A 243,793-nucleotide genomic window follows, 5' to 3' on the forward strand; every position below is an offset into this window, starting at 1 on the left:
CCATAACATATCCTGGATATCCAGGTTGGTAATTAAGAATGAACTGTCTTATTTCATATTTGTCTTGAATGTCCTCATTATTTCTCTACCAATTTTAAAAGACAAGTTTGCTGGGTGGCAGTCAGTTCTTTTCAGGGCTTGAAATATGTCACTCCAGGATTACATGGAAGGGGGTTGTTGCTAATGAGATGTTTGATATTATTTTGTTATTTCCGATTTGAAGGTGAATTAGTGTGTTTTCCTCCTAGTTTTTGATATTTGCTCTGGTTTTGTTTTTGTTTTTGTTTTTTGTTTTGTCATTTTGATTATGTCACAGAGGACTTCCTCCTTGGTAATATCATTTGGAATTCAAACTACCTCTTGTGTTTGACTTGTATTTCTTTTTCTGGATTAGTGGAATTTCTTGCTATAATTTCATTGAATATTTATACCTTTAGTGTACATGTCAGATCCTCCTATCATGTTGATCCTTGGATTTTATCTCTTGGTTGTATCACTGTACCCCAGAGTGTGTGGGCATTGTGTTCATGCATTTTTCCCCTTATAGACATCTGATGCAGTATTTTGTCAGACTTGTCCTCCACTCAATATGGTTCTGCTTGATTGAATCTGTTTTGCTCTATTTGAATTTTATCCAAAATTTCAGTTTTCTTGCTGACTTTCTCTTCCATTTTGTTGGCTTTTAAATACTTTTTTTTTTTACTTTCCTCTCTCCATTGTTGTTTTCCCTTTCCAAGTCTTCTATTAAATTTATTTTCTTGTCTGTGTCCTCTTCCAGATCATTTGATATTGTACCAGAAAGTTTTAAATTCATTGTTTTCTTTTACAGCATCTTTGAATAAATTATTTGAAGACTTACAATCCAGGAATCTAGTTGCCTTGTTATTTTTAGGTGTCTTGTGTCTCTGTGCTGTGATTGTCACATCTCTTAGTTGGAGTGTGTTTGGTTTTACTTCTTGATCTTATTAAGCAGCTTAGTCTGCAAGTCTCAGTCCCAAGTGTGATTCAATCAAGAGAAAATATGCTGCTACTGGTACATTGATTCTGGACTTTTAGCCTGTAGAGCTGAGACAATAAGTTCTTATTGTTGAAGCCATGTACCTGGTAGATGTTTGTCATAACTGCCCAAATAGGCTGTTGTCCAAACACAGAAAGCATTTCTCTATTGCAAGAGAGAAATTACAGGCAGCACATCAGCAACATTGAGCTGAAAAGAGTGTTGGAGAATGCCTGAAAGACAAATGTTCTAGACAATGTTTAAATATATCCATTTGCTCTCAATACACATGGGTGACCACTGAACTAAAGGCAGGATTTTCCTCCTGGCTAGGTAACAAAATCATCATGGAACCAAGGCTAACCTGCCCACCATGCAGTATGCCAGACATTAATAAGTCCTCGAAAAGAATGTTTTTCAGAACGCGGGGTAGCAAGAAGCCCACATCTTAAAACCAATTTCTTTACTCAGAATCAGATAAAGGTTGAGAAAAGTGGCAATAGTTGAAAAGATAGTGATATGTTTCTAGACTTTGCAAAATAATTTACTTTATGAACTAAGAAAATACAACTTAAACAAGAAAGAAAAGACCTTACCAATTGGCATGGGAATAGCAGAATAAGACAATGATTAGAATAACAGATATATATCAGATTAAGATAAGGGTTAGACTAACAGAGACTGAAGCAGAAGGATGAAGATAGATATAGACAAAGAAGACATCTTAAAAATATTGAGACAAAATACTATACAATCTAGTGTCAAGTTCTCAGTAATGCTTTTTAAAACTTTAGACAGAGAATATTGCTTGATTAAAAAAGAATTAAGGTAATTAATTCCATAAATCCCTCACCAGGGAACATCTATGAAATAGACTGAGAGAAATTTGAAAATCAAAAAGTAATGTTGACTTTGGATGTGTATGGGTTTATTTCTGGGTCTTCAATTCGATTCCATTGATCTACTAGTCTGTTTCTATGCCAGTACCGTGGAGTTTTTATTACTATTGTTCTGTAGTACAAGCTTGAGATCAGGAATGCAGATACCTCCAGGAGATCTTTTGTTATACAGGATTGTTTTAGCTATTCTGGGTTTTTTGTTTTTCTATATGAAATTAAGAATTGCTCTTTCAAGGTCTGTAAGGAATTGTGTTGGTATTTTTATGGGAATTGCATTAAATCTGTAGATTGCATTTGGCAGGATGGCCATTTTCCCTATGTTAATCCTACTGATCCATGAGCATGGGGGATCTTTCCATCTTCTGATATCTTCTTCAATTTCTTTCTTAAGAGACTTGAAGTTTTTTCATAAAGGTCTTTCACATGCTTGGTTAGAGTCACAAGTTACTTTATGTTATTTATGGCTATTGTAAAGAGTGTTGTTTCCCTAATTTCTTTCTCAGCCCTTTTGTCTTTGGTATACAGGAGGTCTTCAGATTCTTTTTGAGTTAATTTTGTATCCAGCCACTTTGCTGAAGGTGTTTATCAGCTGAAGGAGTTCTCTGGTTGAATTTTTGGAGTCACTCATATATACTATCATTTCATCTCCAAATAGTGATACTTTGACTTCTTCTTTTCCTATTTGTATCCCCTTAATCTCCTTTAGTTGTCTTATTGCTCAAGCTAAGACTTCAAGTACTATGTTGAAGAAATAAGGAGAGAGTGGGCAGCCTTGCCTTGTCCCTGATTTCAGTGGGATTGATTTAAGTTTCTCTCTATTTAGTTTGATGTTGACTATGGGCTTGCTGTATATTGTCTTTGCTTTGTGCTATGCTATGTGCCTTGTATTCCTGATCTTTCCAGGATTTTAAACATGAACAGGTATTGACTTTTGTCAAGTGCTTTTTTGGCATCTAAAGAGATGATCATGTGTGGTTTGTTTTTTTTTCTTTCAGTCTGTTTATACGGTGGATTACATTGATGGATTTTCGTATGTTAAACTACCCCTGCATGCTTGGGTTGAAGCTTACTTGCTTGAGGTGGATGATCTCTTTAATGTGTTCTTGAATTTGGTTTCAGAGTATTTTATTGAGTATTTTTGCATCAACGATCATGCATCGAGTAGACCTAGGCGCCTGCTCAGAGGATGCCCGTAGGCTGCTCAGTTTCCTAGTGGGTTTCCTAATAAGGGGAACAGGGGCTGTCTCTGACATGAACTCAGTGACAGGCTCTTTGATCACCTCCCTTTGAAAGGTGGAGCCTTGCCAGGCCACAGAGGAAGATGATGCAGCCAGCCTTGATGAAACCACATAAGCTAGGGTCAGATAGAAAGGCAAGAGGTCCTCCCCTATCAGGGTACTAGGGAAAGGGCATAGGGGGATAAGAGGGAAGGCAGGTGGGACTAAAAGGAGATGGAGGGGCTACAGCTGGGATACAAAGTGAATAAATTGTAATAAATAAATACTTCTTTATCATAAAAAAGTAATGTTGAGTGGATAAAGTGGTAAAGAAGGAAATCTAAACAAAGACAATTGTCATGACAACGATGTCTAATTGGTATCAATAAGTTAAAAATCTTACAGGAAAAAAAAAGAAGAGGATAATAGGAGAATGCAGATCATGAGCATGTGCAAAACTGATGTAAAGGCTCAAATGGCTGTGACTCTTTAGGAACTTATAATATGGCCAGTGGGCAAAAAAGGACTACAATTCCAGCTCATGAAGCTTATGCCTTGAATCCTTCTCACCCTTAAGCATTAATTTAAAAACCATATATAAAGAATCTGTCACACCAACATGGTAACATATCAAGATTAACACTAAAAATTTTAAAGCAATGAATAAACATGTAATAAGATGCAAACAAAAGTATCTTAAATCAAAAGAAAATATGGGAGAAAAAGTAAGCAGAGAAACAAATTAATTACATCCACAGATTTTTATAATCACCAGTTAAAATAATAATTTATCTGCTCTATATTTTAAAATCTAGCTTAATATTGCTTTTAAAGATACAGCTGAGGCTGAAGAAAAGGCTCTGTGGTTAAGAGCACTGGCTGCTCTTCCAGAGCACCATAGTTCAATTCCCAGCAACCACAGGACAACTCAAAACCATCTGTTCCCTTCAGTTCCTTGGAATCTCATGCCCTCATATGGCCTCTCTGGGCTCTGTATACATGTGGTTCACAGACATACATTCATGCAAAACACCCATACATGAAAAATAATAAAATCACTTTTAAAAAGATACCTGAAACCAGGATGTGAGCAAGAAAAGGATGAACGTATAGAAAAACAGAAACCATAAAGTGTAATACCAAGATACCTTACCATCCTTTCTTAACTATATTTTTTTCAATTTCCAGTGGCTTCTCTCATCACTGCTACCCTTTACGGAGAAAACAAGGTCTCATGTACCTCAACTATCCTCAAACCACCATGTAACCAAGAATAACCTTGAACTTCTGAATCTCCTTCCTGCTGGAATTGCAGGTGTGTGCAAACACAGAGCTATCCCTCTAGCCCCTTCATTTAATGTTGCTATTATTATTATTAAACTATTTAGTATATATAAACATAAGTGTATATGTGTGTATGTATACATATACATAAACATATATGTCTTAATTAGAGTTACTATTGCTGTGATCAAACACCATGACCAAAGCAACTTGGGGAGGAAAAGATTTATTTGACTTACACGTCCATATCACTGTTTCATCATTAAAGGAAATTAGAATAGGAACTTAATCAGGGCAGGACCTGAAGGCAGAAGTGATGCAGAGGCCATAAAGGGGTACTATTTACTGACCTGTGCCCCATGGCTTGCTCAGCCTGCTCTCTTATACAACCTAGTATCACCAGGCCTGGAATGACACCACCTACAATGGGCTTGGCCCTCACCCCATCAATCACTAATTAAAAAAAAAAAAATACCCTACAGGCTTGCTGGCAGCCCGATCTTATGGAGGCATTTTTAATAATTGAGGTTCTTTCTTCCCCATGACTTTCACTGTGTCGAGTGGGCACAAAACTATACAGCATATAAGTGCATCAGTTCGTCAGGATGAAAACTGTACGTTTTAGACAGCGGTGTGGAGAAATGGGGGAGAGAAGATGGAGAAACAGAAAAAGAAGGATAATGTATCTACATTGTGTGGAAAGTATTGGTTTTCGTTTCCATCAGCTCATACCACCAGAGGGCGCAAAAGAACACGTTATTAGCAAAGGCTGAGCATTTGTGGAAAAATCGCCATGAAGGTTCATAGACACTCCCCAAACTTTACACAGTATATCAGCTTTGTGTTAAGTACTTCCACCTTATTTGTGTGAAATGGAACACAGGAGTCTGAGTCATAATGCCTGGGTATTTTTTTTTCAACAAAAGAAATACATTTTAAATAAGAAATTAAGAAAAACAAAAAAGCACTTTCCCTCTCTACAGTATAGCAAATTAAACATATATTTATAAATAAATGAGTCTCTTATGATACTTCACTACTTATGTACATGAATTGGATACATTTGTACTTTCCCCCTAACAATTTTTTTTTTTTGAGGTTGTGTTCTTGGGTGCCTTTTGGTCATGAATTCCTTTTGTGATTTCCAGACTCACCCACTTTACCAGATAATATTAGGTGGCTGAAAATATTTATTGCAAAAGACTGGAGGATAGGAAGACACTATTGCAGAAGGTCAGAAGTAAATACGACTTTTGCCTATATAGCAAAGGCCTGACTTAAGAGCCGTTGACACCTATGCAGAGATGCCCTATAATTTGTGATGGAGTTAACATTCCCAGGCAATTTAAAAACACCTGCATCTCATTGGCACAGGGGACAACTTCCTGAACAGAACACCAACAGCACAGGCTCTAAGATCAACAATCAATAAATGGGACCTCATGAAACTGAAAAGCTTCTGTAAAGCAAAGGACACCGTCATCAAAACAAAATGACTGCCTACAGATTGGGAAAGAATCTTCACTAACCCTTTATCTGACAGAGGGCTAATATCCAGTCTATATAAAGAACTAAAGAAGCTGAAAAGCAGCAAACCAAGTAATCCACTTAAAAAGTGGGGAACAGAGCTAAACAGAGAACTCTCTGTAGAGGAATATCGAATGGCAGAGAAGCATTTAAAGAAATGCTCAACCTCATTAGCCATTAGGAAAATGCAAATCAAAACAACCCTGAGATTTCACCTTACACCCATCAGAATGGCCAAGATCAAAAACTCAAGTGACAACACATGCTGGAGAGGTTGTGGAGAAAGGGAAACCCTTCTCCACTGCTGGTGGGAATGTAAACTTGTACAACCTCTCTGGAAAACAACCTGGCGCTTTCTCAGACAACTAGGAATAGTGCTTCCTCAAGATCCAGCCATACCACTCCTAGGCATATATCGAAAAGAGGCTCAAGTACACAATAAGGACATTTGCTCAACCATGTTTGTAGCAGCCTTATTTATAATAGCCAGAAGCTGGAAACAGCCCAGATGCCCCTCAACTGAAGAATGGATGCAGAAATTGTGGTACATCTACACAATGGAGTATTATTCTGCAATGAAAAATAAGGAAATCATGAAATTTACAGGTAAATGGTAGGACCTGGAAAGGATCATCCTGAGTGAGCTGTCCCAGAAGCAGAAACACACACACGGTATATAGTCACTCATATAGACTTACAGGGTAAACCTACTAAAATCTGTACATCTAAAGAAACTAAGCAAGAGAGAGGACCCTGACTAAAATGCTCAATCCCCATTCCAAAAGGCAAAAAAGATGGACATCAGAAGAGGAAGAAAGCAGGAAACAACCTAGGAACCTGCCACAGAGGGTCTCTGAAAGACTGCCCTGCAGACTATCAAAGCAGATGCTGAGACTTTATGGCCAACTGTTGGGCAGAGTGCATGGAATTTTATGTAAGAAGTGGGAAATAGTAGGTTATGGAGAGGACAGGAACCCCACAAGGAGAACAACAGAACCAGAAAATTTGAATACAGGGGTCTTCCCAGAGACCCATACTCCAACCAAGTACCAGGCATGGAGATAACCTAGAACCCCTGCGCAGTTTAGTGTCTAAGTGGGTTACATAGTAATGGGAAGAGAGACTGCCTCTGACACAATCTGATTGGCCTGCTCTTTGATCACCTCCCCCTGAGGGGAGAGCAGTCTTACCAGGCCACAGAAGATGACAATGCAGCCACTTCTGATGTGATCTGATAGACTAAGATCAGAAGTAAGGAAAGGAGGACCTCCCCTATCAGTGGGTTTGGGGAGGGGCATGCGTGAAGAAGGGGGAGGGAGGATGGAATCGCAAGGGGAGGAGGGAGGGGCTTATGGGGGGGATACAAAGTGAATAAAGTGTAAAAAAAAATAAAATAAAGTAAATAAATAAATACACCTGCATCACCCCACCTACTTGTCCCTTAAAGGTCCCAAAAATTGCCTTCAGTTCCCATTCTGGTATTTCCTTATTCAAGACTTTTTTTTTTTCCTTCTATCATTGTGGCTGCTCCAGGTATCATCTGTGAAATAAGCAAACAAACAAACACACACACACATACACACTTTATTAATTACATGTGTGTATTTGCATAAAAGATGGAGGACAACTTGCAGGAATTACTTCTTCCTTTCCACTATGTTTGTCCTAGTGATCCAATAAATGTTACCAGGCTTGGCAGCAGGTGCTTTTAACCTGCTGAACCATTTTGTCATTCCCACTGCTTCATTTAAAATAGTACTTACAGTGTTACCAGTGAGTGTTGCCTGGACTAGGTAGTCCAAGTTCTTGGTGTCTTATTTGATGGACTGAAAATATCCACACAAATAACAAAGCAGCAACAATTTCCACTAATGAGCAAAGCAAAAGTACAGGAACACTACAAGAACATTGCAAGTGCCAAGACAAACTCATTCAATGCCAATGAGTTGTCATTTGGAGCTTTCTTTTCTTTTCTCTTTTCTTCTTTCCTCTTTTCATATTAGAGTTACTTCATGTACCCCTTCACTTTCCTCCTTGTAAACACTCCCAAGCACCTCCCTCCCTTTGCTCTCTTTCATGGCTTACTTTTTTATTGTTCTATCCATCTCTCTCTCTTTCTCTTTCTCTCTCCCTCCCTCCCCCCATCTCTCCTAAATACATACATACTGGAAACCTAGCCAACTAGCCAAGGTAATCAGGGTGCTTAGAAGAGAACCTACAACTATGGTTCTCAACCTGTGCATTGATAAGTTTTTGAAGTCACAAATTAGATATCCAGCACATCAAATATTTACATTAAGATTATTAACAGTTGCAAGAGTAGATGTGAAGTAACAATGAAATGATTTTATGGTTGCAGGTCATCACAACATGAGAAACTGTATTAAAGTGTCACAACATTAGGAAGGTTGAGAACCACAAACCTACATGTTCTACTTTACCAAGCCAGCATAATCCCTAACTAGAGTCTAAGTATCTGTCCCTATACTCACAGATAGAGGTAGTCCCCACCTCTCTTTGTAACAGGTAGATACCATTCCAAAAAAAAAAAAAAAACAAACAAACAAAAAAAAAAAAACCATAAACCATCAAATGCAGAGTTGTGGAGCCCAGTCCCAACTGGTATATCTACAACACAACTCCTACACCTAAGGCTCAGGAATCATTGCAGGAGATAGGGCTGAAAGATTAAGATAGCTGAGTAGTAGTCCCTTGTGTAGATGTACCACAATTTCTGTATCCATTCTTCTTTTAAGGGACATCTAGGTTGTTTCCAGATTCTGGCTATTACAAATAAAGCTGCTATGAATATAGTTGAGCAAATGTTCTTATTGAATGGTGGGGCATCTTTTGGGCATATACCCAGGAGTGGTATAGCTGGAGCTTGAGGTAGTGCTATTCCCAATTTTCTGAGAAAGCACCAGATTTATTTCTAAAGTGGTTATACAAGTTTGCACTCCCACCAGCAATGGAGAAAATCATAAAATTTGCAGGAAAATGGTTAGAACTAGAAGAGATTATCCTGAATGAGGTAACCCAGGAAAAGAAAGACAGGCATGGTATACACTCACTTATAAGCGGATATTAGTCCTATAATATAGGGCTACAGACCTAATGAAGCTAAACACTCAGGAGGACCCTAGGGAGGATGCTTAAATCTCATTCAGAAAGGTAAACAGGATAGACACCAGAAGTGGTGGAAGAGAGGAAACAGGATGGGAGCCTACTATAGAAGGTCCTCTGCTATTTCTAACAGGAACTCAATGACTGGCTCTTTGGTCTCCCCACCCCCAAAGGGAGGAGCAGTCCTGTTAGGCCACAGAAGAGGGCTTTGCAGCCAGTCCTGAAGATACCTGATAAAACAGGATCAGATGAATGGGGAGGAGGTCCCCCCCTATCAGTGGACTTGGAAAGGGGCACGGTGGAGATGAGGGAGGGAGGGAGGGACTGGGAGAGAATGAGGGATCGGGACACGGCTGGGATACAGAGTTAATAAAATGTAACTGATAAAAAAAATAAAAAAAAGAAAAAAAGACTTTAAAAACAAAAAAAAACAAAGTGAATAAACTGTAATTAATAAAAAATAAAGAAATTTTTAAAAAGTAAAAAAAAAAAGAAAAAGAAAAAAAAAAAAGAAGGTCCTCTGAAAGGATCCACTCAACAGGGCATCGAAGCAGATGCTGAGACTCAAGGCCAAACTTTGGGCAGAGTGCAGGCAGCCTTATGGAAGAAGAGAGCAGTGGAGATAGAGGGACATGGAGGGGACAGGAGCCCCACAAGGAGACCAAACAAAGCTAAAGGATTTGAGACCGAGGGGCCCTGCAGAGACTGATGCACTGACAGAGGACCATGCATGAAGAGGACCTAAATGCCCTGCTCAGATGTGGCTGATTGGCAGCTCAGTCTCCATGTGGATCTGAGTGAGGGGAGCAGGGGCTGCCTCTCTCATGAACTCAGTTGCCTGCTCTTTGATCACTCACTTCTGGTGATGCTGCCTTGCCAGGCCAGAGGAAGAGGATCCAGGCAGTCCTGATGGGACTTAACAAGCTATGAGCAGATGACAATAGTGGAGAACTCCCCTTTTCAGTGGACTAGGGGAAGGGGATGAGGGGGAAGAAGGAGGGAGGGTGGGACTAGGAGGAGTTGAGGGAGGGAGCTTGAATTGGGATCTATAATGAATAAACTGAAAAAATCAAAATTAAAAAAAGAAAGATTAAGAGTCTGAGGAACAGGAATTTGGCTGTGAGATTGTCCCCCCTTAAATGTCAGAAGCTACACCCATAGTCTCACAAACATGGCCACCTGAACAAGGATGATACTAATGTGCACAGGAGAAAGCTCAGGAGGCTGCAACCCTATGCAAAGAACTAAAGACTAATAAGGAATGCTGAGATCTGGAGACATATTCTTCCCCTTGAGGAGTTGCTCATTATGGGCCAGAGGATGGGTGGCTTTTCACCTTGATTAATAGGCTTGGGCTATGTAAGACTGTTCATGACCTTTTATCCATAAATGCATACATCCCCAATTGTACATAGGCATAAGATGGAAAATATGGGATTTTGCCTTAAATGTTCACTCAGAGGATACAGTTTGCCTTTCTATGCATGAGGCTTAAGCCAGTCCAGGATGGAACACTGGTCCATTGCCCGTTGGTCCTGGATATGCTCTAGCATGTATTTCACCATAAATGGGTAGGGCGGGCAGTGCGGCTAACAATTGCTAGGGTGCTGTAAGTTAGCATAACTGTAAACCTCTATTTAAAGGGTATGGTTGCAGGTTAATGGGTGTGAGGTTCCAGGTTGCTAAGTGCTGCTGCAAAGGGAGTAGGTGTGGAGCTTAAGCCAAGCAGAGGTTGCTAAGTTACCACTGCTCTTTATCACCAACCCCTGCATCACCAACACTTCATTATCCCTTTTCCTTATATTAACATTTTTCACAAAATGTGCTTTGTGTGTGTGAGAGACAGAGAGAGAACAAATGCACTTTAAGCCCCTGTTGTAATCACTGTTCCTTCTCTATGGAGCAAGCTGTAGAGGGTTTTAAATTCAGAAAAGTGCTGCTTTTCTGAAAGAGATCACTTCCAAAGACCTTCTAGGTCTGTGTGGTCTGGCTGGAATACAGAGGCAAGCAGATCTGTGAGTTCAAGGCTAGCCTGGTGCAGAGCAAATTCCAGGTAAAGAAAAGCTTAGGTCCAGGCATGGTGATACACATATTTAATGCCAACATTCAGGAGACCAAGACATACAGATTTCTGTGTTCTAGTTGGTTTGACTGAGTCTGTGGCAGTGCAGTGGAGTTCGTGGCAGTTCAGTTCAGTTCATGGAATTCAGAGGCAGTTTTTACTAGAAAAGTTTTACCGAGACAGTTTGGAGAGAACAAGCTAGACACAATGAAGACAAAATGAGCCACAGAATGAGAACGAGCCAAAAGATTTGAACATATTGCCAAAGTTAGTATGAGGACAAGCAGAGCAATTCAATCAGAAGCTGAGAGAATCCAATTTAAATCAGTCAGCGTGGAGATGAGTTGAAGGCAGAGTTGAGAAAGAGCTAGAAAGTGTGAACTACTCAGCAGTTAAGTCTCAGAGACTGAAAACATTCTAGGCCTAGATTAGATTATACGAAGGCTTGAAGCTTCAGCAGTCAGAGGCAGTAAACCTCCTAGGAGAATAAAAGTTACTTTAACAGACAGCAGTGTACTAAGCAAGCAACACTCAGGAACCATTTATGGACTGAATGAATCCCAACACTGTTAATGAAAATTCATGCTGCCTATAGAGTCAACTATCCCATAATACATGGTTAGTAATTAGAAGCTATTATTAATTTTGCTAGGCTTCCAATTTTTAATTCTGATTTCAAGTCTGAACTGGCTGCTTTTTCTCAAAGAATCCTAAAACTGATTTCCTAAGTAATGACTCACAATTTCTCAACCTGCATGGAAGACAAATAAATTAATATAACCCCATTGTCCAGGTATTATTTTATGAAACTATAATGTGAGTTGTCGTTGTTGTAGAAAAGAACTGATAGAGTCCCACTATCATTGGCAGGTCTCGTGGAGATGTTTTGGATCTCATTTTCTGGATGGAACATGACTAACATAGAACAGGAAACAGCAGGAATTCCATGTGTAAGATGCTCCCTTCCGCCCTTCTCCTTTCAGCCATTACACTTACTTTAAGTGTAAACTGTTAAAACTATATAAAGAGAAAAGATACTGAGTAAATATTTGATTTCATGACTATAAACAAGAATAAAAACCCAGAGGTCTGAACTTTCTTCAAGTTACATGGTAGAAAGCATTGGAGGTGGAGTTGCTCATCTCTTCAGGACCTTGGTCTTCTGGTTAGGTTTAATAAGGCATCTTACCTTGTGATGTATCTCTTACACAGCTGTCACATTCTGGATACTGGCTATTGCCTTACTGTACTACAGAGTCTGGAGTTTTCTTTGTTTTGCTGACATCAGTGACAATGTATTTTGAGTTATTTGTACTTCGAAAAAGGCAATGACTAAAATCCCCCTGGGTTTTTAAGAGACCAGTTTCAACTTAACATCACTCTCTCACTTTTTGTCAAGGAGTTAATATCAATAAAAGATGTCAAAATAGCATTCTCTACAGTAATTATCACAGGATTAAATTTTGCTGAAGAGAAATATAAATATGACTGAGAGAGAAAAAAACAATAAAAATGTTAAGCATTATGAAAGGATTTATTAGAAAACATTTCTAAGTTCCAGATTATTATTGTATTTAAATTCCACTTGGGTACACTTGAATTCATATGTTAAAGTTAATGCCAAAAGAGTAATACCAGTATATACTCTAAAATGCTAATATATGGCCCAAAATACCTTTAATTATTTTAATAAGATACAAAGTTTCCAATATTTAATAAAGTTATTTTTCAAAAAAATTACATGTAGACAAAATCCCCCTAAAAATGCCTTTCCTACAGAAGCAAACACTGGCATCCAGTCACTGACACAAAAATGCTCAGTGAATGCCCATCAGTAGAACAGGTGAATAGATGAACTCAATTGGGGGCCATGTTGATTCAAGGCTTTCCCTGAGACCCTGGTGTAAGCAGGCAAAACAGTTTCCTGTCTAAAACCAGGAAATCGCTTGGGAAGGCCAGCAGTAGCCTGTAGCCAGGACCTTGGGAGTACTGTGACTTATCCTGAGAATTCTTCCCACCCTAAGGGGCTATGCTTATCAGTCCCCAGACTGCTGAGTTCTCAGTCTGCGGGCCACTTAAGATAACCTGTGCTTCCTTTGTACAACACTACTTCATTAGCTTTCTGCTGACTTCTTCCCATTTTATGTTAGGTTTCTATTCCTTTTCCCCATCTCCCCCTGAAACCTGCATAAGACAGGAGCCTACCCATAGAGGGCCTCTGAACGACTCTACCCAGCAGGGTAATAAAGTAGACGCTAAGATTCCCAGCCCAACTTCGGGCAGAGTGCAGGGAATCTAATGAAAGAAGGTGGAGATAGAAAGACCTGGAGGGGACAGGAGCTCCACAAAGAGAGCAACAGGACCAAAAAAATCTGGGCCCAGGGGTATTTTCTGAAACTGATACTCCAACCAAGGACCATGCATTGCAATAACCTAGAACCCCTGCACTGATGTAGCCCATGGCAGCTCAATGTCCAAGTGAGTGTCCTAGTAATGGGAACAGGGACTGTCTCTGCCATGAACTCAGTGGCTGGCTCTTTGATCATCCCCCCACCCACCCACCTTGGGGGTAGCCTTACCAGGCCACAGAGGGAGACAATGAAGCCAGTCCTGGAGTGACCTGATAGGCTAGGGTCAGATGGAAGGGGAGAAGGACCTCCCCTATCAGCGGACTTGGGAAGGGGAATGGGAGAAGAGGGAGGGAGGGCAGGATTGGGAGGTGATGAGGGAAGGGGCTACAGCTGAGATACAAAGTGAATACATCGTAATAAATAAAAAATAATTTTAAAATCTTTGAAAAAAAAGAATCTGCATAATTTGAATAAAATAAGATTGAATTCTGAGTTAAAGTTTAAAAAAAGATGTTGTAAAAAAAAGATGTTGTATTTCATAATAAATTTACTTGGCATAAGATATAGCTAGTGCAAGACCCCAGATTTTCTGTCTTCTTTATCTTTTCTTCATCTGGTCCTCTCCATAGAACCCTGTAAACTGCTGGTGTAGGTTAGCTTCCTGTGGATGGATTGCCAGGGATGACTACTTAACAATGGATTACTGAACAGCAATGAATATAACAAGCTACAGATCTGTACAAAAGACATAGATCAATAAAACAATGCAGATTAACATTTAGTGTTCCATCAAAACAGTAAGACCCAAAGTATTTCTATAGTAAAGGTTAACATATTCATAACCAGCTGAAACTAACCTACATCACAAATATCTGATGAATTATATCACACTCCAAAAACTTTCTCCCCTTCTATATAAGAAGATTACTGAGTAGGATGTACTCTTCAGTATTTCCCTGTGTAATTTATAACTGTGATCAACTGACTTTTGGTTAAGTGATATGCTTTGGCCAATAAATTAATGGGTATGATGCCTGTCACATTAAAAGCACCAGAATTCTCCATCAATTTTGTGTACCAAAAGAAACCTTGTTTTCCAACCTGGATGTGAAATGAAAAAGAAAAATGGTGTTCATTCTATGTTTATCTTATAATTTTTATATCAAAACTGTGGAGATACAGAAATTCTAGTATGTTCTTCAGAGTTTAGATTACCAACAAATACATAAGGCATATTCCTATCTTGTCCAAGTCCAGACACTGTCAGCAATTCTGGACCACAGTTGTAAAACAACTTGAGCAGACTTCAGCACAGTGTTTTTAATACTCTTGAACTGCATCAAGTTACATAAATAGCACCAAACAGAGGGCCAAAATATAAACTGGGACAGACCAAACCAATATACTATAAAAACAAGCAAAAATCCACCTTTTTTTTTTTCAATCTCTGTATGTAGTAATAAGCTACAAAGTTTAAGTCTATCAGGTTGCTAATCACCATCAGAAAATCCTTAATGCCTGCATGTCACAAACAGAATGTGAGCACATACAGATTAAAAACAAAACAACTGGTTGTTCCCTGATGGACAGTTTAAGCTGGTAAGCATAAAGAGAAAGTGGCAGCATAATTAGCTAAGCCAGTGACTCTCAACCTGTGCATTGCAACCCTGTGAGGGTTAGAATGGCCCCTTCACAGGGGTTGCCTAAGACAATTGGAAAACACAGGTATTTACATTATGATTCATAACAGTAGCAAAATTAGTTATAAAGTAGCAACAAAAAGCATTTTATGCTGGGGGGTCACCACAACATGAAGTACTGTTTTAAAAGGTCACAGTATTAGGAAGGTTGAGAAGCACTAAGCATGAAGTTCGGTTTCTTGCCTGTGGCATACTTGCTTCTGAGAACTGACTACTCAGCTGAAGACTCTCCCCACATGTCCCTTGCATCAAAACTGGGCCGTGTAATTCAGTTGCCCCCGGAATATGTTGATGATGCAACACCAGAGGCCGTGTCCATCAGGACAACCTTTTCTACTTTTTTTGAAACTTCACCCAACTAATTCAAATTCATGGGGGCTTGAAGAGTAAGATTGCAAATCCTTGGACAATGGTACCAAAACACAGAAGGCACTGGAGCCTTTCCATCACACCCTGCAGTACACCTTAACAACCACAACAGCTTCTGCATGAGTCAAAATTTTGTTACCTATTAGAGCACTTTGCATTAACTCAGCACTTACTTGGGCTCTCCAATATAGAGCAGAGAGCAAGCAACAGGAGGTGGCAATTCTGGGTTGTCTCTCTCCACCAGGTTGCCCCAGGAGAAACCCTTAGGAAAAGCCAAGATCCAGTTCCCACTATTCCAGATCCACATTGCACCTCAGAATCCTCTTCCTCAACATGGTCAGTATAATTCCTTCCTATTTTTTGTATTAAATCATTAACTAGGGAAGTTATAGCCATTCCAAGCTCCAAACAAGGGAATATGGCTGAGGCAAAGCCACGAATTTGTATTTTGTCTCTCAAACATTTAATTTTAATCAGTACCTCTGTTGCCAACTCCAAAACGCCTACTCCCAAGTACACACAGATAAGTGATGTACAAAAAGGGTTAAGGGAAAGCTTCAAAGCTCCTTGGAAACTGGTGTCTTTGTATATATTAATACTAGAGTACCTGCATAGAAGGGGGTAATCAGTGCTCACACATCAGTATTGAATGCGGGTACTTTGCTTTAATGCTTTCCCAGGAAAAAAAAAAAAAGAGGACAGGAAGTGTGAAGCAAAGCTTCTAAGGAGCAAAAGCTGTACTGGTTCCAGGGACTCTGGGGTAGGTGAAAACAAAATAGTTCAAAGGCTCTTAATACTCAATAATAGAAATTACAATCCTCTCAACTCACTGATTTTGTTTTGATGGAGCAATTCTGTTTTGTCTAGGTTCATTGACAAATGTTCCTTCTGAGAAACTCTTGAGATAAATAAAGAATTGAGAAGTATCACACCTCAGTAGAATCAGTGCTGTGAGGTGGACCAAGTCTGGGTTAGTATGTCCACAGCTTGCAGCTCAGGAAATACACTGGGCCTTCAAAGCGCTATAAAGCAGGAGTCATTTCTTCAGAGCTGTATCTAACATGCAACTGGACTACTTTACTTGTCTTAGAGCTTTGTACTGTTTCCTTAATTACCTTTGTCCCAAGCCACTTTGGTTGGGTTGCTGTTTTTCTTTCTTTTTTTTTTTTGAGACAAGGTTTCTCTGTGTAACCTTGGCTGTCCTTCCTGGACTTACACTGTAGACCAGGCTGGCCTCAAACTAATGGAGATCTTGCCTGCCTCTGACTCCCTGAGTGCTAGGGTGACAGGAGTGCCCTACTACGTTCAGCTCACAGCCACTTTCAATTAACTACCTTACCATAAAAACCTGCGACAAAGCCATGACAGAACCTGAAGCACCACCACCATAGTACAACTGAGCTTGGACAGAAACCAGTGAGAGTTAAAAGGGGGGGGGGGAGGTGCACAGACAGAGTGTACCTACGTCAGTGTCATATTAGATACAAGCACTTCATCACCAATATTTATTTGGCACCTGCCTATCAACTGCAAGACACTGTGTAAGATACAAGCACAAATCTAACAGCCTGCCATTACAGGACTTACAGTCTAGTATGGGAACACACAACCTTTGGAAACATTCTGGGTTTATTGGACCACCAGAGCCTGGCCACACACTCCTTCCTCAAATCTGAAGTGCACACAACCTGGTTTCCTTTTAGTTTAACATCTCCAAAAAAACACAGAAATCTTGGAAGTCTTTAAAATGCATACTTTTACTCAGAAAAAAAAAATCACCGTTATTAGAAAAATGTTGAATATTTATTATAGTTAAGAAAGTCTTTGCACATATATATTCAGCATTTTCATGGACTATTTTCCTGTGAATTTATTTTTGGAAGCAAACAACTTCTCAAATAGCATAAAAACTATAAAATAACTTTTGAAACATACATTTTTGAACCACTGGCAGTCTTGTGGGTACACAGGCTTGCTACTGAAATCTAGAGCTGCTTTTCAAATAGATGTTTGCTTACAATCAGAGGTCACAGCTACGAGGTCAAAGTATCAGAAAGCAGAATCTCCATTAACCAGTACCAGCCTCCATTCAAAGCTTTAATTCTTAAAGCACATTTCTTCACATAAATAACTGGCTAGCCAGACCACTGAAGAACTGTAAAATAATTACCAGAAAAGATATTCAAACCAAACAGTTTTCCTATTGTATTCTTAACAGTTTCAGCATAAGGACACTAAATGCAATGAAAAGGTATAAAGTAGGCAGGTGAGGCTGTTTCTAGGTGAGAATGAAAGGGACATGCTGAGCACTACATTTTAAAGTTCATTTCTAACTGTAACATTTCACTAAAATTCTTGCAAATATCCTCTTTTCACAGAATTAACTGTGGGTTCAGACTAACTGACCACCTCACTTTGTTAAAATCTGAAGCACCAAGTCTTTGCAGAGATCTGACAGGACTTCTCTAAAGTACTAAGACTAGAGATGGTTATCAAACATATAAACTTTGTAGGATGTAGAATTATTACAAACTAAGTCCTGCATACATGCAATCAAGTTCCTGAGAAACAGGGCTAGTGGCATGCTGGAGCAGCCATATGCTGAGCTGCTCCCTTAGTCTGGAAAAGCAAAGACCTTTGTCACACTGTGCTAGCTGGGCTTTCCTTGTTTTCCTGACCAAACTCCTCAAATTGAGCTTTCCAACTAGTAATTCTAAATAATATTGGTGCTAGTTATTAATCTGTGCTGGAGTAACAGATCCACTCATCAAAGAAGTATACTGAACTATAAACCAAACTGAGGTTTAGCTTCAATGCTACAGGCTTGTCATGGCTTCCTTAAGCAGGACACACCCAGATATTCTAAGCTTTGACACTTGCAGATTTTACACAACTATTATTTATTCAATGTATAAAGCTCAATTTGTAGGCATAAAATATACCAGAAGCTTATTTCACTATGAACTCTGTGCTAATCTTTGCATCATCTCCATGACTTCAGATGACTAAAGTGATTTACTGCTCATGATCTGCTGAGCAGAAGAAAACATTTCATTGATTTGTACCATAGTAAAGATCATTTTATAGATGAAGAAACAAAGATCCTGAAATGGGCCTTTGACCTTTCTGTTGGTCTGAAAACCTCACTCACATAGATTTGTAAGAACTGTACCACCCCATAGAGAGCTGTTAAAATGAGTATCATTGAACAGAGATACACTTCACATGAGGTAATAGAACAAATGCTAATTTATGCTATTGCTAGTAAACAGCCCTTTTAGGTTATTGGGGATGTACTTACAGTGTCTGTTCTTGCATTAAATAGCCCATTTTCAGCTGCTATACCTCTGAGGGTACTTATCACTGCAGAAGATATATTTCTTGTCAAATATAACTATATATTCACTCAATTATAATGTATTTTATCTCTAAATTATTTTACAAACCTATGTAGTTTTAACATGGGTAAAAATGAATATTCACAAACAAAAATATCACTATGTAAGGTGTTGGCTGCTGGAAAATTACTTTCATACTTTATCATTCCTAGAAGGAATGCAAAAGTAAAAAAAAAAAAACTACAATAAAATTAGATGAGTGTGATCAATGTGTACACTGAGGTATGAGAGAACTCCACTGCCTACTCTTTAGTAGGGTGCAAGTCAGTAAGTTTCTGGGTTTCAGTTTCTTCACCTGCAAAGAACTAACATTTGCACAATCTGCCTCATTATGAGTACTCAAGACAACATTCAAACATGAGAGAATTTTGAAAATGGAAATGCACACCACAAATATTCTTATTATTCCAACTGTTAAAATATGAAGCTAAGAAAACTGTAACTAATTACAGAGGCATGTTCAGTGGGACAAATTCAATTCAGGAGGCAATCCATGCAAACATTTTCAACTTTCAAAGGCTGAAAATTTACACAGAGATATACAAAGGAAAATTCTGAAAACACTAAAAGACACACATTTGGTTGGGTTAAACTTTATAATGAGCCTGCTAGATTTTTACAGCATCAAAGAGGTCCTTAGTTTTTATTGCGGAAAGCTGCTACTCACCTAAGGAAAACAGGAGTGGGAATTTCTAAAACAAGGGAAATAAAATTCTACCACTGTGCTCTTTTGTAAACCAGACTTCAAAGAACCATATTAATGTGTGCAGTAATCTGACAAACACTAAAAGATAAAAGTTCATGTCTAAGTCACAACCACTGTCAACTTGCATGAACATAAAACATATAATGCATCTAGAGACACCTGAAACGTCACCAGCCATGTATGTTCACTTTATAAGCCTTAAGATATTGCAAATGAAAGAATTGTTTCAAACCTAGTTCTTCCTGCACAGTTGCCTCACTCTTTTACTACTCTTCTGGCAGCCCTTTTATTTGTTTGCAAAACTAAGCTTAAGCAGCCCCTACCTTTTACTTCAGCTATGTTTTTTTGGTGTTTGCCTTTCTTACATCAAAACAAAAAGAAAAAAGTAACCAAAAACAAATGAAGAAACAGGGAAGAGATGAGATGCAATCCATCACGTATAAAAATATTTTTCAAATTCAGAATAATTTAGTAACTCTTAGTTATTTCGTATGTATCTGGAAATGGGACAGATACATGTCCTGATCCTGTCACAAGAGGTAGAATTCCAGCGTTTGGTACAACGTTCCAGGATAACGTCAAAGTGACATTCCTGTTTCCCCTACAAAAAGACATAACAAAGGTTAGCAGACTTTATCACTCAACAAAAACTTTAAATTAACTGCATTTATAACCAGCTATTTCTAACAGACGAAACAGAACAATTTCTTCATGCCATTTGAAATACACAGACAGCACTAGAAGACATCAATCAGCATTACATTCACAGCCTAAATGACCAACCTAAACTCACAGCTACAATTAATTATCAACAAGAAAGCTTACATGAATAGAATACAATGAAAAGAAAATGAGCCTCATGCTAGGTAGGACTCAGAAGGCAATAATCTGAAATCTAATTCTGCCTTTATTAAGAGGTGAAAACTCCAGCAGATCAAAATCTATCATAATCGAAATTCTTTATTTGCAAGTACAAAGGTGTGGTTAGTCAAATTAGCTCTTTTCCTAAAGCTTTTCTTATAAACCATAAAAGGTCAAAATGACCTGAGCTCTTGACCATTGATCATTCTGATGTCCTCTTTTTGTGAAAAGTAAACTGAAATTTGGAAAAGAAAAGAAACTCAGAGAAGCAACACTAGAAACCTAGGTATCAGCACAAGACCCACCACACTGCTTCCTCATGCAGGCTGCCCCAACTTGAGTTTAGACCTTTATCTTAACAGTGGCAACCTCCTACTTACAAGAAAACCTGCTTCATATACACCCAACAGTAAAAGCTATTGTATGGGTTAGTTTTGTGTAAACTGAGGACCCCCTTCAGAATGTCAGGTAGATAAACTTATGGGGAGCATTTTTTGATTAGTGAGACGTAGGAGGGCTCAGCCCACTGTGGGTATTGCCATCCCTGGGCAGGTTTTCCTGGGGTGTATAAGAAAACACTCTGAGGAGCCAGGCTTGGTGGCACACGCTTTTAATCCCAGCACTCTGGGAGGCAGAGGCTGGGAGATCACTGTGAGTACAAGACCAGCCTGGTCTACAAAGGGAGTCCAGGACACCAAGACTACACAGAAAAACCTTATCTCAAAAAACAAAAGAAAAGAAAAAAGAAAAGAAAGGAGGGAGGAAGAGAGGGAGGGAAAGAAGGGAAGGAAGAAAAGAATGAAGGGAAGGGAAGAAAGAAGGGAGAGAGGAAAGAGGGAGGGAGGAAGCAAGGGAGGGACAGAGGAAGAGAAAGAAAGAAAGAAAGAAAGAAAGAAAGAAAGAAAGAAAGAAAGAAAGAAAGAAAGAGCAAGAAAGCAAGCATTTAGGAAGCTAAAAAGAGGCATTCTTCTATGGTCTGTCTCTGCCTCAGTTCTTGCCTTCGATTCCCCTAAAGATGAACTGTAACCTGGTAACCAAATAAAGCCTTTCTTCTCCAGTTGATTTGCTTATGGTGTTTTTATCTTCTCAACAGAAAGCAAACTATGACAGCTCTGGACTATTATTGTGACTACTGCATTTAGCATTACTAGAGAAATGATTACTATGACAGATAACAAATTTTTATCTTTCCTCAGGCTTTCAGCTGAGTTAAAAATACACAAACACTTCTCTCCCAAATTGTTTTACTAATATTGTTAACACCTCCCCCTTCCCTAGTTCTGTCACTCCTCCCTTCTTTCCTGTCTTGAAAGTTGAACCAAATTCTGCGCATGCCAGGCAACTGTTCTGCCACTGGGCTATTAATACCCTAGACACAATATTTTTTTTCTTTTAAAAAAAAACCCACATTTCATCTATCTCTTAGCAATCTTACTTTAAAAATGTTAAAAATGACAAGGAGTCACTCACTTGAGACCATTTCCATCGTCAAAGAAAAAATATTTTGTCTTCATATCTTTCAGGAGCAGCTTCGGATTATCACCTCTCAAAACAATCTTGTCCCAAAGGACAACTTGGTTCAAAGCCTGCAGGAATTGAAAATAATTAGATAACTTATCAGAAACATTATCACTTCAGATTCAAAGACTAAATAAATAAACAAAAAGCAGGACAACTGAATCCAAATGTATTATTTATTCACCAAAGCAATAATATAATTCCAAATTAATGTTAACTTACTGGTTTTACTGAGGTAAAACAGAATTAAAAATTACATATACTCCCCATAAAAGTAACATTGATCCTCGTAACTTTTGAATACCTATTCAATAGTGTTTATGTACAGAAGCTATTCTTATATTCTTTGAAGAACAGCTTTTTCTATTTTTAAAATGCATTTTGATTATTTCCTTTAACCCTTTAAGGTTTCTTTCAATTTTTGTTCTTTATTTTTGGCTTAATGTTTTTATACTTATTTTTTGTTAATTATTTATTACAATTTATTCACTCTGTATCCCAGCTATAGCCTTCTCATTTTGATGATTTTTTTTAAAATGCAGATATCAAAACTCTTATTTTGAAGAAAAGCCTTTTCTGCTATATTTAAAACATTTTGCTGATTTTACAGCTCCCTCACCCCAGTATGACCTATATGTTAATGAAATACCTGGCATAAAATATATCTACCAATAATGAGTACATAATGCTGTTTGACTGTTCCCCGCTAATACAGGTCAAATAAAATATAGACCCACCTTTAATTACAAATTACCTAACATCTTAGTTAGGTTTCTCCCTTGCTGTGAAGAGATATCATACAAAGGCAATTCTTACAAGAAAAACATTTGGGGCTGGAGAAATGGCTTAGCAGTTAAGAGCATTGGCTGATCTTCCAAAGAACCCTGGTTCAATTCCTAGCACCTACATGGCAGCTCACAACTGTCTGGTCTGCAACTCAAATTCTAGCGGATCAACTCCCTCATGCAACAGCAAATGTACATGAAAAAAAAATAATTAAAAAAGAAAAACATTCAATTGGAGTGGCTTAAAATTTCAGAGTTTTAGTCCATTATCATCATGGTGGAAAGCATGGCAGCTTACAGACAGACATGGTGCTAGATGAGCCCAGAATTGTACATCTTAATCTAAAGGCAGCAGAATGAGACTTGATTCACACTAGGCTTGGGCGTAGGAGACCTCAAAGCCCAATTTCCACAGTGACACATTTCACCTAAGAGGGCCACACCTCCTTCAGTAAGGCCACACTTCCTAATAGTGCCACTCCCTATGGTCAAGCATTCAAACACTTGAATCCATGGCTCATACTTATTCAAACCACACTTACCTACACTGATGAAAAACACAGAATTGCTTTGGCAAAAACAACAAAGAAGCAATGTTTTATTTGTATGTATCTCAATTTGATGTATTAAGCCACTCCATACTTTTTAGTATGCGCACTACAAGAGAAGCTAAGGCAATCAAGCAATATTTTATTGTAGTAGCATGCACATCTTTCTGGACCCTATAATGCTTGAGAGCTATAGGATATAGACAGTATAAACAGGCTTCTGCAGGGAAGACAGCTTTCCTCACTGTAGCCATCTCTCCATTAGTTTGACTTTTTTGTTGCTTTCTTTTTTAAACTAAGCTATGCAAGTCAGATATTTTGAATATATAAAAATTTATATTCTTGGGCCAGTAGGAAGACTCAGTAGGTCCAATCCCTGGAATCCTTAAGGTAGGAAAGAACTGACTCTCCAATAAGTAATTTTTTTAAAAAATTATATCCATTCATAAGAAATAATGTTTACAAAGAAACTATTATAATTAGATACTTACATTATTTTTTGTTGAATATTCTGCTGATAAATAAAGAAATAACTGCTTAACATTCCAATCAAATATATTCTCTAGATGTAAACAAATTAAGGACTGTAAAGATTCCAAAGCAGCACACAACTTTCAAACAGATTTTTTTTTAAACATCAATATCAACATGAACAATGAAACATAATAAAACAAGTAGTCCAGAAATGTACCAAATCACTAATTTAAAAGAAAAACACAGGATATTGTAAAATCTAGCCCATTCCAAAAGGGTGTATGTGTGTGTGTTTGTGTCAGGAGAGGCTACCATCCTCCCAGCTCCTGCAAACATAACTGACTCACATATTTATTAAATATATATATATATATATATATATAGACATTAGACACTGAACCGTTAATTCTGTCCACTAAGTTCAAAAGAGTGAGGACTTAGTCTTTCACAGAAAACCAATCCCAGTGGGGCTTCAGAGCAGAACCAATCACCACCACTCAAAGCAGCAACATACACATGTACCCTGAGCTCAAGTACAGCACTCCACACAAGTTAATGTGGCTACAGGTCAGTACAGATCACACTGTCTCAGAGGGGTGTGTGTGTGTGTGTGTGTGTGTGTGTGTGTGCGCGTGTAGGGGTCTTTGGTAGAAGTGAAGGCACACTAACATGGTTCCACTCATCTTAGAGAGGTGCACTCACCAGAATGAACTACAATACTACAGCACAACTGCGAAGTGAGCTAACATGAGGATCTTAATATTATATGTAAATTATTAATTTTATGATGTGTATCTACATATTGATAGTTACAAGCTTATAATAATCTAGTTTTAAAATATTCCCACTACAAGTTATTGCTCAGAATTGAGAAGACATCTTCAGCAGTTCCTTACAAAACAAAAGGGACAATTTCAAATATAAGGAGCACATTAAGAAAATCTGAACAAGCTGGTTGTGATGCAAACACATTTAATCCCAGCACTCGGGGAGGGAGAGCTAGCCTGGTCTACAGAGTACAAGGCTAAGTCTAGGACAGCCAAAGCTACACAGAGAAACAAAAACAGAAAAAGAAAGAAAAAGAAAAATCTGAACAAATTATAATTTGATTGATAATGTATAAACACAGTAGTCAACTGTGTCCTGGAATTTTCCGACCCTCCGATCTTGACCCCTCCTCCAGAATGACGGGATTACAGGCAAGCCCCACAAGCCCTATTTATGCAGTGCTTGGGACTGAACCCAGGACTTCATGCACACTACACAAGAACTCTACCAAATGAGCTATACTCCCAGTGGCTTAATGTCATTTTCTAGAATACAAATTACTATTTTCATTTATGTCTAAACTTCTTAGCTAAGATTTTAAAAGTGGGATGAACATTTACAAACGAATTTATCTTAAGATTTTTTTTTCTACAGTATCTCTATTTCTAAAAAGAGCACATTTTAAACTAATTCCTACTCTATAACTGAATGCAAAATTTTGCTTCATTAAAAACTGCAAATAGCTGGAAGGTGGTGCATGCCTTTAATCCCAGCACCTGGAAGGCAGAGGTAGACGGATCTCTGTAAATTTGAGGCCAGCCTCGTCTACAGAGTGAGTTCTAGAACACCTAAGGCTACAGAGAGAAACCCTATCTCAAAAAACACACTGGCTGGAGAGATGGCTTAGAGGTTAAGAGTACTGGCTACTCTTCCAGAAGTCCTAAGTTCAATTCCCAGCAACCACATGGTGGGTTACAACCATCTATAATGAGGTCTGGTGCCTCTTCTGGTGTACAGGCATATATGTAGGCAGCAGAACATTGTATACTCAGTACATAAATAAATCTAAAAACAAAACAAAACAAAAAACATGACTACCAAAAACCAAACAAACAAAAAACTACAAATAATTTCAGGGTGAACAGACCTATGTTTTGGTCAGCTGCTTTATATAACAGTTGCCACAACCAATACTACTACTACTAATAATAAATAATATTCTGCCAGGATTATATAACCTGTGGCCCTAAAGAGACAAAGGTGGCCAAGTGGATGAGTTTCTGAAGACAGAAAAACAAGATAAAGAAAAAATAACTCATCATCACTGATCACAGTAGACTCACTAAGATTTCTCTGGCTCTAAAGACGCTAAAAGGCTGACACACTTTAGCACCATCACTTTGATAAAAAGCCTTTTGAACCACTATAGATGCAATTTCTTTTTAAACATACAGGTTGTTTTCTCTCATAAGAGATGAAGGATTATTTGTGACAGAAAATGGACTATATCCAGGCAGGCTGAACTCTGGAGAGCTTTTCCTTCTTTAACCATGATTTAACTTTATCTTCTCTTTCCTAGAGTCAAATTAATGTTTACATGAAGAAGTCACACAAGTACTTCCTAAGTCTCTAGTTTTCTTAAAGTGTGAACAAGGAAATACCAACACTGATAAAAATAACAGGCTGTGGTAGTCAACAGTCACACTCACTCTTCCCCAAACTTTTACACATGCATCTAATTTCAAAAATACAGAAAAGGCAATAAAATATTTTATTGAAGGATATCTGCAGTTATATCAAATGTGATGAATCCCAGGTCACTTCTTTCTCTAGGACCAGTGAAGTCTTCTACGTTTTTTCTAGAAGTAAAGATAAAAGTTTTACTATGCCTCATGGTAACACACAAAATTTAGACAATTTAAAACAGCCAGAGATAATTGTGTGCAGAAGTAAAACAGAAATTCTACAAAGAAATAGTAAATTTGAGAAACCTTTTGTTTGGAAATAAGTAAATACTATAATTCAATACAAGAGAAGGTAGTCAGGTATTTTCATATGCCTAAGGAGAACCTCTGAGAAAACCCAAGGGAAGAGAACAAAAAGAAAGAAAGAAAAAAAGAAAGGAAGGAAGGAAGGAAGGAAGGAAGGAAGGAAGGAAGGAAGGAAGGAAGAGAAAAGAAAAGAAAGAAAGGAAAAGAAGAGAAAAGAAAAAGAAAAAAGAAAATGCAAATATGTTATGCAGACTGAGTGAAAGAAGAGTGGCCAAAGTGATGTGGAATACAGCTCTTCATGAGTGCATACCATATGTCAGAGACAGTGCCTTTTCCACAATTATCTTAAATCCATACAACAATCCTTCCACTTTCTTCACTTTTAACAAATGTTAACACCCAGAAGGGCAAGAAACTTGTTTAAGATCACCACCAAGGTTTAAAATGCTTCAAGTTTGTGTAGGCCATCACAGAACTGAAAGCGATGGCAGGGCTGGCATCTAAAACCACACCTATTTAAATCACCAGCAGCACCTAACAAAAAACAGTATAGGAAAATTTACAAATCAAAAGCAGCAGCCGTAGTAGAGGGGGGACACTTGCTGGTGATTTTGTCAAAGAGTAAACTATGCTAAAGAACCGGGCAGATTATACAAGACCTCACAGAGAGAGCAAACATTAAAAACAGTTCTAAAGCAAGAGGGACCGAAAATGGAGGGAAATGCTATAAATAAAACAGGCAAGTCATTCTGAAATTCCATTTTTAGTGTCCCCAGAGATGTATCCAGGTTGCTGGCTAAAGAATGACAATAAAAATAAGAGAGCGCTGTACCCAAAGTTTAAACCCTTTCAGCGCACCCCGCCCACAGTTCCATCCGAACTTCAAGGCAGCTAGTGCAAGTAGTGTGTCCAGAAGGAGGCACGGCGGAACGCGTAAAGATACTGTCAGAGAGACCCAACAGTGACCGGACAAGACACCAGAGCCCCCCGAGCGGCTTCAGCCTCCGGAACAGCAACGCCACGGGGACCTAGGCCGGGTTGCCCGCGGGCTGGCCGCGGAGCCCACGGCTGCTCGCCGGAGGGAAAGGCGCCAGGCGGAAGCGCGGGTGTGGGTGTGCTGTTGTGTTGCTCCCTCATTGGCCGGGGCGGGTGAGGGACGTCAGGAACAGGAAGGACGGGGAGCGCTGACCCAGGCCACTCGGGATTTGGAGGGCGAGCCCGGGAGCCGGGCGCGGAGGGCTGGGGTCCGGAGGCCACGGCGACGTGTGTCCGCGCGACCGCCGGGCCCGCGCGCACTCGCCGACACACGCAGACACACACCCCGGCGGCCCCGCCCGGCCGGCCGCACTCACAGCATGATCCGCGAGACGTGCAGCCGCACCGGGACACTCCGGTCTTTGAAGGCGGTAGTGATGAAGCAGCCGAAGGTGAGCGCCGCCATCACGCTCAGCGAGAAGGCGAACAGCGAGTTCGCGCGCGACAGCACGGTGTTCATCGCGACGGACGGTCTTCCCTCGGTAGCCCCGGCTCCCCGACTCCCGGACCCAGGCTCCGGTTCCCGCGACACACCAGTCCCTCCCACCCGCGCTCCCGGCGCTCGCGTTCCGGGGGCGCGCGCCGCTGCCCCGCCCCCTTTCCGGTCCTCCGAGCGGCGCGCGCACGCTCCCGCCCAGTGGGACACACCCACAGCGCGGCCGTGCGCGCGCTAGAAGGCGGGGCTCTTGGGCAGTCCGCCAATCAACAACGAGCACGACAGACCCGCCTCCTCCACGGATGGCTTCTTCCGTGGTTCCTCGTTTTGTAGCGGGAGCCAGTTCGCCTTCAGTTAAGCTTATGGGGACTGGGGCGCCTTTAAGCGTTCTTGTGACAGTCACTTTCGGAACGCGTGGTCCTAGCTTCCCTCTTTCTAAGCTGATATATTAGAACATTTTTAGAAAGGTGGTAAAAATTTAGGTCCCTAACTAGCAGTCAGGAGCACCAGCATTGCTATGCTTTTGCTGCCTGCCACCACCCTTAGTCTAATTACTGTTGCTTTGCTTTCAACAGAGAACAGAAGTTTCTCTTAGGTTATGTGTGTTCCTACCACAATTCCAAATGTTTGCACTTAAACAAAATAGGTTGTTGTACAAAATAGGTCTATCTGTTGTAGACCAGGAACGAACTACTCAGTAATAAGTTGGGGATATTAGAGAAGAATCTACATCCACTAGTTTAGTAAATCAGCATAATTCTTAAAACCATCTAAGTATTTGTCCTTAAACCCACAGATAAGTGTAGTCTTCACCCCTCATCAAGGAAGCCTCTCTTTGCGACAGATGAAGAGTACTAGGGAAAACCACAACCAATCAAGTGTACAGTTGTGGAGCCCTGTCCCAGTGAATACATCTACAAAGCACTCTAGCTGCTAAAGCCCAATGGAACATTGCAGAGAGGGGAAGGAAACATTGTGAAAGCTACAAGATCAGGGAGTTAGCTATGAGATTATGTCTCCTAGTAATGTCAGAAGCTATACCGATAAAGTCTCACCACATGACTGACTAATATCAGCTGAACACGGATGACACCAGTGAACATGTCAAAAGGGAAAGGGAAAGAGGCCAGAGAATTAAAAATTAGGTTTCTTGGGTTACTGAGCTAAAAAAATTTAAAACATATCAGGCCAGTTAACCTTGCTGCTTCTAGGCAGATCCAGCCAACTGTAGGGAAGAGCTGGCCTTGCTGCTCGTTAGAGATACCATTGCCAGGAAACCTGCCCAGATGATCCCCCAACTCGTTCCAACTCTACCTTTGCTCCTGCAAATAGCACAGATTACTTGAGGCTGGCTTTCCTCACCCCCAAGAGAGAGAACAAAGAAAGGTGGAACCATTCATGGTTTTGGGACCTACCCACAACAAAGTGTTTCTGAAATGTAACCTCCCCATTTCTGTTTTAACCACTAGAAGCTTTCTAGGCTGGAATCCCTTTGCTTTGGGTGCCCTGGGAGTGACTGGGACCTACAGATCACCCACCATTCAGAGCTCCAGGCTCTTGGTTGGATACCAATGCTGTGGTGTCTGTGAGAGTTCCAGCTCGAGCTGCAAATAAAGATCCTCATGTGTTTTGCAACAGACTCAACTCCTAGTGGTCTTTTGGGGGTCTCAAGAATCAAGCATAACAAGGCCTCAAACCCACACAAGAACTACAGGCATGTGAGGAATTCTAGGAGTAGGAAAAAGTCTACTCCTCTTACTCCTAGAAGAGTACACTAATTGGTTACCCAAAACTACCTGCCCAGCTCTGAAATCATACAGACTCAGCAGGTTATATTTAGAAATATCTGTATATACATATATATGTGCATGTGATAACAATGAATGAAAAAATAAACCATGATTTTGAAAGAAAGCAAGGAGGGGTATGCAGTAGGATATTGAAGAAGGAAACTGTAGAGATAAATGTTGTAATTATATTATAATTTTGGAGCTTTTTAAAAAATAATCTTGGATGTACAATAATCATCTATAGCCATCTACTCGTACAGAAATGTAGCCAAATTAATTCTTTGTATGTGAGAGTTTCTTTAAGATGGGTTTATTCTCTATTCTATTTGAGTAAGTAAATAAGCTTAACTTTTAGAAGATTAAAATAAAACTGTCCACAAAGTCTGAACTTTCTATTAAGAAAATTACATATTACAAGAAGCATCTGGTAGTCTTTTATGAAGCATATATAACAAGAGAACAGGAAGTATCATAGCAGTGAGACATAAAAAAGGAAGATGGATCAGAGGAACATTTTAGAAGCAAGGGCTGTTTGACTTAAGAATCCTTTTGATAAGCGTGTAGTCTGTACAATATAAAATAAAAGCCATCCTGAAGAAATGACTCCGCTGTTAAAGGCTCTTCTCATAACCAAAATGTCAAAAAATAAAAACACAGTGAATGTACAAGTGAAAGTCATATTGCTACAGCATTGTGTTTACAACTTGAATTATTACTATATTTCTAACTACTTAAACTATTTCCGTGGCTAGTTCTTCCATTCTACTGCTGTGTGGTAATCGAAACAACTAATATGTTTGTCTTGTTCCTGATTTGTGCCTGATGTTCATTTCATTTCCTCAATATATAAGACTGGCTTTCTGCAGTGGGCCTGGGACATCAACCCAGCCACAAAACTTTCTACCTATAATCTTCCCTGCCAGCAAGATGTGCTTTGTAATGGCAAGATGGGTAATGGTGGCACAGAACTTGTGGGAGTGGCCTGTCAATGACTGGTCCAACTTAGACCCTCACTGTGAGAAGGAGTCCATATCTGATACTGTCTGGATGGCCAGGTATCAAAGGGTAGGCAGTCGAGAGACCCAGGATAGAAACAAACAAGACTGGAAAAAAATTTTCAGTGAAATGATTCCTAATGATATTCTACTATACTCTTAAATCAGAGCTTAACCCAACTCTCATCAGAAAGGCATCACCCAGCAACTGATGGGAGCAGATGCAAAGATCCACTAGACAGCCAGGAGAACCCTGCAGAAGATGGGGAGGAAGGACTGTAGGAGTCAGAGGGGTTAAGGACACCAGGAGAATGCGGTCCACAGATTCAGCTAAGTAGGGCTCATAGGGGATCACAGAGGGTAAAGCAGCAATCACAGGGCCTGCATGGGTCTTAGCTAGGTCCTCTGCATATGTGCAGCTTGGTGTTCTTGTGGGACTACTAAGTAGGAGTTGGGGGGGGGGAGTGATGGGAGAAGTGGAAGAAAGGGAAACTGCAGTTGAAATATAAATAATGAGAGAAAAATTTTAAAAAAGAAAAACAGATTGGTTTTGAGATAGAAATGCATTTGATGGAGTATGTGATTAAACTTATTGAAGGCTGATATTAAGCGCATATCCATTTGTGAGTTTAAAAAACATAAACAGAATAATTAAGGAATTAAAATAAAGCATGAATAAATGGTGGAAACCCATTTACATTGTCTACCAACAATAAGGAGAAAGATAGAGTTGGTGAAGAGAGATCCCAGAAGCAATCTGTTGTCTTCAAAGACAATGTCAGAAGAGGCAGCCAGCCTAAGAATAAACAGCATAATTGCTGTATTTGATCACTGTAGATGGTCAAAGGTTCTCTGTTAACACCTTACATAATTTAAACCTGCAGTAGGTTTGTGGTACAATGAAAAACTGGTGTAACCAAAGCATGTTCACTGATACTAAATGACAGAATGTTTGCATGACACTATTATTTGGGAAGCCAAAGGGATATTCTGAAGAAAAAGGAGAGATGAATGCTTACTTTCTAATTTGTATATGATTATCAATCTTTTAAAGTTTGCTTTTATATGCTGGCCATTTTCCAGTCATCTTGTTGTATCCTTTCTTAATGCACTTGGCTAAGCTGCCTGCTTGGTGGAGATCACAAAATGAGACACCGCTGCCTAAAATCCCAAAAGATTTAATGGCTTCAATAATTAAAAGCAACTTTTTATACAGTACAGTGTAATAACAGCTAAATTGCATTTTAATTTTATTCAGCATTCAGCCCACAAAATCTTTTTGTTTAGTGCTTAAGAATAGAAAAGGGAGGCAGGCACAGTGGTACATGTCTGTAATTCCAGAGCTCTAGGAGACAGAGGCAGGCATCTTTCTGTGAGTTTGAGGTCAGCCTAGTCTATAAAGTGAGTCCAGGACAGCCAAAGCTACCCTAAGAAACCCTGTCTTGGAAAAAACAAACAAACAAACAAACAAAAACAAGCAACAAACAAACAAAAAAGAATAGCAAAGGAATGTATTTTAAAATGTCTTGCAATGATACACACATATATAAATGTAAATGCACATCTAGTTTAGCAAGAATATTGCCCTATAAAAAGATTTGTGGGGCAAAACCAAACAACCATTTCCAATTCAGTCTCCCTTGTTAAACTGAAAGGGATCTGTTTTATCAGCCAAGAAATGCTGAAACATATGATGTTTTCAACCTTTTTCTTATTTACTTATCATTTAGGGTCATTATGCCAGGCATCTTTTCTACCATATAATAATGATTTTGCTAGTGATTTGGATTTTAGAGAAGATAATCCCTTGCAAAGGAAATGGGAAATGATGGGAAAATACTCCATTACTATGTTGTAGAATCGAACATCTACTGTATTCCAGTAGGTAACTGTATTTCAAAAACTTCTTTCAGCAAAGAAAGTAAAAAGATTGTGGTCAGTCAAAGTGCTTTTAAAATCCTGTGACTAGAAAGATCAACTTCAAACAAACAAACAAACAGACAGACAGACAAATCAATCCTGAGCTTTAATGGAGTCCAAGTGCACTGAACTGCTCCTATACATGTCCCATGCAAAACTCCTTCTCTGGCTGTCTTTTCTTGGACTAGTTCAAGACTTTTTGGAAATTTTTAGTAGCATTTCATTACTAAGATTAGTCACTTTGAAACTTTATGCTCTGCAACTGTTGTTTTCTCTTTTCCCTTCTTGTTGTTCTTTGCATAAGTGAATTATGTGATAGAGCAGTGCTGGGGGGAAAGTGTGGTCATGGTGTAGCATCTTTATTCTGTGCTTTACCTCTTAGGAGATAGGTTCTTCCAGGAAGGAGGAATTTACTGTAGCAATCTCGAATTGTTTCAGGCAAGCTACTACAACTCTTACAAGTAAAGGTAAGGGATGACTTAGTTAGGGTTTTATTACTATGAAAAGGTACCATGACCACTACAACTCTTATAAAGTAAAACATTTAATTGGGCTGGCTTACAGTTCAGAGGTTTATACCATTGTCACCATGGTGAGAAGCATGAGGGCACACAGCAGACATGGTGCTGGAGAGGTAGCTAAGAGATCTATATTTGGATCAGCAGGCAGTAGGAAGAGAGTGGCAATAATCCTGGTTTGGGCTTCTGAAACTTCAAAGCCCACCCCAGTGACACCTACTCTAACAAGGCCACCTACTCCAAAAAGGCCATACCTTCCAATAGTGCCACTTACTGTGATCCCATGGTGGCCATTTTCATTCAAACCACCACAGTGACTATTATTGTTCTATTGATAACAAAGGTGATCTTTTGATTCTCATTTTCAATTTATCTTCTTTTGGTGGAAAGATAAAGATGCTGTTGATTGGGCTCCTTCAAGACTTCATTATTTTGTTGCATTGGCCAAGATCATTGAGAAATAAATCATCAAGTATTTAACCTAGTGTGACCTTCCAAAGTCTCAGCTTTCATGTGTGGAGAGAGCATATAGAATAGGTCCCAGAGCTGACTTAGCCTATAGTCACAGTTCACACAGAGACTAAGACTTGGGACTTATTTAGGGTGCATAGAAATGTTTTCATTTCTTTAATTTTTGAAGAATAAAAAGAAGAAATACATGTAGTTCTGCTTGGATTTGTCTTCACACCAGTGTAATCATAGCATGATATTTTTAAACATTTTAATGGCATTTTAATTATTTTAATGAAAGGATCCCCTAAAGGCAAAAATAATTTATTCACCAAATAATATATATTCACCAAAGTCACACTGCCACTCTGCTTGATGGTCTGTAAAAGATTTAATTATGCTTTCCAGCTCTTTACCATGTCTCAGTTGGCTTTTAATTGCTCTGACCTAATTTAAATTGTTGCACACAACTAATGATCACTCTGTTGTGTCCACAAGCTAGTGGCTGCTCTCAATGAAGAAAGAACAGCCCACGTGAGGAGCTCTCAGCAAACAGCACTTGGGCAGCATTCTTCTAGAGAAGAGTACAAGGACATCAACAACAGTGATGTCTTGGGACACTGGCTATTGTTGATTGAACTTCATACTCATTTTTTTAGCTACTGATATCAACAGACGCTACTATGACAAGAACTGGGACAGGATCTATTAGAAGCACTGGTCTTTGTATCTATAGACGTTTTAGATATTAGAAGACAGGACATACAGTTACTTTCACAATGCACATCAGCAGATAGCTTTGTTTATACCGAACACTACTAAGATTATAAAGCAAAAATCAAAATGACCTAAATTCTACATTTAAGTATGTGATGGCTGATCTTAGTTGCCAACTTGACTATATCTGGAATGAACTAAAAGCCAAGCTTTTGCTCATTCCTGTTAGGGACTTTTGGAATCAGTTCATTTGAATCAGGAAGGCCCAGCCTATATCTGAGTAGTAGCTTCTGGGGTTGGTCAAGAAAAATAAATAACAAGCAAAACAAACAACAATGACAAAAACTGCTTTGCCTGTGTGCCCTCACTTTACCTGAAAGATCTATTTGTTACTGCCTCATTCCTTCACGATATTAGAACCAGCTTCTTTGGGATTCCAAAGAGACTGAAGACAAGCGACTCTACAAGAATCCTCCAGAATTCAAGTGCCAGATTGGGACTGCTAAGACATCTAGCCTGTGCAACTGGACAGTTCAAGATTCTCAGCCTTTCCAGAGTGAGACAGCCCTTGTTGGACTATCTGGACCATATCCTGTAAGCCAATCTAATAAATCCCCATTTACTGTTAACATTCACTCTATTGGATTTGTTCCTTGAGATACTAATACAAGTTGAAGTTGTACTCTCAAACAAAAACTTTGAATTTGTATGACTTATCCAAAGAACCAAGCATAAAGGTACTCAAAGAATAAGTGTGAAAGTGATCATCAAAGCCACTGTCAGGCTGCTAATTCAATTTCAGATCATGAGTTTATTGGGGGTGATGTTATGAAGCTTCATTTGTTGTCACATCAATAACTGAAATGCAGAACTCCCATTTCTATCAGCTTCTGGAACTCACACAGAATGCTGCAACAGAAACAAAGGGGATCGTGAAGGAATGAGGCTCAAAGGGGAAGTGGAAATGATGATGTTTGCTGGATGGAAAGGAAAGAGCGCCACATGAGACCTGGTGACTATAAATGCCTCAACTGAAAATATTTGTTATAAGATGTCCATCACAATGTGCTTCTCTCAAAGAGGAGACTGTATGTCCTAATGTCATAATTTTGGACTTTTTGGTCAGTGAAAAATGTCAAGGATTTGGCATTGAAATTTGATGTTTTAAAAGTGTAAAGATCCTTAATGTGTCTTACTTCTATCTTCCTATACCCTATAGAATCAAAAGTATTGTATTCCCCTGATCTCTTCTCTAAGTTCTCCAGCTCTAGAGTTTTCTCTGTTTGTGTTTTCTTTATTGATTCTAAGTTGGTTTTCATGTCGCACACCATTTCCTTCACCTGTTTGATTGTGGATTCCTGTCTGTCCATCATGGCCTCTATTTTTGGTTTGTTTCCTCTTTATGTGCCTCAAATAACTGCATATCATCATTTTCCTCTTTAAAAGTAATTATGAAATCCAACAACAAATCAAAAATTCATAAAACAAATGTACATTTTAACAGATTTCTATAATGTGATCATCCAGGTTCATGGAACAGATGGTTGCCCTTCTTCCTTGTACCTGATGCCTCTCAAGGCTAACTACCAACTCAAATAGGAAACCAAAGATTGCTCATGATGCCCACGTATGTGTTCCTAAACACAATGGCCTACTTTTAACTTCAGACGGGATAATTGAAATATACACTGTCATTTTTTTTTTTAATGTAAGGAATCAGTTCAAAAATATGAGGTTTGGGGAGGTCATACATGGGTAGCTGTGGTTTGTTTTCATAACTAGCTTAGTTCCTGTAAAAGCTGATTTATTGGTGGTTTGGCTGAGCTGAGATAGTTCAGCCTCAGTGCCACGGATACAAAAATAAAAACAGACGTAATTTCTCCATTCAATGACTAGAACTTAATCCCATGCTCATTTTTATGGCTAGTAGTCCCCTTGATGAATCTCTTATTTTTATTGATTCTTGGGTAGTGGCCAGCCTCCTAACCGCTTGGCTTGATACTTGGAAAACTGTAGGCAGCAAATTAAAGATTCTCTTATTTGGGGCCATAAACTACAGAAGCAAAATTACAGTGGCTAGGTGAACCATGTGTGTCACTCTTTTAGGAAACCGTGATAAGGGACCACTTTAATTAATCTAATGAGGTAAGTATGTACCCAGGAAATCACTCTTTCCTCTGTTTCCTAGGTAATGATCACAGTGCAGAGACAGTGTGTTCCATATGAATAATTTGAAAGGGGGAGATTCTATCTTGACTGTTTTCTAAACATGAAGTAGCTTTCTTTCCCTGAATAGCAATCAAGGCCAGCCTGGTCAATACACAGGCCTGGTGGAAGCTCTGCTAAAAGTTCTTGAGGACTCACACTTTAGTCACTTGAGTTTTCTAATGACTAATTAACTTTGGGTCTGATAGGGATCTTGATCAAGATGAGGATGATGATGATGGCTATGATGATGATGGCAACAACAACTGACTGTAGAGAATGCTTGCTAAGTCACATCACAATGACACACATGGCCAAAACTTAGCGCTATAACAGGTCTTTCTGTTTTATAAAGACTACTTTTTATATTGCAGCTAGTCTCTTGTGGACATCAAGTCTGAGTATAAGCAGAAGATAATTGGGAAGAAGTTATGATTGTAGTTATTGTATTAAACCAGAAGAAATTTTATAGTAGCAGAATCGAGCATCACAGATGGGGACCAGGCAGGGGGAATATAGTACTTTTGATTCCTTAGGGTATAGGAAGACAGAAGTAAGATGCATCAGGCGTCTTTACAATTTTTTTTCATGTGGTTTTATTTTAAATGATTTCTGTTTATTGTGTGAGACAAGGTCTCACTATGTACCTCAAGCTAGACTTGAACTTGTGAATTTTCTGCCTCCAGTTCTCAACTACTAGGATCATGATGCACCACTATGCTTTCCTTTTTCTGTATTGTTGACTTTGTAACAGTACATATTACTGATAGTTCAAAGCATAGATACCAACTGGAAGGTAGAGATTTATTTATATTAGCATATACATTCTTACATTATCATAAGTTACATAAAGATAAGAGATGTTCCTTCCTGAAAACTTACATCACTGGAAAGTGAGCACTGTCACCTCGCTGCAACCTCTAGCAAGCATTCTCTCAACTTCTAAAACATATATGTATATTGTTAGACTTTATACCATAAAATACTGTATAACATCTGTTTTGTTCAACCTATTTTGAAATCCTTCTATATTTGTAAATATTTGTATATTTCTTATATTGAGCCACTGTACTACACTTCTCATAGACCAGTTCCTTAACTAATATTCTACTGATGACATTCGAGATGTTTTTGGTTTCATTCATATAAATATATATCTCATGAATATTCTGATCCTTGGAAGTTGAGATCCCTGTGAGAATTGTAAAAAAAAAGTTATATTTTAAACCATGTTTGTATTATTAGACTATCGTATACCAAGCTACCCAGTAGGCTCCATCTTATATCCTATTCCTCATTGGATGGTTTGTGTGCCATTGTCTTTGTCACTGTTCTGTTGCTGTTAGAAGACACAATTACCAAGGCAATCCTTACAAAAGAAAGCATGTGTGTGTGTGACCATGTGTATAGTTTCAGGGGGTTAGTTCATTATCATAATGCCATGAAGCAGACAAGCCTCTCAGAAGCAGGAGCTGAAAGCTTTACATCCTGTTCCATTAGGCAGCAGGAAGAGAAAGACACCCACAGGGCCTAGCTTTTAAATTATATCAAGCAAAATATTAGACAACATTTCCAAGATATTTAAAAATCTATGAGATAACTGTTGCCCTTTCTTTGCAGGTGAAATCAAGATCAAAGAGATTAAAAAATTTGTTGAATTCCACTCAGCTAATAACTGGAGTAACTAGGACTTTCTTATTTGTCCTTTTAAAAAATTGAGATGTATTTATTATTTATTTGCTTATGTACTTGCGTATTTATTGTGTGTGCATGTGTGCATATGCTCATACATATGCACATCCATGTGATGGGTGAGCATGCATGTGTGGAAACCAACCATAATCAAGTGTCTCCCTTGATTGCATTCCACTTTATTTTTTGAGGTCGCTATCTTGATGACTCAGGAGGTCACTGATATAGCTAAACAGGCTAGCAGCAATCCCCAGGAATCTTTTTTTTTCTTTTTTTTTTTCTTTTTTTCCCAGGAATCTTAATGCTTCATCTTTCTAGTACAGAGGTTAGAGACATGTGCCTATTATTATTATTATTTCAGTATTGATTGTGGATATCCAAGATATAAACTCAGGTCCTCATGCATGTATGGCAAGCATTTTACTGACTGAACCGTCTTTCCTGCTTGTCCTTGGACATACCTAATTATAATAAGGTATATACTCATGAAAGTATATTCCTCAGCTTTAAGTTGATCCTATGGATTGTATAGTTTTCATTTACTTTTGGCTTCTGTTTATTCATTGGTTGGATTGTGGGTGCAGTGTTTTTAAAAAATATATGTTGCTACCCCAATTTTTTAAAAAGAAGTTCTGAATAATTTAATGATGCATTATTAAGTCCTTTTAAAACAAATGTAAAAATATAACATAGGAAGAGATCATTCAAACCTTAGCTGAAATTAAAGAAAGAGCAATTTAAAACTATTACAAATAATGAAATGAATGTATAATTTTCTGAAAAAAAAACAAATAAGATTGATAAAACCTTAGACAAATGAACAGATAAAATAATCAAATTAGTATAAACAAGAAATGAAATAAGGAGACATAACAAGATACCAATGGAATTCAAAAAATTATAAGGATAGACTTTAAAAAATATTCCACTAAATAAGAAAACATTAAAGCTGTGGATGCATTTCTAGATTCATTCTATATAAAAAAAATAAATGAAGGTAAAATAAGTCACTTAAGAAGCTTTATAACTAGATCAAGATTGAAGCAATAACAAAAATTCCTCCAACTAAAATGAAGGCCAGGATTGTTTACCATTATCAAATGGCAGTGGGACCTGGGAGAATAGAGCCAATAAATGAGGTAGACTAAAGTCTTACGCAAATAACCAACTTTTTTCAGAGCATCAGCCAATTTATAATTTGAGGGTTAAGTATGCTCACACAATATACAATCAGGAGGAAGTGCTATCACCATTTTTATTTTCATCAACATTATCACATCATCAGGTTAGGCTTTGCTAATTCCAGAACTTAATGTCTTCCATCAGCAAGCATGATGCCAGTAGGAGAGCAGCTTCTTGCATCCCACAGTATCTCTGCATTCCTGGTATGTCTTAAATTATCTCGTCTTTGTCTCAGGGCCTAGGAAAACTAAAATAAATAGAAATATTCATGATGATCACTTTTTTTTTTTTGAAGTTACAGGAAGCTTTCATTATCACCAAGTAAACAGTTTGTGGTGCTTGGAATGAGGATAGCCCCATAGGCTTGTATCTTTGCATGCTTAGTTTCTAATTGGTGAACTATTTGACAAGGATTAGGAGGTGTGGCCTTGTTAGAGTGAGTATGCTTGGCCTTGTTGGAAAAGGTGTGTCACTGAATGTGGGCTTTGAGGTTCCAAAAGCCCACTCCAGGCCCAGTTTCTACCTGTGGATCAGGATTTAAAGCTCTCAGCTTTATATGTTACTTCTCCAGTACCATCCCTGTCTGCTTCCCACCATGATAACAATTGACTAACCCTCTGAAACCATAAGTAAGTTCCCCATTAGATGTATTCTTTTAGAAGAGTTGCCTTGGCTTGTACTAGTAATAGAATAGTACTTAAAACACAGTGTATCGTTTATTTTACATTTAACATTGCTTATGAGTTCTGTAAGAACACTACCAGTTGTAGAAGTAGGACTTGAACTTTAGTTTTGACCTCCCCAGGTAAGGTGTCTAATATTAGAGAATAATAAAACACTCAACTGTCTTTTCCATCTTCTTAAACTTAGCAAAGAAAATATGAAGCATGTAGAAGAATTAACTTTTGTTTCTTTTTACCTAGGTCTAGAGTTAAAGGAGACATAAATTAATCAGATATTTTGTATATACCACACAGGTGACATTATCCTTATTCTAGGTTTACTTTATCTTACTATCCATATATTAGCTCTTAATAGTTACAGTTAACTTTTATTCCTAAAGGTGTGTGTGTGTGTGTGTGTGTGTGTGTGTGTGTGTGTGTGTTCAGGTCCCTCGAGAGGTCAAACGAGAGTGTCTGATGCCTTGGAGCTGGACTGAAGGGCAGTCATTAGCCACCCAGTGTGCTGCTGGGAACTGAACTTTGGTCCACTGTAAAAGCAGCAAGTTCACTTAACCACTGTGCTTCCCCCCAGCTGCATTAATGTTTAGAATGTACCTTTGACCTTCTTCCTATTTTCAGAACACAGGTACTAGAGACCAGCCAGAAGCTGATGGTGGTGGAGCACTGGAAGCTGACCAGCTAGCCTCCAATGAGCGAGGAATGAGAATGTGAAGAATAGAAAGCTGGTTGTAAATCGCTGTGGGAAGGTGACATCCTGGTACTATTCTTACTAAGTAACAAATGCTGAATCCATATAGCTAGTGAAAGTATGTTTAAGCTTTGCTTATTCCCTGAAATCCATAACTGATGCTAAAAATAAACTTACAGTCACTCCAGGCAATACCTCTGTTGCCAAAGAAACAACAGAATGATAACCAGAATCATCCAATATGCCAATTTTAATAGCCAATTGATCACAGTGTAGGTTAATCATATATTTCATTTCAGGAGGAATGATAATTATTGGTTTATATAAGTGTCTAAAAATCCTGATTAAATTTCCAGGCTGAACATACCTGTAGGATGACGTAACCATTTCACTTCTCCTGTAATTCCATTCTTTGATCTTCAAAACACATAGAAAGTTACCCTGTCTTTAATCTCTTATATAGGTGATTAGCTAAAGTGTGGTGGATAGAACAAATTCGTAATCACAGGAGGGATGAGTGGAGCCTATCGGATTCAGGCCGCTGAAGTTCACAAGTATTTAACCAGAGGCTATTTATAGTTCACACAAAGCACAAATGCATGCTGTGATCGCAGCGTGTGTTAAGTAGAGGGCAGTGGGTAAATTAGACAATGGGAATGTTCCCCTGTTGACTTTTGAACAACAGCTTCCGAAAAATGGCCATAGGAATGAAATCCTAGTGCTCCCACTTCTTTGCACAAAGACTTTCCTTTTTTTTTTTTTTTCTAACCAGACAGGGTCTGTGCAGCCTTGGCTGTCCTGGACGCGCTTTGTACATCAGGCTGGCCTCAACCTCACAGAAATCTGCCTCCCTCTGCCTCCCTGAGTCCCTGAGTGCTGGGGTTACAGGCATGCGCCACTGAGCCCTGCTCTTGCAGTTTTGTTTGTTTGTTTGTTTGTTTTCTTTTGTTTTTTTCAAGCTTCTTTCTATCCGCTTCATATTTTGTTCTTAAAGACTTAAGAAAATATACCAGGGCCTTTTCTTTACTGGAAAACCTGAACTGAAAGCGGATTTAATTATCAAATAGAGCCGGGCGTGATAACGCAAGCCATTCATCCCAGCACTTGGAAGGCAGATGCAGGCAGATTTCTTTGAGTTCGAGGCCAGCGTGGTCTACAAAATAAGTCCAGGACACCCAAGAAGACTACACAAAGAAACCCTGTTCCGAAAAAAAAAAAAAGAAAAGAAAAGAAAAGAAAAGAAAAAAGAACAAATAGGACTGCAAGTAAGACTTTAGTATTTTATGTTACTATTAAATACATATTAATATTGGATCAATGTGCTTCAGTTAAACCTACACCCAGATTCTTAGATGAAGACTGCCTGATGCTTCCTGTCTAAATATTGACTGAGCTTCGCTTTTTATTGGCATGACCCATACACAAATCATTCTTGACTATTAAAGAGATTCTAGAAACTTTGCTTCTCCTACAGAGAAAAGAAAATTTCTAACTCCCCAAAAATATTCTCAAAACTATCTTTCATTGGCCTTGTTTAGTCAAACATCTTTTCTCTTGAGCCAGAAAACTAGGTGAATGGAGCAAAGTTGGGTGAGACATCCTTCAGAGAAATTCTGGGCTTGTAACCTCAACAAGAAATTGGAAGGTAAAAACCAATTCCATTGTAAATACCTAGAAAAGTATTTGGCATAGAGTATTTGCTAAGTATATATTTATAATAAAATATAATCTCTTGTAAACCTTTAAATATGCATAGCTGCTGCCTTCCAGCCATATTTCCTAAGACCATACAAAAAAGATGAGAGCATGTTGAATATAGGGCAACTTTTCATTAGATCTAATCAAAATGAGTTTGATATAACTCAAAGCTTAGATAGGATCTATTATGTGTGTCAGTGACTTTCTCCAGGGGTCCTGGAACCCAAGTTAATGATAACCTTATGATAAAATGTTTCTGTGTGGATTAACATAGCACTGATTATTATTTTGGTCTATTATGCTGGTAATTGAGAAACCCAACATAATGATTTACTTCCAAGTTCTAAGTTCAAACAAAATAGTTCTCACCCAAACTCTTCCCATAAAAAATTTAATAATTATTATATTAATTTTAATCCTAATTAGAATATAACTTTCATCAGTAATTAATGGAAAGAGAAATGGGGAGAATCTCTGAGGAGCTGGGGGAGGAGAAATTGTAACTAGAATATATTGTATGAAAACAAGCCTATTTTCAATAAGAAGGAGCGTAGTAAATTAAAAAAATAATAAATATTAGAAACTTAACACATTGGTATCCATAGCTCTTCTTTGAATATGTTTATTGTTTATGACAGAAAAATCAATTATATCACAAGGTCTATGACTTCATAAAGAGTGGTGAGCATGTGCCTTAGTTTGCTTTTTTTTTTTTCTTTTTTCTTTTTTCTTAGTTTGCTTTTATAGTGACTTTTTCTGTGAGTTCAGATTTGGGATAAAGATAAACTCAACTTGCTAAATGGAGATAAGGTAAAATGCTGTTACTAATTTTCTTTAAGAGCTTCATTTATAGACAATTCTGTATTTATTTCAAGTGCTCCTCCACTCTAAATATCTAAGTCTTTGGTAATTTTTTTTTTCTTGAGAGGTATTACAAAACTAAAAGGTAAAGCTTGCGTTTCCAATTGTGATCTGAGTCTTACAGTGATATCAATATCCCAAATACTTGTGTGGTTTCTTTCCCTTCCATTTTTCAGACATGATGGGCTTTCATAGTTATGGGTACATGACAGAATTTACATTCACTGTGTATAAGTTATACTCAGCTTTCCTGTTTTAGGAAGGGTACATGAAATTAGAGGAGTGAGGCATTAGCAACTCCTCATTTGTTTGATATTTTTTTACTTTGTTATTATTTTACTTTATTTTGGATGTGAATATTTATAGATTCAGTATGAACCTCATATTTCTACCAGAAAATAAAGGATCATAGTTCTTTTAAAAACCAGTAAATGCATACAAATGAGCTTATTACCATCTTCGGCAAAATAAGCCTGATTCAGAAGGATAAATATTGTATGTATTCTCTCATTTGCAAAATTGATGTCTTATATATGAGAAGGGGGAAGGATGAAGAGAAGGGTATAGAGACATAAATAGAGTCAAAGTACAAAATACTGAAAAGACTTTGTCTTTATGAAAGCTATATTTATATAGCTTTATATAGAGATTTATATAGCTATATATATATCTTTATATAGAGATTATATATATAATCTCAAATTATCTTATATTTCAACTTTTTGAGAATTTCACTCAAGAGTACTGTGTTTACATCATTTCCACCTCATCCTCTCCCCTAAACTCCTCCTGTACCATCCACACACTCTCAAACTCGTGATTTCTGTAATTATTGTTGTTACATATGTGTGTATACATGTGCCTATATAAATATAACTGAGTCCATTTAGTGTCACTTCTTCATATTTGTATGTATTTGGGGCTGATCAATTAGGATGGCATAAGATATGAGGGGATCATGCCTGGAGAAGATTTATTCTGCCTCTGAAGAGAGAATTCATTGCCTGCGTATCTTCATTTAAGAGGTAGGTAGGTCCTTATGAGATTTCACCATCTACAGAGGAATGTCACCTGGTGTTAGTTTGCAGGTCCTGTTTAGGTGGTCATATTGTTAAGATTCATGAGTGCAGCTCTTTGTCATATATAGAAGACAATGTCTTACAACAGGCATCCTGGTCCTCTGGATTGGGTAATTTTTCTACCTGCTCTTCCTCTTCTTAAGGCTCTTCTTCTGTGAGCCTTAAGTGGAGGGATTGTGTTGCAAATGAGCCAGTTACCAGTTAAAGAAGGGCATCCCGCTGTCACTAATTCTCTACATTCAGACCAGTTGAAGATGTATGTGATAGTTAAAAGAACTTTTTTTTTTTTTTCTGGCTAAAAGGATAAGTATTCAGTAAGGAATTACACTGATTTTGGAAGGGGGCAGCAATAGGTTCTCCTCTAGGGTCTATGGCCTCACCAGCCACAGGGAGATGGCTAGGATAACAAACAATGCTGGGAGTGAATTCCCTGTTACTGAGAAGGCCTTAGTTCTACTTACTCCTAAAACATGTGCCACTGCTGCACACTGTGGGTATCCAGTCATGCTGGTCAGTGTTGTGGGCCATAGGCTTTCCAGCTGGGTAGGAATGTTCACTGCTTTTCTCCATTGGCATCTTGATTAGCAGTTGGGAACTATGGCAGCCAGTCCTCAAGGAGGAGGCCTCCAAGCCAGTTCCAGCTCAAGTCCTCCAAGTCTTGTGTCCAAAGAGTTTGATGTCTTCAGTAACTGGGTCTTACCTTTATGTTCTTGGAGGCAACCAAAGGCAACAGCATTATTCTGTATTGTTTTAGGAAGCTCTTGGACTCCCTTGAGGTTTATCATGACTCGGTACTGGGGTTTCTGTTAAGTCTGTGACCCTTATTGGGGCATTGTGCATTATAATCACAGGTGGCTAACTTCATTAAACTGAATATACACACATAGATATTATGTAGATGTCTATTTTAAGTAAACATTAAGTAATATGAGTCCCTATGGCTTTCCCAAACATCTATATTGTACTTTATCCATTCTCCCTCCCTCTCCCTGTGATTTTTCTCTCTCTCTCGATTGAACTCCCTCTCTGCATTTTTTTTCCTTTCTATAGCACCTGTACCCTACCATCCTCTGATCTAGAATTAACTTCATGGGAGAAGGTGGGGTGGATATGTGTAACACAATACTCATGTATGAAATTCTCAAAAAATATATTTAAGAGGGAGAAAAGCAAAAACTGTCTTTAACCCAGACCCTCTCCCCCCACCAAAAAAAAATTCTAAAGGCAAGGACTTGGATACACAAATTCTTTTCATGGTCTTTTATGTATCACCAATAAGATGGTGTTTAGTAGAGTGTTTTATGTGGAAATGAACATCTGATTTGTATTTCGGAGTTCATTTACTTATTGGGTTATTTTATTGGGCCTTCAAATTAAGAAACTAGCAGGTGACAAATTTTGTTATGGGTGCTATCTTCCTAAAACAAAGAGGTGAGAATGAAGTTATTTATAAAAAAAAAAAACTAAATGACACCTGCAAACAAAACTCTAAATATTGTGTGGTAATGTTTTTCTACTAGTGAAGTAGGAGGGATCTGAGTTTAGTGCACTGAGGACAGCCTCAGTGAATGGAAGTTTTCTTAGCCCCAAAGAATCCAGGCTGCCGAGTTGCTGCTGAAGAGGGAATTATTTATAATAACATTTACTGGTAAGAGAAAGGGGGCGAAACCTTAGACAGCCACTTAGATGTGACTAAGGCAGGTTTATTTCTGATTCCAAAGCACTGCAGTGGAAGTCACGCCGTGACTCAGAGCATTGTGATGGGCCAGCTGTCCACAGGCTCCTCTCCAGGATGTGCTCAGGCATCGCCATGCCAGACAGAAGACTCACCGGAACGTAATTGCTATGAGTTCACTCGCTTGACACAGTTTCCACGTCGGTGGTGGAGAGGGCCATCTAGTCACTTTATCTTCAGCACTTCAACAGGAGTGTGCACTGTGTCCCAGATGGCATGAGCCATGGTGTATAGGTCCATTTGTTATTGCTCTGCCTGTGATCCCTCAGGGAAAGACACCAAGGACCACTCTCAAGGAGCTGCTGATTTCCAAGACATAGATCTGCTTTATGCTTCAGGGAGCAAGTGGTTCAGTGGGACAGAAACAGTTTCCTTCATTTGGCACATTTATTCCACAGCCATGGCTCCCTTGTCTTAGGAATATTTGGTGAAAGTCATACTAATTTGATAAGATACACAGCAAGAAAAAGACAAGTCGTGCTTCTCAGTATGCCTCATCACAGATCGAGGTTTTTTTTTGTTTTTTTTTTTTGTTTTTCTTCAGCCAGGGCCACTGTTACATCTTTGTGCTTGTTACTCTGAAACTTAGCAGGATTAAGAAATGTTCCAAAATGATCAGACCCTAAATCTGGTGATATAAATACATATCACAATATTTTGTGTTAGTGCATTTTTTCACTTAGATGCCCAAATATTGACAAGGGAAATTATTATTTCAAAGAAAAGAAAGGAAATAAAAATAAAGGTATTTAAGAAACCAACGTCCCTGAGTATCATTCTAAATGATTCTATTTCTCCTTTAAACTATCATGTATATGTGGGTATACGTAAGAGTAGCCACATATTCATAGGGCATCAAAATATCATATTTTATTCATGAATAAATCATAGTTATACAAGATTACAGCTCTAAAAAGTACACAAGTATCATAAGGTGACCTATAATTAAGTTTAGCTTGTTTGATTTTGCAGTTTTTGTGAAACAGTTTTATTCGTTTAGTAATTCTTTTGTGCATTATTCCTGCCACCCCCAGGAAACTCTCCCAGACTTTATCAGGTTTAGGTTTATTTTGGGTATGCTGCCATGATGGCTGGCCTTTTACTTATCTGAGTTCTTTCAATTTCTCCTTTAAAACTATGCTGTACTAGTGGCAGAAACTGTAGGTTCTTCCTGGTCTCCTCCGCATATAGAAAACAGCTGATAGTTGTTTTAACGTGTTACACTGACCATGTAAATTCTATTATTAGATCATGGGACAATCTAATCTGTTGTAAAAATAATAAATTATTTCATAACAATAAAACCAATGTAATCAGTTACTTCAGGTCCTATCAATGGAATATTTGATGATTTAGTTTATGGTTAACAAATTTAAAGCCTTGAGTTAGAAACTTAACTTCTCTTCAGTATTTTGAATATTATTACATGACCCATGTGGATAAAATACACAAAACTTCCAATTTTATTTTTTTTAATTACATTTATTCATTCACTCATTTATTTATTTATTGTCTCTGTCTGTGTGTGTATGTGTGTGTGTGTGTGTGTGTGTGTGTGTGTTTACTTACCACAACACATGCATGGAGGTCAGAGAACAAGTGGGAGTTGATACTCTCTTTCCATTCTGTGGATCTGAGTGATAAAACTCTGGTCTCCAGGCTTGGTGCCAGATGCATGTACTGAGCCATCTCGCCATCCCCCAGTTGTTCTTGATAATTAGATCAAAAAAGGAAACCATTGGCCTTAGTCATTTCAATATATGACTCCTGAAACCCAGATCAGAAAGTGGTGTATCATTTTATACTGAGAATGGAAAGTCAGGAGGCTGGCGAAACGTGATTCGGTTGCTTCCATGGAATATTGTCAGACCAATAGGAGCTGGTGAAGAACTTTTATGGACAGTATAAATAATTTGAGCCTTAGACATCATTACCAGTTGATATTTTCTTTCCTTAGGACCAGCTGTTCAAGAGCATCCCGGACCAGAGCCAGGCACAGTTGAGACTTGGCTGGGACATAACACCGCGGCAGATTCCTCTGCAGCAATGTCGGTGTTAGAAGAAAGCCGGCCGTTTGCTCAACAGCTATCCAATGTCTATTTTACGATACTCTCCCTTTTCTGCTTTAAACTTTTTGTGAAAATCAGCCTTGCCATCCTTAGTCATTTCTACATCGTGAAAGGCAACCGAAAGGAAGCCGCGAGGATAGCAGCTGAATTTTATGGAGTAACCCAAGGACAAGGTACGTTTATGATAGCAGGCTCCTGTTTCAAGCTGAGTAGAACTATCATTTGATCTGCAATCCAAGAAAACATCACAGGTTCTCTTCATGGGACGTTTTGTAAACTTCAGTGGAAGGGGGTTCTTGTAACTTCCCTCATTGGCTTCATGAGAAAGTTACTTTTTAGTGTAAATGTTTGGGCAGTATAGACATACAGAATTAAGTACAGATGTCCTTGCCTATTAGTGATCATTTAAAAACTTGAAATATTTCATTTGCCACATTGTTGTTTTGGAGAATAATGAAGAGATAACTGATTTTGCTTCAATTATCCTTTAACATGTGTTAGTATTTTAATATTTTAAGTAATACATTGAGTCATATATGAAAGTGTTGAGTTGGGCCTGGTGATGCAACATGTAATCCCAGCAGCTTGGGTGCCTGAGGCAGGAGGATTGTAAACTCAAGGCCTTCCTGGGCTTGGGTGAGTTCAAGAGTAGCTGAAGTAGTTGACTGAGATTATGTCTCACAATGAGAACTAAATAGAGGGCTGGGGGATGTAGCTCAGCAGGAGAGCACTCTCCTCCTCCTATGTGAAAGGATGTAGGATCAATCTTCAGCACTCAAAAATTAATTAAAAGAAAATAGTTGTTATTAAAAGCACAGAGTTTCAGAATTGTTTTTCATTACTTTATAATTTTGTTGTGAAATGAAATACAAAAATTAATATTTTTGTCACATATTTTGCTAAAAGGATTGATAACAATGCTTTGCTCAGACTGTGTAAATTGTTTATTACAAGGTAGGATCATGAATAAGCAAATTTGATGTTTGTGCAGTGAGATGCATCCAATGCTTTTTAGAGTGAAATGAAATATGAGGTAAAATGAAAAATGGTACTACTACTCATAGGTTTTAAATTTTATAAGATCATTATATATTATGGAAGCAATATTCTTGATAGTAAAAATGATTCACATGTTGGTTGGAAAACTGACATTTTAATTTTTGTAATCTTCCCGTTTATTTCTGATTTGGAATTAATCAAGGCCAATAACAACATTCTGTACTTCCCAGGCAATTTAAATGTTCATAATCAAAACTTAGCATCACATAGTTAGAAAATAAAGCATTTTTAGAAAGCTCATTTTAAACTCGTTCTGTTGAAACCTGTTTCCTATATGTTTTGGTTTTTATAATGTAATTCCTTTTAAATATCTCGGCTACTGTTGGTATGTGGAAATGGTAAATGAGGTGGGGGGATCTTAAGTGGTTTGTGGAGATACTGTTTTCCCCTATAGAAGGTTGCTCTTGTGTAAGCTGAGCAACTTGTGTCCAAACTCAGTCAGGAAAACCCAAGTGCTCCATGAAGTTCTTGTAGAGAAAATGAGCCCTAGATGAAACAGACAGGGACTCTTTTTATCTCCCAGCACTGAGTCTGTCTGAACTTACATCTAAAAATACCATCTTTACTTCATGATCCTTTGACCAAAAAAAAAAAAAAAAAAAAAAGGTCATTTGGTAAATATGGTATTTGTGTACTAAATGCACACATAAAAGCAGATTTTAAAACATAAAATAATTTCCAGACATGGGTAAGCAAACTGTGAGATTATGAGATGGTAACATTTATTATCAAATGTATAGGTCATTGTTTCATAGTCAGAACTTATCTCTCTTTTATGAGAATGGTCTTACTTAACACAGTGAAGTATTGTCTAAAAAGAGGAAAGATATTTCTGCCTTCACAAAGATTGCATGGGAGCCATGGAAACACCTTTTTGTGTATCTTGGCAAATAAGAGAAGCGCTCATCCCCTTTTAGATCACAGTGTGCTCATGCAGGCAATTTCTGGACATATGTGAAATGGCTCTCGTGTTTCATTGTCTTATTTTAGTCCTTTAACATAGATTAGAGTTGTGAGATTTTTGTCCCAGATAGTAAGATATAAATCAGTACTCACTAGTAGAAACACATTTCCTAGAAATATAAAATGTGAACAGTTTTAAAAAGCTTTGTCGTGATTCTAACATTTGTTCTATTTAACGAAACATCTCCTTTTTAACACTATATAGTATTTGTTATATTTTTTAACACCAGTGTATTTAATTTTAATTATTATTCAGGGTAGGCATACTTGTGTTCAGTTTTATTTTAACATTAAGAAAAATAGGTCAAATGTCTTGAACCAATCTTATTCTCCTGTTAAGAGAAAATTATTTCTTGCCCAGGAAATTATTACTTCTCTATTTTATATAGCTTTTAAAATTTTTAGAATCATAATCATACTATTTCCCATATGGCTAATGATGACTACTCAGGTTTAATTATTGTTGCATAGTGAAACAATTTCCTCCTCCTTTGTTAAGATTATCACCATCATTCCACTTTGAATGCTGCTCCTCGTTCCCACTTTCCGGGCTTAGCCAAATTGCTCCCCAGAATTTCTGGAGTGTAGTTGCCAAACCCATAAAGTAAGACTGATGCCTGTGTTTCATGTCTTTTATAACAGTGGACAACACTTATTGACAACGTGTTTCCACGAGCAATGGCACTTCAGTAGGAAAAAGAAGAACCCCTCTGTGTACCTAATTGCTATTTCATGGGAGCTCATTGTGCTAGACAAATTCAGGTTTTGTTGTTGTTGTTACTGCTGTTGTCATCAGTTGTTAAGCCCTGTTCAATAAAGCTCAAGACGAAAGTCTGATTACAAACCAGAAACCTGATGAGCTGAACCTGACAAACTAGCGTAAGACATTTCCTTCTTGATCCCCAGATAACTCCAGTAAACTTCATAACATGGCGTTAGTGCCTCTGGAGACTTCTTGACCCTACGTCATCACACTGAAGGGATTCATCTTTTGCTTAGCTTCTCCATCTTCAGTATCATTGCTGCTGTTTAACATTCTGATTAAAGCTTCTGTCTTCAGAGGATCTCAGTTATAAATTTTCACTAAAACGAGATTGACTGTGAGACTAACAAGAATTGGAATATATTTCCAACTTTAAACTGAAGTAAATAAAACAGTGAAGGGTATGTTAATTTGATGGAATTCTTTCCACTCCAAAAAAAAAAAAAAAAAAAAAAAAAAACAAACCCATGAAATACCAATGAATATTGCCAGGACATTTCAAGAGCTCTCTCCAGTATTAAGAGCAACATTTGTCAAGTTTAATCTTAGGCTGTATGAATTACATCAGTTTTACCTTCAAGCAAATGCAGTCAGTTCTAAACATCTGTTCCCTGACTCACCCTGATACCAACATAATGAAGACAGAAAATATGTTTTTTTTTTCTGTAAGCAGTTTTTATATGAAATGCTTCAGAAAACAGTAACTTTCAGATAAACTGATGGAAGTAAAGCTAAAGAATTAAGGAGTCATTTTCACACTTGGACTTTCAGAGATATTTTTATAGAGAAGGCAGCTGTTTTCTTGACCTGAGGAAAGACCAGAGGGGTTAATTTCAGGATGCACATGGGAGAAAATAGTACTGGAAAAAGTGAAGAGTTTATGAACTAGAAAAATAACAAGTTAGACCCAGATATGAAAGAATTTGAATATGAGAGTTGAATAATTTCAATGTTTTCCAGCTACTAAGAGTCATGAGAATTTGAGTATGAATGTTGGGAACATAAAAAATAATGCAAATAAAAATATAATTTATTATAGATTAACATAGTAGTAATTGTTGAAGTTGCACAACGGGACATGTTTGCAATAAGTAGATCAGTGTTGACTTTGACAGAGGATATGGGGGAACTACTTAAATTATACCTATGTTTTGTGGTGTGTATGTGTAAGACAGACAGAGAGAGGGAGAGACAGACAGAAAGGACAAAGAGAAAGGGGAAAAAGACAGCAAAGAGAAACAGAGCGGGAGAGACAGAGATAGACAGAGATTGCGACAGTGAAGCATTTCTTTGTATGCTAAGTGAAAATTAGTTTAAAAATGATGGGGACCTTGATTAATTTGATAGTGATTATATATCTGAAAAGAAATAACAACAACAAAAACCCAAAAGGAATAATATAACAACGAATGACTTTAAGCTAACTAGATATCTCAAAAAGGGGACCCTTAGCTCCCTTGGGATCCTGGTTGGCCACCTAACTTCGCTATGATATGTCAAAAGAAATCACGACATAACAAAACTAGTATCTGGTTTTAGTTTTGTGTTGTGTTTACTTAACACAGGACCATCTTCACTTATTTTAAAAATCACCAATTAGCTTTCTGATTAGGATTTGGTCCCTGTTCTAAGAACTATCTTTTCTTTCAGAGCGTTTTAGATCATCTGAGATTTTTTGTTTTGTTTTGTTTTTCTTTGTTTGTTTGTTTTGAGACAGGATTTCTCTGTGTAGCCTTGGCTGTCCTGTCCAAGGCTTTGTACACCAGGCTGGCCTCAAACTCACATAGATCCATCTGCCTCTGCCTCCTGAGTGCTGAAATTACAGGCGTGTGCCACTGTGCCTGGCCCATCTGAAGTTTTTAACACTTACTTTGAACTAGAATATTTCTCTCTTGTTAGCAGTGTTCTTTATTCTGAGCTTTTGGGGTTGCAAACCAACCTTTGAAACACGAATTGGCTTCTAAACAAATCAGATTTGGGTCCTTCAAGACTATGTACAAAATTTTGGACTGTGGAAATTGCTCAAAGTGACATCACTGTGAGTCTGTGAGCTGACTTTTGTAATTATCTAGGGAAACCGAAGCTCATAAGAAAGTTCTTTTGTGGTTGAGACTCTATTAGGAATTTAACATTCATGCAGATTTATGTCAGTGATTCTGATTTCTGATTCCATAAGTTTCTGAACTTGTTTGGCATCATCATGGTTACTATCAAACATGCTTTTTCTTTTTTTTTTTTTTTTGGTCATACATATGGTTGAGACTTGGAAGCAGGATATAATAGAACTTGTCACATCTAGTCAAATGTCAAAATGAGTTGTCCTTTTGAAGAATAGTGAAACCAAGGTATAAAAAGAAGCTAGAATTCTGTCTAACAATACATGGTTATTTATTTATTTGGTGGTGCTAGGACTGAAGTCAAGATGGCATACAAGTTAGGCAAGTGCTGTATAGCTAAACTATAGCCTTAAACTACCTTATATCTCCTATTCTGCTAAACCCCATGAGTGTTTACATCAACTTTAATAACTAAACTTTATAGGCACTATTAGCAATGTCAAAAGTGATATACATTCTGTCATTTTCGAAGAATAATGTTATGTGTACCACTGTTTGAATATTTATGAGATCAGTTATGGTAAGAACAGTTCTCATCTCAATAATGCATACTTTCGGGAGGCAAGTATGATGACTTCTTTAGTGACAATTTTTATACTAATGCATAAAAACATCCTGAACACATTTTCTGAATTTAGATAAAATAGCTCTCCATAGAAATAACTGAAATCAACAGACCTGCTCTTAAATGACAAAAGACATCACATTACAGTCAAAGGATGTTTTAATTTGTCCAAGCTCTGTTATGCTTTAGAATGTCAGAACATCTTTTCTAGAAGAGGCTATTGTTCTCTTGTGAGTTAAAAAAAAATTATTCATGAACAATGTTCCAAATTTAGAAATGACTGTCAGATTTTAATATATTTATAATTTCTCCTGCTATATTTTATGAGAAATACATTAACTCTAAAATTAAAGAACCTAAATGTCTCATGGTAGCTTCGACAGGTTGAATTTTTCTAGGAATATACTTCTTATGCATTTTTCCCTTTTCCTTTAGTAATTCTGTCATTCTATCTTTTCTTGTCACAAAATCCATACTGTTTATTATTGTTTGTCTAAGTCAAACATACAATCTTAGTCATGAAGATTAAATATACCAAAGCCCACAGTCTACTTAAGGTGTGGGGGAGAAGAATAATCACATGATTATTAAAACAGTATAAATGGTATTTTACAAAGTCAACCAATTGCTTTGGGAATATGGAAGGAGAAAACACAGCCAGGAGTGGTCTTGCCTGGGTCATGTCAAATACAGGTAGTACTAACAATATTCATATTCTCTTTCTCAATTTTGCATGTTTCTTTTCACAATTTTTTGTAATTTCTAACTCTCCACTTTTACTCCATATTTCTTGTTCATTTCTCAACTTGTAACTTATGAGTCATATATCTCACACATAAAACTTTAACCTAAACTCATTTCACTGTTTAAAATTTTTATTTCTAGGAAAAGCATATGCTGGTATTCACACATTGACTAGGCTTTTTGAAGAAATGGCATGTTCAGTCCATAAATTCATAAAATTTTCATATCAATTCAGACAGTAAAGGAATAAAAATTGTTTTTAACTTGTTTTCTGTATTACTATTTCTTTCAGAAATTGGAAAAATCTTAAGCTATTTTTACTTGTTGACATAACTGAAATAGTTCTCAGTCAACTCAGCCAAACAAATATTGGATACCACTTCATTCCTGGCACAGTGTTGTATGTTCTGTGTTCACAATGTAATATGCATATACATAGAGAATATATGCATATATACTTTGTAGACCCACAATATAATAAATGTTATATATTTATATTTATAACATATATGTATAGTATAGTATATCAGTTTTTTTTTAGTAAAAGGAGACAATGTCATTAAGAGCCAAATGCTGCATGTGTAAAAACTAAACAGCAAAAAAGGAGGAATTCATAAAGTACAAAATTGAAAATGACCATATTTTCAAATAACTGCTATTTTAGTATTCAGTGAAGGAAAAATCTGAGGTCTGATCATGGTGATGGCACAGTGTAAGACTGAAAAAAAATGTTTTTGAAGAAGTATTAATAAAACCAAGTTGCATACAGAGAAAAAGAAGGAAAATTTAAAAGGAGAAACATAAGAATTCTGGTTTATTTTTACCAAAAACTGACATATGAATCTTAGAGGTAATGATACCTGGCTGAGTAGATGAAGCACCTTTTCTCAAAGCCTGTCTCTAAGCACTCACTTTTCTATTCAAGCTTTCTAATGTCTTTCTAAGTTCTATTCAAGCTTTCTAATGTCTTTATTGGATTAAGTATATGAAAGTGTCATTAGTTGTTGGTAGAAATGTTTACCACCATAAGTTCTTTGTAAAGTCCTTGTTGTGGTGATTCAATGTCACAGCAGGCATTGTATGAACTATATATTGGAGAAGATGGACGGCCTCCTTGTTATGGACTTAGCAAGTTCCTATCCTCACAGTGTCTCCATGGGTGTTCCATGATCCTGGCAAAATTTTAGTATACTGAGTACTAAATTTTAGTATATTGAGAAAGATTTTTCTCAGTGACCGCCTGCCTAAGTGGAAGGGAAGGAAGAAAGAAGGAAGGAAAGAAAGAAGAAAGAGATGTACCCATGTATGTATGTATTTATATATGTATGTATGTATGTATGTATTGTGAGGGATGTATGGCACTTCTCTATGAGCTGCACAGGGAACAATCCTTTCCATCCTTCCCTTATCAGTGCTGCAAAGTAAACTGTGGACTTCTAGACTGGGAATGGTCAATGGCTATAGGCCATATCTGTGAATAAGCAAGTCCATGCTAAGTTTACATTAACAAATAGAATACTAAATAATTTTGTGATCATGTAAAACCCCAGTCATTTCTATGATACAAAGAGTTCTGGGAGAAGCTAGAAGACTAAGAGGTAGAATAGGGTAGGGAAAAGAAGTTTTTCAGGGGTTCCTTTCTCTCTTTAGCTGGAACAAATGTATCTTCATGAATCTTGCTAAGCTGAGCTGTAGATGTAATTTTCTTTAAAGAATAAGGTAAGATAATGTCTACAACTTATCCATCCCAAATAATAAGATATAATTTAATAAGTTGTGCACATTATTAAAGAACCTAACAACCTTATAATATGACTAATCACCAAACATCCATTTAACATTCTCTGGTAGGGATTAAAAGAACAGTTAACATTTAGGGCCCTTCAGGAATGTACGTAACTGTGAAATGGCATGAGGGCAGCTTTCCTTCAACAGGGCAGCTACAATTTCCATGGCACCATTACCTACCAAGGAAAATAGAAACCTTCAGAAATCCATAGACTCTTTCCAGAAGGCTTATAGTCTTAAACTCCGGGCAGAGAACAAACAAACTGAAATATAACACCAGAATGCCACTCATGTTCTTAAATAGAAGCACTGGCTCTCATCCCCTGTCAAGTGTGCAGCGTGAGTCACAGAAAAAAATGCCAACTATTAAGCTAAAGTTTATTCACCGAAAATCTGCTCTTCTCCATCATAGCATCACAAAGTCCCTCATTCGAGTGAGCCAGGTGAGGCTGCCCAAGTGAGAAAAATCCATCCATCTGAAAAGATTTAACTACAATCTAACAGTGCTTCAACAATGAGTCCAGAAGCAACAATGCCAATGTGATTCAACTCAGTATCAATTAAATACATCCTTGATGTGTTTTCTGAATCATACCTCAGTCAGGAGGAAAATAATAACTTCTACCATCCATTAAGTGAATGCAATGAAGGGATATGGCAAATATATGACTGGACTTGGAAGCTTTGTGTTTTATTTCCCTCTTGAACTTGATTCATGGTGGTAAATTTGGAAAATGATGAAGTGTTAGTTTCTTTTGAGTTTGAGTACATAGAAGATAATGAATAGTATTTTTGTAGCGTCTCTTCTACCATTACAAGTCAAAGAATTAAATAAAATTTTGATTCTTCTTTCATCTCTAACATTCCTACTTTGTATAATTATGAAGAAATGACTTACTGGCTACATTTTATGCCGTTTTTCCAATTTAAAATAATGTCAACAAAACAAGACCAGTTTGGGTTGAAAAGAATCTCCTGAATTTTAAGTCCTATAAAAATACTTGTGTAAATAATTGTTTAGTATTTTAAGAATATGAAAGATGGGAGAGTCTACTTAGTAAGTTGAGCAACTGGGATCTAATGAAACTGATTTTATTTTTAAAATTTCATTTATGAAGGTCAATTGGATTAAGCAATGAAATTAATCATTTAAAGGTCAAATATATTATTGTTATACAACTACAGAATTTAATTCTCTGGAGTTAATTCTGTCTAAGTCTACAGAATTAAAACAGATATTCTTTTTATTTTAAGATGACAAAATATTCCTGTGACAAGGAAATGTGCACTTAGCAATATTTACTTAACCTGGTGCTCTTGAAGCAAATACAACTCTTGCCAAGTACTTAAGTATAGAATAAATAACAGTATAACAAATAAAGTGGCTATCTCAAGACTTTTGCTATTCTGCTTACTGTCTCTACTGGCCTCCATCATACAGAAGAATGCATATGAGAGCATATGAATTATTCAAATCTACAAATCAGAAAGCTGGACAAAAACCCAAGCAAGTTAAGAAGGGAATTTTATGTCAAAGACTAAGGATATCCTTGATTATGTGATATCCTTCAAGAAGAAAGATGAGCTATGCTGAGCTCTCACATAGACTAAGAGCAAAGCAGTACAAGTGGTTGGCTAGTTGGCCAGGACCTAAGCAGAATTCTATTTTAAATAGCCTATTCACAGTTGGGAATTGTAATAGAAATTTTTCTATAATCTCACTGTGTGAAAGGAAATTTTCTTCATAGAAATTCTTTGAACATAAATCATTCATTTTATAAAAGGTATTATCTTTTTTACATCGTGTCAAATATCTGGTCCTGCTAAAACTCCAGGTAAATATAGAGCGTGTGGAATGATTCACAAAAGCTGTATTCTTCTGCCCAACTTACAGGCGGCTCCACTGGAGAATTTTTTTCTCTCCTGAATTGTTTACTGCTTTTGTAAGCGGGAGAGAGACCTTTTGAATCATGTAACTCTTGTGAGACTCCTAAGTTTCATGAGCTTCCTGATCCTTGTAAATTCAATTATCTTTCTGAGACTCCAGAGCCTCCCTTCCCAGGGGTTTGAGTTTGGAGGAATTAGCTATAAAGTAACTACTTTAGACTTCAATTTTAGATTTCACCTGTTGTGCTAGACTCTTTTGGCTTGAATTTGTTTTAATTAGCAAAGAGGTTGGAATGATGAACAAAAGTTAGACATTCTGTTTTAACCCCACCACAACACACACAGCTGGTTTATTCATTTGAAGGTCTGTGAGGAACTACAAGGGGAGGAATGTTTTATCCCTAGTTTTGGGAATCCTAGGGATTCTCCTATAGTTGTATTAGCAGGGGAGGAGATAACAGCACAGTCCCCAATGGGTGAGACCTTTTGTTGAGTGCTTGCTCAGCACTCAAGGCCAGTCTACCAAAGTGGAAGAGCTGCCAGCTTGGCATTTAACACTAGAATTGAGGCATATAAGATTTATGGTTTTCTATGTTTTCTGTTCTTAAGTACTTTTGCAAATACATTCAAATTCTTTTCATGTGAAAAAATCAACATAAAACATATTAACACAAGCTTCCTATGAGCACATGCTTAGTTATGGTAAAAAAAAATTATGCGGCTAGAATTCTGTGGAAGAAAGGGTTATATGTAAAATATATTAAGTCCTTACCTATGGTGCATATTTACCTATGGTATCATATTTACATATGGTATCATATTTACATATGGTGCATATTTACCTATGGTATCATATTTGTTTCCCTGCCAGCTGTTGTATTCAGAGTTGTTGTATTCAGAAGTTGCTGATTTTACCTCCTCTACAGATTTGAGGTCCTTCTAAGATTTCAAGCTGGCAACTGGCGGAGATAGAATGTATGTGAACAAAGTAATAGTATTTAAGGAAAGGGCTACTTAATGAGACTAGTAAGCACCTTGTTTTTCTTACACAAGTGCTGAAGGCTATCCTAAACATCTCTTTAGACATCATTTAGTGACATATGTGGTGCTGGTGATTCAATATGATTTTGTCTTCCTAATTTTCTATTCATGGTTCACATATGTGAGCCTGTAATGCTGGGGAGCAAAATTATAGTCTTGAAAGATCTTAAGATAAAAGCAGATACTCTCAGTTACACTTGTTTTGCTCTCAGTCTTGGTGGAGACTTTGAGGATAACACAATATTGCTAATGTTTCTTTTTTATAAAATTATACTTGTTTCTCGGTTTCTCACTTAACCCACCTATCACATAAATAATTGAGATTCTATTATATTGTTTTAACAAGCTTCATAGCATAAGAATTGAGCAGTTATTAATCTTTTTTTATGTTTTTTAATTTATTTTCAATTTATTTACTTTACATCCCAAGGGTGTTTCCTCTTTCCTCTCCTGCCAGTCTCCCCTTTCACCCTTTCCCCTTTCCCTTTCCCTTTCCCTTCTCCCTTTCAGCCCCAGAAAGGGGGACCTCCTTCTCCCCATATCAACCTTCTGCAGCACATCAGGACTGAGTATATCTTCATCCCCTAAAGCCAGTCAAGGCAGTCCTGCCAGGGGGAAGTGATCCAAAAGAATGCAATAGAGTTCTTGTTAGAAATAGCACCCCCCAAAACAAACACACACACTCTCATATTCATCAGACATATGATGAATATGAGAGTGTGTGTGTTTGGTCTCCATATGAAGACCAAGCCTCTCAGCTACATGCATGCAGAGGGCCTAGTCCTTAGTTGTCTCCTTAGTTGATGTCTCAGTCTGTGAAAGCCCCCATGACACTGGGTTAGTTGTCTCTGTTATTAATCTATTCTTAACCCTCTAAACTAATTTGCTTTTCTCCCAACGTACATCTCAGAGATACTTGTACTTTGTAGCTTTTTTTTGCTACAGCTGCTCTCCTGATGGCACTTTGGCCTCTCCCATCACTGAATCTCTCACTTCCTCTTCTAACTCCTCCTCTCCTGGCTGGCAAGAAGTACAGCTCTATTCTCTCCCCTGATCAGCAATTGGCTGTAAGCTGCTTTACTGGCATTTCAGGTGAAAACTGGGGAGCAGTGTTTACATAACTTTGAGATTCTCAGAACAATGATTACAACCAACCATGTACATAAATCAGCATAACAATCTTATGTCTTATGAATTACATAACAATCTTATGTTCTACATTTTATCTTTCTTTACATCAGTTTCATCAGCAAAATGTATTAGACAGGATCAGTTGTGTTGAATCCCACCGGGCCACCCCCATCCTCATTGACCCTTTCTTTTGTAGTGATCCAGAAGTTCACTTGAGAAGCTGATTCTTTGAATGCTCCCCTGTGTGAAGACACATAAAATTCTCCACATCCCAGCACCTTCTGGCAATTCTATTAACTTTATAAGGCTCTTTGAAAGTATTTGTGATTCATGGAGTAGATAGCACCCAACACTGCTTTTAGTTCAAAAATGCTGCGGTTCATTTTTTTTTTCCTGACTTGTACTTAATTATTTCTTTACCAGAAAAGCTTTCTGCATAGAGAGCCCAAGTTATCTCATGCTCATGATCTCGCACATTCTGTTGCTTCACTGAACTTTCAGAATGTACTCCACAGATCTATAAATGGCATTTATTTTAGGGCACTTCCTGTGAGCTTGCAAATGATGCTTATACTTCTATCATTCACTGCCTCTCAAGTATCTCCTAGGCTGAGTTGACGCACATTGTGGGCAAAGTTGCTGTTTTATTTGCATATATGTTCTCATTGCCTTCACCAGGCATACTTAACGTACTTAGAAAATGCTGGTAGGTCATTTTGAGTGGTTTTTTGTTTTGTTTTGTTTTTTGTTTGTTTGTTTATTTGTTTTTTTGCTTCACAAAGGAGAATACTTACTCCTTGGTGTACATAGGGAGAAACACTGTTCTATTGTCCTTACTAGTAGAGCCACTATTCAGAAGATGTAGACAGGGAGAGCAAAGAGATCAAATAATGTTCAACATGGAATAAAGGTCATCAGATAAAAACACTTCGAGCCTTTCTTTATCATGGGGCTATAGGATTTCTGGTAGTGCCTTCCCCTCTATTTTAAAATATTCTGTCTGTGGTTTTCTTCTTGTTTTTTGTTAACTGGCCACTTGTTCAGGCTTTGTGCTATGGCGCCTTCATTGTGCTAGAACTACTCTCATTTTTGTGTTCTTCTCTATGGAATTGGCCAGACCAGCGAACTTAATGTAAGGTTTGCTAGCTGCATAACAAAGTTGTCAGTTTTATTGCATGAAGTTAGTATGGGGCAGCAAGAACTGTGACTGTTTGAAAATGCCAATAGTCAGTTTTCAGATATCTGGATCTACAGCTAGCTATGCTGCACCTGGCCCCCCCACCCCCATTTTGATCAGCTTGCATCCCCAAGTCAGGCTTACAAACACTTTTATGTAGGATACCAGCTTCTCTTTTCACTTGTCATTGAGCAGGAACATATTTATGGACATCCATGGTTTTAGGCTTTCCCTGTAGGTTCTGCTACATTTTTGCTTTGCTTCACTTCACAGTAGTACTCATAGCCAACCATTAATAAGGTTGACTACAGTGACTCCAAGCTCCACATCAGGTACAGAGATTTCTTAATCAGATTATGCAAAGTTAGAATATATAATTTAGCATAAAATAACCCTCATACTCAGAGAGATCAAGCTCAGGGTCTTTTTTCTATTATTATTATTATTATTATTATTTACAACTTATTCACTTTATATCCCAGTTGTAGCCCCCTCCCTCATCAACTTCTGATCCCACCCTCCTTTCCTCTTTCTCCCCTATTCCTCTTCTTTGGTACAATCTTTCCTAAGGCTTATAACTCTCACTACAAGAAAAGAAAATTTAGGACAGTCTCATTCATGGATATATCTGGGGAAATTTTTATTTACTCATTGATTAAGTCCAGCATTGATGAATGAACTTTCAAAGAATTTTATTGTAAATTTTTCTATTTTCAGTAACTTCATGGTTATAAATTGGGAAAAAATAAATAATAAATACAAACTTGCTTTTGTAAAAGAGCACAGAGTTATGACATATCCCAAGCAAATTATTTTGAAGAAAACCTGAAAGATTTCACTTAATCTGTAGAGAATAAATATCAAATGATGGTCAGGGTGGGAACAGCATTGTCAGCAACTATTCCAGAATTTCCTTTCTTTATGCTGGTGGTCAAAACTAAAGTCTTGTATGTACTAAACAAGAGCTTTTCAGTTAGCTGCATTCTTAGGCTTTTTTGATAGTATTTTGGAAGCTTGGCCTCAGGAGCAATGGCATTAGAAATAAAATATGGAGACAATTAAGGAAAATTCAGGAGTGGTGAATTGAGTTAATGAAATAATGAATTGGATTATGCACACTTCCACTTCAGTAAAAGCCTTGGGGTATAGATAATTGAATTTATTAAGACATTTCCAGTGCAACACATGAGACTACGTTTTTTAAACACTTAATTACCATTAGTTCTCTATTAATCTCAAGTTCACCTAGGGAAATATTTAGATATTAGTGTTCAGTTCAAACCAACAAGCCTGTGGTAGGCATTGTCTAGGCCACAGAGTTTAATTAATCAAGGACCTTCTAGCAGCTGTGGACTAGTATTTTTACTTCAAAATCTGTACCCTCTTCTGGACACTTTTTAAAGAATCAGAAGCTTGTCATGGTAGTGCAGAGTTGTAATCCCAGCCCTTCAGCTATAGAACAATTTGAGGACAGCTTGGGCTACATGAGACACTGTCTTAAAAACAAAAATAACAAAAAAAAAAAAAAAAGAAAGAAAATACAATACAATAATTCCTCATTCCTAGTTTTTAAAATATTCTCCGACATAAAATGACTGATCTTTTAAATATTGCGTTTTATACCTGACTGAGATTAGGATCTGACTGCTCCAAGGTGTGGTTGAGGAAAAGGTTTTTTTTTTTTTTTTTGAAAGAGTTCATTTTTTAATGTTAAAATTTTTTCTCACAATCAATATTGCACTAATCAGAAATACAGCAGGCTGTCAAAAAATCTAACAATTTCATGAAAGTTCAGTCCATTTCTGATAAACACATTTCAATTCTGAACTCTTGTACATTATTTCCTATATTTTTGCCTTTTAAATTTTTTTTTCAATGCAGTTTATTCAGGAACCTTGAACAATCATCTGACCCTGGGGAAAGCCAGCCCAGCCCACAGCTTAAATAGCCTCTGGGTAGCCAACCCCAGCGTGCCACGTGGGCAATGCAGATAGGTCCACATACATGGAAGCAAGCCAGATCCTCAGCCTTAGCCAAATGTGGAGTTGTTTGTGACAGAGAGCACTCACCATTGGGAAGGTGGAAGGCGGAAACCAGCTTCATCTTTAAGGCGCGGCATTATGCAGCTCTCTACAGTTCCCCCTTTTTGTTTTAGACGCATCAGGCAAGAGTAGAGGTTTGATCTCTGATATTAGAAATAAATTGGGACTTTGTACCGATGTTCATTTAGGTGTCATCCACCCAAAGAGCATCAGACCCGTCCGATACGGAAAAGGTTTTTGTTTTTTTTTTTATTGTAGATTGAGGGACAATACAGCCCAGGCATCTGGAGGAGAAAAAGTAGTAAATTGAACCTGGCCCTGGGAAGAGGAAGGTGGGGATCGGGGAAGTAGAGAGGGCCAAGAGGATGAAGAAACCAAAGAGAACCAAGAAAGCACCTGGCCGGCCAAAATGTCACGATTATATAGGAGTGAGAAGGGGTAGGAAGGGAAGCCCATAGGCTAGAGTAGGGTAGGGGGTGGAATGAGAAGAATTGAGAGGAGTCAGGATGCCAGCAACCTTCATAACAAGAACTTGCTGAGAGAGCCCAGAGGGATGTGTTTTTGTATGCTAATAGGCACCACAATTAGCTATTTGTCCTGAGGGTTTTTTTAAAAAATAATTTATTTTTATTTAGGAGCACTGATGTTATGCCTGTATGTATATCTGTGTGAGAGTGTCTGGTCCCCTGGAACAAGAGTTACAGATAGTTGTAAGCAGCCATTTGTGTGCTGGAAATAGAATCCAGGTCCTCTGGAAGAGCAACCAGTGTTCTTTACCACTGAGCCATCTCTCCAGCTTGCACCTGACAATGCCCTACTTACATTTGTAAAATTGACCTAAGTTGGTGAAATTTAGAGCTTACTTATGTAGCCTGTCTTCTCAAAAGTTTCTCCATTGATGATAAACTGTCCTTTGCCATACCGTTAGCCTTGTCCTTGCATGCTAGTCTGTAGCTATCCAACCATCTTTTCTGTGTAACTTCTAAGTCTACTGTGCCCTTTTCTACCCTCTCTATCCTGGGTAAGAGGGAAAATACTGGCCACCAGACTGGCAACTGTAGGTTTCACTGACTTTTGAAACAAAGGCTAACTATTAGATAACAATCACTCCGGACACTCCTGTTTGACTGGCAAGTCTGCCTTCAGTCTTCATCTACTCTCTTGTAATATCACTGGGGCAACAGACTTAGCTACTCATGTTTAAATAAAATAGAATGAGAAGTCAAATGGGGCAAGAATGGGGCTCAGAAATGTCTCTTAGGGGTTGTATGAACACACACATACACGGCCTTGGCTGGAAGCTCCAACCCAGCCTCTTGGGAGTGAGTAATGAGGCTCTGTAAGGAGGAGAACTTGCCACTGGGAGGTAAGACATTCTTAGGTGCTTTTGTGATGCCATCAAGAGAAGATCCTTTCTAATACCCATCAGTAATTTGGATTTCTAAGTAAACATCTGTTAAGGATGAGAATGTTATAGTCAAGAGAATGGAGTGAAGGCAGAGATTGCTCAAATGGAAAATTGGTTGCTATGCAAGCCCAACAACCAGAGTTCAAACCCTGGAGTGGCACATATGACATGTGCACACATACACAACACACTCACTCACACACACACACACACACACACACACACTACACCATATGCACACAATAATAATAAATTGAGAATAAAATAAAAGAATAAACAATATACAGTGTTTTGTGGGAGATCACAAATTTTTCTCCATAGTAAAGAACTTAAAGGTCATTAGAGTATCCTTGTAGAAGCAAGTTTATAAATTGAGCTCTTCTATGGGAAATAAAAACTGTCAGCCTGTGTTTGTTTTTACAATAAAGTTAGCTTTGCTTTGGTTAGGATACTATGATTAAACTGAAACGGTAAGAGACAAATGCTGAAATACCTATGGATGAAATGATTTACTGAGATTTATCGCCAAACAATCCCAGAAGCATTGTCAAAGTCCATTATAGATGGCAAGAGTGAAGCTGTGAGTCGGTGATTGCTGAAGGTGGATGATGCTTATTTAGATATACTTGAAATGCTACTTAGTAAAACACTGGAGAAGGTGCCAGTGTACATGTAGGCAGGGTTTGCTTGTTTACTCTGTCTCTTTCTGATTGTGGAAGAAAAGTGGCTCTGGATCCATGTTCCATCACTTAGAAATGTGCTCTCAAAAATGATAATCTGAGAATCATCATGCATTCACCCATTTACTAAATAGTACTGGTGAGAAACTATAATCTCTATGTGATTGGTTGCAGAAACTTAAAATAAAAAAGTTTAGCATTTTGCTTTGAATTTATATTGTTAAGTGGTAAGAAGGGAGGCCCACTTTTTATTTTTAAAGTTCATTCTAGCCTAATACTACATTATATTGTTATGAGGATTTCTGTCATAATGCTTCTCAGGTTTTAGCTTTCTGCCTTGCAGTGTCTAAAAGTAGGCATTTCTGTACTCTAGAAAAACTTGCATTTCTTAGGCTCTGAATGAAACGTGCTGAGTTTCAACATCACTTTCTCACTGGAAATTGGTAACCCACCAAAGATTCCTGTATGCTGAGACACATAGGCACTAATGAAAATGGAAATAAAATAGCTCCTGAGAATAAAATCAGATCCTCTCTAAAGCCACTACCAGTATAATCCGGTCCATATATGTCTTAGTTGCTTATTTTAGCCAATATCAGTATATCCAGCTGGCCCTTATATGACTTGGTTGCTTTTTCTCTAAGATTTAGTAATTTGGAGCTCATCATCTTCGATGGGATCTATTTTTTTTTTCTTAGTTCCTAGTATTTTGTCCTCTACTGGTCCATCTACTGATTTGTAAGATCTAATGATACCCTGTACCATGTCCAATTTGGTTTTCTTGCATTTACAGTTGGGAAAATAATAGATTCTGCCGTATAAGATGAGATAACAGTGTACATCCTCATTTGTACATAGGTAACCAATATCTAAAGAGATCTACTTCAAATATTTACTGTGTTGTACTTTAATGAAATCATGTCGCTCAGCAGAACATGCATAAAATGATCATACTCCATTCAATACTTTGTACTTTTTAACTGAATGATCTATAACTTATCCCTTAATTTATGAACTTTAAAAATTTATAATTTTTAAAAAAATACTTCTGAATAATTTACAATATTAAAAAGGAAAAAGTCTACTCTGTAAGTATTCTAGTGGTGTCCCTGACCCCTCTGGCACCCTTAATTCTTCCCAATCTTCCATAAGACTCCCCAAGTTCCAACTATTGTTTGGCTATTGGTCTTCATCTGTTTCCATCAGCTGCTGGATGAAGCCTCTCAGGAGACAGTTATGCTATGTTCCTGTCTGCAAGCAGAGCAGAGAATCATTTCTAGTGTCAGGGGTGGGTCTCAAGTTGGGCCAGTCATTGCTTGGCCATTCCTTCAGTCTCTGCTTTCTCTTTATCCCTGAACCCTTGAGGGTTCACAGAGCCTGAACCACCAACCAAAGAGCATGCATGGGCTGGACCTAGACCCTCTACACATATATAGCGGATGTGCAGCTTGGTCATCATGTGGGATCCCTATCAATTGGAGTAGGGGCTCCTCTGACTCTGTTGCCTGCCTTTGAATCCCGTTCCCCTAGCTGCCTTATCTGGCCTCAGATAAGGCTGTGCCAGGATGGATTGGTACCTGTGGGTAGGGCTCCCCTTTTTTGAGAAGAGGAGGTTAATTGGGGGAAGGGGTGGGAGGTTAGGACTGGGCAGAGAAGATGAGAGGGTCTGTAATCAGATGTAAAGTTAATGAATGAGGGGCTGGAGAGATGACTCAGAGGTTAAGAGCACTGACTGCTCCTCCAGAGGTCCTGAGTTCAATTCCCAGCAACCACATGGTGGCTCACAACCATCTATAATGAGATCTGGTGCCCTCTCCTGGCATTCAGGTGTACCTGCAGGTATATGTATACATAATAAATAAATAAATATTAAAAAAAAGTTAATGAATGAATGGAGAAGGGGTGGGGGAGTTGCAGGGCCTGGTAGAGCACTCCCTCAATCCCAGCACTTGGGAGGCAAAGATAGGCAGATCTCTGTGAGCTCGAGGCCAGCCAGGAGTACAATGCAAGTCCAGGACAGCCAGGGCTCTGTTACATAGAGAAACCTTGTCTCGAAAAAACAAAAACAAAAACAAAAAAGGAACAAGGTCAGCCTTAGACTATCTACAAGGCAGCACATAACTCAGTTAAGTTTTTATGTGGTCAAATTCAGTGTCTTCTTTTTTTTTAATATGTATTTATTAATTAAAATAGAATTGTATCACCCCCAATTCCTCCCTTCAACCTTCCTAGTTACCATCTCTCAAACCCCTACAATCATCCTCCTCAAGTTGATACTTTTTTGTTTTTAAAGTATTTTTATGATTTATTTACTTTTATTTTATGTGCATTGGTGTTTTGCCTGCATCTATGCCTGTGAGAAGATGTTGGGCCCTCTGGAACTAGAGTTACAGACATTTAGTTGTGAGCTGCCATGTGGGTGTTGGGAATTGAACCCAGGTTCATTGGAAGAGCAGCTAGTACTCTTAACCACTGAACCACCTCTCCAGCCTCTCTTTTTAAGTTGCCTCTCTTTTTAATTTGATATTATCAAACACACACACACATTTGAATGTATGCACAAACTTATATATATATATAATGTATATATAATGAGTGTGTGTGTGTGTGTGTATGTGTGTATCCTGTGGTGTGTCTACTGTGTCAAAGCTCGTTCCTCTGCAGTAGACAAGCAATAGGGTGTTTATTCTTAGCAGAGGCTAATTCTTCTCTCGTAAGTAGTTAATTGCCTGTAGATCTTTGGCTAGGAGTGAGACCCCATGACATTTTCTCCCTTCCACATTAGCATGTCCATTGATATTGTGGTCTTGCTTGTGCAGCCATATAGGGAAGATGGATTCACAGAAGACTTCCTGGTATTCTGGCTGTTACAGCTCTTCCTCCCCTTATCCACCATGTGTTCTGAGCCATAGATGTGGGAACTGTGATGTAGCTGTATCAACTGTGGCTGGGACTCCCAAGATCTGTTGTTGTGGTTCTCTGTGATGATCTTCATTTCCTGCAAAGAGGGGCTTTTTGATGAACAGTCATAGCTGCATTTATCTTTGAGCAGGAAGACAGAATTTAGAAAGTAATAAGGAATTATGCCGGCTAGCAAGGTCATAATAGTAGATTGTTTTCCCCCTCACTACACTGGGAATTTGTTTACATCACAAAGCCACAGAGAAACTTCTGAGGTGTTCTTATATTTTATGTTTAAATTACTCTTTAAGCTGGCATGCTGTTTAAGAGATATGGGCTTGGGAAATAGCATAGTGACTCAGGCTTTGCAATCATACTATACAACATAGATGCAAAGTCAGAAACAGAGATAGTTCAGTGTAATACATTGTATCTAAAAGTCTTTTAAGAACAGAATTACTTCAGCATTTGAAGCTTCCTGTATATGTTTTACATTATTTGCCTCCCCAAATGCTAGGATTAAAGGCATGTGCCACCACACATGGCTGATTAAATTACTTTTTAAACAAAAATTACTATTTACTTTCATTATAAAGATGTCATACTCTCGTTATAAGTATAAACTATGCAACAAGGATCCAGTGGTTAGTTCTCATTGGCTTAAGTGAATAACAGAGACAGAACAGGCCTTTTTTAGCCTTTATTTTATCTGGGAAATGGGCTACCCTTGCAAATTGCTCAAGCTGAGCTGTCTCTGAGTTTAAGCTTTATAGGAAATATCTAGGCCCCTCGGTGGTAATATATTGTACCTAAAGCTCGTGTAATAGTTTTCTTCCATGTAAGACTCGTAAAGACTAAGCTAAAAGCTCCTGTCGCTAGAAGAATATAATACCCACGTGACCTGTGCTGTAGGGAATGAAGATGGGTATAGTTAGGTGCCATTTCCAGGATCATCCGAATAGTAAACTGAGAACTTGAGATAGAAAAAAAAAATACTTATTTTTGGAATCCGCTAGTGATTTATTTGATGTAAATTCCAGCACTGTAATATAGCAGCAGACGTAAACAGGTAGAGTATGGGTAGTTACTTTATTGACTAAAGGATTTTTTTTTCTCCTGCTTGACTTATTGCAGGGAGGCAGAGCTCTGATTATTTTATTTCCTCTATGGGCCACTAGCAGCTAGAGCCTTATTGATGGCAAGAAAAAATAAAGTTGGATAACATGTTCTGCCTCTATTTTTCATCTGGGCACATCTCAATATGTTAATACCCAGCAACATGATGCGCAGCTCAGTTAATCCTTGGAGTCCCATCACAGGTTAGTTGCAGCTCTTCCCTCTATCATGGACTGGGAGCCCTGCTCAGTTCTACATGCCAGAAAAAAATAACAGGCACATGTTTAGTTTTTCCTCTCATCTCTCCAGCATCTCCTTCCGTTACCTTTTAGGGTGAAAAATCTCAGCTGTACTTAAATTGCCTGCTGACGTCTTTTTTTGGTTTAGCAATGACCTCTGGAAAAATCACGATAATGAGCTGTATCTATATAAATAAGAAGTCTGTGATTTTTTTTTTCAATTCTAAACTTAGATCCTCACAAAATTAAGACATGAGTTAGATACCAGCTAAACCTATTTGAGCGTAATGCTCGTTTCTCATGTTGATGAAGGAAAGCCTAAAGAGTTGTTGATTATTTTTGAAACTTATGACTATGAAGTTGTATCTGCAGCCAATAACAGTGGACAATTTTACATCTGACTGGCATGTATATCATAAAAATAGGCTCAGAAATTAAAGCAACAGCTTATTTCTCTTCTGTTCTTACCAAGAAAAGCTATTTTAAGTTAGTACCACACAAAGAGTTAAACATTTCTTGCTGTGGAGAGACTCCACTTTAAAAATAGAATATGCTACAGCATTTCTAGCCCTTCCCCCCACTGCATCTACCAGCCCCTTTCCAAGTATTTCTGAATAGAGTTCAATGTCGAAGCCTTTCTTCAGGCAGCACACAGGAACCTTTGTGAAAGTCTGAAGCGAAGGAGAAGGGAAGTAGAAAGCCAGATGCTAATATTCCTTCTGGGTAGAGCACTTGTCTTTATGACATCCGCTACAGACAAAAACACCCACCCAAGTATGTCTGCAGACATTGCCGTTGACGGAAACGGCATTAAGCAAATCCTCACGAAAAGAAAGCTAGCAAATGTAGAGGAATGTTCTTCTAAGCGAAAAGCTAGCTGGGGTATTCTGACCAGTCAAGGTTAGTATAGCAGCCATTGCAATGAAATATATTGACCTATTTTTGCAAATACTAACTTGAAGCTGTGGGTGCTTTCCAGAATGTGAATCTTGAGATGTGAATGTATGGCATGGCATACGACTGCACAGCGATTTCATCTTATGGCATTTTGAAAATGCATCTGCTGATTCTCCACTTAGTATATTAAAAGCAATGGTAAACTTTTAGAGTCTGTGTTAATCCTGTTTTCATTTTAGCAGGTATCTGTAAGTTGGCAAGGAAATGGAAACAGGCTATTAAGCAGGAAAAGGAAAAGACTATTTACAAGCGATAAGGAAAATTTAAATCATGTAAGTTAAACCCTAATCTGGAAGGATGATTTAAGTAAAGAAATGAGTGCAAGGACTTTGTTGAAATGAGTGAAAGGATTTTGTCCTCACAGTTTGTGAGTCTTAATAATAGAAAATTGTATTAAGTATAAAGAAAAAGGAACCCAGTAGTTAAGAGAGCAGTTATGGGAGGACATTTTATGTTAAAAAAAGAGAAAATACTTTAGTACTTAACAAAACACGAAGATAGTCCACAAAAGATTTAAATGCTGGAAATGTAGAGTCTGGAACAAAATGCCACCCTGTCACAACAATTATGTTTAATATGAAATTGAGTTTCAAAATTGTTATTTATAAATGATGATTAATTTTCAGACAAAGCAATTTTAAATAGGACACATGTGATTTCGTTAAAAGACTGAAACAGGCAGTTTGAAATTTCTCCTCACTACAAACCCATCTCCTGATTTAATGTTATCCATATACATAACAATAAAATAGACAGCATGAGCAAAAAGTTGACTACAAAGGAAACAGGCAGAAAAAAGGGGGGAATGAGGTGTCATTTTGAAATATAAAAGCCTAATTCAATGATCTTCAAGTTGTTATTTTATTGTATATTTATTATATGCTGGGATTAGTGACAGCTGTTAGAGAGCATGAATAAACAGTCTCCCACCTCCTGTTAAGCATTTATGTCTTCAGAATATAGTGAGTATGGTAGAAATGAAGATCTTCCAGATTTTTCCTAAGTGGAGAGAAAATTATCTCTGTTGTAGACCTCAGAAAGTAGTGATGATTGATCTGTAGGAGATGTTAAAAAACGAGTGCCTGAATCCACCTAAATGAATTTCTTGCATCTTAGTGCTGATAGAGACTCTATAGGAGGTTGAAAGTAAGTTATAAAAGTATGTTCCAAATCTAGTTTTGATAAATGGTCTTTGACTTACTTTAAACATACTGAAATTATGATAAATAAGAAATGGCCTGTTTTGAGAAAGAAAAAAAAAAAAGCAAGACTTGGCAAATTTCTATTAGATTGAGTGCCAGAATTTTCTAGCACTGTTAATATGAATATAAATAAGTATAGTCATGATGGAGGTCGTTTGATGGCAGGGATCAAAATTTTATGAATTTATCCTAAGCATCTATGTAGGGTATTTACAACGGTAAATAAATCTGTTGATTACCTAAATCTAGAATCCATTTGAGGGTCAACAAAATTATAGATAGGTAGAATTATGATTTACCAATAGGGAGATTTTAAGGGTTTCAAACCACTAGTTCAGTTATATTGGATTTCCTATTTAGTTATCTAAGTTGTAAATGAAATTTCAAGTTGAGATGAAAAGATTGGTCTGGAGATAAACAATTGGGATAACCAATGTGTGAGTAATGTTTATACCCATAAAAATGGTTTAGAGGGAAAGGTGCATGCCCCCTAGCCAAGCTTGCCAAACTGAGTTTGAGTCTTAGAACCTACATAGAAAGACAGAAATGTCTTCTCCAAGTTGTTCTCTGACATCTATCCACATCTGGTGACCTGAACGTATGTGTGATACACTTACATATACACACGGAGACACACTTTAAATAATTAGATATAATAAAAAGTGTGTTAACCATTAGTTTATAAGTGACGAGGTAAGTAGTAATATGGCAATCATAAATTATGTCTATTATATAGTAGTTATGTAAAATGTTACAGGATTTTATTTTGTAATATGAAACAATGACCAACATAATTAAATGAGACAGAGGACTGGCATGGTAGATGACTTCTTTAATCTTCGCCTACTGGAAGCTGAAGTAGGATGATTGTTGTGCATTTAAGGCTAGACTGAGCTACCTAAAGAATTCCAGTATAGCCTGGACTACAGGGTGATCCACTTTCTAAAATCCTTGAAGACAAAACCCCAAACAGATTCAAAGCAGTGTGAACAGTCAATTTTAAATGCTTATTTAAAATAATCATGAATACTGGGTAGGTAGAATTGACATTTAGCAACAGTGGGTCTTTAGGGGCTTCAATTCATGAAATCACTGAAGTTGAATTGGCTGCTTAGACATCTAATGAAGAAGTTCAATAGCCAGCTGGAAACGAAGTCTCAAATTTAGAAGAGAGGGCTGGTAGGAGATACGCAATTAGGTACCCAACCTGTCGGTGTTATTTATACCCAGGGAACTGGTAAAAATCTCAAGAGTTAATGAAGAGAGGCACAGAGCCTTAGCTTTGTACAACAAGGATCCAACATAGAGAGGAGGTGATGAAAACATCTGAGACAGTAAGAGCTGATTCCTCTCTAAGAAACAAAGCAACAGTCAATGCACAGGAGGTTCTGGAAACTCAGAGGCTTGGCCACTTGGTGGTGTGATAATTCTATTTAAACCAGTGAAGAAGCAAAAGAAAAAGTAGCTGCTTTAAAGAAAACAATGAGTTTGCCTTTAAGACTGGTTTGAGAAGTCAAAACATTATCTGGACAAATGCTCCAATGAGGGCACTAGGTTAATGAGAGGAATCAGGCAGGCTCCTAGATTGTAGAGTTGCCCATCAAATACGCTTGATGACTTGTCCATTCTTATCTGTTTATCTCACTTCTGGATTATAGATAAAAGGGGTAGATGTTACAAAGATCCATAATCTTAAATTATTCTTTCTTCTGTTCATTGTATGGAGCTAATTTGTTTCTTGTATGAGGTATTCACAGTGAGAAAAACAATTCGGAGCTGGTAATCAAACTGAAATACCATGCCCAAACCATACTCCACTGTATTTGCTGAGGCAATCCTGACATTTACTCACAAATAACAAAGAGAAGGGAATCAAAATGACACTGTGTGATGAATCCATGAGAAACTTCACACTGCTAGCTGCTTGTTTGCATGATACTAATCTCTTAATAATGTAATTATTTACTCATAAGCTCATTAATACCAAAAGCTCATGTCACAGTATAACATTGAATAATTTTTAACATTTGTTTTGTGTTTATAAGTGATGAGACTTTTCAGTGCATGTATGTGTGTACACCATGTGCAGGTTCTGGTGAAACTGGGGATCAGAAGAGGCAGTTTTATATTCTGAAACTGCACTTGTGGATGCCTGTGGCAAACAGGGTCTTCTGCAAGAACAAATGCTCTTAACCACTGAACGATCTCTCTAGTTCCCAGATAGTCTCTATGGTTTCTGTGTGCGCTTTTGGTTTTGGTGTTTTTGTTTTATTAAGATTTTTGTTTCTATTTTGACATTTGTTTGTTTGATTTTGTTGTTGTTGTTGTTTTGCTTTGCTTTTTTTTTTAAACCTGTTTTTTTTCCTTTTTTATTCGAAGGGGAGTGGGGAAACATGAAATTAGGTGGGGAGGTATTAGGTGGGGTGGGTCTGGGAAGAGTTGGCAAATGCAGAAAGAGAAAGAATATGATCAAAATATATTATATCAGAAAATTTTAAAAACATTTTAAGAAGAAAAGACCAAAGTATAGCATTGCTATTTGGCTTTCAAATAAAATTTATTGTTTAATTTCATTGGTTTTGTGTAATATTTTAATCAGGAATCATAAAAGTGACCACTAACATCTACCAGTCCCAACTGTGATCAGACGGCTGAGGAGAAACCAGTGGGATCTAAGATCATTTATAATTATGCTCTAAAGATAAGCTGACGTGAAGTCAGTTGGGTATAATTATGTAACTTCCTTTGATTCTAATAAACTCAGCAGTGGGTATTAACTATTTTCTGAAATTTTTTTCATTTTCTTATATGATTAAATATTATCTTCTGTTTGGAGGATTTCAGGAACTAGGAATAAATTTTAACTTTTTTATTAAAAACTAATGCGCATCTAAAAGTTCTTGGGGAAAGAAACATGAAAATGCTTTTTTATAAAAGTTTTATTTAAATATGTATAGCACTAAGCTAAGTACTTTCTTAACACTGAGCTTAATTATTATCTTCACATTTGCAGTTATAAAAACTCGAGGTGCTGACAAAGGTCACATAGGGTGTTACATATGCATACTTGATTTTGAAAGCAAGAATATCTGACATCCAAGTGCAGCATGCTCTCCTGGAGGCACCACTGAGCTATAGTGGTGGCCTGGTGTGATTAGATTATCTGCCTCAAATTAAGTTTGTTTTTTTTTTTTTTTTCTGAGAAAGATCTTCAAAGTCATTTCTCTTGATTTCTGAGATATTTATAGAAGAAATGAACCAGTGAAGAAACTGAACATTCAGTTCATTTCATTAAGATGAACTGTAATTTTTTTTTTATTCTTTTCCTTAGCTTTTCTATTTCTGTCCAACCCCATAGGTATGGGTTGTCTTATGAGATAATGAATTACTCATGGTGAACAATAAGAAATTAACTAGAGTAAGTTGCATGTTCATGTAATTTAGTAGGCCATTCTGCAGCAATGGAGAGTTTAGCTAAATCTAGGCTAACATTGTGGTAAGGAAATTTTCAGAGAGGAGACAAGAAGAACGAGGAGGACAGTCTCGGTTCCTGAAGACACTGGTTTTGACAGCATATTTCTTCCCTTCAAGTAAGCACATCGTCAGGAATTTCTGTTAATCTGGTTTGTTGAAGGCACACAATGTAGCTCATCAAGTGCCTGGTGACTTGTTTGTAAACTTGTGTGAGAAAGGATAGACCAAAAGCTGTTGTGGCTGGAGCTTACATATGTTTGGGGACTTCTTTAAATTGTGAAGTTACAGAGTTTTACAAAGGATTCTAGTCAGCTGCGGTCCTAAACTTAAGTTACCTTGGATTCATAGTGAATCCACACCCATTGCAAAGAACAAGGTTGACTTAAGAATTTAAAACTAAGGGAGCTATAAAAATCTTTAAGGCTTCCCAACAAAATGAAAAAGTTTTGAGCTGGTTTCCGCCTTCCACCTTCCCGATGGTGAGTGCTCTCTGTCATGAACAACTCCACATTTGGCTAAGGCCGAGGATCTGGCTTGCTTCCATGTATGTGAACCTGTCTGCATTGCCCCCGTGGCACGCCTGGGTTGGCTACCCAGAGGCTATTTAAGCTGTGGGCTGGCTTTCCCCGGGGTCCGAGGATTGTTCAATGTTCCTGAATAAACTGCATTGAAAAAAAAAAAAAAAAAAGAAAATGTCACTGATTCTCACTTGCTTACAGTTTCTTTGTAGGGTAAGTGTGATGCAATTACTATCAGGGAAAATATTAACAACAACAACAAAAAAAGAGCAGGAGTACCCAAACCCACAAGTCCCTCATTCTCTACATCCTTGACTCTTTTTTCATCCTTCACTCTTAAGTGAATTTATAAGTCACTTCATTGATGGAGCTAAGATTTGAACAGCCAAAAACTATTTAAATAACAACATGATCTCACTATAGCCAGGGACAGAAGTAAAAGTAAAATGCTTTCATTTCAAGACAGGATCCATAGTCTTAAGTATAAAAATAAGTTAAGGTTATTTCTCAAAATATTTCTCAAAGAGGGCAAATAGTGAGGGAAAAAAAACAAATTTTGAAGATAAATCCGTTTTCTTAAGCAAGAAGTCATATTACAAAGAGCTTTGAGCTTCTTAAAATGGCTGAACACAGCTAGTAATGACAAGTGGTTTTTTGTTTTTTTTTTTTTTTGCTACTAAAAAAAGATGAGTCGGGTTTACCTCAGCAGTGGCTGGCTTGAAGTGCCCTGGGGAGATGGTGACTTAGGTATGGTATAAATCTTTATAAAACTGTATGTGTATAGAGATTAAGCCATGAATGTTTTTATCTTGTGATGTGATATTTACCAAGCGGAGCAGGCTCTCACCATGTAATAATAAACTATAATAAACTAGATGTCTGGGAACTAGTGCTGTTTCTAAATATAGACCGTCACCCTTGCAGAGTGCCACAGACCATAGCAATATGATGAAAGTAACAGATATTTTGTAAAAACAATTTTGTGCTGATAATTGAGCTTGATGAGTTAAGCTTAATATTTTTCAAGTAAGGATTTTATTGCCCTTTATCCTCAAAGTGCGAAGGTTGAAAGATTGCAAATTAGCTGTATATGAAGATATTTATGTCTTGTTTGATCTTGGAAAAAGCATATAAAAATAATATAATTCATGTCCATACGGAAAAGTATGATACTTAACATTAAATATATTTGAATAGATATTTGTAACTTGTAGTTGCTACATTTCTGATATTGACAGAGAAAAGCAGAAATGGGTAAAACCATGTTGAAAAAGAAATTGCAACATGATCTAACAGCGTTTGATTCTCACGTTACCAATATTAATTACAGAAATATAAGAAATTAGACAAAGCAAGTGATGTGAGGCCGTTTGGGAGTTAGTCAAGTGGAATTTAAAACAAATAATTTTTTGGTTTGTGTTTGTTTGCTTTTCAAGACAGGGTTTCTCTATGTAGCCCTTGCTGTCCTGGAACTTACTCTGTTGATCAGGGTGGCCTCAACTCAGAGATCTGCCTGACATGGCCCCCAAGTGCTTGTGTTAAAATGTGTGTGCTATCACTGCCTGGCTAACAAAAAACTTTTGTATAGGGGAGAGAGCATATTTATAATTATTTCTTTAATAGATTGATTAGTTTATTGATGTGTTTATTTATTTATCTGGGACCTGGCTAACAAATAATTTTTGTATAGGGTGGCATGTATATTTATAAATTATTTCTTTAATAGATTGATTCATTTTTTTGACTTTTTAATTTGTGTATTTATATATGTATGTATCATAATTGACTCATCCAGAAAGAAAAACGGTAATGCAGTTACATATTTTGGCAGAGACGGGAGCAGCTGTTCTGAACTTCAGCGCAGTCACTCTGGTGAACAGAACATTAGAATTCAGAGGAGAGCGTCCTGGGAGAGCTGTGGAGGGGTCCTCAGCTGCAAACCTTGTTAGTTCGGTTGTTTCTTGAAGGCTTTTACAATGCTGGAAAGATTTGGGCCTAAAATAAACTTCAAAGGTCATTTTTCTAGGCCTTTGCATCTCAACATCTGCTTGTCTTGGTAGCTAGCAACGGTGAGAAAAAAGGGAGCCAGAATGAAGTCGAATCGTATCGTTTGGCATCTGTCTTTAGGATAAATTTGAAAAATACTGAATTTTATCCAGCATTAAATGGAAACTGAAAACCTAACATCAATATTATAAACGACTGAATTCAGTCATATATCTAAGCATTGATTATCTGAAACTCAGTGACTTTCTACCTCTCTGGTGATGAAACTGAGTGTAGTACTTCTCAATATGCACTCTATTTTGAAAGCTAACATTTTCTTGCTTGAGTGTTCCACTGTAAGAGCTGATCTACATTTTCTCCACCATTTCATTTTGCATTAGAGTGTTTAGTGAACAAATGTGTATGATTTGCGAAGCATTACATTTCATCTTGGAATCTAGGTCACAGCACATATATGGAGGTTAGAAGACAACTAGTGGGAATTGGTTTTCTCCATCCATCACATGGGTTACAGGAATCTACTGAAGTTGACAAGAACCCTTACCTGCTGAGCCACTTCACCAGCCATCAAATTTCTTTCTTTGTTTCTTTCTTTGTTTCTTTGTTTGTTTGTTTGTTTGTTTGTTTGTTTCTTTCTTTCTTTCTTTCTTTCTCTCTCTCTCTCTCTTTTCCTTCCTTTCTTCCTTCCTTCTTTCCTTTCTTTATTTGAATGTGTGTGTGTTATGTGCCTGGGTGTAGATCAGTTTGCATGTATGTGGAAGTACATGCATATAAAGTATACATGAAAAGTGTTTAGACTTGGGTCGTACACATAGTGAGCCTATTAAGCATTAACTATTTCCACCATGACTTACACATCAACAGTAAAGAAAAACTGTACTCTTTCCCCTCTACCTCAATATTTGTATTTTCAATAAAACACTATTAATCCACTAGATATAAAGACATTGTTGATTGGTAGGTAACCTCAAGGAAACCTCTGTGTCATACTCATGTGTTCACTTATTTTTCTTGTCACATGTATCCATACTTTGGTCAGTGGAATTATTTGGATATCATTTATTGGGTTCTGGTCAAGCTTGTGACAAGATTGTAATACTAAATCATAGGTAGAATCACATAGGTTTCTGACTTCTTGAAAAGGTAGAAATAGTGAAATCACTTCTAAAACTCAGCATTCTTCTGTACTTATATCTCCAATAGTTTCATAATTTATTTAAACAAATCTCAGATAGGTATTTCTTAGAACTTGCATTTTTGATGGATATTCAAGTGAGTATATCAATCTATGTAGTAACAGTAATCATCAGCCTTAAGAATGATTTATCCTATCCTTTGAATTTAACAAGGGAAGAAGAGCAGAGAGGAAGGCAGATATTAGTATCCATAATCATGCTATTTTATAAATATTTTCTCTTTAGTCAGTGTTGCTTTCATTTCTTAAAAATTATCTAAATAATTTTTTTCTGGAATCTGCATAATCCTACGCTGCTTATTTAATCACATTAAAGCCTTGATATTATCTAAAATATCCAGTAAACTAAATGAACAGAGGCAGGACTGGGGCTCTTTTAATTTCAGGAAAATCATGATGAACGGACCCAACATCCTTTATAACTGCTAGAGTGACCACAGGGAGAGAGAGTTGGAGCAGTTGATGTATCTCTTAGAAGGAGGAGAGAAGACTTCATGCAAGAAGACTACCTTTCCTGGCTGAGAAGAGGAAATGTGGAGCCATGACATCTAGGTTGGGTGCTAAGTGCCTTGGCCTATCCACACCAAATACATGGAAAATGAATGATCTACCAATGAGCTGTCGACAATATTGTCACCTTTTGAAAAATAGTTGACCCTGCATCATCTTTGATAACCCTTTCAAGGACCTATATAGGCTATATCATGTTTCAGACTTGGGGCTCAGCTACTTGACCTTCTTAGCAACATGTTGTAGCTCATGCATATCAGGACTAGGATGGTTTGAGGCCTGATGTTATGAGAGGTGTTGGAGCAGGCTCAGAATGTGAAGACATGAATCCACTGCTAGCACTGCCAAAAATACAGTAAATAAATATGATTTTGGTTATATAGGGGATAGCATGTAGCCCCAACTTTGGAACTTTTTTGTGACCAATCCTCCTTAGTTGAAAATACAATAGATATTCTAAATCTAAAGTAAGTAAATTCTAGAACATATCCTGCTATCTTGATTCACAGGCTCACTAGCTGGATCTCTCAGCTAAAGATCATGTTTCCTAAGATATGGGAACAGTAACCGAGTCACCTTGTTAAATGCTGCAAGTGAATAATTTATATTATATTGGAACTGATTGAACCTAATAGAGTTTACGTTGACCCACACGATTTTGTTGTCATTTTTGACAGGATCCTGGGCAGATCGATCACCACTGCATGAAGCTGCAAGTCAAGGTCGCCTCCTTGCTCTGAGGACATTATTATCACAAGTAAACTTTTACACTGTGCTTCAAAATAAGCTCCCTTCCCATGATCATAGAACACTGTCAAAACAAATCCATTCAAGAGCAATAAACTTTCTCAAGTGTTCATACTGCTCTTTTATTCTAACTTGAATCAGACAAGACATGAAATTTGAAATCTTGAAATTTGTTCATGAATCTTTTGTTATAATGTTCTGTCTTCCTATTTCAAGTATCTCTTATAGTATATTTGGCTATTAATAAGGATATTAATTAGTGCTTTTAACTAATTAGTGATATTAATCAGTAATTTTATTTACATTATTTATTAAGCACTCTAAATATGCTTAATTTTGTATAGTAGTACAGCTAAGTGTAGATTTAGTTCAGTCATATAATATCTCCAAAGGGGTAATCAGATCAGATGTAGAAACAGCATATTTACATTGTGATAGTTTGTGAAATATTATGCTGAATTGCCAGGTAAGGCAGCAGAACATTCATTTCTACACTTGCCTACTTCGTCAGAGTAAGCAGAGGAAGAAAGAAAAACATTGACTCCTGCAAACAGAAAGTGACCTAGCTCAGATCAGTGCATTACATATTTTCAGCCTCCTGTCTGACTGTAATGTATACTCAGTGCGGGGGCAGTAATGATCCGCAGTGTCACACCAGAAGGAATTTCTCAAATGGCTATGAGAAAGGAAGATTCCTAACAACCTAGTTCAAACAACACCTGACACTTGAGGCAGCCACAGCTTACCCCTAGTTTCATTTTCTCACCTGTAACATGAAGACGTGTCTAAGGTGTTCCCGTGGAGTGTCCAGTCCTGTGACAGCCATGTGGCTGTTTTTCTCATCACTCCATGGCTGGGGGAGGACCTGTATGAAAAGGTCAGTGGTTTCAAAGGATAATCTCTTGGAGAGAGTCACATCGTGCTCCCAGAGGAAGGCAGTCCCTGTGTTTCTCAATGTGTCTCCTCCGCAAAGACATGCCAGCCAGGGAGAGGGAGAGTCTCCCACAGGGCCCTCTCATGTGCTTCCATCCTGTGCTCACACTAGGGTGTAACAGCAGCTCCTCACAACACACTGCTTACTAGAAACTCAAGGTCTTGGAAAATATGAGGAGGGAAAAGAAGAGGATTGTTAGCTGAGGGGGAAGGGGAGCTTCAGTCGGGATATATATATATATAATGAATGAATTGTAAAAATAAATAAATTAAATTTAAAAAAAAAACTCAACGGGCTAGCAACAACGCAGTGTCACTTGTCTATGCCAGAGCCTTCATGTGCTCCTGGGTTACAGCATCTAGCACTCAGTACTATGTTGGGAAGATCTTGCTTTGAAACATCATCTAAGGTCTTAGTAAAATGATCAATAATGGGCATTGAATTACTAATGATCTCCCAGAAGCCAAAGAATCTTACATCCTAATAATTTCATATGACTTAACCTCATCTTGTTTATTAAGTTAGAATAGAATGTAATCTCTTATTTTGCACCCACTGATAATTACGTTTATTGCTGTAAAAGTATTATCCCTTTTAACTTTCATGACCCCTGTAAAACTTAGAACTCAAAGCATTTGTTCAAATTTCCATGATTATTATGTGGATCAGGCTTTAACCACAAGTCTAATTTTGAAGACATAGTTCTCAACTTTACTGTATAACTTAATCTTAGCTATTAAGTGAATAACTATTTAGAGGAGCATTCATAAAGCAATTTATTAAAAATTGATCCCTGATTTTATAATCACAATCAGAATAAGTTGTCCAGCTTATAAAAGGTCTTTAATCCATATAAAAAGATAGAGAATCTGCATTTCACCAAAAAATCTTAAGAAAACCAACTTTAAAGAAAATGTGCCAGAATCTAGGAACAAAATACTAGACATTATTAGGTGACAGTGCTACAGTAAAGATGGTAGAGGTCTTAGGTGACAATCATATTTATGAATGGGACATGTTAGAATGATTACATATTTATAGGCACAGTGTGCTAAAATGTGTATAAACTGTAAAGTTATCAAAGGTAGTTAACTTTTCCATCTGAAACATTCTAAAATCAACTTTGATTAACACTTAGTAATTGTGCATACTTACTGAGTACAGTATAATATTTCAACACATATATTTCCTGTGACTGTGCAGACCAGAATAATTGATTTCTATTAGTTACTTTTCTCATTACTGAGGACAATTATCCTGCAGGAAGCCACTCAGGGAAAAGGTTTGTTCTGGCTCACAACGTTATGCAGGGAAAACCCAGTGGGCTGGAGCTATGGCTGGATTGAGAAGTCAGCCAGCCACATAGCTTGTTATAATTGCACTTGTCAAAAGCTGGAAACACTGAACAGAAGCAGCAGGAATGGGACCCACAAACTCAACCTGATTGAAAGTGATCTCCTTCTCTCAGTCAGACTTTTCTTCAAAAAAGCGCTGGGACAGAAGCACAGGTAAAAATGAGATACAGAATATTAAGTAAGCAACTGACACAGAGAAACACATGCAGAAGAGTTTTAAAAAGCTGACTTGAAGACAGGCTAATGATTAGCTGAAATTACAGAGAGTTCTAGAAATGGCCAGGTGACATCACAGTAACCTAACCTGTGTACGGTGTGTAACTAGGAGAAGGGGTTAAGGAGTTCTGATGCTGACTGGTTCAAGTGCTGAACCAGAAACCAATTGGCTGGACTCTTTCATCTTGTCAACAGTCTCTGGAACATTTACTGGGATGATGTATACCTTCTCTTCTCTCTGCAGGGCTACAATGTAAATGCAGTAACGATAGACCATGTCACCCCACTCCATGAGGCCTGCCTAGGTGATCACGTGGCATGTGCAAGGACCCTTCTGGAAGCTGGGGCTAACGTAAGTTTAAGCAGTAAAGTAGAAATTTCACATCTGCTGACCAACAGAAGCCAGGTTCTCATTTTCCTTCCTTTTCCTTCTTTCATGGCGGTGTTGAAAATGTAACAATACAAACGGTGCCCTAGAATTGCCTCAGCCTCCTCAGGACACTCTTGCAAGGAGTCTCAGTCATTGTGTAGAGTAGTGCACTGAGGCTCTCTAGATTTTCTGTTTTCATGAATCAGAATAACAAGATGAGCATATGTGTCTTCTATGTTTGCTTATTTTCTGAACAAGTTTCCGGAAATAAATTTTCAGAAATAATAGCTTTGGTGCATGCCTGTATTCTTGGATCCTTTGAGGCAGGGGAATGAGTTGAAGATCATCCTATGTTGGAAACTAGCTCAGGTGACACGAGTCCTCTCAAAACACATACATACATATATGCATACATAAAGACAGACATACACATACATGCACACACACACCATGATATCTCAGAATAGAACCAATAGACCATATTCAAATGTCACTAGTCAAGTAGCCCTTTTGTTTCCTTCACTATTACTCGACAACTTACTTGAGCTCAACATTTTTTCTTCCTGTTGCGTTTATTTAGGTTCTATGCTTGAATATTGGTTTTTCAGTGAATTTCAACAGTAAGGTGCCCATTCCTGTGCCTTTCCTTCCACATCATGTTTCTACTTATCTCTTGAAGGTTTAAAGCTTTGTTCATTGATGTAAATGAATGAAGTAAATGCACATTGTCATATTCACGCTCCACATTAGCAAACCATAGAACGTTTGGTACTGCATAAACAAGTTCTTTAGTCCTGCCTGATTTTTGAATCTCATTCTCAGGTTTTGGGTTTCATTTAGGTAAATGCAATCACAATAGATGGTGTGACTCCCTTGTTCAATGCATGCTCACAAGGCAGCGCCTGCTGTGCAGAACTCCTTTTGGAATATGGTGCCAAAGCTCAACTCGAGTCCTGTTTTCCATCTCCAACACACGAGGCTGCCAGTAAAGGTTTGTTAACAGGGTTAAGTTATAAAGCGAAAGTATCTCTGGATGTGCACAGCCCTGTTTGTCTTTCAGTGAATTATACTTCTGTTGTAAACATGAGTTAGAGGTACATGTTCAAGGGAAGAGTAGTAACAAAAAGTAACGGTGTCTTTTCTTTGTGTTGGCAGGTTACCATGAATGCCTCGACATTTTGATAGCCTGGGGCATAGATGTTGACCAAGACATTCCTCACTTGGGGACTCCTCTTTATGTAGCTTGTATGTCACAGCAGTTTCACTGCATCTGGAAGCTTCTTTATGCTGGTACTGTTCCATCCTGTCTATATATGTAGACGATTATGTGTTCACCAAAATCAACTTCTTTTAAAAGTAACATCTTGTTGCTAAAATGTTCTTATTGTAAACATTTTCACTTATGCATATACAACCTATTAAGGAAACATATACTTCATGAGAATACTTCAAAGGTCATAGATTGGTAAACACACTCTGTATGGGCTGCCTCTGGGTCATCAATATGCATTTGTTACATAACTGAGTTGAAAGCCTTTCCTACTCATCATTCATACAATTAAGATTCTCCAGACTGAATATAATGTTGCTAAGTATATAAAAACAAATCTTATAAACATTTAGGGATTCTAAGTACTTGGATACCCTTATTGCCTACCAACCATAAAATCTCATGGACTGCCCCTGGCTTTGTACTTTCTGTCCTGTTACTTGAAAAGGCCCATTGCCTTCTCCACTTACATGAAATGACTAACTTCCTCAAAGTCAGTTTGTGCTCCACGAGCAACAATCCTAACCCATTCATATGATGGTGGTCTCCCCCACATTAGAGCTAGGAACTCCTTCAGGATGGTTTGTGCTTCCCCTCATCATCTATTTTCCCAAGAAAAATGCCTCTGTCATGTGATAGATCCTAAGAATATGCATGAAGGAGACACTAGGTCTTAATATTGTGAATTGTTTTTGCAGCTATCATGTGATTCTGCTATATTCCCACAAGTAATTTCAGTAACTGCTTTATGTATCACTCACATTATCTTAGCTGACCTCTAAATGTCTTATAGGCAGGGCCTCTGTTCATTGCACATAGCCTTAAACAAGAGTTCTGTTAATATTGATAGATTAATATTTTCTAGACAAATTGCCCATAAACTTAGTATAACCAATAAAGTTAATGCTCTATCACTCTTCATTTTTCTAAAATTTTTTCACCAAATACTTTAACATATGTTAAAGAAATTTGAAATGGGCTGGAGAAATGTCTCAGAGGTTAACAACACAGGTTGTTCTACCAAAGGTCCTGAGTTCAATTCCCAGCAATCACATGGTGGCTCACAATCATCTATAGTGAGATCTTGTGCCCTCTTCTGGTGGGTAGGCATACATGCAGGCAAAATGTTGTATAAATAATAAAAAAATACATCTTGAAAAATTAAAAAAAAAACATTGAAATATTGCAAACAGTTGACATTGCAAACAGTCCCCTTTGCTCTGACAAAACTGATAAGTTCAATGAAGTTTATGATTTATTTATGGAAATTTGGCCAAGAAACATTTCTGCATTAAACATTTTATATTTGTTTAAAAACTACTAAAAGCTTACATTTTCTATGGAAGTTGAAAGTAGCAAGAGAGCTATGAAGGAACCTATGGTAAACTGATCCTTGCTGGGATAGATAATTTTACAAACTATCAGAAACTTAGAAAGAATGTATGATTTTTATTAGTAGGCATTTCTTGGTTTCTGGACATTTATATACTAGACAGTGGTATAATTATACTTTCACAGTGTAAATATAATCTGCCTATTATACAGGCATTGAATTACTCTTGTGATCCAGAGTTGTAAGATGTTTTAAGTTGTAAGTTATAAGATGAATAACTAGGCAATAGAGAATTTTGCATGTATAGGGTTATGATTTTTGGTGAAAACATTTCAGAAGTTTGACTTTGTATGCAGATATCATGAAAGTGGTTTTCTGCTACAGAAGCTACAGAAGTGAAAATTGACAGGCAAATCTATATACATTTTAGCTAAATGATTCACACACACATATGAGTTTTCAAAGAAACCCATTACTTGTACGCCTTAACTGAAAGTGTTATTTTTCCAAACAACTTTAAGAGCTATTACCTAGGGTAAACATAGGTATGTGAGAACTTAATCATGCATTTAAGCTGGTAAGATGGTTCAGTGGGTAAAGATTCTCGCCTTGTAAGCCTCATGATCTGCGTTTTATCCCTGGATACAATATGAAGATGGAAGGAGAGAACTGAATCCTTGAAGTTGTCCTGTGGCATACACACCTGCACACATATCTAGACCACACACACACAATAATAAGAAATAAGTACCTCCTCAAAATTATGAATCTCTCTATTCTGACATCTTTCCAGATGTCAGAAAACATACCCAGAAAAGTATTTGAAAATAATACAGGTCCTTTTTGTACCCTTCCCCAAGTTGTCTTCCTTTCTTTTACTTGCAAAGGTACCTACTCATGTAATAACTGCTTCTATATCATTTCTAACTGTTTACGTATAGGGGCTGATGTCCACAAGGGCAAGTTCTGGGACACTCCACTACATGCTGCTGCTCAACAACCGAGTACTGAAATTGTGAACTTATTGCTAGAATTTGGAGCAGATATCAATGCCAAGAACATGGAACTTTTGCGGCCTATCGATGTGGCTACATCTAACAGTGCTGTAGAAAGAACACTTCTTCAACATGAAGGTAGGGAGACTTCATGGGAATGTTTGTAAATGCAAAAATATTGTTCCTAAAAATAGATGAAAGTGAAAAGTGCTTTGATAGCGTATGAAGTAAGAATGTCATAAAATCTCAAGTATTTATTGTGAAAAAAAAAACCTTAACTTAGATCCTATGTAAGGAAAATATGAGGATTTCATTATTTTTATTTTATCTAAGCTTTTATATGCCTTTAGTAAAATATGTTGAATTTGTTTCAATAATGTCATAATATGTAGTTTTCTGAGACAGTATTTACTCATGCACTAATATTTTATTTAATTTTTCCATTTTTCTTTATTATTATTATTTATTACAATTTATTCACTTTTTATCCCTGCTGTTAACCCCTTCCCTCATCTCCTTCCAGTCCCACCTTCCCTCCTTCTTCCCCCCTATGTCACTCCTTTAGTCCACTGATAGAGGAGGTCCTCCTCCCCTAAGATCTGACCTTATCAGGTCTCATTAGGACTGGCTGGAACCTTTTTCTCTGTGGCCTAGTTCAGACAGCTCACCACAGGGAGGTGACCCTGTCTCTGACCGAGTCCATGTCAGAGACAGCCCCTGCTCCCCGTACTAGGAAATCGACATGGAGACTGAGTTGCCCATGGGCTACATCTGAGCAGGAGATCTAGGTTCTCTCCATGCATAGTTCTTGGTTGATTTATCAGTCTGTGCAGGACCTGATAAGCCCAGATTTTTTGGCTGTGTTGTCCTCCTTGTTGAGCTCCTGTTCCTGCCAGGTCTTTCTATCTCCACCTTCATTCATAAGATTCCCTGCACTCTGCCCAAAGTTTGGCTATGAGTCTCAGCATCTGCTTCGATACCGTGATAGGTAGCGTCTTTCAGGGGTCCTCTGTGGAAGGCTCCTGTCCCATTCCCTGTCTTCTCCTACGTCTGATGTCTGTCCTGTTTGCTTTTCTGAATGAGGATTAAGCCTCTTCCCTAGGGTCCTCCTAGTTGTTTAGCTTCCTTAGGACTGTAGATTTTTGTATGTTTATCCTATATTAAATGGCTAATACCTACTTACAAGTGAGTACATACCATGCATGTCTTTCTGCTTCTGGGTTATCTCACTCAGGATGATCTTTACCAGTTCTATCCATTCACCTGCAAATTTCATGATTTCTTTGTTTTTAATAGCTGAGTAGTATTCCACTGTATAAATGTATCACAATTTCTGTATCCATTCTTTGGTTGAGGGACATTTTGGTTGTTTCCACATTCTAGCAATTATGAATAAGCTGATGTGAACATAGTTGAGCAAAATATCCTTGTTGTATGGTGGAGCATCTTTTGAGCATATGCCTGGGAGTCGTAGAGCTGAGGTAGCACTATTCCCAGTTGTCTGAGAAAGCACCAGATTGATTTTCAAAATGATTGTTCAAGTTTGCACTCCCACCAGCAATGGAGGAGAGATTCTTTTCTCCACATCCTTGCCAGCATGTGATGACACTTGAGTTTTTAATCTTAGCCATTTTGATGGGTGTGAGATGGAATCTCAGGGTCATTTTGATTTGCATTTCCCAGGTGACTAAGGACTGTGTGCATTTCTTAAAGTGTTTCTCTGCTATTTGATATTCCTCTATTGAGAATTCTCTGTTTAGCTCTGTGCCCCATTTTTTAATTAGATTACTTGATTTGTTGCTTTTTAACTTTTTGAGTTCTTTATATATTCTGGATATTAGCCCTCTGTCAGATATAGGGTTGGGAAAGATCCTTTCCCAGTCTGTAGACTGTCGTTTTGTTCTGACAACAGTGTCCTTTCCTTTACAGACAGTGTCCTGTCCTTTTCAGTTTCAAGAGGTCCCATTTATTGATTGATTTTAGAGCCTACACTGTTGGTGTTCTGTTCAGAAAGTTGTCTCCTGTGCCAATGAGGTTAAAGCTCTTACCCAATTTTTGTTGTAACAGATTTAGTGCATCTGGTTTTATGTTGAGGTCTTTGATCCACTTGGACTTTACTTTTGTGAAGCATGCTAAATATGGATCTACTGCATTTTCTACCTGTAGACATCCAGTTAGACCAGAACCATTTGTTGAAGATGCTGTCCTTTATCCATTGTATGGTTTTGGCTTTGTGAAAAATCAAGTATCTCTAGGTGTGTGGGTTTATTTCTGGAACTTTGATTCCATTGATCACCAGTCTGTTTCTATGACAGCACCATGCAGTTTTTATTACTGTTGCTTTATACTACAGTTTGAGATCAGGGATAGAGATACCTCCAGAAGATCTTTTATTGACATGAACTATTTTTTTTTTCAATGCAGTTTATTCAGGAACCTTGAACAATCATCTGACCCTGGGGAAAGCCAGCCCACAGCTTAAATAGCCTCAAGATTAGAGTCTCATAGCGTAATGCAGCCATGACCATTCAGGCCTTTACAGCCATTGAAGCAGGACAGTCTCCCCAAGCATGGGAGCTAAAATGTTATGTTCAGGATGCGAGGCTAAGCACTGCACTCAGGGTCAGCCGCTTTCGACATGAACTATTTTTTAAAAAGATTTGAGTACTGGGTAATTGAGCTATAGGCCTAGCACATAGGACACCAGCACTTGCGAAAAACTGGCATTCTCTATCAGTGAGCTACATCTCCAAGGCCTGAATCCTTCCCCAACCACTTCTTACCCCACATTACTTTTTTGGGGAGGGTGAAGAATGGGAGGGTTGGGGTCAGGGTTTCTTGTCTCTCAGGCTCACCTTGAACTTACTAGATAGCCAAGGATGACCTCTGTATTCTAATCCTCTGCCTCTGCCTCTCAAGTTCTGGCTTTATAGATGTGTACCACCATGCCTAGTTTATGCAGTGCTCTGGATCAAACCAGAACACCATGCATTCTAGGCAAGCAGTCTACCAACATTGCTCCATCCTTGACGATTCCTGCCCCATTATATAAGGCATGGTGAATGTTCTGTGGGAAAGATGTTTACATTTAAGACTTCTTAAACAAAGTTTGTAAATCTTAGTTTAATATAATTGTAATTTAACAATTTGCCTTTTTGATATATATCTTAGCTCTTTTGATTTTGATCTCCTTTAAAGATGAGAATTTGTTCTAAAAATTTCAGTGAAACAGTAATTTTATAATCTTTAAGATAATATTCTTTTACTATTTATTTGTATTTTGTGTGTGTGAGTATTTTGCCTGCATACACGTAAGTACATTGTATTCCTGGTGCCTTCAGAAGGCAAAAGAGGGTACCAGATGCTCTGGAGTTAGAGTTAAAGATGATTGTCAGCTGTCATGTGGATGCTGGGAACTAAACTCAAGTCCTCTTAGGAGCAGCAAGTGATCATAACTGCAGAGTCACCTCAGTGGACTATGTACTGTGAACTATAGTGCTTTAAAAAACATGCATAGGACATTTCTCAGCCATGGGATCTCATGAAATATATCTCAAGATATCTTAAATAAAGGCAATATAAATAATGAAAGGCATTTATCACTAGCCAAATTAATTTACTGTTATTAAGCTTTTAGTTAATACATCTCACCACATGAAAAGATTAATTTTGTTTTTAATAAATATGTTCATGTCTCTTTGTAGCTACCCCAAGCTCTCTTTGCCAGCTCTGCCGACTCTGTATCCGCAACTACATAGGAAGACAAAGGTTGCACCTCATTTCCCAGCTCCAGTTACCAACATTGCTGCAGAATTTCTTACAGTACCGATAACAGAGTAAATAGCTTTACATTCTCGGAAAATCAAAAATTTTTATTTCATTTTCTTCTTGACATATAGAATGATAAGTGTGAAGGTGAATATGAGTTCACCCAAGAAAGCAGTAAAATATCAATGGATTTTCATTTAAACAATACTCATGAGCACTGTTTATGAATTTTTATTGTCTTCTGATTATGTTTAAAATATATGTACCATCTTAGCATTCTCAGTGTACCTTCTTGATTTAGGGAAAAATGAGAATTTAATTTTTTTATTATAGAGCAGAGAAGAAAATTGCATACTTTTACTGAAATTTTAATTTAATTGTAAATTTCATCTTGTGTTACATTTTGAAGGATCTGTATTTATTCTTCAAATAATGGATTAACTGTAATTTCAACTGCTGTCATTGGTTATCTCTGTGTTTTTAATATTGACAAAAAAAATTAGAGCAACTAATATGCTTTTGGAAATAAAGGTGAATTATGCACTTGCTGTTGTAATGATCAATTTATAAGAAAACAATAATCTTTCCTCTTCTAAACAAAGATGTCTAATGTGCTTTCACATAGTAAAGTAGTCTCATGATAGACTAAAAGTTAGGACTGAAAGTTAGTTCTGTGCTCACACTGACAGACATGGGAGGGTAAAAACCTGTGAGGGCTATTTGAAGACCTATTCAAAGAGACATTTCTGAAGGTCTGTCTTCAATGCTTTCTAATGTTACTGTAGTCTTCTCTTAGTTCAAAATTCAGTAGAAGACTGAGGAAAATGAGTTTTTTGGATCAGTGATGAAGTCCTGAGTTACATTCCGAACCATTAACTCATACAGTGAGTAAGAGAGAGTTCTGCCAAAACTATTCCCAAAGCCCTGCTCAGATGTAGCCCATGGTAGCTCAGTATCCAAGTGGGTTTTCTAGTAAGGGGAACAGGGACTATTTCTGACATAAACTCAATGGCCGTCTCTTTCACCTCCTGCCTCCCCTCCCCCCACGATGGAGGAGCAACCCTGCTAGGCCATAGAGTTCAACTTTGCAGCCAGGCCCGAAGATACCTGATAAACCAGGGTCAGATGAAAGGGGAGGAGGTCCTCCCCTATCAGTGGACTTGGAAAGAGGCAGGGAGAAGCTGAGCGAGGGAGGGTGGGATTGGGAGGGAAGGAGGGAGTGAGATACAGCTGGGATACAAAGTTAATAAACTGTAACTAATATTAAAAAAATTAATTAAAAAAAAGAAAAAGAAAAAACAAAAAGCTGTCCCAGAAGAATGAGAATATGCACTTTAAGTGACTGGGTTGCTGTTTTGTTTTGATTTGATTTGTTTTATGAGACAGGTTTCTCTGTCTAGCTATGGCTGTCCTAGAATTCATTCAGTAGACCATGCTGGCCTTAAACTCAAGGAGATCAACTGTTTCTGACTCCTGAGTGCTGGGATTAAATACATGCCACCATGCGCAGCTCTGGGTCACTCTTTTGATTAATGAATTTCTGACTTCAATCTTTGAAATAGGGCCAATAATCAGTGAAGTAGATGAATTCATTCCATATTCCATTTCTCTTGTTTCATACATTGTATATGGGGCAGGAGAAGCACAGTAATAGAAGAGGCGCTGTTGTAGGCGACTATTAATATTTACTATTGATATATCTTCTGGTAATCCTGCTGTTAGTCCTAAACAGCTGTATAGCCAAATCACCACACAGAGACCATGATTTATTTAATTAACCTAGAACACAATGATGGGCAATAATTACTCCCTTCTAAACCTCCAAGCCCTCATAGTTTCCTAACATTTAGATTTCCCACATTATACTTGCTTTTAGTGATATCTTAGGTCCAGTCCATCTCACCACTTGGTTCCAAGATCTCTCCTCTAGCTCTCTCTCCTAGATCCTTCTGCCCTTTCTTCTCCCACTCATTTCTTGCCCTCTAGATCCTCCCGTCTTTCCTGTCCTCGGGCTCCTCCCAGTTCAACATTGTGTCTAGTTGCTTTATTTTGTCCTGTTTAGACAAGAGTTGAGACAGGATGCTTAGAATGATTTTCACAATGCAATATCCAGATTAAAATGAGAGGCAGGGGTAGAAATCAGCATTTGAATGAACAAGGGTAAGGTGTATACATTTTAAAAGAACATTATACCAACAAGGCGCATTAATATTCTCTAAGAGGAAGGCGATATGCATGTGTCTTTGACACAACACTCACATCAAAGAAGACTGTGTGGTCTGCACAGGGTCCTAAAAATAAAAACACTGATAACCATACTGAAAGCTTTGATTACATCATGAAAGAGTCATTTGTTTTAGTTAATGGTTCATTTTAATGTAGTTTTGAGATAAGATGCATTATGTGTGTTTTAGGCAGAGGGAGTAGAGTAGCAACAGGGTGTCTGGAAGTCTGTCTTCTGACCTTCTTTGATATGAAGGTCCTTTTGATATGAACACATCCCAGCTCCATGGCATTTGTACAACACTTGTGTTCCTGACACACTCAAGGCTTTCAGGGACCAGCTGCTGGCTGGTAAACACAAATACTGAGAATGGATTCCATACAAATCTTCTCAGAGTTAGACATCCTCCCTGGAAAGGGTAGAATGGAAGAAGGTAGTGAAAGCCAAAGAATTAAGAATTCGTTTTTTGGGGTTACTGAATTAAAGTTTAAAGCACAAGCCCGAACAAAGGCCAGACAGGTGGAGACATGTCTAGCCACCTGCAGGGAGGAACCAGCCTTACAGCATTCTTTTCCTGCCCACTAGAGATACCATTGCTAGGAAACTGGCCCAGATGGCCTCACCAGAACTCTTTTTTTTTTTTTTTTTTTTTTTTTTTTTGCAGTTTATTCAGGAACCTTGAACAATCACCTGACCCTGGGGAAAGCCAGCCCACAGCTTAAATAGCCTCTGGGTAGCCAACCCCAGCGTGCCACGTGGACAAGGCAGATAGGTCCACATACATGGAAGCCTTAGCCAAATGTGGAGTTGTTTGTGACAGAGAGCACTCACCATCGGGAAGGTGGAAGGCGGAAACCAGCTCCATCTTTAAGGCATAGCATTCCGCAGCTCTCTACAGTTCCCCCTTTTTGTTTTAGACGCATCAGGCAAGAGTAGAGGTCTGATCTCTGATATTAGAAATAAATTGGGACTTTGTACTGATGTTCATTTAGGTGTCATCCACCCAAAGAGCATCAGACCTGTCTGATACCTTTTTCTCAGAGGCGGGACCTGGGGCATCAACCCGCATGTAATCAGACTTGCTCTTCTCTGGGTCGAAAGCGGCTGACCCTGAGTGCAGTGCTTAGCCTCGCATCCTGAGCATAACATTTTAGCTTTTTATGGTAGCCAACCATGCTTGGGGAGACTGTCCTGCTTCAATGGCTGTAAAGGCCTGAATGATCATGGCTGCATTACGCTGTTGTGAGACTCTAATCTTGCATATACACCACAGGCAAACTAAGGAGACCAACACCAGAAGGCCTGCTAACACTCCCATGCCCGCCCATTCCTTCAGATGATTCATGGCTGCAGCAATCCATGGTGATAACTACGATGGAGCAGCTGAGAGTGGCCATTATCACAGCAAATTCTACCAGAGTGGACGCAGGACTCACCAGAACTCTTAAGAGATATTGACTCCAGGCAATCCACCCAAATAACCCTAGCTAATGCTCTCCCTCCCTAAAAACATTTCCCTTTCCGTAGCAACAGCCAATCAGCACATTTCCAGGCATTGCTCATGATCAGGTGTCCCCCAGATGGCCAGGCCAGAATTGTTTATGGTCTTGGCACCTAAAGTAAACCAATCATTTCAAAAGTCAGTTTCCCTTACCCAATCATGTAATGTCAAGGCTTGGACATGCCCCTTCCCTCCCACCCCTGCCCTGGCTTGCAGCTTTGCCCTTTAAAAACCTTCTTCCCTTAGACTGTACCACTGCATTCCTTCTCTTCAACAGGTAGGTTTCTGCAACCAGGGCTTGAGCCTGTATTGAATAAACCCTCATGTGTTTTATAGTGGAGTTGATTCCTGGTTGTTTTGGGGGGGTCTCACAAACTGGGCATAACAGTAGGTTTATATTAACTAAGACATTTGCATGGTTTTCCCCCAAAGAAAGTAAGCAATTACTGAATTGGCTGAGTTTGGTCACCTTTTGCTTTGGAAAGGAGAGCTTGAGATAAGAAAAATTAAATAAATTCTGTTTAGGTTAGACTTTTTGCCACCACGAGCATGTATTTTGTCAAGTTTTCACCCCCAACACATGGTTTTCATAGACCAAATTATTTTAACGTGTATTTGAGACCCAAAGTTTCTTGTGAGAAGATTTTAGTAAAGGTTTAATAGGGAGAGCTGCTTGTTTGTCAGACTGCTTTGTTATTGAGCTCTCAGTGAAAAACATGTTTTCACCCTGGCCTTCCCCTGGAGACAGGGATAGGCAGGATGTTTTGCCAAGTTCACTTCCTTTTGTTTCTGTGAGGATCACACAGACAAGTGGTCAAGGTAAACAAATTTGACTTCTCCATGAATCCCTTCATTGTATTGAGGTGCTTTGCTCTGACTATGAAAAGGAACTGTGAAATAAACTGGGGTGACATTTTCTACTGGCAGCCCTCTGGAACTGATCTCATGTGTAGTGTGTTGCTTTTTTTAATTTTCTTTCAATCCTCACTCCCCACTTAAGAACTGTTCAACTGTGCCAGTGAGCTCCAGCAGTTTAGGTAATGGCTTAGATGATTAAAAACAAAACAACAACAACAAAACCAAAACAAAACAAAAACCAAGAACCTCTTGCCATACAAATAGAGGAATTGAGTCAACCCTCCAGAACCCATGTAAATGTTGAAATCTTTGTGATTTGGAATACTTTGAACAAACACACACACACACACACACACACACACACACACACACACAGGTGAGAGAGAAAAAGATCAAGAGAGAGAGAAAGGGGGAGAGAGAGAAATACTGAGCTAGATTCTCTGCAAAGCTGCATAGTTAGAGGGAGTCCTATGCTCACTTGTCAATCAGATAACATTTTAATAATCTTCATGTTTGAATGTTAGATTTCTTTTTAATCTCCTGAAACTATGTAACCAATTTGTTCTCTTGTGCAGCTATTTATACACCTGTGAATAACATCCACCTGAAAGAAGTCTTCCTATCAGCTTAGTTCAGGTGGGGATTTCTCAGGTAATTCCTTGTACTTGCAGTACAAAGGGAAAATAGTCACTGTTACATGTTTAGTTTTTGTCAAACTGATAAAAACTAGAGTCACCTGGGAAGAAAGAATGTCAATTGGAGAATTTTCTCCATTGGGTTGTCCTGTGGTGCATTTTCCTTTTTATTTATTTTTGATACTGTCATTTAATTACATTTCTCATTCCCTCTCCTCTCTCCAAACCTTTCCTTACACCCAACCTTGCTTTCCTTCAAACTTGTGCCTTCTTTTCTTCTCATCAGCTGTTTTTGCATGCATATTATTTTCTTGATTGTTAATTGATATAGGAAGACCCACTTCACTATGGGCAGTACTACACCCAGGCAGGTGAGCCTGTGCTGTATAAGGAAAGCAGTCCAGAGATCCGCCAATAAACAGCATTCTTCTGTGGTCTCTGCTTCTTATACTGCTTTCAGGTTCCTGTTTGAGCTCCAGTTCTTGTTTCACTTTATGATGGACACTAACCTGTAAGATATATTAAAGCTTTTTATGCCCGAATTGATTTTGGTTAGTGTTCTTATCAAAGCAAAAGGCAAAAACACAGATCAACTTTTCACCTTGGGAAATGTCACTTGCCCTCTAGTCTCTGGAATCAGTTCTATTACATTGATAAAACTCTATGATCAATGCAATAGGAGAATGGGCTTATTCAGACTTATAGTTATAAAGCAATGGTTCTCAACCTTCCTAACTCTGCAACCTTTTAATATAACTCCTCATGGTGTGGTATCCACAAATTTGTTTTTAATGCTACTTTATAATTGCTAGTGTTATGCATCATGTTGTAAACACTTCTGGAAATAAAGGTTTACCAAAGGGGTCATGACCCATAGGTTGAAAATCCCTTTTCTAGAGGGATAAGCGTCCAACTATCATAGTGGAGCAGCATCATATCAGGCAGGCAGGATAGCAGCTGTAACAGAAAGCTGAGAGTTCATGTTATGAACCTCAATCTCAAAACAGAGATAGAGCACTGGGTATGATTATAGGCTTTGAAACCTTAAAGCCCACATTCCTCCAATAAGATGATATGTCACTAAACCTTCCCAAATAGGGCCACCAACTGGTAATGAAGTATTCAAATGCATGATCCCATGGGAGGCCCTTCTCATTCAAGTAACTCCATGTGGCCATCCTGGTTGCTGCTGCCCATATGCAGCAGAGAGAGAACTAAATCCACATTACTAACTTAAGAAGGGCCAACAAACAAACAACTTGAGTCCAGCTCTTGCTGCTCCATATGATTGTATGAAAGAAATGCATTTTTATATAATTTAACCAGTAAGTGTCATAATAGTTTTAATATACAGCAGTAGATACCAGTAAGATAGAAATATCTCATGCCAGGGTTTATGACTACTTCCACTGTATTTCTTCTCATCACTTCTCAGTTATTGTCTTTCCTTATAAAGAATTGTTGCTGGATTTTTACAATTTTATGTGGGCTAACAGAATGTCTGCTTGTGTTGACAATGAATTAAAGTCTTGTCATTTTACTGGCAAGAAACCTCTTTAATATCTTCAGTCATCTACTTGTGAAAGGTCAGAATTTTGAGGTAACCAAACAAGAATAAAATGGGAAAGCAAAGAAATATAATTATTGACATAATATCCTTGAGACCACTTCTCACCTAGAATCCCCCAAGTTGAATCTGAGGTTGGATCATCATAGACAATCTATAGAAAACTGTCTTCTTCAATCACTATAAATGTTGCTTACCGAAACAGCATTTTTCTCCCCTCAGAAATACCTAATAATAGCAGCAATGATGGGCACTCATGCTGGTAAAATATTGCCCAGGCTCCTCTGATTACCTTGGATTTTATTTTTATACATATTGGCTAAACCTTTTTGAAAGGTATGAATGTAAGTGGTGTATTCCACTTGCAGGTCTTCCAGAGTAACAGCCAATGTATGATCCAAAACCCCTACCCCCCATGGCAACATCTGAGGGCACATGACTCAATAGGGTCCTTCTGTGCCTTCATGGATCCCTGTGCTTAGCTAGTTTTATATAAACGTAATACAGGCTAAAGTCGACTGGAGAGAAGACCCCCCAAATTTGTCTGTGGGCAAGGTTGTGTGTATTGTCTTGATTGAAGATTGATGATATGAGAGGTCCAAACTCATTGTGGGTGGTGCCACCCCCTAGGCTGGTGGTTCTGGGTGCTAGAATAAAATGGGCTGAGCAAGCCATGAAGGGCAAGCCAGTAAGCACCACTCCTCCAAGGCATCTGCCTCCAGGTTCCTGTCCTGTTTTTGTTTCTGCCCTGCCTTCCATTAGTAATGGACTGTGATGTGGAATTGCAAATTGAGATAGACATTTTTCTCCCAAGTTGCTTTTGGTCATGGTGTTTTATCACAGCAATAGAGACCCCCAACTGTGGCAATCAATCCCTGAATGTGGAAACTGCCTCTTAAATTATGACATAAACAAAATGTCAGTGTTAGGCCACAAAGATTTTTTAGTTTGTAAGTCTTAATAAATTAACTTTCTTATATTTTAACTGTAGGCAATCAGAGTACAAGATACAATAGCTGATTTTTTTTGTCACTCTATAGCTTTTGATTCATTTTTCTACAAACACAATTGAAAACTGTATAGTCAGGGTCCTCTCTCTTGATTAGTTTCTTTAGATGCGTAGATTTTAGTAGGTTTATCCTTTATTACATGACTATATGAGTGAGTATATACCATGTGTGTTTTTCTGCTTCTGGGACAGCTCACTCAGGATGATCCTTTCCAGGTCTCACCATTTACCTGCAAATTTCATGATTTCCTTATTTTTCATTGCTGAGTAATATTCCATTGTGTAGATGTACCACAATTTCTGCATCCATTCTTCAGTTGAGGGGCATCTGGCCTGTTTCCAATGTAAGACCTGGGGTCTCACAGCTCAGGAGTTCAAGATCGTGCCCTTCCCAGAAACTCCCCCAGACCACAACTCGTTGTAAAAGCAAGAGGTTTAATTTAACCATTGTGCAATGGGGTCACCCCTGCTGGTCAGCAAAGAGTGGCCCTGGGAGACAAAGGCCTTTAGGTTTTTAAAAGAAAAATTGTGGGAAATTTGAAGTTGCAGTCTTGGTAATTTAGGATTGGATGAGGAAGCTATAAAGTAAGATAATTGGTTAGTCTTAGGTGCTCAAGCTTGGCCAGTCCTGCCAAGTGTGGATGCAGCTGCAATTTAAGATGGGGGTGGTTAGCTCATCCTTGAAGATTAGGGGCTGCGGGACTTTTGGCTGGAGGTCAAAAGCTACTCAGAAGAAGTCTGGGTTTGTTGCTAAGAAACACTATCTTGAAGACTTGAAGACCAGAGTCTGGTCGGTTTTTTTTTTTTTTTTTTTTTTTTTTTTTTTTTTTTTTTTTTTTTGGCTGAGTGAAGGTCATTGCTTGCTTGCTTTTTTTATATCTGTCCTCACAGATAGGGTCACATTCCTCTGTTCTCTGGAAAAGTACTAAGAGGCTTTAGCTTAACCTGAACCTAAAACTCAAAACTATAGGCTTTAGAAGACATACAGGTTACAAAGTTAGTCTAACCCTTTCACCAACTTCTGGCTATTACAAATAAAGCTGCTACAAACATGGTTGAGCAAATGTCCTTATTGTGTACTTGAGCCTCTTTTGGGTATATGCCTAGGAGTGGTATAGCTGGATCTTAAGGAAGCGCTATTCCTAGTTGTCTGAGGAAGCACCAGATTTAATTCCAGAGTGGTTTTTCAAGTTTACATTCCCACCAGCAGTGGAGGAGGGTTCCCTTTTCTCCATAGCCTCTCAAGCATGTGTTGTCACTCCAGTTTTTCATCTTGGCCATTCTGATGGCCTTAAGGTGAAATCTCAGGGTCATTCTGATTTGCATTTCCCTGATGGCTAATGACATTAAACATTTCTTTAAGTGTTTCTCTGCCATTCTGTATTCCTCTACAGAGAATTCTCTGCTTAGCTCTGTTCCCCATTTTTTTAATTGGATTACTTGGTTTGCTGCTTTTCAGCTTCTTTAGTTCTTTATATATACTGGATATTAGCCCTCTGTCAGAAAAAGGGTTGGTGAGACCCTGACTAAAATGCTCAATCCCCATCCTCAAAGGCAAAGAGAAAGGACATCAGAAGAACAACAAAACAGGAAACAAGCTAGAAACCCACCACAGAGGGCCTCTGAAAGGCTCTGCCCTGCAGACTGTCAAAGCAGATGCTGAAACTTATGGCCAACTGTTGGGCAATGTGCATGGAATCTTATATAAGAAGTGGGAAACAGTAAGATCTGGAGAGGACAGGAACTCCACAAAGAGAGCAACAGAACCAGAAATTTGAACACAGGGGTCTTCCCAGAGACTCATACTCCAACCAAGTACCATGCATGGAGATAACCTAGATCCCCTGCACAGATGTAGCCCATGGCAGTTCAGTGTCCAAGTGGGTTACATAGTAATGGGAAGAGGGACTGCCTCGGACATAATCTGATTGGCCTGCTCTTTGATCACTTCCCCCTGAGTGGGGAGCAGCCTTACCAGGCCACAGAAGATGACAATGCAGCCACTTTTGATGAGATCTGATAGACTAAGATCAGAAGGAAGGAGAGAAGGACCTCCCCTATCAGTGGACTTGGGGAGGGGCATGAGTGAAGAAGGGGGTGGGAAGGTGGAATCGGCAGGGGAGGAGGGAGGAGCTTATGGGGGGATACAAAGTGAATAAAGTGTAATTAATTAAAAAAAGAAAACTGTATAGTAAAGAAAAAAGAGACAGGTGTGGAAGCACACATCTGTAATCCTAGCACTTATGAAAGCAGAGGCAGGCGGATCTCTGTGAGATCAAGGCCAGCCTGGTTTACAAAGCAAGTTCTGGACAGCCCAGGCTACACAGAGAAATCTTGTCTCAAAAACAAACAAACAAACAATAAAAGAAAAAAGATAACTATTCCCACTAGAGTATTCATTTGTAAAGTGATAGTTTTAAGTCATTATCCATTGGAACATACTTCCCATTTGTTGGAACACAGTCAAAAGAATGACGCATGGTGAGCAATAGCTTGGGGAACTATGAGAGAGTCTCCAGGAAAAAAAGGCAGAGGGCCTTATCTGCAGGTGTATTTTATTCCCTGGATTGTGCTTTGACTTAATTCATGCCTGTATAATCCCTGCCCCCAAAAGGCATCAGTCACAAGAAATAGGCCATAGGTCACCAATTCCAGGAATAAGAAAACCATAAAATTCCCTACCCAAGGAATAGCCTGGAGGCAACCACAAGAACGGGAAGATATCTTATCTCAAGGTGGAGCATCTGTGTTGGGCAAGCCGTGGCAAGTAAATTATTTTCAGTGATTTGAAATAAAACCTCTTTTACGGTATTAGATCTTGAAGAGATCCAGTCATCATACTCCTTTTCTTGAACAAATTCAAGTGAGAGCACAGAGATGTTTGCCTTCTGCCCCTAAGATCAGCAGAGACTTGTTAGATCGTAACATCTCATGTACAGCCACACTATTCCCCGGCACTTATGTTACTATATTTTAAGTGTTACAACACTGAGGGGAAAGGTATCCTGGTAATGGGGAGCCAAAGAATGCCACAAAGGCATACCTCGCAACAGACCTCACACAAGAGAGTTACTGGAACAAGCATGGGAGGGAGGGCAGAAGCCTGTGCTCTGGAGAGAAACCTCAAAGAAGTAGGCAGGAGATGGGCTTTGTATAGGTTTTGGTTTTATTGTCCTTGCTGTTGTTGAGGGGAGGATGGTGCTTTCCAGGGTGGCCTGGGAGTCAAGAGATTTTGTGGCCTGATCTTGAGGGCAAGTTCAGGGATTGGTGGGACTTTGTGGCCAGACCTTAAGCTTTTGAGGTTTTTGTTTTTATTTTAAAATTTTATTTTAGTTTTTTTTCCTGTAGAGCAGGGCCTGACCAGTCTCTCACCTATAGGGGCTGGAAATGGTTGTTACCGCTGTTAGAGAAGTTTCGTCTCAGGGACTTACAGTACTAGCCACCCAATAAACAAGAAGCATCTAGTTCCTCAAGTGCCTTATAAAAGGGAGATAGGCTAGTAGCAGGGGAAATCATTCAGCATCATGTCAGAAAAGAAAAGTTTCTCTGGGTACCAATCTCCAAGAATTTAGTATAAAGAACTTTTTAAACAGAGGAGTAAAAAGTGAGCAACCAAAATAGGGATATCAATTGCTGACTACTACTGATGCTACTGGAAGAAATTATCAAAGCCGTTGTGGATGCTGCAGTTTTAAGAGCCTGGGTCTTGGAGGCAAGGCTCTTTGGAACCAGAATTCTAAACAGAGGGTGCCCCAAAGGAGTGCTGAATTTCAGCAACTCCAAGGAACCATCTGAGAACAAAATCTGGGTCTTAAATTTAAGAGGAGAACTTGTGGGTGGTTGCTAAAATCCCTGTGAGAGTATGATGAAACCAAGCAAGAGTGGGAGAAAAAAATAAAGAAAAAGAAAGAAAAATTGGATTTTGTACTGGAATCAAAACCCAGTGCCAGGTAAGGCTTTGTTGCTATGGTAACATTGAAATGAAGAGCAAGCAAAGGAGAAACAGCAAATCTTGCTTCTCTTCCTCTAGCTTCCTAGGTTCTTCAGTCTCCTTTATTGGGCGAGTTTACCAAATGTTTAACAAAAGAGATGTCAGAAGCCCAGCTCAGAAATGTAAAGTATACTGTCATAGAGATGCATGTACTTAAACAACTGACACATTATAGAAATAAAATTCTAAGTTCAGAGTGAGACTCTACAATTAAACCCCAGTGGGTAGCTAATTTTCCTCCGTATGCCTTAGCAACCAAGTCTTGTGTTAGTGCTCACGCATGAATATAAGCTTAATGGGTAATTTATTTCCTGATATTCATAAAATAATGGAAACATCCACAGACTTGTTAACGTGGAGGGGTGAAAAGTTCATGGGGTCCTACTCCTAAACAAAGAACCACAGGAAAATTCTGAGTGCTGAGAGAAGGAATGCATGCACCTCTTTGAGTGTTGCAGCTCTGAAGGAAAAGGCTTCCTCTACAGAATACTTGAGCCGCCAGGAAAGTTTACCCAATGCAACTGTGATAGCTCTGCTCTGGTGGGGAAAGTTGCCCCAGCCAGTGGTAGAGCTCTGTTCTAGCAGGGAGGTTTCCCCAGTGAAAGCATTACAACTCTGCTCCAGCAGGGAGCAGCTTTCAAAGCTCTGCTGCTGAGAAAGTGTTACAGCTCTGCCCCAAAGGGTATCCTGGCACGAGGGAGCCAAGGAATGCAACTAAGTTACAGTGCACAACAAACCTCACACAAGCTAATTATCAGGAGGGAACACCCTCCCCCCACCTTCCCAAGAGGGTGGCTGCCACTGCTCAGAAGAGAAGCAATAGAGACCTGCCAGAACACAGTGTTTATATAGGATTTCTTGGGGGTGGGGGGTGGGAGGTTGGACAGGGATATAGCTCTCTCCAAGGTGGTCTGAGATTGGAGGGATTTTGAGGGCTGATGCTGAGACAAACTCAGAGGAAATGTCTGTTAGGGAAGTCTGGGAGCAGGACCTGGCCACTTCCCTGCCTTGAGGGGCTGGAGCAACAATGACAGATGGCTTAGCCCTTAGGACCTCGCTGCTAGAGCTACTCAGGGAGGGCATGGCTATCTGCACACAGTAAGGGTTTGCAAAGAATACAAAGTTTACCCAAGGAAGTCAAGAGCAGGGAATTGTAGAGGAATTTTAATCCAGCCACATGACTGCTCTGGCAAGTGAATCACATCCAAAACCTTCTAGGTCTATAGGATCTGGCTGGAATGCAGTATGATCTGCTGAAATAAAGACACACCCTAAGTACATGTCTTTAATCCCAAACAATGTAGGTAAGGTTAGTTTGTAGAGCGAAGCAGCTCTGTTTGAAATCGAAGTCTTCTTGAGGGGCAGACAAAGTGACAAATATGAGAAAGATTTGACAGAATTCCTCAGAGATAGGATATGCCCAACTCTCACCAGAACAGAGAGGAAAGAGAAGCTACTTAAGAGCAGTTTAGGGAAGGAGAGGAGTTCGATGAGGTTCAGTTGAATGCACAGTTCTAGCCAGGCAAGACTTCTAGTGGAGGGAGAGGAACACCAACCCACTCACAAAAGCTTAGACCCAAAATTTACCCTGCCGACAAAATATGCAAGGATAGAGATAAAGCAGAGATGGAGGGAATTTCCATCCAATGCCTGGCCCAAACTGAGACCCACCCCATAGGAGAGAGTCAACCCCTGACACTATAATTGATATTCTGCTATGCTTGCAGACAGAAGCTTAGCATAGCTGTCCCCTTAGAGACTCCACCCAGCAGCCAATCAAAACAGTTGCTGAAGCTCACAATGAAACAGTAGGTGGAGCAGGAGGTGAGGAATGGGGGAGAAAGGGGAGTCTACCAGAGGAGTGAGGAGAAAGATGGAAGGATAAAAGGACCAGGAGGAGACAAGAAGACCAAAAGAGTCAACTAACCTGGGCCCAGGGGCACTTACAGAGACTGAAGCACCAACCATGGACCATGCATGGACTGGACCTAGACTCCCCATACATATGTAGCTGATAGTTAGCTTAGTCACCTTATGGGTTCCCTAGAAAAGGAAGCAGGACCTGTCTCTGACATGGACTCTGTTGCCTGCTTTTTTATCATTTCTCTGTGTCGAGGATGCCTTGCCTGGTCTCAGTGGAAGAAGATGTGCTCAGTTTTTATGAGATTGGATGTACTGGAATGGGTTGGTGAGGGTGGGGGCCTCCCCTTTTTTGTGGAGAAGTGGAGGGGGGAGGGGCAGCTAAGGAGGGAGGGTGAGCGTCAGGAGGAAAGGAGGGAGGGGGCTATGATAGGGATGTAAAGTGAATAAATTAATAAACTTATTAAAAAAGGAATTGGATTTTTTTGTGTGTGTTTGCACTTACGTACCACACGTGCAGGTGATGTCAAAAGACAACTTGAGGAGTTGGTTTTTTCACTCTACCGTGGAACAAACTGAAGTAGTCAGGTTTACCTTGACCATCAGAGTCATCTCCCAAGTCCTCATTTTAACCATATACAAACTCAGGTTACTTTACACATACAAATTATCACACATACAAATAAACACTCAATAAAATATTACAGAGTACCACCAAGATTCAGTCTATGTTTTACATGTGGAATATATATTAATATTTGACATTAAATATACTCTTATAGCTGGGTGTGGTAGTGTGCACCTGTAATACCAGTGCTTGGGGAGGTAGAGGCAGGGGGAGTTCTGTGAGTTTTAGGCCAGCCAGGTCTACAGAACTACAGCCAAGGCTACAGAGAGAAACCCTGTCTCGTAAAACACACACATGCACACACACACACATGCACACTTACTATAAAAATTTTGAGGGATTACCATTCTCTTTCTGCATAGCTATTTAAGTTACAATTGCCTATGACCACTTTGCAATAATTCTCCATTTTATACATTACTTGCTAATGAATTAAAGTATTTAGATCAGTTACTGGCACAGAAAGAACCCAGTAAATATTTGCTGAATGAAATCATACATTCAGGACATCTTGAAGTATAAGAATATAATTTACAAATTGTCTTAAAATATTTGACTTTAATGTACATTTGATATAATCATTAAGAAAATAGGTATGATAAATTCTAGTTTTGTTTTCCTCTTGAAACAAAATTCCTGTGGCTTCTACCTCTTCTATCTTCAACTTCTATTGCCCACTCTCACTCCCACCCCACCCAAAACAAATTTTAATGTCTTCTAGACCTTTCTTACATCTCTACTCAAAATGCTTTATTGATCATTGGCCTTTGGCTGGCAGACCATAATACATACACTTTAAGTTTTCTGAACTGGGATAAAAAAAGATCTTTCAACATTATTGCAAGTGAAGCCAACTCCTTCCTCTTGAAGGTCTTAGGTTTAAGTTCCTCAGACAGCTACAGTACAGTGGGTTCAGACATTCCAGACCCCAGTCTACTGCTAAGCATTCCTAAATTTCTGTAATGCTTCAGAAGGTCTAGAGGAATGTCTCATACAAGGCCAGTTTGGAGGCGGAAGCCCCGCCCCTTAGCGCTAAGCTTCGGATCCCCGCTGGCTCAAAGCTGGTCTGTTGTCATAGAAACCCAGAAAGCGCCATGGCTGCCGCCGGCCAGGCCGAAGAGAGTTGTCCACTGCCGGCGGCAGCCTCATCCAAGCAGACCTCATCTTCTATACAGCCAGCAGTTCCCTCCAGAAGGAAGCCTAAGAAAGGTCTGGTGTATCCGCAACCCCCGAGGAGCTCTCGCCTGCCTCGTTGTGTCCTGCTCTGGCTCCAGGGCCTGGATCTCACCTTCTTTCCTAGGAACGTCACCAGGTGCTCAAGCTAGCCAGGACCAAGGGCCCCAGATTTCATCCTCTCCTAGGCCACCTGCAGCTTTCAGCTCCGGCTACCCAAAACCAGGTGTTGGCCGCCCTGGCCTGACTTCTTTTTCTCCTAATGAAGACACCCTCCCCATCTATCCCTTGCTCACTCACCCCACATACACATCAGGAAAAAAAAAAAATACGAAACGTTAACTGATTTTATTCAGCTGATCATTAAAGTGTAGACTTAAGCTGATCCGGAATGCTTTGGTAACTACAAAAGATGGGGGCTGAATAAATGATAGTAAGGAACAGTTTATCCATCTAGTTTTGAGTAAAACCTGAGATTTTAAGAGCTGCTGTTTAACGGAAACTACACCGAATGTAACTGGCCGTTAATCTGGAACTTGAACAAAATTCCATAAAAATGAAAACCATGGATCTTTTGCAAGAAAACTCTACTAATTTCGGTGTCGGGTTTATCAAACTAACATCTGCGAAACTTTCAATGAGCATTTTAATCACTTAGAAGCATTGTTAAATCTAATAATTGGCTTCACTAAAGACTTAGACGGTAATGTTAGCAAACTGCTTTCCCACTGAGAGTCCTCAGAGAAATGAACTGACGAAAGTTTTCCACATAGTTCGTCATTGTGAAGTATTAGCCATTAATTATGAAATTATATGAGTTATGTTAACTACTTTTTTCTTATTTCATTATTGTTACGCATCAGGGACTTTTCAAATGGCTACCTAATTGCAGAGATATTCTGTATATATTATCCCTCGGAACTTAGATTATCATCCTTTGAAAATGGAATGTCCTTAAAAGTCAAGTTGGATAACTGGGCACAGATAGAGAAGGTAAATTACCAAATTAGCAACACTTTACTATGGAGCTTGTTTTAGAAAGTACACTATTTACATTGTATCTCTGTGTGAGCAGAAACAGAAAGACAGGACAGAACAGAGAGACAGAAAAAGGTTATATCAAATCTAGGATATAATTAATTTGTCAAATTCCAATTGTTTATATTACAAAACTACAAAGTATGAAATTTAGTCAATCAGTCAATCAGTGAGGTACATAATAGTAGCTTTCTTGAAGAACAATAGTGAATGTTAATAGTCAACATAAAAATTAGCTCAAAAAAGAGGAGGCTTGGTTAAAGTGAATTCACAGCATTTGGTTATTTTTCTAGAATTAATTGATGATGAAATATTTTCTTTCTATTATTGAAGTTTCTAGCCAAAAAAAGATTTAAACTGCCTAAAGAACTAATCCATGGAACAATTCACTGTAAACCTGGGGTGCCTGAAATACTGATGCAGGAGGTTTACACTTTACTAACACATCAAGAGTAAGTAGTTTGAAAATTTCAAACAATACAATTTAATGTAATCTTGTGATGATATAAGGCTCACTAATAAGACATGGTTTGCCAACAATATTTTGTTTCTTATTTCCAGGGTTAAAAGCATCCAGGATGACTACGCCAATTTCACAGACTATAGTTACCAAATGCGTTTGCCCCTTGTTCCCAGGTCGACAATTTCAAAGTCTATTAAAGATAACATTAGGTTATCTGAATTGCTAAGCAATCCTAACACACTCAAGGATGAACTCAAAATAGAATTCCTTTGCCTTTTACAAATGTTGCAAAGAAAATTAAGCAGAAAATTGAATCCAGGTAAGCCTTTTCTGAAGACAGGTGAGTTCTTCTGAAATCAGCAAGGCTGTTCTTAGGCAGATGGGAGAAAATCACGCAGTAAAATGATTTATTATCACTGGAGTGGATTATTTCTCAGTCCAATCCTTTCGGTGGAAGCCCGAGTTACATTTTAGAAACATGTTTGTCAGTTTATTAAACTGACTCAGTTTTTTAAACCCACTCACAGCATGTTTGAAAAAAAAAATCTTGCCAGACTGTCCATCAGTTGTGTCAGGCAGGTGGCTGAGTGAGAGAAAGTGGTTCTCTATCTCTACCATTTTCTTCATTTTTGCCCCTCTCTTTTTTTAATCTTTCTCATATCTGTATCTTATCCATTGCCTGTATTTCACAGATAGAAACCTGGTCACTTCTCTGGCATAACAGCCATTAAAAAAATTGTGTGTCATTAGGATGTTTCTTCCTTTGAACTGTGCTTTCTGAAGGAAAGAGACATTTTCTCACTTGTATCCAGAAGGTGGAGGATTGCAGCTTGAATCCTTCTCCACATTTGGCTATCTGGCTAGCCCAACATGAGTGCTGGTTGGCAGTTTGTCTTCTCTTACAATGTTCATTTTCCAAACTCTTATTTTGTTTCTTTTTCTTTTCTTAGTTAGTTATGATCTCTGGCCTTATTCATGAATTTGTGAGCAAACAAAGACTACAAGGCATTAATCCTTTTTCAGGATTTTATATTTAAAATGTGTATGTTTTAAACATTACACTTAAACACTACAATTTTGCTGCAAAACGTGTCTCACACCCATGTATATAATACTTGAACAGCTTTAAAAACTGAGGATGGTGGTAAGCAATCATGGATCTTCATGCAGGTTAAAACATGTAATATTACTAAAACCTTCGCCTTCTCTGTGTGGGAGGAGCCCCATGAGTTCTTGATGGAGCTCACTACACGCTCCTTTCAGAGAAACCATTTTCTTCCTGCTTTTGTTGATAATTTCCTAGATTGAAATAAAGTTAAGCTATATATATTATCATGTTATTCTTAATTTTAGCCACACATATACACACTTCTGTTTGCATACTGCACATATGTTGTATTAATGATTGGATCTAGGACTTTGTATATGCGAGGAACATTCTACCACTTATCAATACTTAATGGGATTCCTTAATTTCATTTTGTTGTTTTTCATAGAAATGCTTTCTTTTTTTCTTTTATTGAAAAATATTCTTATTACAATTCTGATTACAATTTCCCTTCCCCCAACTTTTCCCAGTTCCTCCCTGTCTTCCCTCCCATTTTTAAAAATAAAGTTATTTTCATATAATATATTGTGGCTACAGTTTTCCCCCATCTCTTCCCAGATCTTCTCCACCCTTCCAACTACAACTCCATCCCTTCTCTCTCTCTCTCTCTCTCGCTCTTAAGAAAACAGGCAAATAAAAAAGACAAAGCAAACAAAAACTAAGAGCACAAGACAGGGGTCCCTACACCACAGCTGGGTTACATTCAGCAACAACTACTGAATGTTTATTTCTGTAAAACCTCAGCTTTATTCCATTATATGGTTTTGAACACACCTTCATATATATCTATGGTCGCTTTTTTCATTTTAAAAATAATATCCATTTTCATTATTTCAAATTTTGTTTGTGTGTGTGCGTGTGTGTTTAGGGTTTTGCGTGTACCACCGCACACATGGTCATAGGTCAACTTTGTAGAATCAGTTCTCTCCTTCCACCTTTATCTTTTAACCCACTGAGCCATTTCACTGGGCTCATCTTGATTTTTGGTACTTTTGTCTGTAAAAGTTTTTTTTTTTTAAAACTCTTTCCCAAGTACATTATAGAGATTGTAATATTTATGGGAATGCTGCTGATAGGTGTTTCTTTTGCCCTCAGAGAGTGTGAGCAATGAGTGTACAACATTGGTGTGAGATACAAAGATGTAAAGAGCCATTAGGGGTAAAGAAAAAAATGCTCATGTGTTGTAATTTGTGAGATGATTTTAGAATAAATTAGAGAAATATAGAAATAATTTTGTTACTAAAGTAAATAAATGTCTGCAAAACAAGATAGAAGCTGCATGAGTTATTTACATAAACTACAATAAGTAAAACTAACTTAGAGTGATGGTGTCAATATCCTTGTAGGATACTCTGGACAGCAGTGGACAGCTTTTGGTACTGGCATTATATGATTTATTTTGAGCTGAACAATGATGCTTTACATATATTCATTCCCCCCAAAATTATTGGAATGACTTATGGTTTACCTTTTTATGTAAGATCTTGAATAAAACCATATTAAAACAGAAGGGGTCACCTGGAAGTCTCAGTGGGAAAGGAGGTGTGTCATGTCAGAAAGCCCGATGACTGGGTTTGAGCCAGAAGGAGAGAATGGCCTTCTGTAAGCCATTGTCTAAATTCCCTGAGTTCCCTGGGCACACTGTGGTGACACACATCTCTCCCCTCTCTCCGCAACACACTCAAGCAAACACAAGCAAAACAAAACAAAACAAAAAAAAACAACTGCCACTGTTGTAAAATAAAGATAAAATAAAGTAAAATAAAGATACTACCTTTAAAGTAATATTTTAAAGTACAGTGACTACTTTGTTCACCAAAAATGACCAATGGGGTAGGGGTGGAAGAGATGGCTCAGCAGTTAAGAGCATTGGCTTATCTTCCAGAGGACCAGAGTTCAATTCCCTGAAACCACATGGAATTATTGAATGTATACACTTTAAAAATTACTTTGGTATTTGTATTTTATAGAGTGGTTTGATGTCAAACCAACAGTGGGAGAAATCACAATCAACCATCTTCCTGTCAGTAGCTATGGGCACAGATACAAAAGAAGGGTTTCAAAGCAAAGAAAGTCATCTGTTTTATGTAAGTTTTGGTTTTAAGATTTTTGTTGGTTAACTGGGTTTTTAGAACTATCCTTTTAAAGTTTTAAGAGTAAGGTAAAATGTTGGTTTGAACTTCACCTTAAAACCAGGTATTAACTTAGTGCTTCTCTGAAGTGACATAGTAAAAGGTATTTTGCCCCAACTGATGTTACATTAAACCATTTGAATTCTCACTGACACTCAAGTGCATCTGCCTGAAATAAAGGGAGCATCACTGAACTCAAAACTCAGTCCATTTGGGGAATGATCCAGTCCAAAGGTGAGTGGATGATACTTGGAGTTCTGAACTTTCCAGAAGCAGAATGACAAAAGGACAGTTATTTAAACTTGTCAACACAGAAAGCTTCTGAAATACAGCAAACCACAGTTCATGGGAACAGGCTTATCCCATTCCCGGCTATTGTGAAGTTAATCAGTTAAGAAATCCTTTAAAAAAAAACACACAACAAAACAAACAGTTTTCATGACTGGAAATATCAAAACAGCATTTCCTGACACAAGAATTCAAATTTTTGTTTTATGAACTACACAGGACATGCCTACGCAGTTGATTTCTGCTTAGTTGTGACTGTTTTTACTCTGCAGGGGATGGTAGATGCCCAATAAATCTTATGACTCTTGCCTTTAGCTAATAAGAATGGAGGTCTTATTTTATTTTTTTCTTTTTGCTCAACTATATTCATAGCAATTTTATTTGTTTTTTTTAATTTTCTTTTTAATTTACTTTATTAATTACAGTTTATTCACTTTGTATCCCACCTGTAGCTCTTTCCCTGTTCCCCTCCCAATCCTACCCTCCATCCCTCTTCTCCACTCATGCCCCTCCCACACTCCACTGATAGAGGAGTTCCTCCTCTCCTTCCTTCTGATCCTAGTCTATCAGATCTCATCAGGAGTGACTACATTGTCTTCCTCTGTAGCCTGGTAAGGCTGAACCTCCCTGAGGGGGAGGTGATCAAAGACCAGGCCAATCAGTTCATGTCAGAGAAAGTCCCTGTTCACATTACTAGGGAATTTACTTGGACACTGAGCTGCCATGGGCTACATCTGTGCAGGGGTTCTAGGTTATCTCCACGAATGGTCCTTGGTTGTAGTGTCATTCTTAGAAAAGACCACTGTGCCCAGGTTTCTTGGTTCTGTTGTTGTTCTTGTGGAGCTCCTGTCCTCTCCAGGTCTTACTATTTCCCACTTCTTTCATAAGATTCCCTGCACTCTGCCCAACAGTTGGCCATAAGTCTCAGCATCTGCTTTGATAGTCTGCAGGGCAGAGTTTTTCAGAGGCTCTCTGTGTTAGGCTCCTGTTCTGTTCCCTGTTTTCTTCCTCTTCTGGTGTCATCCTCTTTGCCTTTCTAAATGAGGATTGATTATCTTACCCAGAGTCGTCCTTCTTGATTAATTATCTTTAAGTGTACAGATTTTAGTATGTTTATCCCACATTATATGTCTAATTATATGTCTAATATCCACTGATAAGTGAGTATATACCCTGTATGTCTTTCTGATTCTGGGATACCTCATTAAGGATGATCTTTTCTAGTCCCCACCATTTGCCTACAAATTCCATGATTTCCTTGATTTTAATTGCTGAGTAGTATTCCATTGTGTAAATGTACCACAACTTCTGTATCCATTCCTCAGTTGAAGGACATCTGGGTTGTTTCCAGATTATGACTATTACAAATAAGGCTGCTACAAAGATGGTTGAGCAAATGTCCTTTTTGTGTACTTGAGCATATTTTGGATATATGCCTAGGAGTGGTATAGCTGGATCTTGAGGAAGCAGTATTCCTAATTGTCTGAGAAAGTGCCAGATTGATTTCCAAAGTGGTTGTACAAGTTTACGCTCCCATCAGCAATGGAGGAGGTTTTCCCTTTTTTCCACATCCTCTCCAGCATGTGTTGTCACTTGAGTTTTTGATCTTAGCCATTTTGATGGGTATAAGGTGAAATTTCAGGGTCTTTTTGATTTGCAGTTCTTGATGACTAAGGACATTGAGAATTTCTTTAAATGTTTCTCTGCCATTCGATATTCTTCTATTGAGAATTCTCTGTTTAGTTCTGAATCCCATTTTTAACTGGATTACTTGGTTTGTTGCTGTTTAACTTCTTTTGTTTTTTATATATTCTAGATATTAGCCCTCTGTCAGATATAGGGTTAGTGAAGATTCTTTCCCAATCTGTAGGCAGTCATTTTGTTCTGATGACAGTTTCTTTTGCTTTACACAAGCTTTTCAGTTTCATGAGGTCCCATTTATTGATTGTTGATCTTAGAGCTTATGCTCTTGGTTTTCTGTTCAGGAAGCTGTCTCTTGTGCCAATGAGTTCAAGGCTCTTCCCCACTTTATCTTCTAACTGGTTTAGTGTGTCTGTTTTTGTATTGAAGTCTCTGATCCACTTGGACTTTAGTTTTGTGCAGGGTGATACATATGAATCTATTTGCATTTTTCTACATGTAGACATCGAGTTAGACCATCACCATTGGTTGAAGATGTCTTTTTTCCATTGAATGGTTTTGGCATCTTTGTTAAAAATTAGGTGTCCATAGTGTGTGGGTTTATTTCTGAGTCTTCTGTTCGGTTCCATTGATCTACCATTCTGTTTCTATGCTAGTACCATGCAGTTTTTATTACTATTACTCTATAGTACAGCTTAAGATCAGGGATGGAGATACCTCCAGAAGACCTTTTATTGTAGAGGATTGTCTCAGCAATTCTGGGTATCTTGTTATTCCATATGAAGTTGAAAATTTTTCTTTCAACATTTGTAAAGAATTATGTTGGTAATTTGATGAGAATTGAATTGAATCTGTAGATTGATTGTGGTAAAATGGGCATTTTACTATGTTAATCCTTTCAAGCCATGAGCATGGGAGATTTTTCTGTCTTCTGATATTTTCTTCTAATTCTTTCTTCAGAGACTGGAAATTTTTAAAATAGAAGTCTTTAACTTTCTTGGTTAGGGTCACAACAAGGAACTTTATGTCCTTTGTGGCTACTGTGAAGGGTGTTGTTTCCCTTTTTAGCCCTTTTGTCTTTTGTTTACATGAGGGCTACTGATTTTGTTTTGAGTTAATTTTGTATCCAGCCACTTTGCTGAAGGTGTTTTTCATCTGTAGGAGTTTCCTGGTAGAATTTTGGGGGTCACTTATGTATACTATCATATCATCTACAAATAGTGAAACTTTGACTTCTTCCTTTCCAATTTGTATCCCCTTGATCTCCTTTGTCTTATTGCTCTAGCAAGAACTTCAAGAACGATATTAAAGAGATATGGAGACATTGGGCAGCCTTGCCTTGTCCCTGATTTCAGTGGAACTGATTTAAGTTTCTCTCCATTGAGTTTGATGTTGGCTATAGGCTTGGTGTATATGTATGTGCCTTGTATCCCTGATCTCTCAAAGACTTTAACATGAATGGATGTTGGATTTTGTCAAATTTATTCAGCACCTAAGGAGATTATCATGTGTTTTTTTTTTTTTCTTTCAGTTTGTTTAAATAGTGGATTACATTGATGTATTTCCATATACTGACCCATCCCTGCATGCCTGGGATGAAGCCTACTTAGTCATAGTGGATGATATCTTTGTTGGATTTTGTCAAATTTATTCAGCACCTAAGGAGATTATCATGTGTTTTGTTTTTTTTTTTTTCTTTCAGTTTGTTTAAATAGTGGATTACATAGATGTATTTCCATATACTGACCCATCCCTGCATGCCTGGGATGAAGCCTACTTAGTCATAGTGGATGATATCTTTGATGTGTTCTTGTATTCATTTTGCAAGTATTTTGTTGAGTATTTTTACATCAGTGTTTATAAGGGAGATTGGCCTGAAATTCTTTCTTTGTTGGGTCTTTGTGAGGTTTAGGTAGCAAGGTGACTGTGGCTCCGTAGAATGTTCTTTCTGTTTCTATTTTGTGGGATAGTTTGAAGAGTATTGGTGTTAGCTCTTCTTTGAAGGTCTGGTAGTTCACTGAAACCATCTGGCCATCAGCTTTTTTTGAATGGGAGACTTTTGATGACAGCGTCTGTTTCCTTATTTTAAATATTTTACATTTAAAATTCTTTTTTTAATTTGTTTTTATTTTGATAGAACATCTATTTTGCTTTATTGCCCAGGCTAGCATTTGATTTATAGCCATCTCCGAGCCTCAGCCTTCTGAATGTTGGAGTTTTTAGATATTTACTGGCATACCAGGCTACAACGAATAACATATTTAATTAGTGTACATTTTCACATAAAAAATGATGCTTATCTTGAATATTCAATTACCGAGTACTCTGTATTTTATCTGAGATTCGAAAATACTATTGAGTTCATTATAAAACATACTTGTTCATGTTGGAACAAGTTTAAGTGTTAAATTTTAGTAAGTATGGGGTATTCCTTGTTTCCATCAGCTATGATAGAGCAAATCTCAAAAGACCCATTAAAAATTATGTCCTCTAGGAGCCTTTAATATGTTAATATGTATTGTAATTATTTTAAATAGTATTTCAGTAATTTTTAAAAAATCATAAATTTTAATTATTTAGTTTTGTTTTAAATAGAATGAGTGTTTGCTTTTCCCACTTTAAAAATGTGCTGCTATGTAGACACTTCATCCCTCATCTTTTCCTTCAGCATTCCTATTTATGACTCTTTAGATGGCCTTTAATATTTGTGATGTTCTTCTTTCTCCAAATGTCTGAATTGTTTGAGGAAGGATACCCTCACTGGACAAGGCCACTTTGAACAGGGGGTTGAGCACACAAATCACACTTTACTTCTCTCAATCCTGTTCTAGCTACTTAGATTCTTACCCTAGCCACACAAGGACTGAAGGAATGGTGTGGATTTGATTTGGGTAATTTAATATATGAAAACTATTTGAAACATTTTATTAATTTTATTCAAGTAATTCCAGTTCAGTCAGTTTTGATGAAAGGATACAAATGATGATTTCAAGTTGGCTTTCATAAACCGAAAGTTAATTAAAGGAGGAGTACACAAGTAGTACACTCTAGGAACTTTGCTATTTAGGTTTGGTCATAATCTCACTGAAATTACAGGTTGTTCTCTGGAATACAAAATCCCATATAACAGTTAAACAAGTTACCATTAAAGAATTATACTCTTAACTTTCTGTATTTATTTGTGTAACTCTTGTGTCCCAAGGGACAACAAATGCAGATTTCTTAGTTGCCACTGGCCCATCATATTAAAACTGAATGACCTGGAGTCTGGCTACCCAGAATGGATGGCAGAGTAATTGGAGCTCTATAAACTGTGTTATGAGCCATGCATATTTGCCAAAGCCAAGTATGAAATTGTGTCTCTGTTTGCTCAGCTGCTTTCTGAAGCAATTTCTAAAAATACATGAGTCATATCAAATGCACCAAATAAACCCTAGATATTTTTAGGCATTGCTGATAAATTTTGAGGCTGTAACACATTCAGTATGTAGGTAAGTCTGTATATATATATATATATATGTATATATATATATATATATCTGATATAGAGATGGCTATAAATCAAATGCTATATATATATATATATACAATGTATGATTTAAATATTCTGTTTACTAATTCATTAGTAACCAGTAATTAGTAATTAGTAACCAGTGCTACTAATTCATTAATTATTGCCAGTGCTCAGGCTACTGTTATTCTGAATATATTTGACGTATTAGAGAGATACCGATATTAGTACAGATATTTCAAAACTATGAGTTAATTCTTCGTTACTTTAAATATCTCAGCAAAATCAGGTAATAATGTCATCTCACGTAAAGAAATTCAAGTAAAGCAAAGTGGAATACCTTCGGAGTCCATTCCAAAACCTGTGAGAAACGTGGAAGAAATAACAAAATGCACATGTGAATTGGTTTCGAAGAAGTGCTGTGACTAACCTTTACCACAATGTGGGTATATAAATGATCCTCTCGTCTTGGATGCACTTAAACAATATTAAACAATAAATAACTTAAACTGGTGTCTTAACTGTAATTGGGCTAACAAGCTTTTAAAAAAATGTGATTCAACAAATAGTTAGCTTGTAAGTAGGTGCATCAGGGAACCGCTGCAGACAGTCTAACTCCATAAGAAAGCACCAATCAGGGAAAGTTTGTTTGATTACATAGGAGTGAATTCTGTGGGAGGATTCAAACACTAGAACAGCCAGGTGGGGATCCATGGGAACTCTGGATACTCTTCCGCTGTGGTCAGAAGCATTCAGGTACCAACTGCTGCTATGGTGTGACTGCTCTGGTCAGGATGCTCAAGCAGCCATTAAGGATTTTCTGAGAACGTTTCAGTTTGTTGTTGCTTTTTTTCTCGAGAAAATGAAGTCTCCTAGCAAAGCCAGACCCTTCTGGGACCTGGAACATCACCCTAAAATACCATCAGCTTTGCCATTTTGGGGGGCGTGGTCTTGGACACCTAACTTTTCTGTCCCTTATTGGCGACAGGGATAATACTAGTTGTCTTATGCTACTTACTGCTTGGTAGAAATGTCAGAAAAGGGACGTTTTGGAATTCTTGAGGACCTCAAGCTGGTAGATGGTGAAAAGAGACATTGAGAAAGTCTGTCAGGACCATCTGGTTGACTGACATCATGTCAACTCATTATTTCCTGAAAAAAATGTCTGAAGAGACTGGGAAATTGTTTCTGAGGAAAATGCAGAGTGGAGGGAGAAAGGGAGACACAAGTGAAGAGGTCACAAGAGAGCACAGTGAGAGGCCTGTATTGGGATTAGCCCCTAGGGTTTGAATTTGGCATGCCAGCTCATTCAGGGTTTTAATCTGTTCTTCTGCCTGGCCAAATTGTCTTACATAGTTGCAGCATCCTTCAGTGAGAAAGAAACAAGTGTTTATTTCTTCAGCTGTGAGCAGATTTTGCAGGATCCCTGAGAATGGGGGTTGTGAACTGTTGTCGAGATTGCAGCACAGCTGAAGTAGAATGCTGGAGAGTGTCTGCTATCTGTTCAGATACATACAGACATCTACTCCTTGGCAACACTCATCCTACGTTCAGATACATACAGACATCTACTCCTTGGCAACACTCATCCTACGTGTTGCCAAGCCCATAGCAGCCCCTGAGATTACCAGGTTTACTCCAGTCATTAGTGGAAGGGCCACTGCTTGCCAGTCCCAGTGAGAATGCTCGAAAAGAATATAAACTTCCTCTTCAAAGTATTGGGTCAGCTGAACTAATATGGTTGGGGACCAGGGACCAGGGGTGATGCAGCTATACATTTACAGAGCTTAGCATAACACCAGAGGAGGGTCTCCTCTTGGATTAGTAAGGGCTTGGAAACTGAGCTAGCCTTATAATCAGATAAGGGGCAAGGCTGGAAGATCTTATTGAGCAGGCAATTTTCTGTATTTCCCAGGGGGTAAAAAGGCCCTGGTTTAGAGAACTGAGGGAAAATGTATTCAGGATTAAATGGAGTTGATGTCAAGATTACATTGAACAGGGGGATGGTCACCATAAAGGTTTGTAGCAAGGAAGCACAGAAAAAATTGTGATGGTGGAACCATTGTCTCCACTGTAGGTGGGGAGAAGATTCAGGAAGTGTTTTAAGGTGGTTATCCATGAAGGGGATTGAAAGGTTTAAGTGTATAGAATTCTGAGCTTGGGTTGGAAGCAGATTGTTTAATGTTTTTAACTATGTTGTCTATAGGGGTGGAAGAGGCCAACTTCAAGGACCCTCCCCCCCTTGAGCTAGGACAGCATTTCCCATTTTGATATAAATAGCTCCTGTGACACCCTCAGTCACTTTTTACCCCGAGAAGGTTGGATGGTGAGAGCAACCATACTACTTGCAAGCCTGAAGTAAAGTTGTTGAGCCTAAATGCCTCACCCTGGCTTGGAGTGATGGTATTTACATCCACAGTTAGGACATACACCCTGGACCAGTCAGACAGACATAGCATATTTGTTTGATCGCAAAGAAAACAAAAAATATTCTAGGTTATTATAAATGTGGAGGTGTGGGGAAGTGTCTTCAGTAGCTGGTAAAGATGCCACAGTTCTGAGAACAGGCTGCATACAAGTCAAAGGTCAGGTGGGTCTCTGATCTGCAACTCAAGATGGAATAGAAGGTGACACTCAGGATGAACTTATTGTGGGGAGAGTATATTTGAATTTTCATTCTAATCACCCAGTCTGTGAAGTTAAGAGGACAGAGAACATTCCCATAAGAAGGAAGAAAGAGGCCATCTTAGGTGACCTCAGGGATAGGTGGTTACATCAGAATTTTCTAGAGGAACAGAACTGATAGAATGAATATATATATATATATATATGTTCATATATATATATGAATATATATGTGTAATATATATATATATATATATATATATATAGGGAGATTGGGGGATTTATTAAAATTGATTACAGTGCTCACCCTGTTCAGCTAGTCCAACACTTGTTTGCCAAAGCAAAATCCAAGAATCCAGTAGTTGTTTAAGGTTAGATGTTTGAGTTGGTCTTCAGTACATGCTAGAATCCTGAAAAAGTAGAAGGTGGATGCTGTGGCCCCCAGTTGGTGGATGGCAGGAAAAAGTTCTATACTGCTTAATAGTACGAGTGCCCATGTCTGCTGACATACCCCATGACAGAAAAGGGGGATCTCCACAAACTAGTAGAGCCTCAGATTGGGCCTGAAACAGGGTCATGGCTGTTTTCCCTGTCTGTACCTCCCCAAAGTGACAATGGGATGGTTGGCTACTACTCAGCTCTTATCAACTCACCATTGGTCCAAAAAGCTGTATACAAAACCTTGCTGCTGCACAATGAAAGTAGATCTGCACTCCATGCTGGCCTCCAGAATTTGTTTTCCAGGTTGGTGACTCCTCCCTCACACCCTCCTGGATCCAGGTTCCCATGGTAGATGTAGGCTTTAATGTCAGTAAAGAGATGGACTTGCCATTGAGAGTGAGAACAAACAGGCAAAGAGAGCAAACCTCCTCCTTCCATGTTTGTTGTGGGTTATTAATATTTATTATTGATTTATGTTTTAATCAAGTTATTCCTAAACCAGCTGTATACCCAAATCACCACACAGAGACTAGGACTTATTTAATTAACCTAGAGCACAATGCTGGGCAATATTCATCCTAAACCTCCAAACCCACATAGTTTCCTACCATTCTGATTTTAGCCATTTTATTTGCTATTAGTCATATCTTAGGTCTGATTCATCTCTCCTTGTGGTTCAAAGTCCTCTCCTACTGATCACTGCTCTCCTCTCTTCTCCCACTTACTTCTTTCTCCTCTCCTCTGGACCAGGATGTCCCACCCTGTTCTCTCCATTGCTCAGTACTGTGGCTGGTTGTTTTATTGGCAATACAGAAAACAAATGGTGGCATGTTTACACAAACTTGATGCTTAGAATAAGCATCACAATGCAATGTCCGGATTGAACCAGATAGTGGGGTAGAGAAATCAGCATTTGAATGAACACGGGTAAATTGTATACATTCCAAAAGAACATTATACTAACATATGTTCTTTATTTAGGCTAACAGCAGAAAGTATATACCAGATTTAAAGATGGGTCTTTCCATCTCAAAAGATATGGAATAGAGATGTATTTTCCCACTTCAAATTTTGGGGATTAAAAATGGGAATTCCCATTTCAAATGACTTAATTAAGGAAAATCTCTCACAGTTGTATCCAGCCACTTTCGTTTTTAGCAAATTCCAGATGTAGTCAAGTTGACAACCAAGAATAACCATTATAGGAGTGAAGCAAGAGATTCTTAGCTTCAGTAATCCCATCGACTGACCAGAGTACTTATTGGAGAAGGAATCCCGGGTCTGTTCGAGATGTAACAGAGATCCTGCCATTGATTCCTGAAGCTTAATCACTGTTGGTGAGGGTGACAAGATGTAGACTCATCTATCATGGCTTGAGAGCTTATGGATAAGAGACTTTCAAACAGTCTCAGCCTGGAGCCTACCATAAATTTGAGTTAGGGTGAGAGGCAAAAGTTGAGTCCAAGTATGGTGAAGTTCAGAAGACAATTTCTGTCAGTAAATTTTAATCAGGCAATTAGCCCGTTGTACCTTTCCTGGAACTGAGGACAGTAGGAAAAGTGAAGATGCCAGAGCACTTGACACTGGCTGGGTGATTTTAAAGATGCATTATCTCTAAATAATGAACTAGGTAGTTATGGATGGATCTAGGAAGTTTAAATATGAGCAAAATATTATTCGTGAGGTGAGAATACACCACCTCTGGAAATGGGAATATACCAGCTTCTACAACACCTGAGAAAGTGTCTACTATAGTGAGAAGATAGGTTTGTTGTTGTTATTAGGGACAATATGTGTGAAATCTATCTTCCAGTCTTCCTTGGGAGGACTGCCCCAAACTGGTATGGATTAAAGGAATGAAGGGTGCAAACCCTGTGGGCAAGCTTGGGGGAAGGGAGGGGGGCATCCCTGAGTGATAGCCTTAAGAAGACCATAAAGACTGGGGTGGAAGAAGAGAGGTTGGAGGAAGTGGTGAGAAGGTCGAGACCAGTTATGAAAGGATTTGTAGATATTTGTCTGGCAGCGTTTTGCCTGAACATCAGGGAGAAGTATGTGTTTTATAGAAGCTGCTCATCCCAGCAGCCTACAGTGGCTCCCATGGCCTGGAGAGCTTATTGTTGGGACTCAAAGTAGGTAAGTTTGGCAGATGGTGGGTAGGGGGGTTGACCGATGTCCTTTGCAGTCTTGTTGGGGAAATCATCTTCCATAGCTATATCATCGGCAGGGACCTGCTGACCTCAACAGTGAACAGCTGTCCCCTGTTTGGAAAGGTAAGAGGCTTTCAGCAGCTTTAGAATATGAGGTTCATTAGGGATAGATGTTCCCTTGCTGGTGAGGGAGCCTCTCGCCTGCCAGAGGGAAGCATGGTGGTGTAGGATGTCAGCGGTATATTTAGAATCTGTGTATACATTAATGGTTTTGCCTTGAGTCAGAGTGAGGGGCCTAGTGAAGGCTGTGAGCTCTGCCCTCTGAGAGTAGTGCCTGGTGGTAAAGTGACAGATTCTAAGACCTGCCAGAAAATACTGTGGCACAGTCTGCTTTATGGGAGCCAGAGGAGCTGAGAGATGAGTGGTCCTCTATAAACCAGGTATGTTCAGCATACACTAGGGCGAAGAGATACTTTTGGAATGTTGTAGGCAAGAGAGTCAAATGATTCAAGGCAGGAGTGCAGAAGGGTAGAGACTTTGGGGATAAGTGTAGCTAGGTTACTGTGGGGAACAAGAGTCAATAGAAATGTTGGGGTTTTCTGGAAAGGTGATATGGAAGAGCTGGAGTTTTAAGGATGGTAAAGTTGGAACATTTTTGTGTGGCAGCGGGTCCTGGGGCCTGTGAGGGGAGATGACAGAGAGTGGCCAAAGGTGAGTTTAGAAGCTTCTTGGACTTGCTGCCAGTACCCATGGGCAGGGTTGCCACCCGCTAATTATTGCGCATAAGTGTTTGACAAGACAGGTGATGGACAAAAGTGGGTCCCTTCATGTGTCCCAGACCCCCCCCCCCCAAGAGCAATTCCCCATCTTTCATTAGTATAAAGAGTAAAAGGGTTGTAAGGGTCTGGGAGAGGCCAAGTAGGAACCTATAGGAGTGTGTCTCAGAGGTGAGAGAAGGCAGGTTTGAGACAGGTTTATTTGGGTCCAGGGACTCAGTTAGGGCACCCTTAGCAGCTTCATAGAGAGAGTGAGAGAAAAGGGATAAGTCGGGAATCCAGTTACTGGTGAATCCTGAAGCCAGGGCCGGGAAGAGAATCTCATCCTTAGTAGTGGGAGGAGAAAGAGACTTCAGGTACTGCCTGAGATTTAGAGTGAACTCGAGAGCCAGGGGGGAGCAGCAAACCTATGCACTTGACTTGAGGGATAGAGAGTTGAGCCTTAGAAAACTCTGCATCCCTTTCTTCCCAAAGAGCTGTGGAGTTGGATAATATGCTGTTGTGACAGCAAGAACCTACAGAGTAGCAAGGTATATACATACTGAGTAAGTTGACTGGGAGACAGGTTAAGAGAAAGGAGGCTGACAAGTAGAGCCTGGCTGAAAAAGTGAGGGCCATGTCAGAACCCCAGGTAGGACAGTCTGTGACAGCCGGGCCATTGTTCCTGAGTCTGTATCCTTTCATGTAAAGGCAAAGATATTATATGAGTCAGAGTGCGGAGGCATAGTGGGAAAGGCATCCTTAAAATCCAAGAGAGTGAAGTGAGAAGCAGAGGACGGAATCTGAGAAGGCGGAGTACAGAGGTTAGACACTATGGCTGGGTAAGAAAACTGCCATGGTAATGGCAGTCCTGAGGTTTTGCACAAGGCGGTGGGAACTGGCAGGTTTTATAACAGGCAGGACAGGAGTGTTATAGGGTTGGAGAATGGTCTTAAGAATACCTTTGCTGAGAAAGTGTTACACATAGACTTAAGACCTTGTCCATATCTTAAGGAGATAAGGTATTAAGGGTGACAGGGAAAGAGGCAAGGGTCTTGGAATAAATTCCTGTGGGGGTTGATGGGAAGCAACTGAAGAAGAGGGATGTGCCACAACTTGGGGTTGACAAAGGTTGAGGGGGGGGGATGAGGCTTAGCCACGATGACATATAGGCATAAATTGAGTAAGCTACATAATGTGGTAGGAACACATAATTAGGTAACCCCAGAGAGCAGTGGGCCAGTAGTCCTGATCTAATGGGAGCTGCCATCAACACCCACAACAGAGAACTGAAAAGGAAACGTTTTACCAGAGTAAGCAGGAAATATAGACCAAGTAACCCCCATAAGGATCATAGCAGAGACTTACCTTCTAGCTGGACAGTTCCTTGGGATCTTTTATTCTTATCTGGATGGTATCAGTGGGAGACAAAGCCAATCTTCTGTCCCAGACCTCCTTCTGTGGAGGAGGAACTTGGAAACTGACCTACCTTGATGAGGCAAAGAGGGACACAAACATCTGAAGTGTTCTGTCTGTCCACAGATTGGGTGCATGGGTCTGGTGGCAGATGAGGTGAGGGTAGTTATTTTCCCACTGGCTAGAATTGCAGCATTTAAAGCTGACCCTGTGTGGAAGTCCCTGGTGACCCTACTCTCTCCCTTAAACACTTTCAAGGTCTTATTCCAAAGATCTCTCTGAGGGGGTTGAAGGCCTTCTTTCAACCCTTTCAGTTTCCTTCTGATGTTAGGGCCTTACTGAAAGAGGAAGTAAGTACTGAGCACACTCATACCCTCCTGAGAGTTTGGGTCTAGTTTAGTAAAGTGTGGAAGAGACTCTAGGAGCCTGGCAAGAAACTTGGCAAGGTTTTCAATAATTTTTTTTTCAAGAAAGGGTTTCTTTTCAAGAAAGGGACAGCCTTGGCTGTCCTCGACTTGCTTTGTAGACCAGACTGGCCTCGATCTCATAGAGATCTGCCTGTCTCTGCCACCCCAAGTGCTGTGATTATAGGTGTGCACCACTGTGCCTGTAACCTCTCTCTGTTTGCCAAAATTGACCACAATCCTCTTGTCCCAGGCTGCCCTGCCAGGGGGTTGATTCTCTGTATTCCAGTAGGGGGTTAGCATGAAAGCCAGCAACTGCCTCAATGGGAAAATCATCAATCCAGTGGACATCATCTGGGTGAGCCTGAACAGCCATCAAGACTCTTTCCTCTTCCTCTGGAATAAGGGTGGTTAAAGAAAGACACAGAGATCATGCCAGGTGAGGCTATATGGCTGGCTACAGTATCTAAAGTCCTGAATGTAATTAGTGAAGTCATTTGAGAAAGCATCGAGACATTTCTCTACTTGAGAAAGATCAAACAAAGAGAAAGGGACATGTACACTGAAAGGCCCTTGAGCATTTGCCACCTCTGTGACGGGGTAGATTCCACAAGTGCCAGACCTGGAATGAATCACTGGTCGGTGCAATGAAGGTTATGAAACCTGGGGAGGTGGAGGACGTTGAGGAGCAGTAGGTGAGGCAAATGATAGTGCAAAGAGCATAGAATGCAGGCAACTTCAGACCACTTGCCAGAATGTTAGTTGACAGAAGTTGCTAAAATCTGTAAGAAGTTAGATGACAAATGTGCCATTTTCTGGCCACTGAGATTGATTATCAAGTCACCAAGTGTAAGAGTGTAAGTAGGTACAACAACAAAGTGCCAAACACAGGCTGACTCTGTGGTTAAAAATAACAACAACAACAAAATAAAAACAAAAACAAAAACAAGAAAACAAAACCACAAAAAACCCAGCAATGTTAGTGAGAAACTGCAAGGATGCTTTGCTGTCCAAGTTAACAGCATCTGGCTGTTTGTTGGGTTATAGAGAGGCAAATAGCTGTTTGTTTAGGGAGTTCAGGCAGTGGACTAGCCAGATGCACTGTAACCATGGGGAATCTGGAGACACAAGTCAGTTGTGATCAGGGATGCTCAGGTCAGTGTGACTGCTCTGGTCAGGCGGTGAACACTTGTTTGCATGTATGTGGAGGTTAAGAGGTCATCTTCACATGCTGTTCTTAACATGCCACCCACCTTTTATTATTCTATTATTATTATTTTCCTTTCCTTGAGACAAGATTTCTCATTGGCCTGGAGACTGCCAAATAGCCTAACCTGGCTGTCTAGCAAGCTTCAGGGATCAGGCCATCTCTACCTTCCCATGGCTGGGACTGAAGCATATGCCACCATTCCAATCTTTCTTACATGGATTCTGGGGAATTGAATTCAGGTCATCATGCTTTCCAGAGCTTCACAAGTGCTTTCCAGACTGAGGGACTGTTTCATACACAGTGCTACAAAAGCATGCTGAGATAACGAAAGACTAATAATCTTTCAGGTGTAGTTAATAATTTTATGTTCCTAATCATGCATTTTACTTTGAGCTCTAACTTTTCATGTTTTAATGCTATGCGATTGAAAGCGTTACTTGGCATCCTTGGTGAATCTTACAACCTGAGTATCAGTTTCCAGTTATGCTTATTTACTTTTTTCCTGATTGTTTTGAAGGATTGGTCATTTCATTAGCATTTCTACTTTTTGAGACTTTCCGGCTGAATGTTAAGTTTGAGTGAGTAACATTTTAGTAATGTAAAGAGAGCCCTGATGATATTGATGACTTCTTAGGAATGTGTTTAGCATCTAGTTTTGTGTGAGTTAAGAAATCCAGTTGTACTATATGGGCTGGTGTGAGTCAGGGGGTTGGGGGGGGACTCCCCTTATCTGAGGAGTAGGGGAGAGAGGATGGGGGAGGAGAGAGGGAGGGTGGGACTGGGAGGAGAGAGGGAAGCTTATGATTGGTATGTAAAGGGAATTTAAAAAAAAAAGAAATCCAGCTGAAGAAAATATCATGCACAGATACAAATAATTAACTTATTGTCATACATTTAAATAGGAAAAATATAAAATGAAACATTATAAGAATAACATTTTAGCTGTCAAAATACAGTTATGAAAGCAAAACTTTTAAATCACCTCAGCTTAGCTGTGAAAACATTATGTAGGAAAGGATTAGGTTTGGATCAACAATCATACAGTGCTTCTTAGCTTTGTTTTGAATCTCTTGGGACATGCCCATCACTCAGAGTCTGAGGGTGGTAAATTCCCGGTACTGCTGTGGAATTCACAGAGATTTTGGAAAACATAAGATAGCTTACAGACATCATCCTATACTGAATAAGAGAACCAGACTAGCAAGCACGGGCACAGTGGGTCACCTCGAGGTTTTGAGAGCTATGTCAACATAGGACAATGCTTAAGGCGCGCCTGAAAAATGAAACTACTTCATTAAGGACACTTGGCAAAGAAGCAGTGACGTTTTCTGAGGCCTAGAGCAGTCCTTATTGCAACAGAACTTCTCAGTTTCGGAATTCTTTTCATAAAAGATACCATGATGTGTTGTGTGCGTTAATTAGTAAGCACACTCCCCTTTTATAATAATTTCAGGGTGTTGATTAGGCAGTGCTCTTTGGAAGTGGATAATCAGCCTCGGAAACAAATCCTCTGAAGTGATTTTCCAAATTTTCTGAGTGAGTTAGACACTTAGCCCTTTATACTTCTGACAGTGTGGTACACTGTCCTCACTATTGTGTGTGTAGGGGTGATATCTCTGCTCATCTTGGCGGGTAGTCATTTGGCTTTAATGATAGCAACTGCATTAAATTAAAGGGGCCTGAAATATGCATGTATATATTGACCCAGATGACAATGAAATGTTGTAGTATGTTTCAGTCATATATGCTATATTCACCCTGAGGTACTTATGGAAACCTCACAGCACAGGCACCTTGAAGATACAATACAACAAGCAATTAATAAGTATTGACCACTACTGAGTCACTAAAAAACAAGCACTAAATTTTACTAATAATTTGTAATGCATTTGCTTTAAAGCCAAAGTATAAATTTCTTGTCGTCAGGAAAACAAAATACTGCAGTGTTTTGTTTGTCTTACATTGCAGAGGTCAGTGTATAATAAAATAGTGCCTGAGCTAATCATTCTCAGATTTTACACTAACAACAGAAATTGAGGTCATTTTCCATCTTATTCACATGTTAAAGAGTTGTATGATTTTTCTCTTGATAATTTATACATAAATTATTTTCTTATTGCATTCATTAAAGTGTAAGTTAAGAATTCATTTATAAGTCAAGCCTAATGTTATTTATTACTGGAATCATTGAAAGCACAATGAAGATAGAAATATTAGTCTATTTTAAAGCAAAATTAAGAGAATTAGAGTAGGCTGAAGTCTACCATTCTTTTTTGTTTTGTTTTGTTTTAATTTTTTCAAGACAGGGCTTCTCTGTGTAGCCTTGCCTGTTCTGGACTCCCATTGGAGACCAGGCTGGTCTTGAACTCACAGCAATCTGCCTGTTTCTGTCTCTCAGTGCTGGGTTGACACCCAGCTTAGTCTACCATTCTTAAGTGTGGATGTTAGTGCATGTGTGTAAATTAATAGAGAAAATTTTGCGTTATAGATATCACTTCTTGGAGACACATGGTCACTATATCACTGAATTGCCTATATTACTTTTCATATTCTTTATTACTATTATTTTACCAAATGAAATGATAGCTTGTGGTCTTTAAGAGGCACTATGATTGATCATTATGCTAATTGTAACACATCAGTTTTAAAAAGCTTGTTTAGGATTTAAAATATTTTAAATATAATATATTAAAGATAACATAAACCACACTTGTTGTAGTTTATAAGCTCATTCTTTAGTCAAAGTATATTATAAATTTTAAGATTCCTTTTTTAAAAATTTTTATTTATTACACTTTATTCACTTTGCATCCCCCATGTAGCTTCTTCCCTTCTCCCCTCCCAATCCCTCCCTTCCTCCACCCTCTGCATGCATGCCCCTCCCCAAGTCCACTGATACAGGAGGTCTTCCTTTCCTTCCTTCTGATCCTAGTCTATTAGGTCTCATCAGGAGTGGCTGCATTGTCTTCCTCTGTGGCCTGGTATTTTTAAGTGACACAATTTGAGTATTGAAGTACTTTAGTTAGTGTAAATTAATTTCACACATGTTAAGTGAAAATTCTATACTAATTAAAATAGATTGATGTATTTTATCATTCCTAGCCTTGTGCTTTGAATAAACATAAATAAAATAAATGAATAAAAATAAATGTATAAAATTTATTCAATATTTCAAATTTATTTACATAAATTTATTTGAAACTAATTATTATAAATGATCATATGGGAGCTTGTTGAATTGAAATCACCTGTGTATTCCATAAATTTTGATATTTCAAGATATTCATTTAAATATTCATCAAATACCTCCTATGTGCCAAGAAATCTTCTAAATGATGTACTATTTTATGTGTTTAAATATTTTAACAGTACAGTATTTTGTTGACATTCATGTCTTTTAAAGCCTATCTGCTTTGCAGATTATTTAGCCCTTTATAATTAATTTAAAACTTCCTTATAAATAAAAGTAATATCATTTATCAATGAGATACATATTTTTCTTTGGAATTATATAAATATTTTATTTTTCAAATTAATAAAATTTAATATTATTCCTCATATTTTCCAATACCAACCCATCTCCCAACCAAAATCAAAGTTATAAATACCCCAAGTTCTCTTTTTACAAAACTACAAAGTATGAAGAAAAATCTTCAGTCAAAATGGATTGAGTCGTATTCCAGTTCCTAAAGGTGAGAATGGATTCACCTTTGCCCACATCAGAGCATCATTCAAAGAAATAGCCGATTTCCCATCTTCCAGGAAATACACGGGGCCCTGTTTACGGAGGTGAGAAAAGAGAAGATGAGACCTTACATTTAGTGACAGAACCCATCACTGCACTGAGAAAGCACTGGTGCAATTAGGCAATGCTAATAGGAAATTTAGTAATATAAGAAAAATAATTTTTTAGGCTACCAACTATAGAAATATCTTCAAGTGCCTCATTAATATACCACTCTTCTGTGGTTGGCTGTTAAAACAGAGCTTTATACTATAATCTTAATTCCTTGTATACAGCAGTACTAGCAATCAAAATAAGTGCTGTTAGTTTATTAATTGCCCCATGGTTAACTTCTTTTATGAAAGCACACTGCCAAGCAACAGAATGGGATATATGTACTTCATGGTGTTAGTTATGTGGCTGATATCAGTGTGGCGGGGAACTAACTAAAGCAAGGAACTTGGATCCTTCTCTACAGAACAGGAAGCAGATATTGCTCAACATGTGTGTGATTTAAAATTATATTCCATCGTGACTTGAGAGACTAGTCCATCAGTTATTAGCATGCCCTTAATAGTTTTGAAAAGTCAATATCTTAATCAGCTCTTTAGAAGAAAAGCATGATGTAAAAAAAAAAAAAGTCACAAAAGCAGTACAATTTGCATTTTTTTGGGGCTCTAAATGTAACAAGTTCTGGTTATAATTTTGCTGTTGTTTGAGACAAGGCTTTTCTGTTTAACAAAGCCTTAACCACCCTAACTTACTCTGTACACCAGGTTGGCCTCGAACTCACAAAGGTTGGCCTGCCTCTGCCTCCCCAGTGCTGGGATTAAAGGCTTGCATTACTACACTTGGCCCTTCTGGTTATAATTTTTAATGATATGTTTTGCTTTTTACAATTTACTTTTAGAGTTGGAGAAGTTAATGATTAGCTAACTTCACATTAGTAAGTACTTTAGATTCATAAAATGCAAATACATTAATTTCAAATTAAAAATACTCTAGGAGGGTACTACTTCATCTACATTAGCTATGTGTGCATTGGGATAATTAATAGATCCTTTTATGAATGTGGACCTGTGTGAAGAAAACCTCAGCTGGTGCCTATTGGTGTTTTGGCTATCCTGCATAGTGCAAAAGGGCCATGTGGGAAAAAGGATGGAAGGACCAAGTATTAAAACAGTCCATGAAATGGGAAATAGTAAGATCTGGAGAGGACAGGAACCCCACAAGGAGAGTAACAGAACCAGAAAATTTGAACACAGGGGTCTTCCCAGAGACTCATACTCCAACCAACTACCATGCATGGAGATAACCTAGAACCCCTGCACAGATGTAGCCCATGGCAGTTTAGTGTCCAAGTGGGTTACCTAGTAATGGAAGAGGGACTGCCTCTGACATAATCTGATTGGCCTGCTCTTTGATCACCTCCCCCTGAGTGGGGAGCAGCCTTACCAGGCCATAGTAGAGGACAATGCAGCCACTTTTGATGTGAACTGACAGACTAAGATCAGAAAGGAGAGGAGAACCTCCCCTATTAGTGGACTTGGGGAGTGGCATGTGTGAAGAAAGGGGAGGGAGGGTAGGACCGGGAGGGGAGGAGGGAGGGGCTTATGAGAGGATACAAAGTGAATAAAGTGTAATTAATAAAATAAAATTAAATAAAAAAAAGCCGTCCATGAAAGCAGAAACTGATTTCTAGACTGTGAAAGTTTCATGATTCATTGCTAACCTATTGAATTCACTGATTTGGTTGTTTATCACTAAACACAAGTGAATAATGTCACTGTTTACATTTCTGTGTCCTATGCTTTGGAGATTGTTGTGTTCTCAAGAGGCTGCCTTATAATTGGCCAAGTTATTGGCAGGGTTTGTATTAATAATCAGCTACTCCACTTACTTTGGATCACTCATTGGCCTCACAGGTCAGCTTAATAAGTGTTTGTAATATTACATTAGAAGTATAAGGACCCACTCATTGAAATGTGTATACCACAGGCAGTTGGAACACTTTGTGACAGATTGTGATAACTTACTTTGTGGCATTTGGTTTTTATTATCTCACAGTGATATCTATTCTAAGATAAAGAAGACTTCTCTGATTCTTCAAGATAACAATCCCTGGGTTACACTCAGAACTCTAAGCATTGTTCTTCATTAATTTGACTGTACATTAAAGAATGCTCTTTGGGGATCAGTCATCCTCTGTGATGAATCGCAGTGAACTTTAATTGATGAAAGTCCAGTAAAACAATGCAAGGATACTTGATGTGTATAAGTAATAAGCATCTAAGGTTTTCTTTTATTGCACATATCCAATGCAAATGGAAACTAGAAAGCAAAATACAATCTTCTGTGATAAAATCATGCGTAATTGTTAATTATTTCACTACCTTACTTTCCCTTAAGGTATGACACATATTAATTTTAAAACATCTTTGTTACTATATATGTAAATAAATCACTTCTACATGTATGTATTACACATTTGCTTCCATGACATAGCTCAGTGATCACCTCACTCAATTTAAGAAGAAAGAGACCACTTATATTATTCTGCAAGCACTAAATGCAATATTTCCTTACTGACACCTGAACATTCACCAAGTTTACTGAGTTTATATTTGTTTTAAGATACCATTAAATAGAGCATAATAGGAATATAAAGTTAATGTCTGATATTAGTCTATACCTGGATTTTTAGTCCAGTAAGACAAGAGATGTGAATGTCTGAATGGCTTGGAAGATTTGATCCAGTCACATAATCAGGTCCTGTAATTCCTTTGAGTGGCTCTTCTTTCAGTCTCTTTAACAAAGTTTCATAAACCATTCTTTGTGAATCAGAAGGGGGAGTACATGGAGAATCTTCTGGCGATCTACATTTCAAACAAACATTTATGTTTCATTTTTTTATAGAATTGTAGAATTACTCAGATTTAGACGAAAACAGCCTATGATTTGTTCATTATCTTTTACAAATGGAGGCAAATCAATTTAAATTTAAATTATAAAAATAGACTACAGAAAGGCAGAAATTAACATCACAATAAATTAATACTAAAATATACTCAACAAACTGACAAACTATTTTTCTCATACTCCAACCAACGACTATTCATGGAGATAACCCAGAACCCCTGCACAGATGTAGCCCAGGGCAGTTCAGAGTCCAATTGGGTTACATAGTAAGGTGAAGAGGGACTGCCTCTGACATAATCTGATTGGCCTGCTCTTTGATCACCTCCCCCTGGAGGGGAGCAGCCTTACCAGGCCATAGTAGAGGACAATGCAGCCACTTTTGATGTGAACTGATAGACTAAGATCAGAAAGGAGAGGAGAACCTCCCCTATCAGTGGACTTGGGGAGTGGCATGCAAGCAGAGGGAGGAGGGAGGGTGGGATTGGGAGGAGAGGAGGGAGGGGTTTATGGGTGGATGCAGAATGAATAAAGTGTAATTGATGAAAAAAAAACACGCACAGTCCCAACACTTTCCTTTATTAACACTCCATTACTTACTAAATTGCATTTGAATGTTAAATTGTATTCACTCACTGGTTGGCAAACTGTGTGCAAGCTCTCCATGCATCCAATTCCTTGGAGAGATGTTCGATTTTTAAAGGTACTGACACCACTCGGCGTTTTAATAGCTGACTGAAACATGAAAAAAAAAAGGCATCTGGAATAATAGTAAAACATCAGACAAAACAAATGAACTTTAACAACTGCAATTTTATCTATAAAAATTGTTAGGAGTGTGTGTACATTCAATTAGATATACATAGGCATATATGTGCTCACTTACATGTTCATTATTTACATCCCTCATCATTCTAAAATGCCCAAGAAACATGGTGGGACGAGAGACTCTAGTTAAACGCACTGCACAGTCTATGGTGTGGTGAGACAAAACAAGCAGTGCTGAAGAGCAGGACTGAGACAGAAGAGCTCATCAGGACTTTGATTTAATTCTCAATAACAGAAATATAATGACACTATTAGGAGAAAACGGGCAGGATTAGATTTGAGAAGCTTGTTTTACTTCTGTGGTATAGTGGGCTAGACTCACACATAAGCAGCTTTGGGATTAGACTATATCTGAACATAAAAATAAGGTATCTTCAAAACGAGGACAGGTGAAGCTAAGAGATGCTGCGCAAGTGCATGTTCACACACACACACACACACACACACACACAGAATTTACATATAAATCTTCTGAGGAACAAGTAATAGAATGCAGGAAGAAGAGGTGTGCATAGGGGACAGGGAAAGGGGGAAGAAAAGAGGTGGAAACAGAACAAGACAATGTGGAAATAGAGATGCAGTACACCTGGAAAATGAAAATAAACTGCAGGGCATAATATACACAATCATCATTAAAAAAAATCACTACAGTTGAGCCTTCTTAAAGTCCTCTGTGAATTGACAAGTCCCTCCCCAAGTCCACTGATAGACTCTGTGAATTTGCTTATTTACCAAATCATACTCACACAATGAGATGTGTCCTCCTCCCGTACTATCTGTCCCTAGCCTATCAAGTTTCCTCAGGACTGTCTGGATCCTCTTTCTCTGTGACCTAGTAAGGACATCTCACCAGCGGGAGGTGATCAAAGAGCAGGCAACTGAGTTCAAACCAGGGACTGCCCCTGCTCCCCTCACTAGGGAACTCCCATGGAGACTGAGCTGCCCATGGGTGGGGTGGGTGGGGTAGAGGGAGTTGTGGGGGAGAGAAAGGGGAGGAGGGAGAGAGGGTGGGACCAGGAGGAGATGAGGGAGGGATCTACAGCTGGGGTACAAAGTGAATAAATTGTAATAAATAAAAATAATAATGATAATAATAATTTAAAAACAAAACAAAAAACAGTGGTATGTGTCCTGTTAAGTAGTGGGATGGATTAGAAATGAAGATCTCTTGTTTCAGCCTTTAATTTTATTTTTGAATGAAGTAAATTTTAAGGATAATGGATGATTGAAGTTTAGCAAGCTGTTAGAGAATGTAGGTGTTTGATTGACAGATTATAAAACAGTATGTGATATAAAACATTAGTTTCTTTGCTATTTTAAAATCTCCTTTACTTGAAATTTTCTGCCACAGAGATTGAAAGGTAATATGTATAGCTTCTTATATATTTTTATTCTTTATTAATTACACTTTATTCACTTTGAATCCCCCCTGTAGTTCCCTCCCTCCTCCTTTCCCAATCCCTCCCTTCCTCCATCCTCTGCATGCATGTCACTTCCCAAGTCCACTGATAGGTATAGCTTCCTATATTTTAACAGCAGTGTTATACAATCATGGAAGTGAAATGTAAGCATGAAAACGGATGGTAAACTTTTCAGAACAAAATGTGTAAGTCTGCCTAAACAAGCCCTTTGAAATACCTTTCTCACTCACCTTTCTTTCCTCCCTAGACTACATGATATATAGAGATGCAGCATCTATCTGCATCCATGGGAAACTCACACAGGAGAAAAGAGCTAAGAGCTTGCTAGTCAAGAATCCCTGCTTGGGCCCTCCTTGTTACTTAGCTTCTTTGAGTCTGTGAATCACAGCATGGTTTTCCTGTACTTGATGTCTAAAGTCCACTTATAAGTGAATACATACTATGTGTGTCTTTTTGGGTCTGGGATACCTCACTCAAGATAATATTTCCTAGTTCCATCTATTTGCCTGCAAATTTCGTGTTGTCTTTGTTTTTAATAGCTGAGTAGTATTCCATTGTGTAAATGTACCACAGTTTCTTTATTTATTCTTCAGTTGAGGGACATGTAGGTTGTTTCCATTTTTCTGGCTATTATGAATGAAGCTGCTATGAACATAGTTGAGGTGGTGTCCTTGAGCTATGGTGGAACATTTTTTGGGTGTTCCCAGAAGTGGTATAAGCTGGGTCTTGAGGTAAAACTATTCCCAATTTTCTGAGAAACTGCTAAATTAATTTCCAAAGTGGTTGTTCAAGTTTACATTCCCACCAGTAATGGAAGAATGTTCCCCTTTTTCTATGTCCTTGTCAGCATGAGCTGTTCTTTGAGATTTTATCTCAGCCATTCTGATGAATGTGAGACAGAATCTCAGAGTCCTTTTGGGCTGCATTTTCTGAATGACTAAGGGTGTGGGACATTTCTTTAAGTGCTTCTCTACCACTAGTGATTCCTCTGTTGAGAATTCTGTTTAGATCTGTACCCCACTTTTTAATTTTTGGGTTATTTGGTCTGTTGATGTCTAGTTTTTTTTAACTCTACTTTATTTGGGGTTCCTTAAAGCTTTCCCTTCCAACCCCCAAACCTAGGTAGGAGAGAAAGACGTTTAGAAGGGAACAGGGATGAAGATTTCTTCTTCTGGCTGGGTAGGATTGTCAGGTTCTTTTGGGGGCAATACTACTACTCTCAGTCCTCAGAGGCTATCCAGCAGTCCAGGTAACTCACAAGCCAGCAAACCAGCTGATCAGCAAAAGCAGAAAGCAATCCTGTCTATCTCCTCCAAGTGTCTGTACATTCTCCCTCTGGGCTCTTGTATTTATACCCCTCAGACTCCTCAGAAGTCAACTAACACCAATTGGCAAAGACCACGCCTCTGCATGTCAGTTGTGGACAGTCTGAATCAGCTCCCTATCACACACCCAGGATTAAAACAAAAACATGGTTACATAACATAACAGTTTTTAAAAGGATGTCTAGTTTCTTGTGGTCTTCATATATTTTATATATCAGCCCTCTCTCAGGTGTAGGGTTGGTGAAGATTTTTTTTTCCATTCTGTAGTCTGCCTTTTTGTCCTTTTGAAGGTGACCTTTACTACTCAGCTATTAAAAACAGGGAAATCATGACAGTTGCAGGAAAATGGATGGAACTAGAAATGATCATCCTGAAGGAGGTAACCCAGAAGCAGAGAGACACACATGGTATATACTCACTGATAAGTGGATGTTAGCCATATAATATAGGATAAAGATACTAAAATCTACAGACCTAAAAAAGCTAAACAAGGAGAATCCTAGGAAAGATGCATAATTGTCATTCAGAAAGGAAAACAGGATAGACACCAGAAGTGGTAGAAGAGAGAACAGGACCAGAGCCTACCACAGATGTCCTCTAAAAAACTCCATCCAGCAGGAGATTGAAGCAGATACAGAGACTCATGGCCAAACTTTGGACAGAGAGCAGGGAGTCTAATGGAAGAAAAAGAAGATAGAAGGACCCAGAGGGGTCAGGAGCCTCACAAGGAGACCAATAAAACCAAAAATGCTGGGCCCACAGGGGGCTGCAGAGACTGATGCATCAACCAAAGACCATGCATGGAGAGGACCTAGATCTCCTGCGCAGATGTAGCCCATAGTCAACTCAATCTTCATGTGGGTTCCCTAGTAAGGGGAGAAGAGAAAATCTTTGACATGAACTTGGTACCTACTCTTTGATCACTTCTCCCTGGCAGGGCAACCTAGCCAGCCAACAGAGGAAGACAGTCCTGATGAGACCTGATAGGCTAGGATCAGACAGTAGGGGAGGAGGACTTCCCCTATCAGTGGACTAGGGGAGAGGGATAGGGTAGGAAGAAGGAGAGAGGATGAGACTGGGAGGAGACAAGGGAAGGGTCTACAACTGGGATACATTGTGAATAAATTGTAAATAATAATAATAATAATAATAATAATAATAAAAGGAGACCTTTGCCTTACAGAAGCTTTGGAGTTTCATGAGGTCCCATTTATTAATTGTTTATCTTAGAGCCTGAGCTACTGGTGTTCTGTTCAGGAAGTTGTCTCATGTAGCAATGTGTACAAGGTTATTCTCTGATTTCTCTTTTATTGTGTTTCTGTGTATCTGGTTTTATGTTGAAGTCTTTGATGCACTTGGACTTGAGTTTTTTGCAGTGTAATAGATGTTTGCATTTTTTTACATGTAGACTTCCAGTTAGATCATCACCATTTTGGCTTCTTTGTCTGAAACTAGGTGTTCATAGGTGTGTGGGTTTACCTCTGGGTCTTCAATTCAATTCCACTGATCAACCTGTCTGTTTTTCTGCCAATACTATGCAGTTTTTATGACTATTGCTCTGTAGTACAGCTTGAAATCGAGGATGGTGACTGAAGGAGCCAGAAGGGTCAAGAAAACCTACAGAATCAACTAACCTGGGCCCATAGAGGCTCATAGAGAGTGAATTGTCAACCAGAGACCATGCATGGGATATACCCAGGCCTTCTGCAGTTGTCAAGCTGGGTCTTCATGTGGGACTCCTGAAGTGAGACAAGGGGCTGTCTCTGACTACATTACCTGCTTTTGGTTCCCTTTAGCCTAATTAAGCTGCCTCATCTAGCATCAATTAAAAAAAAAAGATGCCAATAGAAAAAGTTGTGCCTAGTCTTACTGCAAGTTGATATGTCAAGGCTGGCAATATCCATGGAAGGTCTCCTCTTTTCTGAGAAGAAAAGAAAGATGGATGGACGATCAGGAGGTGAGGTGAGAGGGAGGGGCTGAGAGGAGAGGAAGGAGGGGATGTAAAGTAAATAACTTAATAATTTAAAAAATAGTTTCACAGGACAGGATCCTTCCACAGGGGACCTCTGAAAGACTCTATCCATCAGGGTATGGAAGGAGATACTGAGACTCATAGCCAAACTTTGGGCAGAGTGCAGGAAACCTTATGGAAGAAGAGAGAGATAGAAAGAGCTGGAGGGGAAGGAACTCCACAAGGAGAACAGGAGAACAACAGAGGCAAAAATCATGGGCCCAGAGGGTCCTGCAGAGACCAATACTCCAACCAAGGACCATGCATGGAGAAGACCTAGCCCCCCTGCTCAGATGAAGACCATAGGCTGCTCAGTTTCCAAGTGGGTTCCCTAGTAAGTGTGGCAAGGACTGTCTCTGATTTGAACTCAGTGGTTGGCTCTTTGACCACCACCCCATGGGCCACAGTGGGAGATGATGCAGCCAGTCCTGATGAGACCTGATAAGCTAGGGTCAGATAGAAGGGGAGGAAGAACTCCCCTATCAGTGGACTAGGAGAGGGGCTTAGGGGGAGAAGAGGGAGGGTGAGTGGGACTGCGAAAGATGATGGTGGGGGCTACAGCCTAGATACAAAGTGAAATAATATAATAAATAAATACAATTTTAAAATTAGAAGTGCATTATGTATCTATATATGGGTTAATGGATGTTTGAATATAAAACTGTTAATAACGTAATATAAAATTTTAAATGCAAAAAACAAGAGTTTCATAGTTGAACAAAAGGAAGGACCCAGGTCGTTGATGGAGTTGCTGGACCAATTTATGAGTTCTGGAATGCCTCTCTCAAGTGTTCTGATAAGTAAAATCAACACACCCTATCTATTTAACAATCTGTTAGCAACTCTGTCATTTGTAGACTGGTGCCTTCACAATTCACATACTTAATGTCTGCTTACTTGCAGAGCACTTGCCGAGTGAACAAGTGACTGCACAGAATAATACATTCAGTACCTGTGCTCTACTTAAAGGTCATTTATCTTGTAGGAGAAGTTTCTCGGTAAAGCATTTTTTATTTTTACCTCGTGTACTCATAAAGTGCAGGAACAATGCTTTGATAATGTCTGCTGATAGCCAGTAAGGCACCAATGTACCCACATAATATGAGTAATTCATTTCGAGCCCTGAAAGAGAATATATTTATTTTTAAACTTTACAGTTTGAATCACAGGACATTACTTTCTTACATAATTCAAACACATAAATTTATATTCTTACAGATGATACTTATACATTTAGTATATTTTGTGTAATTGGAGGAAATGCTTTATTCATTAGCTAAAAATTAACTCAATTTTTATTCCAAAATTAATGCTATAACATAAATTATAATTTAAAACAAATACCTTTAATAGATTTAGTTTTTATGCTCTTAATTTATATATTTAACATTTTTTGTGTTTTTATGTTTGAACCTGAACCTTAGACCTCACACAAAGCAAGCATCCAACTGTTCATAGTTGATTCGCACCCTGAGGTCTCTCCTGGCTTTCTCTTCTTGTTATTTATCTCTAAGTAATTCCTTGTATCAGATTTAGGAACTTACGGCACATTATGTCGACTCTAGGAAATAACCAGGATAATCAATTTTATTTTCTGCAGGATGAACTTGTCAGTTTTCTAGGCTTATTCATTAAAAAGCTTTTTTGTAAATTATCTTGAAATCTCTGAAGACTTTAGTCATATGAAAAAAAAATCCTAAGTGGTCCTTGAATTTAAAGATAGTGTCATCTTCTGCTTTCTAGCACTTGTGTTTCTCTCATCTAGGCTTACTATGATTTTTACATGCAATAGTTACTGATAAATATGATCCTTAGTTTCTTATGGACTCCATGCCCACAACCATATAAATGTTTTCAATTATATCTTTCTTTGATCAGGTGTGTATAATTGAAACTACACATGCACACACACATAAATGTACACATACTAGCTGTGTTCCTCAGTTGTTATTCAAGTTTACTTTATCTTCTTCTTTTATTGATACTATTGTCATAGCAACAGTAATAATGAAAAGTATAATTGGTCTATAAGTTCAGCTACCTAAGATGATCCTTGATTTGAACACCAAAAGCAATAGTGCTTTTTTTGAAATCCTATGTTGTTTATGTTTATGTCTTGAGGAAAAGTACTTACTCAGTGCATGTATGCAAGAGTAGCTTTTCAGTACGGATGTAACTCAGTAGGTCAAGCACAGGGTAAACGGTATCTACGGTCCAGTTTGAGTTACTCATCCATCCTGGCCAAATAAAACCAGATGAAATGTATTTTAAGTTACAGTATCAATCTTGTTCATCCAATTTTAAAAGTTATAATATCAACCGTTTATCATTTAGTCGTAATTCTGTATTTTGGATAAAAACGATTGTTCCATTCATTGTCTCTAAGTTCTCCCATAACATAAAATCAGGATATTTCACACCAGTAATCTATCTCCTTGGGAAATTTGGGATTACTAGTACTTAATTTTCAGTCATATTATCAAGATGAATAAAAATATCAAATGATCAAATAGATCTAAAAGCCAAACTACCAATTAGAAACTTACCTTTGACAAAATCAATACCAATAGGAAGAGCCTTTTCGGGTTCTTGGCTTAGTAAATAATACTTTATGGTTTCAAATACATTGCCATCTGCATGGGCTGTTTCAGCTAGCTGGATGCATTCTTCTGCTGGGGGTAGCTTGCACTAAGAAATAATTTATTGAAAGACAAAGTCACTAAGATTTACAGGGATAAAAGCTACCGTATAAATACCAATTATTGCCACAATATCTGTTTCACATATTAAAGTAGCCTAGAATATATTTAAATAAAATTGTTTAAAAATGAAATTATTAATGGAAACATATTTAGGATCAAAGAATAAAGGTAAAGTCATTAGCTAAAGAATTAGTGGCTTTTACCACATAAATACTTGATTAAGATGTAGAACTAATTTTTCTGATCATAATGCTGTGATCTGTACTCACCAATGCAGCTCAGCAATAACAAGGCAAAACAAAACAAAGCCCACACTGAAGTCACTTGTTTTAGAGTAAATACATAATACAGACACTGTCAAAAGTACATTAACTATAAAAAGTACAAAACTACATCATTATACTTTCTCTTACACTACAATTGAACTTAACCAATAAAGCACACACCTTGCAATCATGAGATCCTGATTTGGGTCTCCAGGGCATGTATAAAAACCCAGTACATCAGTCTTACTTGTAATACCAGCACTGTAGAGGTGGATACTGGAAGATTCCTGGAGCCAGTCTAGACAATCAGTAAGATCTATGTCCCATGAATGACTATCTCAACCTTTGGGCAGAGTGCAGGGAATCTTATGAAAGAAGTGGGAAACAGTAAGATCTGGAGAAGACAGGAACTCCACAAAGAGAGCAACAGAACCCAAAAATCTGAGCACAGGGGAGACTGAGACTGATACTCCAACCAAGGACTATGCATGGAGATAACCTAAGACCCCTGCACAGATGTAGCCCATAGCAGTTCAGTATCCAAGTGGGTTCCATTGTAATAGGAACAGGGACTGTCTATGACATGAACTGATTGGCCTGCTCTTTAATTACCTCCCCCTGAAGGGAAGCAGCATTACCAGGCCACAGAAGAAGACAACGCAGCCACTCTTGATGAGACCTAATTGACTAGGGTCAGAAGGTAGGAAAAGAAGACCTCCCCTATAGTGGACTTCGGGAGGGTCATGCATGCAGAGGGTGGAGGAAGGGAGGGATTGGGATGGGAGGAGAGAGGAAGGGAACCACAGGGGAGATACAAAGTGAATAAGGTGTAATTAATAAAAAATAAAAAAAAAAAAACTAAAAAGGTAGAGCAAAAAGAAAAGTATCCAGTAATGACCTGTGGCTTCCTTGTGTACATGTGTGCATGTGTATGTATATGTGAGCAGTCACACTCACAAACAGACCAATAAAATTAAAATACAGTTTTAACTTGTATACAAACCTTCAGATACAAAGTAGGACAGTAGAAAGTACTAAGCTTGGTTAGACATTTTGGAGTCGAAACTCTTATCCCATCTTGAATTTGTACAGATTCTTTACTTCTGTGAACTTTCTTTCTTTGTGAAAATTAGGAGTTGTAACTAGAAGTCAATAAACATCCTTTCCCTTGGTTGTCATTTTTGTTGATTCAACAGTTATCTCCAAAAGACCTTCTGATTACTTAATTTGGGCATGAATTTCTATTTGAATGAACCAAAAATTACTAATATCAAAGTACTTTATTGCATGCTAGATTCATTAGCATATCATCAGCTACCTTCTTGTGGAGATCATTTATTTCTTCAGTGCACCCTGGGTAGAAGGCACAGAGCTTCACTAAATCTACTTCATTGTCAGGAGTCATCAGGAGAAGATCAGCTGCCAAGTTCCTGTTTGTATAACAAGAGGGAAAACTCCATTGAGGAAATGACCCAAGAGTAGATTCACAAGTGTTTCAAAAGGAGACTCATACACAAAACCACACTTGCTTACCCAGCTACACAGTGATTTCGTGATTTATAGCAAACCATCTCAAACATAGGTGGCAGAAAACACACTACAGAGTGTTATCAAAAGCTTTTGAAATGCCAAATTTGCATAATTTAAGTTCTTCAACTATAGTACTCAATTTTATTATTAGGGACGAATTCTCTAGCAGACTAGGTAGTTGTAGATAGGACTTTGGAGAAAATAGTAAAGTGAAGTAAAAGCTAACATGCTTCACCTCTTTGTTATTCTTGTCAACAGAGGGAAATTCGCTTAGCCTGCACTCTGACCCCTGAATCCTTAGCAATTTTAACTTTTTGGATGTCGGTTGCTCTGCATGTTTTCAAGGTTTAGGAAGAAATACATAAAATAAATATAGTTTTAAAATATTTTCAAAGCTTTCAACTAGTGTAACAAATTACAAAAATAAAATGACGTGGACTTAATAGCTTTGCTAAAACATATTTTCTATGAGAAGCTTTTCTCAGGGCACTAGGGGAATACTTTGTTTAGTACACTGTAACTCAGAAAACATCAAATTTCCAGTGTTTCATGATTATGTGTGTGTACACCTACATATATATGTGTATATATATATATATATTTGGTGTGCCTTTAGAACAAACAATATGTTAGATATATTGTAACATACAATATATGAAAGGATACTTTATAGAGCTGTAAACTAGGGACTCTACGTTAGCTTTTTCACAGTGACTTTTGATCATTTATATGATGCAACAACTTTTAACATACAAGAAATGTATTTAAAAATATAAAGAATATAAAATACGATAGAGATCATTTGTAAACCTTGTCAAATTCAAAATTTTTGTGAATATACACGTCCCCCCATACCACAAACTGTTAAAACAGTAGCATTTTTAAGGTTTATTTATTATTTATACAATATTCTGCCTGCATACCAGATCTTTTTTCAATTTTTATTAATCACATTTTATTCATTTTGTATCCCCCCCATAAACCCCTCTCTCCTCCCCTCCCAATCCAACCTTCCCTCCCCCTTCTCCATGCATGCCCCTCCCCAAGACCACTGATAGGGGAGGTCTGCCTCTCCTTCCTTCTGATCCTAGTCTATCAGATCTCAGTAGCATTTTGAGTTAGGCTTATATTCAAGTTTTTAGAATTAAAAATAACTTTAGTGGTATTTCAGAGAATTTTACATAAAATATTTCAATAATGCAACATCCACTAGTAAGTGATACTATAAATGACATCAATACACAACTACTAAAAGACTACAATTTTTTCCAGTTTTTCCATAGCCAATTAATAATAAGATATAATATCATCTTAAAGTGTGTATATCATTTTTACTATTGATCAGGTAAGATTTTTAAAGTCCAAGTTCACCTTTTCTTTCTAAGACATATGAGTTGTTGTACTTTCTTTTTGTTGTTGTTGTTTTGAAACAGGGTTTCTCTGTGTAGCCCTACCTGTCCTGGACTCTTTGTAAATCAAGCTGGTCTTGAACTCAGACAGATTCACCTGCCTCTGCCTCCCACATGATGGGATAAAAGGCATGTGCCACCATGCCTGGCCTTTTATTGTACTTTGTAATAATGAAATTTAATAATGTATTGTAATACTTTTCTGTATTGATATATATGTATTGTAATACTTTCCTGTATTAATAACAGAGATAGAGACAAGGAGGTGTATGTTTATATATGTGTATGTGTGCAGTGTGTGTATGCACACATGCAAATGCATACTCTTGCTATAGGATTGAACTCAGGACATCATGCTTATATAAGCACTTTTATCTGCTGAGAGATAGTCCTGTCTCATAACACTTTAAACTTAATATCCTTGAAAATAAAGAATTACATTCTCATTTTGCCCTTTGAAAACAGTGGTACTAAAACTATATTAAAACAACTGAAAATAAAACCTGAATTCTTCCTACAAACTATATCCTGATATAGAAATATTTTTATCAAGGGCTGTTGATTATATCCATTGTTTATTTCACTGTTTCATTAAAGCTGAGTACATTATTGTGTGTGTGCGCAACAAAACAGGCCAACCAAATCATCTAATATTAAATTTCATTATAAGAATGTGGTTTATTTTACTTAGTAGAGTTATTTAACCTTTAACGTACAAAAGCCATAGTCAGTTCATTTTCTGTACAACTTTTAAATATACAGCCACACATTTAAGCTATAAAAACTATTCTTATTGTTCTATGGTTAGGTTTTTATTTGCTATAAATTATACAACTTACAGATACAAATTGCAATATTATAAGACCAAATAGCGATACCGGGCGGAGCCAAGATGGCGACTAGCACACACAGTTTCTGAGCGGTGGGATACCTGATCTTCTGAGTTGGAGAATGGAAGGACCCCCAACCCAGGAAAACCACAGCGAGGCTTTCTGAACACCAGAGAACATCGCAGGAGGTGAAAACTTTGGCCTCCGGTCACCCGGAGACTTGCTTGGGGAAGGAGAGAAAAGATCCTTTGTTCTTGCGGTACTCCCTTCCCCCAGACCTCCTTCCTCCTCTGCACAGCAGCACAGCGGACTCATCTTTCTCAGCGCAGACCTAACTGCCTGGGGTATACAACCACTGAGACGGAGCCCCAAGCACTTTAGTGGCAGACAAAAGCCAGCAGTACGTGCCCCGGAGTCCCAGATTCGCGCAGCGGCTGCACCATCCTCCCAGGGCGCGAATCTGCTAGACACCATACTAGCTCCACAGGATCGCCATCACTGAAGGAGCGGCCCGCCCAATCCCACAGTGACCGAGAATACGCTATATACTCACCGAAACCAGGCAGAATCGTCATACAACCTGGACACACCAGGCACTGGGCTTCCCAAGCTTGGAGAGCACAACGAAGAGATCCCAGAAAGCATTGGGACTAGCAAGCCAGTCTCCAGTTACAGCAGGACGTGGCAGCGGAGCAGTACTGAACTGGCGGGGCACCACAGCCCTCCAGTTTAAGACTAACCAGGGCCAAACCAGAGAACAGAGAGCCTGGTTACCCCATCCCTGCTGAAGTGACCACCCTGAAATCTCCAGCTGCAGCAAGACCTCAGAACCTGGCAGTGACAGCAGCACAGAACTGGCGGAACACATCAAAGAAGCAGGGCCAAACCAGAGAGCAGAGAGCCCCGGATACCACGATCTCGGCCAAAAGACCTGCCTGTACAGCTAGTCCTCAGCACATGCTGAGAGTGCTCAGCTTCCTGAAGAACTCTCCAGACACCAGAGAGAGACAGCACCAGTCTGATCTGCAGAATCCAAAAACGAACAGGGAAGGTTTCAGATAAGCCAATGGCCAGAGGTAGGCGAAAGAACACTTCCAACATAAATCAGGACATCATGACTTCACCAGCAAACCCCAAAACCGATGGATACACCAATTCAGCAGAAGCACAGGAAAATGATTTTAAAGCCATGCTTGCCCAATTATTTGAGGCTCATAAGGAGGAAATGAACAAATCTTTCAAAGAGATGGCCAGTCAATTGGAGGCAAAGAAAGAAGAAATAGACAATATCCTTAAAGAAACACAGGCAAACATAGCCAAACAAATAGATGCACAAGTAGAGGAAAAATTAGTGGCATATAAGAAGGAAATGAAAACAGAAATAGAGGCCATCGTAGAGAGACAGGAATCCAAATTCAAACACATGAAAGAAATGGTGCAAGGCATGAAAACAGAATTAGAATCAATAAAGAAAACACAAAATGAGAAAACCCTTGAGCTGGAGAACTTGGAGAAAAGATCAGGAACCACAAAAGTAAGCATCACCAACAGAATACAAGAGATGGAAGAGAGAATCTCTGGAGCTGAAGACACACTTGCAGAAATGGATACTTCTCTCAAAGAAAAAGTAAAATCAGAAAAGTTCCAATCACAAAATATCCAAGAAATCAAGGATGCTATGAAAAGACAAAATCTAAGAATAATAGGAATTCATGAAAAAGAAGACTCCAGACTCCAAGGTCCAGAAAATATTTTCAAGAAAATCATAGAAGAAAATTTTCCCAACTTAAAGAAAGAGATGTCCATAAATATACAAGAGGCCTACAGAACTCCAAATAGACTAGACCAGAAAAGAAACACATCACGTCACATCATAGTCAAAACACTAAATCTACAGAACAAAGAAAAGATATTAAAAGCAGCAAGGGAAAAAGGCCAAGTAACATATGAAGGTAGACCTATCAGAATCACGCCGGACTTCTCATCAGAAACTATGAAAGCCAGAAGGGCCTGGGCAAGTATCATGGAGACTCTAAGAGATCACAAATGTCAACCCAGACTACTATACCCTGCAAAGCTTTCAATCAACATAGATGGAGAAAACAAAATATTCCATGACAAAACTAAATTTATACAATATCTACACAGCAAACCATCCCTACAGAAGATACTAGAAGGAAAACTCCAATCCAATGAAAACAAATTCACCCAAGAAAACAGGGCATACAGATAATGTCCCAACAAAAATGAAAAGAAAACAAGCATTGAAACAGGGTTAGATCATCGACTCCATTACAAAAGGAACTAACATGCATTGGTCACTATTATCTATCAATATCAATGGACTCAACTCACCAATAAAAAGACACAGGCTAACAGAATGGTTAAGGAAACAGGATCCAACATTCTGTTGCATCCAAGAAACACACCTATGCAACAAAGACAAACACTACCTCAGAGTAAAGGGCTGGAAAACTGTTTTTCAAGCAAATGGTTCCAGAAAACAAGCTGGAGTAGCCATCCTAATATCTAATAAAATAGACTTTCAACCCAAGTTAATCAAAAAAGATAAGGAGGGCCACTATATTCTCATCAAAGGAAAAATCCACCAAGAGGACATCACAATCTTGAATATCTATGCTCCAAATACAAGAGCACCGACATTCGTAAATGAAACATTATTAAAGCTTAAATCATACGTTGATCCTAATACCTTAATAGTGGGAGACTTCAACACTCCACTCTCACCAAGGGACAGATCAACTAGACAGACACCAAATAGGGAAATAAAAGCACTCACAGAATCCCTAAATCAAATCGACCTAATAGACGTCTACAGATCATTTCACCCAAACTCAAAAGAGTACACCTTCTTTTCAGCACCACATGGAACCTTTTCCAAAATAGACCATATAGTGGGCCACAAAGCAAGCCTCAACAGATACAAAAGGATTGAAATAATCCCTTGTATACTATCTGACCACCATGGACTAAAGCTTGACCTCAACAACAACAGAAACAACAAAAAGCCGACACGCACATGGAAACTGAACAACTTACTACTCAATGACAGCTGGGTTAAGGAAGAAATAAAGAAAGAAATTAAAGGCTTCCTAGAATTCAATGAAAAGGAAGGCACAACATACCCAAATTTATGGGACACATTGAAAGCAGTGCTCAGAGGAAAATTTATAGCACGAAGTGCCTGCTAGAAGAAATTCGTAACATCACATACAAACAACTTAATGGCCCAACTGAAAACCCTAGAAAAAAAAGAAGCAGATACACCCAAGAGGAGCAGACGGCTGGAAATAATCAAACTAAGGGCTGAAATCAATCAACTAGAAACAAATAAAACTATCCAAAGAATCAATGAAACAAAAAGCTGGTTCTTTGAGAAAATCAACAAGATAGACAAACCCTTAGCCAAACTAACTAAAAAGCAGAGAGAAACTATCCAGATCAGCAAAATCAGAAATGAAAATGGGGACATAACCACAGACACTGAGGAAATCCAAACAATTATTAGGTCATACTACAAAAGCCTATATGCCACAAAATTTGAGAATCTAAATGAAATGGATAATTTTCTTGAAAGATTCCATCTACCAAAACTAAGTCAAGATCAGGTAGAAAGACTGAATAGCCCTATATCTCCCAAGGAAATCGAAGCAGTCATTAACAGTCTCCCCTCCAAAAAAAGCCCTGGACCAGATGGCTTCAGTGCAGAATTCTACAAGACCTTCAAAGAAGTGCTAACTCCAATTCTCCTCAAGCTATTCCACAAAATAGAAACAGAAGGAACACTACCAAACTCATTCTATGAAGCCACAGTCACCTTAATACCTAAACCACACAAAGACCCAACAAAAAAAGAGAACTTTAGGCCTATTTCTCTTATGAACATTGACGCAAAAATACTCAATAAAATACTTGCAAACCGAATCCAAGAACACATCAAAGATATCATCCACCATGACCAAGTAGGCTTCATCCCAGGCATGCAAGGGTGGTTCAACATACGGAAATCCATCAATGTAATCCACTACATAAACAAACTGAAGGAGAAAAACCACATGATCATCTCCTTAGACGCCGAAAAAGCATTTGACAAAGTCCAACACCCATTCATGTTTAAAGTCTTGGAGAGATCAGGGATACAAGGCACATACCTAAACATAGTAAAGGCAATATATAGCAAGCCTATAGCTAACATCAAACTCAATGGAGAGAAACTTAAATCAATCCCACTGAAATCAGGGACAAGACAAGGCTGTCCATTGTCCCCATATCTCTTCAACATAGTACTTGAAGTCCTAGCCAGAGCAATAAGACAAATAAAGGAGATAAAGGGGATACAAATCGGAAAGGAAGAGGTCAAAGTGTCACTATTTGCAGATGATATGATAGTATACATGAGCGACCCCAAAAATTCAACCAGAGAACTCCTTCAGCTGATAAACACCTTCAGCAAAGTGGCAGGATACAAAATCAACTCAAAAAAATCAGAAGCCCTCCTATATACCAAAGACAAAAAAGCTGAGAAAGAAATTAGGGAAACAACACCCTTCACAATAGCAACTAATAACATAAAGTACCTTGGTGTGACCCTAACCAAGCAAGTGAAAGACCTGTTTGAGAAAAACTTCAAGTCTCTGAAGAAAGAAATCGAAGAAGATATCAGAAGATGGAAAGATCTCCCGTGCTCATGGATTGGTAGGATTAACATTGTGAAAATGGCCATACTGCCAAAAGCAGTCTACAGATTCAATGCAATTCCCATCAAAATACCAACTCAATTCTTTACAGACCTTGAAAAAAAGATTCTCAGCTTCATATGGAGAAACAAAAAACCCAGAATCTCCAAAACGATCCTGTACGACAACAGATCATCTGGAGGTATCTCCACTCCTGATCTCAAGCTGTACTACAGGGCAACAGTAATAAAAACTGCATGGTACTGGCATAGAAACAGAAAGGAGGATCAATGGAACCGCATAGAAGACCCAGAAATAAATCCACACACCTATGAATACTCGATATTCGACAAAGAAGCCAATTCCATTCAATGGAAAAAAGACAGCATCTTCAACAAATGGTGCTGGACCAACTGGATGTCTACATGCAAAAAAATGAAAATAGATCCATATTTATCACCCTGCACAAAACTAAAGTCAAAGTGGATCAAGGACCTCAACATAAAACCAGATACCCTAAATCAATTGGAAAAAAAAGTGGGGAACAGCCTAGAACTCATTGGCACAGGAGACAACTTCCTGAACAGAACACCAACAGCACAGGCTCTAAGAGCAACAATCAATAAATGGGACCTCATGAAACTGAAAAGTTTCTGTAAAGCAAAGGATACTGTCATCAAAACAAAATGACTGCCTACAGATTGGGAAAGAATCTTCACTAACCCTTTATCTGACAGAGGACTAATATCCAGTATATACAAAGAACTAAAGAAGCTGAAAAGCAGCAAACCAAGTAATCTAATTAAAAAATGGGGAACAGAGCTAAACAGAGAATTCTCGACAGAGGAATATCGAATGGCAGAAAAACACTTAAAGAAATGCTCATCCTCATTAGCCATCAGGGAAATGCAAATCAAAACGACCCTGAGATATCACCTTACACCCATCAGAATGGCCACGATGAAAAACTCAAGCGATAACACATGCTGGAGAGGTTGTGGAGAAAGGGGAACCCTCCTCCACTGCTGGTGGGAATGTAAACTGGTACAACCACTCTGGAAAGCTATCTGGCGCTTTCTAAGACAAATAGGAATAGTGCTTCCTCCAGACCCAGCTATACCACTGCTAGGTATATACCCAAAGTTTGTTCAAGTACACAAAAAGGACACTTGCTCAACCATGTTTATAGCAGCTCTATTTGTAATAGCCAGAACCTGGAAACAACCCAGATGTCCATCAACGGTGGAATGGGTACAGAAATTGTGGTATTTTTATACAATGGAATACTACTCAGCAATCAAAAAGGAGGAAATCATGAAATTTGCAGGCAAATGGTGGGATCTAGAAAAGATCATTCTGAGTGAAATATCCCAGAAGGAGAAAGACAAACATGGGATATACTCACTTATATAGACCTATAAGATATGATAAACATAATGAAATTTATACACCTAAAAAGATAATCAATTGAGTGGGCATGGGGTAAGATGATCAATCCTCATTTAGAAAGATGGATGGGATGTGCATTGAACGTATGACAGGAGTCTACTGAGCGCATCTGAAAGACTCTAACTAGCAGTGTTTTCAAAGCAAAGACTCATGACCAAACCTTTGGCAGAGTACAGGGAATCATAAGAAAGAAGGGGAGTTAGTCTGATGGGGAAAGGATAGGAGCTCCACAAGGACCAAATATATCTGGGCACAGGGTCTTTTCTGAGACTGACATTCAACCAAGGACCATGTATGGATATAACCTAGAACTTCCACTCAGAAGTAGCCTGCGGTAGCTCAGTAACCAATTGGTTTCCCAAAGTGAGGGGAACAGGGACTATTTCTAACAGGAACTCAATGACTGGCTCTTTGGTCTCCCCACCCCCGAAGGGAGGAGCAGTCCTGTTAGGCCACAGAGGAGGGCTTTGCAGCCAGTCCTGAAGATACCTGATAAAACAGGATCAGATGAATGGGGAGGAGGTCCCCCCTATCAGTGGACTTGGAAAGGGGCACGGTGGAGATGAGGGAGGGAGGGAGGGAGGGACTGGGAGGGAATGAGGGATCGGGACATGGCTGGGATACAGAGTTAATAAAATGTAACTGATAAAAATAAAATAAAAAAAAAAAAGATTCACCTATAAAAAAAAAAAAAAAAGACCAAATAGCATCGAGGTAGTCTTTTTTTTTTTTTTTTTAACTTTTTAATTTTATTTCTGTCTTTTTTTTTTTTTTTTCAATGCAGTTTATTCAGGAACATTGAACAATCCTCGGACCCCGGGGAAAGCCAGCCCACAGCTTAAATAGCCTCTGGGTAGCCAACCCAGGCGTGCCACAGGGGCAATGCAGATAGGTCCACATACATGGAAGCAAGCCAGATCCTCGGCCTTAGCCAAATGTGGAGTTGTTCGTGACAGAGAGCACTCACCATCGGGAAGGTGGAAGGCGGAAACCAGCTCCATCTTTAAGGCATAACATTCCGCAGCTCTCTACAGTTCCCCCTTTTTGTTTTAGACGCATCAGGCAAGAGTAGAGGTCTGATCTCTGATATTAGAAATAAATTGGGACTTTGTACAGATGTTCATTTAGGTGTCATCCACCCAAAGAGCATCAGACCCGTCTGATACCTTTTTCTCAGAGGCGGGACCTGGGGCATCAACCCGCATGCAATCAGACATGCTCTTCTCTGGGTCCAAAGCGGCTGACCCTGAGTGCAGTGCTTAGCCTCGCATCCTGAGCGTATCATTTTATAAAATTATGTGACTTTTTAAAAAGAACATGTTAGTAAGAACAAAACTAGATAGTACCTGTATGCAACTGATGGGAAGCTGGAGAGAAGATATTAAATGTGAATATCAGACAAGCACCATAAATACCAAGAAGCAAACAAAACTGCACTGGTAAATGTAAAATGCATGAACTCTTTGATTTATAAAATTATGACTAGCTTCCTTAAGCTAAATAATTAAATTATGTTAATTTAATTTGGAGGATTCTAGTAGCCATGTATGGATGTCTTGTGAAAATTACCATACTTAGCACAATATTTTCCAGGATTTGGATTTATCCTGGTTTCTGGCCTCTGGCCATGAAAAGGAAGAGCACTGCAGGAGGAGTCATCAGGTGTGAGAAGTTTGGTTTTTGTTAGAAGAAGTATGACTAATATCAGCTCATTGAAAGAGTTTTAAACAGTGAGATAAAACAAAACTAATTAGCAATTAGCAACCATTTTTATCTTTGCTGTATTTTCTCAAATGTATAAAATATTTTTTGCTTTTTGAAATCAGAATTACATTATTTATATCGTTATATTTGTATCTCAATACAATTCTCCCATGTACCCCTTCCCACTCTCAAATTCTGGCCCTCATTTTCTTTGTTGTTACATGTATACATATATAATCCCAAATTCATGAAAACAACCTGCACTCCCCATAATGTTGCGTATATTACATATATATGTTCAAGTATGTATATTTTACAAACATTTCATTCACATTAGATGATATCTTGGAGCATAGAGTCAGCCACATTTGTAAATAAGTGATTTGGGTTTGATTTCAAACTTTTTGACTGGCCTGAGACCAATCATAAGAGACTACATAGGTGGTTGCTGTAGGCTTTTGACAGGTATGGGTGTCATTCGAGACTCTCAGAGGACAGTTGATGTTGGAGACAGGTGAATCTATTACAGTGTATCACTACATTTAGGTAGTGGAGAGTGCTCTTAAATCAGTGTAAGAAATGTGTACATTGTGAGTCATGATGATATCCATAGTATACTATTAAACTCCAAGCTCAAGAAAAGAAGGAAAATAAAAAAGCAGAAAACTTCTTTTCCATGAGGCAGTGATATTTTGGTAGCTAAGGGCACAAACTTCATAGGTATCTTGTTACTTTCTGTCATGATTCACTGAATCCTCTGGCAAAACAGTATCTGCTTCCCAGGACACAGGAGTTCATGACATGTAAACTCAATTATTGCTTGGTATCCAGTAAGAAGTGTAAACTTGTTAGCTGCATCCAAATCATATTACTGCTCCCCCTCCTCCTCTTCCTCATATGCTATGGTCAACATCAAAGCTCCAATTTACAAGTTTGAGTACATGAAGTAGGGACAAGGAAGAGGGAAAGGTCCTCATAAAAAATTTTAGAAACTTCCCAGGACTTATGCATTTTGAAGATAAAGTAAAATTATGATGATTTAAATTCATTTTTCTATTTTATGTGAATGTTTGTGTTTGAATATAAGTATGTATACCGTGTATGTACAGGTGCCCAGAGGGGTGCATTGGAACTGGAGTTAGACATAGTTGTAAGTTGCTAGGCACATTTGATGGGAACTGAACCCAAGTCCTATGTAAGAGGACCAGTACTCTTAACTGCTAGGCCATCTCTCTAACGACAAAACAAAACCTAATAAAAACTTCAGTCATCTTTAATTAATAATTACCTATTGAATGACAGCAGCTTGTATTTTCTAAAAGTGCCAACATAATGCAGATGTCTGATATAGAATAAGATGATGTAGGACTGAATGAAAATGACTTAGACCTTGATTTCCATTTAAAACCTGGGAAATCACTCAGGATGATCTTTTTCAAGTTCCCACCATTTGCCTGCAAATTTCATGCTTTCATTGTTCAAAAGTAGTTTATTATAGTCTAAAGCTCATGTCATAACTGAGAAATTACTCTTTTAGTTAAAAGTTTCTTACCACATTGGAATCATCATGCATTTTCTTGCCAGAAGCTGCAGAGCATAATGAGTGGCTTGGGCTGCAGGATCTCCTAGGACAGTACCCACCGAGACTGCCAGCTCTAGTTCATTCCCACGGATCAAGTATGCCATAGCAAGCTAGTTATAAGAAAATAGTTCCTTCAGTTACATAGATGCTTGGCAGAACAGTCATTTCCATTCAAGGTTGTAAGCAGATAAATTAATATTAGCCTAGATACTATTTTTTTCTTAAATATATTGAAGACAATATTTCACTGAAGTATCTCTGCAAAAATAATTTCAGATGGAAAAACTGAAGCTGACTGTGAGACATACAACTTATCGTTCAGCTTAGATTTTAAAATGCTATAATTCATTTTTTTTTTGCAATGGATTTCAAAACTTCATACATGCTAGTCAAGTGTTCTGTCAATGAGCTATGTTCCCAACCCTTTTGCTCCTATACTATTGTCCAGCATCCTGAACCTGTCATTTGGTCTCCATCAGAAGAGAACATAATATCGTAAAAGTTTCTTCTATATTATACAGCAATACTAAATTGTTTGCCTAGATTGTTACAAATATTTATCTGTAAAAAATAGATAAAACAAGAAAACACATGCTGAATAGTAGGTATGTGTGCTGATTCACCATGAGATTTTGAAGGGATGCAACACCAGATGACATCTGATCTTGCCCCCTCAAACATAACATACATATCTGAGAGCTACTCAGCTATATGCACCACTTTCAAGTATTGTACCTCAATATCATCTACAGCGAGATGGCAGCATGCAGCCAACACTGCTCGGCCATCCTGAAAATACCATTCTGCCAGCTCATGTATGACTTTGTGTAGGAGTCTAGAAAAAAAAAAAAAAGGTATTAGATTTAATAATTTAGGAATTCTAGTTAATTTAGTAATTCTATCAGAGATGTGAACTAATGTCTTACTTTAAAGTAAGAGAACAAATAGTTCATTCTACATATTTGTTTTAGATTACAGCCCAATTTAAGATTTTAGTCAAAAGGTCAGATGTCTTATAGAAAGTGTAATATAAAGCTGTTCCCAGTTTTGGTCACTACAAATATCAACAGAAAGGCTTGGGTTGTCAATGAAAGATTGTGTTGCCTACCATTCTGCACTGGATAATTTATAATAGCTATAGATTGGCTTTAGAAAAACTGAGGTTGAAATGAGATTTTTTTCAAGTTTTAGTTAATATTTACAATGTGGCATTGTACACATGTTTAACACCCCAAGTTTAGAAGAAAAAGAAGCAAAGAACAGCAGCAGAAAGAAACAGTGTTGAACATTTTAAAATTGTTTGCTACATGGTGGATATCCTAAAAAAAAAAAAAATAAGTATAATATTGTCCTTGAAAGTTGGAGGAACCAATACAAGAATCACAGGGAAGACAAGAGAAGTAAAATAATTTAAAGAAAAGATTGAAAGTCTACAAAATTTAAGTTGTAACTTTTTACAAGCAAGTATTTGTTTTCTTATTGTAAAAAAGAATAATTGGTCTTTTAAGCACTAGCATTGGCAAAAGAGGTTACCAAGAGATTGGATATTGTGAATTCTGCTTTTTTAGAGCAAAGCCACACTCTCTTCCATTACATGTGCTGATCTGTTTTTAAAGTGGTTAGGTATTCCCATTGCTTTCTTCCTGGAAGCTATGTGAGTGTGTGGAGGCTGTGTCTCCCGCTCAACAGTTTTTATTCATAGGGATGGATTTTTGTCATGGAACTAGATGATGGTAAGGAATACATTTGAGCTCTAGATATCAAGTGCTCATTTCACAAAAGAAGATTGTACTACCTCACCTTCAATACTTCTAAAGGGAAAACAGCCACAAAACAACGACCTGAAGTATAACATTTATATTATACAGCCATAAAATAATGACCCGAAACAAAGGCATATCACTCACTCATTAAAGTCTTCTCTGTAGATATCATCAGAATATGAAGTTCTCCTTGGTGTAGAAACATGTAAGGTTTGAATATTTCCCTCAAAGGCAGCCTACGATTCAATTGAAGATTTAATTATTCATTAGATAATTATGGATAACCAACTTCAGATTATTTTTAAAAGATGATATACTTATTATCCACCCCCTGTGTGTGTGTGTTTGTATGTGTCTGTGTGTCTCTCTGTGTGTGATACTGAGTCATCCTCCAAGGCCTAGGCTATTGTTTTAAACAAATTATACTTAAACAATGTTTAATGCTCATAGTATGTTTTGTAAACAATCTTGGAATTTAAAAAAAGAGACAATGTTAACTTCACTGTGAGTACCAACACATCAAGTAACTGGTTAAAGAAATAGTTATTCAACTTTAAGTGAGATTTTCAGAGCTCAGAGATGATTGCAAGTCAAGACAGTTGTTTGAGTAAAAAGTCTAGAATGAGCTCAGTGTGATTAAATTGTCGAGGAAGACGGCTAGAAAAGTGAACTCCACGAAAGAAGCCATCTGTGACCCTCCATCACAAGAAGTCAAACTAACCAACGTGGCTTTCTCCATTCCTCATCTCCACCCACTAGTGTATTTACCTGGCATGCTAACGTGATTATACCTGTGCCACAAGCAGCGCTTCCTTGAGCTGACCCCTGGACACAAAAAAATTGACAAGTTTTTTCACATCACCAATGGCTATACAGTATGGGATGACATCATCCTTATCTTCTTGAATTAATTGGTCAGCTCTCCTAAAGAAATAAAGACTATCTTTATTATATTAAATTTAATTGAAATATTAGTTTCAAGTTTTTTCAATTAGACTGATACTTTTTAAATGTATAAAATTTCTAGGTTTCATAAAGACTTAAGTTTATATTTTACAAGTAGATCACATACGAATACAAATAAAAGCCCTATAAAATACTTTATTGATTTTCCCTTGGAACTCATTTATCTGTCTGTCTGTCTGTCTATACCTCCCAGCTATCTACATCTATCATCTACCTTTTTACTTACCTATTTATCTATTTAGAAAAAAGGTCATATGTATCTCAGTCTAGTCTTGAACTTGCTATATGGCTACAAATGGTTCTGAATTTATGTTCCTTGTATTTCCATGTCCAGAGTGCTGGGACTGCAGACGTGTGCCGCATGCTCAGTTTGTTGTGCACTAAAGATAAATCCAAGAGCTTTGTGCATTCCAGGCAAGCAATCTAACAACTGAGATATATTTAAAAAACAGAAAGGAAATGACAGGTATTGGGTTTTGAAGGTAAATATAGTTGGAAATTTTTTCTGCATTCCAACCTGCTTCTTCATTTATCCTCCTGTCCTATTTAACTTACTCTAACATTGATTACTCTAACATGATTCATCCCTTAAGTGCCCAAAGCTTTTGACCTTTCAACTTTTACTAAGGAAATTAATATTTTTGTGTGGTCCAAATTACTTGCAAGGGCTAAAGAAGTAATATTATCTATCTTATATTGTTATGAAAATAGCACAGCAATCTTCAGGTTAATAAGCTTAATGAAAATTAATGATCTTGTGTGCTACTTAATTCTAACATTCCTAAGCTTTTGTTGGTACTTTGTTTTGTTTTGGAATCTCAGTCAATAGCAAACAACATCTAGCCATTATTTTCAGTCCTATAACTTGAGAATTATTTATACAATCTCTCATGTCTGTTACTAAAACCAGCTCCTTTTAACTCTTCCTTCCTTCCTTCCTTCCTTCCTTCCTTCCTTTCTTTCTTTCTTTCTTTCTTTCTTTCTATCTTTTATATTAATTACAGTTTATTTACTTTGTATCCCAGCTGTAGCCCCCTCCCTCCTTCCCTCCCTCATCTCCTTCCTGTCCCTCTCTAAGTTCACTAATGGGGAAGGTCCTCCCCCCCTTCCATCTGATCCTAGCTTATCAGGTCTCTTCAGAGCTGGCTACAATGTCCTCTTCTGTGGCCTAGCAAGGCTGCTCCTCCCTTGGGGGAGGGGGGAGGTCAAAGAGCCAGCCATTGAGTTCATGTCTGAGACAGTCCCTGTTCCCCTAACTAGGGAACCCACTATTCCTTTTAACTCTTAAGTATGTCAAATTTGTCAGCTTTTCTTATTTTCTGCCATCACTGTGTAAAGCTCCAAAGCCATTCTTGTCTCCAGGTTCAGAGGAAAAGGAGTAGATGCCACTCTGCTGCTGACCTTCTTCAGTCTGCCATGTTCTTTATCATACATAATTTTTTCAATATGGAAATTTGAGCTGGTTACTTTCTACCCTGTTTAAAATCTGTTAGTGCCTTCTTCTGTTGGTCTTATGATCAAGAAAAAAACAAAAACAAAAACAAAAACAAAAAACCTTACATGTTTAAAATCATGTTTTCTTTCCATTCCCCCTAGGCACTCATTCCCACTCAGCCCCCAGACTCAGCACTCCAACTAAAACCACACCCTTTACTACCATTTTTTTCTATTGACTGGGCCTCAAACACCTTTTCTCGTGCTTTCTATTAGTTTCCCTTGATTTGTAATAGTACGAATGCAAGTCTATCCCAGGTGTTTTCTTTTACAATGTATTTGAAGGTTTTGATAACACTTATCTTATAAATATCTACTATTAAAAAACACTGTATTCAAATACTAATATGGCAATAGATGCTACAAAAGTCCATTGACAATCATAAAATACCAAACACGAAGTTTCACCTGCTATTAACAATGAATCAGTGACATACCTTGAATGTAAATGACATTCATTTAAGTTTATATTGAGACAAAATATGTTTTGTGTAATAAGACATGACCAACTTGAGTTTAGTAAACCTTCAAGGGAACAGTATCATTCTGAAGTGTGATCTTTGCATAGAAAGTGTCTGGCATTCTGGGAGCTTGAAGGCATAAACCTCCTTTTCTGGAAGACTGGATGCTAGGCAAAAGTCTACATTCCCATGGCAAACTACACATATCCTTGTAGTTTTCATGCATAGCCCTTATTATTTTTAATTTATGTGACTAGCAACAGAATTTTCCTAAACCATGTCTTAAAAAATATTCTCAAATTTCTCTTTATAATAACAAAAGAAAGATGGAACTCCATAATAGCACTCTACCGGCTTAGCACAAAGATTAGCATTTAATGGGTGTAAAATAAACAGTTGCTGAATGGCATATTAGGTAGAATGTATTATGAATATAAATATGTTCAGAAAAGGGCACATTTAACTCTTAACATGTGGGGACTTTTGAATGCAATCTTATAATGAAATACAATATTTTCCTATGGACCTTATTAAATTAATAGAGGAAAATACCAAACTATGATAAGGTAGGCCTAAATTCCAATATTAATACTTTAAGAAAAAATAAATTTGGCATAAGAGACACAGTGGGTAAGGGAAGTGAGAACAATGACAGGCTGCTGAGGACTGCAGAAGCCACCAGAACCACCAGTGTTACATCAACTCTGCCAACGAACTGATTTTGGATGCTTAAGCTCAGTAACTGTGAGATAACAACCTAGGTGTGGCCGTTTGTTACAGTAACACTAGGAAACTAATACACCCGAAGAAAATATCTTATCTTAATGTGTTCAAAGTTTCCTCCATGATCAGGCAAATCTTTATACTTATTATCTTAGACGTAACATGGAAAAATGCTGAGAATAGTGTCTTCAAATAGTTGCAATTATGCATAGAATAGTACCTTACAAGCTTCTGATAACCTACAGAAAATCTTCCCACTGACAGGTCAGTAGGAATATATATTTGGTAATTTGCTGGTCTTTGTTTTTCTCAATGGAGAAAATTCCTCCTACTCTATTCATTAACAATCAGGACAAACATAAAACCAAAGTGATCTGTAACCAATTTATCATATTTCACTTATAGACACAAAATCGTTTTATTATTTAATATGACAGAGATATAAGAAATATTAAGAACCACTTGAATATTTGCATGTTCTCTCTATGTCAGGACATAACTTGAAAATCTCCCTTTGGACACAGACTGTTGACTTTACCTCTGCATTAACTTCCTCCAGTATTTCACAGAGACTCCAGGTGCAACTGACAAGGCTTTGTCCCACTACAAAATTCAGCAAGAACAGAAATATATACATTTAGATTGCACGATTTAATTCTAAACAGATCTTTTTGAGATTTGTGTTAATAATAAACAACATTTAAAATTATCAGAATATCAGGAATAGAAATGTGAACTATTCAGTCAGTCCAATAAGGAAAAATACCAACTTGGATATTGTAAAATAAAATACGTTAAATTCAATTATTTCATGAAAAATCCAGCTACAAACAAGAAAGAAATCAGTTTCTTTTATTGAATAAATGCCACATTTCTATTTTGTTACTGTGTGAATGTTATTTACCATCATTGCTTCCTTTAAAATGAAAACTTGTCATGTTTTATATCTTAGACAACATTTGAAGAAGCTCATTATTTAATCAAAACTGAGTATTATTGTTGCTTCAAAATATTAGTTTGAGGTCTAAGAAAGATTGGAAGAGAACATATTTTAAAATATTATTGCATAAATGAAAACTTCATTTTAATTAAGACTTTCCAAAAAACTGGGATTTATAGTGCAATGGAGGCTACAAGACTGGCAATTTACTTAAAAATTGTAAATCAAAATTTAAATAAATAAATTATTTCTATTTGTATATATACAGTTTCATGTATATGGGTATACATGGTATGCTAAATTTTAAATAGATCTTTTTTAAAACTGCATATTCAAATCATGTTACTAAAAAGGTGCCTTACATGTGTTTTTTTTTTTTTATTTTTTTCTTATCAGTTACATTTTATTAACTCTGTATCCCAGCCGTGTCCCGCTCCCACATTCCCTCCCAGTCCCTCCCTCCCTCCCTCATCTCCACCGTGCCCCTTTCCAAGTCCACTGATGGGGGGGACCTCCTCCCCATTCATCTGATCCTGTTTTATCAGGTATCTTCAGGACTGACTGCAAAGCCCTCCTCTGTGGCCTAACAGGACTGCTCCTCCCTTGGGGGGTGGGGAGGCCAAAGAGCCAGTCATTGAGTTCCTGTTAGAAATAGTCCTTGTTTCCCTCACTTTGGGAAACCAATTGGTTACTGAGCTACCACAGGCTACATCTGAGCGGAGGTTCTAGGTTATGAAATCTATACACCTAAAAAAGATAATCAAGAGAGCGGACATGGGGTAAGATGATCAATCCTCGTTTAGAAAGACAGAAGGGATGTGCATTGAACGTATGACAGGAGTCTACTGAGCACATCTGAAAGACTCTAAATAGCAGTGTTTTCAAAGCAAAGACTCATGACCAAACCTTTGGCAGAGTACAGGGAATCATAAGAAAGAAGGGGAGTTAGTCTGATGGGGAAAGGATAGGAGCTCCACAAGGAGCAAATATATCTGGACACAGGGTCTTTTCTGAGACTGACATTCAACCAAGGACCATATATGGATATAACCTTACATGAGTTTTTAACTAAAAAAAGAGTCTTTATTGTAGGGGAAAATTAAAGACTAAAAGTTGAAATGTAGATGAACTTTGAATTCATAACGAATATTTAAATAAAAATAAAGAAATTTTGTAACAGAAAAAGGTGAAATGCTTCTCTAATTGGATAGTATTAAGTTTGCTCTTCTAGGAACTGTTCATAAAGCAGTAATGACAAGTACTTATAAGCACTCAGATTCTTGGAGAATTTAGGCAGTATGTTAGGAACCATTAAGCCCATCAGAGCGTGCATATCAAAGCAAGTATACGGCTCATAAATAGCCTCAGATGAGAACAGATTGGAGCTCAGAGAGTTTAAAATTACATATACTCAAATACAAGCAAACTCAGTGAGGAATTACACTATTATCCCAAAATGCATTTATTCATTTGTCACCCTGACTTTTAAGGTCCTGTTGAAATGTAACATTTAATCAAATTGTCACTATGTGATAAGTAAAAATTTCCATCACTTTAAAATACTTTGAAGTGCCTTTGTTATAATCAGGATATTTTATTGTTTTAGGTCAATCTGCAATTGATTGTTATCTATTAATAAAATGTAAGGTTTTTATATGAAAAGATGGGTTAAATTGCATTTTCATACACTTTAACAAATTAAATGTTAATTTCATTTATGTTGTTTATATTTTCTTGTGTTTTAAGTAGATTTTTACTCCTGAATGTGTGTCCACATGGGTGTAGGCCATGTTAGTGTGGGTATCTGCAGAGGCCAGAAGAAGGTGTCAAATCCCCTGGAGCTGCAGGTTCGGGTGGCTACAAGCCTGCTAGGAGCCAAACTCTGAAGAGCAGCAAGCTCTCCAAAGCACCGAGTCCAGTCCAGGCCCTCTGCGTGTGCTCCTAATACCACAGTTTGTAATAAAACTCTTACTGACCTAGAGGTTCTTAAAATGTCGTAAAGTGTATCCATGCCTTCTGACCCTTCGTTTTGTTGTGATAGAGAGGGAGTTTCTCTGATCTAAAATATACTTGGGGAAAAAAAAGGTACAAGGCTGATAAACTCTCGTGACCATGTAATCAGTACCCATGCCCAAGAAGAGAATCCCTTTCTGTCTCCATATTCCACTTCAATCAGTTCCCACCTGTCAGAGGAAGCCTGTGTGATACAGTTTGTACATACTCGCTCTAAGCCTTTCTGAAAACTGTGCTTGTTGCTGTAGACTTCTTTAGAACTTGTGGCAGTCCCTTTCATATGGTTAAGTAAATTCACCCACTGAAAAGGTCTCTTTCAGTCAGGGTGGAATCCAGTTGTTACAAGTGAAGGAGTTTCTGCTCTGAGAGCATCAACCAATACAGACACATTAAAAAGATCTTGGCAGGAACTCAATTCTCCATATTAAGCGTAGATGAGAATAGCTAGGAGGGCTAATAAAATCCAGCACAGTGGGTTGAACTTGCACCAAAATTCATGATTTTGTAGGTCTGGCATGGGAAATAGGTGTTTCCACATGGGACTGATGTTGCTAGACTGGAAACCTCACCTTGTTATTTCCATATAGTGTACACCTGACATGAGTGTGGCAAAGAAGCAATTACATATGGGAAAACTATCTTCTATGTGGAACTAATTAAGACCCTAAAATGTGGGGTACTATGTTAGACATAGTACTTTAAATAGCACATTACCTCTCCAAGTTCCACCATAAGTTCACAGTATCTCTGAATTTGTCCTAGTCTCAGGTGAATTTCAGCAGCTTCCTTCAGCTTTTTCTCCTTAGTAGGTGCGCCAATACCACCACCAAATTTAGACATCTTGATTGTTGTTAGTTCTTGGGCTTTGGACTAAAAGGAAAATTATAAACGAATGCATATGGGACCAGGTATATTTAAACACATAATATTGGAAGCTAAATGTTTGTGAGTGATGCTTTTATCTTTGCAATGCTTTTGACCAGTTCACAGAGTGAGCACTTTGGAAGAGGTGTGGTTCCCTGTCTGAAAAGATCTGAAATGCATTTGAGAAAAAGAAGAGAAGCTCCATCCATCACTACTCTTTCCCAGTGTAGGTTATTCAGAAGTTCAGAGGCCAAAGATGCCAAGATACAACTCTTTAGACATAAAAAGGTGTTCTCCAATGAGAGTGAAAATTACTGGATCACTTCAGCCTCTATACTGCTAATGTGTTTTGCTAACATGTTTATCAGGCACTTCATTTGTGACCTACAAGTTTTCTTTTTATGAAGGTGGCCATAAAATCTGATCCCTAGTATGATTTTCTTACTGTCCGATCCATTGATAGTTCATTAAAAATACACAAACTGTAGCTTTGTGTTTAGCTCCTAGGGTAGATGTTGCTGTTGATGATGTTTATTATCTCAGGCATAAAGTAACCAACAGTCACTAGAGTCCACAGGCTATGACCACCTGAGGTAACAGGGTAAAAATACAACTTTTCTTGGAGTCCCAGCTCAACTCATGGAATTTAATCTACACAACTATGGCCACCTTAACCTGTTCTTAAATAATTCGTGTTTTCAGCATTGGTCCTAATACTTTATCTCTCAGCGCTTATTTCAGCCTACCAACAATTTTCTGACTGTAGCAGTAGAACTTTTGCTCGAGTGCCCGATCTTGGGCACTGCACTTACTGTTCTAAATTTAACGAGGTGCTTCAAGTGCATCACGCCTTTGCAGTAGTCCTGAGGAAGCAGGCTATCATCTTGCCCTTGGATCACAGCAACCAAGTTCCACAAGTTGTCACTGCCACCTGGAGGCTGGATGTAGGAACAGAATAACCAAAGAAAATAGCTCAGAAAAAATAATCCTCACTGTATTATGCTTTCAGGGTATTATACCATGCCGTTCTCTAAATCAAGAAATTAACAGGAAACTAAACACACAGTCCCATTCACTTTTTTCCTGGTTTTTATATCTGCCTTCTAATAATGTATAGATGGTGCTAGAATGCATGTACTGATCTGGGATGGTGAATTCAAATAGGCTACAGCTTAAAGATAATGGCTGTGGTGACTCATTCTGGCTAATGAGGTAACGCTCACTGATAATTTCTGTAATACTTACTGATAAACATTCTGAAAACAGTCTTAGTTTTTTCATTCGAGGGTTACACGTTAGTTTTTCTACTTCTTGTTTAATGTCTCTTGATGCTTTCCCACACAGTAGAGGAGGGGTGCCTTTTTCTACAGCATTATCTGAGGGAAAGACATGATTCAGTGAGGGACTTTGTCTTAGAAAATATTATTTAAAGATAAAATCATGAGCGTGCACATATGCAATACCAGTGCTCCCGATAATTTCTTCCCAAGATCTGTCTGCCAGAATATTTATTTGTAAAGGGGTGATTAAAGGTATTAATGACCAGAGTCTCACTGTAGAATCGCGGGAGCAGGAAGCCATGGTGAATGGGCGACTTGGATGGCAAGATAAACCTGAGAGGGGGGAAAAAAAAAAGCCTGTTTTAACAAAAGTTAATGTAAGAAATGCTTTTTAGAAAACTTTATGCACCATTTTTATTAACCTATGGCAAAACTGAAGTTATGAAGAAATATGAGTAACTCAAAGGTTTTCTGAAACAACCTCCTACTTGCATTTAATTAATACAAGGTGATGTCTCTTAGGATTTCCTGTAAATACAGTTAGCAAGGTATGACTATGAGAAAGCAAAATTGCATTTGATTAAGCAGTAAATATATTGTAATTTCTTTAGGCTTCATGAAATCTGTGGATTAACAGAAGAATAAATTAAAGTTCAAAAGCTAGAGAGCATAAGTTTAGATATTGGAAAAAGGATCTTATGTATTTGAAATTTCCTAAATGAGCACTATAGCATTCTGCTCCTTCCCTCTCCCACACCTTACCCCCAGATTATTCTTCTGTAATTATTGTTTTATGAGTATATATGTGTGTGTGTGTTTGTATACACACATTGCCTACTGATCCTGTTTAGTGTTGCCTATGTACACACACGTGATTAGGGCTCACTATTTGAGATTAGATAAACTACTGGATATTCATCCCTGGTAAAAGAAACTGATTGTCCCTCCCTCAGCAGTGACTGACGGCCTTCAGGCCTTTGCCTTGGGGTGGGACTACACAACCTTAACTGGGAGGCTCCTGAGGAAAAGCATACGGTTGTGAATGCATAATTGGTCTGTTCCCCCTGGGATTTGCCTGCGTACTCCCAGCAAGGCTTAAGAATGACAGAAAATACAAATATAAATGGGTGATTTTCCTTCTCAAGCTTAATTGTACTAACAACTGTTAGTCAAGAAAAAAAAAAGAAAACATCACCCACGACACCCCCAAATAACGGCTAGATAAGCTGTATCAGTGCTATCATTAATTTCAAAATGTTCAAGAGTAAGGGAAGTGACAGGCTCGAACCTACATATGAACAAGGCACACACATGTGTGTGCACACTCTGTATATGTACATAGAAACATAATTTCTGCAGAATGAGTTCCATATGCTGAGGAGCATCATTCTCTGAATAATCTCTAATGTCTTCTTTGGCTATTTTGTGATGATTCTAATATATATATAATATATTAAAAATATATAATATATATAAAATATATTATAAATATATATGAATATGTGTTTTCTCCAGTATAAAAATGTCACTTCAAAATGAAATACTGTGACTTATTTAAAAATATTGCTTTGCTCAAAAAATTAGCATCATTTCCATCCAAATGACAAATGCATGGAGAACATTTTACCATATATGTCTGCACCATGATCGTACACAGTGTCAAGGCAAACTCCTCCTCGAGAATCCCAGACTTTAATAGTATAGTCCCAGCTTCCAGACAGCAGGAGGTAAGGAATCTCAGGGTTCCACATCAATCCCCTCACAGGTGCTGTGTGGCCGTTAAGAATGTTAATGCAAGCATCTTGTGTATAATCCCAGATCCGAACAGAGCTGAAAGACAATTTTATGTCTAAATTGTAATTTATCTCAAATATTAACATTGTCTTAATGGATCACAATGGTTATTTCTTAGGATGTCTAAAAAGAGTTTTTAGAGCTGAAGAGATGGCTCAGAGGTTAGGAGCAAAAGCTGCTCTTCAAGAAAATATGGATTCAGTTCCTAGCACCCACATGATGGCTCATAACCATCTGCAGCTCCAGTTTTGGGTGGTATGATGCCCTCTTCTGGCCTCCTTGGGCAGTAAGCATGCATATGGTACACAGACACAAGGGAAGCACCTATACATGAGAAACGATAAAATGTTTAAAAAGCATTTTATGTTCAATACATGTAAATTTTCTTTTTATAACAGATATAAATGAATATGTTAGCGACATCTGTGACCACAGACTTTTTCCTAACTTTTACTAGTAATTTATTACTGACAGAAATTTTAAATTATTATTATTGGTAATTTTGTGATCTTTTTATTTGTTCATTTTGATTTTTATTTTGTTTGTAGTTTTGCTTTGAGAGAAAATGAGACAGAAAGAACATGAAGTTAGGAAGGTAGAAAGTTGGGGAAGACTTAGAGAAGACAGAGAAGGAAAAGGAAACAACCAAAGCACATTATATATATATATATATATATATATATATACACATATATATATTATATACATTTTATATGTAGTGTTCAGAATGTATACAAATAAGTAAGAAAGGATTTATGAACCACTAGGTTTATAAGGACTAACTAGAATACTGAGGACATTTTGCTTTGTTTAAAAGTGAAAGATACACTACAGGTATATAATTGTTGTCTATGTTAATTATGAATACTATGGGAATAAACATGTTGAATTTAGTAAAGATGTAGGATTGTCATTATAAAATCAGTAAAATTATGTTTTTTTGCATTCTTTTTTATTATTGTTTATTATTATTAGTTACTATATATTTATTAACTCTGTATCCCAGCTGTATCCTGTTCTCTTATTCCCTCCCAATCCCACCCTCCCTCCCTCAGCTTCTCCCTGCCCCTTTCCAAGTCCACTGATGGGGGGGACCTCCTCCCCATTCATCTGATCCTGTTTTATCAGGTATCTTCAGGACTGGCTGCAAAGTTCTCCTCTGTGGTCTAGCAGGACTGCTCCCCCTTCTAGCATTAAAATGATGTTTTAAAAGAACATATATTGGACAATTATAAGAGGACACATTTTTGTGCAGACTAGAATCTGCACTTTAAAGTTTATGTGGAGTGGCTAGAATAATCTCATCAGGAAAAGCACGCTCAACTTCATACCCTAATCGTACTAAAGGTCACATTTCAAATATTTTCCCCAGTTAACTGAAATTTCACCTAAAGAAGAGAAGGTGAACACCCTCAGCTACTCAATATAAATCTGGAGGTATTTTGCACTATGGCTTTTATTTGTACAAAGTAAGAATTTTTTCAACATAAATTTATCTTATCTTCAAATAATGACTAAACAAACTATATAAAAAATATTTTAAAAATGATTGCCAGTAGCAAAAAGTGCAAAGTTACTCTCCTTTTTAATATGCTCCTCTTTGAATTTATAGCCACTTTTTCATTACAGTTTTCATGAGAGTACAAATGTTTTCTACATTAGACACAAACTGATATAAATTATTGTTTTATAAATATTTGCTTCAGATCTTTCATTTAAAAATCATTTTTATGAACATTCTTGATAAGAAGCAAGAAATGAGCATCGACATTGAGTAAAATAAACAAGAAAATTAAAATCACAAATACAGTGCAGTATATTGTTTATTAAGTATTAGTGTGTATTTTATCTCTCCATAAATAATTTGTTAATATTACCTATGAATTTCTGGGAAGCTCTAAGTTTATGATTGAAAGGACAAGAAAATTAGAGTTCAATATACATACCCATCATCAGAACCACTGCAGAGAATCCCTTCCCTCAGAGGAGACCACCTAACATGGAACACTCTTGCTGTGTGCCCACTAAGCACTTTCAGTGGCTGATTAGAGCCGGTGGCTACATGAAAGACACGAACATTTTTGTCTTCACAGCCAGTGGCTATTATGTCTCTGAAATGCCAACCAATGCAATGTTAAAATATGACAACCAACAATTAACTACTAATAATTTTTAAATTTTAATTTATAAGGATAGGAATCTTGTTTTCTTATATTGAATAATCATGTAGCTTCATCCTCAGTGTTCCATTTTAATTGACTGACTTTGTGTTTGATTTGTCTTATCAGAAGTTGCCTTTAAGTATCTTAGGTTTAATATGCCTTATGTTTCTGAAATGGTATGTTTTTCAACTATTTTGTCTTAAGAGTCTCATGTAATCATTGATGAAATTTGTTTACTTGCTGGTCACCAAATTATTATGATAGACAATAGACCTTTATCATCTTTTTTTTCTTTTCTTTTCTTTTTTTTTTTCTTTTTTGAAATGGGAATGAAGAGCAGATTTCCCCTGGAAGGAAGCTGGGAAAGCTTTTGATTGACAAGGACTATTTCAGTAAGTCAGTTTCACCATCCATTCCTCTTTGGTGGCTTTCTTTCCAGTTTAGACTATATTAGATGCAAATAAAAATCCCATAGAAGCATAATGCAATATTTTTACATATTCAGTCTCACAATAATAAGGAGGCAACTTACTTGTACCAAATGATCAAAACTCAGCTAGGGAAGAAACTAGGATGGCAAACAAAACTGTGGAAATTATGAACCTGTCAGACACAAGTCTACTCATGGGCAGCTACTCTAAAAAGTATAAAAGCAGTCTCTTCCTCCTAGAGAGAAAAGGGAAAATGAAACGCACACTTTGCGATTGTATTTTGCTAAGAATATTCTGCTGAACTAAGCATAAGACAGCCAATAATCTCACAGTGCAGAGGAATTTTAATCTAGCAACGTAGCTGCTCTGGCAAGGAATTACATCTAACAGCCTTCTAGGTCTATATGATTCAGCTTGAATGCGGACATGCTCTAGATGGACAGAATGATATGGCTGGAATACAGACATTCCCTTAGAACACGCATTTTACCCCAAACAATGAAAGTAAGATTAGTTTATAGAAGAAAGCAGGCATGTTTAAAAATGACGTTTAATTGAGGCAGACAAAGTGAAAAGAATCAGAGAAAGATTTGACAAAATGAGTAAGAGACAGGATATATTCAACTCTCATGAGGACAGGAAGAAAAGGCTACTTAAGAGCAGTGCAGGCAGAGAGCGCAGGAGAGTTGACAGAGACAGCACAGTAGAGCTTGGGAGTACAGTACAGTTCAGTGCCACTCAGTTGAGTGCAGTTGAGTTTGTGCAGTTCCATTCATGGAGTTCAGAGGCAGTTTTTCCAATCAGAGCAATTAAGTGAGAAACTGAGAGAAGCTGGCATGGAGAGGAGTTTTGAGTCAGAACAGCTGAGTTGAACCAGCAAGCCAGAGTTCAGAAAGAACTAGAAAGGATGAGTTTATTCAGCAGTAAGTCTCAGAGGCTGAAACATTCTAGGCCTAGGTTAGCAGACAGAGGCTAAAAGCTGAAGCCTTCAAGGTCCAGGCTTGCAGAAGATTAGATTATATGGAGGCTTAAATTTCTAGTCCCAGGCCCAGGCCCAGGGATAGTTAGGTAGAAATGCTCTGGGCTTAGCCCAAGCCATGTATTTGTAAAGCTCAGATGTGGCTCTCATCTTATGCCCTCTTCTGAGGAAATAAAAACTACATTCATATAAGGGTGCTTACCCTGGTAGGAATGTCCAGCATAGCCTTCATTGGCCAAAAGTAACTTTTGTTATTTTGTGGCCTGACATAAAATAATAAAATTACTGAAAACATTGAGTTTTTTTTTGCAAATATCCTCCCCTATTTTTTTGTAATTTGATTGAGCAGTTCTTGAGTGCAAACTTTGAAGATGATATGACAAATGAGGTTTTTTTTTTAATATTTAAAGATTGAACACAATTGAGACAGTTAATCTTGGTTGTCAACTTGACACACTTTAGGAACAAGGAACCTCAGTGGAAGGACTGTCACCATCAAACTGTCCAATAGGGGTGTCTACAGGTCTTTTTCTTGATTGCTAATTGGTGTAGAAGAACCCAGCTCAGCTTGGAAAGTCCTAATCCAGGGTACGATAGTAGGACAGCATTAGAAATGTAGCTGAATGTGCACCAAGATGCAGACCAGCAAGCAGCTTTGGTCCAAGATCTGATTCAGTTTCTTCCCCAGACTCCTGCCCTAATTTTTCTATATCATAAACTATAACTTGTCAGAGGAAATAAACTCTTTCCTCCTCAAGGTGCTTTTGGTCAGGGTGTTTATCATAGCAAAATAAAGTAAATTAGAATAACATCTATGAGAGAGAAATAGTCAATACTTCTCAATATTACACAGTTAAAATTAATTTATTATGTGCACTGATATGGAGAAATGGAATTCTGAAGTCATTAGAAGGGTTTTTCTTACAATATTTGTTAGCAGGATGTGAAGCTGAGAGGGAAAGTTTCTACGAGAAAGAGGAAGGGTGAATGAGTGGGAAGTACAATAAAATATGTTGTATACACGTATAAAATTTTCAAAGAATACATAAAAATTAAAATTTATAAAGTAGTTTTTGTACTGAGAGCCAGGTAGATATTATCTATGACCAACGTCAGATGGACTATGGCAGGGAACAAAATGTTAAATAAAGGTGGACAAATGAGTGAAAGCCTGATGGCCAACTGACGGGCAGAGTGAATGGAATTTTATGTAAGAAGTGGGAAACAGTAAGAGCTGGAGAAAACAGGAACTCCACAAGGAGAGCAACAGAACAAGAAAATTTGAACACAGGGAACTTCCCAGAGACTCATACTCCAACCAAGGACTATTCATGGAGATAACCTAGAACCCTGACAATACAGCCACTTCTGATGAGAACTGATAGACTAAGATCAGAAAGGAGAGGAGGACCTCCCCAATCAGTGGACATGGGGAGGGGCATGCATGCAGAAAGGGGGGGGTACCGGGAGGGAAGGAGGAAGGGGCTTATGGGAGGATACAAAATGAATAAAGTGTAATTAATGAAAGTTAAATAAAAAAAATCATCCATCTAGTTCAGGAAACTGGTAGTCAATGTACTTAGATGCCTTGTAGAAAAAAAGGAAAGATTCATGTCAGGTCCAAAGGATATCCTATTTTTACCCCTAAAAGGGCAGGCCACAGACTTGGTCCAAAATTGAGTCTATACCATGTGTGTGTCTTTCTGCTTCTGGGATACCTCACTTGGTATGATTTTTTTCTAGATCCTACCATTTGCCTGCAAATTTCATGATTTCCTTGTTTTTAATTGCTGAGTAGTATTCCATTGTGTAAATGTACCACAATTTCTGTATCCATTCCTCCATTGAGGGACATTTGGGTTGTTTCCAGGTTCTGGCTATTACAAATAAAGCTGCTACAAACATGGTTGAACACATGTCCTTGTTGTGTACTTGAGTATATTTTAGATATATGCCTGGGAGTGGTATAGCTGGTTCTTGAGGAAGCACTATTCCTAATTGTCTGAAAAAGTGCCAGATTAATTTCCAAAGTGATTGTACAAGTTTACATTCCCACCAGCAATGGAGGAGGGTTCCCTTTTACCCACATCCTCTCCAGCATGTGTTGTCACTTGAGTTTTTGACCTTAGCCATTCTGATGTGTGTAAGGTGAAATTGCAGGGTTGTTTTGATTTGTATAGCCTGAAGAAGATGAGGGAAGGAGGGAGGGATTGTGGGGGAATGAGGAAGAGGGCTACAGCTGGGATACAAAGTAAATAAATTATAATTAATACAAAAAATACAAATTTAATTTAAAAAATTGAGTCTAGGCTCAGCTTGTGCTGGACTGTAGATGTTAGATAAAACCCAGTGCTCCTCAGGAACTTGTGAAATGGTTCCCTCCCATCCTCCCCGAACAGGGTCATTTCCCTTGCCTCTGGCAGATACCTGTGTCTCCTATGAGTATATCAAACCCATGCTGGTCTCCAAGCTCCTTCAGCTCAGCTCCTACTCAAATGTAGCTCACACTAGCCTATCTTACCTCCTCTATCTGGAACTTCCAGACTGTTCCAGTTCACAGGCCACCCTCTTGTTAACTACTCATCCTCCTGATAATCCATAGGGCTCTTCTATATTCTCATTTCTCTAGCTATGGTCATGTACAGTGTGCTTCTCTTTCTCTCTGCCCTGTTCTCTCCCAGATGCCTGGGGATGTTCTCTCTCTCTTATTGACAACAACAAACATCCCTGCAATGGAGTGCCCATCTGGGTGGTTGCTTTACTGTGTCTACCTGTAGAGTTCACATGGTAGGCACAGACAGAAATCAACTGAGACAGGGCTGATCTGTAGAGCTTGCAGTGCTATAAAGCTTGGTATTGACAGATCTAGAAAGTATCATATTAAGCCAAATAACTCAGGCTCCCTCACATTCAGATTCTGGCTCACATATTCAGTATCAAGTGTATAAGTTAGCGTGATATATAGTAAAAATGTATGATATGATTGTAGTAGACCAAAGGGAAGGGAAGAGGAGTTGGAGAGTCAACTGGAGAAATGTAACGTGAAAGCAGAAAGAGGATTAGGAGAGGAGTGAAATAAATAGGAGCTCCAGGAATATGGAGGAGAAAACAGGAGAGAATAAAAACTCATTTTTTTTTTCTGAAAATGCAGTAATGAAACCTAATACTGAATACCCTGATAAATAATTAAAATGTACACACACACACACACACACACACAAATAAACAAATAAAACATCTCTCCTGGGAAAAGAATTTGAAGGTCTTCGGGATTTTCTTTACTTTCTAAGGAAGAAGAACCATGAGAAGACTGTATCTTTCCTCTATTAATAAAATGTTGTCATCTCTGAGACTACAACATTGGTTATATTCTATGATTTAATCAAATTTTTTTATGCTTAAAAAGAGAACTTGCATTTTAATCCTACAGGAAATGAGAAGATATTACTGGATTTACTCACAGGAATTGTGTGTGCAGATCTGTGGTTTCTTTTTGTCCTTTGTACTGGGAGTAGATGCTCTAGGGCCTCACATACAATAGGCAAGACCTCTACCTCTGACCTGTATCCACAGCTCTCACATTGTGTTTTAAATGTTCAGCCTGTTCACAACATAGCTGAGGTGACTATAGCATCTGAAAGGACTTTGAAGGAATCCAGAACCAACCACATAAAAGCCAACACTGCATATCTGGAGCAAGCTTGCTTAGATAAAGATATTCAAATAGAGTGTTAACCTCAGGTCATGAGGAATTGAGTCAGGCTGTACTGCCAAACAGACCCAAGTCATACTATTTAGCCCACCCCACCGCTGTAGCTCTTGGAAGAACCAGAAGAGCTAGCTCTTGTGACATGGATGCAGATGAGCCAGCCTAAGGGCATTGGAGCAGAATAACAGAGCCTGCCCCTTGCCAGATGAAGCATTTGGAGAGCTAGTGGGGTCAGTGCTGGAGAGTTTGTCCTGGTTGTGTGGGTTTGGGAGACCTGGTGGGTTGACCAACTCAGCTGCCACCCAGGCCCAGACCTAGGGCTTTGAGTTGGCCCACCCCAACATCTACCTCATCTATGAACTGCTGGAAAATGTGAAAGGGCTGCTCCTTTAGATCTAAAGTTGCAGGATTTCCAACAACAAGATATCTGAGAGGAGTCCCAGTGTGGATCAACTATTGATGGTGTAGCAGAAACCAGAGGCCTTGAACCAGACCAATGACTCATTGCTACGAACATTTGCAAGTAAAGCTGCTTAGGGAAGAGTACTCCGTGGGATACACTGTGACACAGTACAGCTTTCAATATGAGATTTTTTAAAATGTTTCTTTTATTTTTTGTTTTCTTTTGGGAGGGCACATATAATGGGACTAGGAGATGAGTGGAATGGGGTGCATGATGTGGACCTCACAAAGAATCGATAAAAGTTAAAAAAAACCTCCTTGCTTAGCCCCAACTTAACCACTCCTAGTTGTGTGTGCATGTACACATGCATGCGGATTTGTGTGTGTGTATGACCCCAGCCCATCTAAATGTGATCTGTTTTCATCCCATGGAAAGATTGGAGCTCCTTGCCATTCCAATATTGCTGTCTCAGCCTGTTGAAATTGAGTCTGTCTCTTCTCTGCCTCACTTTTCTTACAACTATGGGCAGCACTGGTGGCTTACTGAAAATGGAAACTGAAATGAGAGGGTGTGGAAGACCACCAAAGCTTTCTGCATGGCAGCTTCAAGACAAGAAATGATCAGGGAAGGGTGGCCTGGTCATCAGTCAATTTTGTATATTGCCTAGTTATGTGCTAATAATTTCTATAACTACTGCAGCATAACCGCTGGAAGAAACACTGCTCCATTATTTTGTATTTTATCTTATTTGATTCAGGAAATCTATTTTTAATATTTATTTGTTTTCCATATTTAGTACGGGAAAGCATAAAGGAATCTGTGTTGTTTTTGACAATATCTAAAGAATGTTTTCTATTAAAACACATTATTTGTGCCCTATCAAAAGGTACTTTTAAACAAAATTCTTTGAAATGCAGTCATTTGGAAGTCCAATTTCAGTGGAATTTTACTTGGATTTAATTTTAAATGAAAGCTGATTTTTACAGGATAAGTAGTTCTCACACAAGCCTGTCTTTCAAACCCACCCACTGAAGTTCTACATCTTGGGAAATTATGCACTGCAGAGGCTGTAGTACAGAGGCTGGGGGCGGCAGAAAGCCAGTGGAGAACTGAATAAAAGCCTAAAAGAAATTAGAAAAAGATTGACATTTCTGCCCTGGAGTCACACATTGAACAGGCTCATTTCCAGTTTTCATTAGCTTCACTTGTTAGCAATATGTTGGTTTTCTCCAGTGTGTTATGAAATTATTTTGTGGATAGTAAATCAGTATTGTAAGTCATATATGGAAGCACTGTGGACTACAAACAGCCAAAACTATGAGCAGCTACAAGGCTCCTCATTTGCAGGTGAAGGGAGTAGTATCCAAGGAGAATAGGTACTCTCTATGGGAGTAGCTGTAACTTTGTTTTCACATAATGATTATTAGGAAAAGAGAACTTACTTGTTGTTTTGGCTCCAATCACAACCGAACACGGCAGCTGGGTGTTTGTACTTGTGCAGTACTTTACCATCAATTGTCCAAATAATACTAAAATTAGATAAACAACTAGGTCATAACTGCAAGATTCAAAAGTCAATATTCTAAGATAAAGATCTTTGCAAATTTCAAAAGAATTTGTGCCTGGTGTGACAGCACAAGCCTTTAATCCCACCACTCAGAAGTCATAGGCATATAGCTATCTATGAGTTGAAGTCCAACCCGCTCTACAAAAAAAAAAAAAAAAAAGTTCCAGCTAAGGTTACACAAAGAGATCCTGTAAAACACATACCCACACACATACACACAGAGAGAGATGGAAAGAGAGAGCTATTTAGAAATGATATTATCAATTACAAGTCTTCTTATATGAACTACAATAATCCATTTAGATCAAATTAAAGGTGATAACTGATTCAGAAGCTTGTTTTTGAAAGATTTTTTTAATTATAGAAAAATATAGTTTTATGTACTTTCAGATGTACATGAGTGTATATATATATACATATATATATTAGATTTTTCAGCTTAACATTTAAGTGCTTAAAATTTATTTGCCTTATTCATTCACAAACCTCATTTAATGTACTATTTCACTAAGATAAAAACTGATGTTATGTTGTTTTACTGGTGTATAATCAGTAATGCAACTAAAATTCATAATACAGGAAAATATTCCTTATAATTTGATCACAAAAAATAATCTCTGACAGCCTATCTTATTATGACCACAAGGCAAGCGCTATTGATTCCTTAGGAATACAAGAAGCTGTGTATGAACCAGCACATGATATGTTCCAGGACTCGCTGGAAAATGCTTTTAAACCGCATTAAGCTTGTTGAAACTTACTGGGTCCCTGCATAGTGGTGATGACTGATGCTGACAAATGATGCTAAACAAGAGCCTGAAGTTAATTACGGGTTATTTAATTAAAAAAAAAAAAAACAACTCTAAGCACACTGTTTAGAGTTTAGTGTATACTATATATCAAATGACTCTTTAAGGACGTGTCAGGGTGATACTTAGGAAAGGTGTTTTTGTTTACCTTTGCTTTGTTTTGTCCTGTTGGAACTTTTAAAACAGGGATGAGAAAATTGAACTTTGTACAGCAATATCTAATGAAGAAGCTTCCCGTTCCTGGTGAACAACTCTCAATGACAACTTCATTCTTAGTACAGTGTAGCACTGATTTAAAATAAAGTATTTACACATGGGTTTTTAACATGGAAATTCTTTCCTGGGACCTGTCATAATTAAGAAAGTAGTATGCCCGAAGCACAGTGAAATTAGCTCCTCAGGGGGCCTTTTTGCCTTGTTGTTGTAATCCTATTTTCAATAGCTTTTATCCTTTTATAAATTGTGAAATCTGAAAATCTGGGAATATATTTTTTTTAATATTGTTTAGTGTCTCTTAAATTTTCTGGGAAATTGAGTTTCCATAATGCAGTTTTTTCTTTCAGTTTGGTGTTTTCATTTAGAAGGCAATGTCTGTGCCAAGCATGGCGGCACACACTTGTAATACCAAACTTAGAAGGTGAAGGCTGGAGGATCAGGAGTTCAGGGTCATATTCAGCTATATGGGGAGTTCAAGAGTGACCTGAGCATTAAGAGACCCTGTCTCAAACAAAACATAAATAAAAACTTTTATATTTGTTTCATTTTGTATTTTGAAATAGTTTTGCATTGCATTCTTCTTTAATAATGATATATCACACGAATATAGCACGTGTCTATGTGGGAACTTATGGTATAGCTGTATAAACAGCTATAGTACTTACCAAAAACCATCACCACTGCAGGTTGCTATTCTTTTAGAATCTTTATGACTCCAGGCAATGTAGAATATTCCATTTTTTCCATGCTTAAAAAAGATAAAACTGTTATTAGTAAAAAGTAACTATCGTAAGCTGGGCATGGTAGCATACATCTTTTTTCCTAGCATTCCAGGAGACTGAGGCAGGTGGATCTCTGTGAGGTCAAGGCCAGTCTGGTCTACAAAGTGAGTCCGGAACAGCCAAGGCTACACAGCAAACCCTGTCTCAAAAAAACAAAAAAGAAAAGAAAGTAACTATCCCTTTTTAGTATATCACTTATTTCTAAAAATCATTTTTCTATTAGGAATTTATTTTAGATGGTAATAACACAGATACCAATGTTAATAGCAAAAATCTGGATATGTATGTGCATATACACACATATTTAATTTTTATTTGTGTGTGTGTATGATGTATGTATATTCATGTATATGAATGTGTGTGAATTCAGGGTATAGACATAGGATGCACGTGGACTTTGGAAGACAACCTCAATTATCAGTGCTTGGCCTCCACATTTTTTTACAAACAAGATTTCTTTTTGTTTTTCACAACTGCATCTATCACACTAGCTAAGCCTCAAACCTCCAGGAATTTTCCTATACTACTCTCCGTCTTGCAGCACAAACACAAGGATGACAGTATGAATGCTACTGCACCAGAGGTTTATGCAGGTCCTGAGGATTCAAACTCAAGTTCTCCAGTTCCATGGCAAGCACTTCACCCACTTACACTGGTCTCTGGTGGTAGCTTCAAAGAGGGTCCCCAAAACAGTATTACTGCCCACAATGATAAGGCAGCTCATTCTTTCAGTTTAGTGTTCTCATTTGGTTTCATGCTGATGCTGTCCTGAATGACAGTCTAGGCTCTGCTCAGGCTGGCCTCTGACCCAGTAAACAGGATTGTCACTTTAAGTCGGCATTCCTCAGAAATCTTGCAAAGTGGGTTTCTGTTTGTCAGGAAAAGCCATTACTTCCTTATCTTCCTCTGCAGACAGCTACCTCCCACAATGGGAAATCTATTTCCCTATTAACTCAAACAAGTCTGCAACAGACACCAGAGTCCCCACACCAGCTCTCAGGTTGGCTTGTACCATTCCCCCTGCTCTAACTCTCAGCCTGTTTCAACTTACAGGCTCCCTCTTGCCTACAACCCTTCTTAAGAAACAGCAAGGCTCTCTCTGCTTTTTGATACTCTCTTTGTCTCTTGAGAGACAGCCTGACAGTTTGAATTCCCCGATAAACCTCTGTCTACTCACAGAGGGGTGACATTCGGTGGTTTCACCACACCCTCACTTACACTCCGTACCTGAATATGTATTTTAAGAACTCTGATAAGCTAGCATCAGATAGAAGGGGAGGAGGTCCTCCCTTATCACGGGACTAGGGAAAGGGCATAGGGGGAGAAGAGGGAGGGTGGGTGTGACTGGGAAGAGACAAGGGAGGAGGCTGCAGTGGGGATACAAAGTGAATAAATTGTAATAAATAAATATATAAATAAAATTAAATTTAAAAATAAAAAACAAAACAACAACAACAACAAAAAGAAACGTATTTGGTAAGCATAAATAAGGCCCTAATTTTGGTTGGACACAGTTTTAAGTTAAAGTTCGTTTCTTAGGCCAGCCATGAGATTTAGATCTACTTGTCTGTCCCTGTGAATTTCAGTATACAGCTGCAGCCATTCACCATCTTGTTTTCAAACACAGGGTACCACAATTAATGTGTAAGGAATGTTGTCAGTAACTTTCAGTCATTGTTCCTCTAGTTCCAGAAGTGTATTTTCACAAACATAACTGGAGATGTTCTAGGACTGGGGAAAACCTAAGGTGTGCAGTTGTGGTTCACAGGAGGAGAAACTTTTAAAGCGCAAGCAATCCATTAAGCTGGGGAATGTCTCTTACTGACTGTGTGATGAGGAAATTAAAGTTGTAACTAACCCGTACCTAGACTTTAATAGAAATTTCTCTATTTTATGAATTGCCTAAATTGTGGCTGCTATCAGAGTAAAGCCAAAGGAACTTCATAATCTCTATTTAAGGTTGATTGACAAGAATATATTCTCAAATTTTTAGTCACAATTTTCAGTTGTTTTTATTTCTTTGAGCAGGTATAAAAGTGTGGGTCTCCTCTTCCCTCAGGGTCATTGGCCACCAGCCCATGTAGGAGAAGCAGAAGCGGGGGTGGGGAATGCTGGGGGAGTTGGGAAGGCAGATTATCTGCCTTTCTGCAGATCAACTTTATTCCAGGGATGAGGGGAATATATAGGAAAATGGAAGCAACCAGGAGGTAGCCTGACAGCTACTCACAAAGTACTTTATTTGCATTGAGAGGCACACTCCCATATGGGCAGCAGGAAGGGGTGGGACATCCTGCAGAAAACTGTGTCAGAGGCTACTTCTCCAGTAAGCTAGGCTTCTCACTCAGGGACATCCTCTAAATAAGGACAGGCAGGGAATGGAAAGCTCTGCTTATGAAAGGGAGTTCTTCATCTTGTTCCCAGCTCAGAGAGCTACAAAGTCATGGAGGCAGCAACCTTCAGCAGCAGGGCTCTCCAACACAGAAGGTAAATTTATACAAGTGAATTAAAAGTGGGACTAGTTCTCCCTATATGTGTGAAGCTCATAGGCACTTTTTGAGACTGTTGTAAGATTATGAATTTTGTTTATACCCAACGCATGTGTCTTAACCCTGTGACCTCCCTTGAGGGGATCCTTTTGACCCTATAATTCGGTTAACTTGTCAGATTTTAGAAAGCTCTAATAGCATTAAGGATAGATACCTCTTTCATATCCAGGAACTTCTAAAATCAAGATCTTAGACAGTACGCTTTGATTTCGGGTTGAAATAATGGGATCTGAATATCTCTGGCCCTGTGTAGATACATGACATTCTATCTAAATTGCTCAAAAAAAATCCTAAGATTACTATCCAAGCAGAGACATTCTGGGAAAGAACAAGGATAAACCATTGCCCCCTTCATAAGAGGCAATCTAAGCGAACCTTCTGATTATCTGTACAGGAAAACATTCTTTAGGAAAGCTATCTGTCCTTGTGACTGGAAGGGTCTGGTGCTCCACAAGGAGAACAATAGAACAACAAAAAAAATCTGGGCCTAGGGGTCTTAGACTTATACTCTAACTGAGGACCATTCATAGAGATAACTTGGAACTCTTGCACAGATGTAGCCCATGGCAGCTCAGTTTCCAAATGGGCTCCCTAATAAGGGGAGCAGGGGCTGTCTCTGACATGAACTGAGTGGCTGGTTCTTTGTTCACCTCCCCCTGAGGGGGAGCAGCCTGACCAGGCCACAGAGGAAGACTATGAAAGACAGTCCTGATTAGAACTGATAAGCTAAGGTCAGATAGAAGGGGAGGAAATCCTCCACAGTGGACTGGGGAAGGGGTATGGGAGGAGATGAGGGAGGAAGGGTGGGATTGGGAGGGAACAAGGATGGGGCTACAGCTGGGGTACAAAGTGAATAAATTGGAATAAATAAAAAATGTATATATATATATGAAATAAAGCCTATTTTTAATTTAAATTTTAATTTTTTATATTAATTACAGTTTATTCACTTTGTATCCCAGCTGTAGCCCCCTCCTTCATTCCCTCCCAATCCCACCCTCCCTCATCTCCCATGCCCCTCTACAAGTCCACTGGTAAGGGAGGTCCTCCTCCTTTTCCCTCTGGCCCTAACCTATCAGGTCTCTTCAAGACTGTTTTCCTCTGTGGCCTGGTAAGGCTGCTCCCCATTCCGGGGGAGATGATCAAACAGCCAGCCACTGAGTTTATGTCAGAGACAGTCCCTGTTCCCCTTACTAGGGTACCCACTTGGACACTGAGCTGCCATGGGCTACATCTATTCAGGGGTTCTAGGTTATTTCCATGCATAGTCTTTGGTTGGTGTATCAAGTCTCGGAAAAGACCCCTGTGCCCAGATTTTTTGGTTTTGTTGCCCTCCTTGTAGAACTCCTGTCCCCTCCAGGTCTTACTATGTATCCCTTCTTTCATAATATTTCCTGCACTCTGCCCAAAGTTTGGCTATGAGTCTCAGCATCTGCTTCTGCTTTGATACACTGCTGGGTAGAGTCTTTTAGAGGCCCTCTGTGGTGGGCTCCTTTCCTGTCCTGTTTTCTCCTTCTTCCGATGTTCATCCTGTTTGCCTTTCTGAATTAGGATTGATTATCTTACCCTGGGTGACATTGTTTATAGAAGTTCCCACTATATTTTTTAAAAATGAAATCAGAGAATGTTTCCTGAGCGCAGTGGAAAGGATTACACTGGCACTAGAGTGTCTGTGAAGAGGCACCTCAACATGGAGCTTTGTTTCACAATCCTACTAAGAGGACAGTTGTAGGGCTTGGCATTCTGTTTTGATGTGTGAGAAGAAGCTTCTTTGTGACTCCATAGAAAAAGTCACACCATTAGGTAATATTTTGGTATTTCTGAGTTTAGCCTTTTATTCATTATTTAATATTTGCTTAGATTTTGTGAAAAATATAACTTGAAATTCTTTTGAATCTATAATGCAATTTCAGATGTTTTTTTCTAAATTCAGTTGTAATTGTCAGATTCATTTTAGACTACCAATAGTTCCTTGCAGTTCCTTCTAACTGAGAAAACATACATGCGATTGTATTATTACATGCTGAGCTGAAATATTTACATGATCACAGTAAGACACAATGCTACTCAACTGAAGTAAATTACTCTTACCTCATTAAATCGCTGTATAATCTTGCCTTTTTGAATATCCCAAATAAAAGCACCATTTCGGGAAGTTGCCCCAGCAATGCAATTTAAATCACCTTAAAACACAATTTGTTGGATATTATACATTTAATATTTTTTATAAATGTGATTCTCTTTTAAGATGTAAATTTTGAAAAGGTAAGACTTCAAACTTATTTATTAGTAATAGTTGATACTGTAATATTTTTGTTTGTGTGGGGAGGGGCATGTGTCTGCCCTTGGAGCTTAGAGGAAGATTTGCAGGAATTGGTTCTCCAGTCTACCATACAGGTACCAGGGGATTAAACTCAGGTCCCTGGGCTTGGCAATAAGCTTCGTTACCCACTGAGACTTTTACCTCCATTATCACTCCATAATTGATAACATTTATGATGGAAAATTTCAAAAGTATAATTACATAACTGTACCAGGGCACCAATAGAAGACAGAACAATGTAATGAATGTATTTATAGTATAAACTTCCATAGTTATATGGACAATTTATTCAGTCTAAAGCCCCTACTGATTGTTTTGGAACAAAACTAGGATAACATTTTGAGATCAATAAATAATTCAGTATAGGATTTAAAAAGACAGAGATGGCTCTATTTTCAAACCAAATGCTATAGTCATAATCCCACAAATTATTACTAGCTCCTAAGCATATGTAATGTATCTGTGATGAATATGTAATGTGTTACTATTTATATTTCCTTACTATCTTGTAATATTTTAAAGGTTAGGTAATAATTTTTTGTAAGCTGATATTATAAAAAATTTAGTTGTAAACACAAACATACAAAAATGAAACTACTGCTGGGTAGTTTTTATTTTCACAAATCCAAATCACATGAAAAATTTCAGGAAGACTTTATCATGCAAAATCCATTAATCATTAAAGGATATATACAAATACAGCCAAAATTAAGTACTATTCATATCATCTAGATTTAGTGTAGGTTTTCTATGTGGCTGTCATCTTAATTGCTCAAGGACCAGAGTTCTTCTGAAGATGGGCTAATAAAACCTCACACATCAGAGAAGCTGAGCTGACCAAATGTTGCCAATAATTTGCTTCTACAATCATTTGGAACAAGATTAAACCTGGGGGAAGAATATAAATTTGAATAACATTTAGGAAAGTCATTTGATTTCATCCTGGATTTTAATAAAAGAAAGTCTTACCTGGAGCCCATGAAAGAGCAAAAATGACCCCTTCATTACCAGGAGAAGTATACACTGCTGTCAACGTGTTTATATCCCAAACTTTTATAGTGCCGTCAAATGAAGCTGTTGCTAAAAGATTTGGATCATTGGGTTTGAATTTGCAGTCAAATATAGTTTCCACATGTCCCTAGGGTTCGGTATTAAAAACAAATAACATATGAAGGAAACCTTTATTAATAAAGTATAATACACAAAGAAATTTATATATATATACTAGTTTTCCAACTCTTAGTACAAAAAATACACAAATTGTGCTCATTGCTCTGGTCTGCTAATGAATCACAGGTTGTGTATTCTATATTTAAAATGCTTAAGACCAGTGTTGTGAGTTTCAGATTCCTTTTAGGCTGTAAAATGTTTCTATATGAATAATCAGAGACAGGGGGATGATACAACCCAAGTCCAAATCCGAAGTCTGTTTACTTTTTTGAATGTTTGTTTTTTGAGACAGGGTTTCTCTGGATAGCCTTGGCTGTCCTGGACTTGCTTTGTAGACCAGGCTGTCCTTGGACTCACAAAGATCTGCCTACCTTGGCATGTCAAGTGCTGTGATTAAAGGTGTGAGCCACCACCACCTGGCCTGTTAACATTTCTTCTACCCCATATATGTATATGTGTATGTATACATCCTGAAAATAATTTTTTTGCAACATTCTAGTTTGTCCAATTTTGGACAGTAACCACTGACATGATTTAAACTGTGGTATTTTCTACTCGTGATCCACTAGTATTTAAAATGTTACAGGGTTTTTAAAATTCAGATTTTAAAATTTTAGAATAAAAGATATTTAACCTGTATTTGGCACAGATGTAGATTTTCTTCTACCCAATTTTCATGTAGCAACTAAACTGCAAGATCTCAAAACGTTTTGTTTTTCATTTCAAATCAATGCAAAGCATTTTTTTTTTATTTTAGAGATTTAACTTTTACCATTTTAAAATTATTTCCACGTGTGCCTGTTAGTGTGTGCACATGAATGCAGCCACTTGCAGAGGCCGCTAGTGCTAGCTTCCTCCTGGAGCTATAGTTGTAGGTGGTTGGGAGTAGGCTGATATAGGTGCTGAGACCCAAACTCAATTTACACTCTTAGCTGCTAAGCCATCTCCCAGCACTCTGCTGTTGCTTGGTTTTGTTTGCTGTATGTAAAAACACTCCAGTAATTTTTCTTCGAATCATATGTTGCTGCCCATTTTTTCCCTTCTTTTCTTCTGTGGTACTAGGGATTAAACTAAGGGTCTCAAATGTAAGACAAACCCTGTGCCAACGAGCCACATTCCAGCTTGTTGTTACTCTATGTTATTTTCTAAATTGTCTCAACAACAAAAAGCCAGTATACTATTACCTAAAAAATGCTGTTTAGAAATCTATGTTAGTAGATGGGTGTTAAGTATATCACAAGTTTACACAAAATAAGCATTGTGCATAACAGAAGGAATCAGGCGACCTACCAGTTCTCTAAGAAAATCCCACTTCTTGGCTCCCATGTCATAAAGCCCAACTCCACCATCCAGGAAACAGCATACCACATGACCAGGAGGAAGAGAAAATGCTTGATTCTGTGTCATATTCGGTGGAACTGCTTCACTTGTGGAAGATGTATAGTGATTTTTGTCTGAAGACTGGACTGAAACTAAAATATGAGGGAAGAGTAACAATCACTTTTCTTCAGAATAAAATCACAGGATGTAATTTATACTTCAGCTTTATGTTTGTTCTAAACTCATAATCTGTGTCAATGGGCACAATTTCTACTCAGAATCTCAACAAACGTGAAAATATGAGCATAAAACTTAATTACGTTAAAGAAGTATATACTAGTGTAAAGCCATGTGGCTGAAAATTAGTCAGGAGTATAACCTTTAAAGAATGTGAAGTTTGTTATCACATCCTAAGTTAAAATATGGCATTATTTGTTTTTAAAAACAACTTCCTTTCGAAACACTGCCATAGAGGGCCTGAGGACCTGGCTCTGCAGCTAAGAGAGCTTGCTGTGCAATCGTGAGAACTCCAGTCAGAACGTGAGCACCTGTGCAACAATCTGGTCTCCCACAAGTAACTGAGCTCCCTCCCCAATGAATCCAATATCCTCTTCTGCCTCCACACACAAAGGCTTGTGTGTGCAAACATGTTCGAACATGCACTCCACAAACACACGGAGAGACACACAGGCACACGATAAAAGAAGCAGTACAAAAGCCCCATACCCACACACATTTGTGATGTTTTTTCTGTCAATGCAAATTACTTTATGAATTAATTTTCAGTGAGAACAATTGCTTCCATTACTTGATGCCACTGTAGATTATTAGTATAATCTATTATTACATATTGATACATGCATAAATGCCTCTGAGTGTTTTATTTTCTGTTTAAAATATAAGAAACTCCTTGTTGCATTCATTGTAGATGTTGCTCATTTCTTTGAATCTTACAGTGATAGGAAGCCCAAACCAAAATAGATAATAATAAAATAGGCATTTGATAGTGATCAGTGTAGTTCAATGACATGTATTCTGGGTAAAAGTTAGTACGATCCATAAGGTTTCGCAGATATTTTAATTACTTGGCATCATGAGTAGTCTTTACAAACCTTATGTATCAACCTGCTTGAAATTCTTGTTGTTAAGAATTAAATGTTTCTATTTTTTAAATTTCAGTTCATAATGATTCTTAGTTCATGGTATTGTATTTAATGATAAGTAGGAAAATAAGCCTGGAAGTCTAACAACAGAGTGTCTGAAAGTTACTCCTCAAAAAATGACAGTATTAGTATATACTTCTTTACATTTTATTTTCTGTTTTTTTTTTTTTTTTTTTTTTTTACTAATAGACATGGACACTTCTAGAAAAATATGAAAAAAAAGGATTATGAAGGCTAAATATTCCCAAGGTATAAAAATCCATGCTGACAAAATAAAGAGAACAATGCAGAAAGAAGGGTCACATAGAAGCAATGCGCAGTATGCTGGCCTCTCAAACATCATCTACGAATCCTGGTTCTTCTAAACCCAGTTTCAAATCCCTGAGGTGTTAAGATGCTACAGAAAGGCTTAAATTTATAAAAATATTTGGGGTTCAAATATAGTCCCTTCTAATTATTTATCAGAGCCATCTAAATTAGAAAAAAGATTAATTTGAAGAGCCACTGTTAATTATATTTATATGAGGAAAATAGGCTTGAGTGAGGAGAAAATATGTGAGTGTCTGTCTGGTCTGTATGTGTCTGAACTTAAACTAGTGCAGGTGTCTGTGGAGGAAAGAAGGTATCAGATGCTATATAGCTGGAGTGAGCTGCCTGATGTGGGTGCTAGGAACTGAACTCAAGTCCTCTGGAAGACCAGCAAGCTCTCTCTTGGCCATCAGCTCCAACCCTAGATAATTTACTTCTTTATTAAAAGTCTCATGAGTGGCTACACAATACTCAGTGGAGATCCCTAGAAATGTATGCATCTCTAGAAACACTGAGTGAACCTAGGAGATTGTATTCATGTTGGCTCTTTTATGTATATCTATAACAATGACAATTAAAGAGGAGTCTATTAATTTGGAGAGGTCCAACACCAGCGGAGCAGAAGAAATTAAATACATTTTAACTGGAGAAAAAGTTCCTCAGTCCACAGTTCTTGCAGTCACAATATGGACACAGTGTGGTGAGCTATGTGAATAATTATGACAGTCCTAATGGAAAGTCAATCTGTTCTTGTTTATCTTTAATAAAGAATCTAATTAAAAACTTCTTCCAAAGTTCCAGATTATTTATTTTAAACATGTGTTTTACTATATATCTTACATTAGAAAACCAGTGACTAATCAGAAAACAATGTGAAAAAGCAAATGAAGGGTAGAGATGACTCAACATTCTATAAATTAATTTACAACTGATAGCCAAATATGAACCTCAAATTTCAAAGTCCTCTTATTTGGACACTTAGTTATTTTAATTTTCTTAGCTGGTAAATGAGGCATGCTTAAGACATAAATTATACCTGTCAGGCCCATTTTATTTAATCTCATAACTCTTGATGATTCTCACTAATATTGTTATTTCATTTTCTTCTCAGCAATAATGTATCTGAAGATTATCATTCAATTGAATGTTCCAAATGTAGTTTGGCTCGAAATAGTTTTATATTAGGAATACTAGTTATTCTGTGGCCTTGATGGCTCATTTAGTATGTATATAATCAAGACTATTTCTTTAATATGTTTTTCAGCAGTATAAACTTTGATGTGTTTATAGTGTTATCAGTTTATTTGCAGAAAACATGATACTGTGAAGTATTAAAACTTTCATAATTTTACTTACATTTTTTCTTTGGAGGAGAATTAACTACATGTAAGCAGTGAAATCCAGTTTTCTTTATTTTAAAATTATCGATAGGTGTTGTTCTTGAAACATTCCAAATACGTAAAACACCCACTTGAGAATCTAGTCAGATCATCAGAAATGCAAATGTCACCACATTTTGTTTGATACTAAAAGACACAGTCATAGAAGTAATAACAAAGACTTCCAGAGGCAATCACCAATACCATTAATGATGCATTCAAAGAAATGGCTGATGTCTTGCTCCAGTTTTAAATTCCCTGCCTGTTTATTTTTTATTCCATTATGCTCTGCCATGGGGTTAGAATCTGCCTTCCCTAGGAACTGTCCACTGTGAATGTCATTATTACAAGATGATCTCAAACAACTTCCATTGGCAACACTCATTCTAGAAAGTGGTCACATAAAGAAGTTGTCCCACTTCTAAATGGTGGGATCTAGAAAAGATCATTCTGAGTGAAGTATCCCAGAAGGAGAAAGACAAACAGTATATACTTGCTTATATAGACCTACAAGATATGATAAGCATAATGAAATCTATACACCTAAAGAATATAAACAAGAAAGCAGACACGGGGTAAGAAGATCAATCCTTACTTAGAAAGACAAATGGGATGTGCATTGGACATATGACAGGAGTCTACCGCAGAAGGCTTCTGAAAGACTCTACCTAGCAGTGTTTCAAAGCAGATACTAAGACTCATAACCGAAACTTCGGCAGAGTTCAGGGAATCGTATGAAAGAAGGGGAGTTAGTATGACATGGAGAGGATAGGAGCTCTACAAGGACCAAATATTCTGGGCACAGGGGTCTTTTCTGAGACTGACACTCTACCAAGGACCATGCATGGATATAACCTAGAACCTCTGCTCAGATGTAGCCCGTGGTAGCTCAGTAACCAATTGTTTTCCCATAGTAAGTGGAACAAGGACTAATTCTGACAGGAACTCAATGGTAGGCTCTTTGATATCCCCACCCCCCCAGGGGAGGAGAGGTCCTGCTAGGCCACAGAGGAGGACTTTGCAGCCAGTCCTGAAGATACCTGATAAAACAGGGTCAGATGAAAGGGGAGGAGGTCCTCCCCAATCAGTGGATTTGGAAAGGGGCAGGGAGGAGATGAGCGAGGGAAGGTGGGATTGGGAGGGAATAAGGGAGCGGGATACAGGTGGGATACAGAGTTGATAAAATGTAACTAATAATAAAAAATAAATAAAATAAATAAACACATAAATAAAACAAAAAACAAAACAAAAAGAAATCCTTCTATACCGAAACACCCACTGACTGCCCATTATCTGCTGTTAGCCAAATAAATAAAACATGCTTAAAAACCAATTAGAAAATTCCTCTCTCCTTCAAATCCCTCTTCAATAACTGCCTTGGAGAACAGTCTGTCTGTGCCTCAAACTATCACACATAATATCACTTTAGTATCCAGTAATGTTGCCAGTGTTTATGAGTTAACAGAATTATAAGTCCACATAGCAGCTCTACATTGATGCCTGTAATATTCATAATTGCCTAAAGTGTGAATAGTATAAATTGCTACCAAAAACATCATCTATCAGATCCCATAATGGGAATTTACAACAGAAAGGAGTGACGAAACTGATCTATGCCATAGCACAGATAAATCTTGAAAATACTATGTTAAGTGAAAGGAGCAAACACAAAACCCCACATTTGGAATGATTGCCTGAAATGTCGCAAAGAGACAAGCTCAGAGACAGAAAGTAGATTATTGGTTTATATGCACACATGCTTTTCAGGTTATGGAAAGGAACAGTGTCCCTCGGTTGTTAGTGGGTACAGGTTTTCTCGGAGGAAAATGAAATATGCTGGATTGAGATAATAGCTATATAACCTTGAGAATAGACTAGAAACCAAGGAAATATTATTTGAAACAGGTGAGTTGTGGTTTGAGAGAAGTGAATTTTATAGTTTACCTTACTAGCAATAAAAGCATTTACATTTTTTCTATCACTTATAAAGTCCCATAAACTTAATTTATATTACAAAATATATAAATTAGGAATCCATAATTTCTTTATTTTAATTAAAATTGTAAAAGTAAAAAAAAAACAAAAACAAAAACAAAAAAATAAGTATAGAATCTCACTAACCATTGAGATGAAAAGTAATGTTATTTTGTGCTAAGTAAACATAACTCTCATGGAATATCTGACTGTCTTGTTGATCCAAAGATTGATTTTTCTCTTTCTCTCTCTCTGAAACTTAGTAAATGGTAAAAGTTGTGTGTCACTTAATTCCTCATTGTTATTCTAAATTCTTCCTTCTCAGATTTCATCACCTACCTTGACAACTCCTCTCAGGCAGGATCAAGCATCCTTTCAACCATGGATTTATATACTACTTCCATTTTAAATTTGATTGAAATTATGCAACTACTATAGCATATCTGGTGATGACCAGTGAGGCTAAAAGAGCTCCTATCAGGAAAATTGATTATTTTCCAATTAATACCTTTGCTATCTCTTTTCCACACCTGGAATCCAACTACTTGTTGTTTGTGTACATATAAACACAGGTACGTGTGCATATAAATAATATATTACAATGTATTTCCAAACACAGGAATACATTAGTTTAACTGCATTTTGATCATGCCAATGACAAACTTTATAATTAGACATTTACTGCATTAAATAATATTTGTGATGCTAACTAACAAGTTTGATGAAAATCTGCTAATAAAACACAATTTATCTAGTTCAGTTACTGAGTATTCACGTATTTGAAACATTCAGGAATATGGATACATTTACCTCCAGTTATAAACATGCCTGGAGCACTCGGAACCCAAGCTAGGCACTGCACAGACACTGCTGCACTGGGAAAATTAAATGTTGTGATGCAATAAAGTGACTCAGAATCCAGGAGACGAATCGCATGGTGCAAATTAGCCACCAGAAGATAATCAGTGGATAGTGGGTCCCACTCCAGGGCTGTAACTGGATCCTCCTCATCTGTTCCTTCAAGAGGTTCAGGTTTCAGGATGTGTTTTTGATTTTTACTACCTATTACATACAAGGAAAATATTTTCAAAGAACATCATAAGAGTAGTGTTCCCCTAATGTTTTCTAATTTATGTCTGAGACTCCTGGAAGTATGATCTGGCTTTCTCATATGGACAGCCAGGCTCACATATGAATGGGGAAATTACTTTGTCCTGATGATGGTCCAGGGTAAACTGTTCTTCCCTTACACTCTCTAGTGCTTTCAGCATTCCTCATGTTTCTTATCTCATCATAAAGACATTTCACTTTCTCGTGACGGAACAGGGACAGGACAGTAGTTGTGGAATATCAGGCATAAGTACAAACATTAACTGTGGAGTTGATTGCGTAGGTCTACACTCAAGTTTTAACACTGACTAACTTTGCTCCCCTGGACAAAACAAAATTGTTGGTTTCTAAGCTTGTCAGTAGTCAGCGAAAGTTGGAGTTGAAAATGTGAAGGTGTTGTATTATACAACTGTTAGAATTTTGATTTTGAGAAAAGATAGCTAAAGAAAAGAGTAAAGAAATCTTGTAATTTTATACAATTCACTACTCACATATGGGGAGGATATGAAAAACCACAAACAAGACATATGCTCACACACAAAAAAAGAAAAAAATGTTCCCCATTCAATTTTTTATGGTAGTATCAGAAAAAAATTGAACATAAGTTACTTTTTAAAAATATCTCACTCTTGAAAGAGCACCTGAATCTACCCATCTAGCCACTCAGTAGTTACATACTAACAGAGTCCAGGTGGCTGAAAATGTCAATTACGTTTTCCAAGGTGCACGGTACTCATTTATGAGAGGAGAGCAATTTAGTTAGCTTTTAGTTAGCTTTTAATTTTCAAGTTATGTTTTATTATTGCCTAAATTTTGAAATGAATATCAACCAGAGCAATAGTTCATAACAGGCCCAGTATGTCCAGTTAAGTAATGAGGAAAGATTTACTGTCCCTTTCTCTGTGAGGGGTGACACCTGTGATAAAGATATTGTGGTATCTTTATCGAATCACAAATCATCTTGTGGACGATTTACCATTATACCATTACACCTCCCAGACTGAAAAACAAAAGAAAACAAAAACTCTTGTTTTTATTTTTTAGTAATTGTGCAGATATAAAGAGCTGATGTGAACAATCCAAACAATGACGAATAATTGGTTGGAGCTGATTCACAGGAAGTGCTGCACAGATGACGTGAAGGTGAGTAACATGCCTATAAGTAAACGAACATTCAGACTCAGCACAATCTGGGTAAGACTTTCACTATTGTGCTTGTTCTAAAATTTTGTGAAATTGCACTTTAAGCACTGCTCTAATTTGGAGTTTGGAGAGTTCCCCAAGGGCTCATATATAGGTTTGTTCTACAGCCTGTAGTACAGATGGGAAAGGGAGGAGAGAGTAACGGAGCCTTTGAAAATCATGTTCTGGCTAACCAGTGCCAAATGGGCAGTTCTGAGGGCATACATATGAGTAACATTAAACAGCTGAGTAGGTCGTATCTGGGAATATACATTATCTATACATATACATACATTCTCATAACAATTAATGAAAAAAGAGTCCATGGATTTGAAGTAGAGAAAGAATCTTGCATGGGAGGATTTGCAGGAAGGAAAGGGAAGGGGAAATTATGTAATTACATTATAATCTCAAAAATAAAAGAAACATTTTTAAAAAGCAGGATGTACTGGAAAGTTTAGGTCACTAAGAACATGCCCTTGAAGGGAGTTCCTGTCATATGTTTTGTCTAAGGTATAATATGCTCACACATGTTCAAAGCAATCAGGATAATTTATCAGACTGAACCTCTCACATTGTGAGTCAAACTGAGAGCCAATGTCTTCTTTTTGACTTGATAATTTTCAGACTACTATGTGCATATGAATAAGAAAGAATATTTGCTGAGAAAAAATAGACAGGATTGTGATAATTAAATACCTACCGGGCTGAAAAATTGATATACTTCCATCAGTATGACCAAATACAACTTTTCCCTTCTTTTGGGTGTGCCATCGAAATATACATATATCAGACACAAAACTATGAGCGTCTTTGTGTACAGATACTCCACTATCTGGTCCAGAGATGGTCCAAATGAGCAGTGGGCCTTTCTGAGAAACAAATGCCACAGCATCATTTGTGTTCCAGCACCAGCCAAGACAGGCAGGTGCCCCTGGAAAAGAGCACACACAAACAACACACAACAGAGAGATGTAAGATTTGTGTAAACTGTTGTTTACACTGAACATTTATGAAAACTGAAATACCAGTCTCCATATGGGTTCCCTAGCAAGGGGAGAACTTGGTTGTCCACTACTTGATCACTTCTCCCTGGTGGGGTGACCTAGCCAGCCCACAGAGGACAGAGGAAGAGGATCCAGAAAAGTCCTGATGGGACCTGGTAGGTTAGGGTCAGACAGTAGGGGAGGAGGACTTCCCTTATCAGTGGACCAGGGGAGATGGATAGGGGAGGAAGAGAGAGGGAGGGTAGGAACAGGAAGAGATGGAGAAGGGGGCCACAACTGGGATACAAATAAATAAATTGTAAATAATAAAAATAAGATAATAATAATAGGAAAAAACAAAACAAAAAATATTGAAATACAAGAATTTTTTCATTATTTTAAAAACAATCATCTTCTTACTCGGGAATTGTACTTATTAGATAATCTTAAGAAATATGTAGAGAACACCAACTCATTTAATCCAGTATTTTTGATATTTGAGATATGTGGGATTATTCAATATGTTATTCTGTAGAGCTGGCGACAACTTTAACATTTAATAACTGGGCATATCTAATACTCATTTTCCACTACACAGATTAGTTTAACTAGGTAGAAAAGAAAATTGAAATGAAAAACACACAAGTCCAATACTATGCGTGAAAGATGAAAAAAATTGCTGAATAGCAATTTTTCCTTTGCTTAAGCTCACTTTCCAAAGAAATGAAGTGTAAGGTACCTCAGGAATTAATATTGACTCTAAAAATAACAGTATTTTAAAAAATTATAAAAATAGCATTAAAGCTTCAATTTTCAAATTAGAAAAATATTTGTAAATAGCCCAGAGGAGCTAGCAATAAGCCTTTGAAAAATTTCAAACCAAAAATAAAATAAAATTTACCCAGACTATTACCACAAGCATTTAATTTTTCTATGAATGTCAGTGAAAAGCCCTTTCAAATTGTACATGCAGGGACACAGGAAACTATGACTGTTAAACTTAAGTCTCACTCCTTTCTGAGGCACAGTTTATCTGTGCAGGCCTGGCTGTCCTGGAACTCACTCTGCCCCAAGCTGGGCTCAAAAATACATGATCCACACCACTGACTAGCTAGAGGGTTTTTATTATTATTATTATTATTATTTGTTTTTCCTTTTTTTTTTTTTTTTTGAGACAGGGTCTCACTATGTAGCTTTGGCTGTCCTTAACTCACTATGTAGACCAGGCTGTCCTCAAACCCACAGGGATCTCACTTTCCCTGCCCCCCAAGTGCTGGGATTAAAGGTGCACACCAGGATGCCCAGCCTAAAAGGTTATTTTAAATTTTAAACATAGGCTAGTACAGATTCTGTGCTGTGACTTTAAGGAAACAAATCACACATCTATAATTTCTTTATCATACAATATAAAATTAATTTCACAGAGAGTTGTTTGTGTTAAAGAAGATTATCTACAAAGTGTAAAGTATTGGGTATATGTACGTCAACTAATGTAAATAATACTTGTAGGACTTTTGACTAACAGAGATCATTAGAGTATATGGAGATACATGAGAAATCCTAAGTGAGGCCACATATCACTGTTTTTATGTCACAATGCTTACTGACAGAAGTAATGTGGATTTTTTTTCTCAGTGATACACTAAAAGCCCAAAGAAAACATATCAACTCTATTAATAGAAGTTATTAAATGACTGGCTTGATAAATATCTTCCTCAGAGTTTGGAGCAAGCTTTACTCATTGTCTAATAATTGGTTATACTAAGTGAGAAAAAAAACATAAATTTAGAAATAAAATTCAGTTTTTATAGTTGCAAATTACTCTAATTTGGAAATTACCTTAAAACCACAGTTGAGTAAGAAAGTTGATTCCTTTCACTGATCTTTTAAACATTTTTAATAGCCTAAATTGAAAGGGCAGCACACTAAGTGTGTAATACATGGCAGAATATAAAAAGGTATTATTGCTACAGAAAACAGGGTAAATGCTTATGAACTGCCATGATTGCAAGCATATGCTAAAATATAGTAAAAACACTTTGAACAAATTTAAATAGTACAATAGTTGTGTCTCCATTTTCTATCTTAAAATTACTTACCTTACTTAAGAAACTTCATATGGACATTATATCTAGAAATACTCTATGCAACTATAAATAATCATTGAACTATCATTAGTACTGAAAAATAAAATTAATTATAATGTTTAACATTAAATGATTATTTAATTATATCATGATCATAGGTAAAATTAAAGAATTCTCAATGTTGAGTTAAGAAAGAAAAGACTGTGGACAACAGCGGTGGATCACATCTTTAATCTTAGCACTTTGGAGGCAGAGGCAGGTGGATCTCTCTGAGCTGGTCTACAGAGCTAGTTCCAGAACATCCAGGACTAGACAGAGAAATCCAAAAACCAAACCAAAAGAAAAAACAACCAACCAACCAACCAAACAAACAAAAAAAACCCAATGTTATAAAGTTCCCAGAGACCTGCTTGTTGAAAGAGGTTTCATCTCCACCAAATCACACATAAAGTCAAAAAACGTGCTCAGGAGTACATCATGTAGATGCATATTATCTACATACTAGTGTCCATATGTGTCAAAAATTAGAACACACTAATGAACAGGCAAGGCCTATTATTTATTTTATTTTTCTAGTTTTGTTTATGTATTTATTCTGTAAATTTTCATATTAAATTTTAACATTAGTTCAATTGTTTATAATTGGCTACATCCTTAGTTAATCACATCTTCTATGGAGTTCGGGGAGATTTTGTTTCAGTTTTGTACCCATGCACTTTTCCTGGCATGAAATGTATTTCTTACATATGTAACAAGTGGAAATTTTAAATATTGTTTTAAAAATCTAAGCTAATTAAACAAAGTGTTGATATAAAAGTATTTTACTTGATGAAACAAATTTTGGTGATAAATATACCTTTGATGTTGTCAAGTTTAGCGATGACTTTCTGCTCTGCGACATTCCAGATGATCACTAAGTTATCAGTACTGCTGCTTGCAAACAGGTCGGGGTTATGTGGACACCATGAGATTGCTGTGATTGTTTTTTTATGTTCTGACATGATGGCATGAAGCTTGTATTCATTATAACGGTGATCCAACTAAAACAAAGCATGTCAAAGAGTTTAGTTTTTCTTTTTAAATAATATGTTCTTGATTTGTAATCGCATTATATAAAACGAAAGCTATGCACAGATACACTGGTTTGCATAATAAATATGAATTCAATTCATGCCTTGGTTTTCATTCAACTGAATTCAGTAAGATGAAAGAAAGCATTTTTAGAAAAAACTGAGGAAACAAAGATTTTATGTTAAAAGTAGCAAATTAAGTGTTTATGTTTTAAACATGAATATTTTATTTATTATATTTTTATCAAAATATTTTATGAAGTATAAAAATCTTTTTGAACTTGGGAGGCAAAGGCAGGCAAGTCTTTGAGTTTGAGGCCAGCCTGGTCTACAGAGTGAGTTCTGGGACAGCCAGATATCCACAGAAGAAACCCTGTCTCATAAAAGTAAAAAAACAACACAACAAAAGTTTTACAGATTTTAAATAAAAAATTAGTTAAATAAACCAATTTATTTTTTACAGAGAAAAAAAATGAATAGGCTTTTAAGTTTATTTTTAAATCAGTTTATTTAAACTGTTATAAACATTTAACTGTTTATCAATTATGTACAAAACCATTTTTCCAACACATTGAAAGTTTTTTTTTTAATTCATTTTTGACTGTCTCAGGTATGTATACAATACATTCTGGTTATTGTCTCCAGTAGACCCTCCTACATTCCTCCCAACTGATCAACTCAACTCCTCCTTCCTACCTGTTCCTCTTCTAGATGCATGGCTTTGTGTGTGTGTGTGTGGGTGTTTATGTGTGTGATGTTTCACCAGGACCATTTGTGTGAGCACTGGATTCAGATACTACACTGGAACCTGGTGGGGTCAACATTGGCTCCACAGGGCAAGGTAATGACTGTCTCTTTCTCTGAATGTATCTGTCAGATCCCAAAGAAACTCAGGACAGATGGCTAATTCTGTGGCGCCTATTACCACTCTCTTCTTTCCCCATCTCCTCTCTCTCTTTCTTTTCTTGTCTCCTCTATCTCTTTCTTATCTCTGTCTCTTTCTGTGTGTCTCTGTCTCTCTCAGCAAGTCCCTGGAGCCTTCCTTCCCCATCTTCTGTTTCTGATATGGCCCTATCATTTTAGTCAGGAGATATCTTGGCTTTTCTCCTCTCTGCTCCCTCTCTCTCCTTCTCTCTCTCTCTCTCTCTCTCTCTCTCTCCGAAATGGTTCAGCCACTCACTTTTAAACTATTAATGGTATAGTAGATCCTTTATATATTATTGTTGGGTTTGTTATGTTTGTAAGTGGATGAAGTGAATTTACCACTTTTAAAATTTCACTTAAAACGCCTCCACTAATGACTACTAGAATTACTATGTCCTGAACCTTCGTTAAGTTTGGTCTTTTTACTTAAACACATATCATTTAACCTTCACCGTAGTCTACAAGGAAGACTAGCACCATTTGCTAATTTTTGCATTTCTAGTGTCACGATTCAAAGGACAGTAAAACAAGGCCTTACGTTACTGTTCAGCATTTCAAAATCTCTTCCTTCTTGCTTTACTAATAAGGCTACAAGGAATATCTTGGCATATAAAATTTTGAGTAATGACCTAGCTATTTCCTAAGACTTTCCTTCTGTAATTTTTTCTCAATTCTATTATAGCTTTTCCTGGATAACGTTGATAACATGAGTGTTTACATATGGCTAGCACTGCAAGTGATAATAATTTTAAGTTGTCCTGTTTGTATAATTGTTTATATTGTGTAGTTAATACAATTTTTAAATTTAAAATTGGTTAGCAATGTAAACTATCGGTAGTAAATATTGTGAATGTATCCAATGTGCCTAGCAAAAAAGTATGCTGAATATGTGAGATATTTAGCAGAAATATCTGCATATACAAAGATATATGAAAATTCAGTGTTACATACCAATGATCTTCACTCACTTTACCAGCACAATACAGAATGGTAACATTAACATTTCCTGTTAGAACAGTATTATGAGATTGTACTCTTGCACTGGTAGGGATCATAAATTGCTATTTAAATAACTTAGCCTAATATAGTATTCTTTACTGTAATTGAACACATATAAAATTCTGATGCCAGGTAGAAAAATATCATTTAATAACACTGAAAAGTATGTTAATAATCTATTGGTATATCTAGAATGTGATGGGTTATTTCACTTTAGCTATATAGTCATTGTGTACTGGTACCAGGAACTGTTTAATAAACAGCCTCTGAAAGAATTTATTTTTTAAATTTATGTACATGTTTGTGTGCCTGTGTGTGGGCATATGAATACAGGGCCAAGGAGGCCAGGAGAGGACATAAGATCTCCTGTAGCTGTAATTACAACCCATTGTTAGCTGTCTTTTTGGCTCTGGAAAACAAACTCAGGTTCTCTGGAAGAACACTAAGTGTTCTTGGCCACAAACACAGTTTTTCAGCCCCTAAAACTAATTGCTAACACTTTCTTTTCATATACCATAATTTTCAAAGCAGTTTACACAATATTTAAAAATGCAAGCTTAATTAAGATAATGTCATAGTTTAGGGATATAATTTATGCAGGTAATATAAATATTCAAAGGGAAAGTAAAAATGTCAAGTAAATTATAATTTCACACATTAGTTAATGCAAACATTAGTTAAGTAATAACTGCATGCAGTATAATCATAAATTGAAATAATCCGTGCTATTGGACCTGGTAGATATAGATGGCCAGAGTTGCGCAGTATGCAAACCGGTCTCCGTTGGCAGCACACACATCTTTGTTCCAGGGCTGACACCCAGCAGCCAGCAGGCCCACTTGCCTGACCTGGGACATTGTCGCCTTAAAAGCAAATGTGAAGAAATGTCAATCATGTTCATCATCTGACAAACGTCATAATTTTATCTTCCCTTTTATGCATTGAAAATACATTACTAGTAGCATTAATTTCAACTTCATATTTTCAGATAAAAATAGCTAAAACTGGCAAATGAACTTCAAAGCAAGCAATTTGACTTAGGAAAGGAAGAAATCAGAAAATAATGAATGGCCTAAGTCATGGACCTAGGCAGAAAGTCTTTCAGGCTGAAGGGGAGTGGAGGGCAAGTGAATATGCATCCCTATGGTTTTAGAACCACTAAAAAAATTGACACTTTGGCCAGGAAGGAAGAGCTTTCCAGAAAAAGAGAAACACTCAGATTTTTCTGTGATTTATACCCACAAGTATTGGCAATGTATTTAAGGTAGCAAATTCAAATTTGAAATACTATGTGCAAATGTTGGGACAATTGTGATCTTGTTCATTGAGCCTGCTGTTTCTACATTGATCTTTATCCTTGGGGGTGGGGCATTTGAAGCATACAAGACATAACCAACCTGGGATAGCAGCACTGACAATCGTTAGAAAGAGGCAATAGAAACCATACTTGTAAACATGCCAAAATAAAGCAACTAACCACAATGTTGAGCAATAGAAAGGAAGCAGGAAGAAAGGGAGGAGTCAGGAAGCAGGAAGGAGGAGGAGAGGAGGGCAGATGAGAGCTAGGAGAGAAGAGCTGGAGGAGAGATCTTGGAACGACATGGAGAGATGGACTGGACCTAATATATCACAAAAAGCAAGTATAATGTGGGAAATCTAAATGTTAGGAAACTATGAGGGCTTGGAGGTTTAGGATAGAACAACCGTTGCCCAGCACTGTGTTCTAGGTTAACTTAAATAAATCCCAGTGTCTGTGTGGTGATTTGGGTATACAGTTGTTTAGGATTAACAGAAGCTTTAGCAGAAGATATATCAATAGTAAATATTAATCGTAACGTACAACAAAAGTACAAGTATCTTCCTGTAGCTCTACTTCTTACAAGCATAGATGGAATATGTTTTACAAAATGTTGCACAGCTCCACATATATGAATGTTCTTTCTCATCTTTCTTTTGAACATTTTACTCTCTTAAGTCATTAGCAGAGTCGTGGTAATGCTACTTGTAGAATAGGAGTTTAAATTTTATGTTCTTATATTTTATACAGACTGGATAGATATAAATCACTTTTTATAACATTAGCTTTTCTAGTTACCAATGTGTCTATTTTATTGAGATCATCACTGTATCATATAATGTGGTGGTAATGTTTTAGTGTCCTTTTCTCTTAGGACAATTTCCTTGAACACGTTTCAGAACAGTTAGACAGCAATAGATTCTTTCATATTTGTTTGCAGAATCGCTTTTAAAAGACAGTTTAGCCAAATTTGCAAAGTTGAGTTGACAAACGTGTTTCTTGCAGCAATTTCTTGTCTCATTGACTTCTGCTTTCCAATGCTTCTGATAAGAATCTTGATAGTTGTCTTAGAGAGAGTTGCGAGTATGTGCAAATAGGCTTCTCTCTTCTGCTTTCAAGATTCTGTGTCTTCTCTTTGCCCTTAAAAATATGATTATACTGATTTAATTTGGATCTACTAGAATTCAGGTTAGTTAAATTTTGCTGAAATTCTTGAAAGTTCATGGTAATGTCTTTCATAAAACTGGGAACTATACTTGCTATTATCTTCCTATACCATTTCTTCTCTTTCCTCTTTGAACTCCTACGTGAGAACATGTTTGTCTGCTGAAGCTATCTCTTGAGTTTTATTTACTTCTCTCAACATTTTCCTTTTTGTCCCAACACAATAAATTCCATTACTCTGCCTTCTAATCTGCATGCATATTTTTCCTTGTCTGTCAAAATACCTTTTAAATTGTTATAATAAAATTTTAATTCAGTGACTGGACATTTCAGTTCTAACATTCCTTTTCAGATTATCTTATAGTTCTATGGTCTCTATACACGACTTTCTTGATTTTCTCTGTGTCTTCCTTACTTCTTTAGGCACCTTTAAAATGGTTATCATAAAGTTCTTGTCAAGTAGATTAGTATATATGTATATATACATATGTATAAATATATATGTGTGTGTGTATTGCAGTTTGGGGGACTAAACACAGGACCTCATGCCTCATGCATATTAGGCAAATACTTTATCACTACATCTACTCGCAGCTCTTCCATTTATGTTTTATTTTTAGACAAGCTCTCACCTAAGTTGCCTTTAACTGGAACATGAAAGCCAGATCTCTTAGCCTCCCAAGTAGGTGGGATTACAGGCTTATACCACCTTTTTGTTAAGACTTGGGACTTTTGGCGAAAAACTTTTGAATTGGATGATATAATAGTTCTGGAAATTTATTTCTCTCTTATTCAGTATTTTTTGTTGTTGTTGTTGTTATGGTTTTCATTTACTGTCTTGTTTTCTTAACTGCCAAGGATCAGCTTTGGATGTAGACTTACATGCTTCAAGAATTGTTTAAGTGTATGTCATTGCTTGGATGAATAAAACTAGAAAACTTTCTAGTCTTCTCTGCATATGTGATTGCTTTTAAATTTCAAGTCTTTAAAGAATAGCTCCAAATAATGTAAAAACAAAACTATAGGAAGTATATAAGGAAAGTGTATTAACTCTTTAATTGTTCCTCAGCTGACTGCAGATAGGAAGACAGGGGCTTCCACACACAGGGGCAGGGGAAGCATGCCCCTTGTCTCCCTGTCTGTCCCTCTGACCAGAAGCAGCAGTTATTGCTTAGAACCAGTCCCTGACATTGGAGGGATACAATGGTTCATCAAGTCTGCTTTTGGAAGACATGCACAGCTCTCTACCTTGAAATTTGAAGTAGGAGGCAGGTAATTGCTAAGAACCTAACCTTACTGAAACTAATTTAACATCCAAGCATTCAAGTTTATCTCAAATGTCTACTTGAATTTAAAAATGTATCTAATGAAAATTAATGCTAAAATAAAAATAAAATACCATTTATTCTTAAAAATCCATGATTCTGAATGAAATGTTTTGGACAAAATAATGTATCCATAATGAAATCAATACCAATGCACATATAACATCCTGACCAGTCAGTCAAACAGAAATCTCTTTTTCCTTAAAGATGAAATCATGCTTGTGAACTCACAGCATTCAGACTTACATGTATTAATAAATACCATGTATATACCTATCAATGTTAAATTTAAACAATTAAATTATCAGAAAGTCACAAGTTTATTAAATTCCTTCTAAATGCCCAATTTTATGGTAATAAACTTTGTTTCCTGGAAAAAAAAATCACATATTGGGTATTCAAATAAATTCTAGTGTTTGGAACTTCTAGAATATTTTTTTCAACAGGATCATAAAATATATGTAAGATTTATACAGGTTTTACTAGGGTAAATCTGTTACTGAGGAGATAAAATGAAATTTCCAGGAGCCTGTATTATTTTTGCTGTCAGCTGAATAGTTACACAACTCATGAGTCTCTCCATGACTAAAAATATTCGACTTAAGGGATGTTTTAAAAGCTATTTTTATGATTTTAAATATAAACTTTAAAAAGTCATACATAAAGATGAATAAACTTTTTAACTGTGACAAGTAGCATTTTTTTCAGATAGAAAGAACAAATCCTCATAATCTCACTTCATGATGTCACACGGTTTGTGAACCAGATGAGCGTGTCATGAGCATTCTAAGCATGTGTTATTTAGAAAAACCATCTTTTTGGTCTAGAAATAACATATGCACTTTACTGATGAAATACTAAGCATGAAAGCTCACTGAATAACGCAGACGTGTAGTGGGTTGGGGAGAAAGGAGTTTGCAGTGTTAAAGCCAATGGCAGTGCAAATGGCAATGTCGGTGGTTGACAACAGGGATATTATTTTCGTTTGGTAAACCTGTGTTCTAAGTTTGCTCTCAACCCTATATACAAAACATGTACATATACACACACAGATTATGGAAAATGTACTCATTTATAGTCAGTGAATGAAATGTAACAGAAAACAAGACAAATATATATATTTTTTTTTCAATGCAGTTTATTCAGGAACATTGAACAATCCTCGGACCCCGGGGAAAGCCAGCCCACAGCTTAAATAGCCTCTGGGTAGCCAACCCAGGCGTGCCACGGGGGCAATGCAGATAGGTCCACATACATGGAAGCAAGCCAGATCCTCGGCCTTAGCCAAATGTGGAGTTGTTTGTGACAGAGAGCACTCACCATCGGGAAGGTGGAAGGCGGAAACCAGCTCCATCTTTAAGGCATAGCATTCCGCAGCTCTCTACAGTTCCCCCTTTTTGTTTTAGACGCATCAGGCAAGAGTACAGGTCTGATCTCTGATATTAGAAATAAATTGGGACTTTGTACAGATGTTCATTTAGGTGTCATCAACCCAAAGAGCAGACAAATATTTTATATGTTGGAATTTTAAAGGTAATAATGTTTACTTTTGAATGTTTAGGATTATTACGAAAGCATAGTTAAAATTTAAATATAAGTTATATGAATTACAATACTACTGAAATAAATTATAAAAGTAAAATTTGCATATGTATATTTGTATATTTAAGTCATAAACAGTCCTTACAGTAAAATACAAGTGTCAACTTATTGCTGAAAATATCAAATTAACACAGATGTCGATTTTTGAATTCGACATTTTGAGTTTCTAATTTTTAAGTCAAAAATTAATTTTTTCTTGTTAATATTTAAAATGCTGATCATATAGGATATGTGTGTGTACTTATATGCACAATCTAGAAAAAAACTTGGTGTTAAGAAGTGATAAAAGCCAAAACTTATATGCCAGATTTTTGCATTTACAGTGTGAGTTTTCACCTCATCTGCGTCTGTACACAAATGAACAAAGCCTGAGCAAGAAGAAACCAACACTCACAAAGATGATATGTCCAATTTAAGGGATAGACTATTTTAGTGATTTAAAATACTTCTGTTAATGCCCTGGTTTAGTTACAAAGCCCCATAGTAATATTACTGAGTGAAAATGGAAAGAATTAAAACCCTTACAATCTCTATTCGATGCCCCAAAGGAACTTCAAATAACATATGTTTTAGTCAAAAGCGTTTTTATTAAAATCAGTCCTTTCTTGACCCTAAATTATACTGTTGTCACGTGAATTCCACTTTGAAGAATATATTTTTTGAAACATTAAAAATGAATTTGTTATTGTGCTTACTCACACATTATGCTATATGCAAACTCACACATTAACATGAGCACTGGCATTGTAGTGTAGTGTTTGCACAGTAGAATTTGGAATCTTGCTATTAAGAACTCATAGGATGAAAATCTCTTATCATTTTTATGGCATTATTCCATATTGAAGTCAAGCTTTCAAGATGGAGAGCTCTTTACTGAATCACAGTATCTTTTCTGAAGAATGCGTTAGAATTTGTAAGTGTTTTTCTCCAGAGGCAGAGGGCTACTGAATCCAGGGATGTTAATCATCTTGTAAAAAAATGTCCCAGCAGGCTATGCATTGCTGAGCACTGTGATTAAAAAGAAGTAAAACAATGAGAAAATATTTGTGACTGGTGTGATTAGATGGAAAGAAATGTAGAATAAGAAAACTATTACCACATGTCTTCAGGAGCATGTACTTTTGAACAGCAATGAAGAGAACTATGGTCACACCTCACAAAGGCACTCTGGCTCTTTTGTTCACAACTTCATGAGAAGAAAATCCAGTCTTCTTTTAAATATCCATAAATTCTCCATTGAAAAAGTAAAAGAAAAACTAATTTTTTTTCTAAGCTAAACCCACTTTGACATGGTATATTTTAAATAAGTGTTTTTCATTTTACTATTGCAATGATAAATCATACTTTTTTTCAAAATAATTGAGCGAGTTGATATGGTAACAGTTTCAAAGCAAAATGTAAAGAGAGCGAGAGGGCTGGGTATACAGATCAAGGGTAGAACACTCATCTAGCATGAGGCCCCAGGTTCCACTCAGAACTGCAAACGAAAATTATCTAAAATTGTAATGGGAGGGGAGCCTTCGGGCAATGTATACTCACAGCTATCTTTGTAAATTATATTTTTACTGCTCTTTAAAAGGCTATTGTATCCTTAGAAATCTGTATTACAAAAATGTCCACAATATACAGAATGGAACAGAGCTTTACAAGAAGAAAAGCAAGTAAAAACAACAACAACAACAAAACCAAAAAATACCAAAAACCAAAAACCTCACAGAAAATCATAATTACAACATAAGCATATCTTACTCTTTGTAGTCCTTCATACCAATCATCTTGCTCAAACCAATGTGAAACGCAAGTCATCCAAGCCATAGACTGTTTGCGCTTTAATCAAGTCAGCTGGAGAATTGTCAGCGCCTGAAGTAACAACAATGTGATTCAACCAAACAAGCCTCACCAGGATGAAATCATGTTCAGTACAGGAAGCAAATGGTAGACAAACATTTCCACTGAAAGTTTCAATAACTTACATATAGCTGTTGAGAGAAAGCTAAGTCAGAAAACACAAAACTGTGTAAAAATGACAGCTGAAATAATTTTATGTTGTATAGTTTCAGAAAAGACTATCAAATGTTAGCACTTAATCTCACATTCTAGAAACATCTTAGATTTATTTTTTAAGAAACAAGCAACTGATTTATAAAAGTTAACAGGTTTTTTTTTGTTTTGTTTTGTTTTAGAAAAACAACAACCAGGGAACAAAATATGTCAGCCATGTGTTTCTGTTTGTTTCTATCACAATTCTCGAGAGAAAAACCATTTTGTAGTTAGTGGTCTAATAGGCAGCTGAATCAAAAATTTAAAGGTTGTGTGTCACTTAGTATAGTGCTAATGAGTTACGGAGTCACCAAAATCATAATTTAGTTACATTTGCTTCTGGAAAAATAATTACTAGCTATAATATTATAATATTATATACATTACAACACATATGGAAAGTGTGTGTATTTATTGTTTCTATCTGAGTGCCTTCTTTACATAGAAGGATAAAGGCAGGTTTTGTTCTGCTGTGGAAAGGCACACAGCATTACTAGCTAGTTGAGAACAGTCTCATCCCTACTGTGACCCTTATTCTTTAGAAATATTTTTGTTAACATATGCTTGTGACTAAAGATCAAATGTATGGGCAAAGATCACTACTTCTACAAAAATACTCAGGTGCTTGATTCCTGTCAGAGTTTGACCTTGTCCCTGAATCTGGACCTTGGCTCTTCTGCCTGGCTCTTTACTTCACACAGAGAATTTTGTTCCTGATGGCTTCAGAGTTGGAATCTCAGGCCTTTTCTCACCCTTCTCATTCTCCTCTCTCTTACTGTTTTGTCTTGCAGTTTTTGACACAAGTCCTGCCATATGACTTTTGTCTGGTACTGAATCTTAGCTAGCACCACCCACTCTAGAGCCTGCTGCTTAAATCCAATTCTTCTCCTGATGCAAGGAGCCTACCCTAGCCATGCAAATATCATCATCTTCATTTTAAACTCCCCACCTAACCTAGAACTTCAGATTTTTGCCTGGTTATTGCAATATCCACATGCTCACACCTAGCCAGTCTCTATCAGGGATGTTTCCTTTTCTACTGCCAACATTTTTTTTTCTCCTGTTACTGTTCGTTTGGACTAGTATTATCAAAGTTTATAAAGTGTTTAGAGGTTAAAACAAACAAACTGTCATTTGGAAATTTCATTAATGTAACAATGGATATACCATTATATTTGTTCAATAAGTTTTATCAAACAATTACAAAGCCCTTTTCACCATTTGAATGCCATTGCTTCTTAATAAAACCTCTCACAATGTCAGATATAGACTACTGAGATAGGCAAGTTACTGGTACCCTGGTTTTGTTGCAAATCCCAAATGTATTAGTTTGCTTTTATGTTGCTGTGATGATGACTATGACCAACATCAAGGTGGAAGTAACAGGTTCATTTTGCTTACAGGTTACAGTCAATCATCGAGGAAAGTCAAGACAAGAACTCCAGTGAGAGACCACAGAGGATTGCTGCTTTTATTAGCTTCTCTCCCAGGCTTTCACAGCAACCTTGTTTCTATAACCCAGGCCCATGTGTCTAGGGATGGCACTGTCTACAGTAGCATGGGCCCTCCTACATCTATTAGAAATTAACAAAATGCTCCAAAGACATTCCCACAGGCCAAGCTGATGGAGGCAATTCCTCAATTGAGGTTCCTACTCCCCAGGTGATTCCAGCTTGTCTCAAGTTGACAAAAACTAATCAGCCCATTAAATATATATTGATATTTATCCTAAATCTCTTTTGTGGGTTGTATTTTCCTCTTACCCTTTTCCATGAGTAATGGGTTGTTTCATTTTTCAAGACCCAGCTTAACAAAGCATTAAATTTTTTTTCTAATATCGTCAATGTTCCTCATATATGTATATTAATATCTAACACTAAGAACTATATGGTGATTACTTTGTAGATATAAAGTGTGAGTTCTCCAAAGCAAAAAAAAAAAAAATCATGTTTATTCTTTAATGCATAGAAGATGTGAAATGTTTGCTAGGTTAATGGCACACATAGTGTCTGGGAAATGTGCCATCTAGTGGTGGTACCCTTGAATAAATGGCACATATCACTGATACTTGAAAAGATACAAAAGAATGCATTCAGAACGAAATGAGATTGCAATCATACAGGAGTTACAATCCATTTTCTTGTGCTCAAGTGGCTAACCAAATCACCTACTAAAAGTTTTAGAGGTGAAAACCCAAACTAGATCTGGTAAATATGTTTTGTAACCCTGTCAAACGCCAGCTATGCATTATGTTCATATAAACCCACCGTAGTTACTCTAATACGTTGTTTACGGAGTATATAATAGCTATGTCTTATATACTGATACCTTTTCAAAGGCACAGCCTTAGCTCTTCGGATGGGAACATCCAATGAAGGCTTATCTCATATACGTGGTTCCCCAGAGGGTGGCGTTGTTTTGGGGAGGTTTAGGAGGCATGGCTTTGCTGGAGGAAGTATGTCATTGGGGGTGGGATTTTTTTTTTTAATTTTATTTTTTTCTTATCAGCTACATTTTATTAACTCTGTTTCCCAGCTGTATACCGTTCCCTTATTCCCTCCCAATCCCAAACCCTCCCTCCCTCATCTCCTCCCTGCCCCTTTCCAAGTCCACTGATAGGGGGGACCTCCTCCCCTTTCATCTGACCCTGTTTTATCAGATATCTTCAGGATTGGCTGCAACACTTTGAAAACTCGTGCAATTTCCAGTTAGCTCTCTGCTTCTTGTTTGCCATTGAAAATGTGAGCTCTTGGCTTTCTGCTACTGCTCCCATGCCTGCCTGCACCTGCTGCCCCACAATATGGACTCTAACCCTCTGAAACTGAATCCACACGTCTTTCTGTAACATGCTGTAGTTAAAGTGTTTTAGCCTAGCAACAGAATATTCACTAACTAGTAAAACTACTTGCTGTTCTCTAAAAGTGTATTTTAGTTTTAATTATGTGTATGTCTGTGTCTGTATGGGCACATGAGGGAGGGTCCCCTCAGAACCTAGAAGAGGGCACCAGGTACCCCAGAGCTGGAGATGAGGCGGTTGTGAGCTTCACAATATGAGTGATGAGAATTGAACTTGAGTCCTCTGCAGAAACAAGTGCTTTTAACTACAGCCCTATAATTTAACCTTATTTTCAATATTAAAGGCAAAATACCTTGTGTCATGTCATACGAGACTACATTTTAACATGTGTTCCTTGGTTATATTCCATGTATTTTGATTTTACTTCATTTAATGTCAGAATGATAAACAGCGTTTATCTCTTAAATCTTTCTGAGGGGCAGAGTTGAAACTTTGGTTGGCCTCAAAGAAAACACGTTATCATCAATCACCAGTAACAGGGATAAGAAGGAACAAGTCACAATGAGACTTATTGCACACATTTGTACCTCAGAATCTATGTCCATCTGTGCAGATGCCAAATATTTCATAATCACAAATGTCATCAATTCATATCAGGAGAGTATTGCACAGATTACACTTAGCAACAAAAGAAAGTGATAAAATCAAATGCTAAATGTTAGCACTTAAAGATAATAAAGTAAAGTGATTTTATTTTAAGGTTAAATATTTACTGTGGGCATAAAACATTCAAACCTACAAGGAATCTTTAGTCTTAATCCTGATTTATTAAAAGTATATAAAAATTTATAAAAATAAGGATTAATATATAAATAATATAATTATATATTGATAATAATATATTAATAAATAATAGCAATATTATTTTATAGTAATCCTGATTTTTATAAATGTTTATATATATTAAACATTATATTATAGGTTAATACATAAATATGATATAATCTATATTATTATATCATGTAATAATATATCATATTACTCAAATATTAATCTATAATAATAAACATAAATGTTATCTCTGCATCTGAATCTTTTCATAACTTCATCATGGGCAGATGCTACATCCTTTACCTATTGCCTTTGAGGTTGCCATGCAACTTGCTTTGCCCAGCAATAGATGGGAGAACACCACATCGTGTTTCCACTGCTGTCCATGACTGTAGGCCTGGTTCATTTACATCTTTGTGTTTCTCATCAGCTTGACAAGAACATTCCATAGCACTGGTTCTCAACCTTTCTACTGCTACTACCCTTTAATATGGTTCCTTCTGTTGCAATGACCCAACCATAAAATTGTTTCATTGATATTTCATAACTGTGATTTTCCTGTTATGAATTATAATGTAAATATCTGATAAGCAGGATATCTGATATGTAATCCATATAAAAGGGTCCTGATGACCCACAGGTTGAGAACCCTTGTTCTACAGCTATTCTAATCTAAGAAGGGTGATCAAAAAGATTATTATTCTGCTTATTCTTTAGAGTTTGACCTCCATCATTTCTGCTTTGATTCTACCTTTAGATTTGTCAGTTCCACTTTACTTGGTATCTGAGACCCAAATATTACTTCTGACTCTAAATATTGCTATTTTCTGACTATCCTTTTTACACTACTAACCTTCTTTCCAATACCTTGTATTGTTCATACATGCTGTAATAAAAGTAAAATTAATTCCTAAGCAAAGTGTGAAGTGCAGTATTAGTTTGGAGTATCTGGAAGTACCAGGCACAGACTGAGTTTGCATTTATGTTCACAATCTTTCCCACAGCTTCAATTAAGAGCCTTGCTGGAGCAGAATCTGGGAGAATCATTCAGTGGCACTGTTATTTAGAGTTCAACTAGCTTTTGATGTTAATAAGCCTATAACACACTATACACTTCTCTGAATCCTCTTTTGATTAAAAAAGTCCTTCAGCTTGTTAGAGAGATGAGAGTAATAAACACTCACATTACTAAACTCCATCTCCTGGTTTGTTTGGTTTTCTTCAGGAAAACATCTTGGGCTTTATCCTCTACCAAAATAAGACATATGTTTGTCACTGCTGGATGAAGTTCAAGAAACCTCTCCTTCTGAATACCAGGCACCCAGAGTCTGGCTGTCACAGAAAGGAACATGGGTCTGGCTGCAGGGGAAGAGCCTCACCAATCTCCCCTAAGAGCTCAGACTGAGAGTTAAACATTGTACTACAATTCCCCACTGAGATAACACACTAGCTAAACTGACATGTTATTAATGAATTGTCTTGATGCTATGATATCTTCTGCACAAATAAGCATCATTATGTCTTCATTTAAAAATATTTACTGAATATGTAGTTATCTATTTCTTAGCAGTTTAATTGTAATTTAAAACTAAATGATCACATATAAAAAATTTCAGCAAAATTCTTTATTAGACTCTTTAAGTCACTCAAGTCTAAAACTATCAAGAAAAGAAACAAAAATAAAATTATACTTGTGTTTCAGTAATAACATATCAATGCTAACAGAACTCTAAAATATCCAGCATGCATTATGATATTCCGTAGAGTTAATATTTTTTGTTATTATACTACAAAATGGATTTCCAAGAACTATTTAATATGATTTCATTTTACACGGAAATCTATCTTGAATTCCTGCTAACTACACTATACTCATAAGAAATATGAGCACAGTCTATCAAAATTCAGAGAAAGGAATTTTGCTTTCTATGAAATTCGGTTTGATTCAGCAAGAAAGTATAACAAGCCATTTTATTTTTTATCAAAGGTATACCTCCCTGTCTAAAACATTTCCTTGCCTTCACTGTTTTGTAAAACTCAAGAGCAAATAAACACAGAATGTTCTCTGTAAAGCCTTTTGTAGGGAGCAGTAGGTATGCCAAAACTTCAGTGTGCAGGCAATGCATGTCCCAGGATATTTATGAATGTGGTCTAGCATATTTGTAGGTGGTAACACCATAATATCGTGTCAAAAGTTTGGATGCCTCTAAAAATGAATCAAATATTAGAGAAAATAATTTTAAATATAAAAGAAGATGTATTGCTATGTATTAAACATACAAACATTTCTATAATGGATAGCATAGGGCCTATCATTCCCATTCTTAGAACACTCCATGTCACCTCACCCTTTATCCCACTAGAGACTTGGCCCTGCCTTATGATGTTATGTTATGGATCATTAACTTGAGGGTTATAGCCAAAGCAGGATGCAACAGTAAACTGAAAGAAGTCTGAATCTATGATAACCTAGACTTCCCACCTCTAACAATTTTTTAAATATGGTGAAAAAATTAGTTTCTATTTTGTTCAATCTATTGTTATTTTGCATTTTCATTGTTCCATTGTTAGCAACTTAGGATCCTACTTGGTTTGAATTAAATACATTCCTTCTCCTTGGCAGCTAGGTCTTCTATTTCTGTGTCCTGTCTACCGACCCTACCAGCCTTAGACTCCCACTTGTACCAGGCTACCCAAACACTTCTCCCTGAACAATGGGATGCTTCTCTTCCCCTTGAAAACCATAAAACTTAGACAAATTCTATCCAAAAACAGTGTCCTCATGTCTGAGAAGGAGACCAGAAAGGCTGATCTAGCCTGAGCTGGTTTCGGGGGCACACACAGTAAAGTAAAATTCATGTGAATTTTTGGGAGAATCAACTATTTATTATGCTATGCTTATGCATAATTGGTGGTGCATTTGATTAATATTAGATGGATTATGGGAAGGGACATGTGTAGTAGAAAAATTACATGACTTATTCTATCAAATTAAACAAAGGACAACTCTGTGTCCTCTAGTGACCAAACTCCTCCTCCTCTTGAACCCTATTGAAGGAGGCCTCTAACATTACGGCCTTGAGTATCTCCATCCATGTGGTTCCACTGCTCTCTTGCAGTGTAATTTGAATTTTCTATTGCTTTGCTTTAAATAATTTCCCTGTTACATTTAGAAAATTTTTAAAATTAATTTATTTTTATTAATTTTATTTGCCTTTGTATCCCAGCTGTATGAATCTTTATTTCCATTATTTCTATTTTTAAAAACAACAATAACAAAAACAAGAACCTGGGAACACTTGGCCCAGGACATGAACCATGATAACAAAACCTCATTTAGGTTCTGACAGCACATAACTTCAAAAAGAAAATAGTTTAGGATGTGAAAATAGTCAAACAATGTCTGCTAGACAGAGCCTCCAACTACTGTGTTCATCTCTCTAGGAATACACGTACAAAAATTCAAGCATTGCTTTCTATAACAACACAATAAAGTTTCTGCTACCACATGCATTTAGCCATTCACCTCATTCATATTAAAGCATGTTTAGTAAAACTGCGTATGAATCTCTGTCTCTGCTTCACCAGTTTATCTCATTTTGTTCCCTTCAGTAAATAGAAAGCATATATAATGGCTAAGCTTAAGAGAGAATTCCCGAAGACACCAAGCAGATAAGAAACAAAGTTCTGCTTTGGGAAATTTACAGCACAGAAACTAGATAGATGGCAGACCTATCTAGCTTCTACATTACCTAATCTAGTTTCTACATTACCTAATCAATAACCATTAAACACCGACAGTTATGTAGTCCCTTTCCAAAAGGTCCCAAATGATTTTGGTATAAATGGAATTAAATCAATCTTCAGAAGAAACACTTTTCAACCACTTTTCAAAGAGGAACGTTGACTGAATTAAGCCAGTTGTAATTCTATCCTCAATGGGCAGTTTGCAGATGAAATATGGGCATTTAATTCTGCTTCTGGTAATGAGTTGTAAGTGAAAATCTCCGGTGCTGTTCTCCTACTCTTTTGCCTTAGACATTGATGAGTCAAAAGAAACTACTCTATCTAGATAGATGGGCCAAGAAAACTGTAGGCTTGCAGTAATTCTAACACTATTGAGACATACTATTTTCATCTGTCTAGCTGTACAAGAGTGGTGTTCTAGTCAGTGATATTTCTGTAATGTATGTGCACCTGAATTTATTTTTAATGACACAAACACATGTATGTACAATATCTAACAGCAGTTACTGCAAGACAATGGACAGGAGATTCGAACAGAAAGGAGGAACAGTAACTTCATCTGTTTTAGGTGGTCAAAAAGGCTACACAAAAGGAAAAAAAAGGTTTAGACTTTCAGGTAAACATTCTTTTCCTACACCTAAGATGCAATGACACAAATAAAAACAGAGCATAGTGTGAGAATGAACAAATAGATGGACACATAAGATTGATGTCAAACTCTGTAGCTCATGACATAGAATGTGGATTGTATGTCATGTGTGATGGGAAGTCTGTGAAGCATTTTAAACGTAGTGGCGATGATATCAGATTTGGTGGTTGATCAGCCTAATACTTTGCAGCTGGGGAACAGAACTGCAAAACACGAGCTAGGTAGAAAATGACAAGGTCCTAAACTTATGAGTTAAGGGAAGGTGAAGGCTAGGAAAAGCTCAAGGAAGATTCTATACCCCGGTCATTTAGTAGAGATATCGTATACAGGACGGAGCCTTATTAACACAGTGCATCAGTGTCTGTGGAGTGTCCCTGAGAGAATCAACTCCTAAACTGGGTTTATTTCACTCACAGATTTGGTGTTGTCTGCCAGTGGATGGTTGGCCCTCTTACTTTTTCAAAGCAAAACAGCAGGGCAGAAGGAGGGCAAACAAAACAACGAACTCCATGGATATGAGATAGGAGAGGCCAGAAGAGGGACTAGGGCCCCACTGTTCCCTCCAGCCATGACTCTGTTCCCTCCAGTCTTCCCCACACAGACCTGTGAGGGCACCTAAGCTCCAACCGTGGCAGATACATTGCCTGCAGAGAGCAGATAGGATGTTAGGTGGCAATGGCCAGAACTTAGGCTTAGACCCAAAACATGGAGAACAGTTAGAGATAAACATTTTGTGTATAAATTTGAACTCCTCCAATATCTAAAGAATAAGTAGAGGAAAAGATGAAAATGATGGAAAGTTGAATGAAAGAAGTGATCAAAAATTAGAGCACTGAACAATTCAAGTGCATAAAAACGAACATTTTGAGAGGCCTCATGTTTCCAAGAGAAAAAGTAAGATTATAATTTAAACACTTGCGTTAATCCTGGGGTAAAGAGACAGGTGGTTGTTAACCATGCTTGCTTATACCTGTAGTCCCAAGCCTAGGGAGGCTCAGGCAAGAGGACCTCTGTTAGTTCTGGGATCTAAAGTGAGTTATGTCAACTAGTAATATGAATTGAATTTTCTGTTGCCTATAAGGAAAAGAAACTTCATTTATACTTATAATGAGTAAAACCACGCCAAAATAGGTATCGATCAAAATAATATCTCAGGGCAACATTATAATCTAAGAAGAATTCACACTAAAGATAAGTAGTAATAAAATTGATGTAATAGCTGCTTTTTGAAAGTTACTATGTCTAAAATGAACCACTGATAATGCTGATAAAAATTCAAAAGCCCTAATCCCAGAAAGAATGTATACGTTTAATTGTTACTAACTCATTATATGTTCTCAATTTAGATATGAAATAGTAAAAAGGAAAACATGGGCTGGGGGATGACTCAGTGGGGAAAACACTCACCCCAAGCATGAAGATTGAGTTCAAATCCCCAGAGCCCATGTGAAGCTGTGTACAGCAGCATGTCCTGTCATCTCAGTGATTCTACAGATATGGGAGGAAGAGACTGCAAAATCCCACAATGTCATAAACCAGCTAGCCTGCTGTATGCAGCTCTCAACAGCAAACAGGTGTCCTGTCTCAGGCCTGACCTCCACATGTGCTTCATGGCATGTGTCCTCATTCACACACATGAATTAGTACACACACACACACACATACACACACACACACACAGAGCATAAATGTAGAAGTGAACAAAAAAGACTAATGAGAAGAAATAGGAAGCAGAGAATTTATGGGTTTGGAAATCAATACTCAAAGTACATCATATATATGTATGTATTTACGTATATCTGTATTAAATGTCCTTTTGTAACAGAGGACCATTCACAGTGGATATACACTAACGAAAATAAATAAATAATTGTTTTCCAGCTATACTCTCTCTCCTCTCCCCCCTCTCATACTAATGTATCCAGGAGTACACAGCTCATTCTTTCTGTCTTCTAAGTTTATAAATATTTATTTTAAGTGTTGCATGCAAATGGAGAAAAATTCATGTTGAATCACTTCTCACTGTTAAACTGATTTTACAACCAAGAGAGATAGCTGGCTGTGGTGATGCAGGCTTGTAATCCTAGCTCCTTGGATGTTTGAGGCATAGGAACCTCAAGTTTGAGGCTTGCCTTGGGTTACAGAAAAGTTCAAAGGTGTAGATGATCAGTGGGTTTCTGTCACAAAAAGGTAAAAAGAACAGATTTATTACAGAGGTAGTATGTCTGTCTGTCATGTGTGAAGCCATAGGTTGATGATGCTGGAACAAAACAAGTGTGAAAGAAAAGAAATCAGAGATACAATCTGAGCTACAGTAACTATACATTTAACTGAACAACAACTGTGATCTCAGTATTGTATAGGTAAATATCACTCACCTATGAAGGAAAAATCAAAAGATAATCTTATTAATACAGCAGGTTGGGAAAAAATTGTCAATATTGTCTCGCTAAAAGTATTTGAGCAAAAAAATCTAGGTTTTGGACATTAAGAATAACAAAAGCCTGGAATATAAAGGTACTGAAAAAATTTAAATCTATTAAGCAGAAAATCCTGAACATGATGATTAAGACAACAAGCTAGCAAATTTTGAAAAAAGATAGATGAAACACACACTTAGCTATAAAAGTTTAAATGTTAGGTTTTGCTTCCCCAGAAAAAGGGACTTTGAAAAAGAGAAAAAAAAGACAATAATAATTCATAATAATTTATCATTTAATATACTTAATCATTAGACAGTGAAAGGGTTAGGCTAACTTTGTAACCTATATGTCTTCTTTTTTTTAATTATTTATTAATTATACAGTATTCTGCCTGCATGTACATCAGAAGAGGGCACCAGATCTCATTATAGATGGTTGTGAGCCACCATGTGGTTGCTGGGAATTGAACTCGGGACCTTTGGAATAGCAGACAGTGCTCTTAACATCTGAGCCATCTCTCCAGCCCCCCTATGTCTTCTAAAGCCTATAGTTTTGAGTTTTAGGTCCAGGTTAAGCTAAAGCCTCTTAGTATATTTCCAGAGAGTGAAGGAATGTGACCCTATCTGTGAGGACAGATATAAAAAAAAGGCAAGCAAGCAATGACCTTCACTTAGCAAAAAGAAAAACTCCTGTCTTTGAGATAGCGTTTCTTAGCAATGAACCCAGACTTCTTCTGAGTAGCTTTTGACCTGCAGCCAAAAGTCCCGCAGCCCCTAATCTTCAAGGATGAGCTAACCACCCCCACCTTAAATTGCAGCTGCATCCACACTTGGCAGGACTGGCCAAGCTTGAGAACCTAAGACTAACCAATTATCTTACTTTATAGCTTCCTCATCCAATCCTAAATTGCCAAAACTGCAACTTCAAATTTCCTGCAATTTTTCTTTTAAAAACTTAAAGGCCTTTGTCTCCCGGTGCCACTCTTTGCTGACCAGCAGGGGCGACCCCATTGTACAATGGTTAATAAACCTCTTGCTTTTGCAACGAGTCTTGGTCTGGGGGAGTTTCTGGGAAGGGTGCAATTGAACTCCTGAGCTGTGAGACCCCAGGTCTTACAACAGCATTTTTATTTTTAGGTAGAAACTGATGCATACTGTTAAGAAAATTTTGATTCAACAGTATTTTGAAATTTAAAAAAACAAATATAAAATGACAAATTGTTTAAATTTTTTATGTTAAAGTAGCTATTAAATTAATGTAAATTATGTTAATATACAAAGAATTCTTACAAGTAAATTTATTTGGAAAAAGTCTGCAGGTAATTTACTTATTAAACAAATATCCATTAACTAATAAATCTATACTACTTAGGAAAGAAAATTCACTCAACAAAACTGATCAAAGTATTTATTTTCCTATAACTTTTAGATTTTTAGAATGGGAAAATAAAATGAACAAAACAAGCAAGTGTTTTTATATATAAATATATATGTATATACAACATATATACTTAAATACTAGACATGAGTAATCAAATAAATCAATCAATAGATATTATTAAATTATTAAAGTTTAAATATACCATATATATTGAATAAGATGATTGCTGGTATACAGAAAATAGCAAGTCTCAATGTTTAAAATATGAATGCGTATAGAGCTGTGCAAAATATTATGTTTTAATATATAATTAATATTTTGTTGTTTGGTGAAATATTTGAAAATTACAGAAAATTGGAAGGTTTAATTTTAATCATCCATTTGGCTCACAAATACCAAATTATCTTGTTCCTAGTATTTATAATTCCAAATAACTACTATCCTTGTGGTGATACTCTACTAAACAGAAGCAGAATTTTATAATTCTCTAAATCAGTTCCTCACCCTCTGCATTTCTCAGGTGACTGGCAAAGAAGATAACTTATAATTTTGCTACAAAAGAAGTTATCTGGCTCACATGTTTAATGCTAATGAGTCAGGACTGTGGTTGCAGTGTATCAGCATAAATTCACATGTTTTATAAGTGCAGCAAAGCTAGAGCACTACTGACCGAGACCAGCAGTAGAAACAAGTTACCAGCAAAGGTCCGTCTAGCATCTTTTAAGAACAAGGAATAATCTCTTAATTCCTGTCATTCCTGAGTTTGTTTTATATGCTTTGACACAACGTTGTGTGTAAGCATTCTCAGTGTATGTCAGTTCATGATGTTCTTAAAAGCTTAGATGATAAAAATAGGTCATAGTAAGTATAGCATTAGCCTACTTTGAAATCCTGGATTAGGTGGTGAGTAGAAAAGAGTAAGGTTATTAAATGGTTTTAGTTTGGACTCACAAACTGACCACTTGTAATAACCTGTGTAAATATCAATTTGTTCAGCAAAACCCAGGAGTTGTGTGAGGTCTAATACTTGGTATTAACCAGAAAAACAAGACACTGATACAAACAGGTGGAAATGTCAATGAGTTATTTTTACCCTCCATCTAAATATAGTTTTTATGTGAGTATGTAGATGTGTTTATATGTGTAGAGCTGCTCATATGTGTGTTGTAAGTGACGATTAATATTTACTATTGGTTTATCTTCTTGTAATGCTGCTGTTAATCCTCAGCAGCTGTATAACCAAATCACCACACAAAGACTGGGTTTTTAGTTAACCTAGAACACAATGCTGGGCAATATTTACTCCCTCCTAAACCTCCAAGCCCTCAGTTTCCTAACATTTAGATTTCCCACATTATACTTGCTTTTTGTGGAATCTTAGGTCTAGTTCATGCTCCATGTCCTCCAAGATCTCTCCTCCAGCTCTGCTCTCCTCACTCTCCTCTAGCCCCTTCTCCTCCCACTCTTTCCTGCTCTCTAGCTCCTCCCCTCTTTCCTGTCCTCTGGCTCCTCCCATTGCACAACATTGTATCTAGTTGCTTTATTTTGTCCTGTTTACACAAGAGTTGAGAGAGGATGCTTATAATGAGTATCACAATGCAATATCCAGAGTGAAACCAGAGAGTTGGGAGTGGGGAAATCAGCATTTGAATTAACAAGGGTAAGGCATATACATTTTAAAAGAACATTATACCAACATATGTGCATGTATGTGGGTACGAGAGGACAGCCTTGGGGGTCATCTTCAAGATATGTCCATCTCCATTGAGATAGTCTCTCACTGGCCTGGAGATGCCCAGTTAGGCTACAGTGCATGGTCAGTGAGCCCCAGAGGTCCCCTGTCCCTACCTTTCCAGTTACTTGAGGCTAGTTAAAAACAAACAAAAACCAACCAAACAAAAGAACAAGATTTCTGGGGAATATGTTAAGAAATTCTGATGTAACATGTATGTGACCTGCTAATTTATTGTCTAACAAGCTCCCAGAAAAGCTAATGCTCCTGGTTGAAGGTACACTTTTAGAAGGTTATCGATGCCATTCAGTACTAATGCAGGTGACAAGCCTAAACTTTAAACACATCGACCTTAAATTTTTAACAACAGGTGTTTTGGGTTGAAGGACCAAATTGAAATCACAAAAGACTTCGAGGCAAAACTTCAGTTGCATTCATTCACAAGCAAATCAGCAAATTACAATAATTGTGCAAAGAAAGTTTTTGACTAGTATTTTAGGTAAAAAGCCATATGTGATGAGATCAAATACACAGATATTGTCTGTCAGGTGCAACTGTTGTTTTAGCTATATATAAATAATTTAAACTTTAACTACTAAAACAAATTGAGTTAGTACTGGAAGAACAACAAGGAAGGAGAAACCAGTGTTGGGAGTACACGTGGGACTTTTGAGACAGACTGGAGAGTGCTAGCAATCCAGAGCCTGAGAGGTTCTAAACCAGGCTTTTGAAAGCCAGACTGAATGCCTCTGACCCTTACCCATGAAATAACAGTGCTCTGCAGATCCTTGCATCTTAGATTCTAAAATGATTTCTTCAAATCCATTCTCATATTTCCATCTAAGAAAAAACACTAGAGAGATGGATTGGGGACTTGTGCCTGTAAACCCAACACTCTAGAGGCTCCAGCTGTGAGTTTCAGGCCAGCCCAGGCTCTAGACCACGCTCACTGCCTGTGTGGGATTCTATCCCAAAACAAAACACTGCATAATTACATTTTTTATCAACATTTACTCAAACATATATTTAAAAGCAGAGGATTAAATCTAAATTATTATTAAGCAACTATGCAATTTTCAACTTTGTAGATATTTGTACAAGAAAATGAAAGCTATTTTATAGCACATATAAAGATGAGTGTTCTCTGTAACAAGAATTACTTTCTTCTTTCCAATTACAAAGTAACATTTCTGCATGTATAATAAGACAAGTATTGTATATGACATTCCTGGAAAATTAACAATGTTCATAACTTAAGGGGCCAAGAATTTGACAGAGGTAAAGACTAGTGCAAGATATGGAAAACTGCTTAAGGAACTCTGAATTCCCCATGTGTGAGCATTTGAATCTATGAAGAAAGCACTAAATGTTCTAACATGCTCGTGGACACGTGGGGATTTATTTCCAGACTCTTCTGCCAGGTTGTACCTGAACATTATATTTATCAGACAACCTGACAAGGCAAATGCTGTTGATGAACTATCTCTTAGAGTGTCTTACTGTTGAAGATTTATGTAACTGCCAGTCTCTGTGCTGTTAGGTTTTAGAAACTGGAATGCAGAATTCTAGGAATTTGGAGATAGCCTAACAAACCATACTTCTTAAGTATTTGTAAGGTAAGAAATGCAATGTCCTTATCATTGCAAAGAGAAACATTATTTTCACATAGCTGATAATGTGATTGCGTGGAAAGGACCAGCTGTGATTCCAAACTCAGAAGGTCCCTTCCTTCCCCTTTCTTCTTGACAAAGTCTAGCAAATCTTAAATGACTGAATTTTCTGTCAATCTTTCTAAAAAGGATGGTAGGATTTTCTTTTTTTTAATTTTTATTTATTTATCATTTATTATAATTTATTCACTTTGTATCCCGGCTGTGCCTCCCTCCCTCCTCTCCTTCTAGTCTCACCCTCTCTCCCTCTCTGTTCCTCCTCCCCCCCAGGCCACTCCTCTAGTCCACTGATAGCAGAAGTCCTCCTCCCCTACTATCTGACCTTAGCCTATAAGGTCTCCTCAGGCCTGGCTGAATCCTCTTCCTCTATGGCCTGGCAAGGCTGAACCCTCCCAGGGGCATGTTAATGTCAGAGGCAGTCCCTGCTCCCCTCACTAGGGAACCCACTTGGAGACTGAGCTGCCTATGGGCTACATCTGAGCAGGGGGTCTGGGTCCTCTCCGTGGTTGGAGCACCTTTCAGCCTGCACTGGCACATATCCCCAAACATCTGCTTGAGGATTCTCTACTCTGCCTGGATTGAAGCCTCGGGTAAACAAGGTTTTCAAATTCTGGCCTCTATCTCTAGAAGTTTTTTGGTTCTCTCAGTGTTGGCATCTGGGGATGTGACAGTAGGCAGTTGGAAGTAGTAGTAAATCCATATTCCTATGCAGGCCTGGGACATGGGGGTCACTAGCTGTACAAGTGGTAACAGTTCTCAGTCTCTGGTCTAAGACCTCTGACCCTGAAGGCTCAGAGCTCTCTGAAACTTTTCTAGTGTTCACCGCCCGCAGGTTCTCTTCATCCACGTTGGCCTCTCTACAACTTCCAGCCGCACTTTCAGGTATCATTGGTCACTACCGTAGCTAAGGATATCTGCCTCTGACTCAAAACACACGCGCGAGGCAGAGCCCCCAGGGTTGTTAAAAGACTAGAGCGTCAACTGTGGCTGGGATAAATCAGGCACCAGCTTCCTCTCCCTGCGGGTGGCAGTATCTAAGGTGTGGATAGTTGTCATTCCACAGCACTGCTTCTGCTTCTTCCACACTCCAGCAGTGACTGCTAGCGCTTTGTGCTAGGAAGCCTGTCTCTGGGGCTCTCGAATTCAGTGTTCCAGAGTTCTTCCTTGCTATGAGATATGCAGCACCAACAATGATTTTAACACACCAAACAGCGCTTTACAGCTTCACAGTGCCCGAGGAGTTCACTTCTTAGAACTCTTAAATAATATCATATGAGAAATCAGTTTGCCTCTAGGTTTTGTTGCCGTAGAAGATTCTCTAGGGTTGATTTCTAAAATTCTCTTTAGGCATGAGCATGTAATTTGTTCGCAAATCTCAAAGGCACAGTCTCATTAACTGTGGAAGAATAATTAGCCATGGTACTGTCAAAAGGCAACATACGGTCATAGGCACTGGAAGTGTCACCTGTAGTTTAATGTGCTTCTAACACAAATGAAGGAGCAGGATCAGTAAGTTAATAAGAAATCCTCCCCTGTCTCCTCATTAAGGTTTCTTTGAAAATAAAAAAAATAACCTTAGTAGGATATCCACTCATGAAGATACACTGGAAATCACACGACTTACATTTGGTTATAGTAAATAAGAAATTACATTAAAGTGCTAAAATAGGTAATCATCATCTCACATTATTGAGTTTAAAATTAAATATTTCATGTCTCTTAAAGAATGGATGTGTGTTTATTTCAAAATACTTTATGGAGGTTACTTTCTTCTGACTAAGTTAGAAATGTAATATATCTTCAAATTTATGTTAAAGACATTTATATAAAATAAACAAGACTTGTGCTTAATACATGTGCCAACTTTTTAGTGTATTCAATTCTAATTCACTTCAAACAGCAAAATTATTTGCCCCTATGAATATTTAAATACAAAAATGGATATATGGGGAACAGAACAAGAAAGTATTTTCATGATTTCCTTTATATACAATATCTTTAATCAGGTTTGGTATTGCCCTTATATTGTAATAGATTTATTTTTTAAAGCTTTCTTGGTAAAATGATTTCAAAGGTAAAAGGTAATCTATACCAATGCATTTAGCACACTGATGAAATAACATTTTGGGCTCTAAACACCCATATACTTAATAACCTTAGAAATAAAAACAAATTTGTGTCTAGAAACAACAACAGCTTCCACACAAGGGAGAATTCACATACATATTGAGTTCTTACAATGCCTTGTAAAACTCAGGTGTGTGGCTACGAAACTCCAGGGATTAAAGTGGAGAAGAGCCTTGACCTCATTGGCACAAGAGACAGCTTTCTGAACAGAACACCAACCACACAGGCTCTAAGAGCAACAATCAATAAATGGGACCTCTTGAAAGTGAAAAGCTTCTGTAAAGTACAGGACACTGTCATCAAAACAAAACGACTGCCTACAGATTGGGAAAGAATCTTCACCAACCCTATATCTGACAGAGGCCTAATATACAGAATATATAAAGAACTCAAGAAGTTAAACACCAACAAACCAAGTAATCCAATTAAAAATGGGGGACAAAGCTAAACAGAGAATTCTCAACAGAGGAACATCGAATGGCAGAGAAACACTTAAAGAAATGCTCAATGTCCTTAGTCATCTGGGAAATGAAAATCAAAATGACCCTGAGATTCCACCTCACACCCATCAGGATGGCTAAGATCAAAAATAAAAGGGATGACACATGCTGGAAAGGTTGTGGAGAAAGGGGAACCCTTCTCCATTGCTGGTGGAAATGAAAACTTGTACAACCACTTTGGAAATCAGTCTGGCGCTTTCTCAGAAAAGTAGGAATAGTGCTACCTCAAGATGCAGTTATACCAGTCCTGGGATATATCCAAAATATGCCCAAGCATATAACAAGGACATTTGCTCAACTATAGTCATAGCAGCTTTAGTCATAATAACCAGAATCTGGAAACAACCTAGACGTCCCTCAATTGAAGAATGGATACAGAAAGTGTGGTACATTTATACAATGAAATACTTCTCAGCAATTAAAAGCAAGGAAATCATGGAATGTGCATGCAAATGGTGGGAACTAGAAAAGATCATCTTGTGTGAAGTAACCCAGAAGCAGAAAGACACACATGGTATATTCTTACTTATAAGTAGATATTAGACATATAATATAGGATAAACAAACAAAAATCTATAGTTCTAAAGAAACTAAACAACAAGGAGGACCCTAGGGAAGAGGCTGAAACCTCACTCAGAAGGGCAAACAGGATAGACATCCGAAGTAGGAAAAGACAAGGAACGGGACAGGAGCCTTCCACAGGGGGCCTCTGGAAGACTACCCATTAGAGTATCAAAAGATATACTAAGACTCATAGCCAAACTTTGGGCAGAGTGCAGAGAAGCTAATGGAAGAAGAGGGAGATAGAAAGAGATGGAGGGCACAGGAACTACACAAGGAGGCCAACAGACAAAAAAAAAAAAAAAAAAAAAAAAAGACCCTGGGCCCTGGGGGTCCTGCAGAGACTGATACTCCAACCAAGGACCATGCATGAAGGGGACCTAGACCAGCTGCTCAGAGGAAGCCCATAGGCTGCTCATTCTTCAAGTGGGTGCCCTAGTAAGAGGTACAGGAGATGTCTCTTACAGGAACTCAGCAATCACCTCCCCCTGGGGAGTGCAGCCTTGCCAGAAGAAGATGATGCAGCCAGCCTTGATGAGACCTGATAAGCTAGGGTGAGATAAAAGGAGAGGAGGTCCTCCCCTATCAGGGGACTAGGGGAGGGGCAGAAGAGGTGAAGAGGGGGTATGGGTGGGACAGGGAGGAAACGAGGGAGGGGGCTACAGCCCAGAAACCAAGTAATAAAGAATACAGCCCAGATACAAAGAATAAACTATAGTTAAAAAAAAAATCCTCCGGGGATTATCCAGTTAGGCAACACAGTTTGCACAGCACTGTGGGAGGCACAGAGCCCAAGTCTGCGACCTCAAAGTGCTGGTCTCCGACACGAAGCCAACTCATTCAAACATCATCCTCTTCTACAGAGCTCTGACTTGAGTCTCCGACTTTGCCACCACAACGGAGCCTTACCTGGAGGCGAGCAGCTTGCAGCTGTAGAGTGAGGCAGGTGCTGAAGCAGGAAAGGCCAGAGGGAACGCCCGGGCCAGCGCACCCGCCACTCTCAACTCGCGCCTACTCAGCTGTCAGGGGTGGGGCTGCCCTGAGCATCCCTGAGCCGGAGGAGGGTTCCGCCCACCCTCCACAGTGCAGGGCGGGCCCGACAGCATTCTGGGTCCCGCCCCAGAATTGCACGTGACAACACTCTAGTGTCTGATTGGAGCACTTGGGACGGGAGCCGACTCCCTGGTGACCTCTGGAAACAAGGTTAAGAGCCAGTTGGTTACCTAGCAACGCGGCTACTGTGCAGAAGATGCAATTCCTAAACACTGGGGCAAGTCTTCACACAGCGCGAGTACAATGAGATTTTAAAAGATGGGGCAGAAGGGCTATGACCCAGCAGCGTTTTCACTGCCTAATATTCCACATGGAAGCTGTGCCGTATACAAAAACAAGTTGAATGAACAACACGTCCTCTGGTTTCTACATTATTCTTGAACCATTGCCTGCAATGTGAGTGTAGAATGCAGTATGATGGGCTCACGTAGCCCCATGAACCACACCTGGGAATGAGACTGTTTCGATTAGTCCAACTGCATTTAGTTAATATATCAGTCCACACAGGGAGAAAAACGTGTTTGCCCTGTGGACTCTGCTGGAATCGCAAATGCTTGCTGCTGTTACTCATGTAATTAGGGTCTATATTTCTGAAATAGCTTTTTTCATTAGGTCCCAATTAACAAACACATTAGAGGAAATTTGCCTTTATGTACTTGAAAGTGACCTTTAAGCCTGGTGTGGTGGTGCACAGCTGTAATCCCAGAACTCGGAGAGACAGAGACCAGCCTGATCTACAAAGTGAATCCAGGACATCCAAGACTACACAGAGAAACCCTATCTCAAACAAACAAACAAAGAAACAACAACAACAATAACAAAAACAGAAACAACAAAAGAAAGAAGGAAGAAAATAAAGTGAGACTCAATGTGAGAGACCATGGCCAAGGAACATGGATTCAAGTTGCCCCAAACTGTGTGCTCCAGCTTAGTTAAGTCCATCAGCAAACTCTTTAAAGTCACAAAACATCAGGTAAGCAGTTTACACAGAGCTGTGAAATCTACCAGAATTTGTCTAAAGACATTCCTTAGCCTTTGGTTAGTAGAATGAATGGTCTGCCAAGGTAATACATTTGAAAACTTTTCCATAATAGTGAAAGGTGTGTTGTATCACATAACAAACAATAACAAACACCTTACCATTTTCTGGAAATGATTCCTATTCACCTTCACAGTGCGTTTTGCTACTATTGTTCTAAGTATTCTCTAGAGGTACTGTTCCCTTGGAGTCCCTCATGCTGTAAATAAAGACTTAAAGGTTATCTCTCCTTGCAGATTAACAAAGTTAAAAGTTAACTATTTCTTACAACTATTTGCTCTACACCATAATTAAGTGATCAACAATAGCAAGTTTCCAATAAATGTTTGATGGATGGATAGATGGATGGATGAAAACAAATGGCATACAATGTCCTGAAAAACTATAAGAATTAAAACATAGAACTTTAGGTATTGAACTGTAAATGTAGTTATATAAAGATGTTATGGGTTGATTTCAGAAGAAGGACTCAGAGAAAATTTTCTTTCGAATTATTCAGAAAATACAAACAAATAATATTTCATAAGGCAGAAAAGGAAATGGGCAAGCCATGCAACATGGACAGCACTGGAAAAGTATACCATGAATTTAATTAATTTTGTCTTGCTTCAATTTTTTGTTGGAGGTGAGTGTGGCTATCCACAGACATGAAAGGATCTAGAGACCGTAAAAGGAAAAATAAACCTAGAGAAACCAGATTCAGGGAGATACAGAAATCAGTACTTAAGTCAAACATTAACCTCTTGTGGCCAAGAGAAACCTTTAAAGTTAGTAAAAAATAAAATGGAGTTGTTTCTTAAGGAATGATAATACCGGGTTGATATATAAGCATACACATCAGTAAAAGGTATGCTGGATTGGAAGGGAATGAGTGTTTTTTGCTTTTCTTTCTTTTTTTTTTTTGTTTTTTTGTATATATATATATGTATATGTATATATATACATATATATACATATATATGTATATATATATACACACACACACATTGGTGTTTAGCCTGTGTGCATGTCTGTGTGAGGCTGTCAGATCTCAGAGTTATAGAGAGGTGTGAGCTGCCAGAAATTGAAGCCGAATCCTTGGGGAGAGCAGTCTGTGCTCCTAACCTCTAAGCCATCTCTCCAGCCTGGTTCAGCAGTTTTTTCAATAGATTTAAACAATTACAATCAGAGTTTGATCCAGAGAAACAACATGATCTCATCTCTAAATGCAAGAAGGATAACTGTTTTTCAGTCTTTCATTCAATTATTATTTGATGTGATGTTCTATCTCACAAGGAAAAAATAGTGTCAGTCACTCAGGATGCCTGACATTTTCTGAGTCATTATTAGCCCTTGCCATTTCAAGTAAATGGAATACATCATCATTAAAAAAGTATGTGAAATACACTAACATGGTACAAAAGTTAAAAGCAAAGTCAGACATCTGGTCCAAGAAACTATACCTGGAGCCATTTTGCTATGAAAACAAAACAAGATGTTGCTGTGTCTGGGAGTCCCATATGGAGCAATTTGTTGAAAATATTTCAGAAGCTTTGAGTCCCTAGATATGACCATTTTTGTTTAAAACTGGCTGCCAGCACTTATTTTTAATCCAAGGTTTAAGTCTTTTAATGACACCAGAATTAAGGGAAATTAATTTTTCATCTTATTTTTTAATCCTGAAATCAGAGTAAGAAGGAAAAATTCAGTCTTCATAAGAATTTGTTCAGAGTATGGCTAATTCCCTTTGGGTATGCTTTTCAGAGCTATTACAAAACTAAGCCTCAGGGCATTGCCTCTGTTTCCATAGTATTTTCAGTTCATGGAATGCTTGTCAGAAAGAAAAATCTCTCAAATATAAATTATGAAATGTGAAAGCACTATATTACTTTATATTTTTATTGGTGAATTTTATAATGTAGATCCTTTATTTCTTTTTTTTTCTTTATTTTATTATATTATTTTGAAGCCTGGCTTCTTTGTGTAGCCCTGATCCTCCCGGGAACTCACTTTATAGAACAGGCTGGCCTCAAACTCAGAGATTTACCTCTCTCTGCCTCCTGAGTGATGTGATCAAAGGTATGTGCTGCTGCTGCCACTGCCATCAGGCATTTGATATATACAGCGGGAGGGCCCAGTCCACTGTGAGTAGTGCCATTCCTGGGAAGGTGGTCCTGGGTTATGTAGGAAAGCAAGTCATTAAGAATTGTTTCTCCACGGTCTCTGCTTCATTAAGAATTGTTCTTCCACGGTCTCTGCTTCATTTCCTGCCTTGGCTTTGCCTGATGATAGACTGTCAGTGGAAGTATAAGAAGAAATAAATGCTTTATGGCCCAAGTTGCCTTTGGTCAGTGTTTTATCAGAACAGAGAAGAAAAACAGCACAGGAACTAGCCTCTAAGTATTGTCTAAACCTTTAAATGCTAGAGCATCTTACCTTTTTATTATTATCATGCAAGAGAATTTCCCAACTAGTTCTTGAAAGACATGGTCAACTTTTTATGTTTATGTGACAAGGTAGTGCCTCACACATGTGATCCCAATTCTAGGGAGGACCCAACAGATTGTCTCATGTCTGAGTCCAGCATCAAGGACAACTGTGGATACAGGGTGAGAACCTGTCTCCAAGAATTAATTTTTAAGATTTTTTTTAAAAATTCAATAATTATAGCCTTTCCACACTTATAAACATTTTATGGACCAGGATGATATCATAAACAGTTCAAAGGAAAATTCAAAACCACATCAATTCATATAATATGAATATGTATTTTCATAATAAATCACAAAAGATGTTAATTTAAAATAGTTCTTTTGGGATACATATTTTAGTGTTTATTAAAGAAGAAAGTAAATTTACACACCAATAAGACAAATGTGTTTGTATAATCTTTACATAAATAACTAAACCACGGCCAAGTAGTTGACCCTGCAAGACACAGCATCTTCAAAGTTTTTCAGTTAGTCAATATTCTTATTTGGTTCTGGTAAATGCTGCAAATCCACTTCAATACTTAGTACAAAATGACATAAGCATGTTTTAGGGCATTTGAAAAGTTGTTGGACATTCTGTCCTAATATGAAGCCAAATTTCATTCAACTATTTTAAATTTTCATTTTTTACAATCTCATGACATATCCAATGTACACTGATTACATTTACTCATTATCCATTCCTTCCCAACTACTTCTCCATAAGAACCAGCCCTCCCACTTTCATTTTTTCTAATGTTGTTGTCGGTGTATGACCTATTGCATTTCACTAGAGTTACTTGCACAAGCTTTAGTGGGGCATTATTTACTCCAAATGGGCAACTTATCAACAGCTATATCACCAAGGAATACGGTTCCCTGCTCCCCCTGCAGCCTTTAACAGCTCCTTGGGGAGAAGGGGCTCTTCACTCCAGTGGTAGGCAAGGTCAGTGATGTCTTTTCTTCATTTTCAGCCTGTGTATCATCTTCCAACACTATGAAGGTAGCCAGTGGGAAAGGAAGTTTCCAGTTCAGTTCTAGTTTGATTTCCTCTTTGTTCTGTAACCAAAGTGGGTGATATCTTTTGACATTTAGTTCTGGTGAACACCCAATAGCAACAGTAATTCATGTGTTATTTTGAGGTCTCTAGGGCCTCTTCGAACAGTAACCCCAAAGGAGGTATCATATACCTAGAATATACACATATATATGTTTGCATATATATAAACATATTCTAGGTATGCAACATAAAATACACACACACGTATATATGTATATAATACATAAACCCAACCTTCTCAATCTGTATAATCTTACTTGCGCATTTTAGGCTATGCATTTAGGATTAGATAATCAATTGGTTGCTTTCTCTGTATAGCCCTGGTTGTCCTGGAACTCAATTTGTAGACCAAGCTGGCCTCAAACTCATAGACATCCACCTGCCTCTGCTCCTAAGTTCAGGGATTAAAGGCAAGCGCCACCACACCCAGCTTTTACATATATTCTTAATCCTAATTAAATGTAACCGACCCTCTTCTACTCTCCATTCCTCCACTCCTATCCCTGCTGACACTGGTTCCCAGTAGTCACTTCCTTTACTTTCATATTTATAAAAATAAATATTTAGTTCATAATATTCATAAATATTCACTTCATTCATCTCTGATGACCCCTTTCTGGCTTCTCAGCCTAAACAGACATTCACTACAACTTAAAAATACAAACCTAAAACCTCAGAGCTAGTCTCTCTCACACCGGAGAGAGAATGTGTGATGTTTGTCTTTTTGTTACCTCACTTAGTATGTTTCCCAAAAAACTTCATAATTCCTTCTTTCCTTACAGCTGAATAAGGTTACACTATGTAAGTTCACCACATTTTCCTTGTACGTCTTTTAATGGAGAGCGAGGTTCTGTAGTAGTTCTATTACGAGTTTTGTAGAAACTCCACACTGACTTGTACAATGGTCGGAGGCAGTTTATACTCTCACCAACGGTAAATGTGGCTTCCTCTTTTTCCATATTTTCTCTAGCATTTGTTATCTTTTGCTTTCTTTATTACAACCATTTGCCTGGCTTGAGATGGAATCTCTAAGTAGTTTTGATTTGCATTTTCCTGATGGCTAGGGATATTGAAAACTTAAAAAAAATGATTTTTTATTGGTCATTTGTACTTCTTTTGAAAACTCTCTGTTCAGTGCTATAGTCTTTTGTTGTTGTTGACTGTTTTTTGAGACTGAGACTCAATGTCTAATTGTCCTGAAATTCACTATGTAGACTACGCTAACATTGAACTGGATCCATCCGTTTCTATCTCCCAAGTGCTGGGATTAAAATATGTGCCATCAGGCTCAGCTCATTCTACAGTCTATTTTTCTTCACTTTTTAAAAAAAAGTTATTTATATTTTCATAAATTACAGTTTATTCACTTTGTATCCCCGCTGTATCCCTGTCCTTCATCCCCTCCCAAACTCACCTTCCCTCCCTCATTTCCTCCCATGCCCCTCCACAAGTCTACTGATAGGTAAGGTTCTCCTCCCCTTCCCTCTGAGCCTAGCCTATCAAGTCTCATTAGGACTGGCAGCATTGTTTTTCTCTGTGGCCCAGTAAGGCTACTCCCCGCTTAGGGAGATTAAAGAGCCAGCCACTGAGTTCATGTCAGAGACAGTTCCTGTTCCCATTACTGGGAAACCCACTTGGAGACCGAACTGCCATGGGCTACATCTGTGCAGGAGTTCTAGGGGTTCTAGCCATCTCCATAGGTGGTCCTTGGTTGGAGTATCAATCTCAGAAAAGAACACTGTGCTCAGAATTTTTTGATCTGTTGTTCTCCTTGTGGAGCTCCTGTACCCTCCAGTTCTTCCTATCTCCTCCTTCTTTCATTAGATTTCCTGCACTCTGCCCAAAGTTTGGCTGAGTCTCAGCATCTCCTTTGATACCTTGCTGGGTAAAGTCTTTCAACAGCCCTCTGTGGTGGACCCCTATCCTGTTGCTTGTTTTCTCCCTCTTCTGATGTCCATCCCCTTTGCCTTTCTGCAGGAGGATTGATCATCTTACCCAGGGTCCTCCTTCTTGTTTAGCTTCTTTAGGTGTACAGATTTTAGTATGTTTATCCTTTATTGTGTCTAATATCCACTTATAAGCTACATCTATTTTGATTAGATTGTTTGTTTTCTTGATATTTAGGGCTTTTCGTTCTTTGTATACACTATATATTAACGTTCTATTGGACGTATATCAGGCAAATATTCTTTCCCATCCTCAGTGCTACCTCTTCAACTGATTAACAGTTCCCTGTGCTGGACAGAAACCTTTTAATTTCATGAAGCTCCATTTGTTATCCATCAGCCTCATTTTCTGAGCAACTGGAGTCCTGTTTTCAGGTTTTCCCCAGTGCCTCTACCTTGAGGTGTAGTTATTACTTTTTCCTCTGTTGGTTTCAGAATATATACTAATGTCTTGGGTTATTTTGTGGTGTGTGTTTGTGTTTGTGTGTGTGTGTGTGTGTGTGTGTGTGTGTGTGTGTAAACTAGGAGATATTGATCTAGGTTTGATTGTGTGTGTGTGTGTGTGTATAAAGTAGGAGATAATGATCTAGGTTTGATGGTGTGTGTGTATGTGGTGTGTGTGTGTGTGTGTGTGTGTGTGTGTGTGTTTGTGTGTAAAGTAGGAGATAATGATCTAGGTTTGATTCTTCTACATATAGATACCCAGTTTCCCCAACATCATTTGTTAAATAGTCTGTCTTTTATCCAGTGGGTGTTTTTGGAATCTTTTGTCTGTAATAAAATCCCCAGACCTTTAGCAGGCCCCCAGACCTTAGAACATCTGATTCTGTGATGAAAGTGCCATTCTGGCTGTAAAAATCAGCATGTAGACATCACCACATGCCAAAAATGACAGTAAAGACCTAATCCATCAAAGTCCATAGTTATGGGAAGTCTCTAAATGTTCTAACCTTGCTCTTTGGCTTCTGTAGTTCTGTTTCTGGCTAACCGTTCTTTTGACTGAAGTACGCCAACCCAGAACATCGTTTTTGTGATTAAAAGCTCACCCTGAAAAACAGTCAGGGCTACACTTGGATTTTGAACACCCAGTGTAGTCACCAGCTGGCTAAAAAAGACTTTATATTGGCTAAAACCATGTTGGAACAGTCATCTCTGGATAATACCCCAGAACATTTCTGGAGGTTGCACCAAGATCCCAGCGACCAGACCTCAAGACTTCATGGATCTCAGAGTCCCTTAGATAGAGGTCAGAAGAATGTAGTGGTCAAGAAACTCCTAGGGAGTTTGCAAACTGATATGTTTCAGGTCCCCAAGGCTCCCTAACACTTCAGAGGTGTCTGGCACCTCATTCCAAAAGGAAACAAATTACAGAGTCGCCCGGTCTATCACCTCCGGAGGTAAGTCTAGCTAAGGCACATTCTGTCTGGACCCTTGGGAGATGTCAGTCATGGTTGCTGATCCAGTGTCCTGGATCTGTGTGAGACATCGCTGGATACCTCTGTCTTTTCAAGTGTAAGAGCGTATGGTGGCCACACCTAGTTGTTTTTACTGTGTGTCTCTGTGTACCTTTCTGTGTGCTTCTGTCAGTTTTATTTCTGTGTATTCACCAGCGGCTTTCCCGGGTGTGAGACACTCCCCAACTTACCTTAAGTCCTGTGCCCTCTCATGTTGGCCACTCCAATTCTTTTGGCTTTGCCAGGTCACCCAGTGAAAGCCCCAATACTTCTACCTGTGCCGGGAGCAGGGGTGCTTGCCTGTTTTGTTGCTTGATGCCTGCTCATGGTCAAGGTTGGTCTCTGAGTGGAGGTGTGGAGGAGCCTCTATTTTATTTTTTTTTTTACATTGCTTAGCTTACTGATCCTAATTGTATCTCAGGTCAGCATTTCAAGAACAGAATATTGATCAGAGTGCAAGTTTTTTTTTAAACATTTTATTTTTTAATAATTTTATACATTCACTTGTATCCCAGCTGTAGCCCACTTCCTCTTTCTCTCCCAATCCTCCCATCCCTCCCTCATCTCCTCCCTGCCCCCTTCCGAGTCCACTGAGAGGGGGTGTCCTCCTCTCCTTCCATCTGGCCCCAGCTCATCAGGTATCTTCACGATGGTTGCAATGTATATCTGTGGCCTAGCAAGGCTGCTCCTCCCTCAGGGAGGAAGGGAAGCTTATGAGTTCATGTCAAAAACAATTCCTGTTCCCCTTACTAGGGAACCCACTTGGATACTGAGCTACCATGGACTATGTCTGAGCAGGGGTTGTAGGTTATATCGATGCATGGTCCTTGGTTGGATAAACAGTCTCATAGAAGATTCCTGTGCTCAAAAATATATTTGGACCTTGTGGGGCTCCCTGTCTCCTCTAGGATATACTAATTCCTCCTTCCTTTATATGATTCCCTACACTCTGCCGAAGGCTTGGTTATGGGTCTCAGCATTTGGTTTGATACACTGCTAGGTAGAGTCTTTCAGGTGCCTTCTGTGGTAGGCTACTGTCCTGTTTCTTGTTTTCTCTTATTTTCACTGTCCATCCCATTTGTCTTTGTAGATGAGGGTTGGTCATCTTATCCCTGGACCTCTTTCTTGTTTATCTTCTTTAGATGTACATGTTTTAGTATGTTTGTAGGCATATATAAGTGAATATATACCATGTGTGTCTTTCTCCTTTTGGGAGTGGAGGAGCCTCTTATTCTGGGTCTCCTGCCATCTACATGGGGTAAATAGTTCCTGTTAGGAATTGTAGAAATGTGAGGTTACACCTGGGTCCACAGATCACACCACAAGATCGGTTCTACGCGGGAGGTTTATTAGGTAAAGGGGGGTTACAGAGAGGGAGGTAGATAGAGATAGAGAGAGAGACAGACAGACAGAGAGAGGAAGAGAGAAGGAAGGAGAGAGAGAGAAGAAGAAGCACAAGGGGAGGGGCCCCAGTTCTCTTATAGCGTGATCCAGAGCATGCGTGGGTGGTTCCAGGTGGTCAGCAGGTGGTCTGGGTGTCTTTCCAAATGCCTGATACCCGCCGGGTCTGCCAGGCCCCAGGGGCTGCCTGTAGAAATGCCTGCTTGTTGATCCCAACATTCCCCCCTTTTTCTATAATTAAAAATAGGGAGCTTGGGCTGCCTTTTATAAGGTAAGTTAAAGTATATAAATTTAGGTTCATTGGAAGCAGCTCTTGGTTGTCATGTAAGAGGTTGAGAGAGAGGGGAATTATAGCAACAAATGGTCAGGTTGTAAGGTTAAGAATAAGAGAAGTCTCTGCCCTGGAAAATTTAGGGCAGAGGGTTTAGGGTAGAGGGTTGTCAACAGAGAGAGTTGCCAGCCATGCAAGGCAGCAGGGAAGGACTGGGGAACACTGGGAGAACCTGGAGCTGCTTGTCCTGGTCCTGAAGCACACCACTTATTGGAAGCAGCTCTTGGTTGTCATGTAAGAGGTTGAGAGGGGAATAGCAACAAATGGTCAGGTTGTAAGGTTAAGAATAAGAGAAGTCTCTGCCCTGGAAAATTTAGGGCAGAGGGTTTAAGGTAGAGGGTTGTCAACAGAGAGAGTTGCCAGCCATGCAAGGCAGCAGGGAAGGACTGGGGAACACTGGGAGAACCTGGAGCTGCTTGTCCTGGTCCTGAAGCACACCACTTTAGCCTTTTGTTAACAACAGGTGGATAACGGGCGTAGGTTCTCTTCTGGCTACTTCCTGCTGACACTGGGGGCGATGTAGGGAGGTCAAAAGGCTGAAGTGTTGACCAAATACAGGAAGAATAGGCTGCTTTGATGCTTTTCCAGGTCTGTGAGAACACCCATGGCTGGGAGGGAAGGTGCAGGTCCAGCTTGTTGGTAAGGTCAGAGCCGAACACCTGTATCTTGTTGGAAGTCCGTGAGGTCAGAGCTGAACACCTGTAGCTGCTTTGGCGCTGTTGCGGCTGTAGGAGACATCTGTGTCTGGCAGGACACTGAAACAGAGAAAGTCCTGTAGGTAGGCATTGAAAGGTTTGGATCGATGAGGTTTGTTCATGGGAACCTCTGTTTACCTAGATGGGACTTTATTTACCCAATCACTGGCAATATTAAAGAAGGCGTTGTTTTTGATCTGTCATTGAGGTGAGGTTTAGTTACAGGAGCGTGTAAACTTAGAGAGGCCCTGGTGCCAGCTGGCACTAGGTGTAGAAACCTGAAATTCTTCAGCCTGTCTGGAGGGACGGGCGTCTGGGCATCTCCCATTGCGGGCAGAGAAGTCTCTATGTAGGGATGTGGTGATGGATGTTATCCATTGGGAGCCGGGAAGAGACGGAGGCCTTCTAATGGCGTCCCAGGAGAAGGAGAGTCTCTGTAGAGAGAGATCCGATCTGGTCCATATCTCGTCAGATATTGGCCAGCGATCGAGGGCAGCTGCCCCGTGGCACAGCCGAGAGAACACGCTTCTTGCCTAGCTAGGACTGAGTGCAGGAGCACGTAGAGAGAAGCGCGTGTAGAAGGCTCCCAAGGAAGAATGAGGAGAAGAGCCGTATGGGAGAGAGGGGACCTTTCCATGAGCAAGTGAGCCAGCGCGTGCACAAGCGAGTGGGGGGAAGAAACCTGTAGAGGGGGTGTACCGCCCAAGGGAGAGTGTGGCCCTAAAGTGAAAGTCAGCATAGAGGGTCAAACCTGGACAATTAAGTCTACGGCTGAGGGGGGGGGGGGTCCCCCATCTCAAAAGATAGTAGGAAGCTGCCAGAGCCCTGTGGTCAAGCTTCCCCTACCAAGAGAGGCATGCATGCTGAGAAAATGGAGTGAACTCACCAGTCCAGCCAGTGGTTGTATGTAGTAAATGGCAGTCTGGTAGCCAGGAAAGGAAATTCCAAACCAGGAATTACTTTTAAGTTTTAAGAGAGAGATAAAACCTTAAACATGTTAGTATCATAATTGTACTGTGTATTGAGAAAAAGGCAGTAGACATATATATGTGTTAACGGCATAAGTACTTTTTAAGGTGAACTCTGAAAAGGCAAAAGCCTTTTATGAAATAAAAGGGAAACTTACTTAAAGCAACTAGAAGGAATAGGTTTAAGATATTCCTGTGTTAAAATCTACCCCAGAAATGGCAGATATTAAGGATACCATACTAAAAGCTATGACTTTTGGGTCAGATATACACATTAAACAGATGTTTTTAACATAACGAGAAGCACCTTTAAGTCTATCTCTAGAAGCCAACAAAGGAAATTAAAATCTCAACCTGGTGACTGAATAATAAGCAGTTATTGTTCTATCAACTTATCAAGTTTTGAAAAGTAAGTTACGGCGCTGTGTCCAGGCGGCAGCTGCGGGAATGGCGGGGACGGCAGGGGCGGCGGGGACGGCAGGGGTGGCAGCAGGAGTTTATCGGCGTTGGCGGGTGCAGCAGTGGCGGGAGTTTATCGGAGTTTTAGAGCGAAGGAGAAAGAATGTTGAGGCAAGTTTGAAAAGGAATTGGAGGCAGGAGAGTGGGGATCTTAGGCGGATCTGGAAGGAATAGGTTTCCCAGAAGCTCGGTAAAACTAATGGGGGTTACCTAATCTGGCCTAATGCACCAATGTTAGGAATTGTAGAAATGTGAGGTTACACGCGGGTCCACAGATCACGCCACGAGATCGGTTCTACGCGGGAGGTTTATTAGGTAAAGGGGGGTTACAGAGAGGGAGGTAGATAGAGATAGAGAGAGAGACAGACAGACAGAGAGAGGAAGAGAGAAGGAAGGAGAGAGAGAGAAGAAGAAGCACAAGGGGAGGGGCCCCAGTTCTCTTATAGCGTGATCCAGAGCATGCGTGGGTGGTTCCAGGTGGTCAGCAGGTGGTCTGGGTATCTTTCCAAATGCCTGATACCCGCCGGGTCTGCCAGGCCCCAGGGGCTGCCTGTAGAAATGCTTGCTGATCCCAACAGTTCCCCCAGGTGAGCATTTCTTCTATTCTCTGCCTGCTCTAAGCAGCTGGGATGAAGGGGGTGGGCAAATGCGGAGTGTGAGGGACAGAGTGTGTGGGGGAGATTCCCTTGATCTGAGCCCGAAGAAAAATTTCACTCTTTGTCTTTTATGATTTATGTCTTCTTAATAAGCAATGAGCTGTGTAATTAGAAAACTCAAAACAACAACAAAACAAAGAAAGAAAAAAAGTAGAAAAACTGCCCCTCGGCCAATCAGGGGGATCTTTGCCATGCCATGCTGCCTGGAAAGAACTGATTTTAACCTTTTGTCTAACATTGACTAAGGAAACTTTTGACAATTTTCACTAGGTCTTTTTTTTTTTTTTTTTTTTTTTTAAGGATTAAAAATATATGCTAAAAAGATGTGCTTTGCTCTTTTGCCTGCTTTAGGAACCATTTTTTTCTCCTACTCGGTTGCCCCATCCAGCCTTCATGTGAAGGTTTTTGTCTAGTCTTATTGTCATTTGTTATGCCATGTTTGGTTGATATCCATGGGTGACCTTCTTTTTTTCTGAAGGGAAATGAAGGAGGAGTGGTTCTGGGGTAAACGGTAGGTGTGAGAGGGGGCTGCGAGGAGTGGAAGAAGAAAAAAAAAACTGAAGTCAGGGTATAATGTCTGAGAGATGAATTAAAAAAAAGATGTCTTTTGTCACTCAGTCAGCCATGATTAAAAATATTATATATAAAAAAATTAAAGGTCTAAGTAAGTCCCAGAAGTCTCAGTTGCTGGAGGTAACTCAAAGGATGTTTAACCACAGAGAACTGATTGGCACAGGACCTTTTGAACAAACTGAAAATCACAGTTACTTTCTCTGATGATGTGACACAGTTAGACTTACAGATACCCAGCAAAATTTTGATGTCTTACCCTCTGTCAGAAGAAACAAACAAACAAACAAACAAACCCAAGAACTGGCCAAACACCAAACTCCTATAATTGTTCGACTAATAAGTTCAGCTACCTACATCCAGATTAACTAATATCCAGTGACCTGGAGACAAAAGGGGAAAATGCAGTTCATATTGCCTGGCTTGAAGAAACAGGTAAACAGGTATCATGGTGCCCTTCCAGTCACTCTGGAATATGACTCTCCTGTCTATAAGGAAACCTGGGACATCTCATTCTCACGAGTCTGATTCTTCAAACAGATGTCTACTCTCTTGGACCTAAAAGATGCATTCTTCAGCCTCCCATTGGCAGAGGTGTGTCAACCCATCTTTGTTTTTAAATGGACAGACACAGTGGAGGTCACAACAGGCAATAGACATGGAACAAGTCACTCCAAAGATCTAAAAGTTTGTTTGATGAAAGTGCTGACCTCCTTCTCTCCCATGAGGGGTTTTCTAGAAAAATAGATTATAAAAGGACTACTGTAGCACTGCTGAAAGAGTTATAGACCTTGGGCTTCAGAATGTTGTCTAAGAAAACCCAACTTTTTACATCAGAGGCTGCCTATGTCAGCTACCAGCTGAGGGGAGGCAAAAGGAGCCTGTCTCAGAGTAAGATTCTTGCAAGCCTTCAGATTCCAACTCCAAAGACCAAGAGACAGGTTTGAGAGTTTCTAGGTACAACTAGGTATTGCTGCCTCTGGATACCAGAGTTTGTGGAAATGGCAAAGCTCTATACACCAGCTCAAAGATAATCTGGGTTGAGACTAAACAAAAGACATTATAGAAAGGGGTTTTAATCCAAACTTTGGGCCCATGGAAATGCTCTGTGACATTCCTGTCTAAACAAGTGGACTCTTCAGGGTAGCCCACCTGTCTAGAAGACACTACTAGTTTAAAGGAGGGGGAAAAAAGACAAACCAATTAACTCTGAAACAAGATCTTAGTCTCACAGCACCCGTGGTATGGTTGAGGCCATTCTCCAAGGGCACCAGACCCCTGGCTAATGACTGTGTGACCCAGTATACCAGGACCTACTCCTATCCCACCCTCAAGTCAAGTTTGAGAAACCAATGACCGTCAATTCAGCTACAATCTTGCCTGGAGACTCAGGCGCTCATCCTGACTGTCAAGATGAAAAATGGAAGCAGGTACATGGGATTTGCAGTAGTTACTTTAACTGAAATCATCTGAGCCCAAGACAAGTGCCTCAGCCCAGAGAGCAGAACTGATTGATCTGACCCACGTTCTCATATGGGGAAAAGGAAAGTCTACTAACCTATACACAGATCATCATTGGTTATGTTTTACTAACTGGCATGTCCACAGTGTGATCTATATATATATATATATAGAGAGAGAGAGAGAGAGAGAGGGCTTCTCACGGTTGGGGGAAAAAGGAGGCATTAAAAATCTTGGCCTTTGAGGTGGGGCAAGATGGCAGCACCGGGAGAACACTCATTCTGAACAGCAGCACAGCGGGACAGGCACAGTGACCAGCAAGCAGAACTAGCGGCGATAAAACACAGGCGATTCTGTTTCCCAGGTGAGAGGATACGCCACGGTGGGGGATTCAATCAGCTTTAACTCACCCGGCTAAACCGCGGAAGAGACCCTGGTTTTGCCAGGCGCTTGGTTGCCAGCCCAGAGCTATACGCCAGCGTGATCTGGTCACTGTCCCAGACTGAACTGTGGGCCCACAACATCACAGACTGGATTTTCCAGTCGAGAGATAACCCCACAGAGCAGGAAACGATTTGGACCGACCTTAGGTCACCTACACATCCCTTGGAAAAGACTCGGGTTCCACGGGCGCTCCAGGAGCCAGCCCGGAGCCAGAGCCAGGGACCCAGGCGCCAGCACAGAGCCCTGTGCACCTGATTCGCCGCCTCAGATAGAACTGTGGGCACCAGAGCACCAGAGACTCAGTTTCACAGCTGGGTGCAAACCCACAGGGAGGGAAACGGCTGGTCTGATCTCAGAGCACTCAGCTGATACCACCACCCTGAAAAGGTCTCTGGAAAATTACCCAGTTTAGGCAGACACACAGGAACTAAACGGCCAGAAAGGTGGAGCCATAGGCAGGCGTCTGTGCCTGTGGGTTCTACTCGCCACCACCCCAGACAGAATGGCGGTTCCCAAAGCAAAGACTGGGTGTCCCTGGCAGGAGGAAACCCCTAGCGGGGGGGGGGGATCATCAGGTCTAACGCTCAGGACACCAGCACCAAAAGACTTTTTGGATTCATGCAGACTCTAGGCTCTAGCTTTCTAATGCAGGCAGGAGCACTGTGCTCAGCCGCCATTATTGAGTACCCCTAGGGCACTGGGGCACACAGCTGCATCCTCAGACCTACAAAAGCCAGAAAGCCATTACAGCAGCCCTCAGATACTGTGCCAAGGATCAACCAGTTACCCCTAGCTAGACTGACAAAACTGTGGGAATCCCTGGTCCTTCAAGAGGGCTGCACCCACAGTGTCTGGAACAGAGCAGTGCCTGCAGCCGACATCCCAGACAGGGATACACAGCTTCCGGTCCAGACTGAGGCACCCAGCCTCCAGACCAGAGCGGCGACCCCAGGCGCCAACAGAACCTAGGTGCACATTCTCCAGGCCCAGAGCGGAGCACTCAGCCTCTGGCCCAGAGACTTGCTGGGTGCTCCTCTCACTCTCCCAGATAGAACTGTGTGCCCCAGGATAACAGACTGAGTTTCCCTGTTGGGAGAAAACCCCACAGCTAGGGAATCAGCAGGTTCTTCAAGAGGACTGTACCTGGAAAACTGTAACAACAGCAGCAGCTCACTAAATTTATAACGAGAAACCCAGCTGTGGGGCAGCTGTCTTGAAAACTTCTATGGGTAAGAGGAGAGCCCCCCCTGCCTAACAAAGACCACAGCTACTACTCAGAGCTGTACACCTGAGGTGAGCAGTGGCAATCCCTGAGAAACACTGGTCATACAGTGACCATAACCAAAAAGCAGAGGAGGATTCCTTCAGGAAAAATCATCTTCCGGCCAAGGGGATTCTCCCTACCTCAGGACTCCAGGAAGCACAGAAACTAACAGCCAACACCTAAAACAGCCCAATGGGTAGAGGTCAGGGTAAAAGCTCAACCAACAAAAGACAGAGCAATATGGCATCTCCAGAACCCAGCCATCCAGGGGCGAACAGCCCTGGACAAAGCAGCATAATAGAAAATCAAGAAGATGACCTTACATCTATGCTGATGAAGAGGATAATAGAGGAAACAAATAAAATACGTAAAGAATTAGAGGAAGATAAAACCAAACAGATCATGGCTATCCGTAAAGAAATGGAGGAAGTTAAAGACAAGCAGATTATGGCCATCCATGAAGAAATACGGGAATATGCAGCCAAACAGTTTGCAGCCTTCAGAGAAGAAATAATTAAATCACTGAAAGAAGTAAAAGAAACAGAGTTGAAGGAACTAAAAGAAAAAGAGGAAAATACAATCAGACAGGTGAAGGAAGTCAACAAAACAAATCAAGACCTGAAGATAGAATTGGAAAAATTAAAGAAAACACAAATGGAGGAAACAATGGAGAGGAAGAATTTAGGGAAGAAAACAGGAACTAAAGAGGTAAGCATAACCAACAGACTACAAGAGATGGAAGAAAGAATCTCAGGTGTAGAAGATACAATGGAAGAAATCGATGTATCTGTCAAAGAAAATGTTAAATCCAAAAAATTCCTGACACAGACCGTCCAAGAAATCCAAGACAATATGAAAAGACAAAACCTAAGAATAATAGGTATAGAGGAAAAAGAAGACTCCCTTCTCCAAGGCCCAGAAAATATTTTCAACAAAATCATTGAAGAAAATTTAACCAAGTTAAAGGAGAAGCCAATGAGAATACATGAGGCCTATAGAACACCCAACAAATTTGACCAGAAAAGAAAATCCTCCTGCCACATAATAATCAAAACAGTAAGTATACAGAACAAAGAAAAAATACTAAAAGCTACAAGAGAAAAAGGCCAAGTAACATATAATGGCAAACCCATTAGAATCACACCTGACTTTTCAACAGAGACTATGAAAGCCAGAAGGGCCTGGACAGATATCATGCAGACCCTAAGAGAACACAGATGTCAGCCCAGGCTACTATACCCTGCAAAACTCTCAGTCCTCATAAATGGAGAAAACAAGATATTCAATAACAAAAACAAATTTCAACAATACCTACATACAAATCCAGCATTACAGAAGACACTGGAAGGGAAAATACAACCCAAGAAAATTAGCTTCTATCAAGAAAACACAGGAAATAATTAACCTTACTACAGTAAAACAAAAAGCAACCAAACACACAACCTTATGACCACAGCCAACATCAAAATCAAAGGATCTAACAGCCACTGGTCATTAATCTCTCTTAACATCAATGGACTCAACTCTCCAGTAAAAAGACACAGATTAACAGAATGGATATGTAAACAAAACCCAGCAATCTGTTGCATACAAGAAACACACCTAAGGCACAAAGATAGACATTACCTGAGGGTAAAAGTTTGGAAGATGACTTTCCAAGCAAATGGACCCAAGAAACAAGCAGGAGTAGCCATTCTAATATCTGATAAAATAGACTTTCAACCAAAATTAATAAAAAGAGATGGGGAAGGACACTTCATACTCATCAAGGGAAAATTCCACCAGGAAGACATCACAATCCTGAATATCTATGCTTCAAATACAAGAGCACCCACATTTATAAAAGAAACATTGATAAAATTTAAACCACATATAGATCCCCACACACTAATAGTGGGAGACTTCAACACCCCACTCTCAACAAAGGACAGGTCAGAAAAACAGAAATTAAACAAAAAACCCAATATCTCTAACAGAGGTCATGAATCAAATGGATCTCACAGACATCTACAGAACCTTACACCCAAACACAAAAGAATTTACCTTCTTCTCAGCACCTCATGGAACCTTCTCCAAAATAGACCATATAGTTGGTCACAAAGCAAGCCTCAACAGATACAAGAAGATTGAAATAATCCCTTGTTTCTTGTCTGTTCACCATGGAATAAAGTTGGACTTCAACAACAACAGAAATAGCAAAAAGCCTACACACACATGGAAACTGAACAACTTGCAACTAAAAGACAGCTGGGTCAGGGAAGAAATAAAGAAAGAAATTAAAGTCTTCCTAGAACTCAATGAAAATGAAGACACTACATATCCAAACTTGTGGGACACAATGAAAGCAGTGCTAAGAGGAAAGTTCATAGCACTAAGTGCCTTCAAGAAGAAATTCGAGACAGCTCATTCAAGCAACTTAATGGCCCACTTAAAAACCCTAGAAAAAGAAGAAGCAGACACACCAAAAAGGAATAGACAGCTGGAAATAATCAAACTCAGGGCTGAAATCAATCAATTAGAAACAAATAAAACAATTCAAAGAATCAATGAAACCAAGAGCTGGTTCTTTGAGAAAATCAACAAGATAGACAAACCCTAAGCCAAGCTAACTAAAAGGTAGAGAGACACCACCCAAATCAACAAAATCAGAAATGAAAAGGGGGACATAACTACAGACACTGAGGAAATCCAAACAATCATTAGGACTTACTTCAAAAGTCTATATGCCACAAAATTTGAAAATCTAAATGAAATGGACAATTTTCTTGATCGATTTGACTTGCCAAAGCTGAATCAGGACCAGATAAATCAATTAAATAGTCCTATATCCCCCAAAGAAATAGAAGCAGTCATCAAAATTCTCCCATCCAAAAAAGCCCAGGACCAGATGGCTTCAGCGCAGAATTCTATCAGACCTTCAAAGAAGAGCTAACTCCAATTCTCTTCAAACTATTCCACAAAATAGAAACAGAAGGAA

At 38.2% G+C, this 243,793-nt stretch overlaps 4 protein-coding genes and 1 long non-coding RNA gene across 11 annotated transcripts; 3 read left to right on the forward strand and 2 right to left on the reverse strand.

The window, feature by feature from the left end:
- Window positions 1-17,267: 17,267 nt before the first annotated feature.
- On the reverse strand, window positions 17,268-28,193 carry Spcs3 (signal peptidase complex subunit 3). The gene is made up of 5 exons (XM_060381785.1): window positions 27,931-28,193; window positions 26,371-26,446; window positions 23,837-23,911; window positions 21,965-22,080; window positions 17,268-20,234 (listed from the first exon to the last, which is right to left on the reverse strand). The coding sequence occupies exons 1-5, from the start codon at window positions 28,071-28,073 to the stop codon at window positions 20,102-20,104; spliced, it is 543 nt and encodes a 180-aa protein (XP_060237768.1). The 5' UTR covers window positions 28,074-28,193; the 3' UTR covers window positions 17,268-20,101.
- A 12,630-nt stretch (window positions 28,194-40,823) lies between these two features.
- On the forward strand, window positions 40,824-91,351 carry Asb5 (ankyrin repeat and SOCS box containing 5). 2 transcript variants are annotated; one of them, XM_021656727.2, is made up of 8 exons: window positions 40,824-40,947; window positions 48,220-48,504; window positions 80,493-80,572; window positions 83,312-83,419; window positions 84,278-84,428; window positions 84,593-84,727; window positions 86,982-87,173; window positions 90,740-91,319. In XM_021656727.2, the coding sequence occupies exons 2-8, from the start codon at window positions 48,309-48,311 to the stop codon at window positions 90,865-90,867; spliced, it is 990 nt and encodes a 329-aa protein (XP_021512402.1). In that variant the 5' UTR covers window positions 40,824-40,947; window positions 48,220-48,308; the 3' UTR covers window positions 90,868-91,319. The 2 variants fall into 2 exon arrangements, with proteins under 2 accessions (XP_021512402.1, XP_060237265.1); XM_060381282.1 differs by lacking the exons at window positions 40,824-40,947; window positions 48,220-48,504 and adding an exon at window positions 70,569-70,852 and having other exon boundaries at window positions 90,740-91,351.
- Window positions 91,352-106,150: 14,799 nt separating this feature from the next.
- On the forward strand, window positions 106,151-116,859 carry Spata4 (spermatogenesis associated 4). Its single transcript, XM_021656725.2, has 6 exons — window positions 106,151-106,388; window positions 107,113-107,242; window positions 107,621-107,739; window positions 107,849-108,069; window positions 110,829-110,945; window positions 116,711-116,859. The coding sequence occupies exons 1-6, from the start codon at window positions 106,171-106,173 to the stop codon at window positions 116,857-116,859; spliced, it is 954 nt and encodes a 317-aa protein (XP_021512400.1). The 5' UTR covers window positions 106,151-106,170.
- An 11,747-nt stretch (window positions 116,860-128,606) lies between these two features.
- Window positions 128,607-224,648, reverse strand: Wdr17 (WD repeat domain 17). Of its 6 annotated transcripts, none has more exons than XM_021656728.2 (30): window positions 224,475-224,647; window positions 204,858-204,968; window positions 198,455-198,583; window positions 195,584-195,767; window positions 192,358-192,588; window positions 190,173-190,424; window positions 187,366-187,488; window positions 184,508-184,689; window positions 183,017-183,185; window positions 181,816-181,907; window positions 177,062-177,144; window positions 175,247-175,333; window positions 168,067-168,231; window positions 165,954-166,156; window positions 164,510-164,659; window positions 164,292-164,422; window positions 163,859-163,984; window positions 162,897-163,052; window positions 159,768-159,832; window positions 156,377-156,509; window positions 155,730-155,821; window positions 154,558-154,657; window positions 153,793-153,932; window positions 141,940-142,051; window positions 140,200-140,341; window positions 139,788-139,890; window positions 138,674-138,775; window positions 132,705-132,803; window positions 131,845-132,028; window positions 128,607-129,205 (listed from the first exon to the last, which is right to left on the reverse strand). In XM_021656728.2, the coding sequence occupies exons 2-30, from the start codon at window positions 204,921-204,923 to the stop codon at window positions 129,086-129,088; spliced, it is 3,921 nt and encodes a 1,306-aa protein (XP_021512403.1). In that variant the 5' UTR covers window positions 204,924-204,968; window positions 224,475-224,647; the 3' UTR covers window positions 128,607-129,085. The 6 variants fall into 6 exon arrangements, with proteins under 6 accessions (XP_021512403.1, XP_021512404.1, XP_060237772.1 ...); XM_060381786.1 differs by having other exon boundaries at window positions 128,955-129,205; window positions 190,173-190,420; window positions 192,354-192,588; window positions 224,475-224,646; XM_021656729.2 differs by lacking the exon at window positions 204,858-204,968.
- Window positions 179,527-206,956, forward strand: LOC132653632 (uncharacterized). The gene is made up of 3 exons (XR_009591384.1): window positions 179,527-179,662; window positions 191,517-191,615; window positions 206,552-206,956. It is a non-coding gene; the product is annotated as an uncharacterized LOC132653632 (long non-coding RNA).
- Window positions 224,649-243,793: the final 19,145 nt, after the last annotated feature.

This window comes from Meriones unguiculatus, chromosome 4, assembly GCF_030254825.1.
Source record: "Meriones unguiculatus strain TT.TT164.6M chromosome 4, Bangor_MerUng_6.1, whole genome shotgun sequence".
NCBI classification, from domain to species: domain Eukaryota; kingdom Metazoa; phylum Chordata; class Mammalia; order Rodentia; family Muridae; genus Meriones; species Meriones unguiculatus.

What these genes read in the sequence shown, in the direction of transcription:
- Spcs3 (XM_060381785.1), bottom strand. Translation starts at nt 28,073, where the DNA reads ATGAACACCGTGCTGTCGCGCGCGAACTCGCTGTTCGCCTTCTCGCTG. An exon ending in CACGTCTCGCGGATCATGCT is followed by an intron (nt 26,447 to 27,930) that starts GTGAGTGCGGCC and finishes CTTTACTTCTAG; the next exon opens with AAAAAACGTAGAAGACTTCA. An exon ending in AATATTCAACAAAAAATAAT is followed by an intron (nt 22,081 to 23,836) that starts GTAAGTATCTAA and finishes CAATTCCTGCAG; the next exon opens with GCTTTGAACCAAGTTGTCCT.
- Asb5 (XM_021656727.2), top strand. Translation starts at nt 48,309, where the DNA reads ATGTCGGTGTTAGAAGAAAGCCGGCCGTTTGCTCAACAGCTATCCAAT. An exon ending in TGGAGTAACCCAAGGACAAG is followed by an intron (nt 48,505 to 80,492) that starts GTACGTTTATGA and finishes CATTTTTGACAG; the next exon opens with GATCCTGGGCAGATCGATCA. An exon ending in TGAGGACATTATTATCACAA is followed by an intron (nt 80,573 to 83,311) that starts GTAAACTTTTAC and finishes TTCTCTCTGCAG; the next exon opens with GGCTACAATGTAAATGCAGT.
- Spata4 (XM_021656725.2), top strand. Translation starts at nt 106,171, where the DNA reads ATGGCTGCCGCCGGCCAGGCCGAAGAGAGTTGTCCACTGCCGGCGGCA. An exon ending in TTTCCTAGGAACGTCACCAG is followed by an intron (nt 106,389 to 107,112) that starts GTGCTCAAGCTA and finishes GTTACGCATCAG; the next exon opens with GGACTTTTCAAATGGCTACC. An exon ending in ACTTTACTAACACATCAAGA is followed by an intron (nt 107,740 to 107,848) that starts GTAAGTAGTTTG and finishes TCTTATTTCCAG; the next exon opens with GGTTAAAAGCATCCAGGATG.
- Wdr17 (XM_021656728.2), bottom strand. Translation starts at nt 204,923, where the DNA reads ATGGCTTGGATGACTTGCGTTTCACATTGGTTTGAGCAAGATGATTGG. An exon ending in TTATGGTGGAACTTGGAGAG is followed by an intron (nt 159,833 to 162,896) that starts GTAATGTGCTAT and finishes TGAATTTTGTAG; the next exon opens with TGGGACAAAGCCTTGTCAGT. An exon ending in GCACTTTATGAGTACACGAG is followed by an intron (nt 132,804 to 138,673) that starts GTAAAAATAAAA and finishes TTCATGTTTCAG; the next exon opens with TCAGCTATTAAAACGCCGAG.